Raw genomic sequence first — 288,358 nt, forward strand, 5'->3', positions numbered from 1 at the left:
CTCAGTGGGAGTCCATCAAATGCGTAAGTGGCTGAGTGGCGGTCCAGCATAAGGTCCTATTGCGGCCAGGGTGATGGCCAGTGGGGAATTCGTCCATCTACTAGTAGAAAATGTTACTTATTGGTATCTTTGCCTGATCAGCAAGATATCAGGTTTATGCCAAGGTTTTCTCCTTTCCAAATTCATTGGATATTGCAACTCTGTTTATAATTTTCATAACAGAGGTTTTCAAGGAGTGTATGAAATGTATATATATAGGTGTATATATCGGGATTTAATGAAGTATCTCGTAACTTCATTATTTATAATGATATTCAAAGATTGAATCTATTCAAATCTTGTCTTGTAGTCTCATCTATGTGATGAACTTTTGAACTGATTATAACTTGAACGGTGGTAGTTCAAGTAATATTTGGAAAAGATATAAGTATATTGGGGTATCTTGTAACTTCATATTTTCAACTTATATCTAGTTAATGATTATCTTATGCATATCAAAGATTTTCAGAAAAACGTTGAGACAAGGGTAGATATATGAGATCACCTTGCAACGATATTTTTATACAGTTATAAACTGGAACTCTGTGTATATTATGCATGGAAGAGGACTTCCAAGATTTTGAAAAGTATATATGTATATATACTGAATATTTTGCAACTTCATCGCATTAAGATATCAAACTTGGTTCATTTCTTTTGACCAAGACTTTCATGAGTACTATGAGAAGGCTCATATATTGTTAATCATTATACATATTATTTTGGTGGGCCTTCTGCTCACCCTTGCTTTCTTCTTTCATCACACAACAACAGATAGAAAAGATGAACAGGACCAAGCTCACGATTCGCAAGCGGTTAGAAAACGTTCCGCAGTCTTCTGAAAGCGTTGATACCGTCGTAGCTAAGGTATGAGCTACCAATAGGCTAGGTTTTCAACTATTGATGAACCAGACTTATGTATAATATGAATTGTAATAATGGAAAGGAATATATAAATTTATTCAGAACCTTTTTAAGGTGTAACGGTTTATAATTGTGGAATATAAGGACTTGTGTTATTTTTGAGTGTTCATCTCTGAGACTATAACTTGTGGTGTGTGTGTTTATTGTGGGGTCATAGTACAGAGTAGTTGATTATTTATTAAGATTGGGTGTTATTAAGGGAAATGGAACTCGTGACAACCCGGATCCCCGACCCCGGATTTGGGGGTGTTACAGAAGTGGTATCAGAGCTAAGCGTTATAAACCTCAGAGATGATGTGACGTTAAGATAATAAGTTCACTAAGATAATAAGAACTTTTGCCAAGTTCATAGTCGGACTACCTAACGTAGTACTGACAGTTAAAACCCTTATGGGAACCCTTATAAATATCGTGATAGAAGCGTAGTTCGTTATCGTATATGGTAGCGGGACTCCGAACCCTGAGGTTGAGGAGCAACAACGTGATGATGTTTTATTACTTATTGGAGATCAGATTATGGATCCGATAGAGCGTCCTAACGCGGGACCGGATGATGTTCATATTGAGGATGTAGCGGTTGAGGATGTTGTCCTAGAAGGGATTGTTGCTGAGAAGAATCCCGTGGAGGATCCTGACAAGAATGAATAAAGGACCACTGAGGAATTGATGACTATGGTTAGGGCGACTACCAGAGGTAGGATTGGCCGGTTACTACCAGAGGTTCGTTCAAGTTCCTAAAGATAGTAGCCCCTTTAACGCGGCTTACTCGTAAGACTGAGAAGTTCGAATGGACAAAGAAATACGAGAACAACTTTCAAGAACTGAAGCAAAGATTGGTGATGGCCCCTATGTTGGCATTGCCGGATGGAAAAAGGAGATTTTGTGGTTTGTATTGACACTTCGCATAAGGAATTAGGGTGCTCTTATACAGCACAACAAGGTACACGCGTACGCGTCAAGAAAATTAAGGGAATATAAAATTCGATATCCCCACCTATGAGCTTGGGCTCATGGCAATAGTTTTGCCCTAAAGATTGGAGGCACTACTTGTATGGAGAGAAGTGCGAGAATTACCTAAGCCATAAGTGCTCTAGTACATTTTCACACAGAAAAGAGCTCAACATGCGCCAAATGAGGTGGTTAGAGCTAATCAAGGATTACGATTATGAGATTCTTTATCATTCGGGGAAAGCCAATGTGGTGGCTGATGCTTTTAGTAAAAAGGAGAGACTCAAGATGATAATGTCTTTGAGAGAGTTTACAAGAGATTTTGAGAAAATGGAAATAGAAGTGAAGGTAACCGGAGCCGGTACCGAAAAAATGTTTGAGATTGCAATACAGTCCGAATTATCGGAAAAGAACATATTATGCCAGAAAAAGTGATGAATGAAGGCAGAGAGCTAACAATTAGATAAAAGATTAATACCAAGAAAGATGATAAGGGAATAATGAGGTATTCCTACAGAATTTAGGTTCCAAATGTTCTAGAGCCTAAAGATGAAATCTTAGATGAAAGCTAGTTTGAGGAATAAGATTTAGAGCAAACCCTGAACGTGATAGTCAGGGAGGTCACCATCAAGATAGAAGGAACCCATAACATAATGAAGTGGAAAATGAGGATTTTAACGTATAAAATAACCCCAAGTATGGGAGAAGGATGAAGCATTTCATACTAAGGAAACAGAAAGTCGAGTAAGGAAAGGAGACCCGAGACGGTTTTCCTATACGACAATTCATGGACCTGTCTAAAAAGAACTTAGACTATTATCCCCAACCACCACCTTGAGGAAACAATGCGGTAGGAAATTCTTTCATGACCTTTAAATCACTAAGCTCTCAGAGTTCCAAGGAACAGGTTGACCCAGTCGAGGCAAGAGCCTGGCTAAAGGAAATATAGGAATCATTTGAGATTCTAAATGATTGACGAATCACAAAAGACTGTTTTGTCACTTACCCTCCTAAGAGAGAGGCCACCCGCTGGTGAAAGGCCAAGGAAGGCACGGAGCCAGAGGTTAGAATAAACTGATTAAAGTTCAGTCGATTGTATTCGGGAAAGTAACTCCCAAGGTTATGAAGGTAGTATAAAAAACTTTAGAGCCAGAACAAAAGCGGACAAGTATGATGAATTATGAATTTAAGTTGTAAAAGTTGTCAAGATTCGTTCTGAGGACACGAATCTAGAATGACGGGATGTTTGAAATCAATGCTTATGTTGTGGTTGTAATGGAAACGAAAATAAAAGACTGAAAAGGGTAGGAGTATAAAGGGATATAAAGGAAATAGAGTTTAGAAGTGATAAGGGAGTTAGGTATGGGAAACCCTAAGAAACCCTTGCAATAAATATAGAGAAGTGTGTCATCATCAGCGCGATGGTGACTGATCATGAGATAAATTCAAGGTTTGAAGACGTAAGCGATACGTATAGTTAATTCCCTTGAAGTTGACAGTATTCGATGAAACTTTGAGATAGATCGATTGATTAATAAGGAAACGCGGATGGACTGAGGAGTCAAGAAAGTAAGAAATTAGGAAAATTGGATGAAGGAAGTGACCTTCAAGAATATGAAGTGTAAGACCGGTGGCTTGATACCCATAAAGGGAGACGCCATGTATGAAAGATATCCCAACATTGAGATGACTGTTGAGATAAACAACAAAAGTAAATAAGGAATTATTAAGAAGAAGTTCACGTTGAACACGACCAATATCTTCCAGAACACCCTTGTTATCGTTACCCAATTTAGGCAATAAAAGCGGATAACCGTTGTTATCTTTTGGAGGTCATATTGATTGACCTCATTTTGAATACAGATGTTATTGTGAAATTCGGCATATACTATCGAGGTGGGAATAATTGAATAAGACACCCTTATCAGGGATATATGACTTAATTTATCCATGGAAGGATGCATGTACCTTTTTAAAGGTGGAATTAAGGATAAAACATCAGTAACTTAAAATGAATCCTAGGGGAATGCATAAAGGTTGGCATTTCACCCTTAATAGGGATAGTATGAGTTTTGATAGTATGAATTGGAAAGGATTAAGGTAATAACAACCTTTAAGAATTAGTGGAGAAATTTTTCAGAAGTATATAGACAATGATTCTGGTATTAATAAATGGTATCTTGATATGCCCTGTATCTAGGGAATACAGGAGGAACGATTCGAGGATAACCTTAGAGGTTTTACAAGGAGAAAGGTAATATTCAAAATTCTCAAGAATAAAAATGTTGATAAAGGAAATATGACGTAATTATAATGATGCCAAGTGGGGCACGTGTTAAACCACGAGAAAGTATGGATCGAACCAGTAAAGGTCGAAATTGTTCAGAGCAATTAGGGCCTAGGATAAAAGATGTTCTAAGTATGATTGAGAGTCAGTCGTGACAGTGATTAACCTCTAAAGACTGAGGCAATAACTTATGGAAAAATGGTGATATTTTTTTTTACTCATCAGATTTTAAGGAAAACATCTTCACACAAGCAGTGATTGGAAATGAGGTAGAAAATTTAGTGAAGGTGGTTAAAATGACATTGATTGTAAGGAAATATTACTATCAAGAAAGGCCAAAGAGGTGGCCGACACTTTAAGTGTAAGAGGACAATTATAGGCGCTCGTGCCAGAGGAATATAGTGATAATGGTTAAGGCTGTGAAGGTTGTATTTTGGTGTGGAAGATTGACGTTCCTTCTGATGATTGTGCGATACTCAACAGTGATAGTAGTTGGGTAAAGATTAATTTTTGTAATCACCGTGAGCGGGTTATCTATCTTAGAGGGTCATATCTTAAGATAAGCCAGGACCATGTTACGAAAGGACTAAATGAACCTTTGAGCTTCATGTCTCCTAATAAAGACATATGGTTAATAATGGTATTAACCTGCTATCGTCGCTTTCACTGAAACTCTTCTGCAATTTTATCTGCTTCATGTCATATGTACGTCAAGTTCAGGAGTGTTCTTCATGAATCATGAACGGTGATCATGTTACCTCCTTAGAAGAATTCGATACGAGATGTATGGACTCCGTATGGTTAGCTATTAAGACTTCATGGAAAATGAATGACTACAGTAGGTTAACGATGGACCCTAGTAGTGCAGGAATGATTTTGCGGTTAATGAGCCAATTAATTACAACCGTAAGAGTTGTATTGGAATGGATGTTGAGATTAAGTACCACTAATCGGGTTGTGGTGATGTATAAGTTATCACTGATAGACTAATTAAGTCGATTATCTACCTATTGAATACTTATTCCTTCTTATCAATAAAGAGTCGTATTACTATACGAGGAAGGTTGCAGTGCAAGCATAGAATTTTAGTAACGGTGATGTCTAGAATGAAAACCCAGATTCGATTTTCGATGTCGAGGGAATTTCAAAGGTGATTGTGTATAAGCTCGAGCAAGAGCATGGGTCCATAAAATGATGGATGGAATAGTAAATATTTAAGCATGTAAAATGCGATGCTATAATACTTGATGTTGATATAAATACACATATGTTTTGTTCTCCTATATCAAACCTCTATAGTTCAGAGGTAGGTTCCAAGCTAGATATTTGGTGGCAGTATATTTTTTTTCACATATACAATTCTCTTCAATTCGTTCTTTTCTCTTCTTTTCATTTCATATAAGCTGAGAAGAACAACCCTTCCAGAAGGGGAGGTATTGCCGAATGACTATCTATCTGTGTGATAGAAGCCGAGTAGGATACCATATATTGTTTAATTGCTTGTCAAGTACTAAAGGCTGGCCACCTTCTGTACTAACTATGCAATGTAACAAGTGTTCATGATCATAGTGATCTCTCAATAAATTCTTTTACTTCTATATGAAGGACTAAGCTTTCGAAGATAGAAGCAGCTGAAAAAGGAGTAGTAAAGTTGTGGTGGTATGCGGAATGGAAACACATTCGTGATACTAAGGTTGACGAGGTTATTAAAAGGTTATAGAACGCTAACGAGCAAAAGTATAACCAGTATAATATTAGGAACGGAAGGTAGTAGCGATTACGAACTAGAAAAGAATGGGTATTGAGAAGCAAAATCTCTAATGCTAAAAGCTATAATGAGAGTCTGTGCAATAGACTTGAAAAAAATTGGAATGATCACTTAACACGGATTGAGTTTTCTTACGACAATAGATCTTATGTCATTATCGAGTTGTCGCCTTATGAGATCCTTGAGGGAAGACAATGTCGATCTCCCTTATGTTAGGATGAAGTTGTAGAACGTAAGATGCTCGGACCCGCAGTAGTCCAAAGGACCAAGGATATAATAGATCTAATCAGAGGACGACTGGTAGTAACCCAAGATGGACATAAGAGGTATGCTGATTTGACTCGAAAGGACAAAGAGTATAAAATAGGGGACCTAGTGATGTTATAGGTATCCCTTGGAAAGGATTGATGAGGGTTGGAAAGAAAGGAAAGTTTAAGTCCACGAATTGTTGGACCCTTGGATATACTAAAACATATTGGGAAGTTAGCATACGAGCTAGCCCTACCCCCGAACCTGTAACAAGTTCATAACGTATTCCACGTATCAATGTTAAGGAAGTGTAATTCGGATGCCAGATAAATAGGGGCATATGAGCGCATAGACATGCAACCCGACGTAACCTATATGGAGCAACCAGGAAGGGTTATAGATTGAAAAGGGACAAGTGCTTAGGAGAAGGGTTATCAAACTAGTCAGAGTTTGATGGTAGAACCACAATGTGGGAAAATTACTTGAGAGTTAGAAAGTGCAATGCTAAGAGAGTATCCCTATTCATTTTCTATCTGATTCCGGGACGGAATCCTTTTAAGGAGGGGAGACTGTAATAACCCCAATTTTTTTGAATTTTTTTGAAACCCTTATGAATAGTGATTTTGCTGATTATGCTGAATAAGAAAACTTTTCGTGCCACACTATGTAGGGGTTCTTCTATTGTTATTCTGAGATCTTATTAGTACTTTATATGGAATATAAGTGTATGTAAAGATCGTCAGAATCCAAATTCGAACACTTTGATTTTTCCCGAAAATCCACCAGATACCGAAACAATTGAGTATAAGGTAACATGATTAAAAGGATTTAAATTCAAGGATTATAAGAGAGGATCATAAAAGGAATATAATGTATTGAGAAAGGTTAAGGGAACCCAAGTAATAAGATCCCGGGTATGATCCCTCAAACGATAAACGAGAACGAAAGTTAAGCGAACCGTATAACAGATCAGCGGTTATTAGCCAAGTAATTAAGAGCTAATCAAAGAGGTTAGTGATGATGATGTCACCACACCAACAAGAAGATGACAAGTGTGGGAAGATGACATAGGAGGATGACATAAGCATGACCAAAGGGAAGGTATTGTTGGTTGATTTCAAGCCACACAAATTTTACCATGGTTAAAAGGTAATTAACAAAACAAAAGGATATCAACCAAGCCTTTTATGCACAAAGATCAATAAAACAAAGCAAGCTTCTCTCTCCCCCTTTTCATCTTCTTCATTTCGAATTTTTCACCAAAATGGTGAATTAGAAATTCAAAACACAAGCTATACTCCATGGAAAATTATAAGGTTTGTTTCTTTGGATCCTATATTTCATAACTAAGAAGAGCAAGTAGTTTGAGTGCTTGAATCAAAGGTTTTCTATCTCAAACAAATCATTTTATTTTAGGGTGAATAGTAACTTTCAAGAACAAATTTTTGATTCTTGATTTTATTTGCAAGGTCAAGGTAGCTTAAGCATATATTAAGGCTTCCATGGACATTCCAAGGATCTTTCATTGATTAAAAGTTTCAAGGAAGGTATAACTCTTCATGATCTTAGTATTAAGATTGTTTGATATAAATGATTATGATGATGGAATGATAGATTAAGTGTAGTAGTTTTTTGTCATGTTGAGATCTTAGTGGTTAAGTGCTTTTGTTGATTTTGGAGTTAAAAAGTAGCACTAGTTGTTCTTGATGATTCATGGTGTGATTTGAGATTGGTTTAAATGGTTTAAAGTGGTTGAGGAGTGATATGGTCATATGGTTGTATTGGGATTGATTGGTGATGGTTTGGTGTTGAATTGGTTGGTAAAATTTTGGGAAATCGCGTAAACATAGCCGTCGTAATGTCCGATTTACTTTAGGCTGTTTTTGTTCTTAACATTAGGACCCGTGAACTCACTGCTAGGTTTTGACCATTGCCATGATTAGATAGTTCATGTTACGAGCTTCGTTTTGTTATGTAGTTCGTTTGATTCCGATGTACGGTTAAGGAGAAACGACCGTTTTAAGTAACGGCGTTTCGCGACCGAACCATTACCCCTCGCCTTACTTTGAAACCTTGGTTAAGGACCTTAAATGACTAATTGAGGTAAGAAACAATTATGTAAAGTGGATTAGGCAGTTGGTAAGGTACTCGCGAAAGAATCGCCTTAAAACCCTTAATGGTTAATTTATTAAAAATGGTGGAGCCGAGGGTACTCGAGCGACTTAAGTAAATCGTTAAGCGCGAAAGCGAACGTTAGGACTCTAAATGGTTAAAGTCTAGTTTCTTAAGCGACCGGGGTTTAATTCCGACTTATGTTGTTGTTCATAGGTTATCGGACCCACTCTAAGCTTAAGTCTATCCGGGAGCACTCAGGCAAGTTTTCTACCCATTATACTGTTGTTGTGATGTATATGTGTATATGCATGATCTTGCGATAAATGCATATTTGTTATTAGCAAATTCTTGCGATATATTGTAGCATGTGATATGGTATATATGCATGCCTGTTTCATATTCTTGGATTATATATCTGTTGGTTAAAATGCTTACAGTTGCATAATACCTATGCTAGAGATAAGCGGTATTTGAATTTACCCTTAGTATAGGGGATCAAAAGGTGAACATATTTCTAAACCAGGAGTCGATGTTCCTGAGTATAATATATATATTTTTATATATATATGGTTATAGTTTTCAAAACTATTAATCGAATAAGGTTTATTCGATAACTTTAACTTTATTTTATTATTGAATATTATTTCGAATATTCATTCGAGGACTTATGACTCCTTTATATTATTATTGAATATTATTTCGAATATTCATCCGAGGACTTATGACTCCTTTATTTTATTATTGAATATTATTTCGAATATTCATCCGAGGACTTATGACTCCTTTATTTTATTATTGAATATTATTTCGAATATTCATCCGAGGACTTATGACTCCTTTATATTATTATTGAATATTATTTCGAATATTCATCCGAGGACTTATGACTCCTTTATATTATTATTGAATATTATTTCGAATATTCATCCGAGGACTTATGACTCCTTTATTTTATTATTGAATATTATTTCGAATATTCATCCGAGGACTTATGACTCCTTTATTTTATTATTGAATATTATTTCGAATATTCATCCGAGGACTTATGACTCCTTTATTTTATTATTGAATATTATTTCGAATATTCATTCGAGGGCTTATGACTTCTTTATTTTATTAAATGAATATTATTTTGAATATTCATTTGAGGGCTTATGACTTCTTTATTTTATTAAATGAATATTATTTTGAATATTCATTCGAGGACTTATGACCCCTTTTATTTTATTATTTGAATATTATTTGAATATTCATTCGAGGGCTTATGACTCCTTTATATTATTTATTGAATATTATTTGAATATTCATTCGAGGGCTTATGACTCAATTTATATTATTTAATGAATATTATTTGAATATTCATTTGAGGATCTATGACTCCGATTATTTGCTGAGATATATTCTTTATTTTATTAAAGAATAAGGTGTCGATAATCAAACTTATCTTTGATTATTCAAATAAAGATAGTACTTTCGTATAAGTATATCTTTGGTTATTTAATACTCATTTCAAGTATAAGTTTTAAAACTTCTACTTCAATTATTTTTATAAAGATTATTCTTTATGGGAATATTATTTAAATAATAATATTCAGATATTTTCTAATATATTGGGACTGATTTATTTCATTAAATCAGCATTACTCCAAACACTCTTTAAAGTGTTTTCGATTCTTCAAAATAATTTTTAAAAGTTAGAGCGGATCCCAAAACTCATTTTTATATTTAAGATCTTCCTTTTAAAGGGGATTTAAATACTCGTTCAAAACTTGAGGGATCCGGCTCAGTGGTGTATTTTACATTCACAACGAGGTTGTTGTTTTGAGAAAACATCTTGATTACTTGCCCATCATTCGGGAAGTAAGTTCATCTATTTGAGTCGGCATAAGCAACATGGGCTCAGTGGGCGTCCATGAAAGTGTAAGTGGCTCAGTGGGAGTCCATCAAATGCGTAAGTGGCTGAGTGGCGGTCCAGCATAAGGTCCTATTGCGGCCAGGGTGATGACCAGTGGGGAATTCGTCCATCTACTAGTAGAAAAGGTTACTTATTGGTATCTTTGCCTGATCAGCAAGATATCAGGTTTATGCCAAGGTTTTCTCCTTTCCAAATTCATTGGATATTGCAACTCTGTTTATAATTTTCATAACAGAGGTTTTCAAGGAGTGTATGAAATGTATATATATAGGTGTATATATATCGGGATTTAATGAAGTATCTCGTAACTTCATTATTTATAATGATATTCAAAGATTGAATCTATTCAAATCTTGTCTTGTAGTCTCATCTATGTGATGAACTTTTGAACTGATTATAACTTGAATGGTGGTAGTTCAAGTAATATTTGGAAAAGATATAAGTATATTGGGGTATCTTGTAACTTCATATTTTCAACTTATATCTAGTTAATGATTATCTTATGCATATCAAAGATTTTCAGAAAAACGTTGAGACAAGGGTAGATATATGAGATCACCTTGCAACGATATTTTTATACAGTTATAAACTGGAACTCTGTGTATATTATACATGGAAGAGGACTTCCAAGATTTTGAAAAGTATATATGTATATATACTGAATATTTTTCGACTTCATCGCATTAAGATATCAAACTTGGTTTATTTCTTTTGACCAAGACTTTCATGAGTACTATGAGAAGGCTCATATATTGTTAATCATTATACATATTATTTTGGTGGGCTTGCTGCTCACCCTTGCTTTCTTCTTTCATCACACAACAACAGATAGAAAAGATGAACAGGACCAATCTCCCGATTCGCAAGCGGTTAGAAAACGTTCCGCAGTCTTCTGAAAGCGTTAATGCCGCCGTAGCTGAGGTATGAGCTACCAATAGGCTAGGTTTTCAACTATTGATGAACCAGACTTATGTATAATATGAATTGTAATAATGGCAAGGAATATATAAATTTATTCAGAACCTTTTTAAGGTGTAACGGTTTATAATTGTGGAATATAAGGACATGTGTTATTTTTGAGTGTTCATCTCTGAGACTATAACTTGTGGTGTGTGTGTTTATTGTGGGGTCATAGTACAGAGTAGTTGATTATTTATTAAGATTGGGTATTATTAAGGGAAATGGAACTCGTGACAACCCGGATCCCCGACCCCGGATTTGGGGGTGTTACATCCTATACCTAGTAGAGCCCTTATAATTGTCTCTTGAGACTAAGAACTAAACCAAAGCATTGTTCAGTGTATACAAGATGACTATGATGACCTCAAGTCTAAGGATACTTGTACAACTATCACTATGTGAACAACAGCTGACACGTGAGTGAACTCCATCAGTTGTTCAGCCGTGTGAGTCATGTTCAGTGAACTTATTCTATAATAAGCACCTACATACTAGCTATAGTGTCACCAGACAAATGTCTATGAGAACAAACATCATTCATAATGAAGCAACCATAGTATGTACCGATCTTTGCAGATTATTAATTACTAGTTAGTAATCCTACGACCAGGAACTATTTAAGTTTAGAGTTATCATCTTTTAGGTCTCATTATTATGATCTCATCACAATCCATAAAAAGCTTTACTCTAAACTGTGGTATATCTTATTTAAACATTTAAATAGATAGAGCCCGCAATAAAAACAAAACAAGTCTTTTATTAATATCAATGAAATCAAAACATATTACATAAAAGTTATTCCTAAATCCTCATACATGATTGGACTTAGGACATATCTCTTTCAATCTCCCACTTGTACTAAAGCCAATCACTCTGGTATCTAATACCCATCTTGTCTTTATGACGATCAAAGTGACTCTGGGAAAGTGGCTTTGTGAGTGGGTCTGCTACGTTGTTATGTGTGTCAACTCTCTCGACATTGACATCTCCTCTATTATCAACTCAGATTCACCACCAAAAACAAGAAAAATGTCCTGAGTCCTTCGCAAGTACTTAAGGATGTTTTTCACTACTTTCCAGTGGTCTTCACCTGGATTGGACTGATATCTACTCGTCACATTAATTGAATAAGCAACATCAGGCCTTGTACACAACATCGCGTACATGATAGATCCTATTGTTGATGCATAAGGAATCTTACTCATACGCTCTCTTTCCTCAGGTGTCTTAGGAGACATTTTTTCGGAAAGGGACACTCCATGGCTCATCGGTATGAGACCTCTTTTGGAGTTTTCCATGCTAAACCTTTTAAGCACTTTCTGGATGTATATACCCTGGGTAAGACCTATCATTCTTCTAGATCTATCTCTATAGATCTTCATACCGAGAATGTAGGATGCTTCTCCCAAGTCCTTTATGGTGAAGTTCTTTGATATCCATACTTTGACTGATTTTAGCATCGGTATATCATTTCCTATAAGAAGTATGTCATCCACATACAATACATGAAATGTTACCGCGCTCCCACTAACCTTCTTGTAGACACATGGTTCATCTATATTTTTGATAAAACCAAACTCTTTGATTGTCTCATCAAAATGGATGTTCCATCTACGAGAAGGTTTCCTTAAACTATATATGGTTCGCAGCAGCTTACACACTAGGTGTTCATTTCCCTTCAAAAGAAAACCCTCTAGTTGTGTCATATACACTTCCTCCTCAAGTTCCCCATTGAGGAAGGTCATTTTCACGTCCATTTTCCAGATCTCATAGTCATAGTAGGCAGCAATCACAAGCAAAATCCGAATTGATTTTAATAGGGCTACAGGCGAAAAAGTTTCATCAAAGTCAATCCCTTGCCTTTGTTTGAATCCTTTTGCCACGAGCCTGGCCTTATAGGTCTCCACTGGCCATCTGCTCCAATCTTTCTTTTGTATACCCACTTGCACTCAATAGGCTTAACACCTTCAGGCGCCTCAACCAAAGTCCATACCTGGTTGGTATACATAGATTCCATTTCGGATTTCATGGCACTATGCCATTTCTCTGAGTCAACACTACTCATAACCTCATTGTAGGTCACAGGGTCGTCATCATCAATGATTGACAACTCATTGTCATTCTCAATTACAAGGCAATAATACCTCTCAGGTTGGCGAGACACTCTCCTTGTCCTATGAATGGGCTGTTCCATAGAAGGTTGTTTAGTCTGAACAGGTGTTTCCACTTGATCCGTAGTAGTTTATGCTTCTTGAACTTCATCAAGTTCAATTTTGCTCCCACTGTTTCCTTCAAGGATAAACTCCTTTTCCAAGAAGGTAGCATGTCTGGAGACAAACACCCGATGATCGGTGTAAAAGTAATACCCCAAAGTCTCTTTAGGATATCCCACAAAATTACATTTTACGGATCGAGATTCCAGCTAATCTGGGTCAACTTTCTTGACATAAGCTGGACATCCCCAAATATTAATGTGTTTAAGACTCGGTTACCTTTCTTTCCATATCTCATATGGTGTTTGAGGAACAGATTTGGAAGGCACCTTATTCAGTAAATATGCTGAGGTTTCCAATGTATAACCCCATAGGAATACTGGAAGATTCGCATAGCTCATCATGGACCGAACCATGTCTAACAAAGTTCGATTTCTCCTTTCAGATACCCCATTTAACTGTAGAGTATATGGAGGAGTCCACTGGGAGACTATACCATTTTCTTTGAGATAATCTAGAAACTCTCCATTCAAGTATTCACCACCTCGATCTGATTGAAGAGTTATAATACTGTGTTTGGTTTGTTTCTCCACTTCATGTTTATATTCTTTGAACTTTTCAAAGGCTTCAGACTTGTGTTTCATCAAATACACATATCCGAATCTAGATCCATCATCTATGAAAGTAATGAAGTACGGAAATCCACCAATGGCTTGCGTAGACATTGGTCCACATACATATGTGTGTACCAATCCTAGCAAATCTGCAGCCCTCTCTCCATGTCCACTAAATGGAGATTTGGTCATTTTACCCAATAGACAAGACTCGCATGTAGGATATGATTCAAAATCAAAGGGGTCAAGTAACCCTTCCTTATGCAATGTCCGCAGTCTATTTTCACTAATATGACCTAGCCTACAGTACCATAGATATGTCAGATTTTCATCATCTCGTTTTCTTTTATTAGTTTGTTCAATCTGAAGTAAATCATGCTCTACGTCACATACATACAGACCATTATTTAAAATGCCACGTCCAAAAAGAACATTATCTCTAAGGATAAAACATTCATTATTCTTAATAATAAATGAAAAATGATCCACATCCAACATAGTAATAGAAACAATATTCCTCACAATAGAGGGAACATAATAACAATTATTCAAAATAATAGTCTTTCCCGTAGGCATATGTAAACTAAATGATCCTACAGATATGGCCGCAACCCTTGCTCCATTGCCCATACGTAGAATCACCTCATCTTTTTCAAGAGTCCTACTTCCCTTTAGTCCTTGCAACGAATTGCAAATATGAGAACCATAGGCGGTATCTAATACCCAAGTAGAAATTTGACCTAGTGACATATTAACTTCGATCATGAACATGCCTGAATCAGAAGCGGTAGTCTTACTACCCTTCTTCTTCTTCAATTCTGCAAGGTAAACCTTGCAGTTCCTCTTCCAGTGTCCCAACTTGTTACAGTGAAAACAAACAGCTAAATTAGGACCAGTCAACTTGTGAGCATCTAGTATGCTCCCGGAGTGATAGTGTAGAAGACATGACGAATATAGTAAATCTGTAAATGATAAACACATAACAACACTTAGCAAATATTCAATTTCATTTTAAAACACTATATGAATCGGGTCTTTATTCATAAGTTTCTCCCTCTAGTTTATCTAATTTTTTCAACCCCCTAAGTGAAAATTAAGCATTCATAATGCTAGTGGGAATAGGGATCCTACATTCCATCACACAACCTTGGCTGTGGCACGAAACGTCATGTGATGTTCAATAGGAAGACAACTCTTGTCAATTACATCTTATGTTATTCCCTAATATAAGTTTAACTTCTTGAATAATTGAGTCACGACTGTGGCACGACAAACTCAATATTCTAAGTCAAGTCTAACCCAACATTTCGTACAATTGAATCAGTCTCCAACGACCCACGGCTGTAGCACGTACCGACCTTTAGATTCTAATTCAATGTACACATCTCTATGTAATAGACAAGTATTTCTTATTTCGAAATCAAAGCCCTCGGCTGTAGCACGAAATGACAATGATTTAAAAATAAGAACCACTTTCTACCATGTTGGAAGGCTATGACCGACACAAGCCCGTTGTGTCATTGGCCAATTACTACTTGATATTATTTAATTTTAGAGGGATTATATTACGTTACAATCATAATTATATTATAAAGAGATTCTTCCTTTTAAATTAAATATTTCAAATCAATAATCGATAATCAGATGATTCCCAGATCGGGTGGAGCATTGTCAAGAGGCGTCACTTAATAACCCTTTCTTACAGATAGAAATCTGTTGTTGACAAAATCATCCTTTCTCTCAATATTGAAAATTCATATTCAATTACGTGTTTCATAAACACAAGAATCTCATGATCGTATTCATAATATTTATTGTTAAGTCAAGAAACGATTCATATTCTAGATTTTCTAGAGCACGCCTTATATTGATTTAAGTTCACCTAAATCTATCATCGCATGGTAAACATAGGCATATATCTCATATATAAAATTAAATAAACAAGTAAATGTAAAGTGCAATAAAGTAAATGTGTTAGTTTATGGCCCCATCCTATGTGATCTTTATCAAGCTCATGATAAAGATCAAGGTCAATCTAATATGGTGATTGAAATAAATACAACTACTTATTACACAAGTCTTCTTCTTTGTTTAGACTTCTTGTATACCTCGTCTTCTTCTTTGTATCACCTCCATTGGATAGCCTTCTTGAGTCTTCAATTACATTACATGATTGAAAGTAAAACTAATCTAATGAACTTACAAGAATAACTCGAGTTACATTCGAGATTTATGATTACAAAGATTGACGACATGCAAGTCGTATTTAAAACCAAAACCAAAACCATTACACTAAGGTCGAAAGGCCATAACCATCCACCATGCTCATACAACACATAAAAGCATGTTAAAACACATAATCTGATCTTAACATATCATATTATCCATGATCTAATCATAAAAAGAAAATATGACAAAAATCAGAAAAATCAAAATCAAATCTAGAAAAACAAGAATCACTGTGTACGGGCAGTAAACGACATCAAACGCCTTACAGATGAGTCGTTGATAGCTTTACCTATCAGTTTTGTTCAGACGCTCGTTTACCTATGGAATAGGGTATTCGTTTGCGTAAATCAGACACCAGACCCAGATTTCAGCAAATCTGCAGCAGCCAATTCAGAATCCGTATCTAATATGATTCTCATAATTAGAACAAACATAAATCATGTATATATCAGTATATATACAGATTACATAATCATCTTATGATTATACAACTCACATGAATATCATATATTCAAAACCATACATATATAAGCATATTATATCAACATCAAATCATGGCGAATCACGTACATGCTCATATATCGAAAACAGTTAAACACATAAACGAATTAAAAACTTTTCGCAAGTAGCTCGGATGCCATTGAAGGGTTTTTAGAACATAAACACAACGAAAACGTAAATTTAAATCTTAAAAAAAAACGAAACCCTCCGCAGGATCCATGCGAAATATAATATTTAATTCGTAGTTCAGTATGTTTACCTTAAGAAGCTTTACGTTAATGGAAAGATGGAGGTCTTTAATGGCGATCCAAAAATGATGAACGGAGATCCTTAGCAGCTGCTCCTCAAGTGTGAAGCACTCCACCGGTATCCACCAAGAAAACGATGTAATGAAGGAGGAGGAGATGGAGAGAATTAGGGTTTTGTAAATCTTTTTGGTTGAGGCAAAAATAGGGTCTATAATAGTATATTTATAGGCAAAATTTTCAGCTGAAAATTTTCCCATAAAATATTATTATTATTAACCCTTTATTATTATCACTAATAATTAAAACACCTTTTAATTATTAATCCTTTTTCTAAACACTTTAGAAATAATTCTCTCACTTGATTTAATTTCTAAAAATTAAATTCTTAATTAATAATATTAAGAAATTTTTCTTAATTAATTTATATTCAATTAAATCTCATTTAATCAATTATTAAATTTTCCAATTAATTATTTATTTCATAAATAAATAATTATCAGCCATTATTAATTAATATCTCCACCATTAAATTATTCTCTTTTATGGTGTGACCCTGTATGTTCAATATTAAGCTGATAGTAGAAATAAATAATAATAAAACTATTTTATCATTATTTATATAAATTCTCTAATTCATTAAATATGATTAATTAATTAATCATATTTATTCTACATCGTGAGGGATACTTCTCAGCATATCGCGACTATCCGGATAATACGAATTCACTGCTTAGAATACTAAGAACCTATTCAGTGAGTAGTTACCGTACAATTAATTCCTTCCACCTTGCAATGTCATGATTAAATATAAGGCATGGAACTTGTGTCAAGCCTATCTTATTTAATCACTTGCTTTCCCATTCACTATGCTTAGTTCTATTTAATGTAAATTAGAAACTCCTTTCTAATTTCATTCACTCTGGCCAGAGATTCCTGAACTAACATAAGTGGATCAGCATTGAACATTCTCTTCCTACATTGGAAGGGGTAGATCCTTTATTGATCATACACTATCTTCGTGTACAAATTCCTATACCCAGTAGAGCCCTTATAATTGTCCCTTGAGACTAAGAACTAAACCAAAGCATAGTTCAGTGTACACAAGATGACTATGATGACCTCAAGTCTAAGGATACTTGTACAACTATCACTATGTGAACAACTGCTGACACGTGAGTGAACTTCATCAGTTGTTCAGCTGTGTGAGTCATGTTCAGTGAACTTTTTCTATAATAAGCACCTACATACTAGCTATAGTGTCACCACACAAATGTCTATGAGAACAGACATCCTTCATAATGAAGCAAGTATAGTATGTACCAATCTTTACGGATTATTAATTACCAGTTAGTAATCCTACGACCAGGAACTATTTAAGTTTAGAGTTATCATCTTTTAGGTCTCATTATTATGATCTCATCACAATCCATAAAAAGCTTTACTCTAAACTGTGGTATATCTTATTTAAACATTTAAATAGATAGAGCCCGCAATTAAAACAAAACAAGTCTTTTATTAATATCAATGAAATCAAAACAGATTACATAAAAGTTATTCTTAAATCCTCATACATGATTGGACTTAGGACATATCTCTTTCAACCACAAGACTCAGCTCTTGATTTGTGCCTTAGAATTATTTGCATGACTTCTCTATGGCGACAAGGGGGAGGGGGTTAGCCTATGGCGACTCCAGGAGTGGTAGTACTATAAGTACTTAACTTAAATAAAGAGAAACCAAGTACACGTTTACTTCATTTCTTGATTTTGTTTTTTTTTTTGCTTTCCTTTTTCTTTTTTTTCTTTTGTTTGTTTTCTTTTTATTTACTTTTTCCTTTTACTTTCTTTTTTTTGTTTTTCCTTTTTCTATTTTCTTTTTCTTTTCTTTTTGTTTTTCTTTTCTTTTAGTTTAAATTATAACTAAATTAATTTATAAAATTAACTTAAATATAACTTATATAAATAAACTAATTTAGATTTATAAAATAAACTTATTTAAAGTTTATAAGATAAATCATTTTAAGTTTATTAAATAAATTATATAAAAGTCCACTAAATAAATTTATTTAATTTAACAATTAAACTTTGAGCTTCGCTAGTCCCCTGAGTTGTTTAGCTGTATACCCCGCGCACCTATTCTCGTACTTTAACAGATAAGCGTTCAATCCAAGTACGTTCCTCAACTTAATAATTCTTCTAAAAATAATACCCAGATTCCTTTCACGAGTTGTTGACGCCTTGTGCAACTGGTCTGGTTCATAGACGACTAACCCCGATTCAGGTCTTCGTATTATGGCTTTGATTAAATTATTAAGCTTGCAACAACTTTATCGCTTCAAACACTGACTGTCAATAAAAAACTGTACTTTCACTAGAATCCTTTTTGGTACTTTAGACAACGTCTTCATTAGCTTCTGTCTATACCCTGTCTTCAATTCTTCAGATTCCTATGCTTCATACACTGTCTATCTTCAATCAATACCAATACACTGGAATCTTCCGGTAGCACTTGTATATTGAATCTTCAACATTTCTGAAACCCTGAAATCTTTAACCTTTGTTCTTCACTGAGGCATGATCATATAAATGAACTTCTTTCAGTGACCTGTAGACAGACTTTAGGCCTTCTTCTCATCTTCTAATTCTTTATATTTTCCTTGTCTTCATTCTTCCTGATTTCTTATGTAGACGTAATATTATTAACATATCCTATGTTAGTGTTGTAATTGTGTTGAGTTATCACGTAACTGTTTATACAGCTACGCAGTCTCACCAACACTTCTTCAGTCTGCTTGACTTGTAATCCCAGAAAATACCTTAATTCTCCCATCATACTCATCTGATATCTGGACTGCATTAACTTGGCAAACCTCTCACATGGTTTATCATTAGTAGAGCCAAAAATGATATTATCAACATATATCTGAACTAACAACAAGTCTTTACCATGATTCTTATAAAATAAAGTTTTATCAATTGTAAAAGTTATGCAAGTGTTTCATACCAGGCTCTTGGAGCTTGTTTTAGTCCATAGAGTGTTTTATCCAACTTGTAGACATGATTTGGATATTTTGGATCAATGAATCCTGGAGGTTGTTCAATATAATCTTTCTCTTTAAGTTCACCATTAATAAATTCACTCTTTACATCCATTCGTAACACTTTGAACTTTATATAAGCAGCATAGGCCAGAAAAATTCTGATGGCCTAAAGTCTTATAACTGCAGCAAAAGTCTCATCATAGTCAACGCCTTCTTGTTGTGAATATCCCTTTGTAACCAACATTGCTTTATTCCTTGTAATAATTCCCTCACTGTCACTCTTGTTTCTGAACACCCATTTAGTATCAACTATTGTTCTATCTTTTGGCCTTGGTAATAAGGTCCAGACTTTATTCCTTTCAAATTAATTCAGCTCTTCTTGCATTGTTGTGATCCAGTCAGCATCTTGAAGAGCTTCATCCACTTTCTTAGGTTTAGTTTGAGATATAATAGAATGCTAGAGACATTTATTTTGAGTTGCTTTTATGGTCATTACACCACTTTCAGGATTCCAATGATTAAGTCAGGAGTGTGTGACTTAGTCCATTTTCTTGCAGAAGAAAATTGACTCCTTGAAGTAGATCCCCGTTGATCCATGAAGTCTCTATTTCCACTTTGATGTGCACCATTATTATTTCCTGATGCTCCTCCTGAATCAGTGCTTCCAGAATTATCAGTATTTATTTCATCAGTATTTGAGGAAGCAGAGTTTGATAAAGTATTTACTGATATTTCTTGATTTAAATCACTTGAACTTGACTCTTGATGTAAATCATATTGTTCCCCCTCAATATGTGCTTCATTATTTCTATTATTGCCACTGACAGGTTTCTCATCAGAGTTCAAAGTAATATCAGGATTTGTAGTATTAGAATTTGTCAGTCCATCAGGATTTAGCTGCTCAATATATGGTACTTTATTTTCAAGTCTCAATTCTTCAGGATCATCTTTATCTTCTAGACCTGTAATCTTTTTATCATCAAAAGATACATGAATAGATTCCATGATCACTCTTGTTCTCAGGTTGTAAACTCTGAAGGCTTTTGTTAATAGTGGATATCCAATAAAAATTTCTTCATCAGCTTTTAAATCAAATTTTGTAAGCTGTTCAGGATGCATTTTGAGAATAAAATATTTATAGCCAAAAATATAAAAGTACTTCAAATTTGGCTTCTTTCCTTTCACAATCTCAATTGGTGTATTGCCATGCTTGTTTATCAGTGTTGTATTTTGTGTAAAACATACAGTTTGTACAGCCTCATTGTGGCACCCTCCAAACCCGGGTCAGAAGTTTGGGGTCCACACATACACCTTATTTATAACCTGCTTATAACAATAATAAAGATAATAATAATATGCAGTGACCCTACTTACCAACCACCACGGACCGCAACAGGTTACAGTATGCACACAATCCAAACACACTATTATATTACAAAACGTTCAAATCCCAAATATTCCAACTCAAAACTGAGTACTAAACATTATTACAAACTTTTACAGACTTAAATTATCCCAAAAGAAGCCTACTAGCTCAGCTCAATCAACCTAAACCCATAGCTCTCGCACTGGACTGGGGATCTTCAGTACCAACCGGTTCCTTCTTAACTGGAAAAGAACATAAATAATATCGCACAAATGAGCTAACTAGCTCAGCAAGTCACAATGACAAAACTGAGAATAATGATCATCAGGTGAACATGGTTATAATATCAAGTGAACAATGGATTATGATTTAGAATTGGATATTATATTTTCATGTTAAAAACCAAGGTTAGGCTGCTGATCAGTCACACACTAACCCCGAACAAAGCACACAGCACTGCTCTAACTACTGGATCCAAGGCACACATTGGCCTAACTTGACCATTATATGGTCTGACCACGAATCTGGTCCACAATTTTATAAAAACAATCCAATTCTAACATAATAACAGAATAAGCAATAATAAACAATAACCAGAATCATTAACAACATTTGATGTTCCATATTGAAAAGGTTTTAATCTGCATAAGGATCAAAAGAGCATTTTCAAAGTTTGGATGCTAGGTAATGAAAGAATTGGATAACAATGAATCAATGTTTCAGGGTTTCAAGGATTTGGTCTTTCAAAGCATAAAATACAATGGTTTCAGTATGTAGGTAACTCGATTCAGTGTATGGTATTTAGTTTTTATGTATTTGTGGAGTAGTATCGTATATCTGTGGTTCATATCAGGGTATACAACAATCAATGGTCTAGAAAGAATCAGGTTTACGGCTCAAGATCAATAGCTGGATTCATGGTTAGGGTTCAGTGCTTCAAAGCACTTGCAATATAAAACAGGAATATCAATCACAACAATATCTCGAGAAAGTTCTAAACACTTGCCTGGTATTAGCTTACTACACTGCACTCGCTTCCAATCACAATCATCTTACTCCTCAACTACCTGTTTCCCTTTCCTACGTCTTGCCTCTTCTGCTCACATATCATAAGCATCTATCAATATTCAACTCATATGATTCTATTCAACACATACTCCTATTTACCCTTCGTTTTACCCAAATCCGATTATTGGATTGAAAGTTACGCAATAAACCAGTAAACATCGAATATACAAACCGACAGTCATCCAACAAGTCACATATAACACATAACACATCACATAATCAATGATATATCATTTATAAATAAGTCTCGGGTCATAAACAGGCTTTCAGGTATTTAAAATGATTTTTAAAACATTTTTTGGAATTAAAACGGGTCGTTGGATCAATTTTGGCGTAATAAATAGGGTTCGGTTGGCCAATTCTGGATTTAAAACAATTTTATAATAATTATCGAGCCGTGGAGATAATTTAGATTAATATTTTAAAGCTCGAAACTATTTTTCGGAATTTTTAAATCATTTTTAAATAATTAAATCTAATTAAATAATTAATTAAAATCAATTAATAATTAATTAAATCAATTAATCAATTAATTTTCGAATTAATTGACCAATTAATCAATTAAAAATTAACTGAAATTAATTAACTAATTAATTCAGATTTTTTTTGAATTAAAAATAATTTTCGGAATTAAAATAATAATTTTTGGAATTTTCAGAAATTAAAAACGAATTTTTATAATAAAAATAAATAGGAAATATGATTTTTAAATAATTTGTAAACAGGAATCCTAAATTTGCAAACTCTGGAAACTTCAGGGACCTAACTGCATCGTCCCCAAAAGTTCAGGTACCAAATTGTAATTTTCTAGGGGGGTCGCCGGAAAACACCCTGTCTCGTCGGAGAACATGATCCAGGGATGCTCAGGCCACCACCACCTCCAGATCACATCTACGCAACACCAGGAACACAACCATGCAATCAATTCATCCTAACAATCCCTGAGTTGGCCGAAAAATGGCCGGGAAGTTCGCCGGTTTCCGGCGAACTCGACGTAACTTTAAAATCACAACTCCCTTCTCTACAGACCTCGTTGATTCATGAAACTTGTACGACTGGATTGCAAATTTTACAGAGAACACAACCCACTATACCACAACATCAATCTATTCCAAAATAAGAAACCCCCAAATTTCAATAAAGAACATTCATACGGGTTATAAACCCTAATTTTAAAATTCGAAAATCAAACTCAAATTTGAACATGTTATTGAACTTCAAATCAGACGTATAATATATCAAAATCATCAGGAAAACAAGCTCTACAACATGCAATCATCAAATCATACAAACAATCATCCGAACAAAAATTCATATTTTTAATAAAATTAATTCAAAAATAAATAAAAATATAGAAAAATACCCTTGATTTCTGCAGTAAAACGAAGCTCAGAATCTGGTAGAACACTTCAAAACCTTTGGATTGAGTACTCAAGCTTTGAAAACAGAGATCGGTAACGCCTTCGTTTTGCGGTTTGATTCTTAGAACAGTTTATGTAATTAGGGTTGTTCTCTGGAAAATTTTATAATTACTATCTGCAAATGATTTTGATACGAAATAAAATACGGGAAAAGGCTATTTATAATTACGGAAAATTAGTATCCCGTTGGATCATTTCGGATATAAAACGGTACGTTTATTTATAAAAACTGATCCAAACTGTATCGGTTTTCGGGATAATTATCCAAACCAGTACAATTTGTAATGCGATCTTGGTCTCAGCGCCTGGTTACACGTACTACGAGGTGATAATTGGGATAGTTTAATAAAAAGCTCCCGTTTATCGAAAATACGGGTTTTATTGATTTACCGAAATGAATATTGTATCGAAAATATTGCGCCGGGACCCGCGCAGAACAAACCGTACGCCGGATCGAAAAAGTCGAAACATGGAATATGCTCGGAATATTATAATTAGGTTAGGAAGGAGTTCTCGGAAGAGTTTCGGGTTCCAAAAACGTAACAACGGATAACGTCGGTTGATTCCCGTTTTTATAAAATAGATTTTAAATACTCGGAAAAAGATTTTATAAATTTCATATGATCCTTATAAATCCATAAATCAACATAAAAATAATTAGGAAGATATGACAATTATCTATATTTTATTTTAGACATATAAAAATTAAAATACTCAATTAATAATATTTCTAAACATCCAAACACATTTAACACTTAACAATTAATTCACATAATGGATACTGAACACATATATTAATTATTTATTAACAACATAATTACACGATATATCCCGGATATTACACTCATCCCAGAAGCAGGTTGGCAATTTGGCTTCCTCAAGCATGGTCCTTGTAGCTTCTATAAGAGTTCTGCTCATTATTTAAACAATTCCATTTTGCTGTGGAGTTCTGGGGGCAGAAAATTCATGTTTAATCCTATTGTACTTACAGAATTCTTCCATAGTGCTGTGTTGGGTAATGTATACAACACAGGGGGTGAATGTGTTTTAAATAATTTTAATAACTTTTTAAAGTTTTAAGAATAGTGAACAAAGTAATCTTTATTTTAGAGATAATAGGTTTTAATAGAATAATTAAAATATGAACATGAATACACTTATCTTTCAAAACTCACTTAATTTTATCTTAAAATCATGCTAGTGTTTTGCTACAAATTTCTGGGTTCTTGGTATGTTAAGAACTCAGCTTCTCTCTTGAGAGTTACAAGATATTTTAGATCTATATGTTACTTTTTAAAAACAAAGCATCTAGTGTTTACTTTATAGGATAGTAAACACTGGTTTTACACAGCATGCAAAAGCATGTATTAAACCCTACTTTAAGTTAACTACAACTTTCTATTTATGGCTTAGTGTATCTTTAAAAATCGTGCATTTTTGTGAATTTACTTTGTCAGGTAATCTTGGCATTTGATCTTGTACTCTTCAAGCTGTTTTTGTAGAATTTTTAAATCAGTGATTGATTTCTTTGTTGATTGATAATCTTGGATATTAAACTGATCTACATTCTGTAGTTGAGCTTTACATCGAGATCTTCAATTAGTTATATAGAGAACTCAACATCTCGATAAGTATGATGACTTATCGAGATCTCTAATTACTCTATAGTTGTTTGACTGATCGAAGTCTCTGAGTTCTCTATAAGAGAATTTGGCTTGTCGAGGTCTCTCATCTTCATGTCTTCATTGTGGCTTATCAATATCTCTGAGTTCTCTAGAGACAAATTGACTTATCGATATCTCAGAGATCTCTAGTGATATTTTGACTTATCAATATCTCAGAGATCTCTAGTGATATTTTGACTTATCGATATCTCAGAGATCTCTAGTGATATTTTGACATGTTGATATCTCAGAGTTCTCTAGTGAAGAAATGACTTATCGATGTCTCCAATCTTCATGTCTTCAATTTGGCTTTTCGATATCTCTTAGTTCTCTAGTAGCTTTTCTTGACTTCTCGATAAGTCATTTTGGAGTTCTCGAATGACTTCTCTATAACACTTAATTTATGACCTGTACACTTCTTGACTTCGAATGTTTTTCAAAAAATAGATTTATTCAACTCCAAGCTTCTTCACACTTTCTCTGAGGCATGATCTTCATGATCTTCTTCCAGAGCTTATTCTTAGGCTTGAGACTGTTTATAAAAAAAGACTCTAGTCTGGTCTATTTACATTTTTTCAGACTTAAGTAATACAATACAAAATGCAAATTTAGATTATTTTATAACTCACTTAGAGCTGTCAATTTGACTGAGTCTTGTTATAGGACAGGCATGTCTTGGACAACAATCTCCCCCAATTTGTGATAAGATTGCTTATCACAAATTCATTCTTGTTAGCAAGACTAACCCCAAGCTATAATGAATAATTAAACTTTACAAAAAAATGACAGAATTACAATACTTAACATTGAGAGGTTATAGAATTTTTAACAGGAAATTCATTACATAAAGTCCTCATAGCCTGGCTCTTTTCTAATGAGTTCCTTAAGAGTTACTAGCACTTCCATTTCTTCTAAGATCTTAGTTCCTCTTAAGGCTTCCACAAGCTTGAGCCACTCATCCAATGAATAACCGTTTAGATAACCTGCTCTAAATCTGGAGAATCTGCCAACTTTTATGTTCAAAAAATGTCCATCTTTGGAGAGTCTACTCATCCCTTTTGCTTTAAGCTCATTTGATCTTTTCTCAATTCTTGCAAGTTCTTCTGCATACTTCTTGTCTCTTTCTTCCATTTCAGCTTTTCCTCTTGCAATTTTCTCATCCCTTTCTTTCACCCATACACAATAAACAGTTTTCCAGAAACTTGTAATTATATCCTTATCCTTCATCAAACTGGTCACTCTTTTAAACTCTGTGGTGAAAGTGTATCCATTAGGTTACTTCCAAGTAAAGTGAAAGACCCATCATCATAGTAAATTATGACTTCTATATATGATAATACCCAAATTCTGACTATTTCTTCAGCTAGCTGTTGAAAATATTCTTCATCTTTGAAGCACCAGTTTAGTGGCAGAAAGTCAGATTGATCATAGCAATTCCAGAGTGATCTTTCGGTAACTTGCAGTTGCTTTGTTTTTCTCCTAACAGGTTTAAGTGTGTCTTGGTTGGAGGTTTATATTAAGGTAAGGTTGTGATTTTCTTCAAGCTAAAGCTAATTTGGATGGTAGGGATTGGGATTTTGAGAAGTGAATTTGTAGTTGGCTTGTATAGAAATTTTGGTTTTGAGGTGAGATATGGTTGAGTGTTTGAGCTAAAAGGTTTGGTAGGTTGAGACTGATTGATTTGGATTTGTAGGCTTTGTTAGTGTGGTCCAGGATTGTCTTCCTTCTTTTTCCTCCTTCTTTCATCCCCTCTTTTCTTATCATCATCCTTCTTCTCATCCTTCTTTTTATCCTTGCTGTCAGTTGCTCTTGAAGATTGACTTGGATTTGAGCCAGAAAGTTTTTGTTCATCATGCTTCTGCTCATCATCATCCTTGTCATCTTTTAAATTAAATTGAGAGGATGGCAACATGGTGTCATCATTTACCAAATACCTTTCAAGAATTTTGATCATTTCCTCATCTTCAGTTTTCTTGATCTTTTTGTATTTTAAATCAGATTGAAGAGTCATGATCAGCCTCATGTTCCCTCTCACACAGTTCTTGGGAACATTTAAAATTTTGTTTCTCTTGGTCTGTGAGCAGATGTAGGACACCCCCTTGCTTGGATATAGATAGGCTTCAGGAAAAGCTGTTATCTGTGCATTTTTAAGCTCATGAAGAAGCTGAGTGTCCTCTGTGATGACTACATGTACTTTGCCAATCATAACATCTAGCACAGATGCCCTTAGAGTTCTGAGATTTGAAAGAGATACTTGAAGGCATCTATCCACACCACCATTATTGATGTTGACAACAATCCTCTTTTATAAGTAGTTCTTAACATTCACAACTACTGCCCTGATGGAGTTGATAGTCTTGGCCAATGATCTTTTGTATGTGATGTAGTTATTTTGAAGAGACATCCTCAGGACTGCAAGAAGTTCACTGAATTCTTGATCTTGATTTGATGCTTCTACAACCTTGATTAGTCTTACTTTTCCCACATCTTGAAATTGTTAAGTTTGTGAAGAACTTTGACCAAGCTGAACTGATGTGATAGGCTCTTTAGATTTAGATTTGCCAGCATCCTTGGATTGTTGAATCCTAGCTTCAATCTCCCCTTTAGTCTTGGTGACAGGCATAGGAGTGAAGTTGGTAATTTTGGCCTTACATCTTCAGGTAGTGAGCGCAATGGTATGTTGAGATTTCCCATGATGGCTCATAAAGCAACAAAATTCTGTATTTGGAGATGCTTGTGTGTTATGACCGGTATTTCTAAATCTTATATATATAATTATGTGTTTATAATTAAGATTTAAATTGTGTGAAATTATAAATGTGGATGATCTATATGTTGAGTGCCTATAAATTAAGTGTTAAATATATTAGTTTATATAAAAAAATTTGAAAGGAAAATCTTATCATTTAGTATTTTTAAATGATAATCAAAAGTACTTCATTTTATATGAAAAAATCGATTTTAAAAATCTTTTAACAATAAATTTTCAAATTTTATATCATTAAATTTCTAAAATCATAAGCTATTTTATGGCATATATTTTGTGATTTATGAAGGTGCATTTATATTTATAGAAATTGTTTTATATAAATTGATTTTTAATTTGCAAATTACTTAGTTGCCCATGCATGCATTTTGCTCCCAAACACAAGTTAAGGGTAAACTTGGAATTTTCAACCCCACTAACTACTAATTCACTAGTCAAATTACTACCTTATCCTTGCATGCAAAATATCATAAGTTTGCTTGAAGGTTACTCTTGTCAATTCTCAATCCCACTCACTTCTTTTAGTCAAATCAAAACAATAAAAATCAAGTACAAGATGTTATAATCATCTCACTTCACCCCAGACTCCACCCTAACCTCACTCTCTCCTCCCACTCCACACTCTCTCTCGGCAAAAAAAACCCCCCTTTTGGTCTTTCCCTTAGCCGAAGCCCACCCCCTCCTTTTCTTCATTTTTCATTCAAACATCCACCTTCCATTTAAGTAATCTCACTCCCTATATCTTGTTTTTTAATAATCCAAATAGTTTATGGTGAAAAGTTTATATTTTGATCTTGCATGTCATAGTTTTAACTAGAACTCAAATTATAATCTTGATCCTCGTGGATTTGAGGTTGTATTAATGAGAGAACTACAAGGAATGGTGAATTCCAAGTCATGAGAGTGAAACTCTTGCTTATATGGTCATTTCCCTTCTATTTCATTCGGCCATGACCATAAGGGAGCCGAATGAATGGTTCTTAATGGTGTTTCTTTGTTGTTTTGTTGATTTTTGAATGTTTATGTGATAATAGCTTGGTTTTGGAAATAAAAACTTGATAAAACTCTTTGCATTCTAAGTGATCACATAGTTATGGTTAATTCTAGGCTTGCATGTTGATTTTATTATGAAATTATTTTGGAAACCATATTGTTTTTGGCTTGTAAACTCGAAAGCATGCATGCATAGGTTCAACTCTTGATTTTCGAAAGTTCTTGATCATTTGGTTTAATTTTTTGTTAATAATCTCTTATTTCAGTTGAGTTAAGATATCAAATATGATTTGTGCTCCTTGTTATGTGTTTTTAATTCGTATATATTTGAAGGATTTAAGTGTTACTTTCGAATTTGAGATGACTTGTAATTAATATATTGTGTTAACTCTTATTTTGCTATATTGCAGCTTAGGTAAGGATGTGTGTGGGAGTGTTAGTTCAGTAGGTTGCCTTGGTTGGGGTTTGGTTTGAGTTTTGGTTGATGTTTGGTTTGGTTTGTCAAGTGGGAAACATGGTGAAAAGGGTTACATTAGATTCTGCAGAATTTCAGTTTGGTTCCATGAGGTTTAGAGTGAGATTTGACCATGTCATTATAATGCACTTTGAGGCCCTCATGGGTAGGAATATACTTTAGATTTCAGGGGTTTATTAGAGGTTTGTAGGTTGTTTGGTTAGGTGCACGAGTGAAAACATTAAATCTGTCCAGTAGGGGACAGTTTTATTGTAACTTAAAAATGGAGAGTTTTGACCATATCATGGGTAGGCCCTCATTAGGCCCTGGTTTTCCCTAGTTATAGGGAGTGTCAGAGAAGTTTTTCCAGCCATATTTCATAGGAATTGAGTCGGAATCATGTGTCATAAGTTAGTGCAAATCAGGACACTTTTCTGTCTTGAAAACAGGGGAACATTGAACTTTAAGCTTAGGCCCAGGTAGGCCCAAGCTAGGTCCTTGAGCAATACCAAGTTTGGGAGTTTCCTTATGATCAGAAGAGTCTAGTGTAAAAGTTTGGGAGGTAAACTTGAAGTTTAAGGGTGTCAATTGTACTCAAAAACCCATTGATGTCTACCTGAAATCAATATAATGAGCACAAGCACTTAACCTTTAGTTTTAGAGCACTTATGAGTGAGGCCTAGGTTGACCATCATAGTTGTAACATAGTATAAGGTCAGTAGAGTGTAAGGCCTAAGTCAGGGTCCATAAGAACTTGATGGTTTAGAAAAGGCACTTCGAGTTATGAGGTCGATATTAAGAGTTTTGGCTAGTTTAGCTTGACTAAGTGACTTGAGTTACTGGAGTGAGATCATCCAAACTTAGTGATGTAATATAGTGTGTTGATATATTATTATGTACTTAAATGTGTTATGTGAGCATATGTGGCTATGTGAACTATTATGCTTATAAGGTAATTATAAGCGTGTATGTGTATATAGGCCTAAGTGCCAATGTGCGTAATTTCGGTTTATAATTAGGTTGAGTTAGTGAGTATATATAATAATGAGGTTATTATTATTTTGTGTAGGCTCTCGAGATGAGGGTAAACTTTCCATTAAAGTCGAGTGAAGCTCCAGTTGCTCCCACCTGCCAGTCAAGTCAAGCCTTTCTCAAGGCAAGTATATCAACCTACCTTTTTGTTTACACTACAAGTGTGTGATAACCCAGTTCTTATATATGATGCGAGTATTCTAATTTACCTTGATATATATGATCCAAGTGGTTTCAAATCTATCTTTCTTATTATATGCAAGTACCAGGAACCCTCAAGTATTTATTGCAAGTAGTTTAACTTTACTTAAAGATTTCTATGCAAGTAATTCAAAAGTCATACCATGCTAATATATCAAAGTAATTGTGATGTTGAACCCTGTGCAAGTTATACTCAGTAACCTTATCTTGATACCTAAAAGTCAGTTATTCCTTAAAGTCGTTCATGATTGCTTGATAACCCTATTCTTACCCCTAAAACATGATACCCTATTATACTTTGAACCGATGCTCACCTTCTTTATATTATAATACCTATGTCTTATCTGGAACCATTACCTTGAACCTAGTTTGACTTAGTTCCTTTATACTATCCAATAACCCTGTGAAACCTCATTATCAGATTCCTTGTGAATAGAAACTTTGCGATTCCATTTGATTAGGTATCAGTCTAGTTGATCATGGCTTTAAAGTTGATCTAGAAACCTTGATAAAGATGTTCATTATTTAATAGTTCAACCGTCACTTGGCATCAATTCAATTTTTATAATAAAACTTAAAAAATGGATCCAAAGGGGGACAATTGTTTTCTTTAAATAGTGGATCTGGACTGAGACACAATGTTAGGCCTCAATGATACTATAGAAGGGGGTTGAATATAATATCTACAATCAATTCGATTATAAACACAAGTATGTAACAGAAAACAAGTTTATTCAATATATCAAACTCTGTTACAGTAGGTTTAATCTACTCTCTCAGTGATGTATGATATCACTAAGAGCTGCTAGGGTTATAATGAATAATATTCTCGTGAATGATAACACTTATAGTGTAAACCCTAATCTGTGTTTATATACTACACAGTTACAAGATATCTCCTAATTGATATGATATGTTCTGTTTTCTAAAATACATCAATCAGTGATTATCTACTGTAGTCCTTTAGCTGTATAACTCTCCAAACATATCTTCTTTTGTTTAATCCAGATCATCTCCTGTAAATCAGCCGCTTTTCATCCCTGAAGTGTTTCCGCACTTTAGTTCTAATGTAAGTCCTGATGGCTTAAGTTCTGATAACTTCCTGTCTTCAGTAAGTTCTGATTTCCAGTTAAGTTCTGATAGTAAGTTCTGAAACTAAACAAATCAGATTAGACATGACATCACAAATATATCTAACAATCTCCCCCAACTTGTAAATTATAAAAATATATAAGTTTATAGATTTTATGATGTTAAAAACATTTAAGTACAAATGCAATGAGAGTTTATATACACAACTAAATACAACTTACAGTCCATGCAGCTTTTACCAAATTCACTGAATCAGCCTGAATCCATAATGATTCCTTACAAAGTCTGATCCAGCTTGGTCTCTGCATTTCTTTTAACTTCAAGTAACTGAGCTTTGACTTGCTACAGTTCGTCATCTTCAGTATCACCAATCTGATATATGGCAGCTCTGAGTGCAGAAATTGGAGTTCTTTCAAGTCCATCTCCTAGTCTGATTACCCTTGGATGTGTAGAATCTTCATTATAGCATAAGCATCTTCCTTTCAGAATTACTTCTACCTTAGTAGAATTCTTCCTCATAGGAATTTCTCTTCCATCATCCTCAGTCATCTTTGGAGTATACTCTGTCATTCTTGTACCAGAAATTCTGAGTAAATTTCTTATTGTCTTCAGAATATATTCTGACCATTTCCTGGTAACATCAGAATTTACCTCCAGTAGATAATGAATATATTGGAGCTCTTTGACAGATTTCTTCAGTACATCAGATTCAGATAATCTATAAGTTCTGTCATCAATCAGAAATAAGATCAATTTCTCTTTTACTTCATAATCATCATGAGTATCCATCACTACTTGAGCAGAAAACACTTTGTCAAGGTGCTTCAGTGTGATCTCTTCAAATGGCTTGTCAGTCAATGTGAATGGATCTCTAATATCAACTTATATCCCAGTCTGGAATTTCTCTCTGTCAGAACCTAATCCAGAAGTGTCTCTAGCTTGCTTGGCTCTTACCCCAAATGCTGCAAGTTGATTCAACATCTAATTTGTCTTAGGCTGAACTGGAATAGACTTGTTACATAGCAGCTTCTTCTTGTCTTCTAATGTTAAGCTGTCTATGTCAACTTGAGCAGTGTCAGAGGTTGATTTCTTGATGAATTGGCCAGGATTTGCAGTTTCATCTATAGCTTGCTATTTAGAAATATCTTCAGGATTTATTAAGTTCTGAACTTCTTCACTCTGAACAACTTGAGCTATGTCAGATGTTATCTTAGATTCTTCTGTCATCCTCTTTCTCTTTAGAGTTTTAACTATTTCATCTTCAGCAGTAGTATCATCAAAGACTTGAACCATCTTGCACACATGATCCATCAGAATTTGAGGAATCTTCAACTTCTGTTTCTTGACTGTCTCCCCAACCTTTCCTATTCCCTTATCTTTGGGATCAGTAGTAGTTTGAGATCTAGTCCTTGATCTAGGAATCTCTGTGGTAGATCTTTCTCTTATCACAATCCCCTTTTCTTTTGGCCTAGGTGGCTTTTTAGCATCGGGAGCTTTTGACTTGAGTTTGCTCTTCTCAGCTGCAAATTTAGCTTCTTCTTTTCTTAATTCCTCTAAATCCACTCCTGTATTATCCTTAAGGAATAGTCTCTTGGCCAATTCTTCATCAACATATTGAATTTTGGGATCTTTGTAGAAGAATGTTGCTTTCTTTCCTTTGAATTTCAAAGTCTGCAAAAATTTCTGTGACTCTTGGCTTCCAGCTTGGACTATCACATTAGAAGTAGTTGTCAGAACTTGATCATCAGTATTTGAAGTATCAGCATTTGTGATCAACAAAGGAACATCCTGATCTGTTGGCTTCTTTCCTTCCTTATTCCTCCCTTGCATAACAGATCTATCAGAGTTCTTTCTACTAGACATTCTCTGATGAGAACTTATCGGTTGAATGGGAATTCTGCTCAGCTACTTCCCTTGACTTTGACCTCTACTCTTTTCAGAGTTTCCCTGGTCATCTCCATGATCATCATTTTTCTTCAGTGTTTGGCTTGGTGAGCATTTGGACTTAACTACCTTCTTCCCCTTTTTGGCATCATCTGTCAGGAGTAGAGAAAGAAGGAGTTCCACTGAAGATTGGATCTCATTCAACTGAGTCTGTTGAGCAGCTTGATTTTTTAATACCTCATCCAGTTGGGCCTGCTGCTTGGTTTGAACAAGCTTAATAACATCCACTTTTTCTTGAATTGGTCTGAGAAACCTCTTCTTGTCTAGTTTGAGCATCATGTCTAGCTTATCAGCTGTTTCCTGAAGTTTATCAACCTTTGCATGAGTGTTGACCTTGTAGAGTTCTTGTACTGAGAGTAGTGACCTTTAGTTGATGCTTGAAGTCAGAACTTGTCAGCAACTCATCAGCTTTTGAGACATGTTCTGTCAGAACATGTGGGCTGGGAATAAAATCAGTATCATTCCATTTATGCATCCACTCAACCCCTCTAAAGGTTTCCTCCCATAGAACTGGAGTAGTCTCTTCCTCAAACTAGAACAATGCCTCTTTTCCTGTAGGCACTGAAGTGTTTACTGGAGCTGAATCTCCAGAACTTGCTAGAATCTCCTCATCTTCAGATAACACCAAGGTGTGTGTGGCCGTAGGAGACTCTGAATCAGCTTTGTCTAAATTTTGATCTTCAGTTCCGAGATCAAGAATTTGTGTTGTTGGTATCTCAGCCTATAAAATTGGAGAAGTAACAGGAGTTGGTTGTTTTACAGTTGGAGCTTCCAGATATAAAACAGTAGGTATATTCAAATTATGAATATCTATTTCAGGACTTGTCTCTTGTTCTTCAACATCATCTGTAGCTATTATTGGAGAGTGAGGTGGAGAATTCACAGATTCCTGTACAGGTTCTGATCTGTGGACTTCAGGAATTTCAGATTCCTGAATAAGAACTTCTTCAGCTATTTGCAGGGCTTCAATCACAATAGGTTCTGATGAGATCAGAGATTCCTTATCCCCTTCCTCAGCATCTTCAGTATCCTCAGATTGAGTTTGTGCAATATGCACCCCTGCTCTTGTCTTCCTCAATTTTGATTTTCTAGATGGAAGGGTGACATGATTTGTATCAGAATGTGAAAACCTCTTTCTTTTCTGAATGCCAGAAGTTTTAACTGCTTTCTCCTTCTGAAGAGTTGACTCTTCAGTTTCTTCTGTCACAGGTTCTGATGTAGGAACCTGTACCTGTTCTTCCTCATCTGATTCATCTCTCAGAATCGGCCTTCTCTTTCCCCTTAGTTGAGATTGAGGAACATATTTAGCTCTTGAGGTTTTGGGTCTGGAGGATGTGTCAGATTTTACAACTGGCACCTTTTGAGAAGTACCAGAGGTTGGTTTGGTTTTGGATTTGGGTCTGGACTGTGAAGTGCTGACAACAGGTGCTGATGTTGGTGGTTGTGAGGTAGACTATGGTTGTTGAGTAGTGGATGTGGCGCCCTCCAAACCCGGGTCAGAAGTTTGGGGTCCACACACACACACACCTTATTTATAACCTGCTTATAACAATAATAAAGATAATAATAATATGCAGTGACCCTACTTACCAACTACCACGGACCGTAACAGGTTAAAGTACGTACACAAGCCACACACACACACTTATATTACAAATTTCCAAATCCTAACTATTCAAACTTAGAACTGAACACTAAACATTATTACAAACTTTTACAAACTTAAACTATCTCAAAAGCTGTCAGCTAGCTTAACTCGATCAACCTGGACCCTTAGCTCTCGCACTGGATTGGGGATCCTCACTACCAACTGGTTCCTTCTTAACTGGAAAAGAACATAAACAACATCGCATAAATGAGCTAACTAGCTCAGCAAGTCACAAAGACAAGACTGAGAATAATGATCATCAAGTGAAAAGGGTTAATGTATCAAGTGAACAATGATTAATGATTTAGAATTAAATATTATATTTTTATTTTTAAAAACCAAGGTTAGGCTGCTGATCAGTCACACACTAACCCCGAGCAAGGCACACAGCTCTGCTCTAATTACTGGATCCAAGGCACACATTGGCCTAACTTGACCACCAATCTGGTCTGATCAAGAATCTGGTCCACAATTTTATAAAACAATCCAATTCTAACATAATAACAGAATAAATAATGTAAAGCAGTAAACAAAGTCATAAGTAACATTGGATGTCCAATAATGAGATGGTTCCAATTTTCACAAATGAAATATAGCTATCAAATGGTGAAAGAAATAGATAACAAAAGAATCAAAGTTCCAAGGTTATAAGGATTTGGTCTTTCAGAGCGTAAGGTACAAGGGTTTGAATATATAAGCAATCTGATGCAGTGTTTGGTATTTAGTTTGCATGTATTTGTGGAGTAGTATTGTATCTGTGGTTCATATTCGGAGATTTAACAATCAATGGTTCAGAAAGAATAAGGTTTACGGCTCAAAGATCAATAGCTGGAATCAAGTTTTAGGGTTCAGTGCTTCAAAGCACTTGCAATATAGGACTATCAATAAACTACAATATATCTCGAGAAAGCTCAGAACATTTGCCTGGTACTAGCTTGCTATACTTCACCAATTTTCCAATCACAATCTCCTACTCCTTGACTATTTGTTTCCCTTTCCTACGCCTTGCCTCTTCTTCTCACATAACATAAGTATCTATCAATACTCAACTCATACGATTCTATTCGGTATACACTTCTATCTACCCTTCGTTTTACCCAAATCCGACTAACGGATTGAAAGTTACGCTAAAAACAAGTAAACACTGAACATATAGACCGACAGTCCAACAACAAGTCACATATAACACATAACACGTCAAACAATCAATGACATTCCATTTATAAAGAAGTCTCGGGTCATAACCAGGCTTTCAGGTATTTAATATGATTCTTAAAACATTTTTCGGAATTAAAACGGGTCGTTGGATCAATTTTAAAGCAATAAACAGGGTTCGGTTGGCCACATCTGGCTTCAAAATAATTTTCTAATAATTATCGAGCCTTGAAAACAATTTAAAATAATATTTTAAAGCTCGAAACTATTTTTTGGAATTTTTAAATCATTAATAAATAATTAAATCTAATTAAATAATTAATTAAAATTAATTAATAATTAATTAAATCAATTAATCAATTAATTTTCAAATTAATTGACCAATTAACTAATTAATTATTAACTAAAATTAATTAACTAATTAATTCAGATTTATTTTTGAATTAAAAATAATTTTTGGAATTAAAATAATATTTTTTGGAATTTTCAGAAATTAAAAAAGAATTTTAATAATTAAAATAAATAGAAAATATGATTTTTAAATAATTTATAAACAGGAATCCTAAATTTCCAAGTTCTGGAAACCTGGGGGACCAAACTGTATCGTTTTTAAAACTACAGGGGCCTGTTTGCAATTTTGCCAGTCCCGCCGTCGACTTCGCCGGAGTGTGGCCGGTAAACACGATCCCGGCCACCTCAGGCCACCAAACTCTCCAGAATTAAAGCACAGACCACCAGGAACTTATACCAGTAATCAAAACACATAACCTATTTCAGAATTGGCCGGAAAATGCTCAAGAAACTCGCCGGTTTCCGGCGAGCTCGACGAAAACTTTAAAATACAACTCCCTTTGAACCGGGGATCGTCTGTTAACGAGCTATACACCAATCGATTACAAATTTCAAGAAGAACAAAACCCACACATCTAGAACATCTAATAACCCCTGAAACAAAAATCCCTAAATTTCAATTAAGAACATTCATACGGGTTATAAACCCTAATTTCAAAATTCGAAAATCAAACTCAATTTTGAACATGTTATTGAACTCCAAATCAGTCATATGACATATCAAAATCATCAGGAAAACAAGCTCTACAAGATGCAAGCATCAAATCATTCAAACAATCATCCGTACAAAAATTCATATTTTTAATCAAAATAATTTGAAAATAAATAAAAATATATAAAATCTACCTTTGATTCTGCAGTTCTGAAACTTGTATAATCTGATAGTACTCTTCAAACCCTTCATTTTGATTACCAGAGCTTTCCAAACGGATTTCAATAACACCTTTGATTTGCAGTTTGATTCTTGAAAGGTTATATGAATATAAGTATTTTTTCTGTAAAATTCTATAATTACTGTTTGCAAATGATTTTTGGTACAAAATAAAATATGGTAAAGGCTATTTATAATTACGGAAAATTAGTATCCCGTTGGATTAATCCGGATATAAAATAGTACGTTTATTTATAAAAACAGATCCAACCGGTACCGGTTTTCGGGATAATTATCCAAATCGGTACAATTTATACTGCGGTCTTGGTCTCAGCGTCTGGTTACACGTATTATGAGGTGATAATTATAATAGTTTAATAAAAAAATCCCGTTTATCGAAAATACGAGTTTTATTGATTTAACGAAACAAATAATGTATCGAAAATATTGCGCCGGGACCCGCACAGGACAAACCGTACGCCGGATCGAAAAAGTCGAAACATAGAAAATGCTCGAAATATTGCAATTAGGTTAGGAAGAAGTTCTCGGAAGAGTTTCGGGTTATAAAAACATAAAAACGAGTGAAGTCGGCTGGTTCCCGATTATATAAAATAGTTTATAAATACTCGGAAAAAGAATTTATAAAATCCATAAATTTCCTATAAAATCATAAATCAACATAAAAATAAATAGGAAGATATGACAATTATCTATATTTTATTTTAGACATATAAAAATTAAAATACTCAATTTATATTATTTTTAAACATCCAAGCACATATACCACTTAACAAATATTTCACAGAATAAACACGAAACATGCATAATATTTATTTATTTGCAAAATAAATACACGATATATCCCAGATATTACAGTGGATGGTGATGATGGTGCTATATCAGGGAATATGGTTGTGTAAGTGTCTGGGATTGTGTTGACTAAAAACTGTTTGACAGATTGGGGTATTTGGAGAGGTCTTAGTACTTCCTTCTTGTTATCAGCAAATTACAAGTCAGTAAATGCCCTTTTATGTAACTTACAAGGTTCCATTAGGTCACTGAACACTTGTGGCTTATCAGAACAACAATAACTATAAATTAATTGACAGAACCTAGCAAAATATACTACATTTGCATCTTCATTTTGTCACCAATATAGCCTAATAAAGCATATGCATAATCAAAATGAGTCTGATTAAGAAGTGCATGCCCTATTTATTGACTCATGATTGGAATGGCATCGAAATTGGAGCATTTGTTAGCAAAAGTCTTTGTGATGCAATCAATGAAGAAGCTCCATTCCCTCCTGATGTAAGGCCTCTTCAACTGTCCTAGCTTGGACAAACTTTTCTCATATCCCAAGCTTTCCATCATGTTCTGAAGAACAGATTCTCTAGGTGCTGAGTTGTATGTGCAGTTTTCAGGAAGATGAAAAGCCTGCATCACTGTAGTAACAGTTACCAGATACTCATCTTCTCCTGATGAGAAGATGATGCTTGGAGATCCAGTTTCACCTCCATCATCATAAATTCCAGTCTTCCAGAACTCCAGCACTTGTTTACCAGAGATTGCTTGAGGTTGGGTCAGAGTATACCCAATCTCACTGTGAGCCAAGAAATCCTGAACAAAGTGAAGTTATGAAGGAGCTTCATCCTTGTTCAAGATAGCAGAGTAGTTGTTTGGGACAAACTTAGCTCCATTAAAAATAACATCCTTTGGTGCCATTTCTGTTGAAAAATCAAGTGAAGATTTTGTGTTTGCAAAGTGTTTGATAAAATGCCTGTAAGAGAATGTCAGAAAATAAGAGAGTAAGAAAATAAAAGAGAGAGATAATAGAGTAAAAGAGTGGGTAAAAGATTGTATAATCTTTTATTTCTGATATTTATACTCTGCACATGACAACGTCTTTTTTGAATTAGAACCGACAGTTTTTACATTTGGCAGCGTGTAATCAATTAAACATATATAGTGGGCACGGTAAACATGCAGTAATTATTGCACACATGCATATACCAAAACCAACACGCAACCCACTAACAAATGATTATGACTAATTTTATCTCACCTAATTATTTTTCAGAGAAATATAATTGTTATAGTAAATACTAAAAATTAGTCAAGTAAATAAACAATGCCATGCAAGCATCAGGATTTGCATCAGAACTTGACTATTATCATAATTTAATAGTCATCAGAACATGGCTTCTGTACTCAAAAAGTGAATGACTGTTTATGTGTTTGTTCACGCAAATACTGACTAGTTTCTTCAGAGTTTAATCATAAGAACATAATTTGAACTTGTCCTCAGAATTTATGCAAATAATACTTAACTATTTATCAGAAACAACTTAATCACCACAGTTATTTTCATCATTCATATGGAGTGATAGTGTGTGTATGTGCAAATGATCAGATAAAGATTAAAGTCTGATAAACTTCAGTATATCTAAGAAATAAGGCATAACTATGAAAAATGCTTAAAATCAGTCTTTAATTGTGAAGTCTATTATAGAATAAAGTTATGCAAGAATCCACCTCAACTGTTTGTGCTTATTTTATGCATCTTTTGAAATTCTTTTGACAAGAGCTTCTCAGTGTAAATGAGTTACAACTGCCATCAGAATTAATGTTGTGATCCGAATATTTCTCCAGTTATCAGAGAATGTGAAAAGTCACCAAGAAAAATCAATTTGCTTTTATAATGCATATAACTTAATACCAGCAATGCACTTGGATCTTCCCTTTCACATAAATTACTCTAGATCTCAAAGGAGTACCTGATTTCAATTTTTCTTCTTTTTTCAGATAAGTGAGGCTTATCAAGCATGTGGTTCATCCTTAAGATTTACTGACATCAGAATTTGACAGATAAGAAGCAATAATCTAGTTTGTGACTTAGTAATAAGATACAGGAAGTAAATTTGACTAAGATCAAAATCAGAATTTGCTTGTATTATTGATTTCCACATAAATAACTAATTCAAACATGGGATACATAGTTTGTTAAAGACTACTAAGTCAGCATCTAACAAGATAATCCTCATTGGATTGAATAGTCACTGAACATTCAAAACACTTTCAGAGTTTATAGAATCACATCAGATAATAAGTAGTGTTTAATATGTTACAATTTAAGCACGGATTATATTGAGATAAGAAAATCTGTAAACAATGATCATAAAGTCTGATGTATGAGAAAAAAAAACTAAACATATTTTGAGAAAGAACCTGAAACCATTCCAAGTTCATTTACCAGTCTTGTAAAAGTAGCTTCACATAGTGGTTTGGTAAAGATATCTGCTAGTTGTTGATCTGTTGGAACAAAATGCAATTCCACCGTACCTTTCATCACATGTTCCCTTATAAAATGGTACCTAATGCTGATGTGCTTTGTCATTGAGTGTTGAACTGGATTTCCTGTCATAGCAATAGCACTTTGATTGTCACAGTAAATAGGTATTTTAGAAAATTTTAACCCATAGTCCAGTAACTGATTCTTCATCCAAAAATATGTGCACAACAGCTTCCTGTAGCAATATATTCTGCTTCTGTAGTTGATGTGGAAATTGATTTCTGTTTCTTTTTAAACCAAGAAACCAATATGCTTTCAAGAAATTGGCAGTTTCCACTAGTGCTTTTCCTGTCTATTTTGCATCCTGCAAAATCTGCATCTGAGTAACCTATTAACTTAAAATCTAATTCCCTAGGATACCACAATCCTAGATCAGCGGTACCCTTGAGATACTTGAAAATTCTTTTCACAGCTATTAGATGAAGTTCTCTTGGATCAGCCTAAAATCTTGCACAAAGATAGGTAGCATACATGATATCTAGTCTACTTGTAGTTAAAAAGAGTAAAGAGCCAATCATACCTCTATAGTTAGTAATATCTACTGATGCTCCGGTATCTTTATCTAACTTGGTGGCAGTGGCCATGGGAGTTGATGCAGTAGAACTGTCTTGCATTCCAAATTTCTTGAGTAGATATCTGGTGTACATGGATTGATTGATAAAAGCACCTTCTTCAGTTTGTTTGACTTGAATTCCCAGAAAATAACTCAACTCTCACATCATACTCATTTGATATCTTGACTGCATTAACTTGGAAAATCTTTCACAAAGTTTTATATTTGTAGAGCCAAAGATGATATCATCAACATATATCTGTACCAAAAGTAAGTCCTTTCCATGGTTGAGGTAGAATAAAGTCTTGTCAATTGTGCCTCTGTGAAATCCACTTTCCAGAAGGAATTGAGCTAAAGTCTCAAACCATGCTCTTGGAGCTTGCTTAAGGCCATAAAGTGCTTTGTCAAGCCTGTAGACATGATTTGGAAATTTTGGATCTACAAAGCAAGGGGGTTGTTCAACATATACCTCTTCTTCCAATTCTCCATTGAGAAAAACACTTTTCATATCCATTTGAAAGAATTTAAACTTCTTGTGAGCAGCATAAGCCAAAAAGATTCTTATGGCTTCCAATCTAGAAACTGGAACAAATATTTGATCATAGTCAATACCCTCATGTTGAGAGTAACCTTTAGCAACCAGCCTTGCTTTGTTTCTTCTAATTATACCATCACCATCAGTTTTATTTCTGAACACCCATTTTGTATCAACAATTGATCTGTCATTTGGTCTTGGTACTAGGGTCCAGACTTTATTTCTTTCAAATTCATTTAACTCTTCCTGCATTGCTTGCACCCAATCAGCATCTTGAAGAGCTTCTTCCATTTTCTTTGGTTCAGTCTAAGATAGAAAGGAATGATAGAGACATTCATTTGTTGTTGTTGTTCTAGTTCTGACACCTGCTTCAGGATCTCCAATTATTAAGTCAGGTGTGTGTGATTTAGTCTACTTCCTTGCAGATGGAAGTTGATCTCTAGAACTGGATCGTCCCCCATGATCCATGTTATCTCCATCAGCATTTTCTGATGCTCCCCCTAAAGTTATGCTCTCTGAGATTCCAGAATTTGAGTTGGATCCTTCAAGAATTGAAGAATTAGAGTATCCAGAATTGTCAGAATTTGGCTCATCAGAACTTGATGAATCGGAACTTGAAGAGCCAGTGACTGGTTCTGATGCTTCTTGAGAGTCATGAGATGTGGTATGATCATCAGCTTGCTCCCCCTGAACAGGTGCATTTTCCTTTGGAGTAGTTACCACAGTTTTAATGACATCAGAATTTAACCCGTCAAAACTTACAGGATCAGGATTTAGGTCATCAGAATTTATATCTTCATTTTCAAATCTCATCTGATCATGATCTTTGAAATCTTCAAGTCCAGTAATCTTTTTATCATCAAAAGATACATTGATAGATTCCATGACAACCTTTGTTCTTAAATTATAGACTCTGAAGGCTTTTGTTAAAAGTGGATATCCAACAAAAATTCCTTTATCAGCTTTTAGATAAAATTTTGACAGCCGTTCAGGATGAGTCTTAAGAACAAAACACTTGTATCCAAATGCATGAAAGTATTTCAGATTTGGATTCTTTTTCTTCACCAACTCATATGGTGTTTTCCCATGCTTGTTTATGAGTGTAGCATTATGTGTAAAATAAGCAGTCTGCACAGCTTCAGCCCAAAAATAGGTTGGTAGCTTTGCTTCATCAAGCATAATTCGTGTAGCTTCAATAAGAGTCCCGTTCTTTCTTTCTACAACTCCATTTTGCTGTGGAGTTCCAGGTGCAGAAAATTCCTGCTTTATTCCTTGCTCTTTGCAGAACTCTTCCATGATTGAATTCTTGAACTCAGTGCCATTATCACTTCTTATTGTTTTAACAGAATCTTTGACTAACTTATCCAGCTGTCTAACATGATCAGTTAGAGTAGATGCAGTTTTATTCTTCTTGTGCAAGAAATACACCCAAGTGTATCTTGTGAACTCATCCACTATAACCATAGCATATTTCTTCTTTGCAATAGACATGACATTGACTGGACAAAATAGATCAACATGCAGTAAGTGATAAGGCTCAAGAATTGAGGATTCAGTTTTGCTCTTGAATGAAGATTTTCTTTGTTTTGCCTTTTGACATGAGTCACAAAGACCATCAGGAGCAAATATTGATTTTGGCAGTCCTCTCACAAGATCTTTCTTTACTAGCTTATTTATGTTGTTGAAATTTAAATGAGAGAGTCTCTTGTGCCAATTCCAGCTTTCTTCAATTGATGCTCTGCTTAAAAGACAAATTGCAGAACCATCATAATTTGTTGAAAGTCTGGCTTCATATATCTTACCATGTCTGTAACCTTTCAGAATCACTTTACCTGTAGAGTTACTTACAACTTCACAGTGTTCTTCAAAGAAATCCATATGATAACCTCTATCACAGATTTGACTCACACTTAGCAGATTATGTTTAAGTCCTGAGAAAAGAGCTACTGATTCAATTATGACATTCCCAAGATTAATAATTCCATATCCCAGAGTCTTTCCCATGTTGCCATCTCCATAAGAAACTTCTAGGCCAGCTTTCTCCACAAAGTCTGATAGCAGGGCTTTATTTTCAGTCATATGTCCTAAACATCCATTTTCCAGAACCAGGATGTTTTTCCTGTTGCCCTGCAATCACAAAGACCACTATTGATTAGTTTTAAGGACCCAGACTTGCTTGGATCCTTTGGCCTTGTTAAGTTTGTTAGCATTTGCAGCAGATTTAGTTTCAGAGTTTATGCTAACATGCTTTTTATCAGACTTTATATTAGACTTTGCATCAGAATTTACACTAGAAGGAATTACACTAATTTTCTTTAAAGAAGGTTTTATTTCATAATAACCATAGTACAAACTATGATATTCCTTACAAGTATAAATAGAATGCCATAAACTACCACAATGAAAATAAGGATTTTATGGCTTAAACCTAACAGACTGCCTCTTAACTCCTGATATAGGAGGTAAAGAGTTTATATCTTTATTTTTACTGTAAAAAGAGGCAAGATGGTTAGAGTTTCCATAATTATAGCATTTTTTTCTAGGAGCATTAGGAACTGTCATATAATTATTACTTTTATTCACACCTTCCTTTCCATTCCTATTTTTCCTAGCTTCCTTTACCTTGTTCACATTTTTAATCTCTTTTAGCTTATACTTAAGATGCTTCTTTGTCATTAAGCCAATATTTACCAAAGCTGGTTTATAATGTTTTAATTTGTCAGAAGTTGACTTTTCTTTGACTTCTGTTTTTGAGTCTTTCATCTCTTCAGAATCAGACACAACAGTTTTTGCCTTCAGTCTTTCTGAACCCTTTCTTATCAGAACTTCCACCTTTCCTGGAAAACTTCTTACCCTTTCTGAATTTCTTGTAGGTTATCTTTGTGATACCCTTCACCATAAGAGCACACAGTTGCATCATCTCTGCATCAACATCCACTTCAGATAAATTTTCAGGTTCTGAATCATCATCATCAGAATCTGATGACTCTGAATCAGACTGTATGATGAGAGCCTTTCCTTTTGCCTTCCTAGAGACAATTGGCTTTTCTTCAGTCTTTAAAGCAACTGTCTTAGACTTCCCTCCATGCCACTTCTTTCTTTGCTCCATCTCAAGTTCATGAGTCTTGAGCATCCCATAGATTTCATCAAGAGACATATCAGCAAGTTCATAGTTGTCTCTTATTGTAGTAGCTTTCAAATCCCACTTTTCAGGAAGAGCTAGTAGGAATTTTAGATTTGAATCTTCGGTATCATATTCCTTATCCACTAGTGATAGATCATTCAACAGCTTTATGAATCTGTCATATGTACCAGTTAGTGACTCATCAGATTTTGAGTCAAAGTGCTCATACTCTTGTGTGAGTATTGTCTTCCTGTTCTTTTTTATGGAATTGGTTCCTTGACATCTCACTTCCAATTCATCCCAGATTTCTTTTGCAGTCTTGCATCCAATCACCATGTTTGACATGACATATTCAAGTGCACTATGAAGCAAGTGTCTTACTTTTGCATCCTTTCCTAGTGAAGAGATGTCTTCAGTGGTGAGTTCTCTCTTTTCTTTGGGAATCATCTTCTGTGGCTCATTCCCAACTGCAACAGAAAGCTTTGTGGGCTTGTGTGGACCATCATAAATTCTGTTTAAATATTATGGATCTGTAGCTTCCAGAAACATGGCCATCTTCACACTCCATACAGGGTACTCAGACACCCTGAGTATAGGAACCCTGATGGTTTCATATCTACTGGTGTTTTGAATGGGTTGAACCTTTGCAGGTTCTTGAGGGTCTTGTGTTTTTGATTGACTAGACATGATTGATTGTTTGTTTTGATCTTAACTGTTTGTAAGCTTAACAGATTGGCTCTGATACCACTTGTTAGGCCTCAATGATACTATAGAAGGGGGTTGAATATAGTATCTATAATCAATTCAATTATAAACACAAGTATGTAACAGAAAACAAGTTTATTCAATATATCAAACTTTGTTACAGTAGGTTTAATCTACTCTCTCAGTGATGTATGATATCACCAAGAGTTGTTAGGGCTACAATGAATAATATTCTCGTGAATGATAACTCTTATAGTGTAAATCCTAATCTGTGTTTATATACTACACAGTTACAAGATATCTCCTAATTGATATGATATGTTCTATTTTCTAAAATACATCAATCAGATATTATCTACTGTAGTCCTTTAGCTGTATAACTCTCCAAGCATATCTTCTTTTGTTTAATCCAGATGTTCTCCTGTAAATCGTCTGCTTTTCATCCCTGAAGTGTATCCACACTTAAGTTCTGATGTAAGTCCTGATGGCTTAAGTTCAGATAACTTCCTGTCTTCAGTAAGTTCCGATTTCCACTTAAGTTATGATAATAAGTTCTGAAACTAAACAAATCAGATTAGACATGACATAACAAATATATCTAACACCCAAGTCCTTTCCGCTCTTAATTTGTAGGCTTAAAGGTTGCCTAGGGATCCCATTAATGTTCTAGAACCCAGCGAGGTTCAGGATTACTTCACAGATGATCACCGGCTGTAATCCGTAGCGTCATAAAATGGTTTTTGATAAAGAAATGGTTTTGAATTGTTTTATTACAAGAAAAGATGCCATCACCCTGAAAGTTTATCTCTTGATACTATATTGTTGAATCTTTCATTTCCATTGTTATTCTTTCATTCTTGTTTATGTATATTATAGCGCTTGTTGAGCATTTGGCTCACTACTTGCTTTTACCCTGATATTACAGCTAGCAGATATGGTTAGATTCAAGCAGACAGCGTGTAAGACTTGTGATTCCGATTCGTATGTTCGAGCTCAGGTAGAATAGTGATCGTTTTGTGTGAGGACTCGATATTAAAAATCAGGTTGTAATAGTTAATAATATTGGGCTGTTCCAAACCCTAAACTGTAAGATCTTGGATCCGGATATATTTACTTCCTTTTGTTAACTATTGTAATGATTTGTATAATATATATTGTTAAGTTGGGGTGTGACAGGTTTTGGTATCAGATCTACGGTTTAGAGTCCCTGGATAGCCCAAATAGGTTATATATGTGTATAGGTTTATAATATTATACGAGAGTGTAGGTATAGGTTATTCGAGTCATCCGCTAATAATTATCTTATATATATATATTTATGCATTGTTTGGCAGCAAAGGGCGCATTCCTCATCATCCTCTGAACCGTCTGACATAATTGCTTTCTTCGTGTATGCTGAGTTGAGGCGTGAGTTCGATATGCTTCAGGGCAAGTACGATCGACTGTTAGAGCGATTGAAGAACGTGTATCCGGACAGCCGAAATTATGGAGGGAAGCCTAAGGAGCAGATGACTGCGAGACTTGAGACCTTGGTTTAGTATGTTAACACTAAGCTTGATGAGATGCCATCACACCGAGACCATACCAGCCAGTATACTATCTAGATGATTGCGGACGAGCTCCAAAGTATTGTGAAGATGCTTCGTGAGGAGAGGACTACCGGACCCCGTTCTGATGGAGTGGAGCCTTAGTTCTTTCCATTATCTACTTTTCATGTCATTGTATTGTTGAACTTTGTAGAACTCCCTGTTGCTTTCCTTTAGTTAAGCATGTTATCCCTAGATTCAGACTCTATTCCGATCTTGATGTACCTTGACCTTAATTTCAATAAGTATGCACTATCGTTCTATTTTCTTTCAATTGTTCTTATGTCTTTACATGCATCACCCTTATTATTTAATTTGAAACCCGATTGAATGAAAATAATGACTTGTGACACCTTAACCTTGAAATTTTCCGTATTGTTCATACCTATTTTGATATAACTTCTATTTCAGGATCATGCCACCTAAAAAAAAGAACCCGACAACAACTTCTACCATATATCCTAATATTCTTCGATTACTGGAAACCTTACAACAATAAACAAATGCTATAGCTCAACAACAAAGAACTCTTCAACAACAATTTGAAAACCAAGATAATCGTGAACCACACAAACCACCTGATCCACTAGTACCACCTCGACAAATTATCACTTTCAAAGCTTTTCAGAATGTGAATCCACCTGCATTTCATGATACCACTGATCCGGTAATAGCTAATACATGGATTAGGGAAATGGAAAGAGCTTTTGAATTGGTTCAGTTAGGAGCATATCAGAAGATGCCATATGCTACTTACTTTCTGAAAGGGGAAGTCATATATTGGTGGGATTTAGTGAAAGCTGTGGAGGCAAATCAGCTGGTTTCTTGGGAAAGGTTTAAGAGGCTATTCCAGGAAAAGTATTACCCTAAGTACATGCAGAATCAGATGGAGCTTAAATTTCTTGAATTGAAGCAAGGAAGTATGTTTGTATTGGAGTACGATAAGAAGTTTACGGACCTGTTAAGGTTTGTGACTAGGTATACCAACACTGAGGAAGAGAAAGAAAAAAGATTCCAACAAGGATTAGAGCCTTGGATCAGAGATATAGTGGCTATGTTTGAGCTTGATACTTATGTTAGAGTAGTAGAGAAAGCTGCTCTGATTGAGAGTAAAGGGATGCAGTCAAGGAAAGAAAAGGATAACAAGAAAGAAAGGTTCCATTTTATGGAGAGAAATCTGAAACCGGAAGCTCACAAGACAGGAGTGTGAAAAGGATTGGATTCCACAAAGGAGGAAATTTTCAGAAGAAGGGTCATTTAAATAAGAGACAATATCCTAAGGGGAACAACCAGCCAAGCCAAGGACAAGTTCGAGAAAATAGATTTCAGAGACCAGAATGCAAGCAGTGTGTAATAAGTTGAACATAACATGCTACAGATGCAACCAGAAGGGGCACTTGGCTAATGAGTGTAAAATACCGAAGTCGGGAGTTACATGCTATAAGTGTGGAAAGACTGGATACATAGCTAGGGAATGCAAGTCAACTGGACCAGTCAAGGCTTTGATGAACGTGGCAAGTACCAATGCTCACATGCCAGCTGAGGTATTGGCATTACCTCCACCATCTATAGCAACTCCGCAAGCAATATCAAGGACATTTGATTTAAAGATGAAGGACGCTTTTCAGAATTCTGAGGTGATAGCAGGTACACTTTTAATGAATAATGTTGAAGCTAAGGTATTGATTGATTCTGGAGCTACTAGATCTTTTATATCAGAAACTTTTGTTGATAAACTTAATGTGATAAAATGACTTTGAATGAGGTAATAGATGTAGTAATTGTGAATCAAGAGAAGATTCATGTGAGTCAATTATGTCCTAAGTGTGAGACTGATATTTCAGGGCATAAATTTTCAGCAGACTTGATACTTTTCAAGTTAGAGGAGTTTGGCATAATCTTAGGCATGGATTGGTTAGGAGAGAATAATGCTCAGATAAATTGTAAATCCAAGAAAGTGTATTTAAAGACGGAGAATGGAGAGAAAGTAGTATTTAAGGGTCAGAGGCAAGAGCGATTGTTTCTTACAATCGTCCAGACTAAGAAATTGCTTAGGAAAGGTTGCGAATCGTTCCTATCCTATGTAGTAGATTCAGAAAGAAAGAGCCTCAGCATGGAAGATATTCCCGTAGTCAACGAATTTCCAGATGTGTTTCCAGATGAACTACCAGGTTTACCGCCCGATCGACAAATCGAGTTTGAGATCAACCTTGCTCCAGGAATGGGACTAGTTTCAAAGGCACCTTATAGAATGGCACCAACAGAAATGAAAGAGTTAGCGAGCCAGCTACATGAATTGTTGGACAAAGGAGTGATACGGCCAAGTACGTCGCCATGTGGAGCACCTGTTCTGTTTGTAAAGAAGAAGGATGGAAGCATGAGGTTATGTATAGACTATCGGGAGTTGAACAAGATGACAATTAAGAACCGTTACCCGCTACCAAGAATAGATGATTTATTTGATCAGCTGAAAAGAGCTAAGTGCTTTTCCAAGATTGATTTGAGATCAGGATACCACAACTGAAGATCAAAGAAGATGACATCCCGAAGACAGCATTCAGGACAAGATACAGACATTATGAATTCTTAGTAATGCCTTTTGGGTTGACTAATGCTCCTGCAACATTTATGGATCTGATGAACCGGGTATTTAAGAAGTATTTGGACAAGTTTGTAGTGGTATTCAATTATGATATTCTCATATACTCAAAGTCAGAAGAAGAACACATGCAGCATCTATGGATAGCATTGGATATACTCCGACAGGAGAAGTTGTATGCCAAGTTTTCTAAATGTGAGTTCTAGTTAAAGGAAGTTCAATTTGTGGGACATGTTATTGGAAGTGAAGGAGTCAAAGTGGATCTGGCAAAGATTGAGGCAATTATGAGTTGTGAGAGACCAAAGACACCTACGGAAGTGCGAAGTTTTCTAGGATTGGCGGGGTATTATAGAAGATTTGTTAAAGATTTCTCGAAAATCGCCACGCCATTGACTAAGTTGACTAGGAAGAATCATAAATTTGAATGGAATGCAGAATGTGAAGATAGTTTTCAAGAATTGAAACAGAGGTTGGTTACAGCTCCGGTGTTAGTATTACCAGACAATTAAGGAGACTTTGTGATTTTCAGTGATGCTTCACACAAGGGTATGGGGTGTGTGCTAATGCAACACAACAAGGTGATTACGTATGCGTCGAGACAGTTAAAACCACATGAATTGAAGTATCCTACACATGACTTGGAATTAGCAGCAATAGTATTTGCACTTAAGATTTGGAGACTTTACCTTTACGGAGAAAGGTGTGAAATCTACACGAATCACAAGAGTTTAAAGTATATTTTCACTCAGAAGGAACTCAACATGAGGCAAAGGAGATGGTTGGAATTGATTAAGGACTATGATTGCTTGATAAATTATCATCCGGGAAAGGTGAACGTGGTAGCTGATGCTTTGAGTAGGAATGAGAGGTTGAATATGGTAGCAATACCAAAGGAATTATCTGAAGAAATTAGGAGATTTGAATTAGAAATTTTTGGATGCGGAAAAGTTGAAGAGATTTATCATACTATGACTTTTCAGCCAACATTATTGGAAAAGATAAAGAAATGTCAGGAAGAAGTGATGTAGTAAGAGAATAATCATCTAACCGGAGAAGAGATTTGTACTCAAAGGGATGAACAGGGTATACTAAGGTTTTCTTCAAGAATTTGGATTCCCATGTAACTGAGTTAAAGAATAAGATACTGCAAGAAGCTCACAATTCTAGATTTTCAATCCATCCGGGAAGCACCAAGATGTACCAGGACTTGAAGCAGAACTTTTGGTGGCCAAATATGAAGTGAGAAGTAGCAGAATGGGTTGCAAAGTGCTATACTTGTCAGAAAGTGAAGGCAGAACATCAAAGACCAAGTGGATTAATTTAGCCCTTAAAAATTCCAGAATGGAAGTGGGAAAACATTGCCATGGACTTTATAGTAGGATTACCATGAACGAAATCTGGACAAGACGCTATATGGTTTATAGTTGATCACCTTACGAAGTCGGCACATTTTCTTCCGATTAATGAGAGGTCTTCATTGGACAGATTGGTCCACCTGTATGTACGTGAAATTGTATTACGATATGGCGTACCTATATCAATAGTTTCGGACAGAGATCCATGATTTAACTGGAGATTCTAGAATCAATTTCAAGAAAGTCTTGGCACAAAGTTAAACATGAGTACGGCATATCATCTGCAGACTCATGGTCAAAGTGAGCAAATAATTCAAATAATTGAACACATGTTACGTAGCTGTGCGATTGATTTTGCAGGACGTTGGTACGACCACTTGCCATTGGTAGAATTCTCCTATAACAACAGCTATCACACTAGTATTTACATGCCACCATACGAAGCTTTATATGGACAGAAGTGCAGATCACCAACCAGTTGGGATGAAATGGGAGAAAGAAAGATTCTAGGCCCGGAATTGGTGCAATAAATGTATGAGACAATCAAATTGATTCAGAAGAGATTACTTGTTGCTCAAGATAGGAAAAAAAAAGTATGTTGACCCGGTACAGGAGAATATCAGATTCCAAGTAGGTGAAGCCGTATTGCTGAAAGTATCACCGAGGAAAGGATTATCTAGATTTGGCAAGAAAGGGAAGTTAGCGCCTAGATATATTAGTCCTTTTGAAGTTTTGAGTCAAGTGGGAAACGTGGCCTATGAATTAGCTTTGCCGCCTCAGTATCAACATGTGCATAATGTGTTTCATGTGTCATTACTTAAGAAGTATAATCATGATGCTAACCATGTGATAGAGTATGAACCTATAGAGATTCAGGCAGACCTGTCATTTGTGGAGCAACCTGTCAAAATACTCGACTGAAAAGAGAAGAGTCTTAGAAATAAGTTGGTCAAGTTGTTAAGAGTACTTTGGAGGAATCCCAAGGTTGAAGAGTCAACGTGGGAACTAGATTCAGATATGCGTAGCCGGTATCCTCAATTATTCTCCTAGATTCTGAGGACAAAATCCTTTAAGGGGGAGAGGATGTTACGACCGGTATTTCTAAATCTTATATATATAATTGTGTGTTTATAATTAAGATTTAAATTGCGTAGAATTATAAATATGGATGATCTATATGTTGAGTGCCTATAAATTAAGTGTTAAATGTATTAGTTTATATAAAAAAAATTGAAAGAAACATCTTATCATTTAGTATTTTAAATGATAATCAAAAGTACTTCATTTTATATGAAAAATCGATTTTAAAAATCTTTTAACAATAAATTTTCAAATTTTATATCATTAAATTTCTAAAATCATATGCTATTTTGTGGCATATATTTTGTGATTTATGGAGGTGCATTTATATTTATAGAAATTGTTTTATATAAATTAGTTGATTTTTAATTTGCAAATTACTTATTTTCCCATGCATGCATTTTGCTCCCAAACACAAGTTAAGGATAAACTTGGAATTTCCAACCCCACTAACTATTAATTCACTAGCCAAATTACTACCTTATCCTTGCATGCAAAATAGCACAAGTTTGCTTGAAGGTTACTCTTGTCAATTCTCAATTCCACTCACTTCTTTTAGTCAAATCAAAACAATAAAAATCAAGTACAAGATGTTATAATCATCTCACTTCACTTCACACTCCACCCTCACCTCATTCTCTCCTCCCACTCCACTCTCTCTCTCGGTAAACCCCACTCCCCCTCTCGCCCTTTCCCTTAGCCGAAGCCCAACCCCTCCTTTTCTTCATTTTTCATTCAAACATCAATATTCCATTTAAGTAATCTCACTCCCCATATCTTGTTCTTTAATAATCCAAAGAGTTTAGGGTGAAAAGTTAATGTTTTGATCTTGCATGTCATAGTTTTAACTAGAACTCAAAATATAATCTTGATCATCATTGATTTAAGGTTGTATTAATGAGAGAACTACAAGGAATGGTGAATGCCAAGTCATGAGAGTGAAACTCTTACTTATATGGTCATTTCCCTTCCATTTCATTCGGCCATGACCATAAGGGAGCCGAATGAATGGTTCTTAATGGTGTTTCTTAGTTGCTTTGTTGATTTTTGAATGTTTATGTGATAATAGCTTGGTTTTGGAAATAAAAACTTGATAAAACTCTTTGCATGCAAATTGATCACATAGTTTTGGTTAATGCTAGGCTTGCATGTTGATTTTATTATGAAATTATTTTGGAAAGCATATTATTTTTGGCTTGTAAATTCGAAAGCATGCATGCATAGGTTCAACTCATGATTTTCGAAAGTTCTTGATCATTTGGTTTGATTTTTTGTTAATAATCTCTAATTTCAGTTGAGTTAAGATATCAAATATGATTTGTGCTCCTTGTTATGTGTTTTTGATTCGTATATATTTGAAGGATTTAAGTGTTACTTTCGAATTTGAGATGACTTGTAATTAATATATTGTGTTAACTCTTATTTTGCTATATTGCAGCTTAGGTAAGGATGATCTCCACTAAGCCAATGTTGTGTGTGGGAGTGTTAGTTCAGTAGGTTGCCTTGGTTGGGGTTTGGTTTGAGTTTTGGTTGATGTTTGGTTTGGTTTGTCAAGTGGGAAACATGGTGAAAAGGGTTACATTAGATTCTGCAGAATTTCAGTTTGGTTCCATGAGGTTTAGAGTGAGATTTGACCATGTCATTGTAATGCACTTTGAGGCCCAAGTCACCAGAAGCTAGCACTAGGAATATACTTTAGATTTCAGGGGTTTATTAGAGGTTTGTAGGTTGTTTGGTTAGGTGCACGAGTGAAAACATTAAATATGTCCAGTAGGGGACAGTTTTGTTGCAACTTAAAAATGGAGAGTTTTGACCATGTCATGGGTAGGCCCTCATTAGGCCCTGGTTTTCCCTAGTTATAGGGAGTGTCAAAGAAGTTTTTTCAGCCATATTTTATAGGAATTGAGTCGGAATCATGTGTCATAAGTTTGTGCAAATCAGGACACTTTTCTGTCCTGAAAACAGGGGAACATTGAACTTTAAGCTTAGGCCCAGGTAGGCCCAAGCTAGGTCCTTGAGCAACACCAGGTTTGGGAGTTTCCTTATGATAAGAAGAGTCTAGTGTAAAAGTTTGGGAGGTAAACTTGAAGTTTAAGGGTGTCAATTGTACTCAAAAACCCATTGATGTCTACCTGAAATCAATATAATGAGCACAATCACTTAACCTTTAGTTTTAGAGCACTTATGAGTGAGGCCTAGGTTGATCATCATAGTTGTAACATAGTATAAGGTCAGTAGAGTGTAAGGCCTAAGTCAGGGTCCATAAGAACTTGATGGTTTAGAAAAGGCACTTCGAGTTATGAGGTCGATATTAAGAGTTTTGGCTAGTTTAGCATGACTAAGTGACTTGAGTTACTGGAGTGAGATCATCCAAACTTAGTGATGTAATATAGTGTGTTGATATATTATTATGTACTTAAATGTGTTATGTGAGCATATGTGGCTATGTGAACTATTATGCGTATAAGGTAATTATAAGCGTGTATGTGTATATAGGCCTCAGTGCCAATGTGCGTAATTTCGGTTTATAATTAGGTTGAGTTAGTGAGTATATATAATAATGAGGTTATTATTATTTTATGTAGGCTCTCGAGACGAGGGTAAACTTTCCATTAAAGTCGAGTGAAGCTCCAGTTGTTCCCACCTGCCAGTCAAGTCAAGCCTTTCTCAAGGCAAGTATTTCAACCTACCTTTTTGTTTACACTGCAAGTGTGTGATAACCCAGTTCTTATATATGATGCGAGTATTCTAATTCACCTTGATATATATGATCCAAGTGGTTTCAAATCTATCTTTCGTATTATATGCAAGTCCTAGGAACCCTCAAGTATTTATTGCAAGTAGTTTAACTTTACTTAAAGATTTTTATGCAAGTAATTCAAAAGTCATACCATGCTAATATATCAAAGTAATTGTGATGTTGAACCCTGTGCAAGTTATACTCAGTAACCTTATCTTGATACCTAAAAGTCAGTTATTCCTTAAAGTCGTTCATGATTGCTTGATAACCCTATTCTTACCCCTAAAACATGATACCCTGTTATACTTTGAACTGATGCTCACCTTCTTTATATTATAATACCTATGTCTTATCTGGAACCATTACCTTGAACCTTGTATGACTTAGTTCCTTTATACTATCCAATAACCCTGTGAAACCTCATTGTCAGATTCCTTGTGAATAGAAACTTTGTGATTCCATTTGATTAGGTATAAGTCTAGTTGATCATGGCTTCAAAGTTGATCTAGAACCCTTGATAAAGATGTTCATTGTTTAATAGTTTAACCGTCACTTGGCATCAATTCAATTTTTATAATAAAACTTAAAAAGTGGATTTTCAGTTCCAAAGGGGGATAAGTGATTTCTTTAAATAGTGGATCTGGACTGAGACGCGAGTCCTTTCCGCTCTTAATTTGTAGGCTTAAAGGTTTCCTAGGGATCCCATTAATGTTCTAGAACCCAACGAGGTTCGGGATTACTTCGCGGCTGATCACCGGCTGTAATCCGTAGCGTCATAAAATGGTTTTTGATAAAGAAATGGTTTTGAATTATTTTATTACAAGAAAAGATACCATCACCCTGAAAGTTTATCTCTTGATACTATATTGTTGAATCTTTCATTTCCATTGTTCTTCTTTCATTCTTGTTTATGTATATTACAGCGCTTTTTGAGCATTTGGCTCACTACTTGCTTTCACCCTGATATTACAACTAGCAGATATGGTTAGATTCAAGCAAACAGGGCGTAAGACTTGTGATGCCGATTCGTATGTTCGAGCTCAGGTAGAATAGTGATCGTTTTGTGTGAGGACTCGATATTAAAAATTAGGTTGCAATAGTTAATAGTATTGGGCTGTTCCAAACCCTAAACTGTAAGATCTTGGATCCGGATGTATTTAATTCCTTTTGTTAACTATTGTAATGATTTGTATAATATCTATTGTTAAGTTGAGGTGTGACATTGTGAGAGTCCACCAGGGTTTTGATGTCTGTCTGTTGACTCTGCACCAAAGATGTAAGAGCTTGTACTTGTGCACTCAATGAGTCATTGGAAGATTGGAGAGAAGATATTTATTGTGGTAATTCTTGAACTTGTATTGTGGATGAGGATTGAGATGTGGAGGAAGTAGAGATCCTAAAAGTGTCATGCACAGCCTTCTTGATTTCATCCATGAGCAAGGCTGAAGGTGTGTATCTGCTAGAGGGCATTTGATCCAGCTTCAGTCTTGAATCATTAGAATGAGTGATATGTTTTTGAACTTGTTCATTCAGGGCCACAAATGAGGACTTGAGATTCTTGACACTTGTTTCCACTCCACTTAGATCATACCTTGACATCTGATCAGCAAAGTTTGTAAACTTGTTTTCTATCTCAGTTTGAGAAGGGATGATTTGATCCATCTTTTCCCTCACCATCTTCATTATTTTTTCTTGATGTCCAGTTAATGTAATTTGAATTGCTTTTACAAATTTGTGAAAAGCCTTGATTTGATCCTTGTATACATCATTGATGGCATCATACACTTCCTGAGGAGTTAGAGATCTAACATTGCTTCCCAGAATAGTGATATACTCCTCCCTGAATTTAGCTAGCACAACATCCATTTCAATAGAGAATTCTTTATCTCGCCAAACATCACAGTTTGCATCCTGACCAGCTTCATCAACAATCTTGGCTTGATTGGATTCAACATCTTTCTGGTAGGTAAGCATGATGGCTTGATAGTCCTGATTTGATATGTTGGATGTGAGAAGCTCTTAAGAAATTTGTGCAAGGCCTACAAGTTGGTCAACTACAAGGTCTTCAATGGTTGAAGGTTGATCTGCAGTTTCTTGGAGCCACTGGGAGATGAGATGGGGTTGTTGAGGTTGAGAGGTTCAGGGTTGATTTGTTGGGCGAGAAGGTGACAATGTAACAGAACCACCTATGACAGCAGTCACGGTTTGACTCACAGCTTGCACTGTGTTTATGACATGGTGTTGTCCTCCACTTGTAGTGGGGACCTCCAATTGAATTGGAGGGGAGGTGACTAGGTTATGTCATGTACACCAGCCTCAAACCCTTGTGCTTCTTGCAAAGCACTGTCACATGAATGTGATATACTTGCCTCTCCCATAGCAAGGTCATTGGAAATTATACTCCTAGCTTCAATTGTGAGTGCAATTTCAGCTAGGGTTTTGAGGGGAGTTTTTCCTGGCACGGGAACCTCCAATTGAATTGGAGAGGATTTAGATAGCTCCCCTTCAGGAGTACTACCCTCAAACCTTACAGTCTGTGAAGTTCAACCACCATGGGGTCTTCAGTAAAAACTGATGAATCCCCCATATTTGTGATGATGTCATCAAGGTCTACCCCAGCTAGTAGCCTCTCACCATCTAAATTGGTGTTTGGATGGTGAGCAAGGTTTCTTGAACCATGTCACTTGAGTGAGTTTGCACTTGAGGATTGGATTCAAGTGCAGTATGTGAAGAAGAAATTTGAGAGATTAAGATTTGTTGTTCAGTAGTGAGTGTTGGAAGTTCCCCTTGAATAGATGAGGGAACTTCAATTGATGTGCTCTCATGGTATATGGCATCCTTGTTTCTCCTTTCATACACTTGAATTTTGTCAAGTGCAGGTGCAGACTATGTACAAGGTGCATTTGGGAGAATACTCTTTTCAATAGAGACACCCTGTTGAAAGGATGCCCCTAAATTCTGTTCAAGTCCCTTGTTTACAACTACATCCTTTTGAGAGGATACAGAGGTTCCTTGAGTGCTCAACTCATTTTTCTTTTGTTTCTTTGTTCTTTTGACCAAAGGTGACTCAGGTTGTTGTTTTTCCTCACCACTCTCATTCAATATAATAAGGGTTAGCTCATTTCTCCTCTTTCTACTCACTTCACCCTTTTGAGAGGATGAAGTGGTTGGATTCCTAGAAACTATTGGTTTTAAAGAAGTAGGCTCAATATGGGAAGGTCCCTGTGGGTGTGCCTGTGTTTGTGCTTCCAAAAGCTCAAGAACCATTGTTGCACTAGGTTGAACTTCGTTGGTCCTCATGTCAGGCATAGGGTAAGGATATGTCTTAAATCTTTCAATCATGAAAGGTGTTAACCTAAGACCCACCTGTACCTTATTCTTAGTAGTAAGTGATTCAAATAAGATTTTGGACACTTGTTTACAGTTGCCTATTAATGGCCTATCTACACCTTCAAGCATATGTATGTCATTTACTTTATGATTTAAAGCAGACATAATTTATGAATCTAGGAAGGAAAATTTCTTTACCGCTTGAAGTTACTGGCATGATGAGCCCGGTGCTCAATTTCTCCAGAATATAGTGTCCTATATTAATCTGTTTGTTGTGAGCCATTGAGTAGACCAGCTTCTGAACAACACTAGAAATATTGTCAAATCCTGATTTTCTGCATGTGAAAGCCCTTACCACAGAATTAAACAGAAAAGACCACTCCCTCCTTAGATTTTTCTTGTTCAAGCTAGCCAAGTTGATTTTCTCAGAGTAGTTGATAAAATCCAAGAATTCATATAGCTCCTCCTGAGTAGGAATCTCTACTAGCTTGTCAGTTGGAATGTTCAAGGCTAGGTTCATGTCAGCTTCAGTTATCTCAACCTATTGTCCTTTAATTTGACAGTTAACCACTAAAGTTGAAGATTGGTCTTCATGCACAACTGTCCTAGCTACAGCTGTATTCCAGAAATCACCCAATACATCTAGATAGAGAACTGGGTTAGCTATAAGAGCTCCAATAAAGTAAGTTTCAAATAGGAACTTGACAAAGCTTTTGAAGGCTTCAGGAGCTTGATTGGCATCTAAGAATGCAAGGAAGTTGGTCTCCTTTGGGATGAAGGGTACAATAATGTTTGATGTCATTGTTGTGTATGTAAAGATTAATGGATAAAAGAAATTAGAGAGAAAGGGTTTGAAACGAAAGAGAAATCGGTTTGGAATTGAAAAAGCTAGGTCACTTAGAGTTCTCGAAGGCGTAAGTATATGTATGTCATGATGTCTGAGTATTTATAGTAAAAGCAAATGACTTGTCGAGAACTCAAAAATAGACGTTTGGAATTTGTCTGTCGAGAAGTCATTTTGAAAAATGAAAAATATATCGATAAGTCATTTATTTTATTTTTGTAAAGAACAAAAAAAATGAGCTTATCGAGATGTCAAATAAATACCCGGTTTGTCCAAAATAGACTGAATTGTTTCCAATTTCTATTTGAATAAATCAAAACAAAATCAGAATAATTTTGCCAAAATTATTTTACCAAAATAATTTATTGAATTAAATTATTTCAGTTCTGAGTTATTTATAAGTCTAAAATTATGTTTATAGAGAACTCTATCAGTTAACACTTATAGAGAACTCTACAATGACTTATCGATAAGTCATAATGAAGCTTATCGAGAAGTCCCTCGAGAAGTCAAAAAATTGACATATCGAGAACTCACTCGAGAAGTCTCAAAATGACTTGTCGATAAGTCAGTTAGACTTATCGAGAACTCAGTTCTTTATATATTTTTTATCTCTTTGATTCTGCCTTGTGCTAATTTTACATATTAAAATGCAAATCAATATTTAGACAGCTTACTTAGAATTAAAACAAAATTCCAAGCTAAAATTTTAATTTTTGAAAAATAAATATACATAGATTTCTGAAATATTTATAATTCATATTCCAGTTAATTTCCAATTAAATCAAATTAATTTTGATTTAACAGAAATTAATCTACTAGAACACATTAACTAAGTTCTTGACTTAGGATGAAGAATTTAACATTCAAATTTCACCTACTAGTCTAGTGAAAATTACTTCATCTAAAGGTTTAGTAAAAATATCAGCTAATTATTTTTTTGTTAGAACAAAAATGAGCTCAATGGTACCATTTATAGCATGTTCTCTAGTAAAATGGTACCTAACATCAATGTGATTTGTTCTATAATGATTAACTGGATTAGCCACAATAGCTATAGTACTAGTATTGTCACATATAATTGGAATTTTATGTAACACTAGGCCATAGTCCATTAGTTGATTTGTAATCCAAAGTACTTGAGAATATCAACTTTCAGCAGTTATGTATTCAGCCTCAGCTGTGGAAGTTGACACAGTTTGTTGTTTCTTGCTATATCAGGATACAAGTCTTTGTCCAAGAAACTGAGAGCTTCCGCTAGTACTCTTTTTATCAATCCTGCATCTAGAAAAATCTGAATCTGTGTATCCAACATCTTCAAAACCAGTTCCCTTAGGATACCATAATCCCAAGTTTGGAGTCCACTTTAAGTATCTGAAAATCCTCTTCACAACCATCAAATGTGATTCTTTTGGATTGGCTTGAAATCTTACACACAGAATTGTTGCAAACAAGATGTCTGGTCTACTTGCAGTTAAGTAAAGCAATAATCCAATCATTTCTCTATAGCTTAAAATGTCTACAATCTTGCCCTTTTTATCTTCATCCAACTTTGTAGCTGTAGACATAGGTATAGATGCAGGTGAACAATCAACCATACCAAACATTTTTAATAAATCTTTGACATACTTAGTTTGGCTGATGAAGATTCCATCACTTCCTTGACTGACTTGAAGTCCAAGAAAATAACTTAGTTACCCCATCATACTCATTTCATATTCACTCTGCATAAGGTTAGAGAACCTTTGACAAAGCTTTTCATTAGTAGAACCAAAGATAATATCATCCACATAGATCTGAACTAGGATCATGTCATCACCATGCTTCTTGTAGAATAGAGTTTTATTAATAGTGCCTCTAGTGAATCCATGCTTAATTAAAATTCTGATAGTGTATCATACCAAACTCTAGGTGCTTGTTTAAGTCCATAAAGAGCCTTGAGTAGCTTATATACAAAATTTGGAAATTCTGGATCTTCAAAGCCAGGTGGTTGTTGTACATATACTTCTTCTTCCTACTCACCATTGAGGAATGCACTATTCACATCCATTTGATATACCTTAAATTTTATTGTGCAGCAAATGCAAGAAAAATCCTTATTCCTTAAAGTCTTGCAACTGGAGCAAAAGTTTCATCATAATCAATTCTTTTTTTCTATGAGAAGCCTTTTGCTACCAACCTCGCTTTGTTTCTGGTGACTATTCCATTTTCATCCATTTTGTTCCAATAATACTTCTGTTCTTTGGTGCAGGAACCAATTTACATACTTTGTTTCTCTCAAACTAATTTGGCTCTTCTTGCATAGCAGATATCCATTCAGGATCAAAAAAGGCTTCTTTAGTTTTCTTTGGCTTAACTTGTGACAGAAAATATGCATGAAGACATTCATTAGTAGTTGTACTCCTAGACCTCACTCCAGCATTGGGATCACCTATAATTGCATCTGCATTGTGACTCCTATCACATTTCCCTGTGTGAGTTTGTTGACTTGTGCATGACTTCCAAAATTTTCTCCTCATTCTCCCCCTGAGTTTGTGCTATCAAATTTAGGTCCATGAGATGAGATTCCACTCTCATTATTCACTTGTTCAATTGACTCTTCATCTATTCTGTGATTTGTGTTGACTTCAATTTCATCATCAGCATCACAATCAATGTTGAGATTTTTAAACTTAAGAAATTCTGCTTCATTTTCATCAAGGCAATCTAAGCCTGGACATTTGTTCTCATCAAAAATAACATTTGTGCTTTCCATGATCTTCTTTTGTTCAATCACATAGAATTTGTATGCAGTTCTTTCCAATAAATATGCCAGAAAAATTGCCTCAAAGACTTTGGAGTCAAAGTTTCCCACATATTCAGAGTTATCCTTCAAAACATAGCACTTGCTTCCAAACACATGAAGATGCTTTACAGTATGCTTCCTTTTAGAAAAGATTGAGTTGAGTGATTTGACAAGATTCTTGTTAATGAGATATCTATTTGAGTATAGCATGCAGTGTTAACAGCTTCTTCCCAAAAACTAGTTGGCAACTTTGCATCTTGCTGCATTGTTTTAGCAGCCTTTACTAGTATTTTGTTCTTTCTCTCAACTACCCCATTTTGTTGAGGTGTTCTAGCAGCTGAGAATTCTTGAACAATGCCCTTGCCTTTGCAGAATTCAGTTAATGTTGCATTTCTGAATTTTGTTCCATTATCACTCCTCAATCTTTTCACACAATTCTGATCTTCAGCCTGCTTCTCAATCTTCTTAATATGCTCAATTATGATGTGTGGATTCTCATCTTTAGAGTGCATAAATTCTACCCATGTATATCTTGAGTAGTCATCCACCATCACCAGTGCATATCTTTTTCTTGAAACTGACTGGACATTAACTGGTCCAAATAAGTCCATGTGAATAAGTTGCAAAGGTGCACTTATAGAATTCACGGTTTTACTTTTGTGACTTGGTCTTTTTATTTTTCCTTTTTGACAAGCATCACAAGCTTCACATTGAGCAAATTCCAGATAAGGCATGTCTCTCACAAGCTCCTTTTTAACTAGAGTGTTGATTGCTTTGAAATTTAAATAAGACAACTTCTTATGCCATACTTTGCTTTGCTCTACAGATGCCTTGGTGTAGAAGCAACATATTCCATCCTCATTTGCTGAGTCCAAGTCTGCAACAAATAAGCTTCCTTTCCTTGCTCCTTTCAGAGCAACTTCAGCAGTTTTCTTACTGATAAAAGTGCATTCTTCTGTGTTAAATAAAACCTTGAAACCTTTATCTGCAAATTGGATGACACTGAGAAGATTTACCTTAAGACCAGTTACCAGTGCTACATCTTCAATGACAATATTTCCAGAAATCAATTTGCCATATCCCATTATGAAACCTTAGCTGTTGTCTCCAAAAATCACTAATGGGCCAGCATTTTCCTCAAACTGTGATAGCAGGGCCATATCACCTGTCATATGTCTTGAGCATCCACTATCTATGATCCATATGACTTTCTTCTTTTTGTCATGCACATAATGAGTTTAAGTGTGTTTAGCAACCTAAGTAGTGTTGGGTACTTTCTTCTTGTTAACAGAGTGAGCAGAATCAGAATGAGTTGTTTCAGATAAGATAGAATTTATTGACTATTGTGCATTTTCCCTTTTTGATGTAGACTTACTTCCCTGAGGTCTACTCTCAGCTTGTGTCAATATTTCATTACTTTCAAGTTGCAAGGGATGCCATCAAACTTGTCACAAAATGAGTAGGGATCATTTGCATTTGCTACATTGTACTTGCATGCTCCTTCTACTGGCTTGTTAACAACCTTTTTACAAAGGTGAGTTAGATGATTCACAGAGCCACATTTTTGACATTGTTTTCTTGGAGCATCTGCAATATAAGCAAAATTATTGCTCTTGTTTATCCCAATCTTTCCATTTCTATTCTTCTTTTTCTTTCTTGCATCTTCAGTTTTCATTTCCATGACAGGTGTCTTGGAATCTTGGTTGGCCATGGGCTTCTTTTCAGTTTTGGAAGATGGAGTTGTTTCTGCATTTTTCTTCTCATTGTCCTCATCAACAATTTTTTGCTTTATGATCAACTCTTCTTCACTGAAATCTACTTCACATGCTTTGAACATAGGTGAACCTACCTTTTTCAGCATAGTTAGAACATCTTCATTTTCTGTTGTTTTTCCTTTGCCACCTATATCTTTCTTCTTGTTGTTCAAAGAATCATAATCAAGACCAATGACTATATTAGCACATGGATTTTTCTTCTCATGGTACTACCCAAACAACTCAAATGTATTCCTGAAAGATTTCAACTTAACTTCATTATTTTCAATCTTCTCTCTTAACACAGCTTTAATCTCATTGGCACACTTCAGCTTATTTTTGAAGTATTCATTTTTTGCTTGACTGACTCAAGCTCAAGCAGTAGATCCATCTTTTGCTTCTCACTCTCAAGCTTCTCATTAGCTTTTGTTAGTCTACTGACTTCCTCAGTAGATGCCACTAAGCTAGTGTGTATATTAAACATCTCCACACTCATCTTTTCCACAGTTTCCTTATATTGACTAGCATTTAAATCAATAGTGGTTAGAGTTGGTACCTTTGATTTTGAAGTAGATGCTTCTCCTTGATTAAAAGCCATGAGTGCATAATTTCCAACTTCTTCATCCTCATCATCAACATCAGTGTCATCCCAAATCTTTCCTTCTGCAATATAAGCTTTTCCAGACTGCTTCTTCAAGAGACCTTCATACTTTTCTTCTAGTTCAAGATATGCCTTGTCTTTCTTCACCTTTTTAGGCTTTCTGCATTCAGTGGCAAAGTGACCCAACTCATCATAGTTGAAGCACCTTTTCTTTGATCTGTCCACAGATCCTGTTTTGTAGCCACCTTTGCTAACTGAATTGTACTGAGTTTTTGGTTTCCAATTGTTGCTGTTGGAAGATTGTCCCTTGCCTTTGAAAAACCTTGGCTTCTTGACTTTTATGTTGGAGAACTTCCTAGCCAAGTAATCCATGGATTGGTCCATTTCATCCAGCTCATCCAAGGTATAATATTCATCTTCCTCTAGTTCCAACACAACTTGCTTCTGAGGTCCTTTGTTCTTTTGTTCTATAGATGGAACAACTGAAACTTGATCATCTTGCTCATCTTCACTTTCTTCTCTGTCATTTAAAATTAAGGCACTTGAACCATCAACAACATGACCATGGGTGTGCTTTCAATGACTTTCTTTGCATCATTTCAAGTTCATAAGTTTTCAAGATTCCATATAGAACTTCCAAACTTATTCTGCTCAAATCTCTTCCTTCTCAAATAGCTGATATTTTTTGTTCAAGATGGTCAGGAAGAGCTAGCAGAAACTTTAGGTTAACCTCCTCAACTTCATAATATTTATCATGAAGCTGCAAAGTCATTTATCAATTTATTGAACCTTTTAAAAACTTCAATGATTCCTTCTTTTGGTTTAGCCATAAACCCTTCATACTGAGAAACAAGAATCCTCATTTGGTTTGACCTAACCTCCTCTGTTCCTTCACTTAAGATTTCTATTTTCTCCCAGATTTGTTTGGTTGTATCACAGTTAACAATGTTATTGTACATTACATTATCAAGTGACTCAATCAAGATCAGCTGCAAGCCACTGTCCAAAGAGACTTTTTCTTTTTCAGGTTCAGTGTATTATGAGGGATCTTTAGGAGCATAATGTGCTGAAATGACCATGTCCCAATCTGTAGATTCCTCAACTCTTAGCATAGAAATGAAAGGCCCATTCTTGAGGATCTGAATGTATAATGGATTGGCCATCATAATGGAAAATAACATTTTTTTTTTCCATAATGTATAGTTAGATCTGCCAAAGGTGGGGATTTTGATACTGCTAAGTTTCTGTGTATTCATTCTTCAAAGATCTTTAATCTTTTTGCTTTCAGATTTTGCTCTGATACCACTTGTTGGGTAATGAATACAATACATGGAGGGTGAATGTGTTTTAAACAATTTTAATGGCTTTTTGAACTTTTAAGAAAGGTGAACAAAGTAATCTTTATTATAGAGATAATAGGTTTTAACATGATAATTAAAACATGCACATAAATACACTTATCTTTCAAAACTCACTTAATTTTATATTAAAATCAAGTTAGTGTTTTTCTACAAATTTTTGGGTTCTTAGTATGTTAAGAACTTAGCTTCTCTCTTGAGAGTTACAAGATATTTCAGATCTATTTGTTACTTTTTAAAAATAAAGCATCCAGTGTTTACTTTATAGGACAGTAAACACTGGTTTTACACAACATGCAAAAGCATGTACTAAACCCTACTATAAGTTAACTAAAACTTTCTATTTATGGCTTAGTGTATCTTTGCAAATCGTGCATGTCTGTGAATTTACTTTGTCAGTTAATCTTGGCCTTTGATCTTGTACTCTTCAAGCTGCTTTTGTAGACTTTTCAAATCAGTGATTGATTTGTTTGTTGATTGATAATCTTGGATATTAAACTGATCTGCATTCTGTACTTGAGCTTTACATCGAGATCTCCAGTTAGTTATATAGAGAATTCGACATCTCGATAAGTATAATGGCTTATCGAGATCTCTAATTACTCTATAGTTGTTTGACTTATCGAAGTCTCTGAGTTCTCTATAAGAAAATTTGGCTTGTCGAGATCTCTCATCTTCATGTCTTCATTTTGGCTTATCGATATCTCTGAGTTCTCTAGTGACCAATTGACTTATCTATATCTCAGAGATCTCTAATGATATTTTGACTTATCGATATCTCAGAGATCTCTAGTGATATTTTGACTTATCGATATCTCAGAAATCTCTAGTGATATTTTGACCTATCGATATCTCAGAGTTCTCTAGTGAAGAAATGACATGTCGATATTTCCAATCTTCATGTCTTCAATTTGTCTTGTCGATATCTTTTAGTTCTCTAGTATCTTTTCTTTACTTCTCGATAAGTCATTCTGGAGTTCTCGAATGATTTCTCTATAACACTTAATCTGTGACTTGTAGCCTTCTTGACTTAGAATGTTTTTCAAAAAACAAATTTATTCAATTCCAAGCTTCTTTACACTTTCTCTGAGGCATGATCTTCATGATCTTCTTCCAAAGCTTATTCTTAGGCTTGGGACTATTTACAGAAAAATACTCTAGTCTAGTCTATTTACATTTTTTCAGACTTAAGTGATACAATACAAAACGCAAACTTAGATTATCATACAACTCACTTAGGGCTATCAATTTGACTTAGTCTTGTTATAGTACATGCATGTCTTGCACAACTTGTTGTTCTTGAACTCAGTTCCATTGTCACTTCTAATTATCTTAACTTTGTGTGATGATCCTTCAAGTTGCCTCACATGATTAAGAAGAATTTATGGAGTCTCATCCTTTGTATGCAAGAAATATACTCAAGTATATCTTGTGTACTCATCAACAATCACAAGTGCATATCTTTTCTTGGCCGTAGTGTGGTCAGCAATGGGTGTTTCCGAGAAGCGATATACATTACATATACTAGAGAAAAAATATCAATATGTAATACATGATATGGTTCAAGAATTGAGGATTCAGTCTTACCTTTGAAAGATAATTTCCTTAATTTGGCCATCTACCAAGAATCACATAGGCCATCAGTAGTAAAAACTGCATTGGGCAATCCTCTCACAAGATCTGTCTTCAGAGGTTCATTGATGTTGTTGAAATTAACAGTAAGAAAATATTATATCCCAGTTCCCGCTATCTTCCACAGTTACTCTACTTAACAGACAAATTGTAGCGCCATCAATATTTGTGAAAACCCTGATTTCATATAAGTTTCCATGTTTGTAACCAATCATTGCAACATTGCCATATGAATTGTTGACAATTTCACAATGTTCTTCATAAAAATCCAAATGGTAATCTTTGTCACAGATTTGACTCACACTGATCAAATTATGCTTGAGTCCTGCAAGAAGAGCTACATTTTCAATTATGACATTCCCAAGTTTGATGTTGACATATCCCAAAGTCTTTCCTAAATTGACATCTCCATAAGAAACACTTGGGCCAACCTTCTCCTTAAACTTTGATAACAGGGACTTATTTCCAGTCATATGTCTAGAGCATCCACTTTTCAACACTAAAGAATTTTCATGTTGCCCTGCAATCAGATAAGCCATTAATCAGAGTTTTTAAGGATCTAGTCTTGCCTGGATCCTTTGGCCTTTTAAGTTTGTTAACATTTGCAGAAGAAGTCTTTAAAAAAGAGTTTATCCTATCATTCTTAATATCAGGAGTTACACATGCAGAAATAACTTTTGTTTTATTTAAAGAGGGTTTAAGTTCATAATAATCATAATACAAACTGTGATATTCTTTACATATATAAATAGAACGCCAAATACTACCACAATAAAAATAAGGGTTCTGTGGTTTATATCTAATTGTTCAGTTCCTAAACTTTGATTTAGGAGGAACAATATTTATCCCCTTATCTATCTTATTAACATGGGGGCAATAATAAAAAAAATCATGAGACAATTAATTCTAATAAAAATGGTGAGACAATTAAATAGTAAAAAGACGGTCATGTCCTTCCTGCTTTGCCCTTCCGGTTTCTGTTAGCTGAACTATCTAAACACTCTCCATTCATAGAATCGCAAAAGATTCAAAGCGTGCTTCCATGTTCGGGGTTGGAGAAAAAAAAATCATCAATTATCATTCAGCCTATCAATAATCTAAGGTTAAAGAATAAATAGTCGAGGGTTGCGAGTTCCAGATGGCATAGAGTTGCGTGTTAGACTTGGATGTACAGATCAATACCACCGACGTGTCAGGTAATCGATGATTTCACTTGCTGTTTGCTGAATTAAAATCCTATTGGCTGAAATTAGTTATGATTATGTGATTTGAATTTCTTAATTTTGGGGGTATAGGCTGAAATTAGTTTTTATTTTTTGAAATTGGTTATTATTATGTGCCTAATTGCTAATCTTTTGATTCTATGTAATTGTTTTGCCATATATGAAGTTTAATAGATTTTTAAACAATTTGTTTAAGGACTATGATTGCTTCCACGAAGTCAATACTAACTATAAAGGATAGAATTATGTAAATCTTTACATATAACTACCTAGGTGCATGATAACGTTTAAAGTTAACCTGTTTATGTGTTTCAAAAAGTTGGAGGAGGAATAGTTTGATGGCATAGGTAATAATTGGAACGTTGTTTTCAGCGTGGGTATTTTGGTACATGAACACTCAAGTTTCGGATAAAAGAAAAGAGACTCTTGTAAGCATGTCCGCTTCTTCTCATATATATGACTGTTACCTAGCTAGAGCTGAAATAGTGGTGTGTTTATGTTTATGAATTTGTACTTGATTTCCTTTTTTCTTTTAGCCTACATATCGGTATATAATAGTAAATAATATAAAACATAAGTTAGGTGTCAGCTCAGGTTCCTAAGAATGGTGTATTAAAAATTGTTCATGGCTGTTAGACTAGCTCCTTTGATGCTACAATATCTGTATTCAACAAATAGGAATCTAAAAGTTGATCATGAGACTGCTGGGGACCTTTGCGTATAATAAAAGAATAGCTTTCAATAGGGCACTCAAAAGTGGTGTGGCATATACTGTAAGAGTGATCTACTCAGAAAAAGAACTCTTGAGGAGAAACAGTACTTGACAATTAAGAGGGTGGAGCCTCAACAATCAAGTCCTAATTAATAAGGGTAAATGATGGAGAAGAATCTGAAGCCTTGGATCAACACAACAAGGGTTAAAGGTCTCGGAGTGAGGGATGTCGAAACTTCCAGAATTTTAGAAACGGAAATGCTTTGTTTGGTTGAGTTGGTTCAGTAACTTGGATTGATTTATATGGATTTAAACATTAAAATTTTGGTATGAATAAACTAGCATATGTATAGAATCTACGAACAAAATTTTAGGACCAAAAGAAAGCTGAGTGAATGATTAAATATTTACAAAACTAGGTTGATCAATAAACTCGAAGCACGTATGTCTATGTAAGTTAGACTAATGGACGAATAGCTTTTGATTATAATTCTTTTGATTGATATAGTAACTTGCATATTAAATCATCATTAGGTTCTTGGATATATATACATTATCAGTTATCAGATGTGTATGGACTTACTCTAATATATTTTTTGGATTTAAGATTAACGTGAAGATTTGAACATGGTAACAAGACAAGATAAGTTGCTTCTTGAGGTGATTATAAATATGGATATTAATTTATATATGAGTACAAATTGGATATTTGCTCTGTACGAGTATTTTGGCATTTATATTATAAATGATGTGACTCTTGAGTGAGTACTTGGACTTAATTTTCCATTCATGATTATAAAGTGATTATCTTTAACATGTGCAAAATTTTACGTGGATAAACAATGATGATTACATAGTTAATCTATTTTGTGCTGATTGTGTATTTACTACATCTACGTGATTTGATACATGGATACGTGATTTGATACATGGATATGTATAACATCTTATATGTGAGAAGTATTGACATGAAATTGAATAAAGAGGAGTTATAACCGGGGATAAAATGCAAATACTTTTGAGATGATTTTAGGAGCTAGATGTTTGCTATGTATCAAGTTAGGAGTTCTAGGCACATGTTTAAGATACAGGTCGGCCAGCCGATGCTGCAGACTCCCTATTTAGTCTATGCACTTATAAATATAGATAAGTGAGACTTTCAAAGTTTTGTGTAATATTCTGAATATCGTATAAATTAATTTGAATAATACTGTACATGTAACTCCTAAGTAGAATATGGATTTCGGTTACCCATAACATGTAAGTTTTTATATAAATGTTTTATAAGGTTGCTAAAGCTAATTTGGTTGCACCGAGATTTTATCAAATGAATGACTTAATGAATATAGTTTAATGCAAGGGTGTCAAAAAGTTGTCCATTGCGGTGTAGAGTGTATAAGTCGCCTATATTAACATTTAGCGTTATCTTGAGTATAAAACATGTAAAAACAGGAGAGTGTTTATAGGTGGGTGAGAGTACGACATATAACGAGTGGCCAATAATTTTTGAGACAATTTCTTCCCTCCTAAATTTCTGAGACAATTTAATCCTTGTGAAAATATGTTATTACCCCGCTCATCATGAATTACATTGTCTGAACGCTTACAATCCTATTTTTGCCATTGAATTGTAGCCCCAGCTAAAATTGGGGGTTTTTTCGAAGATGATCCAGTGCTCCAGGTGTATAGTGTCGAGTTTCTGTCAAACCAGAGAAGAGTTTTGTGTATGATTATATTCTTAAATCAGGGTTCTTCAATCATCATGCTTTGGAGATCAAAAAACTAGCAACAGGCCATACTGTGGGGTCGTCGCACGACCGTTCTTAGCTGAGCATCTCAATTCTGCTCCTCTCCCAGGTATTTGTATGATCTTTGCTTCATATTCCTATTCGGATGCACTAATGTGTGGTTACCTGTAAATGCAGACAATAGTGGTGCAAGATTCGGATAATACTCAATGAAAAGAACAAATGATATATTTTGGACAAAAAACTCCATGAACTGACAACATAATACCAAGTTGCATCAGTATACTATCTCCAAAAGTACAACTAAACCTCATTTTAAAACAACCCCCAAGTTCATTAAATTAGGTACTTAATACAAATATTACGTGATGCATTAAAAATCAAAATGTTACATTGTGTTTTGAACGATCTATTTAAATTATTGTTAGTAGTACATGTACTGTTTTCTAAAAAGTATTATCCAGTAATAGGTAAGATGATATTTATGCCTTTCCTTTTTTTAGTTGTATTAGTGGGGTCTTCCAGTTGAAGAGGAGGAAGGTAAACTCTATATCAAACATCTTTTACGTTAGCTTCCCAGAAGTTACAGAGCATGATAAGCTTACATTATTTTTTATTATTTGTAAATAAAAATTAAATGGAACTTCATTACACAAGAAAACTGTAAAATTAGTCGTCCTTTGCAGGTACTTATCATCCTGTTGTTAAATAATCTGTGACATAAAAATTATTTTGAGCACTAACTTTAAAAAAATTAATGGTCCGGATATGATTAACTTAATGTAGTCCTGCACATTTATGTGCTTGATATAGTTTCTTTAAATAGGTATCCAAAATGACATTGAAGCTACTGCGGGTAATGAAAATCCTCTAGCATGTCAGCAATATAGAAGCTTCTTTATTGGCACATATCTTATGTGTTTAAGTTGTATTTCTCTTTCCTTCGTATAAAAAACTACAAAATTTGCATATCTGCTCAAATATCTAATATCCCTTTATAACTTATTCTGTGATTACAAAGAGCTTATGCCCATACATGATACATGTTTGTAGGACATCACTCAATACTGTGAGATTGCTAATGCTTATACACAAGGAACCTAGGGTAGTGCAGTGAAGATATTTCTATAGTAGTACGCATAGGTCATATCTGTAACACCCCCAAATCCGGGGTCGGGGATCCGGGTTGTCACGTGTTTCTTTTCCCTAAATAATATGTAATCTTAATAATCAACCAACTACTGCGTACTGTGACCCCACTATACACACACACCACAAGTTATAGTCTCAGAGATGAATATCCAAAACTAACACAAGTCATTTTATTCCACAATTATAAACCATTACACCTTAAAAGGGTTTCTGAATAAATTTACATATTCTTTGCCATTATTATAATTCATAAGTATACATAAGTCTGGTACATCAAAAGTTGAAAGCCTAGCCTATTGGTAGTTCCTATCTCAGCTACAACGGCATCAACGCCTACAGGAAACTGCGGAACGTTTCCTATCCGCTCACGAATTGGGAGCTTGGTCCTGTTCATCTTGTCTATCTGTTGTTGTGTGATGAAAGAAGAAAGCAAGGGTGAGCAACAAGCCCGCCAAAATAATATGTGTAATGATTTACAATATGTGAGCATCCTCGTAGTACTCATGAAAGTCTTGGTCAAGTAAAAATGAACCAAGTTTGATATCTTATCGCGACCAAGTCGCAAAATATTCAGTATATATGTATATATACTTTTCAAAATCTTGGAAGTCCTCTTCCATGCATAATATAAACAGAGTTCCGGTTTATAACTATATAAAAATATCGTTGCAAGGTGATCTCATATATCTAACCTTATCTCAACGTTTTTGTGAAAATCTTTGTCATGCATAAGATAATCATTAACCAGGTATAAGTTGAAAAGATGAAGTTACAAGATACTCCAATATACTTATATCTTTTCCGAATACTACTTGAACTACCACCGTTCAAGGTATAATCAGTTTCAAAAGTTCATCACATAGATGAGACTACAAGAAAAGACTTGGATAGATTCAATCTTTGAAATATCATTATAAATAATGAAGTTACGAGATACTTCATTAAGTCCCGATATATATATACACCTATATATATATACATTTCATACACTCCTTGAAAACCTCTGTTATGAAAATTATAAACAGAGTTGCAATATCCAATGAATTTGGAAAAATAGAATTTTGGCATAAACCTGATATCTTGCTGATTAGGCAAAGATACCAATTAAGTCACCTTTTCTAATAGTAGATGGATGAATCCCCCACTGGTCATCACCCTGGCCACATTAGGGCCTTATGTTAGACTGCCACTCAGCCACTTTCGCATTGATAGACTCCCACTGAACCACTTACACTTTCATGGACGCCCACTGATCCCATGTTGCTTATGCCGACTCAAATAGATGGACTTACTTCCCGAACGTTGGGCAAGTAATCAAAATGTTTTCTCAAAATAGCAACCTTGTTGCGAATATAAAATACACCACAGAGGTGGATCCCTCAGGTTTTGAGCGAGTATTTAAATCCCCTTCGAAAGGAAGATCTTAAATTTGAAAATGAGTTTTGGGATCCACTCTAACTTTTAAAAATCATTTTGAAGAATCGAAAATATTTTAAAAATGTTTAGAGTAATGCTGATTTAATGAAATAAATCAGTCCCGATATATGAGAAAATATCTGAATATTATTAATTAAATAATATTCCCATAAGGATAATCTTTATAAAAATAATTGAAGCAGAAGTTTTAAAACTCATACTTGAAATGAATAATAAATAACCAAAGATATACTTATACGAAAGTACGATCTTTATTTGAATAATCGAAAGTAAGTTTGATTATCGAAACATTATTCTTTAATAAAATAAAGAATATTATTTAATAAAAGAAGCGGAGTCATAAGCCCTCGAATGAATATTCAAAATAATATTCATTAAATAAAATAAACGGAGTCTTAAGTCCTCGAATGAATATTCACAATAATATTCATTAAATAAAATAAACGGAGTCATAAGTCCTCGAATGAATATTCAAAATAATATTCATTAATTAAAATAAAGTTATCGAATAAACCTTATTCGATTAATAGTTTTGAAAACTATATCTATATATCATAAATATATATATATATATAATATACTCGGGAACATCGACTCCCGGTTTAGAAAATGTTCATCTTTGGGTCCCCTATACTAAGGGTATACGCAACTACTGCTTATCTCTAGCATAGGTATTATGAAACTTATAAGCATTTGAATCAACAATTAGATATCAAGATTATGAAACAGGCATGCATATAAACCATATCAGCATGCTCCAATATATCGCAAAATTTGCTAATAACCATCATGCATCTATCACAAGATAATGCATATACATATATACATCACAACAACAGTATAACAGATAGAAAACTTGCTTGAGTGTTCCTGGATAGACTTAAGCTTAGAGTGGGTCCGATAACCTATGAACAACAATATAAGTCCGAATTAAACCCCGGTCGCTTAAGAAACTAGACTTTAACCAATTGAACCCTAACGTTCGCTTATGATCATTTCTACGCTTAACAAATCACATTAGTCATTTGAGTACCCTCGGCTCCACCATTTTTAATAAATTAACCATCAAGAATTTTAAGGCGATTCTTTCGCAAGTACCCTACCAACTGCCTAATCCACTTTACATAATTGTTTCATACTCCAATTAGTCATCTAAGGACATTAACCAAGGTTTCAAAGTAAGGCAAGGGGTAATCGTTCTTTCGCGAAACGCCGTTACTTAAAATGGTCGTTTCTCCTAAATCACACATCGGATTCAAGCGAACCACATATCAAAACGAAGCTCGTAAAATGAACTATCTAATCATGGAAATGGTAAAAACCTAACAGTGAGTTCACGGGTCCTGATGTTAAGAACAAAAGCAGTCTAAGGTAAATCGGGCATTATGACGGCTATGTTTACGCGATTACCAAAGTTTAACTACTCCAATCATCCACAAATCAACCACAAATCAACCCATAACCACCAATACAACCAAACTTCATCCAAACCTTAATACATCAGTCCATATCCTCAAGATTTTCCAATTTATTCAACCACAAATATGAACTACTAAATATACTTAAGTTTCATTAACTATAAACAAGATTCAATCATTCAAATCACTACAAACCCAACCAAACTTTAAACACACAAGCATCATGCTTCTCATGAACTATATTAATTAAAACCACTCCTAAATATTCAAAGTAAAACTAGGGTTTGAAGTTTCATACCTTCCTTGAAGCTTTTAATCAATGAAAGATCCTTGGAATGCCCATGGAAGCCTTTATCTATGCTTAAGCTACCTTGACCTTACAAATAAAATCAAGAATCAAAAATTTGTTCTTGAAAGTTACTATTCACCCTAAACTAAAATTATTTGTTTGAGATATAAAACCTTTGATTCAAGCAGTCAAACAACTTGCTCTTCTTAGTTATGAAATATAGGATCCAAAGAAACAAACCTCTTGAATTATGATTGAGTGGAGCTTGGGTTTGGAAATTTTTCTTCTTGTTTTTCTTCAAAAAACCGTGAGCAAGGATATGGGGGAAGAGAAATGAATGTGTTTGCTTGGTTGTTTCCTTTTTGTTTGTTAATTAACCTCTTACCATGGTAAAAATTGTGTGGCTCACAATCAATTAATAAACCCTTCCCATTTGGTCATGCTTATGTCATATACTTATGTCATCTTGTTACACTTGTCCTCCTCTTGTTGGTGTGATGACATCATCCTCCACTAACCCCTTTGATTAACTCTTAATTACTTGGCTAATGATCGCTGATCTGTTATACGGTTCGCTTAACTTTCGTTCTCGTTTATCGTTTGAGGGATCATACCCGGGATCTTATTACTTGGGTTCCCTTAACCTTTCTCAATAAATTATATTCTTTTTTATGATCCTCTCTTATAATCCTTGAATTTAAATCCTTTTTATCCTGTTACCTTATACTCAATTCTTTCGGTATCTGGTGGATTTTCGGGAAAAATCAAAGTGTTCGAATTTGGATTCTGACGATCTTTACTTACACTTATATACCATATAGTGTACTAATAAGATCTCAGAATAACAATAAAAGAACCTCTACAAAGTGTGGCATGAAAAGTTTTCTTATTCATCATAATATGCAAAATCACTATTCATAAGGGTTACAAAAAGTTTAAAATTTTTGGGGTTATTACAGTCTCCCCTCCTTAAAAGGATTCCGTCCCGGAATCAGATAGAAAACAATTGGGGATGCTTTTCTAGCATTGTGCCTTCTATCTCTCAAGTCAATTTTCCCGCATTGTGGTTCTGCCACAAAATCCTGACAAGCATTTGTTCCTTTCTCCTAAGCACTTGTTCCTTTTCGATCTATAACCCTTTCTGGTTGCTCCATATAGGTTACGTCTGGTTGCTTGCCTATGCGCTCATATGCCCCTATTTGTCTGGCATCAGAATTATACTTCCTTAACATTGATACGTGGAACACATTATGAACTTGCTACATATTCGGGGGTAGGGATAGCTCCTATGCTAACTTCCCAATACGTTTTAATACCTCAAAGGGTCCAACAATTCGTAAGCTTAGCTTTCCTTTCTTTTGGAACCTCATCCATCCTTTCCAAGGGAATACCTATAACAACACTAGGTCCCCTACTTCCTATGCTTTGTCCTTTTGTGTTAAATCAGCATACTCCTTATGTCCATCTTGGGCTACTACCAGCCGTCCTATGATTAGATCTATTATATCCTTGGTCCTTTGGACTACTGCGGGTCCGAGCATCTTGCGCTCTACAACTTCATCCTAACATAAGGGTTATCGACATTGTCTTCCCTCAAGGATCTCATAAGGTGATATCTCGATACTGACATACGATCTATTATCGTAAGAAAACTCAATCCACGTTAAGTGATCATTCCAAATTCTTTCAAGTCTATTACACAGACCCTCATTATAGCTTCTAGCATTATAGCTTTTGCTTCTTAATATTTTCCCGTTCATAATATTATACTGGTTATACTTTTGCTCGTTAGCGTTCTATAACCTTTTAATAACCACGTCAACCTTAGTATCACGAACGCATTAGAATCGGAATACCACCATACTTGGTACCACTTCATTTCTAGCTGCCTCCATCTTCGAAAACTTGATCTATCGTATAGAAGTAAAAGATTTTATTGAGAGATCACTATGATCATGAACACTTGTTCTATTGCACAGTTAGTACAGAAGGTGTCCAGCCTTTAGTACTTGACAAGCAATTAAACAACATGTGGTATCCTACTAGGCTTCTATCACACAGATAGATAGTCATTCGGCAATACCTCCCCTTCTGGAAGGGTTGTTCTTCTCAGCTTATACAAAATAAAAAGGAGAGAAAGGAACGAATAGAAGAGAATTGTATATGAAAAAAATACTGCCACAAATATCTGGCTTGGAATCTACCTCTGAACTATAGAGGTTTGTCATAGGAGAACAAAACATATGTGTATATATATCAACATCAAGTATTATAGCATCGCATTTCACGTGCCAGAATATTTACTATTCCGTCCATCATTCCATGGATCCATGCTCTTGCTCGAGCTCATAAACACTCACTTTTGAAACTCCCTCGACATCGAAACTCGAATAAGGGATTTCATTCTAAACATCATTGTTACTAGAATTCTATGCTTGCACTGCAACCTTCCTCGTATAGTAATACGACTCTCTATTCAAGAGAAGGAATAAGTATTCAATAGCTAGAAAATCGACTTAATTAGCCTATCAATGATAACTTATACACCACCACGACCCGATTAGTGGTACTTACTCTCAACATCCATTCCAATACAACTCTCACGGTTGTAAGTAATCGGCTCATTACTCGCAGAATCATTCCTGCATTACTATGGTCCACCACTGACCTACTGTAGTCATTCATTTTCTATGAAATCTTAATATCTAACCATACGGAGTCCATACATGTCGTATCGAATTCTTCTAAGGAGGCAACATAATCACCATTCCATGATTCATGAAGAACACTCCTGAACTTGGCGTACATATGACATGAAGCTGATAAAATTGCAAAGAGTTTCAATAAAAGCAACGATAGCAGGTTAATACCATTATTAACCATATGTCTTTAGTAGGAGACATGAAGCTCAAAGGTTCATTTAGTCCTTTCGTAACATGGTCCTGGCTTATCTCAAGATATGACCTTATAAGATAGATAGCCCGCTCACGGCGATTTCATAAATTAAATCTTTACCAAACTACTATCACGGTTGAGTATCGCACAATCATCAGATGGAATGTCAATCTTTCAAACCATAATACAATCTTCAAGGCTTTAACCATTATCACTGTATTCCTCTGGCACGAGCACCGATAATTGTCTTCTTACACTTAAAGTGTCGGCCACCTCTTTGGCCTTTCCTGATAGTAATATTTCCTTACAATCAATGTCATTTTAACCACCTTCACTAAATTTTCTACCTTATTTCAAATCACTGCTTATGTGAAAATGCTTTTCTTAAGTCCTTGTGATAAAAAAATCACCATTTTTCCATAAGTCACTGCCTTAGTCTTTAAATGTAAACATTATCATGGCTGACTCTCGATCGTACTTATGACGTCTTTTATCTTGGGCCATTCTTGCTTTAACAATTCTGATCTTCATTGGTTGAATCTATACTTCTTATGGTTTAACACGTGCCCACCTGGCATTATTATAATTACGCCATTTTTCCTTTATCAAATTTCTATTCTTGAGAACTTCGAATATTACCTTTCTCCTTATAAAACATCTAAGGTTATCCTTAAATCGTTCCTCTTGTATTCCCTAGATACAGGGCATATCAAAATATCATTTACTAATACTAGAACCATTGTTTATACACTTCTGGAAAATTTCTCCACTGATCCTTAAAGGTTGTTGTTACCTTAATCCTTTCCAATTCATACTGTCAAAACTCATATTGTCCCTATTAAGGGTGAAATGCCAACCTTCATGCATTCCCCTATGGTTCATCTCAAGTTATCGAAGTTATATCCTTAATTCCACCTTTAAAAAGGTACTTGCATCCTTCCATGGATAAATCAAGTCATATATCCTTGATAGATTATCTTATTCAATCATTCCCACCCAGATAGTCTATACCAATTTCACAATAGCATCCTTATTCAAACTGAGGTCAACCCATATGGCCTTCAAAAGATAACAATGGTTACCCGCTTTTCTTTCCTAATTTGGTGATGACAACAGGGATGTTCTAGAAGATATTGGTCGTGTTCAATGTGAACTTCTTCTTAATAATTCCTCATTTACTTTTGTTGTTTATCTTAATAGTCATCTCAATGTTGGGATATCTTTCATACCTGGCGTCTCCCTTTCTGGGTATCATGCCACCGGTCTTACACTTCACATTCTTGAAGGTCACTTCCTTCATCCAATTTTCCTAATTTTTTACTTTCTTGTCCCCTCAGTCTATCCGCGTCTCATTATTTATCCTTCGAACTATCTCAAGGTTTCCTCGAATCCTCCCAACTTACAGGGGATAAAATATATGTATCTCTTATGCCTTCAACCATCAACTTTAACTTATGGTGAATCACCCTCATCCTGACGAATACATACTTTTCTATTTCTATTACTACGAGTCTTTAGGGTTTCCTCATACCCAACTCCCTTATCATTCCTCAAACTCTATTATCTTTATTTTCCTTTCCACTTCAGTTTCTTTTTATTTTCTTTTCTATTACAATCATTTCATGAACTCACTACTCATTGACTTCAAACATCACGTCGTTCTGGGATTCTTGTCATCAGAACGAATCTTGACAACTTTTACAACTTAGCTTCATAATTCATCATACTCGTCCGCCTTTGTTCTGGCTCTAAAGCTTTTACACTATCTCCATAACCTTGGGAATTACTTTCCCGAAAACAATTGACTGAACTTCAATCAGTTTATTCTAACCTCTGGCTCCGTGCCTTTCTTGGTCTTTCACCAGCGGGTGGCCTCTCTCTTAGGAGGGTAAGTGACAAAAACAGTCTTTTGAGATTCGTCCATCATTTAGAATCTCAAATGATTCCTATATTTCCTTTAGCCAGGCTCTCGCCTCTACTGGGTTCGCTTGTTCCTTGGAACTCTGAGAGCTTAGCGACTTAAAGGTCCTGAAAGAATTTCCCACCGCACTGTCTCCTCAGGGTGGTGGTTGGGGATAATAGTCTAAGTTCTTTTTAGACAGTCCATGAATTGCCATATAGGAGTACCATCTCGGGTCTCCTTTCCTTACTCGACTTTCTGTTTCCTTAGTATGAAATGTTTCATCCTTCTCCCATACTTGGGGTTATCTTATACGTTAAAATCCTTGTTTTCTACTTCATTATGTTATGGGCTCCTTCTTTCTTAATGGCAACCTCCCTAACTATCACATTCGGGGTTTGCCCTAAATCTTATTCCTCGAGCTATGGATTTCATCTAAGATCCAGTCCTTAAGCTCTTAAACATTTGGAACCCAAATTCTGTAAGAATACCTCGTTATTCCCTTATCATCTTTCTTGGTATTAATCTCTTCTCCGGTCATTGACTCTCTGCCTTCATTCATCACTTTTTCTTGGCACAATATGATCTTTTTCGATAATTCGGGCTGTATTGCAATCTCAAACAGCGTTTCGGTACCCGCTCCGGTTACCTTCACTTCTATTTCCATTTTCTCAAAATCTCTTATCAACTCTCCCAAAGACATTTTCATCTCGAGTCTCTCCTTTATACTAAGGGCATTAGCCACCATTTTGGCTTTCCCTGGATGATAAAGAATCTCATAATCGTAATCCTTGATTAGCTCTAACCACCTCCTCTGGCGCATGTTGAGCTCTTTCTGCGTGAAAATGCACTAGAGCACTTATGGCTTGTGTAAATCTCGCACTTCTCTCCATACAAGTAGTGCCTCCAATCTTTAGGGCAAAACTATTGCCACGAGCCCAAGCTCATGGGTGGGGATATCGAATTTTATATTCCCTTAATTGTCTTGACGCGTACGCGATTACCTTTTTGTGCTGTATAAGAGCACCCTAATTCCTTATGCGAAGTGTCAATACAAATCAAAAAATCTCCTTTTTCCATCCGGCAATGCCCACATAGGGGCTGTCACCAATCTTTGCTTCAGTTCTTGAAAGTTGTTCTCGCATTTCTCTGTCCATTCAAACTTCTCAGTCTTACGAGTAAGCCGCGTTAAAGGGGCTACTATCTTTACAAACTTGAACGAACCTCCAGTAGTGACCGGCCAATCCTACCTCTGGTAGTTTCCCTAACCATGGTCATCAATTCCTCAGTGGTCCTTTATTCATTCTTGTCAGGATCCTCCACGGGATCCTCCTCAGCAACAATCCCTTCTAGGACAACATCCTCAACCGCTACATCCTCAATATGAACATCATCTGGTCCTGCGTTAGGATGCTCTATCGGATATCTCCAATTAGTAATAAAACATCATCGCGCTGTTGCTCCTCAACCTCAGGGTTCGGAGTCCCGCTACCATATACGATAACGAACTACGCTTCTATCACGATATTTATAAGGGTTCCCATAAGGGTTTTAACTGTCAGTACTACGTTAGGTAGTCCGACTATGAACTTGGCAAGAGTTCTTATTATCTTAGTGAACTTATTATCTTAACGGCACATCATCTCTGAGGTTTATAACGCTTAGCTCTGATACCATTTCTGTAACACCCCCAAATCCGGGGTCGGGGATCCGGGTTGTCACGAGTTCCATTTCCCTTAATAATACGTAATCTTAATAATCAACCAACTACTGCGTACTATGACCCCACTATACACACACACCATAAGTTATAGTCTCAGAGATGAATATCCAAAAATAACACAAGTCATTTTATTCCATAATTATAAGCCATTACACCTTAAAAGGGTTTCTGAATAAATTTACATATTCTTTGCCATTATTATAATTTATAAGTATACATAAGTCTGGTACATCAAAAGTTGAAAGCCTAGCCTATTGGTAGTTCCTACCTCAGCTACAACGGCATCAACGCCTACAGAAAACTGCGGAACGTTTCCTATCCGCTCACGAATTGGGAGCTTGGTCCTGTTCATCTTATCTATCTGTTGTTGTGTGTGAAAGAAGAAAGCATGGGTGAGCAACAAGCCCACCGAAATAATATGTATAATGATTTACAATATGTGAGCATCCTCATAGTACTCATGAAAGTCTTGGTCAAGTAAAAATGAACCAAGTTTGATATCTTATCGCGACCAAGTCGCAAAATATTCAGTATATATGTATATATACTTTTCAAAATCTTGGAAGTCCTCTTCCATGCATAATATACACAGAGTTCCAGTTTATAAATGTATAAAAATATCATTGCAAGGTGATCTTATATATCTAACCTTGTCTCAACGTTTTTGTGAAAATCTTTGTCATGTATAAGATAATCATTAACCAGATATAAGTTGAAAAGATGAAGTTACAAGATACTCCAATATACTTATATCTTTTCCGAATACTACTTGAACTACCACCGTTCAAGGTATAATCAGTTTCAAAAGTTCATCACATAGATGACACTACAAGAAAAGACTTGGATAGATTCAATCTTTGAAATATCATTATAAATAATGAAGTTACGAGATACTTCATTAAGTCCTGATATATATATATATACACCTATATATATACATTTCATACACTCCTTGAAAACCTCTGTTATGAAAATTATAAACAGAGTTGCAATATCCAATGAATTTGGAAAAACTGAATTTTGGCATAAACCTGATATCTTGCTGATCAGGCAAAGATACCAATTAAGTCACCTTTTCTACTAGTAGATGGATGAATCCCTACTGGTCATCACCTTGGCCACATTAGGGCCTTATGCTGGACTGCCACTCAGCCACTTTCGCATTGATAGACTCCCACTGAGCCACTTACACTTTCATGGACGCCCACTGAGCCCATGTTGCTTATGCCGACTCAAATAGATGGACTTACTTCCCGAACGTTGGGCAAGTAATCAAAATGTTTTCTCAAAACAGCAACCTTGTTGCGAATATAAAATACACCACAGAGCCGGATCCCTCAGGTTTTGAGCGAGTATTTAAATCCCCTTCGAAAGAAAGATCTTAAATTTGAAAATGAGTTTTGGGATCCGCTCTAACTTTTAAAAATCATTTTGAAGACTCGAAAACATTTTAAAGAATGTTTAGAGTAATGTTGATTTAATGAAATAAATCAGTCCCGATATATGAGAAAATATCTGAATATTATTAATTAAATAATATTCCCATAAGGATAATCTTTATAAAAATAATTGAAGTAGAAGTTTTAAAACTCATACTTGAAATGAATAATAAATAACCAAAGATATACTTATACGAAAGTACGAACTTTATTTGAATAATCGAAAGTAAGTTTGATTATCGAAATATTATTCTTTAATAAAATAAAAAATATTATTTAATAAAAGAAGCAGAGTCATAAGCCCTCGAATGAATATTCAAAATAATATTCATTAAATAAAATAAACGGAGTCTTAAGTCCTCGAATGAATATTCACAATAATATTCATTAAATAAAATAAACGGAGTCATAAGTCCTCGAATGAATATTCAAAATAATATTCATTAATTAAAATAAAGTTATCGAATAAACCTTATTCGATTAATAGTTTTGAAAACTATATCTATAAATTATAAATATATATATATATATAATATACTCGGGAATATCGACTCCCGGTTTAGAAAATGTTCACCTTTGGGTCCCCTATACTAAGGGTATACGCAACTACTGCTTATCTCTAGCATAGGTATTATGCAACTTATAAGCATTTTAATCAACAATTAGATATCAAGATTACGAAACAGGCATGCATATAAACCATATCAGCATGCTCCAATATATCGCAAGATTTGCTAATAACCATCATGCATCTATCACAAGATAATGCATATACATATATACATCACAACAACAGTATAAAGGGTAGAAAACTTGCCTGAGTGTTCCTGGATAGACTTAAGTGTAGAGTGGGTCCGATAACCTATGAACAACAACATAAGTCGGAATTAAACCCCGGTCGCTTAAGAAACTAGATTTTAACCAAATGAACCCTAACGTTCGCTTATGATCATTTCTACGCTTAACAAATCACATTAGTCGTTCGAGTACCCTCGGCTCCACCATTTTTAATAAATTAACCATCAAGAATTTTAAGGCGATTCTTTCGCGAGTACCCTACCAACTGCCTAATCCACTTTACATAATTGTTTCATACTCCAATTAGTCATTTAAGGAGCTTAACCAAGGTTTAAAAGTAAGGTGAGGGGTAATGGTTCGTTCGCGAAATGCCGTTACTTAATACGGTCGTTTCTCCTAAACCAGACATCGGATTCAAGCGAACCACATATCAAAACGAAGCTCGTAACATGAACTATCTAATCATGGCAATGGTAAAAACCTAACAGTGAGTTCACGGGTCCTGATGTTAAGAACAAAAGCAGTCTAAGGTAAATCGGGCATTACGACGGCTATATTTACGCGATTACCAAAGTTTAACTACTCCAATCATCCACAAATCAACCACAAATCAACCCATAACCACCAATACAACCAAATGTCATCCAAGTCTTAATACATCAGTCCATATCCTCAAGATTTTCCAATTTATTCAACCACAAACATGAACTACTAACTATACTTAAGTTTCATTAACTATAAACAAGATTCAATCATCCAAATCACTACAAACCCAACTAAAATTTAAACACACAAGCATCATGCTTCTCATGAACTATATTAATCAAAACCACTCCTAAATATTCAAAGTAAAACTAGGGTTTGAAGTTTTATACCTTCCTTGAAGCTTTTAATCAATGAAAGATCCTTGGAATTCCCATGGAAGCCTTTATCTATGCTTAAGCTACCTTGACCTTACAAATAAAATCAAGAATCAAAAATTTGTTCTTGAAAGTTACTATTCACCCTAAACTAAAATGATTTGTTTGAGATAGAAAACCTTTGATTCAAGCACTCAAACTACTTGCTCTTCTTAGTTATGAAATATAGGATCCAAAGAAACAAACCTCTTGAATTATGATTGAGTGGAGCTTGGGTTTGGAAATTTTTCTTCTTGTTTTTCTTCAAAAAAACCGTGAGCAAGGAGATGGGGGGAAGAGAAATGAATGTGTTTGCTTGGTTGCTTCCTTTTTGTTTGTTAATTAACCTTTTACCATGGTAAAAATTGTGTTGCTCACAATCAACCAACCAACCCTTCCCATTTGGTCATGCTTATGTCATCTACTTATGTCATCTTGTTACACTTGTCCTCCTCTTGTTGGTGTGATGACATCATCCTCCACTAACCCCTTTGATTAACTTCTAATTACCTGGCTAATAATCACTGATCTGTTATACGGTTCACTTAACTTTCGTTCTCGTTTATCGTTTGAGGGATCATACCCGGGATCTTATTACTTGGGTTCCCTTAACCTTTCTCAATATATTATATTCCTTTTTATGATCATCTCTTATAATCCTTAAATTTAAATCCTTTTTATCCTGTTACCTTATACTCAATTCTTTCGGTATCTGGTGGATTTTCGGGAAAAATCAAAGTGTTCGAATTTGGATTCTGACGATCTTTACATACACTTATATACCATATAGTGTACTAATAAGATCTCAGAATAACAATAAAAGAACCTCTACAAAGTGTGGCATGAAAAGTTTTCTTATTCAGCATAATCAGCAAAATCACTATTCATAAGAGTTACAAAAAGTTCAAAATTTTTGGGGTTATTACAATATCTACAGAATTTCATATGACCAATCACTACTTCTGCTTTGATCAATAAGAGCTGTTGTCCATAATTGGCATCTTCAACTTATACACATTGCTTGGGAACTGATGCAATTTTGAATGTATATATTGATTTTGAATTCCATTTTCCGATTTCAATAGATTTTAATAATAACTTGGTAAATGGCCAATCTTCTACTTCATAAAAATGACTTCTTCACTTTTAGTTATTCATGCGAACCTTGGCATAAGACAAAAACTATATCCAAATCAGATAAGTACGTCCATATAAACTAAAATATATAGCCCCACATATTTATTAGCTTTGTTTTATCTAGGTGAAGCTAAACCATGTCACAAACCCACTCTACCGGCTACAACTAACTTTGTACTATATTATACAAATTCATATAGTTTCACACTTTAAACAAGAGTCTGCTAGAATGGATATTCAAGAGGTCCGTATATGGAATTATAAATGCAAAATTGATTAAATTTTAGGCAGAGGCTTGCAATCAGAATTGAACATTGTGCTAACAAATATAAGCTCCTCTGGGGTTCACTCGATGTTCAATGCACTCTCTTACAGCAAATATTTCATAAATTTAACCACACAGATTTACCAATGATGTCATTGTCATATGTTGCGCATTTATCCTGCTAAGGTACTTTAATGGAGAGCTGAATTATTTTTCTTAGCTAATAGTTATACCGTATTAACTAGATTTGTGTTTCAGTAACATATACTCATATATGTTTGTGTGGATAATATTATAAATACATCTTAAATTTTATTTTATCTTCATATAAAATATACTACAAAGGGAGTCAAGCTAAACCTGCATATTGATGAAACACAGGAAGAAGTCGGTATACACTTTTTATAAACATTATATGCAGTCACACTAACATCATGCAACAACAAAGTTAAATGCAAAATAATTGGGACATATTTAACATACACTTGATATTTTGAGATAACTTCGCTGAAAATGTTTTCAATTATGAATTGTTCACATCGATAACCAAGCAAATACATATCAAAATCGGCACAAATTACAAACAAAATTGGCAAACATTATTAACATCGCAAACAATGTAACATCCCAGAAGTTACAAGTTAAACTAGAACATGACACGTGCCTTGCACGAGTTCTCATGCTAGTTCTTCCTATAAGCAACAACAAGATGATTAGTTCTACCACAGTTTAAACATACCTTTCTAGGTGCATTAGAAATAGGTTTGTATTTATTTTACTTATTGACACTTACTTTTCCATTTCTATTTTTTCTATGTTGTTTGTCCTTTTTTTTATTTTTACTTCCTTTAGTTTTTGCTTAAGCTATTTATGAGTCATTAAACCAATATTTACTGACTTAGTTTGTATCCGTTCACAGTAATTATCAGTATTTAAGTTCAACTTTGGTGATGATGATGAACCTTTCTCATTAACTGAATTGATACCATCAGCACTTAAATTAAACATGACAGGTTTTAACTGAACCTTGTTCAATTTTACTTTCTTATCTGTATTTACTGGTTTAGTCTCCTCAGTCTCTTTTTCATTTAATTTATTAGTATTAGATTTTTTTGTATAACCTAATCATGTTCCCCAATAGCCACATTTCAATCAAAACCTGAGTTGATTTTCCTGAATTGGTACAAAGTTTAATTACTTCTCTTTCTTTGGCTAATTCATTTTCTAAGTAATCATCCTTTTCTAATAATTTATTTTTAACATATATAACATCATCTCTTTATTTTGGAGTTTCTATCATGAAAACCAACTCAGCTTTTAGGTGATCATTTCTTTGCTTTAAGTCAGAGTTTTCAATTATAATCCTAGCATTTTCAAGATTTTGATCCCTATAACTAACATTTAGTTTTTTAAGAAATAACCTTAATTCACAGAATCATCAATATCAAAAGTAAGAGTAGTTTGAGGTACCTTCATCTCAGGAGCCTGAAGTTCACTATCAACATTTTTCATGAGAACATAGTTTGTACCCTCATCAGACTCTGATGTATCATCCCAATTCTTCTTCTTTGTAATTAAGGCCTTTTTCTTTTCAGCTTTTAGCTTCTTGCAATCAGCTGCAAAGTGTCCAACACCATCATAATTGTAGCACTTGATCTTGGATTTAACAATCTTCTCAGATCTTGACTTTTTCTCATCATTCAATCTGAAATACCTTCTATTCAGAGTTTGAGGAACTAGAGATTTTTCTGTAAAACCTTTTTGCTTTCTTGAAGTCTTTGTAGGCCATCCTCCTGAAGCTTTTAACTAATAGAGCAGCCATCTGTAGGATATTCTCATCATCACCATGATCACTTTTAGAGTCTGAGTAATCATCGGAGTTTGAGTCATCATCTGTATTTGATGACTTAGTATCGGACTTTGCAATCATAGCCTTTCCTTTTGAATGGCTTTTTCTTCCAGATTTCTCTCTTGGTTTTTCTGCAGCCTTGAGTGCAACTTATCTTGCTCTAGGCCCCTTCCTCTTGCTTCTTTACTCCATCTCCAGTTCACGAGTCTTTAGCATTTCATAGATCTCATCCATATATGTGTCTTCAAGATTATAGTTATCCCTAATTTATGTGACTTTCAAGTCCCACTTTTTAGGGAGTGCAATAAGAAATTTCAAGATTAAATCTTCTGGATCATACTCTTTGTCAACAAGTGACAAGTCATTCAGCAATTTCTGAAACCTGTCATAGATTTCAGTCAAGGGCTCATAAGCTTTTGAGTCAAAGTGCTCATACTTTTGAGTGAGTATTGTCCTTTTATTCTTCTTGATAGCAGTCGTGCCTTGACACTTAACTTCCAAAGTGTCCCAAATTTTCTTGGCCATTTTGCATTCAATCACCCTATTGGACATAAAAATGTTTAGACTTCTATGTAAAGATGTCTGACTTTTTTATCTTTCATAATGGATGAAAGATCCTTAGGAGTATAATCCTTTTTGTCTTTGTCAACCATCTTCTCCTCCTGACCAGGAACTACAATAGCCAGTTTTATGGGCCTGTGAAATCCATCATAAATCATATTCATATATTCAGGATATGTTGCTTCGAAACAAATAGTCATCTTTACTTTCCAGATTGGATATTCATTGATTTTAAAGATTGGAACTTTAATGGTTTCATATCTGCTCATATTGTGGTTGATTTAGGTTGTGGCCGGTGGTGGTGGAGGATTCTATTGAGCTTCTTTATCTTCCATTATTAATTTTTTTCTGGATCATGAACTGTTTGTGTATCAACAGCAAATTCTGATATCAATTGTTAGGCCTTCAAGTGTACTGTAGAGGAGGGGGTGAATACAGTAATAACAATCAAATCGAAATAGTTACTCAACAGTGAAGAACAATTTTAATATTAATGAATAAAAACTGATTACAATACTTTCTCAAAGGATGAACATTTATCCTTGAGAGCTGCTAGGTTATATGTATAATAAAACAATGTTCGACACATATATTGTTAACCTAATATATGCTTATATACTGCACAGTTACACAATCAATCTAGCTAACATGATATACATGAATAAGGAATACTAATACATATCCAACTATTGATTGCTACAAATAAGTAAAGTCCTACACCGACATATCTCTGCAAATATATCCTCTTGTGATATCTCCTGATTTTCAGCTTGACAAATACTGATATGAGCAAATACTGATGACAAGTAATGGTCAGCAAATACTGATGACAAATGCTGATGACGTCACCCTTTGTCAAACTCCAATATCACAAGTATTGACGACAAACTCTGATGATAAATACTGATATCATCAATTATATCTAACTAGCTCTTTAGCCCGTGCAAGGCACGGGCAATTTCTATAATTATTATTAATTTTTCTAAAATATCAGATATATCTGCATATTTATGATAAATAGATTTATAACCCCAACCCCTGCGAGTCAAAGGTATGTTCTAAAATATTATGTATAATTTTAAATAATTTTTAATTATTTTTAAGTTTTTTAAAAATTAAGTTAGTAATAATTGTTCCGAACTTAACATATGTTATTCTTATGTGATGTATTCGTTTAGTACATATGAAATTCGATTTTTTTTTAGTTATTTAAAAAAATAAGTTAGAAATAATTTTTCTGAGATTAACATCTGTTATTTGTGTGTAATGTTCATTTAGTACGTAGGAACACGTGCATGATTTACATGTGATTCAATTTACGAGTAATTATTTGAAACTATACATTATATTCTTTACTCAACATGATCTTCATGTACTTTAAAATTAGAAGGTTTGCATGTACTTTAAAATTAGTTAATGATAAATAATTTATTTTGTCAACTACTCATACTAATTAACATGAAATATGTCATTTTACTAAAAATTTGATGTCATGAAATCACGTAATATTTGTAATTTTTTTAATATCAATAATTTGTTATTATATTTTATATTTTTATATACGATATATTACTTAAAATAAAATAATTAGCTATTAATTACGGTTTAATGAAGATTAGCTATTAATGGGTAGAGAATTTAATATATTATAATAATGAAGGTATTAATACGAAATAAATAGGATGGGGTTAAAATGACATTTTACATCTTAGAGGTACAAAAGTCATTTCGATTTAATTGCCTCATCAAACTCTCATTTGCTCTATTATATATATAATAGATATTTTATTTTTATTATATGTTTAACAACACGATATATAATCATTGTTCTAGATTTATATTAAACATGTTTAATGAGATTATGTTTCATAACGTGAACTCAGGAAGTATGTTAATGTTAAAATTTAATATTGATATAATATGAAATAGTTTGAAATGTGAATATAATTAGAATTTTGAAAAAAAAATATTTTGATAAATATAATGATATTGGATATAATATTAAAATAATAACATAAACAACTGTCTATTTATATTTATATAGAAATTCACACAACGAGAATGGTTTCACTATAAAAATGTTTAATGAGAGAGCGGTTTTTAAAAGTTGTATTTGTATTATATTTATTATTTAGAAATTTAGAATGATCAATATTAAATAAAAAATACAAAAAATAATCAAAATATTAGTTTATAAGGCTATTGCGAAGTGTGGCTTAGTAAACTATTATACCTGAAAACTGTAATATGATAACTATTTAGAGACAAATTTGTTTTTACAAATGCGACAATTATCTAACGGCAACGACGGGGGAGTAATTAGGCTATCAATTTAAAAAAAAATTGTATTTTCGGGCATCTATTAACCTAACAGCCCACCGCGCTTAAAGATGAACGAGGACAAGGCTCACAGTCCACAGTCCACAGTTAGTGCTGGCCAAGTGTGCGGTCCGTGCGTGCCGGGCCGGGCCGCACACGGGTTGAACACTCGGTAATTGAACACTGAACCGGACCGCTGAATTACGAACCGGGCTCGGACCGGGTTTGAACCGTTAAAACAAGACTCGTAACCGAACCGAACGAATTCGTGAACCGGGCCGTGCGGGTTGAATTACGAACCGGGCCGTGGGCGAGCCGTGTGAACCGGGCTCGTACGGGTTGAAATACGAACTTAAAGATTTGTAATTTGATTTGTAATTTTTTAATTTTTTAATATCAGTTGAAGCTTAAAGATATAACAGAAGCCTACTTCTCAGCTTCTAATATGCAAATATAAATATGTATATATAAAGACACGCAAAATTTAAGTTGCTCTCCTCTGTAAAGCCTGTGCAGCTCAAGAGGATAATGTGAAGAGCAAGAGAAAGATTTGTTGGCCTCACATAACACACATATATACAACTAACAAGTGTTTGTTTGTGTTTAGACATACAGATAGGAGATAGCAAGCACCTTAAAAAAAGGTGTAACCGGTTCCTTACCTTCTACCTAGCTGTCTTATTCATTGTATTTATATTTTCTTGTTTTTTTTTTGTCTTCATAAATTACCATCACAACTTAAGGTGCAGCCATGGCAGAAAGAAGAGCAGGGAGCAGAGAGGAAGACGTTGGCGCGTGACCCCCACCCGCGGGCGTGCTGTGCGGGCTCGTGCGGGCTGTGCGAGCTGGCTTGCCGTGCGACTCGTGCGGGCTTGGCTCGTGTGGGCTCGTACGGTCCCGGGTTCTAAAATTGGTATTCGTGTTCGGTTCACCTAATTTACCGAGCTGTGCGGGTTTGAACCGGCCCGGTTCGGTCCGAATTTTTTACGGATTCGATACGAACCGGTCCCGAATGAGCGGTTCAAACCCGCCCATTTGGCCAGCTCTATCCACAGTCCATGGCTCCATGCGAGTTGTTATTTTTTAATTGACATTCATTAGCTGGTGCAGCATGTTACTTGGAGAGATTTGAGAAATAAAGGGCAGTAAGATTGAAGAAGTTTGATTAAGTAATCTTAAAATGTAATCTAAAACTACTAACAAGAGTAGATGAGGGCAAGGCTTTCCGAGGCAGGGCATTAATAAAGAGGGAAGTGGGGTGACTAGCTGTTTTTTTCGTTTCAAGTGTTTTTAGTATTATAACGTGAACCCTTCAACAACGTGCATTACCCACTTGAATACAGGACACAACTCTCAATGCCTCTTTCCCCATATGACCCCCCCTCGCTCACATTTATATACTGACACTTTGTAAGTATAATAATACCAATGCAGATTAATAATCTGAGAGAGATTGGTGTGTGAGAGTGAGTGTCTGTGTGTGTTTTTAAGCACATATCTCTCTCTCTCTCCGGAATAAATAATTGTGTTCAAAGCTGCTGACCAGCTAACAAGCTATTCTCTGACAACCCCACCATCACTTGTCATGTGATTCCTTCCCCACCCTTGGAATCATCAACATAATAGTAAAACCCAAAACACACACACACACACTTGGCTCCTCCAAATTCTTTGCATTCTTCAATTATCCACACTTACTGTACTACCTATATTGTAGTCTTGTGTACCTATGTTTAAGGTTGGTAAGTTACACTGATCATGGGATAATTTTTTAAAAAAAACATACATTTGCAATGGGAAAGAAAGGATCATCATCATCAGGATCCTCTTCTTGGTTAACTGCTGTAAAAAGAGCTTTCAGATCTCCTTCTAGTAAAGACTCTCCAGAGAAAAGGAGTACCAGAAGCAGAAAACATGAACACCCCTCTCCTCTTCCTTCTCAATTTCCCCAACCCTTTGATGATGACAAGGTACACTTTTAAGTTTTACGTGTGTTCGTTCCAACACAAACTAATTTTACCTCTAAACTCATGATTTGTAGTAATGCGAGACGGTGATTTGTACTAAATGCGTAGAGTTTGTAGGTTAAAATTATTTGATAGCTATCTCCATTAGAAATGATTGATTTGTGTGACCTTGGTATTATTTTGTTATTAGAGATCTCTATATGTGATTTGTTACAAATAAATTATCTTTTCAGAAGAGGGAGAAACGCAGATGGCTATTTCGAAAGGCTTCCAATGTGATTGATAATAATGCATTAGTCCAGCAGACACCATCAAATGATTTAGTTGAAGACAGGCATCATGCCATTGCTGTGGCCGTGGCTACTGCTGCAGCTGCTGAGGCTGCAGTTGCCTCAGCTCATGCCGCCATGGAAGTTACTCGCTTAGCTAGGCCTTTAACCGTTCCTCGACATTACAATAATTATGATTATGCTGCCATTCTCATTCAGACTGCTTTCAGAGGATATCTAGTGAGTTTCTCCCTTACTCTTTACTTTACGGGCTATATCTGCTTCACCTATCGGATTTGTTTGTTTAATTCTATAACTCAACCATTGTATTAACATTTAAGGTAGTTTACTTGGTTGTCAAGTATAACTAGTGGAGAAAGCAGGATGAAAGTATCTAACTAATAACATCGTCAGATCGTATTCTTTGTATATTTTCGAATTCAAAGGTAGTCCACTGTATATACCAATATTTCACCAGAAAGGTTAATTTTTAAAAAGAAACTTCTTATTAGAAACTTCAGTCTAAAGAATAGCAAAAGTGACAAAGGGTTAACATTATGACCCCTTGATCACTTTTTTTTCTGCTCTGTTTTGGAAGAGCTTGAAAATTGAGATGAGGTCTTAATGACTTAAACTACTTCTTACTATCATTACCCTTTAGAACCGTCTCCTTAGTTCCTGACTTCTTTTGTAAAGGGGAATGGGAAAAAAAGTGACCCAGAAACCTATTAATGGCAATTTTTGGTTTTAGGCAAGGAGAGCTCTGCGGGCACTAAAAGGGCTTGTAAAGTTGCAAGCTTTGGTGAGGGGACATAATGTTCGAAAGCAAGCAAAGATGACTCTTCAATGCATGCAAGCTCTAGTACGAGTGCAGGCCCGAGTACTTGACCAACGCATGAGACAATCAAATGATGGCAGCAGGAAGTCAGCATTCAGTGATACAACTAGCTTGTGGGAGTCACGATACCTACAAGATACTTCCGATAGAAAATCAATGGTATGTAAACAATTATTTGGCTTTTACTTTATTTTTATTTGTAGGAATATGGAATATGATCTTTAATCGGTATCCCTTGACAGTCGAGAGATGGAAGTAGCATCGCTGATGATTGGGATGACCGCCCACACACAGTTGAGGAGGTGAAAGCCATGCTACAAAATAGGAAGGATGCTGCTTTAAAACGTGAAAGAACTCTGTCTCAGGCCTTCTCTCAACAGGTTAATTCAGTAACATTATGTAATCATTCTCTGTATTTCTGTTTAAACAATTGCAAATTATTTCAAATAAAAATTAAATGCTTTGTAGACAATATGGTTACTTATCTTGAAACTATAAAAGCTCAAAGCTAACTTTTTCATACATTTTGAATTGGCATGACCAAAGATGCATAGAAATGGTAGAAATTCATCAATTGGAAGTGAAGCTGAGATTGGAGAAACAAACCAATGGCATGATCGAATGATGAATGGCAAACATTGGGATAGCAGGGGAAGATCTTCTATTGATCAAAGAGACCCGATTAAAACTGTTGAAATTGACACATCACAACCTTATTCTTACTTGGCTTCCAATTATAGTCGAGGAAATCAGCATCAACATTACCACCACCACCGCCACCAACAACAACAACAACAGAGGCCTAGTTCTCCTCTTCATAGAGCACAGATCAATCTACAACACCAGTCTCCCGTTACACCATCCCCTTCCAGAGCACGGCCTCCCCTTCAAGTGCGTTCTGCAAGCCCCCGTTTTGTGAGAGAAGAAAGAAGCTACCAAGCTTCTCAAACACCGAGCTTAAGGTCTAATTACCAATACAATGGTGGGTTGCAACAGCCTACAAGAGGCTCCGCCAGTGGAGCTGGTGGTGTTGGGATACCAAATTACATGGCTGCAACTGAATCTGCCAAGGCCAGAATACGTTCGCAGAGTGCGCCAAAGCAGAGGCCATTAACTCCAGATAGAGAACGAGCTTCATCAGTAGCAAAAAAGCGTCTATCCTACCCGGTACCTGATCCATACAATCTAGGATCCAGATATGGCGGTAGTTATGGACAGAGCTTAAAGAGTCCAAGCTTCAAGAGCATCAGTGGAGTAAATTTCGGGATGGAACAACAGTCTAATTATTCTTCTTGTTATACAGAGAGTCTTGGTGGTGAGATATCTCCTTCGTCAACCACTGACCTCAGAAGGTGGCTTAGGTGATAATTAATTGAATGACACAACATCACTAGAAAGCTTAGTCTTCTACCTTGTTAGGTTAGGGTTCCTAGCTTAAGCCTTTACTCTCTTTCGAATTTTCTTTAAGGATCATTGGCAAATTGACATACCGTTAGGTATTGTTAGCGTGGTGTGTATTGTAAGTTGATCCATTTAGGGTTGGTTAAATAAACAAATTGTGTAGTTGAAGAAGTCAATGATTCTTGGATGTAGCTCCGCTGTATCATTTGTTTCCCACTTTAAACATTAGTTTCTTCCTGTTTCATTGCAAGAAGCTAAATATGGGTAATCGCGGTGCGGGCGGCGCCAAACTGCACGTGCAGTTTGATCAAATTTTCAAATTGCATTCGCACCGCGTAATTTTTAAAATCGCATAAATCACATCATGAAAATGCGGTGCGGTGTGGTGTGATTTGTGCAGTTTATTTATTCAAAAAATAATAATATTTACATACAAATTTAATAATGATAGATTCTATAAACATATAATTCTCTAAAATAGAGACAAGGACCGTAATCATCATATCTAATTATCGAGATTAAACCGAAGGCGGAAGCGTACCTGAATCCATAAGTCTATAATTGTAACGATATCTGAATCTGGATAATATTCTTGATTATCGTCTTCCTCAACCAAGTACTCCTTAGGGTTTCTCAATAGCTCTCTCTGATGGGTAGAAGACAAGCCGATACGTGTACTTGATATATTGGAGACTATAATCCTTTTTATATACCACATAATTAAATCTCCCATTATAATTTAATTGGGTCTGGTATTAGGTATTCACTTATTAGGTCCATACAATAAATTAAAATCTAATTGGGTTTCTTATTTGATCACTTAATTTAACCCAATATAATAAATAACAAATATAATTGATATATTTATATGTAGCCTATAAAATAATAATTATTATTAAAAATAATAATAACAATCTCCCACTTGGGCTTCATATGAATCCAGAATCAATTATACAAAACTTTATTGCGCAACTTTATGCTATTTATCGTCCTTAGATTTTACCAAAACAATTCAGTCCTTCTACTATATATGTTTGAGATTCCGGCGGCATTCGTCACAAACTTTACGTGACTAAATCTTCCAGGGTCATCACACAAATATATTCAACGACATGAATCAATGCATGGATAAGTGGCATGGAAATTACATGTAATGTGATCTATATAATGTCTATTTCTAACTAGTCCTTAGGCAATCTCTAACGAGATTGATTCCAATTTTCTCAACTCAATGTTAAACCACAATAAGAAAATTGAACAAAAGTAGAGTGATATTTAATAAAATTCCATCAACTGCATTCTGCAGAACATAAACAACTCAATATTTATTACATAAAACACCAAAATACAAACTCCCACTAAACCAAAGTATCATATAAGGTAACACCCATATGAGCAGTATGCTCGTGAAAGACCTTAGGTGTAACGCCTTAATGAGCGGATCCACAATCATGGAGTTAGTGCCAATATGTTCTATCGAAATCTGTCAACTCTGAATCTTTCTTTAACAACTAGGAACTTAATATCTATATGTTTTGCATCTGTAGTGCTCCTATTGTTGTCTGAATACTCCACTGCTGATTTATTATCAAAAAATATATTTAATGGTATTTCAACACCATCAAGGATACGCAAACCAGTTACAATGTTTTGCAACCATAAAGCTTGATTGGATGCCACAAAACATGCTATATATTATGCAGCCATGGTGGATGAAGCTACGAGCATCTGTTTGGCAGACCTCCATGAAATCGCTCCACCATCCAGTAGATAAACATAGTCCGAAATAGATTTTCTTTCATCTTTGCATCCCCCAAAGTCAGAATCTAAATATCCAATGATTTCTAGATGATCTGATTTCCTGTATGTGAGCATATAGTCTTTTGTTTTCTTCAAATACCGTAAGACTCGTTTCACTGCTTTCCATTGCTCCATTCCCGGATTACTCAAATATCTTCCCAACATTCCAACAATGAATGTTATGTCAGGACGAGTACAAATTGAGCATACATTAGGCTTTCCACCGCCGAAGCATATGGTATCCTTTGAATTTCCCTTATCTCAAGTTCATTCTTGGGACACTGTTTGAGACTAAATTTATCTCCCTTAGACACGGGTGTATCCATTGGTGCACAATCTTTCATGCCATACATTTCCAGGATCTTTTCGATATAGCTCTTTTGTGACAATCCAAGAGTACCTCGAGAGCAATCTCTATGTATCTGAATTCCTAATACAAAAGTGGCGTTACCAAGATCCTTCATCTCAAATTGATTAGTGAGAAATTTCTTGGTATCGTGCAATAAGCCTATATAATTAGTAGCAAGTAAGATGTCATCAACGTATAAGAGAAGAAAGATAAATTTGCTCCCACTGAACTTGTAATATACACAATGTTCCACCAAGTTCACTTCAAAACCATATGATGTGATTACATGATGAAATTTATGATACCATTCACGAGAAGCCTGCCTGAGACCATAGATGGACTTCTTTAATTTGCAAACCACAGTCTTTGGATCTCCAATGATAAAGTTTTCTGGTTACACCATATAAATTGTCTCGTCAATGTTTCCATTGAGAAACGCCGTCTTTACGTCCATCTGATGTAGCTCTAGATCATAATGAGCCACAAGTGCCATAAAAATTCTAAATGAGTCTTTCGTGGAAACCGGAGAGAAAGTCTCATTATAGTCGATACCTTTCTTTTGAGTGAATCCTTTAGCGACTAGACGAGCCTTATATATTTTGATGTTACCACTCGAATCCCTTTTGGTTTTAAATACCCATTTGCAACCAATAGGTTTTGAGCCTTTAGGCAACTTGACAAGATCCCAAACGTCATTGTCTTTCATAGATTGCATCTCTTCATTCATGGCATCAATCCACTTTTGAGATTTAGGACTCTGCATGGCTTGTTGAAGATTTACAGGATCATCTTCCCCAATGTCAATTTCATCTTCATGTTCTTGTAGAAAAATAACATAATCATCTGGAATTGCGCTATTTCGCTCTCTAGTGGATCTTCTTAGTGGCACTTCTTGGGATTCATGAGGTTGTTGAGTTTGCTCAATTGGTTCTTCATGGGGAATTTCAGTATTGTCTTGAACCGGAGGACCTTGAACAATGATAGGTATCATAATCTGATCATTGCTCTCGGCATAGTCATAAATAGGATCATGACTATCTTCTTCAAAGACAATACTTTTACCTATATCTTCCCTCCCAAAATCAACATCCTCAAAAAATCTTGCAATATCAGTCTCAAAGAAGGATCTAGTAGCGGGATCATAAAATTTAAATCCGCGAGTACGTTCCGGATATCCAACAAAATAGCAACTGACCGTCCTAGAGTCCAGTTTCTTTTCATTTGGCCTATATGGCCTTGCCTCAGTTGGACAATCCCAAACATGTAAATGCTTAATACTAAGTGTTTTCTTAGTCCAAAGTTTGTAAGGAGTTCCGACCACTGCTTTAGTTGGAACCCGGTTAAGGATATAAATTGCAGTCTTCAGTGCATCTCCCCAAAGTGATCCAGGCAAGGAAGAATGACTTATTATACTTCTCACCATATCTTTAAGAGTACGGTTTCGCCTCTCAGCAACACCATTCATATTTGGTTTTCCTGGCATAGTGTACTGAGGGACAATTCCACACTCCTTTAGGAAGTTAGCAAAGGATCTTGGATGTTGCTCACCTGATCCATCATATCTACCGTAGTATTCACCACCATGATCAGATCTGACAGCTTTAATACTACTGTTTAGCTGAAGTTCAACTTCAGCTTTATACTCTTTAAATACGTCCAGAGCTTGTGACTTCTCATGTATCAAGTATAGGTAACCATACCTAGAGTAATCATCTATGAACGTGATAAAATACCGTTGACCGTTCCAAGAGGCCGTAGGGAATGATCCACATATATCGGTATGAATCAGTTCTAAGACACTTGTATCTCTATTGGCACCTAACTTTCTCGAATTTGTTTGTTTTCCCTTAATACATTCAAAACAGACTTGAAAGTCACTTAAATCTAAGGGATCAAGAATTCTATCATTCACAAGCCTCTGAATTCTCTGTTTAGAGATATGACCTAATCGCTTGTGCCACAATATAGCAGAATTCTTAGTTAACTTACGCTTTGTACCTCTTGCGCTTGAGTGCAAAATTTCATTATTAAAAGCAACAGTATCAAGCATATAAATATTATCAATTAAAGAACCAGTGGCAACCACATTTGAATTTAAAGAGAAACACACTTTATTATTTCCAAAAGAACAAGTGTAGCCATATTTGTCCAAACAGGAAATAGAAATAAGATTCCGTCTAAAAGACGGTGCAACAAATGTCTCAAATAAATCCAAATAAACACCAGTTTTTAATAATAATCTAAACGTTCCAACAACTTCAACTGAAACTTTATTATCGTCGCCCACATAGATGAATCTTTCGGCATCAATTGGCGGTCGGCTCCACAGGCAACCCTGCATATATACACTTATGTGAGTAGTAGCACCAGAATCTACCCACCAAGTATCCTTAGGTACAGAAGCCAAATTAACTTCAGAACAAACAAAGACAGAAGTCTTACCTTCTTCACACGCCAAACAGCATATTTGGAACACTCTTTCTTTATGTGTCCAACCTTCTTACAAAAGTAAAAGGTTGTTCCCTTATCCTGCTTCTCTTGCAACTGATGCTTGGGTTTTCCATTTGCAATATCCTTACCTCTCTTTCTTTTCTTGTCATGAGAGCTTGATGCCAAGTGAGCACTCTCGGTCTTTTCTCGCAAAACCCTCTCTTCCTATTGCACACAGTGTGAAATGAGCTCATTAAGAGTCCATTTTTCCTTTTGAGTATTATAACTCACCACAAAGTGTCCGAACTGAGGAGGCAGAGAAATAAGAACCAAGTGAACAAGTAACTATCTGAAAGTTCTAACTTGAGTTCTTTGAGTTTACCAGCAAGATTAGACATCCCAATGATGTACTCCCTTATGTTCCCCTTTCCTTTATACTTCATGGTCACGAGTTTTGACAGAAGATTACTCGTTTTCGCTTTCTCATTCTTAGCAAAATATTGCTCAATCTCGGAGAGGAACTTCTTGGCACTTGTGCTCTCAGCAATAGAGCCCTGAAAGCCAGTTGGAATCGTTCGCTTCATGATCGTCAGACACATGCGATTAGAGCGTTCCCATTTCTCAATTTGATCCGTTTTGGGATCATCCGTAGTGGGAACTGGTTGCTCTTTCCTTAGCGCAAGGTCAAGATCCATACACCCAAGAACGATTTCAACATTCTCTTTCCACGTGACATAGTTTGTCCCATTCCACATTGGAATCATGCTCAATTGAGCGGAAGCAGAATTAATAGAAGGAGTAACTTTAATAGAAAACAAATATACAACATAATGCTCAAAACTAGTATATACAATAATGTGATAAATTTTAAATATTGGCAACACCATCACAAGATACCTAGCGCAACATTAAATTTTAGTCTTTGGACAGTAAATTTAATTTACAATTGGTACTCCCCACACAATAATCAAGTATTAACAATTAATTTCTGTCAAATAATATGCCTTTCTTTGGATCGACTTATTATTCACATGAAAAACTTAATATTGTTATATACTTATTATAACAAGAATATATAAATTTTGGCCAGACTTTACCTTCCTTTGGGCCGATAAAATTTGCATAAAATTATATATTTTCTCATCACAATAATATTTTTAAATTAATTAATCTACACAAAAGAGGTCACTTTGGCAACATATTGTTTCAATCAATTAACTCAAAAATATTTGACCACTTAAATAAATAAGTTAGTATTAATTTACCAATAATATTCTTAAGATCACAAAATATATATATTCTTTAACAGTGACTTCCTAATCGTTAGGTAAACACCTGATCCTATACTACATCTATATAAATCCTTATCTGTAACCATACACTGAATCAAGCGTCTAATTAGACTTCAACAATATATTTTCCAGGAAGTAATATAATAGCATAGACATGTAGAAGCATACACATAAATTGTTCTGCCACTTAAATTAACACAACTTTATCCTGATATTACACATATACATGACACCACACTATATCACGTGAATTAAAAAATATGTGAACAAAGTAAAGCACTTTATCAAAAGTATATGAACTACTTAAATTATACACGTGAGTTTAAGTGTACACAGTAACTAGATTGTGTGAGTGCCGCAAAAGAAAAATAATTAAATACCCTGAATCCATTAATCAACATGATATTTGAATAAACAAGTTTTCCATGACTATAGAAAACGATGTTATAAGAAAAATTGATCACCGAAACTGTATAAATAAATAGTAACTTTTGCGTTAAATCCAGCCGTATGCGCACCAAAAGAATTATAGTTTTGAAACCCACAACAACGAATAAAAAACACAAAATTGACAATAATCAGATATGAAGAGGCTCTGATGTCAATGGATAGAATTTAACAATTCTATAAACATATAATTCTCTAAAATAGAGACAAAGAACGTACTCATCATATCTAATTATCGAGATTAAATCGAAGACGGAAGCGTACCTGAATCCATAAGACTATAATTGTAACGATATCTGAATCTGAATAATATTCTTGATTATTGTCTTTCTCAACCAAGTACTCCTTAGAGTTTCTCAATAGCTCTCTCTAATGGGTAGAAGACAAGCCGATACGTGTACTTGATATATTGGGGACTATAAAACTTTAGCTAATAAAATATCAAACATAATATGTTTTTGATTAAAAATAATAATATGCTGATAATTTACAATGTGTAAGCTAGTATATGCTACATAAAAGATAAAAGTATAGTAATAAGAACTGAATCTATAATATATAAATATATTTATGTATATTATATATATAATAAATTATAGATAAATTTATATATATATGAAATTGCGGTGCAGTGTAGTTTGAACCATATTGTTAAAAATTTCAAGTCGCAAACCGCGTCGCACCCCACGGTTTGTCAAAAACTTAAACCGTAACCACACCACAAAAATTAAAAACCGTATTTTATGGTACGGTATGAGGCGGCACGGACAGTTTATGCAATTTATGCAATTTGATGATCACCCCTAGCCCACCTATGAACAAAACTTGTGAATTCAATATTACTGAGCTCAGATTTTTATTTACCTGTGGTCAGTGGCGGAGCCAGCACTGAGATTGAGGAGGGGCCAAATTTATTTTAAGTTCTACAATTTTTGAATTTTTTAAAGTTGATTTCAAGCTTTAAAAGCAAATTGTCACACAACAAACAAACATTGAAAAAAGTAACTGGATCAGCATTGTAACTCTAATATCAGCCACTAAGCTTTGGACATGTTTTGACAATCAAACCCAATAGGCTTTTAACCATATTGTAATAATCATGAAAGTATGTGGGTCTAGAGCTTTAAATAAGAGGAACTTGGGCTGTAAGTATAATTAAGGTAATAAAATTGGCCCAATTTCAGGGAGGGCCCAGACATACTCTGGGCCGGTTCATCAGTGGATTAGAAATGTAGCGACCTGGGTTTATTGAAGGGGACAATATTTTGTGTTTCGGCCCTGTTTCTACTTTTTACACATAAAAGGTGGTGTTACTTGCAGACTTGCTGGTACGTGAGCCGTGTGTTGACTGTATAATTTTTTTGTTCACGGAAACTATTTATCAAATTTGTTGCCTATGTTTCTAAAAATTATGCAAAAAATCCATTTACCACGCTAAATTCTTCAAAATATAATAAATTTAGAGTGAAAGGCAAGATGTGTACCAATAATTTCCTGATGGTGCAATTTGTGTATATTATATTTCACTTGTAGCAATTTGTGTACCTGAAGTTGAAAAAGCTGTACAAATGTTGTACAATCGTTCAAATAAACATCAAGTCCGTTAACACCGTCTGCAATAGGAGATAAAAGTCGGGGGCGTTTCAGCAATTTGACAAAGCTAACGTTTTATAACTGAAGTTGTGAAGTGACACCCCCAAAAGTATTTTAACATACACGTTTGTGTCTTAATTTTTTTTTAAAAAATAATGATTTATAGCGTGTATGTTTTTCGGGTATCACAAACTCATTTATTAAGATATTTGTAATTTCAGATTTGAAGTTTATATTTTAAGTTTGTGTCGGCATATTTTCTAGATTAGCTGATATGCTTTAATATATATTTTATGATTTTTTAGTTAAATTAAAATTTAAAAATATTATATCATTAATTTGAATTAAATTGATAATATTTTTTAGTTTAAAAGTATAATTAAAATATTAGTGATAACTACAATATTTATTATTTTATTTTATTAAATTGAATTGTCCATGCTGGTTTCAGAAAAGAACGTGACTTGTTTACAAAATAAAAAGGGAAAAGGTGATGTGTTTTAGCGGAAGAGCTAATCGTTTAGTTATTAATAATTACAATGTTATTAGTCTATTGTATTAAATAGAATTGCTCGTGATAATTTTTGTAAAACCCAAATATATACAACATGTTTTAAAATTGTATGAACTTTTTAATTTAATTTAAATTTAAATTTTCTAATATTATATAATCAATATGAAAGTGAGTTTTATTTGAAAAGGGTAATGTTGGTTTTTAATAATTATAATATTTTTTATTTTTTATTTTCCCGAGAATGGCAACAGGTCGGATATTGTAAAATCCAAATCCAAATCTAAATATTTTCGAATTATTAAAATAAAAATCCGTCGAGTTTTCAATTTTTTTTCGGATATTCAAAATTATGAAAAATATAGTCAAATTTAATTACATTGAAATATGCAAACAACACCAATTACATTTAAGTAGTCAAACTCTTGAATAAAAAAATAAATTTGAATTTCCGGTTTCGTTTTAGTCATTCTTAATAATAACTTTGGAGAAAAATCTCGCCTTTTTACGAGCTTTTCTACTATTTTCTTACCATCAAAACTCTTGACCTCAACTCAATAACTACTAAATTGCGTTTCATATTGGCTATATAAATCTTATTTTTGAGCCTCATATTCCCGAGATCCAACAATTTAATTAATATGTGTGTTATATGCGTTTTAATGATCACATTCAGTGTTACAGAAATCGCTAATCGCTAATCAGACTAAATCGGTTGAGATACCGATTTACGATTTAATGGAAATCGGGGATTTCTCGGATTCATAAATCGGATAAAAATCAGATAAAAATCGGACAAAATTATTACTTAATAAAATTATATATTTATCAATTATATACTATATTATAATCCCACTAATAAAAACTTATGGATTGTTGTTCTTACTTATGTATTTTTGTCCTTATTTGCTGGTCGCCTTATTTAGTTTCAAATCATTTTATTATGGTATTTTAACTGAGTTGGAGAATGTTCCTTACAACATGTATTATCGTCACGATTTTTAAAATTTGTTAATGATTATATATTATATGTAATGATTCGATTAATTGTTACAACTTTACATTACATACTAACCTAAAATATGTGCTTCGCACGGATTACATAGACTTTATATAATTTTATTATTGATAGGAAATAAAATAAACCCTGATTGCGTAATTAATATCGCAATAATTATATCAGAATTGGGCTGACAGTTAGGCCCATTAAAATGGGCCCAAATCCCTGAATATTAATTAATTTCGTAATTAATTAATAAGGGATAAGTCAGCTGATAAGATGAGTCCTAGTGGGGAAATAAATCATTATAGATTGGCTTCCAAGGAACCTCAAGGGATAAGGAATCAGTTTCCTACTTACTAGGACTCCAAAGTCCATTCTAATTCTGAGACTTGCCCACCAAGTCTCCTAACCCAAGTCCAATTCAAGGACTCCCAACATCTATATAAGGGGTCTCACCCCTACCAATCAGAACTACATTTTTGACTTGATCCTTGACAATCAACAAGATACGTAGGCATCTTGTTAAGGCAGATCGAGTCACGAAATACAAGAGCAGTCAAATCGAGCCTCGAAGCTCACGTACCCTAGTAATAAACACAGCAATTATTATACCTTAGTTTTGATCCATAACATTTGGCGCCGTCTGTGGGAAAGCACAACAACAACCATGACGAGAACACGGAGATGAAGTAGCGCCCTTGAAGGAGGAATACTAGCGAGGACGACCCAAACAATTTCGTTAATAGTGGAGGTACCTCCGCATTCAACCTATGCCGCCACCCAAGGAGGAGCCCGAGTAGGGGCGACTGAAACTCAACCTCAAGGGACGATTCCCCCGGCTCCTCAAGGGATGAATCCCTAACTTCAACAGCTACATATACCTGTGAATTCTCGACCCGTTGGGTATGAGTATTCAACTATTGTGACCACTAACCCCCCTTATGGGATGCCCCTTTACCCCAATGTTGGAGGAAGTGGACTTGCTGGACGGAGTGAAGCACGGGGGAAAACACCCCCTTACATACAAGGTTTGGCTCCTATCCCGGAGGATCAGGAATTTTCTGGTCCTTATACTGAGAGAGACTCTGAATCTTCGGATGAGGAAGTGGCCCCAAAAAGGAGACGTGCTGGCAAAGAGCCGATGCCTGATGGTAACCAACGTCCCAGGAGCACCCGAGAGACGAATCCCCAAAAAGTGCAGGAGAGAATCAGGGCTCACGAGGCTGAGATTCAAAGGCTGAAGCGTAACTTGAAGGCGCACCAAGCCCCCAGACCCCCACTACCACCTAGGGGGAGAAATCCTCCTCCAATCATAGACCTGGATGGTCCATCGCAAAGAAGGACCGTAGTCCCAAGAGCTGATCTAAGCAATCTTCTTCCCCTTGGAGATCCTGATGATCCTACTCCACCATTCATTGAAGAGATGTCCACTATCAAAGCTTATGATGGCACTGGATATCCCGCTAATCATGTCAGGACATTCTCTAATGCATTGTTGTTGCAGCCCGTGAATGACGCTATTAAGTGTCAGGCCTTTCCTCAAACCCTGTCGGGAATGGCTCAAAGATGGTATAGTCGTTTGCCCCCAAACTCTATTGGGTCCTTCATAGAATAAAGTCAGGCTTTTATTAAGCAATTCATCAGCGGGAGAGTGCATGAGAAAAGTTCAGCATTTCTCATGAGCATTATGCAGGGAGCAAAAGAGTCCTTGAGGGACTATCTGAATCGTTTCACAAAGGAAGCTTTAAAAGTCCTGAACCTTGATGACAAGGTAGCTATGATAGCACTGCAACAGGGAACTAGGGACGAGTTCTTCAAGATGTCCTTGACCAAGCGCCCCCCTGAAAGCATGTTGTAGCTCCAAGATAGGGCCGGGAAGTACGTCAAAGTGGAGGAGAGCATGAGGAAGATAGTAGTAAATAACGAGCCTTCTGGAAGCAAGAAGCGGAAGACTGATGTAGAATATATTGCTAAGGACAAGTATCCTAGGACTGAGCAAAACCCTGATTCAACCCCGAAGAAGGGAGGACTTGGGCAAAAGTTCACTAAATATGCTAAGCTGAATGCTCCTAGAAGCCAGATCTTGATGGAAATTGAGAAACATCGAGATATTCGTTGGCCTAAACCCTTGAAGGCTGATCCTACCAAGCTAGATAAGAGCAAATATTACAAATTTCACAAAGATGCTAGTCATGACACCGATGAGTGTAGACAATTGAAAGATAAAATAGAGTTCCTCATTCGAAAAGGAAGATTGAGTAAGTATACCGGAGATGGAGGAGATATGAACAAACAATGGAAGAAAGAACTTTGAAGATCGTAGGAGGGACCAAGATGATCAGGGGTGGAATCCCCAGCCTAGAGGACCAGTTATAAATGCTACTTTTGGAGGACAGCGACCTTGAGGGCCTGTGATAAACACAATTTTCGGAGGACCAACTGCTGCTGGATTATCCAGGAACTATAGGAAAGCATATAGCAGAGAGGTTATGCATATTGTTGGGAAAGTCCCAAAGAGGGCCAGAACATGAGTAACAATGGCATTTGATGATTCTAACTTGGAGGGTGTGAAATTTCCTCATGATGACCCGCTGGTCATAAAACCAATAATAGGGAACAACCCGGTTAAGAGGGTCCTTGTAGATAATGGTGCTTTAGTGGATATCTTGCTCCATGATACCTTTTTAAGGATGGGTTATAATGGTTCTCAATTGACCCCGACCGATATGTTGATATATGGATTTGCAGGAGTGGAGTGCCCCGTGGAAGGGATAATTAAGTTGCCAACAACCATAGGTCAGGAACCAAGGCAAGCAACACAAATGTTGGACTTTGTGGTAGTGAAGTCTAGTTCAACTTACAACGCGATCATGGGTAGAACATGGATACATGCCTTTATGGCAGTCCCTTCCTCCTACCATTCAGTTATAAATTTTCCCACCCAGAATGGTATTGGAGTAGAGAGAGGAGATCAAAAGATGGCAAGAAGTTGTTATGTGGCCTCTCTGAGGGTAGATGGGGTTGGGGGCCACGTTCTGCCTATTGAAGATCTGGACATCCGTGAGAATGATGAGAAAAGAGGAAAGCCAGCAGAAGACTTGATTTCGATTCCTTTAGCTCCCGAGGATCCTGAGAAAGTGACTTTCATTGGAGCCACACTAGAGGAGCCCCTTAGAGGGAAATTGGTGAAATTTTTGCAAGAAAATAGTGATGTGTTTGCATGGTCGGCAGCTGATATGCCAGGCATAGACCCGGAACTGATCACTCACAAGTTGAATGTAGATCCAAATCAAAAGACAGTGAAGCAAAAGAAAAGAAGCTTTGCTCCAGAGAGGCAAGAAGCTATAAAATTTCCGGAATGGTTAGCAAACCCTGTGATGGTAAAGAAAGCTAATGGAAAATGGAGAATGTGTGTGGATTTCACCGATTTGAATGACGCATGCCCCAAGGATTGTTTCCCATTTCCAAAGATAGATACATTAATAGATGTTACTGCAGGACATGAGATGCTGAGCTTCATGGATGGATTCAGTGGGTACAATCAAATCAAGATGCACAAGGACGACATCCCAAAGGTATCATTCATCACTGACTTTGGTGTTTATTATTATCTTGTTATAGCATTTGGTCTCAAGAATGCATGAGCCACCTATCAAAGGTTGGTAAATAAGATTTTCAAGGATCTTATTGGCAAGACCATGGAAGTTTATGTCGATGACATGTTAGTAAAGAGTCTAGTAAAAAATGACCATATAACCCATTTGGGGGAAGCTTTTGAGGTCCTGAGATACCAAAAGATGATGTTAAATCCTGCAAAGTGTGGTTTCAGAGTGCGATCTGAAAAGTTTTTGGGACTGATGGTCTCCAAGAGAGGAATCGAGGCCAACCCCGATAAAATAAAGGCAATATTGGACATGGAGCCTCCAAAGACTATCAAAGATGTTCAAAAGCTCACTGGAAGGGTTGCTACATTGGGGCGATTCATCTCCAAGTCTGGGGACAAGTGCTTGTCATTCTTTAAGTCCTTGAAGAAGGTTAAAGACTTTGTATGGACTGAGGAAAGCCAAAAGGCATTCAAAGAATTAAAAAAATATATGGCCCAAGCCCTGTTATTGGCCAAACCAGCTCTTAATGAAATCTTATACTTGTACCTAGACGTTTCAGAAAATGCCTTCAGTGCTGTATTGGTTAAGGAGGAACTTAAAGTCCAGAAACCTGTATACTATGTTAGCAAAATTCTGCATGGGCTGAGTTGAATTATTCAACTATTGAGAAGTTTGCTTTAGCCTTGGTAATGGCTTCAAGAAAGTTGCGCCCTTACTTTCAGGCTCATAAGATTGAAGTGCTAACAAATCAGCCCTTGAGAAATATTATTCATAGTCCCAAGGCTAGTGGGAGGCTGATTAAGTGAGCAACAGAGTTGGGAGAATTTGACATCAAGTATAAGCCACGAACGACAATAAAAGCTCAGACATTGGCTGACTTCATGGTGGAATGTACCATACCCAACCAAGAAGTCGGGGGGCAGGAAGACACTATACCTCAAGACACAGAAGGTGATAAAGGAGGCAAAGAAAAAGACGTTAAGGAGAAAGAATATTGGGTTCTCTATTTTAATGGAGCATCAAAAAAGCTAGTTTTACAAAGCCCTGATGGGTTCTTGATTAAATATGCTATGAAGTTAGACTTCCCAACCACAAACAATGAAGCAGAATATGAAGCTCTGATAGTTGGCCTCGGCCTAGCAGGGACTCTAAGAGTCAAGAACTTGAAGGTCCGTGGAGACTCGAAATTGGTCATATCCCAGGTGAAGGGAGAGTTTGAGGCAAGGGATGATATGATGGCAAAATATGTCCTCCTAGTAAGAGCTATGATGACTCAATTTGATGAATGCCATGTTGAGCACATCCCAAGGGAGGAAAATGCTAAAGCAGATGCATTGTCAAAGTTTGCTTCATCTGAGATAAAGGAAAGTTCAGGAAGTGTATACTTCTGCGTTTTGAAGACACGGAGCATTGATGTTAAGCTTGTAGCTCCTATAGGGCTGGGGACGTCATTGATAGATCCTATTAAGGCCCATATTCAAACTGGTTGGCTGCCAAATGACATGACTGAAGCATAAAAGTTGGTTGTTCGAGCACTGAGATACTCCTTGATAAATGGGATTTTATACGAAAGATCTTATGTAGTTCCTTACTTAAGATGTCTTAGGCCCGATGAGGCACGCTTGACTCTTGAGGAAGTACATGAAGGTATCCGTGGGCAACATGTAATATCTGGGATATATCGTGTAATTATTTTTTCTAATAAATAAATATTCTGTATGTTCAGTATTTATTCTGTTAATTATTTTTTAAGTGGTATATGTGTTTGAATGTTTAAAAATGATATAATTTGAGTATTTCAATTTTTATTTGTCCAAAATAATATATAGATAATTGTCATATTTTTCTATTAATTTTTATGTTGATTTATGATTTTATAGAAAATTTATGGATTTAATAAATTCTTCTTCCGAGTATTTATAAGCTATTTTGTATAATCGAGAACCAGCCGGACTCATCCGTTTTTACATTTTTATAACCTGAAACTATTCTGAGAAGTACTTCCTAACCTAATTGCAATATTTCGAGCATTTTGCATTTTTTGACCTTTTCGATCCGGAGTACGGTTTGTCCCGTGCGGGTCCCGGCGCAATATTTTCGATACAAAATTCGTTTCGGTAAATCAATAAAACTCGTATTTTTGATAAACGGGATCTTTTATTATAATTATCACCTCGTAATACGTGTAACCAGGCGCTGAGACCAAGACCGCAGTACAAATTGTACAAATTTGGATAATTATCCCGAAACCGGTACCGTTTTGGATATGTTTTTACGAATAAACATAATATTTTATATCTGAAATGATCCAACGGGGTACCAATATTCCGTAAATATAAATAGGGCTTACCGTATTTTATTTTGTACAGAAAATCATTTGCAGACAGTAATTCTATAATTTTATAGAGAAAATACCTATATTCATAAAACCTTCTAAGAATCAAACCAACTTTTCAAGGTGTTATAGGATTCAGTTTGGAAAGCTTGAGTAACCAAAATGAAGGTCTTGAAGTGTTCTATCAGAATCAACAAGTTTCAAAACTGCAGAATCTAAGGTTTATTTTATGTATTTTTATTTATTTTTGAATTATTTTGATTTAAATTTTGAATTTTTGTTCGATTGTTTGTTTGGATGATTTGATGATTGCATGTTGTAGAGCTTTTCTTCCTGATAATTTTGATATATTATATGACTGATTTGGAGTTCAATAACATGTTCAAAATTGGCTTTAATTTTCGAATTTCAAAATTAAGGTTTATAACCCATATGAATGTTCTTAATTGAAATTTAGGGGTTTCTGTTCTAGGGGTTATTAGACATTTTTGTTGATTGCATCGTGTTCCTTGTTGAATTTACAATCGATTGATGTATAGTACATCAACAGACGATTCCTTGTTTGCTCAAATCGAAGCAAACAAAACTCGCCGGAGTCGCCGAGTTTCTTGATCATTTTCCGGCTGATTCTGGAAAGGGTTGTGTGTTTTAATTGCATGTATATGTTCCTGGTGATCTATACTTCAATTCCGGAGAGTTTGGTGGCCTGAGGTGGCCAGAATCGTGTTCTCCGGCCACTCTCCGGCGAGTCGACGGCGGGGTTTGCAAAAATTGCAAACAGGCCCCTATAGTTTTGAAAGAGAAACGGTTTAGTCCCTGTAGTTTCCAGAACTTGCAAAAATATGATTCCTGTTTTAAAAATATTTGAAAATCATATTTTATATTCATTTTAATTACAAAAATTCATTTTTAATTATTAAAAAATTCTAAAAATTATTATTTTAATTCCTAACAGACTCTTCTAGTTCACTCTCAACAGATAAACATTTGATTTTAATCTTTTCAAGCTCAATTACCTTACTCTCTAACATAGCATTCCTATCACTTAAAAACATATTATTCTCTTTAATTTTCATGTTCTCTTTAGTCAGTGATTTAAGGGAAACACGTAAATGATACAGTTCAGTAGACATATCATTTATAGCTTCATTGCATTCATCTTTAGAAAGCTGAGAGAGGTCAGTAATGATTACCTAGTTGCTTGATGAACTAGTTTCATTCTCATCAGAATTAGCCATCAGGGCTAAGTTGACATACTCCATATCATCATCTTCACTGGCTCCATCAGCTGCCCAGTCATTTTCCTGAGTCAGAAAAGCCCTTTCCTTTTGTTTGAGCAATTTGAAATATTTCTTTTTGTAATCCACTTGCTCAAATTTCTTATTTTCAGAAGTTGGCTTTCTGCACTCACTTGCAAAGTGTCCACTTGTGCCACATTTATAGCACTAGAACTTAGACTTGTCCACCATGTTCTTGTTTGGCTTAGTGGCTCTAGTGTTTTTCTTGAATTTCATCTTTGCAAATCTTCTGGAAAAGAAGGGCTAGATGTTCATCAACATCATCAGAGTCATCTTGACTGGAATTGTCTTCAACCTCAGCTGCTTGCTCCTTTCCCTTGCTTGATTCTGATTTGCTTGTGCCAATTTTGAGACTTGGCATTGTCTTTTCTTCATTCCTAGCTTCAATTCTCTCATTTTCAGCTACAAGTGCAACTGATCCACCTTTTCTCTTTCCCTTCTCCAACAGCTCATCTTGCTCCATCTCAAGTTCATAGGTCTTCAAAATTCCATATAATCTTTCAAGTGTAAAGTCCTTATAATCTTGAGAATTCCTTAGTGAATCAGTCATATGCTTCCATTCCTTTGGTAGAGACCTTAGAAATTTTAAGTTGGAATCCTTGACTTGGTACACTCTGCCATACAACTTCAATCCATTCAACAGTTTCTGAAATCTATTGAAAGTATCATTCAATGATTCTCCTTCTTCAGGATGAAAATATTCATATTGTTGAATGAGAAGCTGCATTTTGTTTTCTCTAACTTGCTCAGTACCTTCACAGATAAGTTGTACAGTATCCCAAATTTCCTTAGCAGAGAGGCTATTAATGACATTATCAAACATATCTTTGTCTAGGCCATTAAATAGAACGTTAATGGCCTTCTTGTCCTTGTGAACCTCTTCAATATCTTCAGGAGTCCATTCTGCTCTTGGCTTGGGAATAGACTGTCCAACAACAACTGTGGCAGTAGCAGCTGTGGCCACTTTATGAGGGATGTGAGGATCATTCTCAATGCAGTTTATGTAGCTTTCATCTTGAGAGAGAAGATGTAGATGCATCTTCACTTTCTAGTGATGATAATTATCTCTTTCCAGGATTAGAATCTTCACTCCAATATCTTTTTTACTCATGATGTTAGTAGAATAGATCTTTGAACTCTTTGTATGTCAAGAGCTTGCTCTGATACCAATTGTTATTCCCAAGGAACTAACAATGAGATTTACAGAAGGGGGGTTGAATGTAAATCTCAAAACTTTTTCAAGTTTTGAGCAATTTCAAAAGCTAAGTGTATGATGAACAGATGTGTGTGAATTGCTTTAAGCACGTGCAAACAGATGTATATTCAAAACACAAATGTAAAGAACATGGAGGCTTTAAAAACTTTTCTGGTGGATTTGTTGTTCCACCAGAGATGTGTATTTCAGAAAATCCTGTGATACAAAGAATTGTTCACAGCTGCTTCCTAGTACAAACTAGATGATTTTCTCTCTGAATTTTTCTAAACAACTCTTGAAAATTCACGCCTAATTACTAGCTGCAACTTGGTTTATATATCACCAAGTATTTCAAGTGAAGACAAAGATAAAATATAATTATAAAATAGTTATTCACATGTTTCTTCTTCATTTCTCTATCCAATGCAATCTAAGATAATCTGTGAATCTTTGAATACTTCCTTGTTTGCACCAGAATGGAAATGCTGCTTTTTCTTGATTCCTCCAAGAGGCTACCAAATTCCAATTGTCTCTGTCAACCCATGTGCCTCTGTTAGCTTATGAATTGTCAATATCAACTGCTATGGAACTGAGCATCCATTGAAGCTTTCATCCGTTGGTGGCTTTATCCGTTGATGCTTTAGCAGTTGAAGCTTTATCCGTTGATGCACTCATCCGTTGATAGATGTTATCCGTTGAAGCTTTAGAGACATCCATTGAGGCTTTGTTTCTCATCCGTTGAAGGTCTTTAATTTACCAGTTGATACTACTTCATTTATACAAAATTACAAGGCATGAAATATTTACAATTAGCCCTCCTATTTGCATATCCACTAGTAGTCAACATGACTTATAATTTCCTACAACTTCTAATAATTATAACTCATTTACAAAGACTGAAATGTGCTACAATACTAAATTTATTTTTAAGTAAAGCTACTCCATCAACGGATAGCCAAAGTGGTCTTATCCGTTGAGGCTACAAACACTAGATTTCTACTTAAGTGTTTTGTTTAACTTATCATCAAACTAATACACATATATTCCTAACAATGTCTTATGGAGCAACAGTTTCTACGAGGATGGATTCAAGAGCTGCAGTAAATGGTGAGTACATGAGATATTAATAAAGGTGAGAAGAAGTTTAGAAAGAAGATTCATGTGATCCGGAGGATAGCTGCTACCAGGTTAAATGGAGCCACTAGTGAATAGGCCACCCATGATTAGTTTGTGGGATGGACTAGGTGAGTTTTGAAAGAGTTAGAGAAGAATATAGATCTGGAGTTTTCTTGGTATTAGATGAAGGAGTTATGAATGTGATATTTATAGTAACAATATGAGGTGACATCAGCCGACTTGTTGACTATTGGATAACTTGTTCTACTTAACGACTGCAAAGATGATGACGGGAGTATTACCAGTATGGAAGCTTTGATATGAAGCTACGAATAAGATAACGTGCAATGACAACCAGAGTTTTCATCGATTAAGAAAGATAAATGGACCCAATAAAGGAGAGAATATAAATTGAAGTGAATGGACCTTTGTGTGATCGTTTCTTTAGCTTGGTGCCTTGTTATAGGTAGAAAGGACAAAAACCAACTCATATAGTAAGGACAACCAGATGGGCGATTTTCAAAAATTTTAAACAAGTTTTTGAAAAAGATTTTCCCTTAAAAAATTTCTAAAAGCCTTTTTTGAATAAAATAAGATTTAAAAATTGGTTGTCAAGTTGCTACTTGAGTTTCTTGTTTGTTATAAGACCAGATTATTTACAAAATACGTGTTCCAGGAATTAGTACGGTTGATTTCGAGGGCCAAGTGGACCCGCTATTACAAAGAAGTTTTGATTAGTCCTAACATAAGAGTATGAATCTTGTTTGATGAACAACAGAATCAGTGTACGGAGAAACTATTTGTCCAATTTCCAAGACCATTAAAGATTAAAGGATTCATTGACTTGAAAGAAGCCTGAGCATGATCGAAGGAGGATGAGAAAATTCCCAGACTTTTCTTAGAGAGGAACATTATTAACAAAAGAATCGTCATTCTAAGTGGCATAGATAAAACTTGAAGTTATCCGCTAAGAGCGCAATTATGATAGAATTGTTAAAGTATTATACGTGCAGGTATGAAGCTAAAGACACAAATAAGTAAGAATCTATTCTAGTGCTTAAATTACGATGATATTTCAGCGAACTTTCTGAAGTTATTAAATGAATCGAATGGAATTTATTGATCGAAGAAGCTCAGAAGATGTACATAAGTGAAATATGGATGACGACCAATAGTATCGTTCTTATCTCCAATACTACATCGTATATTCTTTTTGAATCCTGAATATGTATGAACTTCTTTCATTAATAAATTCTTTGCGGTGATAAGAAAAAGGAGGATATTGCATTCCTTTCAAATTTAATTGTTCCCCTCAAGTTTTGCTTTCTGATTGCGACAAACAGTGTTATGGTGAGACACTTTGTCAGAATGACGAAGAGTCGGGTGGGACGCCACCTAATCATGTGTTGTATGCCATATGGTATGAAAGACTGGCCATCTTAAGTACCAATGTGGTTGTCTCATTCATATTTAAATCATTACTTCTTCTTTCTTTTCAACTCTAAGTTTATTAAATTATGAATCTTTCTGGTTGTTTCGTTGTACTGTCATTCTTTGCAAAAGTTTTTCAAACAAAAATCAACGTATTATGAATCAAGCGGGCAAAGTTCCATCCACCTCTCACGCATGGAAAGAAAATGAGGGTATATGGCGAGGATTGCAAATCACTAGCCCCAATCAGGGATGCACTAAGAGTCAAGGGAATCTACTCCAATAAAGAATACGTCTCCAAGAATGAGAGTTTACGATTTGTCTGTGAAATATGTTATTCAGAATACGGATGTGATGACTTGAATGATTATTGTGAATACCTTATGCGTTAAAGTATTGAAAGGTGTGGGAGCAACTTGATTGTTTATCTCTCAAAGTTTTGTTGATAAGATGAATTACCCTGTTGAATTGATAAGATTATGACTAAAGGACTAGAAAATAAAAAACGTGTAATTGTTACATAAGTGAGTACCAATGGTGGAATTGAGATTTCTGGCAATAAGTTGTGAGGATTTGATATCATTTAAGATAAGGAGAATTTGACATTATTCTAAGTAATGGACTAACTATTTAAGCGTGATGCCCAGATAGACCGTCATGATGAAAAGATAGTTCTGAAGACGCCAAATGAGAACATGATGAGGTTTAGAGGACAAAGGAAGGTAAAAAATTTGTTAAAGATGACTTAAGCTAAGAGGTTACGGTGACCAAGATGTAAGCACTATGGTGATTATGAATAGAAGTCAGGAGCAAACATAATTTGAAGATTTTTTAGTAATTAATGAGTTTCAAGATAAGTTTCCAGACGAGTTACCAGTATTTCCTTCAGATAGAGAAATTGAGTTCATGATTGACTTATGACCTGAAATGAAGTCAGTGTTCAAAGACCCGCACAGAATGGCGCCAAATAAAATAAAGGAGTTAGCAAAGCAAATGCAGGAGATGATTAAAAAAGGAAGCAATTAAACCTAGTGTACCCCATAAGGTGAACCAGTATTATTTGTTAATAAGAAAGATGAAAGTATGAGATTATGTGTCGATTAGAAGAAGCTCAACAAGTTTACTATCAAGAGAAAGTATCTGTTACCTCGAACCAATGATTTGTTTGATCAAATGAAAGAAGCAAAATATTTTTATAAGATTGATTTAAGACTTGGTATTTTACCAATTGAAGATTGAACCTATGGACATATCAAAGATAATTTTCAGAACTAAGTACCGTTGTTATAAAATTCTAGTATTGTCATTTGGATTAACCGATATACTAGTAATATTTAAACTTGATGGACATAATCTTGAAGGAAGATCTGGATAAGTTGTATTTATGTTACTTAAAGTCAACGGAGGACCATGCAAAGTATTTAATGATAGCTGGGAAGTCAAAGAAGAAAGAAGTTGTATGTAAAGTTTACAAGGTGAAAGCTTGGATGGTAGGAAGTATAATTCTTAGCATAAATAGTCAGTGAGGAGGAGACCCAAGGGGATCCAGCAGGGATTAAAGTTACTATGAATGAAGAAATACCAAAAGCACCAACAAAGGTAAGAAGTTTTATTATTGGCCGATTATTATCGGAAATTTATTCAAGATTTCTTGAAGATTGCAACCTTTGACGAAGCATACTAGGAAAAGCGAGAAGTTTATACGAAATGGGAAAGTGTGAAGAAAGCTTTACGGATTTAAAGGAGAGAATAGTCACAACACATGTTTTATCACTTTGAGAGGATCAAGGAGATTTTGTAGTCTATAGTGATACTTCTCTTAAGGGAATAGGATGTGTGTTGATGCAGCATAATAAAGTTATTGTATATGCATCTAGACAACCGAAACCTTATGAGCAGAAGTACCCTATTCATAACTTGGAACTAGCAGTAATAATACCCACTTTCAAAGATTGGGAAACATTACATGTATGGAAGAAGGTGTAAGATCTATACGGACCATAAGAGTTTGAAGTATGTATTCACAAGGAAAAGTAAATGTAGTGGAAAGCGATAAATAACAAGGCAAAAGTGTAGAGATTGCACCAGAAGAATTATCTATGGAATTTTAGATGATGGAATTGGAAGTCAGAATTCATAATCCAAAAGGAGCAAGGATGGATAATATGACCTTTCAGTCAGAATTGTTAAGAGAAGAAAAAGAGATGACAAGAGGAAATAATGGATCAGGATGTCAACAGTTTATGAGAGGAAATTTATGCACTTAAAAGAATGATCACGGTATCCTCAGATTTTCTTTCAGAACTTGGATGCTACGAGTGGCAGAATTAAAGAATGAGATCCTAAAAGGAATTCACAATCCTAAGTATTTAATCCGTTCAAGAAATGCCAAAATACACATAAATTTAAAGAAGAAAATTGATAGCCAGTTCTAAAAAGGAAATTTCAAAATGGATAAGGAAGTGTTAGGCATAACAAAGAAGTAAGGCAAGTGTTAGAGGGCTAGTGGATTATTGCAACTATTAGAAAGACATAATGGAAATAGGAGTATATTAGTTAGATTACCAAGAACGAAAGCAAACCACGATGCTAATTGAGTTATGGTAAATAAGTTGGCTAAACCAGCTCATTTCTTGCCTATTAAGGAAAGATATTCACTGGATAAGTTGGTTCACATGTATTTGAAGGAAATAGTAGTTGTCATGGGATCCCTGCGTCTATTATATCAAATCAAGATCCACGATTCAATTCAAGATTTTACGAAAGTTTTCAAGAATATTAGGCACCCTGTTAAATATGAGTACAACTTATCGTCCGCAGACTGACGACCAAGAGCGAGAAAATAATCCAAACAATTGAAGACATGTTATGTGTTTTTGCCATTGATTTCAAAGGAAATTGAGACAAGCATTTGCCCTTAGTGGAATTTGCTTACAATAACTGTTATCATGCTAGTATCGGAATGCCTCCCTACGAAGCTCTTTATGAACGCAAATGTCGATCACCAGTATATTGAGATGAAGTCGACGAACGTGAAGTACTTGGACTAGAGTTGATATAAGAGATAAAGGAAGCTGTTGAGATAATTTAGAAAAGGTTAAGTGCCACGCAGGATTGTTAAAGGAAATATATAGATCAAGCGAGAAAGAGTACATAATTTAAAGAAGGAAATTTAATATTGTTAACAGTGTTACCGTGAAAAGGGATCATCCAAGATCGGAAAAGAAAAGAAAGCTGAGTCCGAGATACGTAAGAACTTTTGAAATTTTGAAATGTGTCGGTGAAATAGCATACAAATTAGCTTTACCCCGCATGGGTAGCATATTCATAATGTTTTTATGTGGCAAGGTTAGACTAGTTTAATATAGAATTCTAGAAATGCGATAAAATAAGAGCCGATAGAACTTTAGGCAGAATTGTCTAATGTTGAGAATCCAATAGGGATTATAGAAAAGAAAGAGAAAGTGTTAAGAAAAAGAAGTTATAAAGTTGGTAATAATATTGTGGAAACCCAAGGGTGGAAAGGATAACCCAAGGTTCAGAAAGTGATATATGTGAAATAGTGCCCTGAGTTATCGCATAAGTGATTCTGAGGACAGAATCCTTTTAAGGGGGGAAGGATGTAATATCTGGGATATATCGTGTAATTATTTTTGCTAATAAATAAATATTCTGTATATTCAGTATTTATTCTGTGAATTATTTGTTAAGTGGTATATGTGCTTGGATGTTTAAAAATGATATAATTTGAGTATTTTAATTTTTATTTGTCCAAAATAAAAGATAGATAATTGTCATATTTTTCTATTAATTTTTATGTTGATTTATGATTTTATAGAAAATTTATGGATTTAATAAATACTTTTTCCAGGTATTTATAACCTATTTTGTATAATCGGGAACCAGCCGACCTCATCCGTTTTTACGTTGTTATAACCCGAAACTCTTCCGAGAACTCCTTCCTAACCTAATTACAATATTCCGAGCATTTTCCATGTTTTGACTTTTTCGATCCGGCGTACGGTTTGTCCTGTGCGGGTCCCAGCGCAATATGTTCCATACAAAATTCGTTTCGGTAAATCAATAAAACTCGTATTTTTGATAAACGGGATCTTTTTATTAAACTATTATAATTATCACCTCGTAATTCGTGTAACCAGGCGCTGAGACCAAGACCGCAGTACAAATTGTACAGATTTGGATAATAATCCCGAAACCGGTACCGTTTTGGATCTGTTTTTACGAATAAACGTAATATTTTATATCTGGAATGATCCAACGGGGTACCAATATTCCGTAAATATAAATAGCCCTTACCGTATTTTATTTCTTACTTAAAATCATTTGTAGACAGCAATTCTATAATTTTACAGAGAAAATACCTATATTCATAAAACCTTCTGAGAATCAAACCAACTTTTCAAGGTGTTATCAGATTTAGTTTGGAAAGCTTGAGTAACCAAAACGAAGGTCTTGAAGTGTTCTATCAGAATCAACAAGTTTCAAAACTGCAGAATCAAAGGTTTATTTTCTGTATTTTTATTTATTTTCGAATTATTTTGATTTAAATAATAAATTTTGGTTCGAGTGTTTGTTTGGATGATTTGATGATTGCATGTTGTAGAGCTTTTCTTTCTGATGATTTTGATATATTATATGACTGATTTGGAGTTCAATAACATGTTCAAAATTGGGTTTAATTTTTAAATTTCAAAATTAGGGTTTATAACCCGTATGAATGTTCTTAATTGAAATTTAGGGGTTTTTGTTCTAGGGGTTATTAGACGTTTTTGTTGATTGCATTGTGTTCCTTGTTGAATTTGCAATCGATTCATGTATAGTACATCAACAGATGATTCCTGGTTTGCTCAAATCGAAGCAAACAAAAATCGTCGAAGCCGGCAAGTTTCAGTATGTGGTTGATGAAACAGTCGTCAATCGAGCGTTAAATTTTCCATTGGACAATTTCTGTAATTTGCCCTCTGAAAATGATATTTTAAACTTTTTCCATGCTATTCACTATCAGGGGGTGATTAATTTAACCAAGTTGTCTAAATCCAATTTGGTTTCTGAATGGGACATTTTCTTCGATACACTTTCTAAAGTGTTTGCCAACTGCACTAAATCCAACTTTCACAACATCACTTCCACTCTGCAGTATATTGGTCTTGCGGTTGTTTTCAATCAAAGAATCAATTTTGGCAAACTACTTTTACCCATTCTTCTGAGAAGTCTCACTACTGTTTTACGTGATCATTCTACAAATCGTAGGGTTTCTTGCTACTACGCTCGTTTTCTCATGCTCATAGCAGAACATCTTCTCTCACCTGAGCATAAAGCTCTTTTTGCTAACTCTTCAGTAACCAAACCCCCTCCAGTAAGCAAAAAGATTTACACTCGCCAAGACACAACCTTCAAATTCATGCAAGTTCCAGTACTTGTATCTGCTTTCATGGCCACTTATATTCCTTTACCTATCTTCAATCTTCCCGGTCATGAACAGCAAGCTCAACCTCTAGTGGTTCAAACCACCCAGGCTCAAACATCAGATGCTCTTCCTCTACAGGTAATAATTCCTCAAACTCAAACTATTCCTCCTTCTGTTGAAAGACCCCCAGTGGTTGATAGGACTGACCATGAAGTTGTAGAACCACAGCTTCAATCCCAGGTCATAGAGCCAAACACAGAGTCACAACCTATCTCAACCTCTCCCCCACTGTCTAAAATGTTGCCTAGAAGGTTAGTAGGAAGTAGTATGTTAGTGGATGTGAATGAACCCTCAGCTTTATCTCCACCCAAGAAAAGAAGAACATTTACTGAGGCATCTGAAATCCCATCCTTGTCCTCCCAACAGGACATAGACTTTGAAATGGCCACTGAACAGTTACTAGCGACATTCTCTCAACATGATGAATCTATTGAAATTCGTCATAGGGCCATGGTATCTTGTACTGAGTCAAGCACAATTCCATTACTCACAATGGAAGCATACAGACCAATAGATGATACTCAGGACACAGAGCGATGCACATTGAGTCGGTTACAGTGCCTGCCATAGTTACGGCAGAAGAGCAGTCACATGCTTCTGAGGGAAAATATGACTCTCAGCCACCTTTAATAGAGTCATTTTCTCCCCTCCCAGATCCAACACCTCTAGCTCCCTTACGGGATTCTCCACTCGCAGATTTATCTGGAGAAAGTGGAGGGCAACTCGGTCAATCTATCCCTGAAGCAATTCAGACATCTATTTCACATGAATAGATAGGTTTGACTGAGGATCGGGACTCCCGAATTCCCATTGCACCACCACTGACCTCTCTTGAAGAGGCTAGGGTGATTTTAAATGCAGGTACAGAAGATCAGCATCAGGAAGACTCCCCACGAGCAATTATATTGAGAGATACACAAGCACGTGAGTTGAGTGAATCAAACAGGAGAGATATTCAGGTGAGCGCACACACAGACACAAACACTGAAAATCTGTTAGCTCAAATTGCTAATCTCAAGGAACAACTTGCAAAAAGTCAGGCTGAAGCTAAATCATTCAAAGCACAAGTGGTTGAACGGTCTTCTTCTTCCACCTCTGTCAATAATCAGCTGGCTCTCATCAGGACTGAAATATCAGATTTGAAGACATCTGTTGTACCAAAGCTTAACTCAATCCAGGCATCTCCAACGTTATCAGCTGAAGACATTTTAAACTTCTGCTCTCTCCATACAAGAATGACTTCTCTTGAAGACTTGGTTGAAATGAATCATTCACTGGATTCCTCCAGATTTCTGAAGATAGAGACGGGTATGGAACATCTGAATGAAGGAATGAAGCACTTGTACTTCATGATCAAAAATTCTCACTGCCCTAATGAAGAACAAAGGACTTTCTTTGAAGGGCCGTCTGGTGGAGGCTCAGGCTCTGGAGGTGATGGAGGTCATGGAGGATCTAAGGGAAAGTCTGTAGAGGATTCCTCAACTAAGGGGGAGAAGAAAGGGAGGAGTGAAAAGGGAAAAGAAAAAGATTCTTCTTTTGGAGGCACAGGCAAGGCTGATGATGTCTACTATAGTGGAGAACATGATGACTTTGATATTTTTGACATTCCCACTGAACCAGTCTTGGAAGATAAAGATGGTGTATTTGAAGCTGAGGAGGTAAGTGATTTTGGAGAATGGGAAGAGGAAGCTCCAGTGGATCCTGTGTTTGAGAAAGAGTTTCAGCAGCAGCAGTCAGAGTTGAAAAGAAAAGAAGCTGAACAAAAAAAGGTATCCCAGATCATTGACATGAGGAAAGACATCCAAAGAACATAAACTCTTCAAAAGCAACGTCTTCATGACATTAAAGCTAAAGAAAGGAGAAGAGATGTCAGACTGAAGATTGGTGAGAAATGGGATAAAGCTAGGAGAGTACTTGATATGCCTCAGCTAAGCACAAATAATGATAGACAATTTCTACATCTTCTGGACAAGCTGGAGATCTCTAATCCAAACAATGACGTGTACATGAATGCTATAAAGACTAAAGTCTCAAGGATCACAACTGCCTTTGACAAATCTCTAAATAAAATGAGCATATTTGTATATTGTCAGAGCGAAGGATCTTTCAAAGTATCACTTCATCTGTTTGAGAATCGTTCTTTATCAGAGATTTGGGTTCTTCTCAAGAAAGTCAAGAGAAGCTCAGAATTGAATGAAGTTCTTCGAGAAAGGCTCAAAGAGTTTGTCAGCAGAGCTAGTCCTCAAGTGGTCAACAATCCTTATCAGGTAAGATTCTTTAAGTCTGACTGTCTTCAAATCTACCAGCAAGATTCACAATCTCTTAAAGACTACTCAGCTAAGCATCTTGTCTGGATGGAACATCACTTAAGAACTGTTGGATATTCATCCATGTTGAAAACTCAAGCAGCTGATCTGATTCAAGCTTATTGTGAAAAGAATATTAAAAGGTATGATCAATTCAAGAATAAGCTAAAGTCAGTTGGAGTTCAACCAGTCAGACCAGCCAGCTTCACTTTTGAAAAGGATCGTGTCTTTGACAAGGAGTTGCTTGAAGATTTGGAAGAAGGTGAATTTGGAAGAGAAGACAACTGAATTCAATAAGCTCAAAACTTAATGTAATATGATTAGGTCTTTATGAATCAAGATAGACTAATGTAGTTATATGTTCAGTCTAGAGGAACAGCTATCTTGTATTCACTTGTAAATTTCTTTTGGAATCTGGAAAATGTTAAATATAATCCAGAACTTTTCTGCTATTTACTTTGCATTACTGTTTATATCGTTTTCTTATTTCTTAGTTGAGTTATCCTCTAGGTATTTGCTGTTATTGTCTAACAAACAAATAGGGGAGTTTGAAAGGCATATGTCATAGCCTATTTGTGTATTCGAGGAAGTAACTCAACTCAAATAAGAATGTAACAAGTAAATAATGGTTCTATCGTCAGAGAGATCTCTCAAAGTAACATATGTCAAAAGATTTCTACAGACTTGATGACTTAATTCACTGGAAGAAGCTCAAGAAATTTATCACGCCTCAGTGATATAAATCAAGATTGTGGATTTAATCAAGTGACAGAGATCTCGTCAGGGTATCAATTAATTACAAGGATTTAGTCTGAAAAAAATCAAGAGTATCAAAGTCAAGGCATGAAGAAATGTCACGGAAGTTAGTCACTCATGAACCAGACAGTACATCGAGTGTCAACATTGAAGTGGTGGAATTGATTCATAATTGACAGTGATTTTCAGAAGATTTTCAGAAGAATGGTTGTTGTTCAAGAGTAGTATTAATTCTCTATTAATTAATTAAGTCGTATAATTTAATTAAGAAAATAAATTATATCTGAAAAGATTAATTTATTGATTAATTGAATTAATTGATTAATTAATTCTGAATTAATATTATGTATTTTCAGAATTAATTTTGAATTAATATTCTATATTAATTCAGCAAGACAATCTTTTGTGTTAGCAAGACAATCGGTATGACAATCAATAGTCAAACCAAAAGTCATTCCAGTTCAAATGAATTGTCTTGCCAGTTCAAATGGATTGTCTTGCCGGAAGTCTTTCTAGTTCAAATGGATTGTCTTGCCGAAAGTCTTTCTGGATCAATTGGATTGTTTTGTTTACTTAACAACAGCAGTTGATTTTACAAGACACAGAATTGAATACAGCCAACTACTCAAGAACACAGAAAGAAAAATAGAAAGCAGTGAACTTATTATTCTCAACTGCAATATCTCAGGACATTCATTTCTAGTATTTATTGTTAAATCTTAACCACTAGAAATCCTTTTCTTGTTCTTGTGTAACTATCCAGAGGATCAAAATCCCTAGAACTTAATCTCAAATTGCAGTTAGCATTTGATCCTTTTATTACAAAAATAGAAAAAGTTCATGTCGAATTTATTCTAGATTTGGAATAATTAATTTGAGATTAATCCCTTGTAAACGATACCGCTGTTGTAACACCTTTCAAGTTTAATAATAGTTTTATTTAACTTGGATTTTGTTTCACTTTTTTATTCCGCATTTTATTCGATTAAACGGTATTGTTTGTATTCAACCCCCCTTCTACAAACATATTGAGACCTAACAAAGAGGTGAGCCATAATTGCTCAGCAAGTTCATAATATATATACAGTATTAAAAGAAAGTTAAATGAACTGGTAATCTAATAATATGTGTAACTATATATCTTTGCAAAAGATAATGAAGGCCGCTATTGGCGATTAACAATAAACTAGACTGTACATAAGATCAACATTCGCACATATATCCTGCTGATCAGTCAGGATACAATGTAGATTTATACCTACCTGTATAGATCTATTCGGATATCAAGGCTCTATGGCCCAAAACAGGGACCCAGTTAATTCTCGGCCCATAGGATCCAGTTCATACCTGGTCATTATCATCACCATCCAGTCTGCAGATGAGCATCCAGAACAATCAGTATGCTTTGATGTATCCCAACATCAAGATGTATCAGGATATAGATATTACATAATATATTGGATATGGATAGAGTATTCAATATCTCAAGAGTAATCAGGAATCAAAATGAAAGTAGGACTAAAACAACGGTAATTGTATATCAGTGTTTGTGGATAGGAACTATCAATATTCATTGAATCAGGAATTTGAATAAGATTAAGAAATTCACTATTCTAGATTTAGAATAGGGGAAAACTTGTGTGATACGCGTTCTACCTCAGTATATCATAGTTTTCTAACACCGGCTTGAGCTATCTTGCTGGATTTGTATCTATCAAGAAAAGATACTCATTTAGTTGACTCATACCTTAATCGAATATCAGTCCGAGTTCGCGTAGCCCTTATCGTCTACCCGTATGTCTATAACTGACTCGTATAATAATTATCTAGCAATTAGGACTCGATTAATCACATAAATCACATAGCACACAAGTCAGATAGTCACTCTAGGCTTTAAAACATTTTTAGAATTGAAATTGGATCAATATTCGCTTTATCGATCAATATTTGGCTCGTTTCCTAATTTTTGGAATTTATTGGATTCGTATTATAATTAATAGGGTCCATAAATAAATATATATCGAAAGTCGACTCATTTCCGAAATAAATTAAGATTTGAAACTATTTTTATTGAAAACAGATCATTTTTCTGAGTCTAAAGACCTTCGTTTCCTCTAAAATGGATAAACGGTTCAATTATTAATCAATATATAAGAATAAATTAATTTATTATTCAAATTAATTAAATTTTCAAAATAATTGAACCTAAAATATATTTTTAAATAATTATTTAAGAAAAATATGAATTAAAAATTATTTTTTCATAATTTTTGAAATTAAAATTAATTTAAAATGAATTATTCGAAATAAACTGGTTAATTATCAAAATAATTAATCAATTATATAATTGATAAATAGATAATAAAAAATAAATAAATAAATAAATTTTGATTGTTAAAAATTATTTTATATTTATTTATAAAATAAATCAATTATGTAATTAGAATAATTAATCAATTTGTTTAAATAAATAAAACTGATTTTTATAATTTATAAAACTAAAAATAAAAAATAAAATCTAGAAACAGTTGTCATAAATTGGAATTGGGTCAGAGTGGATCAAAAGCAGGTTGAAATCCGGGTTGAAATCGTGTCAGGAAGAACAACCGGGTCACCAAGAACTTGCCGGAAATTTTCCAGATTCCGGTGACCAGTTGTACTTCCGGCGACCCTTTTTCAGGCTAAAAACAACATTGTTGTTGTGTTTTTCACAGGGTATCACTTCTAAATAACTACAACAATCTAACTCTGACCAAAGTTAACCAAAATCATCCCGTAATCTACAACTCCGGCGAAATTGAACCAAAAATCGGCCAAACATCAATCTGGTTATTTCATACATGAAACTTCACGTTCAATAGCTTAAATCAAAGCTTGTTAACTGTATAATCAAAGCCCTATCATCAAACTAACTCAGATCACTCGAACTCAAAAACGATTAAATCAAAAATTGCACATAAACCCTTATAATCGAATTCACATATACAGGAGTCGTTTGATGAAATTAATAGCATAAATCGACAGCAAATCATCATACGAAGCTATACCAATCATCAAATCAACCTAATAACCCTAGAATCAAAAAACCCTAATTTAAACATAAACCCTAGAAATTGAAATTTAAAATATATGAATTAAAACATGAAATTAATGCAAGAAACTGATAGAACAGATCAAGAGCATCGATTTGATACTTACACGATTATATTTGGTGCTCAGAATCGATCAAAATCAAGGTTTAATTGTTCAACCCGAATCCGGAAACCCGACCCGAATTTTAGAGATTTTTTTATATTTTTCAGAATATTTATTGATTTAATTATAATTAATTAATAAAATTAGGCTATTTATAGTAGTAAAAATAATACTCCTAATTAAAGTTAAGGCCATAATTATAATTCTTAATAAAATTATTTGGCCCTCAATTAATAATTTTTGGGTAATAATTTTTAAATTTTCAATATCCAATAAATACAAAATTTCTCAAAAATTATGAATAATTCAAAAATGCAAAGAAATGGAATATTTAAAATCTCATAATTTTATAAAAATAAAAATATGATTTTTGTGGGGTTTTTAGCACCTGAAGGGGCCCGGAAAAGTCATTTTTTGCGAAACGAGAAAATTTCTAAATTAACCGGGTGTTCAAAATATCGATATGGTATAGGCCATACTATGCAAACCAAGGCCAATTATTTTATATGAAATATCAGCTATTAAAACGAAGTTTGGGCCATATTAATTTTGATATAAAAGCATTTAACTTACAATAAAATACCCGAAAAATACCCCGAACTATACATAACACATACAACACATAACAACTAAGATTTTACGTCTAATCATATTTAACAATATAATAAAACACATAATATTCTCTTATTAAGATATTAAATAGCCATAATTTCTCATTCGTTACAAGCATGACCTTAATTGGCAATATGGGCATGTTGGGAGAAGAGGTAGGTGGAGACATGGGTGCAGGCATAGCAGATTTACAGTTAACGGACAAATGATCAACACTATCACACTTAACACAAATTTTTCTAGGTGCATATTTATCACGTGTGTAGTTGTTATATTTGTTAATTCCCGCTTTTCCATTCCTATTACTTTTCCTTTTAGAGTCTTCTTTGACCTCAATTTTCTCCAATCTGTCATTCAATTGCTTCATTGAAAGATACCCCACATTCACTCTCTTGTTCTCTTAGACTTGACTTGATTCTCCTGTAACAAAGTTCTTGGAAACTAATCCATATTTCTTTTAGTTTAGCAAGCTTGGATTTGCTAATTGGCTTTTGTTTTGTCAACAGATGAGCATCCTTGTTTTTCAATGGATAATCCTTTTTTAGCTTTCGAAGGATAAACTTCATCATCCGTCAATTCCATATCCATTGATAATCCTTCTACCAACACATGATCTCGCTTCTCCTTATCCTTTTTTCAGACTTCTTCACAGAATGATTCTACTCCTTGAACCTTAACAATTTTTGTACTTACATCTCTTGATTATTTCTAAGCCTTGATTACCTCTTGCTTTCGTTCAAGCTGCTTACTTAAAATATCCTCTTTCTTCAAAGATTCAGTCAATTCATCTTTTACAATCTTGCACTCTATCTTCAGTTTCTCAAACTCAACAAATTGAATTTCTAACTTAGTATTCCGCCCACTTAAAAATAAATTATTATCTTTAATTCTTGTGTTCTCTTTAGTGAGTGATTTAATTGTAACACGCAAGTGATATAATTCTTTTGACATGTCATTTATAGCATCATTACATCCATCTTTAGAAAGGTGTGCTAGATTAGTAGTGATTACTTGATTGCTTGAAGAACTGACCTCTACTTCATCTAATTTGTCCATTAGTAATAGGGAATAAATAAATTTTGATTACATAGTTAATGTTGTATTAATTACACATAATTTGGGCTGCAAGGTCCAATAAAAAGATGTTTGACATTCAGACCAAAAAGGTCAACACATTGATCAGGCCTGATGGACCAGATCAGGTCTGATGGAACAAAGAAGGCCCAAAACCCTGATTATTAATTAATTTCGTAATTAATTAATAAGGGAAAAATAAGCCATTAAGTTAAGTCCTGATGGAAATATAAATCCTTGTAGATTGGCCTCCAAGGAACCTCATGGGATAAGGAATCAGCTTCCTACTTCCTAGGACTCCAAAGTCCATTCTAATTCAGAGACTTGACCACCAAGTCTCCTATACCAAGTCCAATTCAAGGACTCCCAACATCTATATAAGGGGCCTCACCCCACAAATCAGAACTACGTTTTAGACTTAGTTCTTGGAGGACATGAAAGTCACTACGTCCTTGGTGAGCCCTCGCCGCCATAGCCCCGAGGGCAAGTATCACCAAGAACTATGTTTTTTACTTGATCCTTGGCAATCAGCAAGGTACGTAGGCATCTTGTTAAGGCAGATTGAGTCACAAAACATAAGAGCAGTCAAATCGAGCCTCGAAGCTCACGTTCCTTAGTAATAAATACATCAATTATACATCTTAGTTTTTAATCCATAACATTTGGCGCCGTCTGTGGGACAGCACAACAACAACCATGGCGAGAACACGGAGAACAATTAGAGCTATTGAGGAAGGAACACCATCGGGGACAACCCAAGTGGTTTCGTCAACCGTGGAAATACCTTCTCACTCAACTTATGCAGCTACCCAAGGGGAAGCCCAGATAGGGGCAACTCAATCTCAGCCACAAGGGACGATTCCCTCGGCTATTCAAGGTACGAATCCCCAAGTTCAACAACTACATGCACCTGTGAATTCTCGACCCATTGGGTACGAGTATTCAACTGTTGTGACCACTAACCCTCCTTATGGGATGCCCCTCTACCCCGAGGTTGGAGGAAGTGGACATGCTGGACGGAGTGAAGTACGAGGGCGATCCCCCCTTATATACGAGGTTTAGCTCCTATCCCCGAGGATCAGGAATTTTCTGGTCCTTACACTGAGAGAGACTCTGAATCTTCGGATGATGAAGTAGCCCCAAGAAGGAGACGTGCTGGCAAAGAGCCGATGACTGATGGTAGCCAACATCCTCAAAGCACCCAAGGGACGAATCCCCAAGAAGTGCAGGAAAGAATCAAGGCTCACGAGGCTGAGATTCAAAGGCTGAGGCGCGACTTGGAGGTGCACCAGACCACCAGACCCCCAGTACCTCCTAGGGGGAGAAATCCTCCTCCTGTCATAGACCTAGATGGTCCTGTATAGAGAAGGGCTGTTGTCCCAAGGGCTATTTTCCCAAGGGCTGATCCAAGCAATCTTCTTCCCCTTGGAGATCCTGATGATCCTACTCTGCCCTTCACTGAAGAAATAATGAATGCTCATATCTCAAGAAAGTTTCAGATTCCAACTATCAAAGCTTATGATGGCACGGGAGATCCCGCTAATCATGTTAGCACATTCTCTAATGCACTGCTGTTGCAGCCCGTGAATGATGCTATTAAGTGTCGGGCCTTTCCTCAAACCCTGTCGGGTATGGCTCAAAGGTGGTATAGTCGTTTTCCCCCAAACTCTATTGGGTCGTTCAGAGAATTAAGTCAGGCTTTTATTAAGCAATTCATTAGCGGGAGAATACATGAGAAAAGTTCAGCATCTCTTATGAGCATTGTGCAGGGAATAAAGGAATCCTTAAGAGACTACCTGAATCGTTTCACAAAGGAGGCTTTAAAAGTCCCAGACCTTGATGATATAGTAGCCATGATAGCACTGCAACAAGGAACTAGGGATGAGTTTTTCAAGAAGTCCTTGGCCAAACGTCCCCCTGAAAGCATGTTGCAGTTCCAGGATAGGGCAGGGAAGTATATCAAGGTGGAAGAGAGCATGAGGAACACCGTAGTGAGTAATGAGCCCACTGGAGGCAAGAAGCGGAAAACTTATCTGGAGTATATCGCTAAGGACAAGTATCCTAGAACCGAGCAAAACCCTGATTCAAACCCCAAGAAGGGAGGACCTGGGCAAAAGTTCATTGAATACGCTAAGCTGAATGCTCCTAGAAGCCAGATCCTGATGAAAATCGAAAAAGATCGAGATATTCGTTGGCCTAAGCCCATGAAGGCTGATCCTGCCAAGCTAGATAAGAGCAAGTATTGCAGATTTCACAAAGATGTTGGTCATAACACCGATGAGTGTAGACAGCTGAAAGATGAAATTGAGTTCCTCATTCGAAAAGGAAGATTGAACAAATACACTGGAGAATGAGGGGATAGGAATAACAATGGAAGGAAGAACTTTGAAGATCGTAGGAGGGACCAAGACGATCAGGGGCGGAATCCCCAACCTAGAGGACCGGTTATAAACGCAATTTTTGGAGGGTCGCGACCTCGAGGGCCTGTGATAAACACAATCTTTGGAGGACCAACTGCTGCTGGATTATCCAGAAACTCCAGAAAAACATATATTAGAGAGGTTATGCATATTGTTGGAGAAGCCCCGAAGAGGGCCAGGACAGAAGTAACATTGGCTTTTGTTGATTCTGACCTAGAGTGTAATAACCCCCAAAATTTTCAACATTTTGTAACCCTTGTGAATAGTGTTTTAGCTGAATGAAGAAACTTTTCACGCCACACTATGTAGGGGTCTGTTATGGATATTCTGGGATATTATTAGTACTCTATGTAGTATATAAGTGTATGTAAAGATCGTCAGAATCCAATTCCGAACACTTTGGTTTTTCCCGGAAATCCACAAGATACGGAGAGAATTGAGTATAAGGTAACAGGATAAAAAGGATTTAAATTAAAGGATTATAATAGAGGATCATAAAAAGGAATATAATGTATTGAGAAAGGTTAAGGGAACCTAAGTAATAAGATCCCGGGTATGATCCTTCAAACGATAAACGAGAACGAAAGTTAAGCGAACCGTATAACAAATCAGCGGTCATTAGGCAAACGATTAGGAAGTTAATCAAAGGGATTAGTGGGAATGATGTCATCCAACCAATAGAAAGAGGACAAGGAAGGGAGGATGACATCATGAGGATGACACAAGCATGACATGGGAAGGAAGGAGGTGTGGTGGCTTTGTAATCACACAAATTCAAGGGCAAGAAGGTAATTGACTAAATCAAACACAAAAGCAAAGCAACCAAGCCAAGTAAATTCATTCTTCATCAAAAATCAAAAAGAACCAAGGCCTTGTTCATCTTTGCTCTCGGCTTTTCACTATTCATTAGGCAAGAAATTTCAAAAATTCAAGATCCAAGCTTCCTAAATTGGTGAGTAAATTCCCTAATCATCTTCATGCTTAGTTAGGGCTATATCATGAGTTTAAGCCATTAATTCCTTCTCAATCTTCTTCATTTAATCAAAGAAGAAGACTATGAATAGTGTTTTCAAGTTTTTAACTTGAAGTTTTTCTTGTTTTTCTTGAAGATCCAAGCATTCTTAAGACTTCTCAAAGCTTCTTAAGGCTTCCTAGCTCCTCCCACCACTTCAAGGAAGGTATACCATCTCCAAACCCTAGATTCCTATGTATTATAAGATGATTTTGATTAGTAGGATGATATTGTAGCTTGTTGTTGTGATTTAGAGTTTGGGATTTGGAATGGTAGTGAAATGGAATGGTAAATGTTGTGGTTTTGATTAAAAGAACTTAAGTATGATTAAAGTTAAGCTTAGGCATAAGTATGAATGATTAAATTGAATTCGTTGGGGTTGTTATGATGTGATAAGGATGGATGTTGGTTGTATGTTGGATTTGAGGTTGATTTGGGATGGTTTTGAATGGTTTAAAATATTGGAAATTGCGTAAACATAGCCGTCGTAACGTCCGATTTTCTTTGGACTGTTTTTGTGCATAGCATTAGGACCCGAGAACCCCCTGCTAGATTATGACCACTGCCATGTTTAGATAGCTCATGTTATGAGCTTCGTTTTGATATGTAGTTCGTTCGATTCCGATGCACGGTTTAGGAGAAACGACCGTTTCAAGTAACAGCGTTTCGCGAACGAAACTTTTCCCCTCGCCTTACTTTGAAACATAGGTTAAAGACCAAAAAGGGTTAATTAATGTATGAAACAATTATGGTAAGTGTGTTAGGCAGTTGGTAAGACACTCGCGAAGGAATCGCTTTAAAACTCGTAAAGGTTAAATTATTAAAAATGGTGGAGCCGAGGGTACCCGAGTGACTTAAGCGAATCAGTGAGCGCAAAACAAGCGTTAGAGTCTAAGTTAGTTAAAGTATAGATTTACAAGTGATTTTGGTTTAATTCCAACTTACTTGTTGTTTATAGGTTACCAGACTCGTCCCGAGCCTTTTATCACCCCAAGTCGCTCAGGCAAGTTTTCTACCCGTTATAACTGTTGTTGTGATGTATATGTGTATATGCATGATCTTGCGATAAATGCATATTTGTTATTAGCAAATTCTTGCGATATATTGTAGCATGTGATATGGTATATATGCATGCCTGTTTCGTATTCTTTTCATATATATCTGTTGATTCAGTTGATAATACCTATGCTAGAGAATAACGGTAATTTGCATATACCCTTAATATAGGGACCCAAAAGGTGAAAACAATTTCTAAAACCGGGAGTCGAGGATCCCGAGTAGATTTTATATATATATATATTTATATATATATATATGGTTATAGTTTTCAAAACTATTAATCGAATAAGGTTTATTCGATAACTTTATTTTATTAATGAATATCATCTTGAATATTCATTCGAGGATTTATGACTCCTTTATATTATTTATTGAATATTACTTGGATATTCATTTGAGGATGTATGACTCCTTTATTTTATTTAATGAATATTATTTATAATATTCATTTGAGGTATTATGACTCCGCTTATTACTGAAATATATTCTTTATTTTATTAAAGAATAAGGTGTTAATAATCAAACTTATTTTCGATTATTCAAATAAAGATAATACTTTCATATAAGTGTATCTTTGGTTATTTAATACTCGTTTCGAGTATAAGTTTTAAAACTTCTACTTCAATTATTTTTATAAAGATTATTCTTTACGGGGATATTATTTAAATAATAATATTCAGATATTTTCTAATATATCGGGACTGATTTATTTTAATAAATCAGCAGTACTCCAAACATTCTTAAAAATGTTTTCGAGTCTTCAAAATGATTTTTAAAGTTAGAGTGGACCCCAAGACTCATTTTTATATTTAAGATCTTCCTTTCAAAGGGGATTTAAATACTCGCTCAAAACCTGGGGGATCCAGCTCTGTGGTGCATTTTACATTCGCAACAAGGTTGCTGTTTTGATAAATGAATTGATTACTTGCCCAATGTTCGGGAAGTAAGCCCATCTAATTGAGTCGGCATAAGCGACAGGCCGGGGTACGGTCTATCAAAGTGTAAGTGGCTGGGTGGCAGTCCATCAACGCGTGAGTGGCCGAGTAACGGTCAAGCGCGAGGTCCTAATGCGGCCAGGGTGATGACCGGTGAGGAATTCATCCATCTACAGTAGAAAAGGTTACTTATTGGTATCTTTGCCTGATCAGCAAGATATCTGGTTTATGCCAAAATTCTTTTCCTTTCCAAAATTCATTGGATGTTTCAAACTCTGTTCATACTTTACATAACAGAGGTTCCAGGAAATGTTTAAGAGATATATATGTGGATATATATATATATCGGGACTAAATAAAGTATCTCGTAACTTTATTTCATTCAATAATATTTCAAAGATTGAATCTATTCAAGTCTTAACTTGTGGTCTCATCTATGGGATGTTTTTTTTTAAAACTTATAATACTTTGAACGGTGGTAGTTCAAGTAGCTTTATAAATGATATAAGTGTAGTGAAGTATTGGTAACTTCATTCCTTGTTTTTACTTATATCTAGTAAGTAATTATCTTACACATGATAAAGATTCTAGTAAGTATCCATTTAGATACTTATATTATTGTTATCACTATGTATTATCTTGCGAGCTGTAAGGGTCACTCTTGCTTTATTTCTTCATCACACAACAACAGTTAGGAGAGATGGCCAGACTCCAGCAGACCCAGCGCAAGCGCGTGGCAAGCGTCCCGCGTCTTCCCGATGATGTTGTAGCTGCTATAGCTGCATAGGTAGATCCATTGTAGTTCAGACCATCTACTTTTGAGAATCAAATTATGTATAATTATAACTTATGGCAGATAATGGCAATTAACTGTAAATTTATCAAGTAATCATTTTGGGTTGTAATAACTTTTAAATGGTGGATTCAAAGACTTGTACTTATTTCAATTTCATCTCTGAGACTATAACGGGTTGTGGTGTGTGTTAGTGTGGGGTCACATCATAAGGTTATTATTATTAATTAAGTGAAGTGATATTGTGGAAAGAAAGACCGTGACGACCCGGATCCCCGACCCCGGATCTGGGGGTGTTACAGAAATGGTATCAGAGCTAAGCGTTATAAACCTCAGAGATGATGCGTCGATATAATAACAAACTCACAAAGATAATAAGAACTCTTGCCAAGTTCATGGTCGGACTACTTAAAGTAGTGCTGACAGTTAAAACCCTTACGGGAACCCTTATAAGTATCATGATAGTAACTTAGCTCGTTTAATGTGTAGGCGCCTGAGATAGAGGACCCTGAGATGTTCGAGCGCGAGCATGATGAGGCACTTCTAGATGTTGAGGATCAGGAGGAGCCTGAGATGGAGGAGGATGAGGAGGACCCCTCAGAAGAGTCAGAGACGGAGGTCATTGCTATTTCAGATGAGGAGGACCCCTCAGAGGAGTCAGAGACAGAGGTTATTGCTATTCCAGATGAGGAGGACCCGGATGAGGTCCCAGTAGCTGAGGAGCGTGTTGGACCTATGGTAGTGTATGCTGGTATCCCATTACCCACACTTCCGGTGGTCAGAGCCCCTACCCCTCCACCACTATCTTGGATTCCTGATGATGACAGCTCAGAGACCCATACTTCCGAGCCTAGGCAGACCGAGGAGGCACCCTCAGCGGCTCCGGATTCACCACCTCTTGACCCTGCCCACAGGCAGTCTTCGTTAGCTCATGGATATGTTCAGGATGTATTGAGGACCCGAGTGGCTGTTGCCGAGGGCCGACTAGATGAGGCCAGGAGGGAGTTGGATGCAGAGAGGGCGGGTAGGCGTACCCGAGCTTATGAGACTAGGGCTTCTATACCCCGATCCTTGAGGAGGGAGCTTACGGGGATAGAGCTCACATCCCGAGCGAGGCTCAGATCGCTCCAGGGGGACAGGCATGGTAGGATCTCCAGGCGGCAGGCCGACTATATCTTCCATCGTGCGATGGAAAGGGTTTGGGAGCTGACCCGCTCCGGTGTGTGATTCAGGATTGATGATGGAATAGTCTAGTTGTCTAGTTAGCCGAGGCCTTAGTAAGAGCCAATTTTCCGGGATAGTTGACTTGTATATAGCATCCCTTTTTCTGACTAGACAGATAGACTCTTGTGTATCACTTTTGGGACAGATGACTGTAGCACTGTTGTACTTTTGACCAGATCAAACTATGTATTTCTCGCATTATGTATATATTTGTTTCCTTTCGGTTCAGTTCCATAGTGACGGGATCACTATTTTTATCATTATTATTACTGCACTTCGTATTAGAACTTTCTTAAAATAATAGAATTGCGATACACGTTCTCCCCATTATAAGAGCTGTGCAAGGCACAATGTTGTATATGATTGTGACCTAACGTTGAATTTTCCCAATAATTTTTTTTTATTATCAGAATCATGCCGCCAAGAAAGATTGGAACTAGGGCGAACCCTGGATCTGAGGACCAGGGAAGCCATAACCAGGATGATAGGAACCAGGAGCACAGTGAAGAGGAAGATGAGGATTATGTGGAACAGGATGACTCCCTGTATGAAGAGGAAGAGGAAACATATGATGTTGAGGGATTTGAGATAGAGGCTGAAGAAGGAGAAACCGAGGTTGAGCAACCAGTACCAAACCCAGGCATGGATCCCATGGGCCAGTTCATGCAACTCCTAAGGCAGAATTTGGAACGTCAACCCAACCCACCCCCTCAAGGAAGTAACAATGCTGTGGCAAACTCTTTCAGGGTTTTTAAGTCCCTTAAGCCCCCTGAGTTCCACGGATCAGCCGACCCAGTTGAGGCAAGGGCATGGTTAAAGGAAATGGAGAAATCTTTTGAGATTTTGAGTACCGAGGAGGCGCAGAAGACTGTATTTGCTACCTACCTTATGAAAGGAGAAGCTAACTACTGGTGGGAGGCCAAGAAAAATATGGAGACAGACGCTATTATAACCTGGGAGAGATTTAGTCAGTTGTTTCTGGGGAAGTATTTCCCGAGGTTTATGGAAAACCAGATGGAGCTCAAGTTCTTGGAGCTAAAGCAGAATAACTTGTCTGTAGCAGAGTACGAAGCGAAATTTACTGAGTTATCAAGGTTTGTGCCAGAGTTTGTGAGCACCGAGGAAAAGAAAGCTAGGAGGTTTCAGCAGGGACTGAAACCGTGGATTCAGAATAGGGTGGCAATCCTTGAGCTTACAGACTATGCCACTCTGGTGCAAAAGGCAACGATTGTAGAAGTTGGAAGTGAACAGATGCAGAAGGAAAGAGAGAAGAAAGGAATAAAGAGGAAAAGTATGAGCATGGGTGGAGGTTCCGCAGGAAGGAGCTTCCCAACTAGATTTAATCGAGGAGCAGTGTCCCTGCCAGGAAGGAACACTGGGTTTAAGCGGCCAATGAGTGTGAGTGTGAGCCATGGCGGCCAGAAGTCAAGAATGTCCTATTCCAACCAGTCACGACCCCCATTGCCAGCCTGTAACATATGTGGAAGGAATCATACTGGGAGTGTAAAGAAAAGCCAGTAACCTGTTTTAAGTGCGGTCGGGAAGGCCACTACTCAAATAAATGCCCTTCGTCAGCCCCTGCCGTCGTTCCAACCACCAATTGTCATCTGTGTGGACGCCCGGGTCATTGGAGGAGGGAATGCCCAATGAACAAACCAGCAGCTTCGGGAGCAAGCAGGGCTGCTTCTAATAAGCCACCTACTGCGAGGACTTTCAACATGACAGTCCAGGATGCTATGAAAGATTCAGATGTGATAGCAGGTACCCTTTCTCTAAATTCAGTCAGTGCAAATGTTTTATTTGATTCGGGAGCAACTAAATCTTTTATATCAAAGGACCTTGCGCGTAAGTTAAGACTTAAGGCTGAACCCTTGATAGAACCCTTACAAGTAGAAATAGCCAATCATGAAATTATTCCTGTTAACCAGATTCACCCCGCCTGTGAGATAGGCATAGGGGAGCAATCTTTCAGTGTTGATCTGATTCCTTTTAAATTAGGGGAGTTTGATGTGATTTTGGGAATGGACTGGCTATCTAGCAACGATGCTCAGATAGACTGTAAAGGGAAGAAAGTTAAGTTAAATATCCCCGGGAAGAAAGAAGTTATATTTAGAGGAAAGAGGCAGACACAGAAATTTTTGACTATAGCCCAGGCCAAAAGGATGCTACGAAAAGGAAGTGAGGCTTACCTAGCCTATGTGGTGGACACGCAGAAGGAGGTGCCCAACTTACAAGATATTCCAGTAGTCAACGAATTTGAAGATGTATTCCCACAAGACCTTCCGGGATTACCACCCGATAGAGTGATTGAATTTGCTATTGAGTTGGCTTCAGGGACGACGCCAGTTTCAAAAGCACCTTACCGGTTAGCCCCGTTAGAAATGAAGGAATTAGCTATCCAATTGTAGGAACTCTTGGATAAGGGTATGATAAGACCCAGTGTGTCTCCGTGGGGAGCACCAGTTTTATTTGTTAAGAAGAAAGATGGGAGCATGAGGTTGTGCATAGACTATCGAGAGTTGAACAAGCTAACCATAAAGAACAGGTACCCATTACCTAGAATAGACGATCTGTTCGACCAGCTAAAGGATGCTGTTTATTTTTCCAAGATCGACCTGAGAACTGGATATCACCAACTAAAGATTAAACCCGAAGATGTTTCCAAGACAGCGTTCCGTACCAGGTATGGGCATTATGAGTTCTTGGTAATGTCCTTTGGATTAACCAACGCCCCAGCGGCTTTCATGGATTTAATGAATAGAGTATTTAAGAGGTACTTGGACAAGTGTGTGATAGTTTTTATCGATGATATTTTGATCTACTCAAGGACTAAGGCAGAACATGCAGAGCATTTGAGGATAGCTCTAGGAATACTCAGAGAGGAACAGTTATATGCCAAATTCTCGAAGTGTGAATTTTGGCGGAATGAAGTACAGTTTTTAGGACATGTGATCAATAAAGAAGGAGTATTGGTCGACCCCTCCAAGATAGAGGCGGTCTCAAATTGGGAAAGGCCAACCACACCCACAGAGGTAAGGAGTTTCATAGGATTGGCCGGCTACTATCGTAGATTTGTACAGGACTTTGCGAAGATCGCAGCCCCTTTGACACGACTTACTCGTAAGACAGAGAAGTTTGAATGGACGGAGAAATGCGAGAACAGTTTTCAGGAATTAAAGAAAAGGTTGATAACGGCTCCGGTATTGGCATTACCGGACGGAAAAGGAGATTTTGTGATATATAGTGACGCGTCGCACAAAGGATTAGGATGTGTGCTTATGCAGCACGGTAAAGTTATTGCGTATGCGTCGAGACAACTGAAGGAATATGAGGTTAGATATCCTACTCATGACCTTGAGCTCGCGGCAATAGTATTTGCTTTAAAAATTTGGAGGCACTACTTGTATGGAGAGAAGTGCGAGATTTTCACAGACCATAAGAGCCTCAAGTACATATTTACGCAGAAAGAGCTCAACATGCGCCAGAGGAGATGGTTAGAACTAATCAAGGACTATGATTGTGAGATTCTCTATCATCCAGGGAAAGCCAATGTGGTGGCTGATGCCCTTAGTAGAAAGGAAAGACTCAGAATGATAACAACTTCGGAAGAATTAATAAGAGATTTTGAGAGAATGGAAATAGAAGTAAAGGTAACCGGAATCGGAGCTGAAAAGCTTTTTGAGATCTCAATGCAGCCAGAGTTATTGGAAAAGATCAGATTGTGCCAGGAGAAAATAATGAATATAGGCAGAGAGTCAATGACTGGAGAGGAGATCCATACTGAGAAAGATGATAAAGGGATAATGAGGTACTCCTACCGAATTTGGGTTCCGAATGTTCAAGAACTTAAAAATGAGATTTTGGATGAAAGCCATAGTTCAAGGTATTCCATTCACCCGGGAAGTACCAAGATGTATAGGGATTTGAAGGAATATTACTAGTGGCCCAACATGAAGAGGGACGTAGCAGAATGGGTAAACAAGTGTTTGACTTGCCAAAGAGTAAAGGCAGAGCACCAGAGACCCAGTGGACTTTTGCGACCCCTAGAGATTCCCGAATGGAAATGGGAACAGATAGCGATGGATTTTATTGTAGGCTTGCCAAGGACGAAAGCCAATCACGACGCCATTTGGGTAATTATAGACCGACTGACAAAGTCAGCTCATTTCATTCCTATCAATGAGAGATACACAGTCGATAGACTGGTGGACATTTACCTTAAGGAAATAGTGACGCGACATGGAGTCCCAGCGTCTATTGTCTCAGACCGAGACCCCAGGTTCAACTCCAGATTTTGGAGGAGCTTTCAGGAATGTGCGGGGACCAAGTTAAATATGAGTACCGCGTACCATCCCCAGACGGATGGACAGAGTGAAAGGACCATCCAGACACTAGAGGATATGTTGAGAGTCTGTGCAATAGACCTTAAAGGAAGTTGGGATGATCACTTGCCGTTGATCTAGTTTTCTTATAACAATAGCTTTCATGCTAGCATCGGAATGCCGCCTTATGAGGCCCTGTACGGAAGAAGGTGTCAATCTCCCTTATACTGGGATGAAGTAGGAGAGCGGAAGATGCTCGGACCCGAAGTGGTCCAAAGGACCAAAGATATAGTGGATCTTATCAGAGGGCGACTTGTAGCAGCCCAAGACAGACAGAAGAAATATGCAGACCTAGCCCAAAAGGACAAGGAATATGAAGTAGGGGACTTAGTACTGTTGAAAGTATCCCCTTGGAAGGGATTAATGAGGTTCGGAAAGAAAGGAAAACTAAGCCCAAGATACATTGGACCTTTTGAGATATTAAGACGGATTGGAAAGTTAGCTTACGAGCTAGCCCTACCCCTAATTTGCAACAAGTTCATAATGTGTTCCATGTGTCAATGCTAAGGAGGTATCATCGGGAAGCCAGACACATAGTGGAGTACGAGCAGGTGGATATGCAGCCAGATCTAACTTACGTGGAGAAGCCAGTAAGGATTATGGATAAGAAGGAGCAGGTGCTTCAGAACAAAGTGATCAAGCTAGTCAGAGTACTATGGCAGAATCATAATGTGGAAGAATCAACTTGGGAACTAGAGAGCACAATGCTAGAAAAGTACCCCCATTTGTTTTCTGTTTGATTCCGGGACGGAATCCTTTTAAGGAGGGGAGACTGTAATAACCCCCAAAATTTTCAACTTTTTGTAACCCTTGTGAATAGTGTTTTAGCTGAATGAAGAAACTTTTCACGCCACACTATGTAGGGGTCTGTTATGGATATTCTGGGATATTATTAGTACTCTATGTAATATATAAGTGTATGTAAAGATCGTGAGAATCCAATTCCGAACACTTTGGTTTTTCCCGGAAATCCACAAGATACGGAGAGAATTGAGTATAAGGTAACAGGATAAAAAGGATTTAAATTAAAGGATTATAATAGAGGATCATAAAAAGGAATATAATGTATTGAGAAAGGTTAAGGGAACCTAAGTAATAAGATCCCGGGTATGATCCTTCAAACGATAAACGAGAATGAAAGTTAAGCGAACCGTATAACAGATCAGCGGTCATTAGGCAAACGATTAGGAAGTTAATCAAAGGGATTAGTGGGAATGATGTCATCCAACCAATAGAAAGAGGACAAGGAAGGGAGGATGACATCATGAGGATGACACAAGCATGACATGGGAAGGAAGGAGGTGTGGTGGCTTTGTAACCACACAAATTCAAGGGCAAGAAGGTAATTGACTAAATCAAACACAAAAGCAAAGCAACCAAGCCAAGTAAATTCATTCTTCATCAAAAATCAAAAAGAACCAAGGCCTTGTTCATCTTTGCTCTCGGCTTTTCACTATTCATTAGGCAAGAAATTTCAAAAATTCAAGATCCAAGCTTCCTAAATTGGTGAGTAAATTCCCTAATCATCTTCATGCTTAGTTAGGGCTATATCATGAGTTTAAGCCATTAATTCCTTCTCAATCTTCTTCATTTAATCAAAGAAGAAGACTATGAATAGTGTTTTCAAGTTTTTAACTTGAAGTTTTTCTTGTTTTTCTTGAAGATCCAAGCATTCTTAAGACTTCTCAAAGCTTCTTAAGGCTTCCTAGCTCCTCCCACCACTTCAAGGAAGGTATACCATCTCCAAACCCTAGATTCCTATGTATTATAAGATGATTTTGATTAGTAGGATGATATTGTAGCTTGTTGTTGTGATTTAGAGTTTGGGATTTGGAATGGTAGTGAAATGGAATGGTAAATGTTGTGGTTTTGATTAAAAGAACTTAAGTATGATTAAAGTTAAGCTTAGGAATAAGTATGAATGATTAAATTGAATTCGTTGGGGTTGTTATGATGTGATAAGGATGGATGTTGGTTGTATGTTGGATTTGAGGTTGATTTGGGATGGTTTTGAATGGTTTAAAATATTGGAAATTGCGTAAACATAGCCGTCGTAACGTCCGATTTTCTTTGGACTGTTTTTGTGCATAGCATTAGGACCCGAGAACCCCCTGCTAGATTATGACCACTGCCATGTTTAGATAGCTCATGTTACGAGCTTCTTTTTGATATGTAGTTCGTTCGATTCCGATGCACGGTTTAGGAGAAACGACCGTTTCAAGTAACGGCGTTTCACGAACGAAACTTTTCCCCTCGCCTTACTTTGAAACATAGGTTAAAGACCAAAAAGGGTTAATTAATGTATGAAACAATTATGGTAAGTGTGTTAGGCAGTTGGTAAGACACTCGCGAAGGAATCGCTTTAAAACTCGTAAAGGTTAAATTATTAAAAATGGTGGAGCCGAGGGTACCCGAGTGACTTAAGCGAATCAGTGAGCGCAAAACAAGCGTTAGAGTCTAAGTTGGTTAAAGTATAGATTTACAAGTGATTTTGGTTTAATTCCAACTTACTTGTTGTTTATAGGTTACCAGACTCGTCCCGAGCCTTTTATCACCCCAAGTCGCTCAGGCAAGTTTTCTACCCGTTATAACTGTTGTTGTGATGTATATGTGTATATGCATGATCTTGCGATAAATGCATATTTGTTATTAGCAAATTCTTGCGATATATTGTAGCATGTGATATGGTATATATGCATGCCTGTTTCGTATTCTTTTCATATATATCTGTTGATTCAGTTGATAATACCTATGCTAGAGAATAACGGTAATTTGCATATACCCTTAATATAGGGACCCAAAAGGTGAAAACAATTTCTAAAACCGGGAGTCGAGGATCCCGAGTAGATTTTATATATATATATATTTATATATATATATGGTTATAGTTTTCAAAACTATTAATCGAATAAGGTTTATTCGATAACTTTATTTTATTAATGAATATCATCTTGAATATTCATTCGAGGACTTATGACTCCTTTATATTATTTATTGAATATTACTTGGATATTCATTTGAGGATGTATGACTCCTTTATTTTATTTAATGAATATTATTTATAATATTCATTCGAGGTATTATGACTCCGCTTATTACTGAAATATATTCTTTTGTTTTATTAAAGAATAAGGTGTTAATAATCAAACTTATTTTCGATTATTCAAATAAAGATAATACTTTCATATAAGTGTATCTTTGGTTATTTAATACTCGTTTCGAGTATAAGTTTTAAAACTTCTACTTCAATTATTTTTATAAAGATTATTCTTTACGGGGATATTATTTAAATAATAATATTCAGATATTTTCTAATATATCGGGACTGATTTATTTTAATAAATCAGTAGTACTCCAAACATTCTTAAAAATGTTTTCGAGTCTTCAAAATGATTTTTAAAGTTAGAGTGGACCCCAAGACTCATTTTTATATTTAAGATCTTCCTTTCAAAGGGGATTTAAATACTCGCTCAAAACCTGGGGGATCCAGCTCTGTGGTGCATTTTACATTCGCAACAAGGTTACTGTTTTGATAAATGAATTGATTACTTGCCCAATGTTCGGGAAGTAAGCCCATCTAATTGAGTCGGCATAAGCGACAGGTCGGGGTACGGTCTATCAAAGTGTAAGTGGCTGGGTGGCAGTCCATCAACGCGTGAGTGGCCGGGTAACGGTCAAGCGCGAGGTCCTAATGCGGCCAGGGTGATGACCGGTGAGGAATTCATCCATCTACAGTAGAAAAGGTTACTTATTGGTATCTTTGCCTGATCACTATGTATTATCTTGCGAGCTGTAAGGCTCACTCTTGCTTTATTTCTTCATCACACAACAACAGTTAGGAGAGATGGCCAGACTCCAGCAGACCCAGCGCAAGCGCGTGGGAAGCGTCCCGCGTCTTCCCGATGATGTTGTAGCTGCTATAGCTGCAGAGGTAGATCCATTGTAGTTCAGACCATCTACTTTTGAGAATCAAATTATGTATAATTATAACTTGTGGCAGATAATGGCAATTAACTGTAAATTTATCAAGTAATCATTTTGGGTTGTAATAACTTTTAAATGGTGGATTCAAAGACTTGTACTTATTTCAATTTCATCTCTGAGACTATAACGGGTTGTGGTGTGTGTTAGTGTGGGGTCACAGCATAAGGTTATTATTATTAATTAAGTGAAGTGATATTGTGGAAAGAAAGACCGTGACGACCCGGATCCCCGACCCCGGATCTGGGGGTGTTACATAGAGGGTGTGAAATTTCCTCATAACGACCCGCTGGTCATAACACCGATAATAGGAAATAGCCCGATCAAGAGGGTCCTTGTGGATAATGGTGCTTCACTGGATATCTTGCTCCATGACGCCTTTCTAAGAATGGGATATAACGACTCCCAATTGACCCCAACCGACATGCCAATATATGGATTTTCCAGAGTAGAATGTCCCATGGAAGGGATAATCAAGTTGCCAACCACCATAGGTCAGGAACCAAGGCAAGCAACACAGATGTTGGACTTTGTGGTGGTAAAGGCTAGTTCAACTTATAATGCTATCATGGAGAGAACAGGGATACATGCCTTCAAGGCAGTCCCTTCTTCCTACCATTTAGTTATGAAGTTTCCCACCCGGAATGGGATTGGAGAAGAGAGAGGAGATCAAAAAATGGCTAGAAGCTGTTATGTAGCCTCTTTGAGGGAAGATGGAGTTGGGGGGCAGGTTCTTTCTATTGAAGATATGGATATCCGAGAGAATGATGAGAAAAGAGGAAAGCCAGTAGAAGACTTGGTTTCAATTTTTTTAGCCCCCGAGAATCCTGAGAGGATGACTTTCATTGGAGCCACACTTGAGGAGCTCCTTAGAAAGAAGTTGGAGAGATTTTTGCAAGAAAATAGTGATGTGTTTACATGGTCAGGAGCTGATATGCCAGGCATAGACCCGGAGCTGATTACTCACAAGTTAAACATGGACCCAAACCGGAAGACAGTGAAGCAAAAGAAAAGAAACTTTGCCCCGGAAAGACAAGAGGCTATAAAACAGGAAGTAGAGAAGCTCTTAGAGGCTGGTTTCATTGAGGTGATTCAATTTCTGGAATGGTTAGAAAACCCTGTAATGGTGAAGAAGGCCAATGGAAAGTGGAGGATGTGTATAGACTTCACTGATCTGAATGATGCATGCCCTAAGGACTGTTTTCCATTGCCAAGGATTGATACTTTGATTGATACCACTACTGGACATGAGATGATGAGCTTTATGGATGGATTTAGTGGATACAATCAAATTAAGATGCACAAGGGTGACATTCCAAAGGTATCATGTATCATTCATCACAGACTTTGGTGTTTATTGTTATCTTGTTATGGCATTTGGTCTTAAGAATGCTGGAGCCACCTATCAAAGGTTGGTAAATAAATTTTTTAAGGATCTTATTGGCAAGACTATGGAAGTCTATGTTGATGACATGTTAGTCAAGAGTCTAGTAAAGACTGATCATATAACCCATTCGAGGGAAGTTTTTGAGGTCCTGAGGTACCACAAGATGATGTTAAATCCTACAAAGTGTGCTTTCGGAGTAGGTTCTTGAAAATTTTTGGGATTGATGGTCTTCAAGAGAGGGATCGAGGCTAACCCCGATAAAATAAAGGCAATCCTGGACATGGAACCACCAAAAACTGTCAAGGATGTTCAGAAGCTCACAGGAAGGGTTGCTGCGCTGGGACAATTCATCTCCAAGTCAGGAGACAAGTGCTTGTCATTCTTCAAGTCACTAAAGAACATTAAGGACTTTGTATAAAATGAGGAAAACCAGAAGGCATTCAAGGAATTAAAGAAATATATGGCCCAGGCACCGTTGTTGGCCAAGCCAGCTTTGAATGAAGTTTTATTCTTGTACTTAGCTGTTTCAGAGAGTGCCTTGAGCGCTGTATTGGTTAAGGAGGAACTGAAAATCCAGAAACCCGTATACTATGTGAGCAAAATTCTGCATGGTGCTGAGTTGAATTATTCAACTATTCAGAAATTTGCTCTAGCCTTGGTGGCGGCTTCAAGAAAGTTATGTCCTTACTTTCAGGCTCATCAAATTGAGGTGCTAACAAATCAGCCCCTGAGAAATATCATTCATAGTCCCAAGGCTAGTGGGAGGTTGATCAAGTGGGCAATAGAGCTGGAAGAGTTCGACATTAAGTACAAGCCACGAACCGCAATAAAAGCCCAGGCATTAGCTGACTTTGTGGTGGAATGTACCATACCCAACCAAGAAGTCGGGGGGCAGGAAGATACCATACCTCAAGACAAGGAAGTTGATAAGGGGGAGAAAGAGAAGGATGATAAGGAGAAAGAATGTTGGGTTCTCTATTTTGATGGAGCATCAAAAACAAATTCAAGTGGAGCAGGATTGGTTTTACAAAGCCCTGATAGCTGGCCTCGGCCTAGCAGGGACACTTAGAGTCAAGAACTTAAAGGTCCGTGGAGACTCGAAGCTGGTCATAACCCAGGTAAAGGGAGAGTTTGAGGCAAGGGATGATACGATGGCTAAGTATGTCCGCCTAGTAAGGGCTGTGATGACCCAATTTAATGAATGCCATATTGAGCACATTCCAAGGGAGGAAAATGCTAAGGCAGATGCATTATCAAAGTTTGCTTCATCCGAGATAGAAGAAAGTTCAGGAAGTGTGTACTTCCGTGTTTTGAAGACACGGAGCATAGATATTAAGATTGTAGCTCCTGTAGGCCTGGGGACGTCATGGATAGATCCCATTAAGGCCCACATTCAAACCGATTGGTTGCCAAACGATGCTACTGAAGCACAGAAGTTAGTTGTTCGGGCACTAATGTACTCTTTGATAGATGGGATTCTGTACAAAAGGTCTTTCGTAGTTCCTTACTTAAGGTGTCTCAGGCCCGATGAGGCACGCTTGGCTCTTGAAGAAGTACATGAAGGTATTTGTGGGCAACACTTGGGGGGCAGGGCCTTGGCTCATAAGATAACCCGTTTATGCTTTTATTAGCCGGAAATAATGGCTGATGCCAAAGAATATGTGAAGAAGTGTGACCGCTGTCAGAAGTATGCACCGGTTTTAGACAACCCCCCGAGATGCTGACCTCTATCAACTCGCCCATCCCCTTTGCTATGTGGGGAATGGATATTCTGGAGCCTTTCCCCATGGCCACGACACAAAGGAAGTTCCTGATTGTAGCCATTGATTATTTCACTAAGTAGATTAAAGCCAAACCCTTCTCCAAAATCACAACTAAGCAGGTTACACAATTCCTGTGGGAAAATATTATGTGCCGGTATGGAATTCCCCGTATCCTAGTCACTGACAATGGAACACAATTCAACAATGAGGAATTCAAGAAGTACTGTGAAGAAAATGAAATTGAGTTACGGTTCACCTCTGTGGCTCACCAGCAAGTCAATGGGCAAGCAGAGGTAGCAAATCGAATAATCCTAGATGGACTAAAGAAGATGATCGAGAAATCGAGAAATAATTGGGTGGATGAGATACTCCCAATACTATGGGCCTATAGGACTACCTGTAGAGTCACGACTAGAGCAACTCCCTTCATGTTAGCATATGGGGCAGAAGCAGTTGTTCCCGTGGAGATATCACATTCCTCTCCCAGGATTCAACCTTTCAATGCTGAGGGGAATGAGGAAGGACAAAGGTTAGCCCTGGACTTAATTGATGAAGTGCGAGATGAGGCACATGCGAAGATAGTGGAATATCAGAAAAAAGGTTTCATTCTACTACAACCTAAGGGTTAAAGAAAGGTTTTTCAAACAAGGTGACCTAGTCTTGAGGAAGGTAGAAGCTTCTGGTGTAGGACAGAAAGGGAAGCTTGCCCCGACTTGGGAAGGGCCATACAAAGTCAAGAGTGTTCAAGATAGAGGAACCTACAAGCTGGAGACTATGGATGGTTTTGAAGTCCCGAGAACTTGGCATGCACAAAACCTGAAGGTTTACTATGTGTAGGGCGACTGAATACGATTCTCACTTGTCAAGATGACAAGTAGGTTGAAAAGCACCTTGAAGCTTTGCTTGCTTAGGATTTATATGTTCTAGTCTTATTTGGAGGTTTATTAAGACTCGTGTAAGGGATGAATCCCAAACAATTTATGAAAATTCATAAAGTTTTCGAAATATGTTTGAATCTCTATGGCAAGGCAAGTAAAACCCAATGCGTGAAACGCAAGCATAAAATCCGATAAATAAAATAGATCAAATAAATATTACAAGAGTCTGATAAATAAAGTCTCGAAAATAAGATGAAGTAAACAAGCCACGCAGGGCTGGAAAAGCTCTAAGGAGCTGAGGTGCCCTCGGCATCCATATCGGCATCCCCTCCGCTCTCGCTAGAAGTCTCTGTCGTCTCGGAGGAGGAGGAAGAGCTGTCGTCCTCAGCAGGCCTGGAAGAAGACTCGGGAGGAGGAAGAAGCGGGTCCTGAGGGACGTGATCCGAGACAACTACTCGAGTGCGAAACCTCTGCAGCAAAGCCTCGTCATCAGGGCAGACATAGTCCGCCGGGTTAATATCAGGACAAGCCTCGTTCACGATCCCAAGGGCCATGTCCCAACCAGTCCTAAAAAACTCGGGGAAGACTGAGCCATCCCTTATCCTCATGGACTGGGAAAATTCCTCCGAGTCCAGATAGTTATCTATAGCCTTATCCTTCTCGGCCCGAAGCACCACCAGCTCGGCGTTAGATTCTCCGAGTTCTTCCTCCGCCCTTGAACTTCTTCTCTAGAGCAGCATACTTTTTCTGCTGCCTCCTGAGGGCATTGTCAGCCTTGTTAGAAGCCCGCTTCCATGACTCGGCTTGCCTCACAGCGCCTTGAAAATAGGCGTTAGACTGAAATGAAATAATTAACAAAAATGTAAGGCAAGTGAATGCTACAAGTAAGAAAGATAAATTCAAGAAAGGTCATACCGAAGCCAGAGATTGAGCTCCCATGAGCTTTATCGTCTCTAGGTCATGGGTGGCAACCACATCAGTGAAATCTTTGGGAGTCACGCCATGATAGGACCAATCCCAGGCATGCTTGGTAGATCCCACCATGATATCCCCTCGGCGGAATCTCCAGAGAGGCTGGAAGGCGCCTATAGCAGCAGGAGCAGCAGCAGGAGCAACAGCAGTAATAGGAGCACTATGGCCCTCAACTCCCTCAGCTGAAGCCTCCCCCATGGGCTCCTTGTGTTTCCTCAAGAAGATTGGCTCTGTGGCCTTTCCTCGAGTGTCCAGACCCGCAAGGCGAGCTTTCTTCATTCTAGCAGTTTCCTCAAAGAGGGGCACGTTATCCTCATTGATCTCCTTGGCAGCTGCAAGACAAGATAAAAAACAAAATAAGTGGTGTCAATAATGCATGAAATGAAATATAATTGAGAAGGTAAGAAAAATACCCTGTTGAGAAATAGAGGATAGTCCCACATGAATGACGGAGAATTCCTCTAAGAGAGTCCAGCTGGTAGTAGTGTCGTCATCCCGAGTAAGCTCATTATAAATATTAGTTTCCTTGGGAGTTAAGTGAATGGATTTGAGGCTACCATCACTAACCTTCCCGAAGAAAGATCTGAAGGTTGTGCCCTAGTCGCCGTTCTCCCAACGTAACCCGAAGAAATTATTCCTCCAATTTTGGTTATTATCAGGAATGGAGGTGCCGTTAAAGATATGCTTACATTTGGGTCTTTGTTTGACATAGACCCAACCACAATTACCATAAGCGCTATTGTAATATTGAAATACCTTCCTAAAAACAGCATTTAATTTATCGAAGTCTATGGTGTGCCAAGTGTTACAATGATTAAAAGAATCGAGATGTACAGTGGAGGGATATTCATCCCCCTAGTGTTAATCATATCGATCAAAGACATGTATGAAGAACGGATCTCGATATCCTTACCTCGTTTTGAAGCCGAGGCTATCTTGGCCGCTCTCTCGGAATTCTTGTCAGCCATCAATGAAAAGCTTGGAAAGACTTGAAAACCTTGAAAGGAACTTGGCCGAAAATTTGCTAAAATGAGGAAGGAGGAAGGAGAGGAGAGTGTTTGAGAGTTGGAAAAAATGAAATGAGAAGTGTGAAGTCACACCTCCCACACCTCACTCTTATATAGCCCTTGGTAGGGCAAATTGGGCCTCAAAAAAGGCCATTTGGGCCCAATAATGGAAAAATCTGGAATGTTCCAGAAAATTTTAGAAAAATTTTGGAAAATTATGGCAAAATCTGGAATAATCTAGAAATTCCAGAATATTTTGGAAATTGGGCTTGAGAGTTAAGGCCCAACCCAAGTTTAAATGAGACTTGAATAATAAAGCCTAGAAAAAAGCCCAATTTAAAATGGACCAAAGAAGGCCAGTTAAACCAATGGGCCAAGTGCAAAACCTAGGAAAATGGGCTCAAAATTTTGTTTATTGAAGCCCAGAAAAAAGAGGGTTGCTGAAAACAGTCCCAAAAAAGAGGTTGGCCCAAAAGATTCCATCCCAGAAAAGGGCCCAATTAGTTGAAAATTAAAGGAAAAGGCCCAGCCCAGGTTTAAGGGCCCAAATCCAAATATATGGAAATTACAAAATATATGCAAAAAAAGAAATATACTCTTTACCCAGTTCGACCAGAATTTACACCACATTCCTGATCGAAATACCTGAGGTCGAAATCCTGTCGATTAGGGCTAAAAAACAGGCTTAATTCGACCAAAATTGAGACCCATTCGACTAGGAAATACAAAGGAATCGTGATCGAAATCATTGAGGTCGAAATCATTGAGGTCGAAATCCTGTCGACCTGGGCAACCAAAAGAAGGATAATTCGGTCAAAAACAGGGAATCTTGGTCGAAAGGGAAGAAAAATCCTAGTCGAAAGTCTCCTGCTCGAAAAAATATATATATATATATATAGGAGAAAATCCTGGCCGAAATTCGACCAGGATTCCTAGTCGAATGCACCCTCCTCGAATTTCCTTTGACCAAGGCACAGCAGAGGCTAATTCGACCAGGATCCTGGTCGAACAGGATTCCTGGTCGAGCCAGGTTAAAAAAAAGGAGCAAAAGAAAAAAAGAGGGAGGAAAAAAGAAGGAAAAAATGTGTTATCTGAAAAAAGGATTTTATATTCTGAATATTCCCAGAAAATTAAGGAAATTCTTTAAAATATTTTCTGAAAAATGTTAATATTTTCAGAAAATAAGGAATAAATCCAGAAAATTCAAGAAAAATCCCAGAATTAAGGGAAAAATCCAAAAAATTAAGGATAAATCCCGAAATTAAGGGAAAAATCTAGAAAATTAAGGAAAAATCCCAGAATTAAGGGAAAAATTCCTGGAAGTTAAGGAAAAATCCCAGAATTAAGGGAAAAATTCCTGAAAATTAAGATAATTCCTGAATAAAAGGAATAAAAGAAAATCATTGTAATTGTGTAGGTCGCTCCACACTTTACGCAAAAACGATACCCTGGAAGGGAACAAATGAACTTAACTTTTGTGAAACCTGGTCAATGTTTCCCAAAAGTTGGGGGGCAAATGATAGGGAATAAATAAATCCTAATTACATAGTTAATGTTGTATTAATTACACATAATTTGGGCTGCAAGGTCCAATAAAAAGATGTATGACATTCAGACCAAAAAAATCAACACATTGATCATGCCTGATGGACCAGATCAGGTCTGATGGAACAAAGAAGGCCCAAAACCCTGATTATTAAATAATTTCATAATTAATTAATAAGGGAAAAATCAGCCATTAAGATAAGTCCTGATGGAAATATAAATCCTTGTAGATTGGCCTCCAAGGACCCTCATGGGATAAGGAATCAGCTTCCTACTTCCTAGGACTCCAAAGTCCATTCTAATTCAGAGACTTGACCACCAAGTCTCCTATACCAAGTCCAATTCAAGGACTCCCAACATCTATATAAGGGGCCTCACCCCATAAATCAGAACTACATTTTAGACTTAGTCCTTGGAGGACATGAAAGTCACTACGTCCTTGGTGAGCCCTCGCCGCCATAGCCCCGAGGGCAAGTATCACCAAGAACTACGTTTTGGTGTATGGTGATTGATTGATATCTTAGTATTGGTTGTGCTTATTCTTCTTATGTACTTAGGTAACAAATAATATAGCGTGTTAATCTCTATTGAAGCGAAAGTGAATATAGAGGTTTAGAACTTTCCATGCTAGCATAGGTTCGTGTATAATTGTTATGCATGTTTCGTAGGTAATTTTAACCATCTTACTTGGCCTATGTAATAATGATAAATAACTTGTGCATTAAACCTTTATGTTGTCAAATTCTATAGAAAAATAGGGTCTCAATATAATTGGTGTCTATTCTGCTTCTATCTCTTTTGTGGATGTATGGTAGTAGGGTATTCGTACAACGAAAGTTGGCGTTTACTAGTTTCGTGTTATCTGATTAGTTGTCATCACCATTGCATGCTAAGGTTTAAAACAATGACTTTGAATGAAGTATTTAATGAAGTTAGAATCTCATGTTTGTCTCATATAAGTAATTCAACCTCAATTCTCTTAGTTAATGTTATTTAGTATAATCTCTTAGTTTAATCAAAACCCAGTTTGTTAATTATCTTAGCATTGAATGATAGTCATACCATTGTTGCATAAGTGCATAAATTAAACTTAACCTTAACCAGTCCCTGTGGAAACGAATCTGATTTATAACTTATACTACTTGAGAATGCGTATACTTGCGTGAATTTTAGCGTGTGTTTTTGCCCTAACAAGTTTTTGACGCCGCTGTCGGGGACTCGATGTTAATTTTTAGTTTATATGCTTGTCATCAGTGGTCGTTCAAGTTGTTAGGCCTCAGTGATACTATAGAAGGGGGTTGAATATAGTATCTACACTCAATTCAATTATAAACACAAGTATGTAACAGAAAACAAGTTTATTCAATATATCAAACTCTGTTACAGTAGGTTTAATCTACTCTCTCAGTGATGTATGATATCACTAAGAGCTGCCAGGGTTACAATGAATAATATTCTCGTGAATGATAACACATATAGTGTAAACCCTAATCTGTGTTTATATACTACACAATTACAAGATATCTCTTAATTGATATGATATGTTCTGTTTCCTAAAATACATCAATCAGAGATTATCTACTGTATTCCTTTAGTTGTACAACTCTCCAAGCATATCTTCTTTTGTTTAATCCAGATCATCTCTTGTAAATTAGCCGCTTTTCATCCCTGAAGTGTATCCGCACTTAAGTTCTGATGTAAGTCCTGATGGCTTAAGTTCTGATAACTTCCTGTCTTCAGTAAGTTCTGATTTCCAGTTAAGTTCTGATAGTAAGTTCTGAAACTAAACAAATCAGATTAGATATGATATCACAAATATATCTAACAATCTCCCCCAACTTGTAAATTATAAAAATATACAAGTTTATAGATTTGATGATATCAAAAACATTTAAGTACAAATGCAATGAGAGTTTATATGTACAACTAAATACAACTTACAGTCCATGCAGCTTTTACCAAATTCACTGAATCAGCCTGAATCCATAATGATTCCTTACAAATTCTGATACCAGCTTGGTCTCTGCATTTCTTTTAACTTCAAGTAACTGAGCTTTGACTTGCTGTAGTTCTTCATCTTCAGTATCACCAATCTGATATATTGCAGCTCTGAGTGCAGAAATTGGATTTCTTTCAAGTCCATCTCCCAGTCTGATTACCCTTGGATGTGTAGAATCTTCATTATAGCATAAGCATCTTCCTTTCAGAATTACTTCTACCTTAGCAGAATTCTTCCTCATAGGAATTTCTCTTTTATCATCGTCAGTCATCATTGGAGTATACTCCGTCATTCTTGCACTAAAAATTCTGAGTAAATCTCTTATTGTCTTCAGAATATTTTCTGACCATTTCCTGGAAACATCAGAATTTATCTCTAGTAGATAATGAAAATATTGGAGCTCTTTGACAGATTTCTTCAGCACATCAGAGTCAGATAATCTATAAGTTCTGCCATCAATCAGAAATAAGATCAATTTCTCTTTTTTTCATAACCATCATGAGTATCTATCACTACTTCAGCAGAAAGCACTTTGTCAAGGTGCTTTTGTGTGATCTCTTCATATGGTTTGTCAGTCAATGTGAATGGATCTCTAATATCAACTTCTATCCCAGTCTGGAATTTCTCTCTGTCAGATTCTAATCTAGAAGTGTCTCTAGCTTGCTTGGCTTTTACCTAAATACTGTAAGTTGATTCAATATCTGATTTGTCTTAGGCTGAACTGGAATAGACTTGTTCCATAACAGCTTCTTCTTGTCTTCTAATGTGAAGCTGTCTATGTCAACTTGAGCAGTGTCAGAGGTTGATGTCTTGATGAATTGGTCAGGATTTGCAGTTTCATCTGTAGCTTGTTGTTCTGAAATATCTTTAGGATTTATTAAGTTCTGAACTTCTTCACTCTGAACAACTTGAGCTATGTCAGAGGTTGTCTTAGATTCTCCTGGCATCCTCTTTCTCTTCAGAGTTTTAACTGTTTCATCTTCAGCAGCATCATCATCAAAGACTTGAACCATCTTGCACACAGGATCCATCAGAATTTGAGGAATCTTCATCTTCTGTTTATTGACGGTCTCCCCAACTTTTCCTTTTCCCTTGTCTTTGGGATCAGTAGTAGTTTGAGATCTTGTCCTTGATCTAGGAATCTCTGTGACAGATCTTTCTCTTATCACAATCCCCTTTTCTTTTGGCCTTGGTGGCTTTTTAGCATCAGAAGCTTTTGACTTGGGTTTGCTCTTCTCAGCAGCAAATTTAGCTTCTACTTCTCTTAATTCCTCAAAATCCACTCCTGGATTATCCTTAAGGAATAGTCTCTTGGCCAATTTTTCATCAACAGATTAAATTTTGGGATCTTTGTAGAAGAATGTTTCTTTCTTTCCTTTGAATTTCAAAGTCTGCAAAAACTTCTGTGACTCTTAGCTTCCAGCTTGGACTATCACATCAGAAGTAGTTGTCAGAACTTGATCATCAGTATTTGAAGTATCAGCATTTGTGATCAACAAAGGAACATCCTGATCTGTTGTTTCTTTCCTTCCTTATTCCTCCCTTGCATAGCAGATCTATCAGAGTTCTTGTTACCATATATTCTCTGATGAGAACTTGTCTGTTGAGTGGGAATTCTACTCAGCTGCTTCCCTTGACTTTGACCTCAACTCTTTTCAGAGTTTCCTTGGTCATCTCCATGATCATCCTTTTTCTTCAGTATTTGGCTTGGTGAGCATTTGGACTTAACTACCTTCTCCCCCTTTTTGGCATCATCTGTCAGGAGTAGAGAAAGAAGGAGTTCCACTGAAGATTGGATCTCACCTAATTATTTTTCTGAGAAATATAACCGTTACAGTAAATACCAAAAATAAGTCAAGTAAATAAATAATGCCACGCAAGCATCAGGATTTGCATCAGAACTTGACTATTATCAGAATTTAACGGTCATCAGAACATGGCTTCTGTACTCAAAAAGTGAATGACTATTTTTGTGTATCTTCACACAAATACTGACTAGTTTCTTCAGAGTTTAATAATCAGAACATAATCAGAACTTGTCCTCAGAATTTATGCAAATAATACTTAACTGTTTATGAGAAACAACTTAATCACCACAGTAATTTTCATCACTCATATGGAGTGATAATGTGTGTATGTGCAAATGATAAGATAAAGATTAAAGCCTGATAAACTTCAGTATATCTTAGAAATAAGGTATAACTAAGAAAAATGCTTAAAATCTGTTTTTAATTGTGAAGTCTATTGTAGAATAAAGTTATGCAAGAATCTACTTCAACTGTTTGTGCTTATTTTATGCATCTTTTGAAATTCTTTTGACAAGGGCTTCTCAGTGTAAATGAGTTACAACTGTCGTCAGAATTAATGTTGTTATCAGAATATTTCTCCAGTAATCAGAGAATGTGAAAAGTCACCAAGAAAAAATAATTTGCTTTTCTAATGTATATTACTTAATACCAGCAATGCACTTGGATCTTCCCTTTCACATATTTACTCTCAAAGAAGTACCTGATTTTAATTTTTCTTTTCTTCTTTTTTTCAGATAAGTGAGGCTTATCAAGCATGTAGTTCATCCTTAAGATTTACTAACATCAGAATTTGACAGATAAGAAACAATAATCTAGTTTGTGACTTAGTAATAAGATACAGGAAGTAAGTTTGACTAAGATCAAAATCAGAATTTGCTTGTGTTAGTGATTTCCACATAAATAACTAATTCAAACATGGGATACATAGTTTGTTAAAGACTACTAAGTCAACATCTAATAAAATAATCCTCATTGGATTGAATAGTCACATAACATTCAAAACACTTTCAGAGTTTATGGAATCACATCAGATAATAAGCAGTGTTTAATATGTTACAATTTAAGCACGGATTACATTGAGATAAGAAAATCTGTAAACACTGATCATAAAGTCTGATGTATGAGAACAAAAACTAAACAGATTTTGAGATAGAACCTGAAACCATTCCAAATTCATTTACCAGTCTTGTAAAAGTAGCTTCACATAGTGGTTTTATAAAGATATCTGCTAGTTGTTAATCTGTTGGAACAAAATGCAATTCCACTGTACCTTTCATCACATGTTCCCTTATGAAATGGTACCTTATGCTGATGTGCTTCTGCAGTTGATGTGGAAATTGATTTTTGTTTCTTGCTAAACTAAGAATCCAATCTGCCTCCAAGTATTAAGTCAGGTGCGTGTGATTTAGTCCACTTCCTTGCAGATGGAAGTTGATCTCTAGAACTGGATCCTCCCCCATGATCCATGATGTCTCCATCAGCATTTTCTGATGCCCCCCCTGAAGTTATGCTCTCTGGGATTCCAGAATTTGAGTTGGATCCTTTAGGAATTGAAGAATTAGAGTTTCCAGAATTTTGTCAGAATTTGGCTCATCATAACTTGATGAATCAGAACTTGAAGAGCCAATGACTGGTTCTGATGTTTTTTGAGAGTCTTGAGATGTGGTATGATCATCAGCTTGCTCCCCCTGAACAGGTAGATTTTCCTTTGGAGCATTTACCACAGTTTCAATGACATCAGAATTTAACCCGTCAGAACTTACAGGATCAGGATTTAGGTCATCGGAATTTATAGAATCAGAATTTACATCTTCATTTTCAGATATCAGCTGATCATGATCATTGTAATCTTCAAGTCCAGTAATCTTTTTATCATCAAAAGATACATTGATAGATTCCATGACAACCCTTGTTCTTAAATTGTAGACTCTGAAGGCTTTTGTGGAAAGTGGATATCCAACAAAAATTCCTTCATTTGCTTTTAGATCAAATTTTGACAGCTGTTCAGGATGAGTCTTAAGAACAAAACACTTGCATCCAAATACATGAAAGTATTTTAGATTTGGCTTCTTTTTCTTCATCATCTCAAATGGTGTTTTTCCATGCTTGTTTATGAGTGTAGCATTCTGTGTAAAACAAGTAGTCTGCACAGCTTCAACCCAAAAATAGGTTGGTAGCTTTTCTTCATCAAGCATAGTTTGTGCAACTTCAATAAGAGTCATGCTCTTTCTATCTACAACTCCATTTGGCTGTGGAGTTCTAGGTGCAGAAAATTCCTGCTTTATTCCTTGCTCTTTGCAGAACTCTTCCATGATTGAATTCTTGAACTCAGTGCCATTATCACTTCTTATTATTTTAACAGAATCTTTGACTAACTTATCCAGCTATCTGACATGATCAGTTAGAGTAGATATAGTTTCATTCTTTCTGTACAAGAAATACAACCAAGTGTATCTTATGAACTCATCCACTATAACCATAGCATATTTCTTCTTTGCAATAGACATGACATTGACTGGACCAAATAGATCAACATGCAGTAAGTGATAAAGCTCAAGAATTGAGGATTCAGTTTTGCTCTTGAATGAAGATTTTCTTTGTTTTGCCTTTTGACATGAGTCACAAAGACCATCAGGAGCAAATATTGATTTTGGCAATCCTCTCACAAGATCTTTCTTTACTAGCTCATTTATGTTGTTGGAATTTAAATGAGAGAGTCTCTTGTGCCAATTCCAGCTTTCTTCAATTGATGCTCTTCTTAACAGACAGATTGTAGAACCATCAGAATTTGTTGAAAGTCTGGCTTCATATATGTTACCATGTCTGTAACCTTTCAGAACCACTTTTCCTGTAGAATTACTTACAACTTCACAGTGTTCTTCAAAGAAATCCACATGATAACCTCTGTCACGGATTTGACTCACACTTAGCAGATTGTGTTTAAGTCCTGAGACAAGAGCTACTGTATCAATTATGACATTCCCAAGATTGATATTGCCATATCCCAGAGTCTTTCCCATGTTGCCATCTCCATAAGAAACTCCTGGGCCAGCTTTCTCCACAAAGTCTGATAGCAGGGCTTTATTTCCAGTCATATATCCTGAACATCCACTGTCCAGAACCAGGATGTTTTTCCTGTTGCCCTGCAATCACAAAGACCACTATTGATTAGTTTTAAGGACCCAGACTTGCTTGGATCTTTTGGCCTTGTTAAGTTTGTTAACATTTGCAGCGTATTTAGTTTCAGAGTTTATGCTAACATGCTTTTTATTAGACTTTATATCAGACTTTGCATCAGAATTTACACTAGTAGGAATTATACTAATTTTCTTTAAAGAAGGTTTTATTTCATAATAATCATAGTACAAACTATGATATTCTTTACAAGTACAAATAGAATGCCATAAACTACCACAATGAAAACAAGATTTTTATGGTTTAAACCTAATAGACTGACTCTTAACTCCTGATCTAGGTAATAAAGAGTTTATATCTTTTTTTTCCTGCAAAAAGAAGCAAGATGGTTAGAGTTTCCATAATTATAGCATTTCTTTCTAGGAGCATTAGGAAGAGGCATATAATTACTACTTTATTCACACCTTCCTTTCCATTCCTATTTTTCCTAGCTTCCTTTACCTTGTTCACATTTTTAATCTCTTTCAGCTTATACTTAAGCTGCTTCTTTATCATTAAGCCAATGTTTACCAAAGCGGGTTTATCCTATTTTAATTTTTCAGAAGTTGACTTTTCTTTGACTTCTGTTTTAGAGTCTTTCATCTCTTCAGAATCAGACACAACAGTTTTTGTAACAAATTTAACAGGATTTACCTTTGGATTTTCAGTCTGTTTGATAGGAATTGGCTTAATTGGCAAAGTCCCTTTCTCACTTTTACCATCTTAATAACCTAACCCCTCTTTCCAGTTTCCACTACTTAGAATATTTTGAGTTGTTCTGCCTGAGTTAGTCCAAGTCCTAATGATTTCTCTTTCTTTTTCTAATTCAGTTTTTAGATAAATATTCTGTTTAAGAAATTCATTCTTAACATACACAACATTATCTCTCTCTGTCTGAATAATGTTCATCTTGACTAACTCTTCTTTAAGATAGCTATTTCTGTTTTTGTACTTTAGATTTTCAGATTTTAATCTTTCATTCTCTAAAGTCTGATCTCTATAGCTAATATAAATGTTTTTCATAAATAATCTCAACTCAGTAATATCTTCTGTATCAAAAGCAAGAGTTGATAGAGGTACCTCTAGTTCAGCAGCATCAGAACTGCTATCAGCATTTGCCATTAATGCATAGTTCACCTCTTCTTCAGATTCTAAAATGTCTGCCCAGTTTTTCTTCTTTGTGATAAGTGCATGGCCTTTATCACCTTTTCCTTTCTTGCAATCAGGAGAGATGTGGCCTCTTTCACCGTAATTGTAGCATTTGACATTTGAGTTGTCTCCTCTGTCAGACTTTTCTCCTTTGCCTTCAGTCTTTCTGAACCCTTTCTTGTCAGAACTTCTACCTTTCCTGGAAAACTTCTTACCCTTTCTGAATTTCTTGTAGGCTATCTTTGTGATACCCTTCACCATAAGGGCACACAGTTGCATCATCTCTGCATTAACATCCACTTCAGATAAATTTTCAGGTTCTGAATCATCATCATCAGAATCTGATGACTTGAAATCAGACTGTATGAGGAGAGCCTTTCCTTTTGCCTTCCTAGAGACAATTGGCTTTTCTTCAGTCTTTAAAGCAACTGTCTTAGACTTCCCTCCATGCCTCTTCTTTCTTTGCTCAATCTCAAGTTCATGAGTCTTGAGCATCCCATAGATTTCATCAAGAGACATATCAGCAAGTTCATAGTTGTCTCTTATTGTAGTAGCTTTCAAATCCCACTTTTCAGGAAGAGCTAGTAGGAATTTCAGATTTGAATCTTCTGGATCATATTCCTTATCCACTAGTGAGAGATCATTCAACAGTTTTCTGAATCTGTCATATGTATCAGTTAGTGACTCATCAGATTTTGAGTCAAAGTGTTCATACTCCTGTGTGAGTATTGCCTTCCTGTTCTTTTTATGGCAGTGGTTCCTTGACATCTCACTTCCAATGCATCGCAGATTTATTTTGCAGTCTTAAATCCAATCACCCTGTTTGACATGACATTGTCTAGTGCACTATGAAGCAAGTGTCTTACTTTTATATCCTTGCCTAGTGAAGAGATGTCTTCAATGGTGAGTTCTCTCTTTTCTTTGGGAATCATCTTTTGTGACTCATTCCCAACTGTAACAGAAAGATTTTTGGGCTTGTGTGGACCATCATAAATTCTGTCTAAATATTCTGGATCTGTAGCTTCCAGAAACATGGCCAGCTTCACACTCCATACAGGGTACTCAGCCACCCTGAGCATAGGAACCCTGCTGGTTTCATATATACTAGTGTTTTGAATGGGTTGAACCTTTGCAGATTCTTGAGGGTCTTGTGTTTTTGATTGATCAGACATGATTAATTGTTTGTTTGGATCTTAACTGTTTGTAAGCTTAACAGATTGGCTCTGATACCACTTTTTAGGCCTCAGTGATACTATAGAAGGGGGTTGAATATAGTATGTATAATCGATTCAATTATAAACACAAGTATGTAATAGAAAACAAGTTTATTCAATATATCAAACTCTATTACAGTAGGTTTAATCTACTCTCTCAGTGATGTATGATATCACTAAGAGATGCTAGGGTTACAATGAATAATATTCTCGTAAATGATAACACATATAGTGTAAACCCTAATTAGTGTTTATATACTACACAGTTACAAGATATCTCCTAACTGATATTATATATTCTGTTTCCTAAAATACATCAATCAGAGATTATCTACTGTAGTCCTTTAGTTGTACAACTCTCCAAGCATATCTTCTTTTGCTTAATCCAGATCCTCTCCTGTAAATCAGCCGCATTTCATCCCTGAAGTGTATCCGCACTTAAGTTCTGATGTAAGTCCTGATGGCTTAAGTTCTGATAACTTCCTGTCTTTAGTAAGTTCTGATTTCCAGTTAAGTTCTAATAATAAGTTCTGAAACTAAACAAATCAGATTAGACATGCCATCATAAATATATGTAACAAAAGTTCACTGACTCGGACTCTTTTACTTACACGGTTTACTTGTTGTGTTTCAGGTACTCATTACAATGGGAGATCCAGCAGCACCAATGAAAGCCTTGATGGATTTTTCTCTACCAAAGATCAATGACATTCAATCTAGCATTGTCAGGCCAGCGATCACAGCTAATACCTTTGAAATCAAGCCTGGAACAATTCAATGGGTACACAATTCAGTCCAGTTTTGGGGTTCTCCAACGGAAGATCTAAATATATACATCAGGGATTTCATAGGGATCTGCGGCACCTTCAGGTTCAATGGAGTTTCAGAAGATGCTATAAAGCTGAGGCTTTTCCCATTCTCTCTGAGGGATAAAGCTAAGTGCTGGTTATATTCTCTACCAGCAGGTTCTATCACTACTTGGGAGGATCTTGCTCAGAAGTTTCTTACTAAATTCTTCCCTATGGCGAAGACAGCTGCAATCAGGAATGCTTTTACTCAATTTGCGCAGCAATCATGATAATCTTTATGTGAAGCTTGGGAGCGCTACAAGGAGATGCTTAGGAAGTGTCCTGATTGGATGATCATCAATTGCTTCTATAACGGTTTGGGAGCACAGTCTAGACATATGCTCGATGCAGCATCAGGTGAAGTATTATGAGAAAAGAGCTATGAGGAAGCTTATGATCTAATTGAACTGATGACTACTAATGAATATCAGTATCCAGCTCAGAGATTGCCACATGGAAAGGTAGCAGGAGTTCTTGAAGTAGATACAGCTACGACTATCATTGTTCAACTAAAGGCGTTATCTATAAAGATCGATTCCCTGGCTAACTATGGTATTAATCAAATAACCAGTATTTGTGAGCTGTGTGCAGGTTCACATGCGATGGAGTAATGCGCTATATGTAGTAAATCAGCTCAGTTTGTGAGCAACTTTCAGAGATCGGAGCAACCAGTTCCAGACACTTATCATCCTGACAATCAGAATCATCCTAACTTCAGCCGGAGCAACAATCAGAATACGATGCAACAGCCGTTCCGATAGTTTGGAAATAAGCAATTCAATCCTCCTTATTTTAAGCAACAATTTGTACCAAGAAAACAACTCCAACTTCAACAACAAATTCATGGAGGTGTAGGTCAACATTTGAATGAAAAATCTGAATTGGAGGAGTTGAGGCTTATTTGCAAAAACCAGGCTCTTATATGCAAAAGCCAGGTTGTTTCTATCAAGACTCCGGAGGACCAAATAGGGCAAATTGCTAACGCCTTATTGAATCGACTACCAGGAACGCTTTCTAGTGATACAGAAGCCAATCCAGGCAAGAGGGAAGTTGAAGAACAGGTGAACGCCATCACCTTGAGGTCTGGAAAGGTCACAAGCCCTCAAATTCAGCAAGATGAAGAGCCTGAAAAATCTCAAGTTTTAGAAAATAAAGTTTTAGCTGAAGAAGAAGTGCTGAAGGATGCCGAGGTGGAACCAAGGAAAAAAACTGGGGAACACACTCCTCCTAAGGGTAATACAGGGGAGAAACAGGTCTATCCTCCACCTCTTTTTCCTAAAAGGTTGCAGAAGCAGCAGTTGGATAAGTAATTTGCTAAGTTCTTGGAAGTTTTCAAGAAACTTTATATCAACATACCTTTTGTTGAAGCTCTTGAACAGATGCCTAGCTATGCGAGGTTTGTGAAAGATATTCTCTCTCATAAAGTGAAGCTCGATGACATAGAGACCGTTGCTCTTACGGAGGAATGCAGTGTTGTGCTGCAATATCACTTGAGTTATGCATTCTTAGGTGCACCCCTTGACAAGGGCTTGGGATATATTTTTGATGATGTAGAGGGTGGTCAAATGGATCCTCTAGTGCCTACAGAGGGTTCTTCTCATGTACAGCAGGCAGTTGATAGGCCTGGTATTGGTGATGCGCAGTACATGCGATTAACTAGGCATATGGAGGCCATACACGATATTCACTGTCATTTTGCTGCATATTTGACACACGCTCTTGGTACTGTTTCCCGAGACACTGATGTCGAGGTTGATTGGCCATCCGATCCTCCACCCAAAGAGGATGATCCTCTTGATAACTAGGTATGCCTGAAATCCTTATTATTTCCTTCAATACGGGCATTGAAAATTTTAAGTTTGGAGGTGATAATGTAAGGATTAGTTTGTGTTTGTCCATATAGATTCATATAGATTCATGTTACATGTTTAATTGTATTTCATTCATATTTTTGCATCATTTTTCATATAAGACATATTTGTTCGTGTTATTATGTGAGTCCATGTAGTTGCATTTTCATGCATATAACATGATCCCTTAGGTTGAGCTATTTCTGATTGATTGGTTGATGTTGATGTGAGTGTAGTGATGATGAATAGAGGGATGTTTAAGTCCTAATGAATTGATTTGCATGCCAGAAATAAATATTTTCACAAAGTCTTATAGGATTGCTTTTGATCTAGATCATGATCGTACTTGTTTCTTGTTGAGATTTAATCACTTGACTATATTTAGAATTTGTGATATTCTCGTAATAACGTAAAAACACTGATTTTTTATCTGGAGAAAAACTTGTATTTCATTGCTAGTTGTGAATAAGGCTAGGCGTCAAATAGCTAGTAGTCGGCTCATATTTTTATGAGTAGTCTAGGGTTGAATGAGATGGAGGGAAACACACTAGTTTAGAAATTGTTGAAAGAAAAAGGAGAAAAAAAAGAAAAAAAAAGAAAAAAAAGAAACAAAACATGGGTGAGCTCTTTAATGCTCGAGTTATTAAGTTCTAGGGGACTTTGTTCCTGGTGACCTAAGGCTTTTATAGTCTGGGATAAACTAACCTAACGCTCGCTACATGGGTATTATTGTAGTAAGTCTTTTGGGACCTCATTCATTACACGGGAAAATAAGCATCTTTGTTATGTGTTCAATAATAGCATTAATCCTTGTATAAATCTAAGAGAAAGGAGGTGTTGTGACTCATTATGCGTTTAACGTCTATTCTAGTTATAAACTTGTGATTATTTTGATGAAAGATAATTATGGTTATTGATCTAGTATAGAGAGTATATTTGTTAAGCATCCCACACACGCACATTTCTAGTTTGTGAGTTGGTTTGTGGGATTTATTCGAGCTCTATTTTGAGTCATTGCATTCTTAGAGACATTGGCTTATTCATTTGGTTATGGTTATTCTGAGGGGATCGATTGCATTATCATTTATTTGCATCCACGTAGTTGCATTCATGCATTAGGTTTGTCTTATAGTTTTTGAGTCTATTTATGCTTGAGGACAAGCATCGATTCAAGTTTGGGGGTGTGATAATTGGATTTTATATCTACTTGAAACGCTTCATTATAAACTTAAGTTTATGTTTTGGACTCAAGTTGTTGGTATTTTTGATATATTTTTATGTTATTGCATTTCAGGCATCAGTTAAATGAAGAACGGAGCTTTTCAAGAAAATATGCTGAAAAGAGATCAGAATTGGAAGCCTATACCATTCTCAAGTTTTAGATAATCTCGTTAGCTTCGCGTGGGAAGTTAAATCGCCTAATTCTGACGAGCAGAACTCAAGATACGTCCAAAAAAAGAAACTGCAGAAAAGTCCACAAGTCAGGTGCGGCCGCCCCCAAACCCAGCGCGGCACCGCCGCCTTTCTGTCAAAACAGCGCACCCGCGCTGATTTGAGCGCGGCCGCCCCACCCTTTTTGCCCCAGAATCCTGATTTTAGTAGAATTTGATGATTTTAAGGGTCCAGGTCCACTAGTGGCTTATATATACAAATAAAAAGACGTTTCTAACAATAAGGAGCGAGGGGAGAGAAATAAGAAGACCTAGAGAGCACGAGAAGGCTATGGAGAAGAAGACATTTATATTCTTCAATATAGTTGATACTTGGATGCTTGTTTTCGATTGGTCATTGAACCCTAGTACTCTTATATTATTTATTATCACGTTTTCAGTGGAACCCATGGTGACGATGTGTTCGGTTATGAACTAATCGTTATCGTGGAGTTCTAACGGATTTACTTATGGATTTTTATAGTTAATTTTTTTCAATATCTTGGTGTGTGGTGATTGATTGATATCCTAGTATTGGTTGTGCTTATTCGTCTTATGTGCATAGCTAACATATAAGATTGCTTGTTAATCTCTATTGAAGCGAAAGTGAATATAGAGGTTTAGAACTTTCCATGCTAGCATAGGTTTATGTATTATTGTTATGCATGATTTGTAGGTAGTACAAGTACTGGTGCGGTTATTAATCGATTCTTCAACTCTTGGAAACTTTCTTCATATTTATCATTCCATTCAAACTTTTCACTTTTTCGAGTTAACTTGGTCAACGGTGTGGCTATTTTCGCAAAATCTTTGACAAATCTTCGATAATACCCTGCCAATCCCAAGAAACTTCAAACTTCTATGGGTGTCTTTGGTCGTTCCCAATTCAACACAGCTTCAATCTTTGCTGGATCAACTTGGATGCCTTCTCTACTGATGATATGCCCTAGAAATTGTACTTCCCTTAACCAGAATTCACATTTTGAGAATTTTGCGTATAGCTGCTCTTTTCTCAGAATTTCCAAAGCTATCCTCAAGTGTTCTGCATGTTCTTCTTCTATCTTGGAGTAAATCAAGATGTCATCAATGAATACAATCACGAACTTGTCTAAATATTTCTTGAATATTCTGTTCATCAAATCAATGAATGTAGCTGGCGTGCTTGTCAAACCGAATGCCATTACCAAAAACTCGTAATGCCCATATCTCGTACGAAACGCAGTCTTTGGAATATCTTCAACTTTAATCTTCAATTGATGATAGCCTGATCGCAAATCTATCTTCGAAAACCATGCAGCTCTTTTTAGCTGATCAAACAAATCATCGATTCTCGGTAAAGGATACTTGTTCTTGATAGTGAGCTTATTCAATTCCCTATAGTCGATGCACAATAGCATGCTACCATCCTTCTTCTTCACAAATAACACTGGTGCACCCCATGGGGATACACTAGGTCGTATAATGCCTCGGTCTAGAAGATCTTGCAGTTGCGTTGATAATTCTTTCATCTCGACTGGAGCCATTCGATACGGAGCTTTCGAAACTGGTTCTGTGCCTGGTGCTAGATCAATTGTGAACTCGATTTCTCGATCTGGCGGTAACCCTGAAAGCTCGTCTGGAAAGACGTCCGGAAATTCACATACAACTGGAATGTCTTCTATTCTAGGACTTCCTTTTTCAGTATCTAACACGTAAGCTATGTACGCCTCACATCCTTGTCGAAGCAATCGTTTGGTCTGCATTACAGTGAGAGATTTATTCTGCTGTTTTTCGCCCTTGAATATTACCGTTGCATTTTCCGCAGTTCGCAATTCAACTTTCTTATTCGCGCAATCTATCTGAGCCTTATGACATGCTAACCAATCCATTCCCAAAATGATATCGAATTCTCCTAGCTTAAAAGGAATTAAATCTACAGAAAAATGATGTCCGGCTACTTCTACATCGCACGCAGGACATATTCGATCTACCGGAACTTGGTCGTCATTCGCTAATTTTATAATTAACGTCTCGCCCAACCATTCAATTTCGCAATGTAACTTATCAAGAAAATTCTTCAGAAATAAATGAACGGGTAGCTCCAGAATCAATTAATACTTTTGAATCTACGGAGTTCACCAAAAGCATACCTGCAATCATACTTGGATTCTGCACTGCCTCTTTCATTGTCATGTTAAAAGTCCTTGCTCTGGGTTGATTTGGCAGTGGTGGCGGAGGTAATGCCAATACTTTCGGAATACTGGCTGCCATTGTTGGTCCTTTACAATTCCTAGCGATATGCCCTTTCTTTCCGCATTGATAGCAAGTGATTTCTGCTGTTTTTCCTTTCGGACATTCGTTAGAATAGTGCCCTTTCTGCTTGTATTTGAAACATGTCACATCTGTTTTATACATACGCCGGTATGCTTGCGTCCACAAGTTTTGCAATACGGCACTAGAACCTTAACAATTCCTTACTGGTAGGAGACTTGGAAATGATTACCTGCTTTTTGTGTACCCTGTCCTATCCTTTTGAAATTCAGATTTGCCCGGGCTTGAAATCCCGGCTTCCTGCTGGAACGGTCTTGGAAACTTCCCTGTCCTCTGTCTCGTTGAGATCTTTCACTTTCCCCTTCGATGATCAAAGCTTTCTGGACTACAACAGTATATTTTGTTAATTCAAAAACTGCAACTTATCCGCGTATCCATGGTCGTAATCCCTCTTGAAATCTCTGCACTCGTTTCTCTTTAGTGTCAACCTGTTCCGGAACAAACCTAGCCAATTCATTAAATTTAGCTTCATACTCTGTCACAGACATACTTCCCTATTTCAGCTCTAAAAACTTTATCTGCATCTGATTCCTTACGTAACGAGGAAAATGCTTTTCTAAAAATAACTCTTTAAACTTATCCCAAGCAATAACATCTTCACCCTCTAAAGCCTTCTTAGATTCCCAACAATAATTTGCCTCTCTTTTCAACAAGTAACTAGCAAAATCAGTCTTCTGGTGCTCACCTACCTTCACTAGTACAAAAGCTTTCTCTATTTCTTTTAACCAGGTGGTAGCTTTAATAGGATCAGTAGACCCATCAAATTCTGGAGGTTTAACTGACTGAAACTGCTTAAAAGTAACAACAGGTTGAGGCTCAGGACGAGGTGGTTGTTGTAACATTTGTTGTTGTATCTACTGTTGCTGATGCTGTATCTGCTGCTACATCATTACCATCTGTTGTTGCATCAGATGGAACATTTGGTTCATGGTCTCATTAGTCTGACCTTCGGAATTGCTGTTAGAGGTTTCAGTCCTAGTCTTTCTTTTTGGTGCCATCTTCTTCTGATAATAAAACAGGTGATATTTATTTAACAGTTTAATAAACAATTGATAATATGTAAGAAAACAATTGATCCGGTATTAATAACATGATTTATATAAAGAAAATAGTTGCTGAATATAAAAACTAGAAATGTAAGCAGTTAAATAATCATGGTTGTCCTTTTCTATTTTTTTTCCCACTGGAATTATAGTATAAAAGACTGTAAAGTAGTAAAATGAAAGTAAATTCTGTAAAACTGGAAAGACTGAAATTTAAATAAAAGAAATTTGAAAAGTTCAGTTTATATATATGACACCAGCCTCAGGTGTAAATGCTTGATACAAAAAGTCTCGCTCTACTGGAAGTCATCAGGGCTACAAGTCATACTACTACTACAGGTCAAAACCTACTACAGGTTAAACTACTAGTACACACATACACACTACTCACTAGGTCATACTATGCTGCCTCTATATACATCTATACTCTGAAGTCACTGTCTCAACTGTCCCTGTCTCAGAACCCAGGCGGAATACGCCTAAGCTCCTCTCTAAGTGCCTGGACCTAAGTCTGTGCCAAGCATAATATCCGATAGAACTCTGCAAAAGAAGGAGGTCCATCATGGGTCAAATCATCAAGCTCCCAAGTAGCGCTCATCAACACCGACTGCAGTCGCTGCCTCATATAGTAATCGGGTTGTAGGGCCGCTAACGGTCCTCTGTCCCTCTGATCAAACAGATGCATAATCTCTCGACACTGTACCCGCCAATACTCCATATCATCCCTCATAACTCTATACTCATGGTATGGTACCATGTGCGGCTGAGCAACCTGACCTACTAACTCCGGGGAAGGAACCCTCGGAATACCTACACCCGGCTCTGGTAAGCCTAGCTGTAGATCCACATCATGCTCTCCCATTCCCTCGACTGGAATCATCTGAACTATGTCTGGCTCTGGGGCATGCACTGGTAAAGGAGGTAACAATGGTGGTGGTGGTAACTCCTGCTCAATACCCGGTATAAACTGATGCTCAATAGGTAAAGGAACTATCGGCTCGAAGAACTCAAAAAGATCAAACATCTCTATGGGGTCATGAACTATCCCCTGAACTGGGGGTACCGGCTCCTGTGGCAATGGTGGTGGAGGTAGTAGAGGAGGAAACATATGCTCAGATACTGGAGGTATGACTGGTGCTGCTGGTCCAGTGACTGTCCTCTCGGAAGATGCAGAATAACCAGAAGATGCCATCTGATAATATACCAAAGAAAAGAAAAGGTCACTAAACAATCCTAAGATTTTACATTTTCCTATTCTAATCTGACCTAAATCCTAACACTATCTTTCCCAATCTGACTATCCCTATCTTATGTGATCTCCCTATCCTATCTTAATCCTAATGTTCTTATTTTCAGGGACCAAACCTACAGCTCTGATGCCAAACTGTAACGCCCTCCAGACCCGGGGTATAAGTCTGGGGGTTCGAGCTAATCACCAAACCTGTACAAGCTTATTAATAAATAATAAAGAAATGAAGCTAAATCCTTTAATCACTACCAGGACCTTTTTAGGTTAAAGTATGAAAACAAGAACCACTAACTACTTTTATTACAAACCAACATTTAAAATCTCACAAATTTTCTTTATTACAAACCATTGTCTAACTCATTTTAAACTAAGTTCAGCTTTTATTCAAACACACATACTATCTATCAACACTCCACCTGCTCGGGCAACTCAAAGCTTTCTTCTTGGATTGGGATCAACACCTTGGGTATAAGAGGATCCCGAGGCTTGACCCACTTCTTTACCACTCGTGTCCTGACGGGTTTCATATTCCTTCTTAACTGAAAATAATAAGGTGAATAACAACAAAAAGGGGTGAGCCAAAAATTGCTCAACAAGTCTACAAAATATAAACAGTGTTAAAGCATTATAATTGAAATTGTAACCCAGGTACATCTGCAAAGATATAACCTTATAAGAATCAAAAGAAGGCCATTGTTGGTGAATGCAAACGAACTAAACTGGACTCAAGTTCGCAGCTATACCCTGTTGATCAGCTAGGATACAGTGCAGATCTATATCTCACGATATAGATCCCGTCGGGCAACCAGGCACTACGGCCCATCTCAAGGATCCGGTTATGTCCCGGTCCTTAGGATTAAGTAAACTTAATCCCCAAAAGTAATGTTATCCAGTCCCTGGAATAGCAACCGGAATAATCAGTATACTTTAATATATTCTAATCACCAGAATATATCAATAATTGTGAGTAATAATTGGAATATGAATAATAAATTCAAATGAAAAGAATAATTCAAGAATCGAACTGAGATATGAATGAAGGAATTAAAGTAATGCAAATGTAATAAGAATCTGAAGAGAATATCACTATTCTGGAAAATAGAATAGAGGAGAAACTTGCCTTTTGTGCGACTTACTGCAATTAAATCACTTTCGTCTATCCCCTACTGGACCTGCCTTGCTGGCTTAGTTTCTGTTAGCAAAATAGATTGGTTAATTCATTTTGTACTTCGGTTGCACCTTAAATCGACTTCATTTTGTTCCTACTATCTACCCATACGCTTATACCCAACTCGAATATTACATATAAGCAAGTAAGACTCGATTAACCACATAATACACATAAGCACATAAGCACATAATCGTTTTTATAGTTAAAATAATTTTTAGAATCAAAATCGACTCGCTGATTGCTCCATTGATCACCTTCTGCTTCATTTCCCATTTTTCCGGAATTTTTCGAACTCGTCTCGGCACGCATTTCGACTGGTAATCAAGCGATCAATAAAGTCAACTAATTTCGAGAAGAAATTAGGTCTTTATATTATTTTTAATAAAAATAATTCATTTTTTTGAGTCAACAGGCTTTCGTTTCGCTCAAATCGGACTAACGGTTGAATTATTATCAATTAAACACTGATAATTCAATTTATTACTCAATATAAATAATTATTGCCAATTTTTAAATCCTAAAATAATTTTTAAATAATTATCTAAGAAAAATCAAAGTCAAAAATAATTTTTCTATAATTTTTGGAGTTAAAATGAAGAAGTTATGATTTATTAAAAATTATGTGACTAATTATCGAAATAATTAATCACTTTTTAAATATTTAATAAATAAATAACTAATAAATAATTAATAAATAATTATTTAATAATTTAAAATAATTAATCCTAAATTATTATGATTAATCACAATTTATTACAAATATTTACAACTCATCCTTATTTATTTGATTAGATCGATTATTTATAAATAATCAATCGATTTAATTAACTCATACGTTATTTATCGAATAACTACAAATTACTCGAATTATAAACCAACTCAACGATTAATCACTCGTATAAATACGAGCTACGCACTATTCTCGAATATTACTGAACTAATATATTATTATTGGAATTTAAACGATTCGTTAATCAATTAATTATCTGTATTTAATTATACGATACGAACAATTACTGCAATATTATTCGAATAAGTAACGCTCGAATAATAATTCTAACTATCGAATCACTACTCGTATAGATACGAGTTACACGTAATATTAACTAATTATCGGATTATTAATCGTATTATTTAATTTTTATTTATTAATTAATTACCTAATTACTAATTAAATTACCTAATTATTAGTTAATTAGATAACTAATAAATATTTAGATAAATAATTAAGTAATTAAATAAATAATTAAATTCGAATTTCTAAATTAATAAAATAACTCAGAAATTAATAATACTATTTTTCAGAGTTTAAAACTAATTTTTTTATATAATTATTAGAATTATCAAAACTAATTTCAGATTTTCAGAAAATAAAATAAATATACAAAAATACAGAAACACAAAATAACATTCAGGGTTTGGGTTTTTAGGATCAAACCCGGGTCGTTTCTTGGGTCGAAGCCGGGTCGACCTCGGGTCGTGAAGAACAGCCGTCACCGTCCCAGAATCAGGCGACGGCGACGGTTTCCGGCGATGCAAATCGACGACCAAACACAGGTCCTTCTGACTGGTTTTCTCGGGGTTTTCGTTCCACATCTTCCCGGACAACTCCTCCTTCGTCCTCGTCGCCGTTGCAGCCGAAGAAACCAAGAAACGCCGCCGACGGCGGCAATTTCCGGCGACCTCAAAACCAATTCCAAACTCAACGAAACCGGTGTTAATCGACTCTAAACTCAACGATCTATACTTCCCCATCAACGAAATCATCAATCAATTACTTAAGCATAAAACCCGAATTCAAAGAAATAACCCGAAATTACGAAATCAAAATCGAGTGATTAACAGGTGAACTCAATAACATAATCAAATAGAGTATTGAAAGAGCTTCAAAATGACTACTTACATGCTCGATTTGGTGAACAAAATCACGATCAAACTTGACTTTGATTCCAGAAACTTCAAGAACCCTAATCCCACTTTTCTGGATTTTCAGCTTATTTTCTGATTTTTTTATAATTGATTAATAATTAATTACCTAAAAATCAGCTATTTATACTATGTAAAATAATACCCCTAAATAAAATTAAGGGGCTAATTACACTCCTAATAAAAATATTTGGCCCTAATTTTCATAATTTTTGGGTATTAAAATTTAATTTATAAATATTTTATATATATAATATATATGCCAAAAATTCCCACATATTGTGAATAATTCAAAAATACAAAGAAATGGTATAAATAAAAGTCCTATAATTTTATAATATTAAAAATGTGATTTTGTGGGGTTTTTAACACCCAATGGGGCCCGGAAAAGTCATTTTTCGTAAAACGAGAAAATTTATAAAATATCTAGATGTTCAGAATATTGCGATTGTAAAAGCCGTTTGATGAAAAATAAGGCCCATTATTTTATTTGAAATACTAGCTTTAAAATCATTGTTTGGGTTGCAAAACGTTTGAAATGAAACCTATGAATACGATATAAAACATCTGAAAAATACCTTAAAAATACAGAAATGATACGGAATACACGTAACACATAACAATTAGGGTTTAACAAATAATCACACATAAATGACATATTCATACACATATTTTATTATAAATATGATATAATACAACGTAAATTTCCCGGTCGTTACAGTACCTGACTTCAATTTTCTTTTCTTTTCTTTTCTTCAGATAAGTGAGGCTTATCAAGCATGTGGTTCATCCTTAAGATTTACTGACATCAGAATTTAACAAATAAGAAGTAAGAATCTAGTTTGTGACTTAGTAATAAGATACACAAAGTAAATTTGACTGAGCTTAACATCAGAATTTGCTTGTGGTAATGAATTTCCACATAAACAACTAATTCAAACATGAGATTTCTAGTATGTTAAAGACTACTAGGTCAGCATCTAGCACAATAATCCTCATTAGATTGAATAGTCACAGAACATTCAAAACACTATTAGAGTATATAGAATCACATCAGATAACAATCAGTATTTAATATATTACAATTTAATCACATATTACATAGAGATAAGAAATCTGTAAACACTGATCATAAAGTCTGATGCATCAGAACAAAAATTAAGCAGATTTTGAGAAGGAACCTGAAACCATTCCATGTTCATTTAGCAGTCTTATAAATATAGCTTCACATAGTGGTTTGGTGAAGATATCTACTAGTTGTTGATCTGTTGGAACAAAATGCAATTCCACTTTACCTTCCATTACATGTTCCCTAATAAAATGGTACCTTATGCTGATGTGCTTTGTCATTGAGTGTTGAACTGGATTACCTGTCATAGCAATAGCACTTTGATTATCACAATAAATAGGTATTTTAGAAAATTCTAACCCATAGTCCAGTAACTGATTCTTCATCCAAAGAATCTGTGCACAACAGCTTCCTGCAGTAATATATTCTGATTCTACAGTTGATGTGAAAATTGATTTCTGTTTCTTGCTAAACCAAGAAACCAATCTGCCTCCAAGAAATTGGCAGCTTCCACTAGTGCTTTTCCTGTCTATTTTACATCCTGCAAAATCTGCATCTGAGTAACCTATTAGCTTAAAATCTGATTCTCTAGGATACCACAATCCTAGATCCGCTGTACCCTTGAGGTACTTGAAAATTCTTTTCACATCTATTAGATGAGGTTCTCTTGGATCAGCCTGAAATCTTGCACAAAGACAGGTAGCATATATGATATCAGGTCTACTTGCAGTTAAATAGAGTAAAGAGCCAATCATACCTCTGTAGTTAGTAATATCTACTGATGCTCCAGTATATTTATCTAACTTGGTTGCAGTGGCTATGGGAGTGGATGCAATTGAACAATCTTGCATTCCAAATTTCTTGAGTAAATTTCTGGTGTACTTAGATTGACAGATAAAAGTACCTTCTTCATTTTGCTTGACTTGAAGTCCCATAAAATAGCTAAGTTCTCCCATCATACTCATTTGATATCTTGACTGCATTATCTTTGCAAACCTTTCACAGAGTTTGGCATTTGTAGAACCAAATATGATATCATCAACATATATCTGTACCAAAAGTAAGTCATTTCCATGGTTGAGGTAGAACAGTGTTTTATCAATTGTACCTCTGTGAAATCCACTTTCCAGAAGGAATTGAGTTAAAGTCTCATACCATGCTCTTGGAGCTTGCTTAAGGCCATAAAGTGCTTTGTTAAGTCTATAGACTTGATTTGGAAATTTTGGATCTACAAATCCTGGAGGTTGTCCAACATATACCTCTTCTTCCAATTCTCCGTTGAGAAAAGCACTTTTCACATCCATTTGAAAGACTTTGAACTTCTTATGAGCAGCATAAGCCAAAAAGATTCTTATGGCTTCCAATCTAGCAACTGGTGCAAATGTTTCATCATAATCAATACCCTCCTGTTGAGAGTAGCCTTTAGCAACCATCTTTGCTTTGTTTCTTGTAATTATGCCATCACTATCAGTTTTATTTCTAAACACCCATTTTGTGCCAACAATTGATCTGTTCTTTGGTCTTGGCACTTGGGTCCAGACTTTATTTCTTTCAAATTCATTTAACATTTCCTGTATTTCTTGCACCCAATGAGCATCTTCAAGAGCTTCTTCCACTTTCTTTGGTTCAGTCCGAGACAGAAAGGAATGATAGAGACCCGTTGGAACTTACAAGATCAGGATTTAAGCCATCAGAATTTACAAAATCAGAATTTAAATTTTCATTTTCAAATCTCAGCTGATCATGATCATTGAAATCTTCAAGTCCAGTAATCTTTTTATCATCAAAAGATACACTGATAGATTCAATGACAACCCTTGTTCTTAAATTGTAGACTCTGAAGGCTTTTGGGGAAAATGGATATCCAACAAAAATTCCTTCATCAGCTTTTATATCAAATTTTGACAGCTGTTCAGGATGAGTCTTAAGAACAAAGCATTTACATCCAAATGCATGAAAGTATTTCAGATTTGGCTTTTTTTCTTCAACATCTCATATGGTGTTTTTCCATGCTTGTTTATGAGTGTAGCATTTTGTATAAAACAAGCAGTCTGCACAGCTTCAGCCCAAAAGTAGGTTGGCAGCTTTGCTTCATCAAGCATAGTTCGTGCAATTTCAATGAGAGTCCTGTTCTTTCTTTCTACAACTCCATTTTGCTGTGGAGTTGTAGGTGCAGAAAATTCCTGCTTAATTCCATGCTCTTTGCAGAACTCTTCCATGATTAAATTCTTGAACTCAGTGTCATTATCACTTCTTATTATATTAACAGAATCTTTGACCAACTTATCCAGCTGTCTGACATGATCAGTTAGAGTAGATGCAGTTTCATTCTTCTTGTGCAAGAAATACACCCAAGTGTATCTTGTGAACTCATCCACTATAACCATAGCATATTTCTTCTTTGCAATTGACATGACATTTACTGGACCAAATAGATCAACATGCAGTAGGTGATAAGGCTCAAGAATTGAAGATTCAGTTTTGCTCTTGAATGAAGATTTTCTTTGTTTTGCCTTTTGACATGAATCACAAAGGCCATCAGGAGCAAATACTGATTTTGGAAATCCTCTCACAAGATCTTTCTTTACTAGCTCATTTATGTTGTTGAAATTTAAATGAGAGAGTCTTTTGTGCCAATTCTAGCTTTCTTCAATTGATGCTCTACTCAATAGACAGATTACAGAACCATCAGAACTTGTTGAAAGTCTGGCTTCATATATGTTACCATGTCTGTAACCTTTTAGAACCACTTTGCCTGTAGAATTACTTACAACTTCACAGTGTTCTTCAAAGAAATCCACATGATAACCTCTGTCACAGATTTGACTCACACTTAGCAGATTGTGTTTAAGTCCTGAGACAAGAACTACTGATTCAATGATGACATTCCTAAGATTGATATTGCCATATCCCAGAGTTTTTCTCATTTTCCATCTCCATAAGAAACTCCTGGGCTAGCTTTCTCCACAAAGTCTGATAGCAGGGCTTTATTTCCAGTCATATGTCCTGAACATCCACTATCCAGAACTAAGATGTTTTTCCTGTTGCCTTGCAATCAAAAAGACCACTATTGGTTAGTCTTAAGGATCCAGACTTGCTTAGATCCTTTGTCCTTTTTAAGTTTGTTAGCATTTGCAGCGAATTTAATTTCAGAGTTTATGCTAACATGCTGTTTATCAGAATTTATATCAGACTTTGCATCAGACTTTACACTAGAAGGAATAATACTAACTTTCTTCAAAGAAGGTTTTATTTGATAATAATCATAGTACAAACTATGATATTCCTTACAAGTATAAATGGAATGCCATAAACTACCACAATGAAAATAAGGATTTTGTGGTTTAAACCTAACAAACTAACTCATAACTCCTGATTTAGGAGGTAAAGAGTATATATCTATCTTTTCCTCCAAAAAGAATCAAGATGGTTAGAGTTTCCACAGTTATAACATTTCTTTCTAGGAGCATTAAACAGGCATATAATTATTGCTTTTATTCATACCTTCCTTTCCATTCATATTTTTCTTGGCTTCTTTTACCTTGTTCACATTTCTAATCTCTTTCAGCTTATGCTTAAACTGCTTCTTTGTCATTAAGCCTATGTTAACTTCAGCTGGTTTATCCTGTTTTAATTTGTCAGAAGTTGACTTTTCTTTTACTTATGTCCAAGACTCTTTCATCTTTTTAGAAACAAGCTTTACAGTTTTTGTTACAAACTTAACAGGATTTACCTTTGGCTTAGCAGTCTGTTTAACAATAGTTGGCTCAATTTTCACAGTTCCTTTCTCAATTTTATCATCTCCATAACCTAAGCCCTCTTTCCAATTTCCACTACTTAGTAAATTCTGAGTTGTTTTTCCAGAGTTAGTCCAAGTTCTGATGATCTCTCTTTCCTTTTCTAAATCAGTTTTTAGAGATTCATTCAATTTTAGCACATCATCTCTAACATACAAAGCATCATCTCTTTCTTTCTAAGTTTGATGGAACATAACTAACTCTTTTTCTAAATGGTCATTTCTGTTTTTAAAAGCAAGATTTTCAGATGTTAATCTTTCACATGTTAAAGTTTGATATCTATAACTAATGAACATGGTTTTAAGATATAATCTCAACTCAGTAATATCATCAGTATGAAAAGCATAAGTTGTTTTAGGTACCTTCAATTCAGCAGTTTCAGTACTACTATCAGCATTTGCCATCAAGGCATAGTTCACCTCATGTTCAGAATCTGAAGTGTCTGTCCAGCTTTTCTTCTTTGTGACAAGTGCCTTGCCTTTGTCACTTTTTCCTTTCTTGCATTCAGGAGATATGTGGCCTCTTTCACCACAATTGTAGCATTTGACATTTGAGTTGTCTCCTCTGTCAGACTTTCCTCCTTTGCCTTCAGACTTTCTGAACCCTTTCTTATCAGAATTTCCACCTTTCTTGGAAAACTTCTTGCCCGTTCTGATTTTCATGTAGGCTATCTTTGTTATACCCTTCACCATAAGAGCACACAGTTGCATCATCTCTGCATCAACATCAATTTTAGGTAAACTTTCAGTTTCTGAATCATTATCGTCAAAATATGATGACTCTGAATTATAATTTATGATGAGAGCCTTTCATTTGCCCCTCTTTGAGGCAACCAATTTAGGAGATTCCTCCTCAGCTTTAAGAGCAACTGTCCTTGACTTACTTTCATGCCTCTTGCTCCTTTGATCCATCTCAAGTTCATAAGTCTTGAGCATACCATAAATTTCATCAAGAGTAGTTTCAGTAAGGTCATAGTTGTCTTTTATGGTAGTAGACTTCAAATCCCAATTTTCAGGAAGAGCTAAAAGGAATTTTAGATTTGAATCTTCAAGATCATATTCCTTGTCCACCAGTGACTATTCATTCAAAAGTTTGACAAACCTATCATATAAGTCAGTTAATGACTCATCAGCTTTTGAGTCAAAGTGCTCATACTCTTGAGTGAGTATAGTCCTCCTGTTCTTTTTGATTGCATCAGTTCCCTGGAATCTTGTCTCCAAAGCATCCCATATCTCCTTTGCAGTCTTGCATCCAATTATCCTATTTGACATGACATTATCACTGGCACTATGCAGCAAATTCCTTACCCTTGCATCCTTGGCAATAGATGAGATGTCTTCAGCTGTGTAATCACCTTTCTCCTTTGGTATGGACTTTGATGGTTGAACAACAACTGCAACAGAGAGCTTGGTAGGCTTATATGGTCCTTCATTAATCCTATCAAGGTATTTTGGATCTGTAGCTTCCAAAAACATAGCCATCTTCACTTTCCATATGGGTTACTCAGAAAGTCTCAGTATAAGAACTCTAATAGTCTCATATCGATTGTGGGTTTGAGTGTTTTGAGTTTCTTGAGTTTTGGTGGGCTTAGTTGGGGTTTGTGTTTCTTCAGACATGATTTTTTGGATCTTTACTGTATGTGTGTTAACTTAAAAGCTTTGATACCACTTTTTAGGTCACACAACACTGTAGAAGGGGGTTGAATACAGTGTTTATATAATCAAATCGATTTGAACACAAGTATGTAACAAAGATAAAGTATATTCAATAAACTCTGTTACAATATGAACTGTTGTTCTCTCTCAGTGATGAACAAATAACACTAAGAGCTGCTAGGTTATAATGCATAATCTTCTCATTAATGATAACACATATAGTGTAAACCCTAAGCTGTGTTTATATAGTACACAGTTACAAGATATATTCTAATTGATATGGAATATAATTCTGTCTCCTAAAATATATCAGTCAGATATCTTCTACAAGTCTTCTAGTCCTCTAACTCTTCACGCATATCTTCTTTTGTTTTAGTCCAGATCTTCTCCAGTAAATCAGCCGCATTCCTTATCTGAAAGTCTTCCCGCACTTAAGTACTGATATGTATCTTCTGACACCTTAAGTTCTGAATTCATTAAGTTCTGATTTTAGTAAGTCCTGATATGTCCTGTTGTTAAGTTCTGAAAACTAAACACAAATCATATTAGACATGACATCTCAAATATATCTAACACTAGTCTCATCCTCCCAAAAGGATGTTACTATTAAAACAATCTCTCAACCAAGAGCATAGGCCAAGAGGGTTAGGGACATAATATCCCCCCAAACTTATGCTAGAAAGAAGAAATCCAAAACACTTGGGGATACACAGGGTGCACACATTGTGCAAACTACAGTCAAAGACTCAGTTATAACATATTCTCAAAGTCAGATTGATGTGACTCCTGTGAATGTGGAGTTACAGCCAACATCTTTAATAATTGAAGCACCTCACACACCAAACTCACCAAATTCTCTAGATGTGGACATGATTCACACATCAATTTCTGATTCTCCATCCTTAACAGTCATGGAGAAGCCAAAATCTACAGCAAGTGAGCATCATCTTTTAGATGATTTGTTGGCTCACTTGCCATTTCTTTCCGATTCTACTGAGAAATCTGTGCAAAATCTCAAATCAATCACCACAGATTCTAAAGTAGTATCAATTCCATACTCTGTGATTTCTACTATTTCAACGGATATTGTTCATCCGTTGACTAGTAATTGTATCTCGATGGATGTTCTTAACAGTAATCATCCATTGAAACTCTCAACTACTACCTCGATGGATGTTTCTTATCCGTTGAACATCACTGCACCACTTCAATTTTCAAAAATAGTTACTAGTACAGATGCTCTAGTAGTTGTATAATCACTCTTAGGATTGAGGGAATGGAATGAACAGAGTGAGAGGCTGAGTTGCTCTCAGGCAATAGGAGAGGAAAAAAGTGAAAATATACAAGCTATTTTTTACATCTTCGAAAAAGTGAGTGAGTGGAGTCCCACCTTAGTAGGTGAAGGTCATGGTGTGAGGGTGGAAAGCCAAGGGGAGCCCTTGATGCAAGAAAAGAGAGATTATGAGAGAAAAGCATGTACAGAAGAATGGGAAGAGCCTATTATAAGTGAGTTAAGGGATGTCAATGAGGCTGAAAAGAAACAGTTATTTTAGCAAGATTATCAAGCTCTCTTAGACTCTGTTTCTTATGAAGCTGAGGCATTTACTCACCCTGTTCCAGCTTATCAAGTTTTAGCTGAACAAGATAAGGTGGTTGCTGAGAGAATTCTTAACTTGGTGCACACAACTGCTTCCATGCAAAGGGCCAAGGATGCAATCACTGCCATGCCCCCATAGTTGGTGATGATTTTGATTATCCAACTGGTGGTTCTGAGGATATATTTGGGAATGAAAATTATGATGAAGGATATTTCAGGTGTATAGGGGGAAAAGCAGGCCCTAGTCAAGTACAAACACTCCATCTTGGATGTTTGGAAAAGAATGTGATGAGCACCATTTCAAATCCACTCTCTTTCACATCATTCAATAAACTTAGACAGCTCTTCAAGCTACTACAAATGCCAACACCAAGAGACTTCTTCAAGTACACCTAGAATCTCTTCAACTATACCAAATTCAATCTCTAAAGTAAAATCAAGATGTAACTGAGCTCAAGACAAAAATTGGTCTAGTCAAGAAGGATATTACTGCAAGATTGGAGGCTACCTTTCCTAACAAAACAATGCTAGATATCAACAGACAGCTTAGGAAAAACTCTGATCTAGCCAGCAAAGTGAACTCCTTAGACACCAGGCTCAAGACCCTGGAAACATCTATTACTCAAATTCACCTCTATCAAGCTCAACAAACTCTGCTACTTCAGAAACTGGTGGTTGCACAAACCTCAACCTCCACTCAACTTGATGCTAACAAAAAGAGGGAGCAAGACTCTATTGTTCCAGTTAGCCAGGGGGAGTCAACAAGTGAGGGGGAGAAAGTGCTCAATATACAAGTTAGCAAAGTGATTGTTCCAGCAATTGCTTTCACTAATCCATCAGCCCTTGATAGCATGATCTGATCAAGATAACAACAACTAAGTTGGAGTCAAATGACAAATGGAAGAAGCTTGATGTAGCAGCAACTGAGTTGGAAATAAATGAAAACTGGCAGAAGCTGGGTGAAACCATCAAGAAGAAATTTGGTCCAATTGGGAAGCAAAACAAAGTTTTCTCTCACTTTTCTTAATTGAAACTAATTTCAGTAAATGATTTGAGCTTAGGGAACATAGAAAGAGGTCAATGCTCATCCATCAAATATCCAAAGGCCAATGTGATTTTCAAACCCAAGAGAAATTATCCAAAGAAATCAGATAAAAATCCATTGGACCTAATGTATGAACCCCTAGGCCGGATGAAAAGAAGCTGCTTGGAAGGTCCATTGCTTTCTTCAAGGATCCTAGAGACTCGGTGCTAAAGAAAATAATTGCTAAGATCTACAGAAATGGTAAATTAATCTGTGTGATGGCTGGATATCCATGGTTTTCAGAGGCTAAGAAAAACGAAAAGGTGAGGCTCAACCAATAACAAAAGCAAGTTGCTTTAGATGCCAGGAACCAAGATAAGAATCCTGGAATCACATAAGCTGTATTGTCAACTGAGACATCTGAGAATATGATTGAAGGAAAGCAAGAAAAACCAAAGCAGACTAGGAGATTTAGATACAAACTCCCATCCAAGAGGAAGCTGGATTTCAATGATGATAAGGAAAGTTACATGCATGTCCAATCTACAACATCAAGTCAACCATCCATACCTACAGTAAAGGAGGCTGAATTCAAGGTTGATCCCAACATAACTTTCCAAGGTGAACCTGTAATTCCCAAGGATGAACCCATAGATTGGGACAACCTGCCTCTTCCTGACCTAAACATTCCAATCTAAGTCAAGCCAAGAAAGATAAAAAAAAGAGATATCAAGAAGACCAAGCCTGTCAAACTTCAATCAAAGTCAGTGGCCAAACCCAAACCCATTGTCAACAAGGGAGATCAACTTTTCATCTGTGACATCAAAGAATTCTCAGACATAAATCTTTATGTGGAAGAAATAGATGAAGTTAGAGCTATTGATGCTTACAGACGTCTTCCATAAATATTAGTCTTCAGGTACAAGGGTGGAAGATAAATGACATGGCCCCTTTATAGAATCCTCAATGAAGGCTATTCTACTTTGGTGACTATCTTCTCCTCAATCAAGAAAAACTTTGGATTTAACATAGTTGCCAAGAAAATGGTACTAAACAAGATTGAGGATATAAGAAATAGCTGGAGAGGACCAAATGCACTTCCAAGAGTATTGACAACTCCTTTTAATAGAGATAGGGTGCATTTGAGGCCTTACTAGATAATGGAGTTCAAAGATGAAAAATGCATCAGAAGATTCTTCAGATTGGAAGATCAACTAAAGATTTCAAGCAATGAAACTCTCATAGAGATGCAAAAGAAGCTGGATCAGATAATTGAAGATGAACTTGAGTTCTACAAGCAACTCCAATATCAAATTGAAGAAAATAATGTGAAGCTAGAAAAGAGGTCAAGACAATCAAGTAAATAATCTAAATTTGCTCAACCTAGAGGAGCACCTTGAAGATGATCTGTGAGATTCTTTACAAACCTTCCTCTATATGTTTGTCAATAATTTGCAACACTTACAAATTTTATCTACTACAATTAAGTCTGTAGTCAAAGAGTGTTTTGTTATCATCGAGTTTCTCTTAATTTATGACTACAATTCTAGTAGACATAAATTTGGGGAGATTGTTAGAATATGTTGTGAACTTGATGATAAGTTAAACAAAATACTTAGTAGATATTCTTTAGTGTAATTGTAGCTTTCAACGGATGATCACTTTCAACATCCATTGAAAGAGTAGCTTATGTAATACTGAGTTTAGTAGCACATTTCTTCATATTGTAATGCCTTAGTGAACTAGATGTTGTAAAATGTTTAAGTCATATTGACTACTAGATTGATATGCAAGATATGTTGGTTAATTGTATATATTAGATGCCTTGTAATATTGTATAAATGAAATAGAGTTAACTGCCATGAAGACAGTCTCAATGGATGTTTCACTGAGTTTCAACGGATGATCAACCATAGTTTCAACGGATGATCCAATGAAGTTTCGACTGATGATCAACCAAAATTTCAACGGATGATCAAATTCAAAAGAGCAGTTGATAGTGACTTGATAGTCACATGCATTGGCTTTATGCAAATGGAATGTGGCAGCCTAATTCAGGTTTTAGAGAATAAAAAAGCATTTCCAATTCCATGCTAAACTGAAGATATTCAAAGATGACGGATTGAGAAATGAAGAAGCATGAGATTAGAAACATTTTGTCTTATTTTGTTTATCTCTTTATCATGTAACTTGGTAATATATAAACCAAGGGTAGCAAGTAGAACTTTATCCAAGCAAGTAAGCAATAGCCAGAGAAATAGAAAAAGCTACATGTTACGACCAGTATTTCTAAACCCTATCTATATATAATTGTGTGTTTATAATTAAAATTAAAATTGTATGGAATTATAAATGTGGATGATCTATATATCTGAGTGCCTATAAACTAAGTGTTTAATGTATAAGTTTATATAAAAAGAATTTGAAAAGAAAATCTTATCATTTAGTATTTTTAAATGATAGTAAAAAATACTTCATTTTATAAGAAAAATCGATTTTAAAAATATTTTAACAATAAACTTTCAAATTTTATATCATTTAATTTCTAAAATCATAAGCTATTTTATGATATTTATTTTGTGATTTATGGAGGTGCATTTATATTTATAAAAATTATTTTATATAAATTATTTTATTTTTAAATTGCAAATTACTTAGTTTCCCATGCATGCAAATACCCTACAATTTAATTTAAAAGGGCATAAGAGACAATTCATACCCCACTAACCTTCTTCTATCCACCAAAAGACTAAACTACCCTTGCATGCACTTTTGCTTGGTTATTGGAGAAGGGCACTTTAGTACATTCCAAATTCCACTATTGAATTAGTGCATGATGAAGCATAAAGAAAGGAGTTAACCCAAAACCATACTCCACTCAAGCTCACCATTTTCACTCTCATATTTTCTCTTCTCCCCTTCTTTTTTTCTTCATTCGGCCGAAGCCCCTTCCCCCATTCCCTTCTTTTTTTTTCATCAAAAGCTTTCCATTCTAGTGTAATTCCATTACCCATTCATATAATATATACTTTAAAAGAAGTTCCATGCTTAGGAGATGATGTTTAATGCTTGCATGTCTTGATTTTATGTGATCTCCAAAGGGAAACTCTTAATTAATGTGGATTAAAGAGTTCTCTATGAGATATACTTTTTATGCGTATAAACTAAGTGTTTCCGTGAATAAAACTCTTTTAAAAACCTTTGCATGCTACTGATATTTAGTTTTAAATTCATATTCTACTTTGCATGTTAGAGATATGGCATTATTTTCAAGTATAATCATGTTATATATGCTCTTCTTTTCGAAAATGTACATGCATGCTTAGTTTATGTTAAATTCGACCTTATATGTGCTTAAAACAAATTTTTTCCTTGATATTATGCTTGATCTTGGTTGTTAAAATGTAGTGTTGATGAGCTTTTGAATTATTTAAGTATTTTAAGTCAAATTTATGAGCTAATAACCCTCTTGTTTAGTCGAACTTGATTTAGTGATCATCTTGAGTTGTATGTTAAGTTTTATTTTGCATGTTGGTACTATAGGGCATGGATGATCTCCATTATTGGTTGATTCCTTAGTTTGGAGTCTTATAGTAGTAAATTTTCCTTGGTTGAGATTTAATTCGTGGTTTTTAAGTGGGAGTTAAGGTGGAGAGGCTAGGATAGAATGCTGAATTTTTTTTAGATTTGTATGTGAGTTTTGTGTAGATTTTGAATGGGCATTTCTTAGGCATTGTTAGGCCCAAGCCATGGGGAGTTAATAATTGGGGTATAATTGAGTCTAGAAGTCACAAATTAGAGAAACCCAACCATTTAGTGAGGTGCACACCCAAAATTTAGAATCTGTCCAGCAGGGGACAGTTTTGTGGCAACTTAGAAATGAGGAGTTTTGACCATGTCATGGGTAGGCCCTCACTAGGCCTTGGTTAGCCCTAGTTAGAGGGAGTGTCATAGGAGTTGTTCAAGCCATAGTTCATAGGAATTGAGTTAGAATCATGTGTCATAAGTTAGTGCAAAATAGGACACTTTTTTGTCTAGAAAACAAGGGAACATTGGACTTTAAGCTTAGGCTCAGGTAGGCCCAAGCTAGGCGCTTGAGCCACACCAAGTATGAGAGTTGTCTTATGGTTAAAAGAGTCTAGTATAGAAGTTTTATAGGTAAACTTGAAGTGTAAGGGTGTCAATTGTACTCATAAACCCATTGGTGTTACCCTGAAATCACTATAATGAGCAAAATCACTTAACCATTAGTTTTAGGGCACTTATGAGTGAGGCCTAGGTTGACCACCATAGTTTTAAGATAGTATGAGGTCAGTAGAGTGTAAGGCCTAAGTCAGGGCCCATAAGAACTTTATGGTTTAGAAAAGGCACTTCGAGTTATGAGGACGATTTTAAGAGTTTTGGCTAGTTTAGCATAACTAAGTGACTTGAGTAAGTAGAGTGAGATCATCCAAGTCTAGTGATGCAATATAGTGTGTATGGATATATTATTATGTACTTAAATGTGCTATTTTAACATGAGTGGCTATGTGAACTATTATGCTTATAAGGTAATTATAAGCGTTTATGTGTATATAGGCCTAAGTGCCAATGTGCGTAATTTCGGTTTATAATTAGGTTGAGTTAGTGAATATATATTATAATGAGGATATTATTATTTTTTGTAGGCTCTCGAGACGAGTGTAAACTTGCCATTAAAGTCGAGTGAAGCTCCAGTTGCTCCCACCTTCCAGTCAAGTCAAGCCTTTCTCAAGGCAAGTGTTTCAACCTACCTTTTTGTTTATACTACACGATAGTGTTAGCCCAGCTTTTATATATGATGCAAGTACTCTAATTCACCTTTATATATATGATCTAAATGATTTCAAATCTATCTTTTGTATTATATGCAAATGCCATGAACCCTCAAGTATCTATTGCAAGTAGTTTAACTTTGCTTGGAGATTTCTATGCAAGTAATTTAAAAATCATACCATGCTAATATACCAAGTAATTGTGATGTGGAACCCTGTGCAAGTTATACTCAATAACCTTATCTTGATACCTAAAAGTCAGCTATCCCTTAAAAGTCGTTCATGATTGCTTGATAACCCTATTCTTACCCCTAAAACATGATACCCTGTTATACTTTGAAATGATGCTCACCTTCTTTATATTCCAATACCTATGTCTTATCTGGAACCATTACTTTGAACCTAGTTTGACTTAGTTCCTTCATACTATCCGATAACCCTGCTAAATCTCATTGTCAAATTCCTTGTGAATACAAACCTTGCAATTCCCTTGATAAAGTATAGTCTAGTTGATCATGGCCTTGAAATTAAGTGGACCTAGTCCCTATGCTTCAAAGTTGATCTAGAACCCTTGATAAAGATACTCACCGTTTAAGAAATTAACTGTCACTTGGCATCGGTTTTTAAAATAAAAAGTTAAAATTTGGATTTCCAGTCCCAAAGGGGGATAAATATTTTCTTTAGATAGTCAATCTGGATTGAGATGCAAGTCCTTTCCGGTCTTAATTTGTAGACTTAAAATTTGCCTAGGGATCCCATTAATGTTCTAGAACCGAGCAAAGTTGCCTAGGAATCCCATTAATGTTCTAGAACCCAGCGAGGTTCGGGATTACTTCGCGGCTGATCACCGACTGTAATTCGTAGCGTCATAAAATGGTTTTTGATAAGGAAATGGTTTTGAATGGTTTTATTACAATAAAAGATGCCATCAGCGTGAAAGTTTATCTCTTGATACAATATTGTTGAATCTTTCAATTCCATTGTTAATGTATTATTCTTGTTTATGTATATTATAGCGCTTGTTGAGCATTTGGCTCACTACTTTCTTACCCTGATATTACAGCTAGTAGATATGGTTAGATTCAAGCAGAGATCATGTAAGACTTGTGATACCGATTCGTATGTTCGAGCTCAGGTAGTTAGTGATTTTGTGTGTGAGGACTCGATATTTGAATCAGGTTGTAATAGTTAATAATGTTAGGCTGTTCCAAACCCTAAACTGTAAAGATCTTGGATTCGGATGTATTTACTTCTTTTTGTTAACTAATATAATTACTCGTATATTGTCTTTTGTAAATGCTTGGGGCGTGACATGTTTTGGTATCAGAGCCAGGTTTAGAGTCCCTGGACAGCCGAAATAGGTTATATATGTATATAGATTTATAGAATATTATACGAGAGTGTAGGTATAGGATATTCGAGTCGTACTCTACTAATTCTCTTATATATATATATATCTATATATTGTTTGGCAGCAAAGGGCGCATTCCTCATCATCTTCTGAACCGTCTGACACAATTGTTTTCTCCGTGAATGCTGAGTTGAGGCGTGAGTTCGACAGGCTTTAGGCCAAGTATGATCGAATGTTAGAGTGATTGAAGAACGTGTATCCGGACAGCCGAAACTATGAAGGAAAGCCTAAGGAGCAGATGACTGCGAGATTTGAGACCTTAGTTCAGTACGTTAACACTAAGCTTGATGAGATGTCATCGCACCGAGACCGTACCAGCCAGTATACTTTCCAGATGATTGCGTACGAGCTCTAGTGCATTGTGAAGATACTTCATGAAGAGAAGACTATCGGACCCCGTTCTGATGGAGTGTAGCCTTAGTTCCTTCCATTATCTACTTTTCATGTCGTTGTATTATTGGACTTTGTAGAATTCCCTGTTATTTCCTTTAATTAAGCATGTTATCCCTAGATTCAGACTCTATTCCAATCTTGATATACCTTGACCCTAATTTCAATAATTATGCACTATCGTTCTATTTGCTTTCAATTGTTCTTATGCTTTTATATGCATCACCCTTATTGTTTAATTTGAAACCCGATTGAATGAATATAATGACTTGTGACACCATAACCATGAAATTTTATGTATTGTTCATACCTGTTTTGGTATAACTTTTATTTCAGGATCATGCCACCTAAAAAGAAGAACTCGACAACAACTTCTACCACAGATCCTAATATTCTTCGACTGGAAACCTTACAACAACAAATAAACGCTATAGCTTAACAACAACTAACTCTTCAACAACAATTTGAAAACCAAGATAACCATGATCCACACCAACCACCTGATCCACCAGTACCACCTCGACAAATTATTACTTTCAAAGCTTCTCAGAATATGAATCCACCTGCATTTCATGATACCACTGATCCGGTAATAGCTAATACATGGATTAGGGAAATTGAAAGAGCTTTTGAATTGGTTCAGTTAGGAGAAGATCAGAAGATGCCATATGCTACTTATTTTCTGAAAGGGGAAGTCATATATTGGTGGGATTCAGTGAAAGCTATGGAGAAAAATCAGTCGGTTTCTTGGGAAAGGTTTAAGAGGTTATTCCAGGAAAAGTATTACCCTAAGTATATGCCGAATCAGATGGAGCTTAAACTTCTTGAATTGAAGCAAGGAAGTATGTCTATATTGGAGTACGAGAAGAAGTTTACGGGGCTGTTAAGGTTTGTGATGAAGTATACCAACACTGAGGAAGAGAAAGCAAAGTGATTCCAACAAGGATTAGAGCCTTGGATCAGAGATAAAGTGGCTATGTTTGACCTTGATACTTATGCTGGAGTAGTACAGAAGGCTGCTTTGATTGAGAGTAATGGGATACAATCAAGGAAAGAAAAGGAAAACAAGAAGAGAAAGGTTCCATTTTATGGAGAGAAATCTGAAGCCGAAAGCTCACAAGACAGGAGTATGAGAAGGATTGGATTCCACAAAGGCGGAAATTTTCAAAAGAAGGGAAATTTAAACAAGAGACAAGATTCTAAGGGGGACAACCAGTCAAGCCAAGGACAAGTTGGAGAAAATAGATTTCAGAGACCAGAGTGCAAGCATTGTGGAAAAAGACATCCAGGAGTGTGTAATAAGTTGAACATGACATGCTATAGATGCAATCAGAAGGGACACTTGGCTAACGAGTGTAAAATACAGAAGCCGGGAGTTACATGCTATAAGTGTGGAAAGACTGGACATATGGCTAGGGAATGCAAGTCAACTGGACCAGTCAAGGCTTTGATGAACGTGGCAAGTACTAGTGCAAGCACGCCAGCTGAGGTATTGGAATTACCTCTACCATCTACTGCAACTCCGCAAGCGACAGCAAGGAAATTTGATTTAAAGATGAAGGACGCTGTTCAGAATTCTGAGGTGATAGCAGGTAAACTTTTAATGAATAATGTTGAAGCTAAAGTATTGATTGATTCTGGAGCTACTAGATCTTTTATATCAGAAACTTTCATTGATAAACTTAAATGTGATAAAATGACCCTGAACGAGGTAATAGATGTGATAATTGTGAACCAATAGAAGATTCATGTGAGTCAATTATATCCTAAGTGTGAGATTGATATTTCGGGGCATAAATTTTCAGCAGACTTGATACTTTTCAAGTTAGGGGAGTTTGACATAATCTTAGGCATGGATTGGTTAGGGAAGAATAACACCCAGATAGATTGTAAATCTAAGAAAGTATATTTAAAGACAGAGATTGGAGGAAAAGTGGGATTTAAGGGTCAGAGGCAAGAACGACTGTTTCTTACAATCGTCCACGCTAAGAAATTGCTTAGGAGAGGTTGTGAATCATTCCTAGCCTATGTAGTGGATTTAGAAAGAGAGAGCCTCCGCATGGAAGATATCCCCGTAGTCAACAAATTTCCAGATGTGTTTCTAGATGAACTACCAGGTTTACCACCCGATTGACAGATTGAGTTTGAGATCAACCTTGCTCCAGGCAAGAAACCAATTTCGAAGGCACCTTATAGAATGGCACCAGCAGAAATGAAAGAGTTGGCGAGCCAGCTACAAGAATTATTGGACAAAGGAGTGATACATCCAAGTACGTCACCATGGGGAGCACCTGTTCTATTCGTAAAGAAGAAGGATGGAAGCATGAGGTTATGTTTAGACTATTGGGAGTTGAATAAGATGACGATTAAGAACCGTTATCTGCTACCAAGGATAGATGATTTATTTGATCAACTGAAAGGAGCTAAGTGTTTTTCCAAGATTGATTTAAGATCAGGATACCATCAATTGAAGATCAAATAAGACGACATCCCGAAGACATCATTCAGAATAAGATACGGACATTATGAATTCTTAGTAATGCCTTTTGGGTTGACTAATGCTCCTGCAGCATTTATGGATTTGATGAATTGGGTATTTAAAAAGTATTTGGACAAGTTTGTAGTGGTATTCATTGATGATATTCTTATATATTCAAAGTCAGAATAAGAACATATGCAGCATCTATGGTTAGCATTGGAGATACTCCGACAAGAGAAATTGTATGCCAAGTTTCTAAGTGTGAGTTCTGGTTAAAGGAAGTTCAATTTTTGGGACATGTTATTGGAAATGAAGGAGTCAAAGTGGATCCGGCAAAGATTGAGGCAATTATGAGTTGGGAGAGACCAAAGACACCTACAGAAGTGCAAAGTTTTCTAGGATTGGCGGGATATTATAGAAGATTTGTTAAAGATTTCTCGAGAATCGCCACTTCATTGACTAAGTTGACTAGGAAGAATCAGAAATTTCAATGGAATGCAGAATGTGAAGATAGTTTTCAAGAATTGAAACAAATGTTGGTTACAGCTCCGGTACTAGTATTACCACGCGATCAAGGAGACTTTATGATTTTCAGTGATGCTTCACATAAGGGCTTGGGTTGCGTGCTAATGCAACACAACAAGGTGATTGCGTATGTGTCAAGACAGTTAAAACCACATGAATTGAAGTATCCTACACATGACTTGGAATTAGCAGCTATAGTATTTGCACTTAGATCTGGAGACATTACCTTTACGGAGAAAGGTGTGAGCTTTACACGGATCATAAGAGTTTGAAGTATATTTTCACTCAGAAGGAGCTCAATATGAGGCAAAGAAGATGGTTGGAATTAATTAACGACTATGATTGCTTGATAAATTATCATCTGGGAAAGGCAAATGTGGTATCTGATGCTTTGAGTAGGAAAAAGATGTTGAATATGGCAGTGGTATCAAAGGAATTATCTAGAGAAATCAGGAGATTTGAATTAGAACTGTGTGTTTGCGGAAAAGCTGAGGAGATTTTTCATACTATGACTTTTCAGCCATCATTGTTGGAAAAGATAAAGAAATGTCAGGAGGAAGTTATGAAACATGAGAATAATGAACTGACCGGAGAAGATATTTGTACTCCAAGGGATGAACAAGGTATATTAAGGTTCTTCTCAAGAATTTGGATTCCACATGTGACTGAATTGAAGAATGAGATATTGCAAGAAGCTTATAATTCTAGATTTTCAATCTATCAGGGAAGCACACCAGGACTTGAAGCAGAACTTTTGGTGGCCAAATATGAAGCGAGAAGTAGCAGAATGGGTTGCGAGGTTCTATACTTGTCAGAAAGTGAAGGCAGAATATCAAAGACCAAGTGGATTAATTCAGCCTTTAAAGATTCCAGAATGGAAATGGGAAAACATTGCCATGGACTTTATAGTAGGATTAACACGAACGAAATCTGGACATGACGCTATGTGGGTTATTGTTGATCGCCTTACGAAGTCGGCACATTTTCTTCCGATTAACGAGAGGTCTTCATTGGACAGATTGGTCCACCTGTATGTGCGTGAAATCGTATTACGACATGGCGTACCCGTATCAATAGTTTCGGACAGAGATCCACGATTTAACTCGAGATTCAAGAAGCAATTTCAAGAAAGTCTTGGCACCACGTTGAATATGAGTACATCGTATCATCCGCAGACTGATGGTCAAAGCGAGAGGACAATTCAAATAATTGAAGACATTTGCGTAGCTGTGCGATTGATTTTGCGGGAAGTTGGGACGACCACCTGCCATTGGTAGAATTCTCCTATAACAACAACTATCATACCAGTATTGGCATGCCACCATACGAAGCTTTATACGGACGGAAATGCAGATCACCAACCAGTTGGGATGAAGTGGGAGAAAGAAAGATTTTAGGCCCGGAATTGGTGCAACAAATGCATGAGACAGTCAAATTGATTCAGAAGAGATTACTTATTGCTCAAGATAGGCAAAGAAAATATGCAGACCCGGCATGTAAGGATATCATATTCCAAGTAGGTGAAGCTGTATTGCTAAAAGTATCATCGAGAAAAGGATTGTCTCAATTTGGAAAGAAAGGGAAGTTATCACCTAGATCTATTGGTCCTTTTGAAGTTTTGAGTCAAGTAGGGAAGGTGGCCTATGAATTAGCTTTTCCGTCTCGGTATCAGCATGTGCATAACATGTTTCATGTGTCATTACTTAAGAAGTATAATCCTGATGCCAACCATGTGATAGAATATGAACCTATAGAGATTCAGGCAGACCTGTCATTTATGGAGCAACCTGTCAAAATACTCGACAGGCAAGAGAAAAGTCTTACAAATAAGTTGGTCAAGTTGGTAAGAGTACTTTGGAGAAATCCCAAGGTTGAAGAGTCAACGTGGGAACTAGAGTCGGATATGCGTAGCCGGTATCCTCACTTATTCTCCTAGATTCTGAGGACAGAATCCTTAAAGGGGGAGAGGATGTTACGACCAGTATTTCTAAACCCTATCTATATATAATTATGTGTTTATAATTAAAATTGAAATTGTATGGAATTATAAATGTGGATGATCTATATGACTGAGTGCCTATAAACTAAGTGTTTAATGTATTAATTTATATAAAAAATTTGAAAAGAAAATCTTATCATTTAGTATTTTTAAATGATAATCAAAAGTACTTCATTTTATATGAAAAATAGATTTTAAAAATCTTTTAACAATAAACTTTCAAATTTTATATCATTAAATTTCTAAAATCATAAGCTATTTTATGATATTTATTTTGAGATTTATGGGGGTGCATTTATATTTATAAAAATTGTTTTATATAAATTAGTTGATTTTTAAATTGCAAATTACTTAGTTTCCCATGCATGCAAATACCCTCAAATTCAATTTAAAAGGACATAAGAGACAATTCATACCCCACTAACCTTCTTCTATCGACCAAAAGACTAAACTACCCTTGCATGCACTTTTGCTTGGTTATTGGAGAATGGCACTTTAGTACATTCCAAATTCCACTATTGAATTAATGCATGACAAACCATAAAGAGAGGAGTTAACCAAAAACCACACTCCACTCAAGCTCATCATTTTCACTCTCAAATTTTCTCTCCTCCCCCTCTCTTTTTCTTCAATCGGCCGAAGCCCCTTCCCCCATTCCCTCAATTTTTCGACATCAAATCCTTTCCATTCTAGTGTAATTCCATTACCCATTCATATAATATACACTTTACAAGAATTTACATGCTTAGGAGATGAAGTTTAATGCTTACATGTCTTGATTTTATGCGATCTCCAAAGAGAAACTCTTAATTCATGTGGATTAAAGAGTTCTCTATGAGATATACTTTTTATGTGCATAAACTAAGTGTTTCCACGGATAAAACTCTTTTAAAACCATTGCATGCTACTGATATTTAGTTTTAAAGTCATATTCTACTTTGCATATTAGAGATAGGGCATTATTTTCAAGTATAATCATGTTATATATGCTCTTCTTTTCGAAAATGTACATGCATGCTTATTTTGTGTTAAATTCGACCTTATATGTGCTTAAAACGAATTATTTCCTTGATATTATGCTTGATCTTTGTTGTTAAAAGGTAGTGTGCATGATCTTTTGAAGTAGTTAAGTATTTTAAGTCGAATTTATGAGCTAATAACCCTCTTGTTTTGTCAAACTTGATTTAGTGATCATCTTGAGTTGCATGTTAAGTTTTATTTTGCATGTTGGGACTATAGGGCATGAATGATCTCCATTATTGGTTGAGGCCTTAGTTTAGAGTCTTATAGTAGTAAATTTGCCTTGGTTGAGATTTAATTCATGGTTTTAAAGTGGGAGTTAAGGTGGAAAGGCTACGATAGAATCCTGAAATTTTTTCAAGATTTGCATGTGAGTTTTGTGTTGATTTTGAATGGGCATTTCTTAGGCATTGTTAGGCCCAAGCCACGGGGAGTTAAGAATTGGGGTATAATTGAGTCTAGAAGTCACAAATTAGAGAAACCCAACCATTTAGTGAGGTGCACACTGTAACAACTCGTATATTTTTAGTATTATTTAAATGTGTAATTATTGAATATTTAAGTAAATAAAATATGTGTATGGGCTCTGTAAGTTGGTTATTATCTTGTTATTAATTATGTAAGATTGTTGGTGTCCAGGGATTATCTGTATAATTGTTTGTTGAGTTGAATTGCCTCGTTGTTACTTGTAAAAGTGGTTTTGGGGCATATTTATTTTCATAAATACTTGGATTATTTCTAAAATTGTTTGTATACTTTTATAATTACAATAACTATTTTTGGGATTTTATAAAATTTAGAAATCAATATTTCATTAATTTTTTAGCCCTGTATGATTTTCTGATATCATTTATTGGTAAATCTGTATTTAATTCTAGGATTCTTTAAAAATTATGCTAATCATATTTATTTAAGTTTGGTATATTCCGAAAATTTTAAAATTATTTTGGAAATTTTTAGGATTAATTTCACCCGCGCGTTGATTCGTTTAATTGATAAAAGCGGGTATAAATTATGTTCCAAAAACTATTTAAAAATTACAAAATTTATGTTTTTATAAAATTCGGAATATATGTAATATTTCAAGACTAATTTGGTAGGTGTTGGATTAATTTTTATTCGTAGGTTTGGTCGTTATTTTTGCAAGAGCACGAACCAAATTTGAGGCTACATTAGAAAACAAGACACGTGTTATGATTTCGTTAAATTATTGAAATGTGGCAGCTTCTTGAATTTATCAGATTTATAAAAAAAAGATTATAATAAAACATCTCCTTATCACTCCATTCTCTTTCTTAACTCCTCCATCTCTCTACAATCTCTCCTCTCGGCCTCGATCTCTTTCTGTGGACTCGAATTACTGAGAGCTTAATCTCTCTTCCTCGTGTTCTGTATCCCTCCCTATTAATTCCATACCTCCCCCTCTGTTCCCCTTGTCACCGTTTGTGCTCTTGCGCTTTTCCGGTAAGTTGTCGGCATTTCTTTTTTCGGCTGCTTTCTTTTTCTTTTCTTTTTCGGTGATGCTCTGTTCCGGCTTGTGTCTTAGTTCAATCATGTAATTTATTTGTATATATATACACATATGCGAGTATATTGCAGTTGGTGTGTGTGTGTTCTTGTGCGCGTGTGGCGCGTGTTGGTTTTGTTGGCTTGCAATCTGTTGTGCGTGCTGTGATCTGAAATTTTTGGATTTTTGTTGCAGGAAATTAATTTTGAATAATATTCGTGATATGAATATTTCGTGTGAAAAAAAATTTCGCCGCCATTGACGATGAATTTCGGTGAGTCGACGGTGGACAGTGATGATTTTGATCTAAGTCCTATCTTTATAAAATAAACAAATTTAATTCGTGACATTATTTTCAGAATGAAAATATTTTATTAAAATGTAACGGTTATATCAAGGATCGAGATGCATAACTGGATTGATGTTGTGATTTGGTAGGATTGTGATTCTGGACTATTGTGGTTGTTATGTATTGATGTCGATTGTATTTGACGGGTAGTCCGATAAGCAAAGGAGACGCTGCCCGATTTTCGAGGGCATATCCTATAAAATATCGGAACTACCAGTCGAATGTAAATGATTATATAATATTAAATAAATACTTTGTAAAATATGACCGACAACTTGTTTTCTAAAACAACGAGTATATGCGTTTTTCGAAAATGATCATCGAGTCGAGTTTTGAGTATGAGAACCCTGATGGTTGAATGTATTATAATAGTACATTTAAGTATGAGTCGAGCTGTTATATCGTATGGGTAGGTTTATTAGTGAGGATATGTCAAGCATACCTAGACGTCTAACGTAGGGTATTTCGACTATGTAGGTTCTAGTGGAAAGACTCAAGAATCGATATAGAACTAAAGATAACCTAGTGATTAGTCAACAAGCTCAGTAGAGTTTCAACCGAAGAGCCTGAATATTGAAGTCGAATCCAAGGTGAACTAGTGGTTAGACGATAAAGCCTGAGCGTCCGACTCGGCTCAGAGTCGATCAATAATAGTTGTAAAGCTCTGCAAGGCAAGTACCCTGACCATTCTCTTATTGTTCAGTATATGTGAATAGCTAATGCTTTAATCTCGTAATGGAACAGAACATTTTAAGTTACATATTCCCCATATTTAATTATATTTTATTAACTGATATTTTGGGGAAAAAGTAAATTCTGAAAATGCCTATCTCTAGATTGTGATTAAAAAAAATTGAAAAGGATTTTAGAATGAGTGTTGTAATTGTTTAAAAAGAGATAGGTGTAATTGATTGTAAAAACTGGATTAAAACGGATCCGATATTGGATGGTTAGTTGCGTAAGAGGCCCGTTATTAGGTAACGGCCCAACATGGATGCGTAAGAGGCTAAGTCGGATACGCGCACCGGTAGGCCGCTTAGTCCAGCATAATAGAGACATAGCTAGTCTCTGAGTTCCGGAACAAATTATGGTGGGATAGACTGAACAGCTGTCCCTAGGATTCGTCCAATATTATATCTGATTTTGGTTTAATGGTTCCCGTAACGAAATGAATAGTTTTGTGGTCCCCGTAACGGGACAGATGATTTATGGTTCGAGTAATGGGACAGTGGTTTTGGAAAGGAAATGGCATGCTAAAATTGAACTCTGGTATTTTTGCACACCACACAACTGATGATATTATTTTTCAGAGCATTCTAATTTTGAATATCCAGTTTATGAATGTTTACCCTGCTTTTGCAAACAAGTTATGATTTCTGTTCCTAACATTGTTTTATCATAAATTGCTTTACTTGTTATTCATATAGTGGTACTGCTGAGCAATTGATTGCTCACCCTTGCAGAATGTTTTTGCAGATGCCTAGGAGATTCTTTCGCGGTAGTCAGGGCAGAGTTCCAGTTTCTTCCATGTCAGGCTCCTCTGAGGTAGTTGTGGGGGACCGAAGATGGTCTATTAAGTTGCTGTAATAAGTTAGTTGCGTCAGGATGATGTGTTGTAAGTCGGTTTGGTAAGGGTTGTAACCTAAATCATACTTAAACCTGGAAAAGGTCTTGGAAAAAGGGGTCATGGTTATGTATAATTAGTGATTTGGATTATATTATGTTTATTATTATTGTTATGGGTGACGTCAACTCCTGACCCCGGGTTGAGGCCGTCACAGTTGGTATCAGAGCTACAGGTTTGAGTCCCTAATTTAGGTTAAGATTAGAGTTAAAATGGTGTATGAAGGTAAATATGAAGTATTGAGTCAGCAACTCAGTCAGAGGAGCGAGTCTATGAGTTCAGTCAAGGGTTTCCGAAACATAACCCTGACGTTTATTGAGAATTGACTTGAACTGCCCTAACCTAGAGTACGTTTCCTTCATATATGCATTATTGGTAATACCCGATAGAGATTTTTAGTTTTATTCTCGAGAAAAATGAATTTGATCGTGAGAGCTCAGCCTGTGAGCCGACCCTGGATGTGTGGGCCGAGGAGATACCAATATTATCATTGGATATCATATCTTGTATGTCTAGGTATTGTCGTTGGACCGAGTGTGTGACCTTAGTGAGTTTGGATAGTGTAATAGTCGATGACTGCTATGACAGCCAAGTTTCATAGTGAATACGCATCAGTACCGTGGTTTGTATCTTTGAACCCTTATACTTCCTTCTTGAGATATATTTTATTTCCAGAGTAATTGTTTCCTATTCCATAAGTTGCTTATTTTTTTTCCTGTGAGAGAGTTATGAACCCGAAGTAAGCCACTTAGGGTTCTGTTATATCTCATTACAAATCAGATTCTCCCCTTCCTATTTGTGAATTTCCTTCTTAACATTGTTGCAACTTAGAAATGAGAAGTTTTGACCATGTCATGGGTAGGCCCTCACTTGGCCTTGGTTAGCCCTAGTTAGAGGGAGTGTCATAAGAGTTTTTCCAACCATAGTTCATAGGAATTGAGTTAGAATCATGTGTCATAAGTTAGTGCAAAACATGACACTTTTCTGTCCAGAAAACAGGGGAACATTGGACTTTAAGCTTAGGCCCAGGTAGGCCCAAGCTAGGCCCTTGAGCCATAAAAAGTTTGAGAGTTGTCTTATGGTCAGAAGAGTCTAGTGTAGAATTTTAAAGGTAAACTTGAAGTGTAAGTGTGTCAATTGTACTCATAAACCCATTGGTATCACCCTGAAATCACTATAATGAGCAAAATCACTTAACTATTAGTTTTAGGGAACTTATGAGTGAGGCCTAGGTTGACCACCATAGTTGTAATATAGTATGAGGTCAGTAGAGTGTAAGGCCTAAGTCAGGGCCCATAAGAACTTGATGGTTTAGAAAAGGCACTTCGAGTTATGAGGACGATATTAAGAGTTTTGGCTAGTTTAGCATAACTAAGTGACTTGAGTAAGTAGAGTGAGATCATCCAAGCCTAGTGATGCAATATAGTGTGTATGGATATATTATTATGTACTTAAATGTGCTATGTGAACATGAGTGGCTATGTGAACTATTATGCTTATAAGGTAATTATAAGCGTTTATTTGTATATAGGCCTAAGTGCCAATGTGCGTAATTTCAGTTTATAATTAGGTTGAGTTAGTGAGTATATATTATAATGAGGATATTATTATTTTTTGTAGGCTCTCAAGACGAGGGTAAACTTTCCATTAAAGTCGAGTGAAGCTCCAGTTGCTCCCACCTGCAAGTCAAGTCAACCCTTTCTCAAGGCAAGTGTTTCAACCTACTTTTTTGTTTATATTGCAAGATAGTGTTATCTCAGCTTTTATATATGATGCGAGTACTCTAATTCACCTTGATGTATATCATCTAAATGCTTTTAAATCTATCTTTCATATTATATGCAAATGCCATGAACCCTCAAGTATCTATTGCAAGTAGTTTAACTTTGTTTAGAGATTTCTATGCAAGTAATTCAAAAGTCAGACCATGCTAATATACCAAGTAATTGTGATGTGGAACCCTGTCCAAGTTATACTCAGTAACCTTAACTTGATACCTAAAAGTCAGCTATCCCTTAAAAGTCGTTCATGATTGCTTGATAACCCAATTCTTACCCCTAAAACATGATACCCTGTTATACTTTAAACTGATGCTCACCTTCTTTATATTTCAATACCTATGTCTTATCTGGAACCATTACTTTGAACCTAGTTTGACTTAGTTCCTTCATACTATCCGATAACCCTGCTAAATCTCATTGTCAAATTCCTTGTGAATAGAAACCTTGTAATTCCCTTGATAAAGTACAGTCTAGTTGATAATGGCCTTGAAATTTAGTGGACCTATTCCATGTGCTTCAAATTTGATCTAGAACCCTTGATAAATATGCTCACCGTTTAAGAAATTAACCGTCACTTGGCATCAGTTTTTAAAATAAAAAGTTAAAATTTGGATTTCCAGTCTGAAAGAGGGACAAATATTTTCTTTAGATAGTGGATCTGAACTGAGATGCAAGTCCTTTCCGCTCTTAATTTGTAGGATTAAAAGTTTCCTAGGGATCCCATTAATGTTCTAGAACCCAGCGAGGTTCGGGATTACTTCACGGCTGATCACCGACTGTAATCCGTAGCGTCATAAAATGGTTTTTGATAAGGAAATGGGTTTGAATGGTTTTATTACAATAAAAGATGCCATCATCCTAAAAGTTTATCTCTTAATACAATATTGTTGAATCTTTCAATTCCATTTTTAATGTATTATTCTTGTTTATGTATATTATAGCGCTTGTTGAGCATTTGGCTCACTACTTGCTTATCCTGATATTATAGCTAGCGGATATGGTTAGATTCAAGCAGACAGTGTGTAAGACTTGTGATACCGATTCGTATGTTCGAGCTCAGGTAGTTAGTGATTTTGTGTGTGAGGACTCGATATTGGAATCAGGTTGTAATAATTAATAGTGTTGGGCTGTTCCAAACCCTAAACTGTAAAGATCTTGGATTCAGATGTATTTACTTCCTTTCGTTAACTAATATAATTACTCGTATATTATCTTTTGTAAATGTTTGGGGCGTGACACTACATCTGTAAAGAATTTCTCTATTCTTGTAGTTCAACTTATATGCAGCTGTGTACAACATTGTAACACATAGTTCTCTACTTAATATATATCTCTGGTGGATAAGTTCAATCCACCAGAAAGTTTTGAAGTACTTGTATTTGTTAGGGCTAAACACACGCTAATAATTCACGCAATTATATGCGTTCGTAAGTAATATAAAATTGTTTCTAGTTTGTTCCCACAGAGACTGGCTTTGGTTAACTATGTAATTTATGCACTTATGCACCGATGATATGGTTATTATCCAATACTAAGACGATAACAATTTTGGTTGATTATAACTATGAATTAAACTAACAATTATAACTAAGAGAGTAAAGAGGGTTGTATATGAGACAAATATGGGATTCTAACTTTATTAAATACTTTATTCAATAGCCTTATTATTCTTAACCTTAGCATGCAATGGTGATGACACTAATCAAATAACATGAAACTGCTAAACGCCAACTTTCGTTGCACGAATAACATACTACCAGACATCCACAAAAGAGATAGAAGATGAATAGACACCAATCATATTGAGACCCTATATGTCTATAGAATTTGACAACATAAAGGTTTAAAGCACAAGTTATCTATCATAATTACATAGGGCAAGTAAGATGGTTAAAATTACCTACAAATCATGCATAACCATATGAACCTATGCTAGCATGGCAAGTTCTAAATCCTTAAATTCATTATCGTTTCATTAAAGATTAACATGCTATCTTACAAGTTCACGACTCTTATAAGAAGAATAAGCATAACCAATACTAGGTTATCATACAATCACCACACATTAAGGCATCAAAACAATTTAACTAAAGAAATCCATAAGTAAATCCGCTAGAACCCCACAATAAAGATTAGCCCATAATCGGACTCATCATCAATGTCGGTTCCGATGAAAGCATGGTATAATAAACGTAGTCTTTAGACTGAATTAACAAAACCAAGTACAAAACAAGAGTAAGGTTCACAAATAAGAAAACTAGCATCCAAGTTACAACTTAGAACAAAGATTCACAAGTAAAAACAAGATCTTCTTCGTCTTCGTTGAATCGTGCTAACACGGTATTCTTACGACTCTCCTCGTTGAATCGTCTCTCTCTTGAAAACGTCCTTTATTTGAATATATATAGCAGCCCATGCAATCTAGAAGTCCTCCAATTATACTTAGAATAAAATCAGGATTTTGCAATCCTGAGCCAGCACGGCCGCACGGTTGACTAGCGCGGGCACGCTGCCTTTCTAACAAACTGACGCGGCCACACGCTTGACCAGCGCGGGCGTGCCGTACCTCTGGAAAAAACTTCTGAATTCTTCTTTTCCTTGCTGCTTCGAGCCGGCTTTCCACGAGCTTTTATTCCAATAACTTAACAACTCAACAACTTGAGTACAAATGCATCAATTTAAAACTTAATAGAGCATTATAAAGTGTCATAAATGAAAGAGATGTGTCCTAAGTCCAATCATGTATGATGATTTAGGAATAACTTTTATGTAATCTGTTTTGATTTCATTGATATTAATAAAAGACTTGTTTTGATTTTATTGCGGGCCTTATCTATTTAAGTGTTTAAATAAGATATACCATAGTTTAGAGTAAAGATTTTTATGGATTATGATGAGATCATTATAATGAGACTTAAAAGATGATAACTCTAAACTTAAATATTTCCTGGTCGTAGGATTACTAACTGGTAATTAGTAATCCGCAAAGATCGGTACATACTATGCTTGCTTCATTATGAAGGATGTCTGTTCTCATAGACATTTGTGTGGTGACACTATAGCTAGTATGTAGGTGCTTATTATAGAATAAGTTCACTGAACATGACTCCACAGCTGAACAACTGATAGAGTTCACTCACGTGTCAGCAGTTGTTCACATAGTGATAGTTGTACAAGTATCCTTAGATTTGAGGTCATCATAGTCATCTTGTGTACACTGAACTATTCTTTGGTTTAGTTCTTAGTCTCCGGGGACAATTATAAGGGCTCTACTGGTATAGGAATTTGTACACGAATATAGTGTATGATCAATAAAGGATCTACCCCTTCCAGTGAAGGAAGAGAATGTTCAGTGCTGATCCACTTATCCTAGTTCAGGAATCTCTGGCCATAGTGAATGAAATTTGAAAGGAGTTTCTAATTTACATTAAATAGAACTAAGCATAGTAAATGGGAAAGAAAATGATTAAATAAGAGTTTGGTTTTATCAAAAATATAGATGAACCATGTGTCTACAAAAAGGTTAGTGGGAGCGCGGTAACATTTCTTGTATTGTATTGAAAGAGGAAACGTCAAGAGAGTTGACACACATAACAACGTAGCAGACCCACTCACAAAGCCACTTTTTCAAAGTCACTTTGATCGTCATAAAGACAAGATGGGTATTAGATACCAGAGTGATTGGCTTTAGTACAAGTGGGAGATTGAAAGAGATGTGTCCTAAGTCCAATCATGTATGATGATTTATGAATAACTTTTATGTAATCTGTTTTGATTTCATTGATATTAATAAAAGACTTGTTTTGATTTATTGCGGGCTTTATCTATTTAAGTGTTTAAAAAAGATATATCATAGTTTAGAGTAAAGCTTTTTATGGATATGATGAGATCATAATAATGAGACGTAAAAGTTGATAACTTTAAACTTAAATATTTCCTGGTCGTAGGATTACTAACTGGTAATTAGTAATCCGCAAAGATCGGTACATACTATACTTGCTTCATTATGAAGGATGTCTGTTCTCATAGACATTTGTGTGGTGACACTATAGCTAGTATGTAGGTGCTTATTATATAATAAGTTCACTAAACATGACTCACACAGCTGAACAACTGATGGAGTTCACTCACGTGTCAGCAATTGTTCATATAATAATAGTTGTACAAGTATCCTTAGACTTGAGGTCATCATAGTCATCTTGTGTACACTGAACTATGCTTTGGTTTAGTTCTTAGTCTCCAGGGACAATTATAAGGGCTCTACTGGTATAGGAATTTGTACACGAATATAGTGTATGATCAATAAAGGATCTACCCCTTCCAGTGAAGGAAGAGAATGTTTAATACTAGTGAATGAAATTAGAAAGGAGTTTCTAATTTACATTAAATAGAACTAAGCATAGTGAATGGGAAAGAAAATGATTTAATAAGATAGGCTTGACACAAGTTCCATGCCTTGTATTTAATCATGACATTGCAGGGTAGAAGGAATTGATTATACGCTAACTACTCACTGAATAGGTTCTTGGTATTCTAAGCAGTGAATTCGTATTATCCGGATAGTCGCGATATGCTGAGAAGTATCCCTCACGATGTAGAATAAATATGATTAATTTATTAATTAATCATATTTAATGAATTAGAGAATTTATATAAATAATGATAAAATGGTTTTATTATTATTTATTTGAACTACCGGCTTAATATTGAACCTACAGGGTTACACCATAAAAGAGAATGATTTAATGGTGGAGGAATTAATTAATAATGGCTGGTAATTATTTATTTGTGAAATAAATAATTAATTAGCAGATTTAATAATTGATTAAATGAGATTTAATTAATTCTTAATATTATTAATTAAGAATTTAATTTTGGAAATTAAATCAAGTGAGAGAATTATTTTTCTAAAGTGTTTAGAAAAGGGATTAATGATTAAAAGGTGTTTTAATTATTAGTTAATTGGTTAATAAGAATAATCAATTAAAGGATTAATAATAATAATATTTTATGAAAAAATTTCAGCTGAAAATTCTTCTTATAAATATACTATTATAAACCCTATTTGCAAAAACCCAACTAATTACCCTAATTCTAAAGTAGAACAAGAGGGAGGCAACTAATTCTCTCAACCTCTTCCTCCTCCATCACATTGTACTCTTGGTGGATACCGGTGGAGTGCTTCACACTTGCGGAGCAGCTGCTAGGGATTTCCGTTCATCGTTCTTGGATCGCTATTAAAGACCTCAATCTTTCCATTAACGTAAAGCTTCTTAAGGTAAACATACTGAACTATGAATTAAATATTATTTTTCGCATGGATCCTGCGGAGGGTTTTGGTTTTTTTCTAAATTTAATTTTACGTTTTTGTTGCGTTTATGTGCTAAAAATCCTTCAATGGCATCATAGCTACTTGCGAAAAGTTTTTAATTCGTTTATCTGTTTAACTGTTTTCGATATATGAGCATGTAAGTGATTCGTCATGATTTGATGTTGATATAATATGCTTATATATGTATGGTTTTGAATATATGATATTCATGTGAGTTGTATAATCATAAGATGATTATGTAATCTGTATATATACTAATATATACATGATTTATGTTTATTCTAATTATGAGAATCATATTAGATACGAATTCTGAATTGGTTGCTGCAGATTTGCTGAAATCTGGGTCTGGTGTCCGATTTACGCAAACGAATACCCTATTCAATAGGTAAACGAGCGTCTGAACAAAACTGATAGCTAAAGCTATCAACGACTCGTCTGTAAGGCGTTTGATGTCGTTTACTATCCGTAAACAGTGATTCTTATTTTTCTGATTTGATTCTAATTTTTCTGATTTTTGTCATATTATTTTTTATGATTAGATCATGGATAATATGATATGTTAAGATCAGATTATGTGTTTTAACATGCTTTAATGTGTTGTATGAGCATGGTGGATGGTTATGGCCTTTCGACCTTAGTGTAATGGGTTTGGTTTTGGTTTTAAATACGACTTGCATGTCGTCAATCTTTGTAATCATAAATCTCGAATGTAACTCGAGTTATTCTTGTAAGTTCATTAGATTAGTTTTACTTTCAATCTATGTAATGTAATTGAAGACTCAAGAAGGCTATCCAATGGAGGTGATACAAAGAAGAAGACGAGGCATATAAGAAGTCTAAACAAAGAAGAAGACTTATGTAATAAGTAGTTATATTTATTTCCATCACCATATTAGATTGACCTTGATCTTTATCATGAGCTTGAATAGATCACATAGGATGGGTCCATAACCAAACACATTTATTTTATTGCACTTTACATTTACTTGTTTATTTAATTTTATATATGAGATATATGCCTATGTTTAACATGCGATGATAGATTTAGGTGAAATTAAATCAATATAAGGCGTGCTCTAGAAATCTAGAATAGGAATCATTTCTTGCCTTAACAATAATATTATGAATACAATCATGAGATTCTTGTGTTTATGAAACACGTAATTAAATATGAATTTTTAATATTGAGAGAAAGGATGATTATGTCAAAAGCAGATTTCTATCTGTAAGAAAGGGGTATTAAGTGACGCCTCTTGACAATGCTCCCCCCGACCTGGGAATCATCTGATTATCGATTATTGATTTAAAATATTTAATCTAATTGAAAGAATCTCTTTATAATATGATTATGATTGTAACATAATATAATCCCTCTAAAATTAAATAATATCAAGTAGTAATTGGCCAATGACACAACGGGCTTGTATCGGTCATAGCCTTCCAACATGGTAGAAAGTGGTTCTTATTTTTAAATCATTGTTGTTTCGTGCTACAGCCGAGGGCTTTGATTTCAAAATAAGAAATACTTGTTTATTATATAGAGATGTGTACATTGAATTATAATCTAAAGGTCATTATGTGCTACAGCCGTGGGCCGTTGGAGACTGATTCAATTGTACGAAATGTTTGGTTAGACTTGACTTAGAATATTGAGTTTGTCGTGCTACAGCAGTGACTCAATTATTCAAGAGGCTAAAGTTTTATTAGGGAATAACATAAGATGTAATTGACAAGAGTTGTCTGCCTATTGAACATCACATGACGTTTCGTGCTACAGCCGAGGTTGTGTGATGGAATGTAAGATCCTTATTCCCACTAGCATTATGAATGCTTAATTTTCACTTAGGGGTTGTATAAATTAGATAAACTAGTGGGAGCCACTTATGAATAAAGACCCGATTCATATAGTGTCTTGAAATGAAATTGAATATTTGCTAAGTGTTGTTATGTGTTCATCATTTACAGATTTACTATATTCGTTATGTCTTCTGCACTATCACTCCGGAGTATACTAGATGCTCACAAGTTGACTGGTCCTAATTTTGCTGACTGGCTTCGAAACTTGAGAATTGTTCTCAGGGTTGAGAAGCTGGAATATGTGCTTGACTCACCTAAGCCTACTGAACGTGCTAGCGATGCACATAATGATGAACATGTTGTGTATCGTAAGTGGATAGATGATGCAAATATTGCTCAATGCATCATGCTAGCCTCCATGAACATTGAGCTACAGAAGCAACATGAGCATATGGATGCTCACACTATCCTTATGCATCTACAAGAGTTGTATGATGTGGCTGGGAGGACAGCTCGATATGAGATATCGAAGGAACTGTTCGGTTGTAGGATGTCTGAGGGATCATCTGTGAATGACCACGTACTTAAGATGATCAATTTGATTGAACATCTTGGACAACATGGTTTTGCCATGGATAGGGAGCTGAGCCAAGACTTGGTCTTACAATCACTTCCGAGTTCGTTCTCGTAGTTTGTTGTGAACTTTCACATGAATAAGCTGGATGTCAGCCTGCCTGAACTCCACAACATGTTGAAGACTGCAGAATCGAATTTCCCCCCTAAGAAGAGTTATGTTCTTCTAATTGGTGAAGGTTCCAATCCTAAGAAAAAGAAGAAGAACCCTTCCAAGAAGAAGAAAGTAGGTGAGAAAAAGCCGGTTCCACCAAAAGCTGAAGACCCCAAGAGCAAAGCTGTTTGCTTTCACTGTAACAAGGTGGGGCACTGGAAGAGGAACTACAAGGTTTACCTTGCAGAATTGAAGAAGAAGAAGGGTAGTGAGACTACCGCTTCTGATTCAGGTATGTTCATGATCGAAGTTAATATGTCACTAAGTCAAATTTCTACTTGGGTATTAGATACCGCCTGTGATTCTCATATTTACAATTCATTGCAGGGACTAAGGAGAAGTAGGACTCTTGAAGAAGAGGAGGTGATTCTATGGATGGGAAATGGAGCAAGAGTTGCTGCTGAAGCTGTAGGATCATTTCATTTACATATGCCTACGGGCAAGACTATTGTTCTAAATAATTGTTATTTTGTTCCCTCGATTGTGAGGAATATTATTTCTATTCCACGTTAGACTTGGCTGGATTTTCGTTTGTTATTCAGAATAATAAATGTTCAATTCTTAGAGATAACGTTCTTTATGGAAGTGGTATTTTAAATAATGGTCTGTATGTATGTGACGTAGAGCATAATTTACTACAAATTGAATATACTAATAAAAGAAAAAGGGATGATGAAAATCTCACTTTCTTGTGGCACTGCGGACTTGGTCATATTAGTGAGAATAGACTGCGGGCATTGCATAAGGAAAGGTTACTTGATCCCTTTTATTTTGAATCATATCCTACATGCGAGTCTTGTCTATTGGGTAAAATGACCAAATCTCCATTTAGTGGACATGGAGAGAGGGCTGCAGATTTGCTAGGATTGGTACACACAGATGTATGTGGAACAATGTCTACGCAAGCCATGGGTGGATTTTCATACTTCATTGCTTTTATAGATGATCGATCTAGATTCACATATGTGTATTTGATGAAACACAAGTCTGAAGCCTTTGAAAAGTTCAAAGAATATAAGTATAAAGTGGAGAAACAAACCAAACATAGTATTATAACTCTTCGATCAGATCGAGGTGGTGAATACTTGAATGGAAAGTTTCTAGCTTATCTCAAAGAAAATGGTATAGTCTCCAAGTGGACTCCTCCATATACTCCAAAGTTGAATGGGGTATCTAAAAGGAGAAGTCGAACTTTGTTAGATATGGTTTGGTCCATGATGAGCTATGCGTATCTTCCAGTAATCCTGTGGGGTTATGTATTGGAAACCTCAGCATATTTACTGAATAAGGTGCCTTCCAAATCTGTTCCTCAAACTCCATATAAGATATGTAAAGAAAGGAAACTGAGTCTTAAACACGTTAAGATTTGGGGATGTCCAGCTTATGTCAAGAAAGTTGACCTAGATAAGCTGGAATCTCGATTTGTAAAATGTAATTTTGTGGGATATCCTAAAGAGACTTTAGGGTATTACTTTTACACCGATCATCGGGTTTTTGTCTCTAGACATGCTACCTTCTTGGAAAAGCAGTTTATCCTTGAAGGAAACAGTGGGAGCAAAATTGAACTTGATGAAGTTCAAGAAGCACAAACTACTGGAAACACCTGTTCAGACTGAACAACCTTCTGTGGAACAGCCCATTCGTAGGTCAGGGAGAGTGTCTTGCCAACCTCAGAGGTATTATGGCCTTGTCATTGAGAATGACAATGAGTTGTCAATCATTGATAATGACGACCCTGTGACCTATAATGAGGCTATGAGTAGTGTTGACTCAGAGAAATGGCATAGTGCCATGAAATCCAAAATGGAATCTATGTATACCAACCAAGTATGGACTCTGGTTGAGGCGCCTGAAGGTGTTAAGCCTATTGGGTGCAAGTGGGTATACAAAAGAAAGATTGGAGCAGATGGGCAGGTGGAGACCTGTAAGGCCAGGCTCGTGGCAAAAGGATTCAGACAAAGGCAAGGGATTGACTTTGATGAAACTTTTTTGCATGTAGCCCTGTTAAAATTAATTCGGATTTTGCTTGCGATTGCTGCTTACTACGACTATGAGATCTGGCAAATGGACGTGAAAACGGCCTTCCTCAATGGGAAACTTGAAGAGGAAGTGTATATGACACAGCCAGAGGGTTTTCTTTCCAAGGGAAATGAACACCTAGTGTGTAAGCTGCTGCGAATGATATATGGTTTAAAGCAAGCTTCTCGTAGATGCAACATCTGTTTTGTTGAGACAATCAAAGAGTTTGGTTTTATCAAAAACATAGATGAACCATGTGTCTACAAAAAGGTTAGTGGGAGCGCGGTAACATTTCTTGTATTGTATTGAAAGAGGAGACGTCAAGAGAGTTGACACACATAATAACGTAGCAGACCTACTCACAAAGCCACTTTCTCAAAGTCACTTTGATCGTCATAAAGACAAGATGGGTATTAGATACCAGAGTGATTGGCTTTAGTACAAGTGGGAGATTGAAAGAGATGTGTCCTAAGTCCAATCATGTATAATGATTTATGAATAACTTTTATGTAATCTATTTTGATTTCATTGATATTAATAAAAGACATGTTTTGATTTATTGCGGGCTTTATCTATTTAAGTGTTTAAATAAGATATATCATAGTTTTGAGTAAAGCTTTTTATGGATTATGATGAGATCATAATAATGAGACGTAAAAGATGATAACTCTAAACTTAAATATTTCCTGGTCGTAGGATTACTAACTAGTAATTAGTAATCCGCAAAGATCGGTACATACTATACTTGCTTCATTATGAAGGATGTTTGTTCTCATAGACATTTGTGTGGTGACACTATAGCTAGTATGTAGGTGCTTATTATAGAATAAGTTCACTGAACATGACTCACACAGCTGAACAACTGATGGAGTTCACTCACGTGTCAGCAGTTGTTCATATAATAATAGTTGTACAAGTATCCTTAGACTTGAGGTCATCATAGTCATCTTGTGTACACTGAACTATGCTTTAGTTTAGTTCTTAGTCTCCAGGGACAATTATAAGGGCTCTACTGGTATAGGAATTTGTACACGAATATAGTGTATGATCAATAAAGGATCTACCCCTTCCAGTGAAGGAAGAGAATGTTCAATACTGATCCACTTATGCTAGTTCAGGAATCTCTGGCCAGAGTGAATGAAATTAGAAAGGAGTTTCTAATTTACATTAAATAGAACTAAGCATAGTGAATGGGAAAGAAAATGATTAAATAAGATAGGCTTGACAAAAGTTCCATGCCTTGTATTTAATCATGACATTGCAGGGTAGAAGGAATTGATTATACGGTAACTACTCACCGAATAGGTTCTTGGTATTCTAAGCAGTGAATTCGTATTATCCAGATAGTCGCGATATGCTGAGAAGTATCCCTCACGATGTAGAATAAATATGATTAATTTATTAATTAATCGTATTTAATGAATTAGAGAATTTATATAAATAATGATAAAATGGTTTTATTATTATTTATTTCTACTACCGGCTTAATATTGAACCTGCAGGGTCACACCATAAAAGAGAATGATTTAATGGTGGAGGAATTAATTAATAATGGCTGGTAATTATTTATTTGTGAAATAAATAATTAATTAGCAGATTTAATAATTGATTAAATGAGATTTAATTAATTCTTAATATTATTAATTAAAATTTAATTTTGGAAATTAAATTAAGTGAGAGAATTATTTTTCTAAAGTGTTTAGAAAAGGGATTAATGATTAAAAGGTGTTTTAATTATTAGTTAATTGGTTAATAAGAATAATCAATTAAAGGGTTAATAATAATAATATTTTATGGAAAATTTTGAGCTGAAAATTCTGCCTATAAATATACTATTATAAACCCTATTTGCAAAAACCCAAATAATTAACCCTAATTCTAAAGTAGAACAAGAGGGAGGCAACTAATTCTCTCAACCTCTTCCTCCTCTATCACATTGTACTCTTGGTGGATACAGGTGGAGTGCTTCACACTTGTGGAGCAGCTGCTAGGGATTTCCGTTCATCGTTCTTGGATCGCTATTAAAGACCTCCATCTTTCCATTAACGTAAAGCTTCCTAAGGTAAACATATTGAACTACGAATTAAATATTATTTTTCGCATGGATCCTGCGGAGGGTTTCGGTTTTTTTCTAAATTTAATTTTACATTTTCGTTGCGTTTATGTGCTAAAAACCCTTCAATAAATGCCACTCAACATACCCCCAAACTTGAATCGATGCTTGTCCTCAAGCATAAACAGACTCAAAGAAAAAGAAACAAAAATGCATGAATGCAACTAAATGAATGCAACGATCCCAATAGAATAACTAAACCAATCAAAAAGCAACATCTCAACAAATGCAGTTACTCGCATAAAGATCAATCAAATCATACAAATCAACTTACAAACTAGAGACGTGCGTGTGTGCAACTGCTTACAGATATACTATCGCAACTAGATCAATAATCATGACTCACTACTCATCAAGGCAACCGCAAGGTTATAAATAAAATAAAAAGCTAGACTCAAAATAACTTATAACACTTCAATTCTTATATTGGAGTTTTATATGGATTCATGCTTTTATTCAAACAAAACAACACACATATGCTTATTTGATCGTGCAAAAAGTGAGGTCCACAAAAGACTTATACAATAGTAACCATGTAGCGAGCGTTAGGTTAGCGGATCCCAGACTATAAAAGCCTTAGGTCACTAGGCACAAAGTCCCCCAAGAACTTATAAACTTGAGTACTAAAGAGCCCACTCGTGATCAATCATACATAACACTTATTCTTTTTTCTTTTTCTTCTTTTTTTTCTTTTTTTTTTTAATTTCTGAACGAGTGCGTTTCACTCCATCTCGTTCAACCCTAGACTACTCATATAAATATGAGCCGGCTACTAGCCATTTGACACCTAGCCACAACAACTAGCATTGAAATCTAATTTTTCTCCAATCTCTCAAAATCCATGTTATTTTATTATTAAGAGAATATCCTAAATTTTAAATATAAACAAGCGATTAAACCTCGACAAAAAAACAAACCATGATCATGATCTAGCACTTAAGCAACCTATAAGACTTAGTGAAATAAAGTGTCTCTAGCATTCGTCTAAAATGCGCTTGATCTCCCTGTTAGATACCTCGGCTTGACCATTCGTCTGAGGATGATAAGTCGTAGCAATGTGATGATTCACATTATACCTTTGCATCATAGCAGTGAACTTGCGGTCACAGAAATGCGACCCCTCATCGCTGATTATGACTCTTGGAGTTCCAAATCTTGTGAATATCTGCTTGTGAAGAAAATCAAGCACTGCCTTCGCATCGTTCGTTGGCAACGCCTTAACTTCAACCCATTTTGACACTAATCAACCTCCAACAAGATATACTAATTGTTACAAGTCAATTCCCCAAACATCAAAGACTTCGACCTCGAGAAGCACATTAAGAGGCATCTCATCCCTCTTATACATATTCCCCACTCGTTGACATTGATAACATTTCAAAATGAACTGTAATAACTCGAATTTTTGAGACCTTGTAAGAACGTTTAATGAATAGTAACCCTGACAGACGGGGAAAACTTTTTAGCCCACACTATGTTGTGCATGAGAAAATGAGTTTCGAAGTTGATATTGTAATTATACGTACCAAATGAGTGTATGTAAACGCTATTAGTTTTCGAAGAAAATGAACTTTGAAAAACAACCATATTTACGAATCATCGAGGATTACGGGAATCACAATATAATTACGGATTTATATCCAAGTACGATAATTCAAAATATAAGGAATAAATACGAAAGGATTTTCGTCGCGAACCATTTGCGAGAAAGTATTACGAAAACATTTAAGCGACCGAACGAACGCGTAAACGATTAATTAAATGTAATACACTAACTGACCATAGTAGAAAAGTAAACATGGTTACTTTATTAAATAGTGAGCAAAGGAATTAGCATGATCAACTAGGGCTAAGAGAATAGTAAGCTAAATGGCTTAACTATCTAGCTTAGCTTGTAAACTAGAAAAGCCTAGCTAGTTTTGTCTAAAGATTTGGCAACAAAAATAAATCCTAGGATATAAACTAGAGAATAACAATCAAATACAAGATATCACTTGCATTATTTCCAAGAAGCAACCAAGAAGCAAGCACAAAAACTCTCTCTCTCTCTCTCCCAAGAACATCCCATTCGGCCCCTTCCCCAAAAACAAATAAATCAAATTCAAAACACCAAGCTCTAGCCATGGAAAAATTTCTCCATTAATTCTCAAGCTTCATACCACCTAAACTAAGGTAATATAAATCTTTGAGCTCTTTTTATCAAGGTTTGATGGGTGAAATAAATTCAAGAAAGATGATAGTAAATAGTATGAATAATAACTTTTATTTGGTTTCTTGATTTTAATGGTAATTTTAGGTTCCAAAAACCATACCAAGCACTCCCAAGACTTCACCATAATCAAGAACACATCTCAAGCTCTCAAGAAAGGTATAAATCTTTGACCCAACCTTATTTAAGATTTAAGTTCAAGATTCTTTTAGAACATAGTAGTAAACCTATTTTTGGTGGAAGTATTGTTGTAATCTTGATATTTAGCTAAGTAGATTTAAGGTTAATTCTTGTTGCCTCAAGAACATGATGTTCTTGAGAGGAGTTAGTGTGATGATGATGATATGTTGATTGTTGGTGGTAGTATAAAGATTTAAGGCATAAACGAAATTCCGATCGTAACCGTAATCTCGCTAAAACGAACAAAACATAACTTTAAGTTTCTGCAGAAAATCCTGAAGATGTAAACTGTAGCTTCTTGAAAAATAACCCTTGATTATGATAGAAAATGTTATAAGGGTCCTTTAGGCGGTTAAATTTCTTGATTCCGATTTACGGATCAAAAGTTATGACCGTTTTACTAAAAGTGATTTACGCGACAAACACTGCTACAAATTACGAACTTTAAAAATAAAAAGGATCGGCTTAAAAATGTTCATAAATCATAAAATTTTACAGAGAGTAGTAAACTGAGTTTCGTAACTTCCATAAAAATTTAAAGTAAAAATAATGATTTTTCAATTTTATAAAAATATCGGAGCCGAAACCGCGCGATTAGAAAACCGTAGAATCCATAAGCGGAGGCGACGAGAAAAATGAAAATGGACTTAAGACACATCGAAAAAGGAAATGACCGTAATGAGAACAAGGACTTAAAGAAATAATAAGGGTAATATAAGTTAAGAGGGTGCATAATAAGTAGCATGTGAGTGCGAGTCCCCGTAAATTAGAACGGGACCTAACAAAATGAATTTTATTTATGATTATAGATTTCCGAGCGGAACCTAGAGCATCCTTCACCTCGAGATACCCAGGCAAGTTTACGAAGCCAACTCCATTTACTGTTGTGTTTTGAAAGGATTATTTTATTATCATTGTATAAATACCACGCTTGCCATGATACGTAGTAATTGAATTTTTGCATAATGTAGCGATGTTGTACGATAAGCATATATCGTAAAATGTTTAATTCCTCTATAAGCGTGACATATAATTATAAGACCGAGAGTCGGTCGGGATTTTAAGATAAAAACCCGGGAATCATTCCGGTGATATGATAGGACGAGTAAAAGTCCATAGTAGTATGTTTTAAAGGACTCAACGTCCACTTACGAAATATTAAACACCTCGAACTTTTATTAAAAATGATTTTCAAAGATCTTATTCCCTCAACTATACTTTATCATTCAATTAATAAATATTTATTAACTATTCATTTATTATGGGAGAAGTATTCTCCAGTGAGTATTTATTTCAGACTCGATTAAATATTAAGGTTTACTAAATTACTTAAACATCAATAAGTTGGGGAATATTATTTTGATATTCTTTTAAAGTGTAACTATTCGAGGTTTATTATTTATCGATTAATATTTAATTATTTATTATTTATTAAATGATTTATTTATGATTAAAAATCATAAAACCCGATTTAAAATACTTTCAAATTTTCAGAAAATCACTCGAATAATTTCAGATCGTCGAAGAATATTATCTCGACTTATTTTAAATATTTTGAAAATAGTTTCAAAAGAAACTTCGCCTTATTTAATTATCAATTGATAACGGTCAACTCACATCCTTAGTACTTCCTCCGAAAAATTTGGAAGTACGTATACCTATACATATATACGCTAATAAAACAAGTTGTTTCTATCAACAAGCAAAACGCTTGGGAACTTCGATGTGGTTCGAGTTCTCGAGATATGATAGAATTCTTTTAAAGGACAAGGGAGGGGTAGACTTTAATACTATGTGTGCTAGATGGACTACCAAAGGTACCGCAGGCGAAGGTACTCTATGTACTCAGGAACTTGTGAAATATGTGTATACCCAAAATGGGACACGTAGCCCGAATGCGGCCAGGGTGATAACCGGGATACGAAGGTGTCATCCTTCTACTAGTAGAAATAGTTACTATTTTCCCGTAGTACGACTGATCATCGTATGCGACGGCTCCAATTAACGTCCTACTATTTTTCCAACTGGAATTGTAATGCAATACCATAACCCGAGCTTAGTGCTGGGTTTACCATTAAGGTATTTGCAGGATAATAAATCCACTAAAGAATTGTTTTCAAAAGAAGGTGTGTATCACCAATGAAAACTATTTTTGAATAAAACATAAATATTATATATAAATTTTTACTTGAGTTTATCATACAGTCATTTCATACTGTACATTATTATGCTGGGCATTATAGTTCACACTTGTTTTCTTAAATTGACACAACACAACAGTGAATCAAGATGCCTACCATGAAACTCACAGCCAGGAAATGGGTAGGAAACGGCCAGTTGTTCCGTAGGAAACTCATAGTTGTACCACATGTAGACCGAATAATCTAGATTGGATTTCAGTTGTTTTTGTTCGGCTTATTTACAAGTATGACTTATGTAAGTTAATAAATAAGAAACAAATATTTGGCGATGGACTAGCCTTACTTAAAGGTTATTCCCCGGTAAGACTTAATTACTTTTGGGTTGTAATAATTATCACTTTGTGGTTTGATTTACTCTAGTAATGAATGGTTTGTTTCCAAGATAATAACCTATAAGTGTGTGTGTGTGTGTGATAAGTCTGGTGTCGTAAAGTGTGAGTATTTATATATTATGATGCGAGGTATGTGGTATATAGTGATTAAGATGGCGTGGTCTCCGAGATCCCTGACCCCGGATTTTGGGGCGCCACACGAACTGATGAGCATCTTTAAACAAAGTTGGCCAAAAGAAACCTGCTTGAAGAATACGAGATGTTGTCTTCTATCCACCATAATGTCCTCCACAAGCCGTTGAGTGGCAAGATCGTAAGATCCCCCCCCGTTTCGCTGTAAGGAATATATTTCCTGATGATTAGGTCAGCTTCTTGGCAAAAAAGAAATGGCTCATCCCACATATACCACTTCACTTCATGTATAAACTTTTTCCTTTGAGCGGGAGTCAACTCTGGAGGCATAACGTTACTCACAAGATAGTTCACTATATCGGCGAACCACGTTTCTTCGGCTTGCACTCCAAATAACTGCTCATCAGGAAAAGACACATTAATCAAAGACTTATCTTGTGAAGTAGCAATTGGATCCTCTAAACGCGAGAGATGATCGACGACTTGATTTTCAGTCCCTTTTCTATCCTTGATCTCTAACTCAAACTCCCGAAGTAAAAGAACCCATCGAATCAACCTTGGCTTTGAGTCCTTCTTCGAGACGAGATATCGAATTGCTGCACGATCAGTGAAAACCGTCCCAAGACGATAGCCAAAAGTTTTTTCTCAGTAGTTCTGTAATTCAGTTGAGCACCATTAAGAGTCTTACTAGCATAGTAGACTACATGAAATAAGTTGTTCTTACGTTTCCCAAGAACTGCTCCAACTGCATAGTCGCTTACATCGCACATCATTTCAAATGGTTCAGACCAATCAGGTGCAGTTATGACATGTGTCGTAATCAAACTCTTCTTCAATGTCTGAAAGGCAGCAAGGCACTCATCATCAAACTTGAAAGGAACGTCTTTTTCTAGAAAATTGCACAACGGCTTCGAAATCTTCGAGAAGTCCTTGATGAAACGCCTATAGAAACCTGCATGCCCAAGAAAACTGCGAATTCCCTTAACAGATATGGGTGAAGGAAGATTTTCGTTCATCCCCACCTTGGATTTGTCCACCTTAATCCCATAGAAACCTTGTGACCAAGAATGATACCTTGGTGCACCATAAAATGACATTTCTCCCAATTGAGAACCAAGTTGGTCTCAACGCACCTTTTCAGCACTAACCCAAGATTGTGCAAGCATTCGTCGTGAGAAGTTCTAAAGACTGAGAAATCGTCCATGAACACTTCTACGTTATTTCCAATCATATCAGAGAAGATAACCATCATGCATCTCTGAAAAGTGGCTGGCACTCCACATAACCCAAAAGAAACTCTTCGGAATGCAAAAGTGCCTAAAGGACATGTGAATGTAGTCTTCTCTTGATCTTTTGGAGTGATACATGTAAGGAATATGTTGTGTACTTGATGATAAGATTAAAAAAATATCTTAGTAGATTTAACTTAGTGAAATTTGTAGCTCTCGATGGATGCTTTATTACTATCCCGACAGATGATCTTTATAGTCCCGATGGATGGTAACTGAACATCCATCGAGAGTGTAGCTTATGTAATAATAAGTTTGTAGCACATTTCTGGAAGCAATAATGTGTAGATTTTGTAGGAGCATATAAGTCATGTTGACTACTAGTTGATATACAGAATAGGGTGACTAATTTTAAATATAAGATGTCTTGTAATTCTGTATAAATGAAATGGAGTCAAGTGACATAAAGGCTCCCGACGGATGGCTCACAAAGGCTCCTGACGGATGGTCAACAAAAGCACCCGACAGATGATCAATAATATCCCGACGGATGTTCTAATTCAAATGGTTGTTGACAGTGATAACACAGTCACATGCGTTTGGTGTTTGCAAAAGGAATGTGGCAGCCTAATTGCAGGTATTAGAGAACAAAGAAGCATTACCATTTCCATGCAATTGTGAAGACAGTCAAAGATACTGGAAAGAGTAATGAAGCAGCATGATTTTAGACTAGATAAACTTTGTTTTATTGTCTTGTCTTATTATCATGTAACTTGGTGATATATAAACCAAGTGTAGCAAGTAGAGCAATTAACTAAGCAAGCTTATTTTCAGATAAACATATCAAGCTGTATTCTGTAAGAATTTCTCTATAGTTTTGTTTGTTCAACTTGTAAAGCAGCTGTGAGCTATTCAAAGCTTCATAGAGTTCTCATTTGATATATATATATATATATATATATATATATATATATATATATATCTGGGGGATACTTTCAAATCCACCAGAAAGTTTTAAAAACCTGTGTTTTTATTATTGTCATATTTTATCAAGTTAGAACATTCTTAAATTCGAAAAAGTAGCAAGAATTACATTCAACCCCCTTTCTGTAATTCTTGTTGTATTGTTAGGGAATAATAATTGGTATCAGAGCAAGCTCTTAAAGAACAAAGAGTATAAAGATCACAACAAACAACAAGATGAACAAGAAGGATGCTGGAGTTAAAATTCCATTTCTGGACAAGGACAAATATCACCACTGGAAGGTGAAGATGCATCTACATCTTTTTTCTCAAGATGAGGCCTATGTGGACTACATAGAAAGAGGTCCTCATGTACCTATGAGAGCTACAACTGGCAATGAACCATCTGTTCCAAAACCTAGGCATGAATGGTCAGATCCTAATATTGAGCAAGTCAGGAAAGATAAGAAGGCCATGAACATATTATTCAATGGTGTTGATGGTGATATGTTTGATAACATCATTAACTATAAAACAACCAAAGAGGTGTGGGACACAATACAGATCATTTGTGATGGTACTGAGCAAGTAAGGGAAAATAAGATGCAGCTCCTAATTTAGTAATATGAGCACTTTCATTGTGAAGATAGTGAGTCACTCACTGATATTTTCAGTAGATTTCAGAAATTACTGAATGCTCTAAAACTGCATAGAAGGGTCTATCAAACAAAAGACTATAACCTCAAGTTCCTTAGATCTCTCCCAAAAGAGTGGAAGCTAATGACAGTCTCATTGAGAAATTCTCAGGATTACAAGGAGTTCACCTTGGAGAGACTGTATGGCATTCTTAAAACTTATGAGCTTGAAATAGAGTAAGATGAAAGGATGGAAAAAGGAAGGAAGAAAGGAGGGTCCATAGCACTGGTTGCTGAGTTAGAGAAGGAAAAAGAGATGAAGGTAGAAGCTGTTGAATCTACATCATAGGTATGTGAAAGCAAGGGTAAAGGGCTGGCAGCTGAAAATGAAGAAAAGTTGAGTCAAGATGACATGGATGATATAGATGAACATTTAGAATGTTTATCCAGAAGATTTGCCAAGCTCAATTTTAAGAAGAACTTTGGAGCTGCTAAGCCAAATAGAAACATGGTGGATAAATCCAAATTCAAGTGTTTCAAATGTGGCTTAGCTGGTCATTTTGCTAATGAGTGTAGAAAGTCTGATTCTAGATAAAAGAAGTTTGAACTTGTTGATTATAAGAAAAAATACTTTGAGCTGCTCAAACAAAAGGAAAGGGCTTTCATTACACAGGAGAATGACTGGGCTCAGATGGATTGGATGAAGAAGAAGAAACTAGCTATGTCAATCTAGCCCTAATGGCCAAGTTAGATGAAACAAAGACAAGTTCATCAAGCAATCAGGTAATCATAACTAACCTAGCACATTTAACTGAAGATGAGTGTAATTATGCAATAAATGACATGTCCACTGAATTATACCATCTACGTATTACACTCAAGTCCCTCACTAAGGAAAATGCTAAAATTAAAGAAAACAATTTGTTTTTAAGTGAGAGGAATAATGTGTCAGAGTCTCAATTTATTGAATTTGAAAAATTGAGGATTGAATGCAAGATTGCTAAAGATGAACTAACTGAGTCCTTAAAGAAAGAGGAGATTTTAGGAAAGCAGCTTGAACGAGAACAGGAAGTAATTAAAGCATGGAAAATATCTAGAGATGTTCATCCTCAGATTACTAAAGTTCAAGGTATGGAATCATTTTATGATGTAGCCTGGAAAAAGAGTAAGGAGAAACTGAAATCCAATCTGAAAGATTGTAACTTGACTGATGTTGAGTCGACAAATGATGAGGAACATCCGTCGGATGAGAAACATGATCATCCGTCGAGTCAAACAAAGTCAGTTAGCAAATCTCAGTTAATCATCTTAATGACAAGTATGGATCAGTTTCTAAGAACTTTGTTCTAGGAGAATCTAGTCAAGTTAGAAAAGAAAACAGAGCCAATGTTGGTCATATGTCTATCAAGCAATTGAATGAAAGACTTGAGAAGATTGAGGTTAAAACAGAAGTTAAAAGGAAAAACAATGGAAATGGGAAGGTAGGGATTAACAAGGATAACAACTACACACCTGATAAATATGCTCCAAGAAAAATCTATGTTAAGTGCGGTTGTGTTAATCACTTGTCTGTTAATTGCAAATTTGTTATGCCTACTTTCATGACTGTACTTTCTTCTTTTCCCTACATGAATGCCATGTTTGTAATGTCTATGAATGTTATGTCTGCTCAGAATATGAATGCACAATTTGCTAATATGCCATTTCACCTAATGCTTATTATGCTGCATTTAGTATGCCACAAATGCCATTTAGCATGCCATACAGGAATAACATGTTTGCAAATAGCATGCCTTTTTCATGTATACCAAAATGTGCATGATAATTATGTTTCAATGACTGGCTTCAAAAGTCCAACTCAAACAAAGAAAAAGGCTAACAAGGCAGGACCCAAGGAAACTTGGGTACCAAAATCAACTTGATTTAATTTTGATGTGTGCAGGGAAAAAGAAAGAATCTTTGGTATCTGGATAATGGTTGCTCAAGGCACATGACTGGAGATTCTACCCTGCTCACTGAGTTCAAGGAAAGAGATGGGCCAAGTATTACCTTTGGAGATGACAACAAGGGTTATACTGTGGGATATGGTTTGATTTCAAAGGATAAAGTCATCATTGAGGAGGTTGCCCTAGTGGATGGATCAGCCAGCCAGCTTTGTGATAAGGGCAAATCAATCACCTTCACTTCTGAAGCCTGTATTGTGACAAACAAGAAAAGCAACAAAGTGGTTCTTACTGGAGTAAGAAAAGGAAATGTATATCTAGCTGACTTCAACTCAACAAATGTAGAATCTGTAACTTGCTTCCTCAGTAAAGCAATTCAAGATGAAAGTTGGCTATGGCACAAGAAGCTGCCCTATCTAAACTTCAAGATCATAAATGAGTTAGTCAAGAAAGAACTGGTTAGAGGTATTCCTCAAGTGGAGTTTTCAAATGATGGGTTGTGTGATGCCTGCCAAAAAGGAAAGCATATTAAAGCATCATTCAAAAGGAAACTTGAATCAACAATTGAAGAACCTTTGCAACTGTTGCACATGGATTTATTTGGACTAGTCAATGTATTGTCTATTTCAAGGAAAAGATATTCCCTAGTAATTGTGGATGATTTCTCAAAGTTCTCTTGGACATATTTTCTGAAATCCAAAGATGAAGCTAGTGAAATCATCATCAATCACATAAGGCAAGTTAACAATCATCCTGACTTCAAAGTTAGAAGAATCAGGAGTGATAATGGAACCGAGTTCAAAAATTCTGTGATGAGATCACTTTGTGAAGAGAATGGGATCATGCATAAGTTCTCTGCATCGAGAACTCCATAACAAAATGGAGTGGTAGAAAGGAAGAACAGATCTCTTATTGAAGCTGCAAGGACAATGCTGGAAGAATCAAAGTTGCCAACATACTTTTGGGCTGAAGCTGTGAACACTACATGCTACACTTAAAACATCTCTTTGATCAAAAAAGTGCATGACACCTTACCAATTGTTCAAGAATAGGAAACCAACTCTAAATTTCTTACATGTCTTTGGATGCAAATGTTATATCTTAAAGAATCAAACAGATCAACATGGAAAATTTGATGCCAAGGAAGATGAAGAAATTTTTGTTCGATATGCTGTTGGAAAAGCATTTAGAGTCTACAATATAAGAACCAACATTGTAATGGAATCTGTACATGTTGTGTTTGATGATAAAAAGATTGAAGGATTGCAAGATGAAGATTTCCATGAGAACCTCAAATTTGACAATGTTAAAATGGTTAGTGAAGACAGTGATGATGAAAGTGATCAAGAAATAGTTACTAAGGATAATATGGAAAAATATACTACTAATGAAGCACACAACTCAACATCTGTCGAGTTGCAAAATGTTTCATCCGTCGGTAGACAATCAACTTCATCCCTCGAGATATAAAGTGCATCATCCATAGGAACAATGAGAGAAGCTAAGAGTCAAGACAGATCACTTACAGAAAGAACTCCATCTTTAAGTCAAAGATCCATAAACTCAGGGGGAGTTTCTTTTAATCAAAACTCAGTCACACATCAAGACAACAATGAGGCCTCTTTATCTAGAGCTAATATACCATAACAGAGAAAATGGACAAGAGATCTCCCTTATGAGCTCATTATTGGTGATACATCTTCTAGAGTTTAGACAAGGAAAGTAACTCAAGAAGAATGTCTGTATAGCAGCTTCCTATCTAAGGAAGAACCAAAGAAGGTAGAAGAAGCTCCATTGGATCCTGATTGGGTTTTAGATATCCAGGAAGAGCTATACTAATTTGAAAGGAACAATGTTTGGAAGCTGGTACCCAAGCCTAAAGGGAAGAATTCAATCGACACCAAGTGGGTATTCAGAAACAAGATGGATGAAAATGGCATAGTCATCAGGAAAAAAGCTAGATTGGCTGCTAAGGGCTACTGTCAACAAGAAGGAATAGATTTTATGAAACTTTTGCTCCTGTTGAAAGACTTAAAGCCATCAGAATTTTCCTAGCCTATGCAGCCCATGCCAATTTCAAAGTCTATCAAATGGATGTCAAAAGTGCCTTTCTGAATGGAGATTTGGAGGAGGAAGTCTATGTTAGTCAGCCCCCTGGTTTTGAGGATCCAAATTTTCTTGAACATGTATACTATCTTCTGAAAGCACTTTATGGATTGAAGCAAGCACCTAGAGCCTGGTATGACACTTTGTCAAAGTTTCTCTTAGAGAATCACTTCACTAGAGGTACTGTTGATAAAACTTTGTTCTTTAGAAATGTTAATGGCTCCAACATACTTGTTCAAATTTATGTAAATAATATTATATTTGGCTCTACAGATGAAAAACTTTGCAAAAAGTTTTCCAAATTAATGCAAAGTAAGTATAAAATGAGCATGATGGGAGAACTAACTTACTTTCTTGGTTTACAAGTTAAGCAAGTTAGTGATGGAATATTCATTAGTTAAACCAAATACATTTATGATCTTTTAAAGAAGTTTGAACTAATGGATTGCACATCTGCAAAAACTCCCATGACCACTACAACTAAACTTGAATTAAACACTACTGAGAAGTCTGTGGATATTTCAAGTTATAGAGGCATGGTTGGCTCACTTCTGTACTTAACAGCTACTAGGCCAGATTAAATCTAGCACAAAGATAAGTAGCAAACATATTGCTGTTGGCAGTTGCTGTGCACAGATTTTATGGATGAAAAACCAATTGCTAGACTATGGTCTGTAATTGGAAAGAATTCCTATTTTCTGTGATAACACAAGTGCAATTGCCATTACTGAAAATCCAGTACAACATTCAAGAACAAAGCACATAGACATCAAGATCCACTTCATTAGGGAACATGTAATGAATGATACTGTGGAACTTCATTTTGTTCCAAGTGAAAAGTAGCTTGCAGATATCTTTACCAAGCCACTTGATGAATCCACCTTTACCAGGTTGGTAAGTGAGTTAGGTATGCTTAATTATTCTTGAATGCTTTCTTATAATCTTGCAAGTTGTAATGTAGCCAGAAACTTAATTGATTTTTCTGTTTTCAATGAAATTTTGGCCATGTCAAAAATTACATCCCGACGGATGCTCATTATCCATCGAGTTTGATCATCCGTCGGAATAGAATATCTTAATAAAAATCAATTACCTTTCTGGAATATTTTAATACCCGATGGATAAATTGTTTTATTCTCATCCGTCGAATTGTCCAAATCATATCCATTAATTTTCTAAACATTATCCATCGGGTTTACTTACAGTCTGTAAGTATATCACGACGGATAATTGATAGAAATTTGACAGTTTATTTTAATTTAAACGGCTATTTTGGATTATTTTGATTGGTTCTTTATTACTTTTGTCAGTTTATTTCTGAGATAGTATAAAAGGAAAATTCATTATCATTCTTTTCTTTTATCATTCTCAATTCAATTGCTCTAACTCTCTTCTTCTCCAAAGCAAATACTCTCTCGCTCTCTGCAAATTTCTCTACTTTAACAATGGCACCGGTAGTCAAAATCATGTCTCAGTCTGGATTCATCTATGAAAAGAACAACTTTGTAGGTCTTGTGAACAAGGAGATTTCGGCATCTGGAGACTTTCACAAAATGATGGATTTTGTGAAAAATTACAAACTCAACTATGCTATGCTGGAATCACCCACTATTTATTGTGAAGTTGTGGAGGAGATGTGGACAACTGCTGTGTACCAATCTTCATACAAAACCATCACTCTCACCATCAAAGGTAAAGAGCTTTGCATTAATAGTGACATTATCAAAGCATGCTTTAAAATTACAGATAACACTACTAATGCTCCACACACTAATGCTAATTTAGTTACCATGCTTAATTCTATTGGCTATGCACTTCCTACCTCTAAGTTAAGTGAGATTAGGAGGCTAGGTCTTAGAAAGGAATGGAGCTATTTGTGTGATGTAGTTACTAAGGTATTTTTGGGTAAAGTAAGTAACTTTGATTCTGTCAATATTGTCATGCTTAACATGCTTTATATGTTAGTTACTGATAATTTTCATAATTTCAGTGACATGGTTTTATTTGAACTAGCTATAAATTAGGGGAAGTTAATAAGAGAAGTAAAAGTGTGTATTATGCTAGATTCTTTATGATTCTTGCTAACCATTTAAATGAGAATATTGCTATTGAGAACCCAACCAATAAGATGGATTGTTAGGTTCAAGAAAGGAGAATAATTACAGATCTCAACAGAGCAAGCCATCACAAAGAGGTGCCCCTCTTCTACTTTCCAATCATGGAGGGCCCTCAGGTAACTGAGGTAAACACCATTGTCTCTACTCTTCCAACCTCACAAGTTTCTTTGCCTTAAAGTGTAGCTATGGCATCTATGTCAATGACCCAACAGATGCCTACCCAAGCTGTGACGGCCTCAACCCCGGGGTCAGGAGTTGACGTCATCAACAACAATAATAACAATCATATTTTAATCTAAATCATTAATAATACATAACTACGACCCCTTTACCAAGACACGACTAACACGAACCGACTTACGACAATCGTCCTGACATAGTTAATTAACACAACAACTCAACAGACCCTCAATAGACCACCCTTGGTCCAGCACAACCAGCTCAGAGGAGTCTGACATGAAGGGAACTGGAACCCTGCCCTGACTATCACGCGAGAATCTCCTAGGCATCTACAATACATGTAAAATATTCTGCAAGGGTGAGCAATTGCTTGCTCAACAGCACCACTATATGAATAATAAGCAAGACAGTTTAAAGTGAAATAGTTATAGGAACAGAATTCATAACTCGTTAGAAACATGTAAAACAGGTATAAACTGGATATCAAACTAGCATGCTCTCTAAAACAATAATATCAGTAGTGTGCTGTGTATAAATACCAGAGTTTAATTCTAGCAAGCTATCTTCATTTTCAAATCCACTTATATAAATCACTTGTTCCATTACGGAACCACAAAACCCAAATCAGATATTTAGTGGATATTTGAAGATAGTTGATCAGACTATCAACACTGGGCAACTCCCACTGCCATCTTATATACCTGTTCCGGAACTCAGAGACTAGCTAGGTCTCTAACCTGCTGGACTAATCGGTTTTATAGTATGCGCAACCGAATTAGCCTCTTACGCCACCTCAATAGGCCTACTCTGGCCCAAATGTATCCCATATCTGACCGTTTTATCCAGTTTTTGAAACACTTGTACCTATCTCATTTTAAAAATCATTTATTTAACCAGCACACATATAAAATCCGTTTCGCAAATCATTTAATTCAAGATAGGTACCTTTCAAAGTTACTTTTCCCCAAAACAATTTGAAAGCAGTGAATTATAGCTACAGGGGATACGTAACTTAAAACATTTATGTTCCATTACGAGAATAAAACATTATCTATTCATATGCACTGAACCATAAAAGAATGGTCAGGGGTACTTGCCTTGCAGAGCTTTACCACTACTACTGATCGACCTTGGACTAACTTGAACACTCGGCTTTATCGCCTTACTATCAGACTATCCTGGATCCGACTTCAACGTTCAGGTCCTTCGTTTGGAACCTTGCTACGCTTGTCGACTGATCACTAGGTTATCTCTAGTTCGACTTCACTTCTGGAGTCCTTCAAATAGAACCTACTGAGCCGAAATACTCTATGTTAGACGTCTAGGTATGCTTGACATATCCTCGACACCAATTCTACCCAACGATATTCAAACCCGACTCGTAATTATATACATTATTTCAAAACAATAACACATCCAACAGTCAGGGTTCAAGTTCTCGAGACTGTTCATTTTCAGAAAATACATATACTCGTCATTTTACGAAATTAGGGTTATTGGATTTTGACAAAACATTCACCACAACGTACAATCAGTTTCCGCACATAATATATATATATATATATATATACTCATTTATACTCGTTTGACGTTCCGATAATTACAAGGTATGTCCCGAATTTCTGAATTTAATTTCCAAAAATTCGGGCAGCACCTCCACTGTTTATCGGCCTACCCGTCGAACAACTCGACGTCAAATCACAACAACAAACCCACAATTAATCCAAATACAAGTCCCAACCTCCGATTCTACCCCATCATAACAATCAAAATTCCACACATTCCCAAGTTTCAACTTAATTACAATTATTAATTATTATTCGTATTTTATATTTGTTTATTTTAAAATATTAGGACTCAGATAACGATCATCACGGTCCACCGTCCGCTCGTAACGAGTCATCACGGTACGGCGGTAAAATTCTCAGGGTACCCGATAATTCGGATTCCAACCAAAATTTCGTCGATTAGTATATAAATTAATCTCGCACGAAACCATTTATTTCACGAATATTTAATCAATAATTTCTACAAAAAGAGTAAAAATTTGTTTTCATCAGAAATTTCAGAGAAGTAAAAGAATACTAATTTATAAAAGAACACAAGCACACGCGAACCACCAACACAGCAAGCAACCGGAAAATGCCGTACACGGCCGAGAAGAAGAAAGGCCAGAACCAGAAGCACATACACAGACTTCCCTCGCACACCACACATATATATACAATTGAACATACATATTGCAAACACATATATATATATATGCAGCAAAACATACACACAATTAACACCACCAGCGGCTACTCACCGGAGCAACTCGCGGCGGCGACGGCGAACAAAAAGGCAGCCGAGAAAGGAGATAAATAGGGAGGAGAAGAAAGAAAACGGAGAGAGAAGAAGAGAGATCGAAAGTGATTAAGAGACAGAGAGAGAGTAGATGATAGTGAGAGATTCAACTGTAAAAATTTTAATTCAGGAATAAATTTGAGAATTACTCTGGTGGCTACACGTATAACTGGAAGAGATACGTGTCAATTCTTTCTTATAAGAATTTGACACGTGTCTAGGTAATATCCGGGAACCCGATTTCAGTACTCAAATAATACATTTTTAACGAATAAGCTACAGCTATATTAAACCGAAAATTTTCCAAACAAATTTTAAAATTTCTTGAATATCCCGAAATTGGTAAAATATAATTTTCATAATGTTTTGGATAAATTCTGAAACACAACGTATTCCCGCATTTAACAATTAACGTACTGGGCTGCACTTAAAATAAATTCAGAAAATCACGAAAATAGTCTATAAATGTCACAAATATCCCGAAGTTCATAAAAACATAAGTTTCGAAATTTTTAAAATAATTTTCAAGGTGCACTTTGTACCCGCTTTTTAACAAATAACGAAATGGCGGGCGGGTGAAACTAACTCCGAAAATTTCCAAAATAATTTTAAAATTCTCAGAATGATACGAACTTAATAAAAAATAAGTTTCATGATTTTTTAAGACTTCCATAATTAAATATGGATTTTACAATTAAATATACTCATAAAATCATTTAAAAAAATGAATAATTAATGAAATATTGATTTCTCAATTTTATTAAGTCCCAAATATAATTATTGAAATTATAAAGTCATGAAAATAATTTTAGAGACAATCCAAGTATTTATGGAAATAAAACTGCAATAACACCATTTTAACAATGATACAAAATCATACAATTCAATAATTAATCACGCAATTTAATTCCATTCACTAGTAATCACATACACATAGTGACAGAGTAATAACCCAATGACTGAACCCACACAATTATTTTATTTAATTATTTATTCCATAATTACACATTTAATAATAATAAAAATATACGGGTCGTTATATCCTTCCCCCCTTAAAAAGATTTTGTCCTCAGAATCTGATTTAACTAAATAAGTGAGGATATTTGTCAAGCATAACTGACTCTAACTTCCAGGTAGACTTTTCTACTCGGGGATTTATTCATCGCATACTCGCTATAGACATAAATTCATTACTAAGGACTCACTCTCAACGATCTAGGATTTGGATCGATCATTCTACGCAGAATAATTTTGGATAAGAGCACATTGGCTCCTAGTCAATAATTTGATCCGAATCAGATTTATATCACCTTAATATTGATACGCAAGACACATTATATATATACATATACTGCAACTGCAGCAGCCACGTTAACTCATGGCAACTATACCTATATTTACCAATACCGCGAATGATTCACTATATTGAGGACTCAACTTGTCCCTTCTGTTCAACTTCACCAATCTCTTTCAGGGTAAAACTTTTGCCTATACCACAATCCTCATTCTATATATTCATATTCTTTTGATGCAAATCCGCTTTCTCTCTTTTTCTATCCTGGGCTGTTTCAACTCTTTTCCGAGTCAACACCACCACACTTTTGATGTACTAAATTAATTCAGGACTTAACAATGTCTCTACTTCCATTTTCTCTCACTAGGGTGAGGACCCACACTTATGTCCATACAACACTTCGCAAAGTAACATTCTCATACTAACATGATAACTATTATCATAGAAACTCAATCCATGGTAGGTGATTATCGCGGTTCACATTTTAAACCCATCATATATATACTCTCCACATATCTTATATTGTTTGAATCATCTTCTTACTTTGACCCTCTGTCTAAGGGTGATAGGTAATACTGATTTTCAAGTTAACTTCCAACATCCGATCACTTCTTACTCATTTCCATCAGTTAAGGTTGGGAAATAATCTTATATACTAATTTCTCACCGCCTTTAGATACTCAACTTCAATTCCCACAGTTTCCAATTCTTGATTCATAACTACTTCTTAACATTTCTTGATTCCTTCCATTCCTTCTGACTAAAAAGTGATCTCATACAACTATTCTCCACTATCTCCAGGTACTTGAATCTTCAATTTCTCACTTCTTCCATTCTTCTGTCAACTCCTCAATGATCTTAATAATAGTCAATTTTCTTTTCTACTCAAGACATCTATCCCTGAATGGACCCTTCATGGTAGGTAGTCACTTAAACAACCATGGCTCATAATCAATTTTAATCAAGTTCTTATACTTTTGAAGCTTAGTATACAATTCCTACTTCTCAACCTTTCATAGACACTTCTTTAGGCTTTCAACTTGACCTTCCTTAGCCCTTAGATGGGCGAGGATGTTATCAATAAATACGATTATACCATGCTAGTACTCCTAATACATCGTATTCCTTAATTCCTTATAGACAACTGATACACTCGTTACTCCACCCATTATCACCAAAATTTACAGCGCTCGTAACCCATTCTAATCACAATCTTTGGTATGTCCTCAGGCTTACCTTTAGCTGACAGTAGTCTGATCTTAGGTCTTCCTCCAAAAACCAACACATTCCTTTCATGAATAATCAATTATTTTCCTGGTTCCTTATCAGAGTCTTGAGCAGCTGAACTTTTAATCACATGACAAGTCTTAGCCTTGGTTGTACTGGACGTCAAACCTTTTGATGCACTACCTCCAATGCTATCTCGGGAAGTACTTCTATAATTCTTGGCAACATGCCCTACCTTGCCACAGTTATAACAGACGACTCCTGGATTTTCCACCTTACATTCTGACGCATAATGTCCCTTCTGACTACACCTAAAACATTCAGTGTTTGCCTTACACCTTCCACCATGCCTCTTACCGCATTGCTTACACTCCGATATAGGCGATTTAACCGAGTTGGCCTGATTAGAGCTAGCTGAGGTGTTACTGATTCTATTTAAAGAAATACTTTTCTCTCTAAATTCTTTATTCTTACTCCTTCCAACATTTTTATGAGACTTCTGACTGGATCCTTCTTGACCTGATGCTTCTTCCATATCATCAATCTTTCGCTTCTTATCTTCTCGTTCTCTAGCGGCTAACTTCTGATCAAATTCAATTACTAAGGCGGCCTGAACTATGGAAGGATACGTTTTGAGTTACAATGCCACCACTCCACTACGAATTTCAGGCTTCAATCCTTGTTGAAACCTCCTTGCCTTCTGAGCTTCAGAGCACACATAATCTGGTACAAATCTAGCCAACTCTGTGAACTTAGCCTCATACTCAGCTATACTTCTGTCACCTTGCTTCAGTTCTAGAAACTCAATTTCCATTTGGTTCCTTACACAGTCAGGAAAATACTTTTCCAAAAATAACTCAGTAACCTAGCCCATGAAACAGGGCCTTCTCCTTCTAACGCTTTGGTTGACTCCCACCAGTAATTTGCTTCATTTTTCAAGAAATAGCTCGCATAATCAGTCTTAAGATTCTCACTTACTTGAACAAGATTAAAAGCTTTCTCCATCTCTTTTAACCATGCTCCAGCAGCTACTAGATTAGGTTCACCTTTAAACTCAAGAGGGTTAAAATTCTGAAAGGATTTGAAACTAGCACTTTGGTTCACTCCTTGTTGTTGCTGCTGCAACAGTAGTTGCTGTTGCTGAACCTGTTGGACTAACTGCAACTGTTGTTGCTGCTGCTGACGTAATAAGTCTAGAATTTCATTTATAGCTGGACTCTCCGTAAAACTACTACTATTTCCTGTAGACTGGGTAGCTTTCTTGGGTGGCATCTTCCTGAAATATATAAATGAGTTTATTCAATAACAAAAATATTTAACAAAAGGTATCACCGTTTAAATGGTGCACCTGTATCAGGAAAATGCTGCCCAATCACAGTACACATGTCTTTAATATCGGGGTCCATTTACAAAAGAAATTAAATTAGCAGCATTAGAAACAATAGCAGTAACAGAATCAACAACAGTTCAAGAAATCTAAAATACAAAGAAACTAAATACCGTAGGACGGTTCCTCAATATAACAGCAACTAACCAACTTCCCATCACTACTCAAGTACAACATCTAAATTTCTCCAACATACCACAAAAGTCAGCTGAATATATTAGTCACACACTATGTAGAACAAGCCAATAAATCGAGTCAAGCTTAAGGGACACTGACTCTACTAAGTGTCATCGTCCATGTTCCAACCAATCCTTCTTCTAAGGATGATTTCTTGTCACCCGAAAGTAGCCCATCAACCATTAATTTACTTTTCCTGAGGCTATAATTCCATCATTAGGTCCTGAATTCTCACGATTACCATTATTCTTAAATGATATACTGATATAGGACCTTCGTTCTTCTTAACAGTCGCTTTCACTTGCTTTTAATAACGAGAACCATCTAATCGCATAAATTCATTTCCATAGAATATCCAAGGAAATTTCTGACTCAAGGAAATCGACTAAGAAGAAACAGTGAAGAAGAAAATGTAGGTATGACTGAGAGCAACCATACAAGTACATAAGATGGCCTGTCTTAGTACCATACGGTCACAACACATAACTCGGTGACGTCCCACCAGACCCTTTTGTCACAAAGACAAATGGTCCATTCATATGCATTATTTGCCCCAATCAACCGAAAAGTCACCAAGGAAAAGAACAATATTCAGGTAATAAATTCACAAATAGAAAAGAAAGAATCTGATTTATAAGGAGATCAACAAGACCCTAAGTAGCTTACCTCGGGTTCACAACTTTCTCACAAGACATATAAACAACTTATGGAATAGGAAACAATTACTCTGGAGATAAAATACATTTAAAGGAAGAAATAAAAGAGTTCAAAGATGTCACGTCCCATTCTGATCCACATTCACTACAAAACTTAATCGTCATAACAGCCCCTAACTATTATCACGCTATCCGAACTCCCCAAGATCACATAATCAGCCCAATAACATTCCTTGATACAGAAAATATGATATTTAGAAATAACGGGGGCGTCTCTTCAGCTAACACAACAAGAGCCCGCTCAATGTTGAATCTTCGCAATCAGACTCGTTTTCTCGAGGGAAAACTAGAAATCTCCATAAAATGTTACTAATAATATATATGTGAAGAATATGTACTCTAGGTTAGGGCAGTTCCAGTCAATCCTTAACAAACGTCAGGGTTACGCTTCCGAAACCCTTGACTAAACTCATAGACTCGCTCCTCTGATTGAGTTCCTGACTCACATCTAAACATAACCCTTCTTGCACTCTTCTGACTCCACTCTTAACCTAAATCAAGGACTCAAACCTGTAGCTCTAATACCAACTGTGACAGCCTCAACCCTGGGGTCAGGAGTTGACGTCATCAACAACAATAATAACAATCATATTTTAATCTAAATCATTAATAATACATAACTACGACCCCTTTACCAAGACCTTTTCCCGGTTTAAGTATGATTTAGGTTACAACTAACACGAACCGACTTACGACAATCGTCCTGACGCAGTTAACTTAACACAGCAACTCAACAAACCACCCTTGGTCCAGCACAACCAGCTCAGAGGAGTCTGACACGAAGGGAACTGGAACCCTGCCCTGACTACCACGCCAGAATCTCCTAGGCATCTGCAATACATGTAAAATATTCTACAAGGGTGAGCAATTGCTTGCTCAGCAACACCACTATATGAATAACAAGCAAGACAGTTTAAAGTAAAATAGTTATAGGAACAGAATTCATAACTCGTTAGAAACATGTAAAACAGGTATAAACTGGATATCAAAACTAGCATGCTCTGTAAAACAATAACATCAGTAGTGTGCTGTGTATAAATACCAGAGTTTAATTCTAGCATGCTATCTTCATTTTCAAATCCACTTGTATAAATCACTTGTTCCATTACGGAACCACAAAACCCAAATCAGATACTTAGTGGATATGTGAAGACAGTTGATTAGACTATCAACACCGGATAGCTCCCACTACAATCTTATATACTTGTTCCGGAACTCAGAGACTAGCTAGGTCTCTGACCTGCTGGACTAATCAGTTTTATAGTGCGCGCAACCGAATTAGCCTCTTACGCCACCTCAATAGGCCTACTCTGGCCCAAATGTATCCCATATCTGACCGTTTTATCCAGTTTTCGAAAAACTTGTACCTATCTCATTTTAAAAATCATTTATTTAAGCAGCAAACATATAAAATCCATTTCATAAATCATTAAAATTCGAGATAGGTACCTTTCGAAGTTACTTTTCCCCAAAACAATTTGAAAGCAGTGAATTATAGCTATTCATATGTTCCATTACGAGATATGGAACAATTCGAGATCTGTTCCATTACGAGAATAAAATATTTAGCTATTCATATGCACTGAACCATAAAAGAATGGTCAGGGGTACTTGCCTTGCAGAGCTTTACCACTAATACTGATCGACCTTGGACTAACATGAACACTCGGCTTTATCGCCTTACAATCAGACTATCCTGGATCCGACTTCAACATTCAGGTCCTTCGTTTGGAACCTTGCTATGCTTGTCGATTGATCACTAGGTTATCTCTAGTTCGACTTCACTTCCGGAGTCCTTCAAATAGAACCTACAGAGCCGAAATACCCTATGTTAGACGTCTAGGTATGCTTGACATATCCTCGACACCAATTCTACCCAACGATATTCAAACCCGACTCGTAATTATATACATTATTACAATACAATAACACATCCAACAGTCAGGGTTCACGTTCTCGAGATTCGGTTCCGTGTTCATTTTCAGAAAATACATATACTCGTCATTTTACGAAATTAGGGTTACTAGATTTTGACAAAACATTCACCACAACATACAATCAGGTTCCGCACAGAATATATATATACTTATTTATACTCATTCGACGTTCCGATAATTATAAGGTATGTCCCGAATTTCTAAATGTAATTTCCAAAAATTCGGGCAGCACCTCCACTGTTTATCGGCCTACCCGTCGAACAACTCGACGTCAAATCACAACAACAAACTCACAATTAATCCAAATACAAGTCCCAACCACTGATTCTACCCCATCATAACAATCAAAATTCCACACATTCCCAAGTTTCAACTTAATTACAATTATTAATTATTATTCGTATTTTATATTTGTTTATTTTAAAATATTAGTACTCAGATAACGATTATCACGGTCCACCGTCCGCTCGTAACGAGTCATCGCGGTATGGTGGTAAAATTCTCAGGGTACCCGATAATTCGGATTCCAACCAAAAATTTCGCCGATTAGTATATAAATTAATCTCGCACGAAACCATTTATTTCACGAATATTTATTCAATAATTTCTGCAAAAAGAGTAAAAATTTGTTTTCATCAAAAATTTCAGAGAAGTAAAAGAATACTAATTTATGAAAGAACACAAGCACACGCGAACCACCAACACAGCAAGCAACCGGAAAATGCCGTACACGGCCGAGAAGAAGAAAGGCCAGAACCAGAAGCACATACACAGACTTCCCTCGCACACCACACATATATATACAATTGAACATACATATTGCAAACATATATATATATATATATATATATATATATATATATATACAGCAAAACATACACACAATTAACACCACCAGCGGCTACTCACCGGAGCAACTCGCGGCGGCGTCGGCGAACAAAAAGGCAGCCGAGAAAGGAGATAAACAGGGAGGAGAAGAAAGAAAACGGAGAGAAAAGAAGAGAGATCGAAAGTGATTAAGAGACAGAGAGAGAGTAGATGAGAGTGAGAGATTCAACTGTAAAAATTTTAATTCAGAAATAAATTTGAGAATTACTCTGGTGGCTACACGTATAACTGGAAGAGATACGTGTCAATTCTTTCTTATAAGAATTTGACACGTGTCTAGGTAATATCCGGGAACCCGATTTCAGTACTCAAATAATACATTTTTAACGAATAAGTTGCGGCTATATTAAACCGAAAATTTTCCAAACAAATTTTAAAATTTCTTGAATATCCCGAAATTGGTAAAATATAAATTTATAATGTTTTGGATAAATTCTGAAACACAACGTATTCCCGCATTTAACAATTAACGAACCGGGCTGCAATTAAAATAAATTCAGAAAATCACGAAAATAGTCTATAAATGTCACAAATATCCTAAAGTTTATAAAAACATAAGTTTCGAAATTTTTAAAATAATTTTCAAGGTGCACTTTGTACCCGCTTTTTAACAAATAACGAAACGACGCGCGGGTGAAACTAACTCCAAAAATTTCCAAAATAATTTTAAAATTCTCAGAATGATACGAACTTAATAATATAAGTTTCATAATTTTTGAAGACTTCCATAATTAAATATGGATACAATTAAACATACTCATAAAATCATTTAAAAAAAATGAATAATTAATGAAATATTGATTTCTCAATTTTATAAAGTCCCAAAAATAATTATTAAAATTATAAAGTCATGAAAATAATTTTAGAGACAATCCAAGTATTTATGGAAATAAAACTGCAATAACACCATTTTAACAATGATACAAAATCATACAATTCAATAATTAATCACGCAATTTAATTCCATACACTAGTAATCACATACACATAGTGATAGAGTAATATCCCAATGACTGAACCCACACAATTATTTTATTTAATTATTTATTCCATAATTACACATTTAATAATAATAAAAATATACGGGTCGTTATACAAGCTACCAAATACAAAACTTCAAAATCCAAAAAAATTAAGGATGCACAGGGAACACACACAGTGCAAACTGCAGCTAAAGACTCAATCACTGCACCATCTCAAATTCAGTTTGATGTGGCTCCAATAAATGTGGAGTCATAGCCAAAATCTTTAATTATTGAAGCCACACACACACAAGACTCTCTCACAAACTCTTTGGATGTGGACATGATTCACACATCAACACCTGATTCCCCTTCTTTAACTCTGTTGGGGAAGCTAAAAATCAGTGCAAGTTAGCATCATCTTCTAGATGATTTGTTGGCTAACTTGCCAATTCTTTCAAGGACTGTTGAGACATCTATGCCCAAATACTCATCAATCTGCACTGAGTCTACAATAGTTTCCACTCCAAACTCTATCATTTCTTCCATCCCGACGGATATTGTTCATCCTTCGGTTAGTGATTGTATCCCGGCGGATGTGCCTAACAGCAGTCATCCGTCGGATTCTCAAACTACTACACCGATGGATGTTCCTCATCCGTTGGTACTCACTACACAACCTAATTTCTCAACTATTGTCACAAGTGTAGATGAGTTAGTAGTAGTACAATCACTCTTAGGACTGAGGGAATGGAGTGAATTGAGTGAGAGGCTGGGTTGCTCTCAGGCAAAAGGAGAGGAAAAGAGTGAACTAATGCAGGCTGCTTCTTCCAGCCTGGAAAAAGAGAGTGAGGGGAGTCCCAACATTATTTTGGTGCTAATATGGTGTTAGGATGGTGTCCAAAGAATAAAGCTCGGGAAGCCAACTCAGTTGCAGCAAGCAAAAACCTGAAGGTCTATGTAGACTCAAGACTTGTAGTTGCTCAAGTCAATGGAGAGTTTGAGGCCAAAGATGATACTATGGAAAAGTACTTGATAGTTCTGAAAGGAATACTGACTCAGTTTGATGAATGATACACAGAACATGTTCTAAGAGAGGAGAACACTACGACGGATGCCCTATCCCAATTCGCCTGCTCTAAAATCGAGAACTATCTGAGAAGTATCTACTTTCAGGTCTTGAAGACCACTACTATACAAGTCATAAATATGATAGCACCAGTTGGTGTGGCAAGTTGTTGGATAGACCCGATTAAAACCCACCTAGAGTCTGGGTGGCTCTCCGACGATGCCTAGGAGGCACACAAGCTTTCGGTGAGAGCATTGAGATATTCATTGATTGTAGGCCTTCTCTACAAAAGGTCATTTGTTATTCCATACTTGAAGTGCTTGAGACCTCTTGTAGCAGAGGAGATGCTTAAAGAAGCCCATGAAGGGATTTGTGGACAACACTTGGGGGGCAGGGCCCTCGCTCACAAGATAACTAGATTGGGATTCTACTGGCCAACTATGCTAGCTGATGCAAAGGCTTATGTGAAGAAATGCGATAGATGCCAAAGGAAAGCTCTAATAGAATGACAGGCTCTAGAGAGGCTTACATCTATCAGCACACCCATCCCTTTTGTAATGTGGGGAATAGATATACTTAGACCATTTGTTGTAGCATCGGGACAGAGAAAGTTCATTGTGGTAGCCACAGACTACTTCACAAAGTGGATTGAGGCTAAGACACTAGCCAAGATAACCACCAAGAAAATTTCCCAATTCTTCTAGGAGAATTTGATATGCCAATTTGGGATCCCACGCATCCTTGTCACGAATAATAATAGCATAGAGCTTCGCTTTACCTCGGTTGCACACCCACAAGAAAATTTGCAGGCGGAAGTTATTGATAGAATCATCCTTGATGGACGTAAGAAAAAGGTTGAATGCTCAAGGAACACTTGGGCAGATGTGTTGCTGCTATACTATGGGCATATCGTACTACCTGCAAAGTGACTACCGAAGCTACCCCATTTATGATGGCTTAAGGAGCTGATGTCGTGGTGCCCCTCGAGATCACCCATGGAACCCCTAGGATCGAACCTTATGAACCAGAGACCAATGAAGAAGGCATAAGGCTTGCTCTCGACCTCGTTGACGAGGTCAGAGATGAGGCCAATGCCCGCAATACAGAGCATCAACGAAGAGCCTCCTTCTATTAAAATAGAAGGGTTAAAGAAAGGTTCTTTCAGCAAGGAGACTTGGTTCTAAGGAAGGTCGAGGCATCGGGAGTCGGGGAGAGAGGAAAGCTAGCCCTTAATTGGGAAGGGCCTTATAAGGTCAGGAAGACATCAGGATGAAGATCCTACAAGTTGGAGACCCTGAACGGTGAGGAAGTGCCCCGTACTTGGCACAAAGGTTTATTATATATAGGAAGTTTGTGATATGTTCCTAGTACTTAGTATTAAGTTTACGAATAAGGTCGACGAAACCATCTTATATAAGGGTTAAACCCGTTTCTCAGATATATTATCTATTTTGACAGGTTTATTTCTATCATCTTGTCTACCAATTTATTTAAGTACGAGCATCTAAAGAATTCAAGTCCCGAAGGACCAAATGCCGAAAATAAAAGACAAGTATGAAATGAAATCAAACATAGTGCATAGATAAGGATTCTGAAGGATCATAAGTCAAGTCCCGAAGGACCAATAGAATACAAGACAATATAGTCTGAATAAATATAGTCTGAAAATATAGCCTTATATGGTAATCATAGCCATGCAAGGCCATATCAGTAACTCGTCATAAGATCCCTCCTCTTCCTCACCATTCCCCGCTCCCTGGCCATCTTCCTCATCCCCCTCCTCTTCCTCATCCGAACTAGCCTCGGAGGAGGAGTTGCTGCTCCCTGCAATCGGCTCCCTGATCTTCCTGTAAAGGGCTGTTGAGGCCTTACCCTTAGAACCGGAACCCCAACGACTGGAACTAGATTAAGAAAACATGTGGAGAGTCTCGGGCACGGACCCGGAGGCCTGTCCGGAAGGGTCCATAATAGGTAGTGACCAAGGGAAAGATATGAGACTCGGGTCGACAATGTCCGGATACATGCCATGAGTATCATTGACTCCCTTCTTCCAACCTATGGCCTAGTTAACAGGGCATATCTCATCATCGTGCTCATCCATCATTTTGGTGAATGAAGAGGATCTGTGGTATGAGTCCACAAGGTCTTTCCATTCCCTCTTCCTTTTCTCCTCTACTTTAACAAACTTCCTCTCTAAGGATGCAATCTTACTCTATGCTTCATGAGCTTTGAACTCCCACTCATCCGAAGAGATCTTCATCTTGTTCATCGAGGTCTGCAGTGCTACATTGTCGCTTTTAATCTTTATGTTTTGAGTGGAGGACGCATCGAAGTGAGCATTGGCTGACAAGGAGAACATAAATACGAGTTATAAAAGTTAAAGTCAAAAGCGCTGAGCCTCAAAACATAAGGCCTAGGACTACTGGCCTTGTTTGACCAGCATGAAACAAGGCCCTTTGGCCGAGCAAGACCCCCTGCAAGGGTGATTCCTATGAAATTTCTACAAGTTCTAAAAAAAGTGCACCTAAACAAAATTTTACACAAGCTGAAGCGTACCTGATTGAAGGCGTGAGCCACCAGCATTTCGGCCTCAAGTAGTTTCTCCCCATAGGAGATAAGTAGAAGTTCGGGAGGAGAAAAACAGTTCCTCGACCACTCGAGGGCTAGACCCGGACTACCGAACACCAAGTCTGTTAGGGTTTATACTGAACTATTCGTTTGAAGTATATACTATTATAATAATATATTTGAAAATCTTGAATGCATGTTTTCACATTTTCTGTATATTATATATTATAGACAATCTAGTATCAAATGGGATAGCAAAAGATTAGATTGTCGAACTCCTTATATAATATAATAAAGGTTCACAGTCTAAGTGGTGTTAGACAAACCACTGGAATGGCTGAAGTATTATTTAGAAATAGTATATCTTGACTATTGAATAATACTTGTATACTTTGTGTATATTGAACGGGATCAAAATAGTAGAATAATTGTTTCTTTTATTCTGACAATAAAGAAGAAATAAGATTCTATGATATTATTATTGTTTATGATCTTAATCCAGATATAGTGATTGACACTTGTATTTAGTGCACATGCCTTGATTCATACATTAAGTAATTTATTTTAAATTACGAATTTATGTATTGGGAAATGACATTATATACAGAGTGGGATATTAACTATAAAAGGAAATTGTGTCCGAAAAATATATTCGGGTGATGATAACCTCTTTAAAGCTCATAAAGATAATTATGCTTTAGTGTTGCAGACAGATTTTTTCTTGCATAATTATAAGGTTGAGTGGATGATCAAGGATAAAAGATATTGATTAAATTAATTGTCAAAAATTAATTTAATTAATGGACATGCGATATCTTAAACATGGGGGAATTTAATAAGGAAATAGTATAGGAGCCGAATTAAATAATTAATTTACGGAATTAGGAAAGGTAGTGCAAATATTAATTCGTTAGTGGATTGAATTAATATTTAATGACATTGGGCATGGCCCAGAATGTCATTGGGAGGCCCGACCTAATTTTCCATGATCCTTACTGTAGCCTATAAATATTATAACTCTCCTGAAGCTAGATGTGGTGAGAACACAATAAACACAAAAACGAAATAAGATCCTAGGGTTTGAGAGAGGCAACCATTTTTCTCAAGGAGCCAGCTAGGGTTTTGGATTTTCGGAGCTTTAAGGTGAGGGACAACCTTGGGAGATCGAATCCCACACTTCATTCAAGGAGAATCAGGGAATATAGTAGAAGGCGTGGATTTGAATCGCTTGCGCAGCAGCGATTAAGGTTAATGTTCTATTCACACTCATTAAATTTACATCATAAAATGCAGAGTCGAGATCATATTGTTCTAACAATGGGCATCCGAGCTTGGTTCTAGGTTCTGCATTTTATGATATGGAGTCCATGTCATAATTATATATGCATATATATAGTGGTATGCTTGTATTGATTCTGTGATATAGGTTGATATTCACTATTATGGCTATGTTTTAATTATGTGTTTGGATCCCACGTGGTTAATCGTGGTTATTTTGTTATGATTAAGATCCCACGTGGTTTATCGGGGTTTTATTGTAAATCACGAGGGTTGATCATGAAAGTTTTTCCTATTCTGGTTATTTTGATGTAATAGAATAGGCTTGTTCAGCTGTATTAAGTTGTATGTAATTGTTTGAGCGATTAAGCTGCAAGAAATAAAGATTTTCCGTTGTTGGATTCTATTTTCAGGGAGCTTCGCTGTTGTGGCTGCAGATTTTGCATACGATGTCCGATTTGGGATTGCAATACCTTTTCAGAAATGGCAGAATGAGACGAACATTCTACAATACCCCTAAAGATCTATTTCCCCACTTTTCAATTTGTTCTGAGGATGTTTAGGCTTTCAACCGGGCTCTCGAAGTTTTCATGAAATTTTGAAGGATGAATTCAAGACATCCGTTGATTACGATATCCGTTGATCAAGTCATCCGTAGATGATCAAGTTTTCTGTTTATCAAGTCATCCATTGATGATCAAGTTATCCATTGATCAAGTCATCCATTGATGATCAAAGACATTCATTGATCAGCTTATATGGGGCCATAATAGTGAATGTACTTTATCATATTTTACATAATTTATGCTGATCTTGATTATTACTACTATGTGTTTCTTGTTTGTGTTATTATGCCATGTGATACTAACCCTTAGCATGCTAGAATAATATGGACATATGAATGTATTAATTAATGCTTTAATCATGAGAGTATGCTACTATGTTATGTGTTCTTTGTTGTTGACATAATACATGTGGAATTCGAAGAAATAACATAGGACGATACATCTAGATTAAAATCCTCAAAGTAAATAGTAAGTGGGAGAGGGAGTTAATATGCAATTAAATCCCATGGTCTCCATTATTCTTTGTATGTAATTTAACATAGAGACAAATATAAATTATATATAAGTCACCCATCGTGTCATATAATTTATGGTGTCTAGAATGTTAAAGAAATTGCAAGAACAAACTTCTTAAATTAATAATGAATACTGGAAGGTATACATGCCACCCATCGTGGCATACCAAGTTTCATAGATTTCGGATAATTATAAGATATCATTTGATGGCATATGGTATAATTATGTTTGATTTAAGATATGATGATGGTATACACTCCCCAACATGGTGTATTGTTTAGTAATAGGACCAAAGTAACATTTAAACAAATCTAGGTAGTATACATGTCACACATCGTAACGTACCAGAAACTTATGGTGTTTAAATGTTAGTGAATTAATTTTAATAATTGTTAGAGGAACCGATATGTCATAATATTTAATACACCCTTTTTGTGTTATGTGATGTTTTTATGCATGATTCTTAGGATACAATGGCCTTTAATCCACTATTCACCATACTTAAGGATAACAAACATACCAGACCTAACTATATTGAATGGAAATGAAATTTAGATATTGTGTTGACTGCTGAGGAGTACAAGTTTTGCACTTATTAACCCAAGCCAGTTCAGCTTGCTGTTGATGTTCCTGAGGATGAGAAAGAGTATTATAAGCGGTGTGTTAGTCCCAAAGTATCGTAGAAGGGGGGTTAAATACGATACCTACAATCTTTTCGATTCATTTAAAAGTTCTTCATTAAAAGTACGTAATCAAATTAGAAACAAAACAATTCGAGGAATATATTGTTTTATTAATATAATCCTTGAGGTTGCTACAATTTAATCAATAAATTGATTAGCTACAATAAATTCAGCAGCATAACAATATGTTTACAAGCTTAATAAATGAGGGGCTTTAATGGAGCTCTCATAAACTAAACTGTATTGCTGAAGAAGATGACTAAAATGAATTGTATTTATTTAGCTGCTAATGTAGAATTTCAATTCATTGGACAAGTGGCATTACTGTGTCCACACAATTCTTTGAATTGCTTCTTGTTTAATTCACTGGAAATCACAAAGTGTTCAACGGCGACCAATGTATCCGTTGGCTTCTCTTCTATGGCGACCTGCATCTGTTTTGCTCTATGGTGACCACTTGATGCTCTATGGCGACCACCGGTGCCTTAGAGTGATTCTCTATGGCGACCAGTGTGGTGCCTTAGAGTAATTCTCTATGGCGACCAGTGTGTTGCCTTAGAGTAATTCTCTATGGCGACCACTGTGTTGCCTTAGAGTAATTCTCTATGGAGACTGCTCTATGGCGACCATAGAGTTTACTTGTAGTAGTCCTTACACTTCTATGGCGAGCAGAGTGAAGAGTCTTCTGCCTTCGAATGTTTTTGCTTCTATTTTGCCATTCTTCACTGTATCAACATTTTGTTTTGTAACTGAATCAAAATCCCTTCTTGAATACTGATGTTTGGTGCACTGGTCTGGTTCACAAACAACTAGCATTGAGAGATCCTAATTCAGTTTATCTTGAGTTTCTGAGCTGATATAGATTGGTAAATATCCATTACTACTTTCACTGAACCCTTAATCTGTAACACTTGAAGTCAATTTATATAACTGATGCTTAAATCCTTTGGTGTCTTATTCTTCATGGCTGCTTGAACATGTTAATGAACTTCTTCCCATGATCTGTTCTGAGGACTTAAAGAGTCAATTGCATCTTTTGATTCTTTGTGTTTATCTTGTCTTCATCTGTAAGGTTCCTGTGCTTCACAATTTAATATTGTTTATCTATTTATGTTTTCATATTGAGTTATAATTCCTCGATTACATGTTACATTACATTATGCTTTACAATCTCCCCATATTTGATTGTTAGAGTTCGACAAGCAAATCCCTAAGGATAACTCAACTAATAATAAGAAAAAGTACAACCTCAAAACAGATAAAGATATTAAATACATTCTGGATTACATATTCAATTCCAGATTTCTTAATTTACAAATTACAAAGAAGTGTTCCTCTATACTGAACATAGATATTCTATGTCTACTTTTTTTTTGTTCTTTTCTGCTTCTTGCCCTTGCTTCCTTCTCATTCTTGAGTGTGAACGGACTTTCTTTTAGTGACTTTCTTCTTAGGATCTGAAGGTTTTAGAGAAGATTCTTTCAGCTCATTCAATCTAGCTTGTACACAATCACGAGCTTCTATTTCAAGTGCATTGACTGGAGGTGGATTGTTCAGCTCATGAAACATTATCTCAAGATATTTGGCTTTGCATTTAGGAACAACATCAAACAATAGTGATGATTTTCTAGACATTACGAAGACTGTTATCTTTTTTGGATGTCCTCTTACTCTTTTAGTGTCATTGATTGATTCTTCTTCCATCACTTCATCAAATATCTTAATGATAGGAATGAAAGCAACCTTGTCCTCCTTACATGTGGACAGTTTGACATCCATCAAGGCTGGATGTATTGAGTCTGATTCACCTGTCCTGAAGTCTTTGATTCTGATCTTGCATTTGTTGATTTTGAAGACTAGTTCCCCTTCACTGTCAGTGCTGATTATGGGTTTATTGTCTTTTAGAAGATTAATTTCTGGTTCTCCATTAATAAACACCATCTCATGATTCGCTCTTGTAACCTTCTTCATATCCTTCTCTGTATCTCTGATCATTTTATCATTGAGCCTATAAGCATATAGAACTTCAGCAGCTTTATAATCTGCTTCTGATCTTTTAACACCCGGAGCTTCCATTTAGCTCTTTCGCTCCTGAGTTGACTTTCCAGGAAGGTAAGTTGTAGAAAATGAATGGTTCTTATGTGTTGGTTAGACATGGTGATGTTTTGCATCCTGCCACCCGCAAACACTTTGATCACAAATGGATACATAAAGGCTTGAGGGGATAAATCCATCATCATTATCCAAAGTTTGTCTCTGAAATATTCATTCTCGTTTGATTTCAACCATGGGATTTTTGAGGCTAAGACAAACAGTTCAACAATGTTCAACTTCTTCAGCACACTTGTAGGAACCTTCATCTATAGACCATCTATGTGATTGATAGTGATCTTATATCCATTATTTAGAATGTTCACAGTAGTTCCAGTAATTATTTTGCTGACCTAATTATAGAACTCATGGATGTTTTCATGCTCCTTTCTGTAATGCTCCACGGTTCTCAACATATTAGAGTTACCAGGGTCTGAATAGTGATATGTTTCTGGTTTATCCATTTTCTTCTTTATTTCTTCCCATTTGCTTCCTTTCCTATTAGCTCAAAGATATGCTTCTCTCGCTTCTATGTTCTCCCTTCTTTGAATGGATCTCTAAATTCTTGTTCTTGATCTTTCCATTTCTTCTTGAATCTCTATATAAGAGCGATTGATTTTCTCTGGCAATCCATAGAATAAATAGTCTTCTGAGAAAGCATCTTCATCTTCAAACTCTTCATCCTCAGTATTGATCTTTCTCTCTTCCGTAGCCACTTTTTCAAATCTTGGCTCACACCCCATCAGAATATCACTTTCATCTATTTCACCTTCCTCTAGTTCCTCTTCAAAGAATAAGGGTCTTGGAGCATATATCTGAGACAACAGATTTTTCTGAGTTGTAATTATTTGGCTCAAATGTCCTGATTGATCCCCTTGAGATATTGTATTTTCCTTAGAGAATCTTTCCTTGAGGAGCACCCTTTCATCAATTCTCTCTTCTTGCTCTTCCTTTATCTCATCTCCTAATTCATTATAGGTAACTCCAGTAGTCTGAAAGGCATCTTGAAGTAGATCAACAAGAATGACTACTTTTTCTTGTTCTTCTACCATTTTCTCCCCCTTAGTTGGGTTATCCTTCAGAGCTGGTGTTGATTGAGCATGTAAGGTCGAGAGTGGGATCTTAAGAGAAACATGCAGTTGCTTGTTGACTGAGGTCATTGGCCCAGTACTGGCAAGAGCTACTTCAGAAGAGACTGGGATCGGCGCTTGCTTGCTAACTGAGAGCTTTGGCTCAGTATTGGCAATTGCCTTTCCTTTTCCTGTGTGAGATAGAGATCGCTCAACAAATTCCCATAAACTGGTGAATGCTGCTTGCTGATGTTTAAGTTGATCGGAAAGACTGGCGATTTGATGATCCCTGAGAGATAATTCTTCCTGGAAATGTTGGTCTTTAAGAGCCAGTTGTTTTTTGAGAAAACTGTCTTTGAAAGCCCACTCCTCTTCAAGATAAGATTTGATGACATAGTTTGATAGATCTATGGGTGTATTTTAGATGGTAGGTGTCTCACGGGCTTCTCGCAGTGTATCACTCATCACTCTAGCACTCAGTTTGGGGCGATGTGTGTCACTCATTCTCACATATGCACTCCGCTCAAAGCTCCGAGTTCCAATTGTACCTGCAGAAGACACTGGAGCCATCCTTAAGGAGGTCAGCAGTGGTGCAATAGGAGTTCGCAATTCCCGATCCTTGTCTAAGACAAGTTTCCTGTCATCACCAGATGACTCTTCTAGAGTTAAAATCTCTGGGAGGAGCACTGGGGCCGTCATATTTGGCATCTGATCCCCAGCTTCCCCTTGTATCTGTGAAGATACATTCCCCTTAGGCTCACTAGTTAAATCTAGTTCATTGCCAATGGGTTGCCGATCCATGCCTATGTCGGATCCACTATCCGCGGATGCATCCAGGGTTATCAGTCCTGGGGAGGTAAGTGTTGTGCTAGATTTGGCAGTGATTACGGAACTCTCTCCTAACACTTGTGAAGGCAGATGGTCTGTTTAAGGACCTTGAACAGGGTATTCTAACCGTAATATGGTTGAATGCCCTATTTCCGTCAATACTTCATCATCAAATAGAGCTCTTCTAATTGACTGATTTAAAGCTTTAAGAGCTTGAGTATCTGAGAGTATGTTTGACTCATCACAGGATACCTTGGACGATAGGCGAATTTCAATAGACCCACTTTGTTGAGAAGATGAATCCAGTAACTGTTTATGTGCCTTTTCAGCCAGTGTATCCTTTTAGGAATGTACATGGAGGGCTACAATTGTCTCAGTTGGGATACTACTTTTCTTCGTTGGAGATAGAGCTATGGGTTCTCTCAAAGGACCATCCTTATTTGCTGCATCTAGTGCAGTTTCTCCCTCTATAAGCATTGGGTCCTTGTACGCCAGGGTGTGGGCTAAGAGAGTCGAAGGTGTTTGATTTGGCTCTAGAGGGTGGTTATGAATTTGTGGTATACCAAACTCAGTACCTCTCCTATCTACTTGTTCAACAAGCAGCTGTGTGTGATAAGTGTCAAGATTTAATTGGTCTATACTAATAAAATCAGAGCATGCTTCATAAGTATTACTCGTAGCAGAGGCACCCTTAACTGATAAAGCTGGTCTGTAGACAGATGTATTTGAGTGGGTAGACTCAGTAGCTTCCGGAGGTTGTCTAGCAGCTCCAGGTTGAGGTTGGTGAGCATTTTCAGGTATAGCTTCTTGCTGTGGTTCAACTTCAACCTCTGTTTGATTAACATCCCTAGGATCTGGTTGATCTGCTTCTTCATGTGCTTCCTGTTCAGGTTCATGAGTAATGTTCTCCTATTGTGCATCATCAGCTTGAGGCTCACCTTCATTATCTCTATCTTCATGTTGAGCATTGATAACAGCAAAGACATCTATCATGTACTCTGTTAGGAAAGCAACATTTGCATTTGGATAGTTTCCTTTTTTGTGCAACTTAGTCACTATCAACGGGGACATGATAGGGGAATCTTCCAGGATGTCACTGTGAGTTACTGCCTTTTGTGCTTCTGACAGTTTACCATTGAGCACAATCTGAAGAAACCTTGTATATAAGATAAAGTTTTGATGCTGAGATTCGTTCTCCAAAATGTGCATTATGAATATACGCCCAAAGTTGATGCGAAGATTATTTGCAATAGCAACACCAACAATTTGATTGAAATGAGTCAGTCCATGGAATTCACCAGTATTGGGAGCCATGCAGTGAGATAATATGTTAAAGAACAAATTCCATTCTTTGGGAAGATGACTCTTGTTGAAGTGTTTAGGAAAATCGTCATTCCATGTCAATGTGCTTCTTATGCCTCGGAAGAAACTGAATATTTCCCAGTCAGGTGAAATGGCATCAAAGTTATCACGAGGTAGTTGAAGGTGTTCATTTAAGTCATCTTCTGTGATTCTGATGATGTCATTGCCAAAAACAAAAGAAAAAGGCAGTTGTTCGTCATTAAAGGACTTTGTTGTTGTTTTGTGCACATGCTTGAGAAGCTCAACATTTATTTTGACATTAGTAGTTAATGCGAAGCGCATAATGGAATGTTCATTTTAAAAATGGATCCATGTCTCAATATAGGCCATCTTAACTGGATCACATTAAATAATTGAAATAAAATTTATTTTTAGAATCTGAATATTATCCGCCATATAATTAAAAATGAGAATAAAATTTGGATTAAAAATAAATAAATTGTGCCCTTCAAATTACAAAATAAAACAAATTGAACAAACTTTTAACACACTTGATAAATTAACCAAACAAAGCCTTAAGGAATACTTAAATTAAAATCAAATCCAATTAACAAGGTTATGCCAAACAACCCCTTAAACCAAAAACTAGGTCAATTCGATCTCCAAAAATCTACGGTGAAATTTGTTGATTTTGATATCGAAATATTCCTTATGATCTGGGCTTTTAAAAACTTCAAAAATCATAAATTTTGGAAGCAGTTTGTTATGGTTTTGATAGAAATAAAAATTCCTGTTCTCCCTTGCGACTCGGTGTTGTGTGTATATGACTGAAGAAAAACCGACTTGTATGTATATATACTCACAAACAGCAAAACCTGAAACATTCAAGTGATGTGTGGCGACTAGTGGAGAGCGATTTACCTATGGTGACCAGGGATAATGTATACTCCTATGGCGACTATAAAAGAATCACTTAAAATTTTCCTAAGTTATTACTCTCTATGGCGACCACAGGAGAAACAAACTTAGAATTTTCTAAGTTATTCTTTCTGTGGCGACCACATGGAGAAACAAACACTTAGAAATTTCTAGGTAATTTTTCTGTGGCGACCACAACACTTACTTGAAAATTCATTCCACAAAATTACAATTCCTTTTAATAAAAGAAAATTTTGTGCTGCTAATATTACGATTTTAACTGTTTCTTTTAAATATTTGTAAATTTAAAAGATGTTAAAATTGATAAATCACAATTATTTTTTACCACTATACAATTATTATCATTAAATTGATAATACCATATTTTTTTGTAAAAAATGATTATGCTGCAATTTTAAATTAATTTCAGTGAACCCCTTTAAATATTAATTATTTAAAGTCCACTGAAATTTAATTTCATAGATTTATCAATATAAATGTGCCAAAACATATATATTATTGGATGCAAGCACATAAATAATTGAATTATAAGAAATAATTAATGGCATATAAATTCAGATGTCCTTGAAATATTGAAATTTAATAACAAGTGAAATCAACCAAGACAAATTACAGTTTCTGACTTCAAATATAGTAATTAGAAAGATTTAACATGTTCACTAACCAACTTAGAGAAAGTGTTTTCATCAACTGGTCTTGTGAAGATGTCCGCAATTTGATCCTCTATGGGTACAAAATGTAACTCCACAGTGCCATTTGTGGCATGCTCTCTCATAAAGTGATACCTGATATCAATGTGCTTTGTTCTTGAGTGTTGAACTGGGTTGTTTGAGATTGCTAATGCACTTGTATTGTCACATAATTTTTGAATCTTTGATACCAACAGACCATAATCCCAGAGTTGGTTCCTCATCCACAAGATTTGGGCACAACAGCTTCCAACAACTATGTATTCAGCTTCAGCAGTTGATGTGGATATTGTGTGCTGCTTCTTGCTATTCCAGGATACCAATCTTCTCCCAAGAAACTGACAGCTTCTTGATGTACTTTTCTGGTTAATCTTACAGCCTGCAAAATCTGAATCTGTATAGCCAACTAGGTCAAAACCTGTACCTTTAGGGTACCAAATACCAAGATTTGGAGTTCCCTTAAGATACCTAAATATTCTTTTAACGGCTATAAGATGAGACTCTTTTGGTTCAGCTTGAAATCTAGCACATAAGCATGTTACAAACATAATATCTGGCCTACTTGATGTGAGATAAAGTAATGAGCCTATCATACCTCTTTAGCTTATGATGTCAACTTTCTTACCAATTTTATCCTGATCAAGCTTAGAGGCCATTGGCATGGGAGTCTTTGCTGGAGTTAAATCTTCCAGATTGTACTTCTTGAGAAGTTCTCTGATATACTTGGATTGACAAATGGATATACCATATTTCCTTTAACTCACTTGTAATCCTAGAAAGTAGTTCAACTCTCCCATCATGCTCATTTCGTACTTACTCTGCATTAGCTTAGAGAATCTCTTACAAAGATCATCATTAGTAGAACCAAATATAATATCGTCAATATATACTTGAACTAATATCATATCAGATTTATGCATTTTATGAAATAGAGTTTTATCTATGACACCTTTAGTAAAACCATTTTCAAGCAAAAGCACAGAGAGAGTGTCATACCATGTCCTTGGAGCTTGCTTAAGACCATAGAGAGCTTTGAATATGAAGTATACAAAATTAACCAGATTTGGATTTTCAAAACTTGGAGGTTGTTCTACAGACACTTCTTCTTCTAGCTCCCCAATCAGGAGTGCAATCTTCACATCCATTTGATAAACTTTTAATTCTGAATATGCTGCGAATGCTAGAAACATCTTGATTGCCTTAAGTCTAACCACTGGTGCATAGGTTTCATCATAATCTATAACCTCTTATTTAGAGTAACCTTTAGCTACCAGTCTGGCCTTGTTTCTCGTTACAATGCCATCTTCATCTAACTTGTTCCTGAATACCCATTTAGTGCCTATCACTGACTTGTTCTTTAGTCGGAGTACCGGCTTCCATACCTTCTGCCTCTCAAATTGATTGATTTTTTCTTGCATAGCAGTAACCCAATATGGATCTTCAGGTGCCTCGTCCACTTTCTTAGGTTCCATTTCTAAAAGAAACCCTGAAAAATGACATTCATTCTGAGTGGCATGTCTAGTTCTCACTCCTGTGTCAGGATTACCAATGATCAACTCAAAGGGATGGTCTATGTTCTAAACTCTTTGTCGAGGCATATATGATCTTGATGTTTCCCCTTGTTCAGCATGATGTTGAGTATGAACTGTAGATCCTCTTCCTTCTCCCCCTGAGTTCCTACCACCATGACTGGATGATTCTGATCTTTGTGTAGTAGTTCTTGAAGGTGTTCTTGTATGATTATCATAATCATTATTTCCAGCATTACTTCCACTTGATCCTGAATCAGCATTGCCATGTACTGTAGGTATAGCTCTAGCAATCTCAGGTTCTTCTATATCCAAAGGATCATCTGATAGATTTTCAAATTCCAGAGATTCAGAATCCTTTTCTCTTTGTAGGCTTGCTAACTTGGTGTTGTCGAATGTTATATTAAGGATTTCAATCACCTTCTGATCAGTTATCATATAAACCCTGTAAGCTTTAGATTCCAGAGAATAACCAAGAAATATGCCTTCTTCTGCTTTAGCATCAAACTTTCCTAGATGCCCATTTCCTTCCTTTAACACAAAGTATTTAGCATCAAACACATGAAAGTATTTCAGTGTTGGTTTCTTGTCCGCCATTATCTCATAAAGAGTCTTGTCATGATCTTTGTTAATCAGGGTACGATTTTGAGTGTAACACACTCTGTTGACAGCTTCAGCCCATAAGTAAGTAGGAAGTCTTGATTCACTTAGCATAGTCCTTGCCACTTCAACCAATGTACGATTCTTCCTTTCTACTACTCTATTTTACTGTGGAGTTCTTCGGGCTGAATACTGTCTCGAAATACCTTTCTCCGTACAGAATTAATTTAGAAATGCATTCTTGAATTTTGTCCCATTATCTGATCTGATCTTCCTGACAGGTAATTTCGCTTCCATCTCAATCGTCTTTATATGATCCACTACCAGCTGAGGTGCTTCATCTTTGGATTGCAAAAACAACACCCATGTGTATTTGGAGAAGTCATCGACAATCACTAAAGCATATCTTTTTCTTGATAGTGACAACACATTCACCGGACCAAATAAGTCCATGTGAATTAACTGAAGAGGTTCAGTTATGCTTGTCATTTCTTTGCTTCTGTGTGATGCTTTCTTTGATTTCCCTTTTTCACATGTTTCATAGAGTCCTTCTTGACAGAATTCCATCTGTGGTAGTCCTCTCACTAATTCTCTCTTAACCAGAGAGTTCATTGTCTTAAAGTTTAAGTGCGAGAGCTTCTTGTGCCATAGACAACTTTGTTCTGTTGAAGCTTTGCTGTAGAAACATCTTATTACTCCATCACAGGTACACTTCAAGTTAGCTACGTACAAATTACCTTTCCTCACTCCCTATAAAGCAAGATTCTCATCTTTCCTGTGAGTGATCAAACATCTTTCTGGCATGAAATCAATATTGTATCCTTTGTCACAAAACTGACTTATGCTCAGAAGATTATGCTTCAATCCTTCCAGAAGAAAGATGTTTTCAATGATGACATTGCCATTTTCCAAATTGCCATATCCATTAGTAAATCCTTTGCTGTCATTTCGAAACCTAACTATAGGACCAGCTTTCTCAACCACACCTGTGAGCAGGGACTTTTCTCCGGTCATGTGTCTAGAACAACCACTGTTCAGAATCGACATGATCTTTTCTTTTCTTACTTTACCCCACAAACACAAATTGATTAAGAAGACTTTGGTACCCAATATTTCTTGGGTCCTGAAGGTTTAGGGGTAGAAACAGGATGAACAAATAAAACCTTAACAGGCTTAGCTTTCACTTTGACTGGCTCCTTCTTAGTGTTAGTCTCAACAGAGTTGTCAGACTTAGAAATAGGAGGAACAGTCTTGGCCTGTGTGTGCTCATTACTCATGTTAGTCTTAGTGTTAGTGCAAGTGTTAGCAGTTACATGAAAAGCTTTGAAATATTCAGACATGGTAACAAAAGCACAAGGCATACATCCAACTACAACACAGGGCTCATGAAAACTAGGCATGTTAGGCATGGCGGGCATACTGGAAGTTGCAAAAGATTCTACTTTAGCTTTAGTGCATGCATATGTAAGGTGTGCAGCAGAATTGCAATTATTACATAACTTCCTAGATGCAGATGAGGAAGATGCAAAATCAGAATTTTTATTTACATCTACAATGCCATTTCTGTTCTTCTTATTCTTAACCTTAGCACCCTCACCAGCCTTAGAGTTAACTATAGGGTCTGGTTTCTTAAGTGTGTCAGGTTCTTTACTATCCACCTTATTAACTAGGTCAGCTATGGATTTGGCTTTACTAGCTGGAGCCTTGGAAGTCTTAGGGGATTTCTCTACCTTCTCTCTATCTTCAGCAATCAATTCCTCATTGATTAGCAAACTTACTTCATCTAAAGGTTATGAAATAGACTAAGTGAAAAATGGAGATACAACATCCTTAATAACATATGGAACCTTTTCTGAAATAAACATGTTTATTTCAGATGTACCACTATGTTTCTTACTGTTCACTTAGAATAGTCAATTCCTATTGAAGTCTTAGATTTAAATATTTGACTATCTATTATCTCCTTCTGAGTCAAAGCTACATTCTTAAACTCCTGTAACTTCTTTTCTAAGTCAGCAATTTGGGTTCTAAGAATAACCTCTATGTCTGCATTGCACTTAGCCTTATTCTCTAGATATTCATTCTTTTGTTTAAGGCCTTCTAGTCCAACTACAAGTAATTCTAATTCTTCATTCCTAGAGATTAAACTCCCAGATTTAAGAACTAACTTATCATTTTCAAGTTTATATGCAATCATGCTTGTATGAACATTATACAATTCTAAATTAAGTTCTTGCACACTAGATTTGTATTCAGACACAGACATATCTATAGTGGTAAGTTCAGGAACCTGAGATGATCGTGATGATTCCTCTGTAGAGTCTGCCATAAGAGCCATATTTACATATTCTTCCTCTTCATCCGAATCGGTATCATCCCAGCTTTTTCCTTCAACAATGTACGCTCTTCCCTTTTCCTTCACCACATAAGCATTCAGCTTCTGTTTCAGCTTCTCATTCTTCCTCTTCAAATCTTCATAAGTTTCCTTCTTTTCATAGGAGTCTTTTGCTTTTGCTGCCTTGGGCTTTTGGCAATCAGATGTAAAGTGCCCTAACTCATTGTAGTTGTAACATCTTGTTTTGCTCTTGTCTTCCTAACTTGACTTGTAGCCTCCTCTAGAGCTTGACCCTGATGAGTAGCTTCCTTTCTGAAATCTCCCTGATGAACCCGTTGGTTTATAGTTAGGTTTCCTTCTGAATCTAACATGACTAAATTTTGCAGCCATGTATGCCATAGATTTGTCCTCCAACTGTTCAAGTTCTTCCTTAGTGTAGAACTCACTTTCATCCTATGGCTCACCATGAACAATTTAAGCTATGAAAATTTCCTTGATTGTTGAGGAGGGTGCAACCTTGTCTTCTTGAGCTTCAGGTTCACGAACTACAAGTGCAGTGGTTTTTGTAAGTGTCGTACTCTTACTATCAATAGAAACAGGTCCATAAATAATAGCTCTCTGCTCTTGCTCCAGCTCATGTGTTCTTAGATTTCCATAGATCACATTCAGGGACATAGTAATAAAATCTGCTATTTCCCTGATTTATGTGTTCATTTATTCCAGGTGAACTGGGAGCGTCAGCATAAACTTTCTGTTAGACTCTTGTATAGGGTAAACTTTCCCTTGCAGCTTTAATTCACTTAATAGTCTTGTATATCTCTCAAAGAGTGAATACAATGCTTCTCCGGGTTAAAGTTTGAATGCCTCATACTAAGTCGTCAGAATATCCATCTTGTTTTCTTTGACTTCTTCTGTACCTTCCATTAAAAGCTCAATGGTATCCCACATATCTTTTGCACTGTTACATCCTAGAAGTGATGACTCATATCATTATCAGTCGATTCCACAATTATGAGTTGAAGGCTTGTGTCTAGATTTAATAACTCCTTATCAGTTTCCGTATATTTAGACGGATCCCTGGGAGTGGATGAGGAAGGAATTCTCACACCAGCTGTGGTTGTGGATTCAGCAACTACTTCCATCGGAACATAAGGGCCATTCAATAATATCTTAATGTAAAGTGGATTCGAAGCTTTCATAAACAGCATCATCTTTTTCTTCCATAGGTTGTAATTATCTCTATCTAATGGGGGAACCTTTATACTTCCAATTCTTTGTTTTTTTATCATCTTGGTGGAATTAAATTATTTAAAGTTCAAAAATATTTCAAAAATGAGAATTTTTGAAAATTAAAAAATTTAATTTTTTTTAAGAACTTGTTTCTTTCTCTGGATCTTGATTTGTATGTCAATCAACAAGCTCTGATACCAATTGTTAGTCCCGAAGTATCGTAAAAGGGGGGTTGAATACGATACCTACAATCTTTTTGATTCGTTTACAAGTTCTTCATTAAAAGTACGGAATCAAATTAGACACAAAACAATTCAAGGAATATATTGTTTTATTAATATAATCCTTGAGGTTGCTATAATCTACTCAATAAATTGATTAGCTACAATAAATTCAGCAGCATAACAATATGTTTACAAGTTTAATAAATGAGGGGCTTTAATGGAGCTCTCGTAAACTAAACTGTATTGCTGAAGAAGATGACTAAAATGAATTATATTCATTTAGCTGCTAATGTAGACTTTCAATTTATTGGACAGGCGGCATTACTGTGTCCACACAATTCTTTGAATTGCTACTTATTTAATTCACTGGAAATCACAAAGTGTTCTATGGCGACCAGTGTATCCTTTGGCTTCTCTTCTATGGCGACCAGCATCTTTGTTGGTTTATGGTGACCAGATGATGCTCTATGGCGACCACTGGTGCCTTAGAGTGATTCTCTATGGCGACCACTGTGGTGCCTTAGAGGAATTCTCTATGGCGACCAGTATGGTGCCTTAGAGTAATTCTCTATGGCGATCAGTGTGTTGCCTTAGAGTAATTTTCTATGGAGACCCCTTAGAGTAATTCTCTATGGAGATTGCTCTGTGGTGACCACAGAGTTTACTTGTAGTATTCCTTACACTTCTATGGTGACCAGAGTGAAGAGTCTTCTTCCTTAGAATATTTTTGTTTCTGTTTTTCCATTCTTCACTGTATCAACATTTTCTTCTGTAACTGAATCAAAATCCCTTAATGAATACTGAGGTTTGGTGCACTGGTCTGGTTCACAAACAACTAGCATTGAGAGATCATAATTTAGTTTGTCTTAAGTTTCTGAGCTGATACAGATTGGTGAATATCCATTGCTTCATTCACTAAACCCCTGATCTGTAACCCTTGAAGTCAATTCATGTAACTGATGCTTAAAGTCCTTAGATGTCTTATTCTTCATGGCTTCTTGAACATGTTAATGAACTTCTTCCCATGATCTGTTTTGAGGACTTAAAGAGTCAATTACATTTTTTGGTTCTTTATGTTTATCCTGTCTTCATCTGTAGGGTTCCTGTGCTTCACAGTTTAATATTGTTTATCTGTTTATGTTTTCATGTTGATTTATAATTCCTCGATTACATGTTACATTACAGTATGCTTTACATGGTGGATTAAGGCCGATTTGATGTCGCGATGTTACATTCTGGCAGCAATGTCGGGTGTTTTGCAGCATCCATCAGTCTATGGCCACTGCTGCGGATATGCTCTTTAATCTCAAGGAACTTTTTAGAGATCAGAATAGGGATACTAGGCAAGCAGCCATGAAGGCTTTAATGAACACTCAGATGACTGAAGGAACGCCTGTAAGGGATCATATTCTCAAGATGATGACGCATATGAATGAGATAGAGATCCTTAGTGCTGAACTTGACGGGGAAACTTAGATTGACATTTTCCTTATGAGCTTGTCCAAGAGTTTTGAGAAGTTTTGATTGAATTACAACATGAACAAGAGGTTGTATAGTCTCACGGAACTCCTGACAGGATTTATTCATTTATGCAGGGGTTCCATCTATCTAGTTACAGAAACATATATAGTGGCTATATCTACGAGCACTTGGTGTATAGATACAAGAGCCACTAATCATGTTTGTAATTCTATGCAGGGGTTCCATCTATCTAGAATGCTTAGAGATGGTGAGATATACGTGTTCATGGGAGATGTTACGAAAGTAGCAGTAGTTGCAGTAGGAGTTATTCATTTAGTTTTGGTTCTGATAGGATTTTGGTTTTGAGCAATTGTCCTTATGTACCTTCTTTTAGAAGGAATCTAATTTCGGTTTCTAAGCTTGCTATGGATGGTTTTGATGTTTGTTTGGATCGTAAAGTTTTTATTATGATGAATAAATGAATTATATGTTCTGGTACATTGCAAGACAATTTGTATATAATTAATCCTAGTCAACCTGCACTTTAACTACAATATAGGGAATTGAACAAAATGTTTTCTACCTCTACTAAAAGAAAAGAACCTTCTAGTTTGAGCCAAACATATCTTTGGAACTTGAGATTGGGTCATATTAACTTGAGGAGGATTCAAATACTGGTAGTAGATGGGCCTTTAAGCTCATCGGCAGTGGAGCCATTTCCAGTTTGTGAATCCTGCTTGGAAGGTAAAATGACTATTAGGCCTTTCAAGGAAAAAGGATTTAGAGCCAAAGAAGTGATTTATGTGGACCCATGAATATACAAGCAAGAGGTGGTTATGAGTATTTCATCACATTCATTGATGATAATTCTAGATATTGGTACAATTATTTGTTGCATCGTAAGTCTGAGTGCTTTGAGAAGTGCAAAGAGTACAAAGCTAAAAACGGAGCAGCGACTTAATAAAAGTATCAAATCACTACGATCAGATCGTGGTGGAGAATACTTGCTTGGAGAATTTAGGGAATATTTAAAAAGGGATATGATCCCAATTAACTGCATCAGGCACACCCCAGCAAAACAATATAGCAGGGAGAAGGAACCGGACTCTTTTAGAGAGTGTTACATAGATGATAAGTTATTCGAATTTACCCAAGTCATTTTAGTGACATGCCTTAGAAACAACAGCTTATCTTCTGAACCTAGTACCTTCTAAATTGGTTCCTAAAACCCCTTTAAAATTGTGGACCGGGGACAAACTGAGTCCAAGGCACATTCAGATATGGGGTTGTCCAGCACATGTGTTGAACAAGAACGCGACTAATTTAGAATCTCGTACAGAAGTAAGGTTGTTTATAGGCTACCCCATGTGAACGGAAGGTTATTTATTTTATAGTCCAAAGAATCAGGATGTCATTGTTAGCACCAATTCTAGATTCTTAGAGCAAGACTATATAATAAATCACAAACCCATGAGTAGTATCGTTCAGAGGAACTAGTGGGAGGGACAGATAATACCCAGAAACCTATAGTACAGGTAGAACAGCCACAACAAATTGCACAAACTGTCACTAATACTGCACCAGTGCCTCATCGTAGTGAGAGGGTTGTTCGATAACCTGATAGATTCATGTTTTTGGGAGAGTCTTCGTACTTGGTCTCTGGTGAACATGATGATGATCCCCGGACATACGAAGATGCACTGCAAGACAAAGATCCAGATCTTTGGAAAAAGGAAATGGAATTTGAGATGGAATCGATGTATTCTAATCAGGTCTGGGAGCTCATAGAGCCACCCAAAGGTATAAAAACTATTGGATTTAAGTGGATCTACAAGAAAAAGAGGGTATTAGATAAAAAGGTGAAAGCATGGAAAGTAAGACTTTTGCGAAAGGGTATACTCAGAAAGAAGGTATCAATTATGAGGAAACCTTTTCGCCAGTGGTTATGCTTAAGTCAATCCATAAGCTTTTATCTATAACAGCTCATCTCGATTATGAGATTTGGCAAATGGATGTCTAGACAACTTTTTTTAATGGAAGTCTTGAAGAAACCAACTATATGTAGCAACCAACGGGATTCATTAAGGAAGGCCAAAAGCATCTTGTATGTGAGCTTAAGAGGTCTATTTGTGGACTTAAACAAGCTTCTAGGTATTGGAACATTCATTTTGATCAAGCAACCCAGTTGTATGGTTTTGATCAAAGTCCAAGCGAAGCATGTGTGTATAAGAGATGTGAGGGAAATGCTACATTTCACTCATTGGAAACAATGTTAAGCTGTTGTCTTCAATAAAGGCATGGTTGTTTAAACAATTTGAAATGAAGGACTTAGGTGAAGCAGCATACATCCTTAGGATCAAAGTTATAAGGGATCGCAAGAAAAGGATGTTGGCTTTATCTCAGGAGCCCTACATAGATGAGGTATTAGCTCATTTTAACATGCAGGACTCCAAGAAGGGTAATTTACCTTTCAGACATGGATTTTCCCTATCAAAGAGTTAGTGCCCTTCGACACATAAGGAGATAGAGAATATGAAGGTAGTTCTTTATGCTTCGGCATGTGGAAGCCTAATGTATGTTATGTTATGTACGAGACCTGATATCTATTTTTTGTTGTGGATATGGTTAGCCGATTCAAGTCAAACGCAGCACAGGAACATTGGAGTGTAGTAAAAACAATACTCAAGTACTTGCGTAGAACTAAGGAGTATATGTTGGTTTACAAGTCCTCAGATTTGTTGTTTCTGGGATATATCGATTCAGATTTCCTGACAGATAAGGATAAGAGAAAGTCCACCTCAGGATATGTTTTTACTTTGGGAGGTGGAGCCATACTATGGAGGAGTTTGAAGCAGAAATGCATTACAGACTCAACCATGGAAGCCGAGTATGTGGCATCCTCTGAGGCAGCTAAAGAGGCTATATGGTTCTGAAACTTCCTGCTGGATTTTGATATAGTTCCTAATTTGCCATGGAAAATCATGATTTATTATGATAATACTGGTGTTGTGGTGAATACCAAGGAGCCACGGGCCCATAAGGCAGCAAAACACATAGAGTGTAAGTATCACCTCATACGGCAGTTCGTTAAGTGAGGAGATATTATTGTGGCTGATATAGCATCAAAGGATAACCGAGAAGATCCTGCGATGAAGAGCTTACCAGCTAAGGCTTTTCAGGAGCACGTGGAAGCGATAGAAGTCAAATACTTGGTCATATAGTTATATAGTTGATAGTGGATTGCTTGTAACAAACACTGATATACTCAAAGAATAGTTTGAGTATAAGTGGGAGATTGTTAGGGTTTATACTGAACTATTTGTTTGAAGTATATACTATTATAATAATCAATTGAGAATCTTGAATGCATGTTTTCACATTGTCTGTATATTATATATTATAGACAATCTAGTATCAAATGGGATAGCAGAAGATTATATTGTCGAACTCCTTATATAATTTAATAGAGGTTCACAGTCTAAGTGGTGTTACACAAACCACTAGAATGGCTGAAGTATTATTTAAAAATAGTATATATTGACTATTGAATAATACTTGTATACTTTGTGTATATTGAACGGGATCAAAATAGTAGAATAATTGTTTCTTTTATTTTGAAAATAAAGAAGAACTAAGATTTTATGATATTATTATTGCTTAGATTCTTAATCCGGATATAGTGATTGACACTTGTCTTTAGTGCACATGCCTTGATTCATACATTAAGTAATTTATTTTAAGTTGTGAATTTATGTATTGAGAAATGACATTATATACAGACTGGGATATTAACTATAAAAGGGAACCGTGTCCGAAAAATATATTCGAGTGATGATGTCCTCTTAAAAGCTTATAAAGATAATTATGCTTTAGTCCTGCATGTAGATTTTTTCTTGCATAGTTATAAGGTTGAGTGGATGATTAAGGATAAAAGATATTATTTAAATTAATTGTAGGAAATTAATTTATTTAATGGACATGCGATATCTTAAATATGGGGAATTTAATAAGCAAATAATATGGGAGCCGAATTAAATAATTAATTTATGGAATTAGGAAATGTAATGCAAATATTAATTTTTTAGTGGATTGAATTAATATTTAATGACAATGGGCATGGCCCAGAATGTCATTGGGAGGCCTGACCTAATTGTCCATGATCCCTACCGATTAAGGTTAATGTTCTATTCGCACTCATTAAATTTATATCATAAAAGGTAGGGCCGAGATCATATTGTTCCAACAGAGTCATTGTTGGAGATACCCAAGAAGGTTCCCAAGGGAACCTTGCACTCACATCAAAGTTTTTGGTCATCTTCTAGACAGATCCAGACGCTTCAAGAAAAGCAAGAATCTTAAGGACAAGGTTGGCCTGTTTGGCTGCATCCCGAGCCATCCTTCCCGTGACCACATCGCTCTTGTTGACCTTGGCGTCAAGAGCTTCAGCAGCTGAAACAAGATGAAAAGAAGACATATATAAGAATAAACTTGCACAAAGTTGAAGTAGAATAAAAATAAATACCCTCTATAGAGAGGCTGTTAATGCTAGCCTTGACGAGCTTGGTTTCTGTTACGAACTGCCAATATGAGGTTCTCCCATCATCATCAATAAGGAGGTCATTGGCAAGAAGCTTAGCATCTGAAAGATTCAGAATGTAAGAGAACTGTCAACTGGACTACTGAAGTCACCCTTGAAGAACACCCTCAGTCTCCACCCTTCCACTCTAAGACCACAAACTTCTTATTCCAGTTGTGGTTTAAGTCATGAAGAGAACTTATGTTCACTATGAAAGGAACATGAGCTCTATGTTGTATCACGACTGAACCAGATCTGTTTAGAGGAGAAGCTTTCATCATGAAGATGCTTCGGAACATTGTTACGCTCAATGGGATACCCAAGTCATGGCACCTTACTATGAAGAGAATAATAAAAGCCCACCCATTGTGGTAAAGCTGACATGGATGAATCTTGAGCTCAGCTAGAAGCGTCGGAATAAAGAGGTGTAGGGGAAACCTTAGCCCGGACTTTAGAGCTGCCTTGTACACAAATAATCTCTGGGGACTGAGATTGCAAGCCCTCTAACTGGGCTTAGCTTTATGAATCTCTAAACATTCGGGCCAAGAATTACTCAACCAAATCTCTCCAACATCCCCTTCACGGAGCACACTTTTGTGGTGGAACGCATCAAAATGGATAGTACTTTGATACTCATCCGCTGTTTCATCCAGCATGCTCTTCAGATTGTTAGAACAACGGTTAAGGGAGAAAGGAGAAATAAAAGCTATACCTTATAGAGAGCGGATAGTAGCCCTCTTGTGCATAGCTTCCTTAGTGAAGAAAGAAGACTTGCTAGGACCTTGACCCTGAGACACCCTTGAAAAGCTTGAAAAGAGTTGGGAGCTAGTGAAAGGCTTGAGAGAATTTGAGAAGTTGAGAAGTTGAGAAATGAAAATGTGAATGAAAATGAACACTTATCATCTTCTTTTATAGGAAAAGAGCTACCTGCTACAACAAGTCTTAACTCTGCCATGTTCGCATTAGTAGATACCTCTCGAAAGAACACCGAAAATGGTGGAGAAAAACGATCAAAAAATTCGAAGGGACGATAGAATAAACGAAGAAAGCGATGCAGGATACCGCTTATTGTATCAATCCTCCGAAAAAAGCCCTGCAGGGACTAAATATAAGTCATTAGACTTAGCTATGGGTTGATTACATTAATCACCATGATTAGGAAAATTTATAAAGATTAGAACGAGATTAGCTTTTCATTTGAACAAGTTTCGTGAAGGTCAGAGTACTCACGAGTACGAGAACAGAACATTCTCCTCATAACGGATCAGACTACCCTGCATGAGACTCCCAAGGCCTATTAAAAGTAGGCCTGGCCGACCAGCCAACAAAATTAGGCCTTATGGCCGACCAGGAGCCTCTGTAGGAGAGTCTGGAGGGCCCCAAGGACCATTAGGACTAAGTCTGGCTGACCATCCAACAAAATGAGGCCTTATGGCCAACCAAGAGCCTTTATAGAAGAGCCCAAAGGGCCCCAAGGACCATTAAGACTAGGCCTGGATTTATATCTATGGATTTATACCCCGATTAGGGTAGATTAGCCTAGATTTAGGCTAATAGTGCATTCCAGCTTAAAGTTAGGCTCGTTTAAGCCTAATTAGCAGCTTAAGCATGGAAATTAGCCCCAATTAGGGCCGATTAGCCTCGAATAGGGCCTTTTTGCAGCTTTCAATCTGTAATTAACCTTGACGAAGGTTATGGGGTGATGAACACTCGCTTTTTAGTCCCGATTAGGACCGTTTAATGTTGAAAATTATCCAATTAGCCTGTGCAAAGGTCTTAAGTGCATATACTCCCATCATATAAGTCATTGTAAATATGTAGATCGCTCTACACTTTACGATAAAATGACAATACCCATGAAGGGCCGATACCCAAGAAAGGCCAGAAGTACCCCGAGTCGCGAAAAGACCATTATAACTTCCACGAAAACTCGAGCAGTATTCCCGAAGGTTGGAGGCAACTGATATGGATAGGAAACACATCCTAAAGACACATTAAATATCGCATTAATTACACTTGGGATTCTTTTTTAAAGTCCAGTACAGACCTATCTGGTCCAAGCTCGTAGTAGACCCAAGATGACCCATTTAGTCAAGGTTCACCAACAAGAGCTACTCGCGGACTAGGCCCAATACGACTGAAAGAGCAGAGACATGTGTCCTAAATGGACTCAAAGTCCTACATAGAAGGTTTTGGAGTTCCTTCCCTTGTTGGACTCCTAATCACCATCTAAGTTGGAGACTTGTCCGCCAAGTCTCCCAACACAAGTCTAACCCTAGACTCACCTCTATATAAAGAGCTCTACTCCTTAACCTGGAACTATGTTTTTGTCTTAATTCTCTGCCACAAAGAGATATGTAGGCATCTTTCAAGGACTGATAGTCCTGAACGCGAGAGCAGCCATTAAAGCTTGAAGCTCGCAAAGCCTATCATTAATCACTAACGCATTCTAGTTTTTATTCCATAACACCACCCCTATTTTTGTGCAACAAATATTGATGTTGTCCATATTATATCTTATATTATATCATTTACTAAGTTCACTATATTTAAGTATTTTGTTTATAACTTGGTAATTTCCAAGGAATAAAAATCTTGAAACATTCTCACTAGTCAAGCACAATCATCTTCCTTATATCACGTGGTTATAGGTTATCAATTCTAACAAAATCTTAATGAGGTATATTGATTATTTGATAATTTTTCGCATTCTATATCAGTTTATTAGGCTTTACAACTCTTCTGAGTTATTTTATAATCATTATATTAAGTGCTAATATTAAATAGTTAAAGCATTATTTTTCTCATTAGTATTCAACCCATTTTTATCATCTTACAGTAATGGATCAGAAACTATCCGATGTCGGTTGTTTCAGGACATATTGGAGGATCAGAGTATGCATCACTCGCATGTGGCCCTCATCTAGTAATGATCAATATTATTTTTGGTTTTAATTTGATATTGCTTGATCTGAGGTTTAATACATATACCTTTTAACATATATCTCACATTTTTCTATATTACTATTATTATTTGCAGGGTTATCATGTTTTAACATATGCTTAACCTGTGGTCTGGAATTCTATATGAATTATGATACTGAAAGAGAATGCTTATGATATTGAAATTTTGTTGTATCTTCTCAAAAGGTTACAGTTCTTACAAATGATTCTACTTTTCACCCTGTACCACTTGAGGTAATCTGAATTCCAAGACATAAGTTTGAGTTAAAGTCTATTTCTGAATGCCTATCCATTACGACTTCTTTTGATGCTGACCATAGTCCTCTACACGCTATAGGTTTGTAATTTTTAACTTTAAAACACTAGCACAATTTATTATTAATTAAATTAACATGTACCATAAATTGTATTGCTCATATGAAGATGTTATGGGTGTTGTTCATGAAATTGAACCAGTTAGGCAGTTGAATACCGTTCTTGATAAAAGGATTTTTTCAAGGTTCCAGTTGTATGATGGAAGGTTGTGCATTTCCCTAATAAATAACCATATATTATTTTAGTCATTCCACATTAAAAGATCTCAAATTTTTGCTTTCTGTTGACATTAAGTCTGTTGTTGTTGCATGGGATGAGCGCGTCCACATTCTATGTGATATCTGGTAATTTTTAGAATTAGATTAATAATAGAATAATAGAAAAAAGTATTAAATTAGATAAAGACTAGGAATTAAAATTGGGTTAGAGTAATGGGACTAAAATTACGATTAGATTCTAATATGGATAACTTGTAGGTTAAGATATAGGATTTTGTAATACTATAAATACACCATATCCGTCTTCTTTGTTTTTATCATTTAAATTTGTATGGCCTTTTCAAACCAAAATTAGCAATCTTGTAAAATTCGTAGAAAATTCATAGTAAGTCATAATCTATTGATCCTGGACTTTTCGGAAAGGTCTTTTCGTTCTCTACAACTTTCGTGTTTCATGTTTCTTGGACGGGCAGTGTCTTTGCACTTCTGGATGGGTAGAGCTCTAATACCATTTATAACATCCAAGCCCATAACCAAATGCGTACCAGACCCAATAACCCACCACAGGTCAGTCCAAAAAAGCTATCGATTTGGTACACATTGGTTGTTGACTTCTATCTATAAATATTCCAAACACTCTTATTCTTATCGGTGTGGGATGTTACAATTTTAAAAACACTAGCAAGATTAAATGAAATCTTAAATCAAAAACTGACCATATCTGTATTTACTCTTTTTGGCCCTCTAAATGATATTTTCTTGGAAAACACGAAATATGTTCGTTATAGAGAATGAAAAGACCTTTCTGAAAAGTCTAGAATCAATCAATTCTGACTTAATAAGAATTTTCTACGAATTTTACAAGATTGTTGATTTTGGTGTAAAAAGGCCATACAAATTTTAATGATAAAAAGGAGGAACACGAATATGGTGTAGTTTTAGAATCTGATCCAAATTTTATGCTCATTACTCTAACCTAATTTCAATTCCTAGTCCGTATCTAATTTTAATACTTTATTCTATTATTATATTATTAATATAATTCTAAAAATTACTAGATAATACATTCTAGCAGCTTTGTTTGATGGATATAATTCATATCCAACTGTTGTACTCATGTCAACTGTGAAACCGCGCATATATGATGGTTGTATATTTATCCCATTCTTGCAAATTTTTATAGTATCAACTTTTAGTGTCTTGCACAAGCACTTACTTCAACAATTTTATATAATAGAAATTTTTTTTCTTTGCTGATGTAGGTTCACTAAAAATAAGCACATGTGACTCATCCAGAATTTTTATCAACACTGACTATGTCGGTGTTAAGGATCTCAGACGAAGATATAGATTTATTGATCGTATTTATCATAGTTTTCCCTATTTTGTTAAAAATTCTATATAGATCAACCAACTCTAAATATTTTTTTATACAAGATACTTGATGACATTGATGGTGAACACATGGACTCTCCATGAGCAATTATATTTGGTCCAGAGCAATGAGGTTTTTCCAGAATAAATCAGATTGTTACATGTCTTAATATTGTTTATTGTTTGCAGTTTAATTTATAGAGTCAATCGACTACGTGAAGTCATTACAGTTATGTCATGTTTGTTCACGTATTGTTTTCAATTTGTGTTTTGCTAAAAGTTAATTTTTTATTTTAGGATTACAACTTTAAGGAGTCATGTATATTCACCATTTGTCACAACTACAATTGTTTTAATCTATTATAACTGTTCGAAGAGAGGTTAACTATGAGGAGTTATGTATATTCACCATTAGTCACTATCACAATTGTTCTTTTTATATTCAATTACGGTCATATTTTGAAATTAATATATTGTTATGGATAGAAAACTAGGGTGTATTAATTGTTGTATTTATTATTAGGGTTCGTGAGCTTCGAGGCTCAATTTGACTACTCTTGTGTCTCGTGACTCGATCTGCCTTAACAAGATGCCTACCTACCTTGCTGATTGCCAAGGATCAAGTCAAACAAGTAGTTCTGATTTATGGGGTGAGACCCCTTATATAGATGTTAGGAGTTCTTGAATTAGATTAGAGTTAGGAGACTTGGTGGGCAAGTCTCTGAATTAGAACGGACTTTGGAGTCCTAGAAAGTAGGACACTGATTCCTTATCTTATGAGATTTCTTGGAGGCCAATCTCTAAGGAATTGTGTCCACATTTGGACTTTATTAATCAGCTGATTTATCCCTTATTAATTAATTACGAAATAACTAATATTCAGGGCTTTGGGTCCTTTCTAATGGGCTTAACTATCATCCCAATTCTGGTATAATTAATGCGATATTAATTACACAATCAGGGTTTATTTTACTCCTTATCATTTCTCCCACAACTTCTGGGAAACCTTAAAAGGTTTGTAGAAGTTAAGTTCATTTGTTCCCTTACAGGGTATCATTTTTGCATAAAGTATGGAACGACCTACACATTTACAATGATTTGCCTTGTTCATGGCTTCAAGGTTGTTTTGGAACTCCCTATTACTTTCTTTTAACCTTATTCCCTCTTTTTAGGAAATTTCTGGTATTTATCAAGAATTTTCCTCAATTTTTGAGATTTTTCCACTATTTTCCAGGAATTTTCCCTTAATTTCCGGGATTTTTTCTTAATTTACAGGAATTTTCCCTTAATTTATGGGATTTTTCCTTAACTTATGGGATTTATTTGTAATTTCCAGAAAATATTCATAATTTCCAAGAATTTATAAGGAATTTCCTTAATTTCTCAAGATTTATTCCTAATTTTCTGACTTAAATTGAACAAAAGTCTTGCAAAATCGACCAGGATTCCTGATCGAAATCGATCAGGATCCTGATCGAATTAGTAGTTAATTTGCCATTCTAGTCGACAAAATTTTGTTCAGGATTCCTGATCGAAATCGATCAGGATCCTGATCGAATTAACTTGGATCTTATTGCTGTGTTCTAAGGGAAAATCGACCAGGAATCCTGATCAATTCGATCGGTATTCTGATCGACTTAGACATATTTTTGACACTGAGATAAGGTAAAATCGATTAGGAATCCTGTTCGATCAGGATTCTGATGTATTTGGACTTGCTTTTTATACTATGGTCTTTCTGAAATTCGATCAGGATTCTGATGTATTTGGACTTGCTTTTTACACTGTGGCCTTTCTGAAATTCGATAAGAACTATTCTCTTTATCGATTTGGACTCTAATCGAAATAAGCAAATTTCTATATCTCTAGTCGAACGGAAATTCGATCAGAATTTTATCTTTTTCGACCAGGACTCTGATCTAATTAAGTGATTTTTCACCCCTCTAATCGAATGAAAATTTGATCAGAATTCTTCCTTTTTCGATCAGGACTCTGATCGACTTTAGTAATTTTTTACCGCTTTAATCGAATGAAAATTTGACCAGGGTTTCATTCACCATCGATCAGGACTTTGATCGATTACTTTAATTAAAATTTCGGTCAACTTTTGACCTTTCAGTTTCCTTTTCTGTTTCTAGAATGTCCCTGAAGTTTCCTTTCTAGTGGGCTTTCTTACATTGGGCCTTGCCTCTATAGGCTTTAGTCGATTCACATTCCTGAAGTTTCGGTTATATAAGTGCGGTGAGAAGTGCAAATTCTTATTTCACTTCTCACTTCTCAAATCCTTTCAAAAATCTCTCTAGTTCTTCTCTAAGAAAGGCAATTTTCGGAGTTGTCTTCCACCACATCTCTACCATCTTCAACCTTTTTCTGGGTTTCAAGCCTTCTTCCCAAGAATATCAATGGCAGATCGCGAACTTTCTAGGCTGGCCAAGATGAATTCTTCAAAAAGAGGTACCACCATTCAAATACGCTCTCATTATACTTCTCTTATAGACATGATAAACACTAGAGGGGATGGATATCCATCTTTGTCTGACTTAGATTCTAACAACCATGGTAATACCTTTCATGAGCTAGATGGTAGGATAGAAGCTTTTAACACCATGTACAGACTCCCCCTAACCTTAGAATTACTCATGTTGCCCCTGGGGATAGGACCTATAATTGGGAGGGGGGATACAATCTTTATTTATCGAGGAGCTTCAACCGTGGGTCTTAGGTTCCCCTTCCACGAATTCATCCAACGTTTGATTGCATATGTGCAAATAAACCCATGTCAGCTCCCTCCTAATGCATGGAGGAATATTATTTGCTTTATAGTTTTATGTCATAGGAATAAATTTCCTCTTTCAGTCGCCATTTTTAGAAAAATATTTAGTTCTATAACGGTGCCTTAACTCAACTGGGCTGGGTTTTATTACGTCAAAGGCCCAAAATTCCCCACATTTTGTATGGTAACTCCATTGTCGAGAATTACCCAAAGTGGAGAGACGAGTTTGTTAGGTTAATATGGGATGGAGGCGATTGGGCTACCCTTTTTTGTAGGCCCTTTTGCAAGGTAGTAAATGGCAGCCCTGCTAGTATTAGGCTGACCGATGAGGAGGAGGTTGCTTATCAAGCCCTCATTTCAAATGATGGCAAAACAGATACATGGACTCTTTTAGAGGAGTTCTCTTTGAAGAAAGTGGGCCTTTCTCAGGCCAATAATAGGGGTAATCTCTACCTGTGTTTTCTTTTTTTTTTCTCTTTATTGAAAATCATTTTCAGATTTTAATATTTTTCTTCCTTTTTCATTTCAGCTTGCAAGGCCATTAATAACATTAGTAGGCCTAAGGAGGGAAAATCTGGCCGCCAGAAGAGGGCCAAGCTCAATAAGGACCCCAAGAGCAACCCTGATGCTCCTATCTTCCTTAGGCCTCATGTTCCGGTGGTGGAACTGGGGATGATATGGATCCCCCCTTGAAGGCACATTCTTTTAGGGCCAACTGGGGCTTTAGGATGAGTGATACGGTGGTAGGATACACCAAACATTCTAAGGATTGGTCTTACCACTCCATAACTCCCCATGATTTCACTGATATAATCACGGGGAGTGACATTGAGTCCATTAAGCTCCTGGGTTCTCAGGCCCAAGCTACGGTGACATTTTTGTCTTACCTTTTAATTTCAACTTCTCTCTTTGTTTATAAATGTAATAACCCTAATTTTTGGAAATTTTTGAAACCCTTATGAATAGTGATTTTGCAGATTATGCTGAATGAGAAAACTTTTCATGCCACACTATATAGGGGTTCTGGTATGGATATTCTGAGATTTTATTAGTACTCTATATGGTATATAAGTGTATGTAAAGATCGTCAGAATCCAATTTCCGAACACTTTGATTTTTCCCGGAAATCCACTAGATATGGAAAGAATTGAGTATAAGGTAACAGGATAAAAAGGATTTAAATTAAAGGATTATAAGAGAGGATCATAAACGGAATATAATATATTGAGAAAGGTTAAGGGAACCTAAGTAATAAGATCCCGAGTATGATCCCTCAAACGATATACGAAAACGAAAGTTAAGCGAACCGTATAACAGATCAGCGGTCATTAGGCAAACAATTAGGAAGTTAATCAAAGGGATTAGAGAGGATGATGTCACCCAACCAATGAGAAGAGGACAAAGAGGGAAAGATGACATCATAGCATGACATAAGCATGACATGGGAAGGAAGGAGATGTGGTTGAATTAGAACCACACAAAGTTCAAGGCTAAAAAGGTAATTAACTAAAACAAAAACAAAACCAAATCAACCAAGCCAAACAAATCATTTTCATCAAAACACAAAATCATTTCTCTCATTCAACCAAGAACTTGCTCTCGGCTTTTCCACTTTTTAAAGAAAGGAATTTTCAAAATTCAAGTTCAAGGCTTCCTAAATTGGTAAGATAATTCCCTAGTCATCCTTATGCATAGTTATGGATATATTATGAGTTTAAGCATCCCATTCATTCTCTATCTTCTCCAATAAATCAATGAAGAAGATAATGAATAGTGATTTCAAGGTTTTAACTTTATTTTTCTTGATTTTCCTTTAAGATCCAAGCATCCCTAAGACTTCTCAAGGCTTCTTAAGGCTTCCTAGCTACTCACACCACTTCAAGGAAGGTATATCATCTCCAAACCCTAGCTTTAATTTGTATATTAGGTTGATTATGGTTGTGAGGATAAAGAGTAGCTTGAAACTTTTTTGTTTAAGAGTTTGGGTTGGAATGGTGGTGATTGATTTGTTGAAATCTTATGATTTGGTTAAAGAGTGTAGTATAGTTTAAATTCAAGTTTTTGGATTAATTATATTGATTATAATGAGTTGATTTGGGGTTGTTGTAATGTATTTTAGATGGAAGTTTGGATTGGGTTGTGAATTGGAGTTGAATTGTGGTTGTTTGAATTGGTTTAAATTTGGGAAATCGCGTAAACATAGCCGTCGTAATGTCCGATTTACTTTAGGATGTTTTTGTTCTTAACATTAAGACCCAAGAACTCACTGCTAGGTTTGACCATTGCCATGTTTAGATAGTTCATGTTACGAGCTTCGTTTGGATATGTGGTTCGTTTGATTCCGATGAACGGTTTAGGAGAAACGGCCGTTTTAAGTAACGACGTTTCGCGAACGAACCTTTACCCCTCTCCTTACTTTGAAACATAGGTTAAAGACCTTAAAGGACTAATTGAAGTATGAAACATTTATGTAAGGTGTAATAGGCAGTTGGTAAGACACCCGCGAAGGAATCGCCTTAAAACTCATAATGGTTAAATTATTAAAAATGGTGGAGCCGAGGGTACTTGAGTGACTTAAGAGAATCAGTGAGCGCAAAACGAGCGTTAGAGTCTAAGTTGGTTAAAGTATAGATTTACAAGTGACTTTGGTTTAATTCCAACTTACTTGTTGTTTATAGGTTACCAGACTCGTCCCGAGCCATTCGTAACCCCCAGTCGCTCAGGCAAGTTTTCTACCCGTTATAACTGTTGTTGTGATGTATATGTGTATATGCATGATCTTGCGATAAATGCATATTTGTTATTAGCAAATTCTTGCGATATATTGTAGCATATGATATGGTACATATGTATGCCTGTTTTGTATTCTTGCCATATATATCTGTTGGTTCAGTTGATAATACCTATGCTAGAGAATAGCGGTAATTTACATATACCCTTAGTATAGGGACCCAAAGGTGAAAACATTTTCTAAAACCGGGAGTCGAGGATCCCGAGTAGATTATATATATATATATATATATAAATATATATATGGTTATAGTTTTCCAAACTATTAATCGAATAAGGTTTATTCGATAACTTTATTTTATTTAATGAATATTATTTGAATATTTATTCGAGGACTTATGACTCTGTTTATTATATTTAATGATTATTAATTGGATATTCATTGGAGGATGTATGACTCCGTTTATTTTATTTAATGAATATTATTTATAGTATTCATTCGAGGTATTATGACTCCGCTTATTATTTAATAATATTCTTTATTTTATTAAAGAATAATGTTTCGATAATCAAACTTATTTTCGATTATTCAAATAAAGATAGTACTTTCATATAAGTATATCTTTGGTTATTCAATATCCATTTCAAGTATAAGTTTTAAAACTTCTACTTCGATTATTTTTATAAGGATTATCTTTATGAGAATATTATTTAAATAATAATATTTAGATATTTTCTAATATATCGGGACTGATTTATTTTAATAAATCAGCAGTACTCCAAACATTCTTAAAAATGTTTTCGAGTCTTCAAAATGATTTTTAAAGTTAGAGTGGACCCCAAAACTCATTTTTTTTATATTTAAGATCTTCCTTTCAAAGGGGATTTAAATACTCGCTCAAAACCTGGGGGATCCAGCTCTGTGGTGTATTTTACATTCGCAACGTGGTTGCTGTTTTGAGAAAACAAATGAATTGATTACTTACCCAACGTTCGGGAAGTAAGCCCATCTAATTGAGTCGGCATAAGCGACAGGCCGGGGTACGGTCTATCAAAGTGTAAGTGGCTGGGTGGCAGTCCATCAACGCGTAAGAGGCCGGGTGGCGGTCCAGCACAAGGTCCTTATGTGGCCAGGGTGATGACCGGTGGGGGATTCATCCATCTACTAGTAGAAAAGGTTACTTATTGGTATCTTTGCCTGATCAGCAAGATATCGGGTTTATGCCAAAATTCTTTTCCTTTCCAAATCATTGGATATTGCAACTCTGTTCATACTTTACATGACAGAGGTTTTCAGGAAAAGTATGAGATATATATATGGATATATATATATATATATATCGAGACTTAATGAAGTATCTCGTAACTTCATTCTTTCAAATGATAATTCAAAGATTGAATCTATTCAAGTCTTATCTTGTGGTCTCATCTATGTGATGAACTTTTGAAACTGATTATAACTTGAATGGTGGTAGTTCAAGTAGTATTTGGAAAAGATATAAGTATATTGGAGTATCTTATAACTTCATCTTTTAAACTTATATCTAGTTAATGATTATCTTATGCCTGACAAAGATTTTCACATAAACGTTGATACAAGGTTAGATATATGAGATCACCTTGCAACGATATTTTTATACAGTTATAAACTGGAACTCTATGTATATTATGCATGGGAGAGGATTCAAAGATTTTGAAAAGTATATATACATATATACTGAATATTTTGCGACTTGGTCGCGTTAAGTTATCCAACTTGGTTCATTTCTTTTTGACCAAGACTTTCATGAGTACTATGAGAATGCTCAGATATTGTTGAATATTATACATATTATTTTGGTGAGCTTGGTGCTCACCCTTGCTTTCTTCTCACATCACACAACAACAGATAGAAAAGATGAACATGACTAAGCTCCCGATTCGCAGGCGGATAGGAAACATTCCGCAGTTTCCTGTAGGCGTGGATACCGCTATAGCTGAGGTAGGATCTACCAATATGCTAGGCTTTCAACTGTTGATGTACCAAACTATTGTATATCTATGAATTGTAATAATGGCAAAGGAAATGTAAATTTATTCAGAAACCCTTTTAAGGTGTAATGGTTTATAATTGTGGAATAAAATTACTTGGATTATTTTTGGATATTCATCTCTGAGACTATAACTTGTGGTATGTGTGTTTATTGTGGGGTCACAGTACAGAGTAGTTGATTGTTTATTAAGATTGGGTGTTATTAAAGGTAATGAACTCGTAACAACCCGGATCCCCGACCCCGGATTTGGGGGTGTTACAATAAAACTGTGTTAAATCATACTTCTTTGTGCAGAGCAACACCTACTTCCAGGTGGCCCTTCATCAAGCTTGGTCCTGGAAGGGGAACTCAGATGAGTTCGAGAGGGAGATGAAGAAGTGGAAAGAGAGGGCTGGGGGTTCGGAAAAGAAGCTAAAGACCAAGGGGGAGGAGCTGTCCAAGGCCCATTTTGAGCTGGTTAAGCTCTGGAGTGATAAAGAAACCATCATTGATGACTACATGGATTCTGAGAATTTTAAGAATCTCATGGAAATTCACGATGAGGGTCTTTATCCTCTTCAGTTTACCCAAGGGTGGGATGCAGCTGTGAAGGCACTGTCTGAGAAACACCCTGGCTCAATAGATCCCAAGGACTTTATACGTCCTGAATAGCCAGACACTGAAGACAGCCTAAATTCTCTCTTTAATTCCCCCCGGAATGATGAACTTATCCTCAATCCCATTACTACCTCTCCCCCAGCTTCTGCTGCAAAGGATGTCGAGCCTTCTTCTAATGCTGAGAAGGAGGATACTGAGAAGAAGCAGGGGAAGGATGGCTCCAATATGGAGTAGTATTTCTAGTCTTTTAGACTTTATGTTTTTTGTTTATATCTTAACTTATTGTACTCTGAACTTATTTCCCTTCGGGGATTATTTATGTTGTTTTAAGTTGTTTGCTTGATTTTTACTACTTTTCTAAGTACTTGTACTATTTCATGGGAATTAGATGGTTTACTAGCCTTTTCATAGCTTTCCCTAACATTTCTCCGTAGTTGTACTAAAATAGATAAGCGAACTCAACCATACATAAGCTGAACCAAACAGTTCTAGGATAAGTTTATGGAAACTTTATTAATTATAAACTCTTGGGATCCATCCCTTACATAATTCTTGGTAGAACTAGAATTTGAAATAATAGTCTAATAAAAATAACATATGAAATCTTAAGCAAGCAAAGCTTCAAGGTGTTTTTCAACCTTGTTACCACTATAGTATGTATAAACTATAGGTAGTAAACTTTCAGGTTTTGAGCATGCCAAGTCCGAGGTATTTCTTCTCCTACCATGGTCTCCAACTTATAAGTTCCTCTCCCTTGAACACTCTTAACCTTATATGGCCCTTCCCAATTCAGTGCGAGCTTTCCTTTCTGCCCTACTCCAGAAGATTCCACCTTCCTTAGGACTAAATCTCCTTGCTTAAAGAAACTTTCTTTCACCCGTAGGTTGTAGTAAAAGGAGGCCTTTTTCTGATATTCTATGATCTTTGCATACGATGCATCTCGTACCTCATCTATCAAGTCCAGGGCTAACCTTTTCCCTTCTTCATTTTCCTCTGTATTGTATGCTTGGATTCTAGGAGACGAGTGTGATATCTCCACAGGAACAACTGCTTCTGCCCCATATGCTGGCATGAATGGTGTTGCTCACGTAGTAACTCTACAAGTAGTCCGGTAAGCCCAAAGTATCGGGAGTATTTCATTTACCCAATTATTCCTGGATTTCCCGATCCTCTTTTTCAGCCCATCTAAAATTATACGATTTTCCACTTCAGCTTGCCCATTGTCTTGCGGATGAGCTACGGAGGTAAACCGCAACTCGATCTCATTCTCCTCACAATACTTCCTGAACTCCTCATTATATAACTGTGTTCCGTTATCAATAACCAGGATATGGGGAATTCCATATCTGTACTTGATATTTTCCCACAGGAATTGTGTAACTTGTTTGGTGGTGATCTTGGCTAAAGGTTTAGCTTCAATCCATTTGGTAAAGTATTCAATAACCACAATCAAGAATTTTCTTTGTGCAGTAGCCATCAGGAAAGGTCCGAGAATATCCATTCCCCGCATAGCAAAAGGGATTGGGGAATTTATAGAAGTCAGCATTTCAGGAGGTTGTCTTACTACAGGTGCATATTTCTGACATCGATCACATCTCTTAACATAATCTTTCGCGTCGGCCATCATCCCTGGCTAATAAAAGCCTAAACAAGTTATCTTATGTGACAGTGCTCTGCCCCCCAAGTGTTGCCCACATATACCTTTGTGTACTTCTTCAAGAGACAAACATGCCTCATCAAGTCTGAGACATCTTAAATAAGGAACCACGTACGATCTTTTGTATAGAATCCCATCAATCAAGGAATATCTCAGCGCTCGAACAACCAATTTTCATGCAGCCAAGTCTGAGACATCTTAAATAAGGAACGTACTAAGGCTAAAGCAAACTTTTCAATAGTCGAATAATTCAATTCATCTCCGTGCAGGATCTTACTGACATAATATATGGGTTTCTGGACTTTAAGTTCCTCCTTAACCAATACAGCGCTCAAGGCATTTTCTGAAACAGCCAAATATAAGTACAAAACTTCATTCAGAGCTGGTTTGGCCAATAACAAGGCTTGAGCCATTTACTTCTTTAATCCCTCAAATGCTTCTTGACTTTCCTCAGTCCATATGAAATCTTTCACCTTCTCTAAGGATTTTAAGAATGACAAGCACTTGTCCCCAGATTTAGAGATAAACCACCCCAATGCAGCAACCCTTCCAGTGATCTTTTGAACATCTTTGATAGTATTTGGAGGCTCCATGTCCAAAATTTCCATTATCTTATCAGGATTTGCCTCGATTCCCCTCTTGGAGACCATTAATCCCAAAAAATTTCCAGATCCAACTCCGAAAGCATACTTTGCAGGATTTAGCATCATTTTATGATATCTCAGTACCTCAAAAGCTTCCCTCAAATGGGCTATATGGTCGGTCTTCACAGACTCTTGACTAACATGTCATCAATATAAAATTCCATATTTTTTCCAATAAGATCCTTAAAAATTTTATTCACCAACCTTTGATAGGTAGCTCCTGCATCCTTGAGACCGAACGCCATAACTAGATAACAAAAAAATCCAAACTCAGTGATGAATGATACCTTTGGGATGTCATCCTTATGCATCTTGATCTGATTATATCCACTGAACCCATCCATGAAACTTAGCATCTCGTGACCAGCGGTCGCATCTATCAAAGAATCTATCCTTGGAAACGGGAAACAATCCTTTGGGCATGCATCATTCAAATCAGTGAAGTTCATGCACATTCTCCACTTTCCATTAGCCTTCTTTACCATTACAGGATTTGCCAACCACTCTAAAAACTATATCTTTTCAATGAAACCATCCTCTAAGAGCTTTTCTACTTCTTTCTTAATAGCTTCCTGCGTCTCTGGAGCAAAACTTCTTTTCTTTTATTTCATAGTCCTCCGATTTGGATCTAAGTTCAGCTTATGAGTGATTAGTTTCGGGTCTATGCCAGGTATATTAGCTGCTGACCATGCAAATACATCAGTATTCTCTTGTAAAAACTTCACCAACTTCCCATTTAGGGGCTCCTTTAGCGATGCTCCAATGAAAGTTACTTTCTCAGGATCCTCGGGAGCCAAAGGAATCAGAACGAAGTCTTCTGCTGGCTTCCCTTTTTTCTCATCATTCTCACGAATATCCAGATCTTCGATAGGTAGAACCTGCCCCCAAATCCATCAGCCCTAAGCGAGGCACATAACAACTCCTTGCCATCTTTTGATCTCCTCTCTCTTCTCCAATCCCATTCCGGGTGGGAAACTTCATCATTGATTGGTAAGAAGAAGGGACTTCCTTGAAAGCATGTATTCCCGTTCTTCCCATGATTGCATTGTAAGTTGATCCATTCTTTACCACTACGAAGTCTAACATCTGTGTTGCTTCTCTTTTTTCCTGACCAATGGTCATCGGTGACTTAATTTTCCCTTCTACGGGGTATTCCACTCCAGCAAATCCATATATCGGCATATCCGCTGGGGTTAATTGAGAATCACTGTAACCCATCCTTATATAGGTATCATGAAGCAAAATATCCACCGAGGTACCATTGTCTACAAGGACCCTCTTCACTGGGCTATTCCCTATTATCGGTATTATGACTAGAGAATCGTCGTGTGGAAATTTAACACCCTCCAAATCAGAATCATCGAACATCATTGTGACTCATGTCCTAGCCCTCTTCGCGGCTTCCTCGAAAATATACATAACTTCTCTAGTATAGGCTTTCCTCAAGTTTCTAGATAAGCCCGCAGCAGTTGGTCCTCCAAAAATCATATTTATCACTAGCCCTCGGGGTCGTGGCCCTCCAAAGATTGCATTTATCACCGGTCCCCTGGGTTAGGGATTTCGCCCCTGATTGTCTTGATCCCTCCTACGATCATCGAAATTCTTTCTTCCATTGTTATTCCTATCTCCTACATCTTCAGTATACTTGCTCAACCTTCCTTTTCGAATGAGGAACTCTATTTCATCCTTCAATTGTCTACACTCATCGGTGTCATGAACAGCATCCTTATGAAATATGCAATATTTTCTCTTATCTAGCTTGGTAGGATCAGCCTTCAAAGGCTTAGGCCAATGAACATCTCTATCCTTCTCAATTTCCATCAAGATCTGACTTCTAGGAGCGTTCAACTTAGCATATTCAGTGAACTTTTGTCTAGGTTCTCTCTTCTTCAGGGTTGAATCATTGCTTTGCTCAGACCTAGAATACTTGTCCTTAGCAATATATTCCAAATTAGTTTTTCGCTTCTTTCCACCAACGGGCTCGTTATTCACTACTGTCTTCCTCATGCTCTCCTCCACTTTGATGTACTTCCCGGCCCTATCTTGGAGCTGCAACATGCTTTCAGGGTGGTGCTTAGCTAATGACATCTTGAAGAACTCATCCCTAGTTCCCTGTTGCAGTGCTATCATAGCTACCTTATCATCAAGGTCTGGGACCTTCACGGCTTTCTTGGTGAAACAATTCAGATAGTCTCTCAAGGACTCTTTTGCTCCCTGTATGAGGGATGCTGAACTTTTCTTATGCACTCTCCCACTGATGAATTGCTTAATAAAAGCTTGACTTAGCTCTTTGAAGGACCCAATATAATTCGGAGGCAAACGGCTATACCATCATTGAGCCATTCCCGACAGGGTTTAAGGAAAGGCCTGACACTTAATAGTGTCGTTCACCGGCTGCAGCAATAGTGCATTAGAGAATGTCCTGACATGATTATCGGAACTCTAGTGCCATGATAAGCTTTGATGGTGGGCATCTTAAACTTCCTTGAGATATGGGCATTCATTATCTCTTCAGTAAATGATGGAGTGAGTTTATCAGGGTCCCCTAGGGGAAAAAGATTACTTGGGTCAGCCCTGGGATAACGACCCTTCTTTCAAATGAACCATCCAAGTCTATGATTGGAGGAGGATTTCTTCTCCTCGGAGGTAGTGGGGATCTTGGGGTCAGGTGCGCCTCCAGGTCACACTTCAGCCTTTGGATCTAAGCCTCGTGGGCCCTGATTCTCTTCTACACTTCCTGGGGATTTGTCTCTCGGGTGCCCCTAGGACACTGATTACCATCAGACATCGGCTCTTTACCAGCACGCCTCCTTCTTGGATCCACATCATCATCCGAAGATTCGGAGTCCCTCTCAGTGTAAGGCCCGGAGAAGTATTGATCCTTCGGAATAGGAGCCAAACCGCATATGTCGGGGGCGTCTGCCCTTGCGCTTCACTCCGATTTGCATGTCTACTTCCTCCAACCTCGGGGTACAGGGGCATCCCATAAGGAGGGTTAGTGGTCACAATAGTGGAATACTCATACCCAATGGGTCGAGGATTCATAGGTGCATGTAGCTGTTGAAATTGAGAATTCGTCCCTTAAGAAGGTGGGGGATTCGTCCCTTGTAGAGCCCGGGGATTCGTCCCTTGTGGCTGAGGCTCGGTTGCCCCTATCGGGGTTCCTCCTTGGGTAAAGGCATCGAACGAGTGTGGGGGTATCTTCACCGTTGATGAAATCATTTGAGTTGTTCCAGATGGTGTTCCTTCAGGGGTGCTGTTTCCACTCCGTGTTATCGCCTTGGTTGTTGTTATACTTTCCCATAGGAGGCGCCAAATGTTATGGATAAAAAACTAGGATGTATTAATTGATGTATTTATTATTAGGGTTCGTGAGCTTCGAGGCTCGATTTGACTTCTCTTGTGTCTCGTGACTCGATCTGCCTTAACAAGATGCCTACGTACCTTGTTGATTGCCAAGGATCAGGTCAAAAATGTAGTTCTGATTTATGGGGTGAGACCTCTTATATAGATGTTGGGAGCCTTTGAATTGGACTAGAGTTAGGAGACTTGGTGGGTAAGTCTCTTAATTAGAACGGACTTTGGAGTCCTAGGAAGTAGGAAACTGATTCCTTATCCTATGAGATTTCTTGGAGGCCAATCTCTAAGAAATTGTGTCCTCATTTGGACTTTATTAATCAGATGATTTATTCCTTATTAATTAATTATAAAATTAATTAATATTCAGGGCTTTGGGTCCTTTCTAATGGGCTTAACTGTCAGCCTAATTCTAGTATAATTAATGCGATATTAATTACGCAATCAGGGTTTATTTTACTTCTTATCATATATCAAATCAAAATTTTTATTCATTCACATATCATCATTCTAAGAAGTTTTATCAGATGGAACATGTAGAGCGTGTGTGGGAATTTACTGAGTTTGGTTGGGTGAAGATCAATGTTCATAGTGAACATATTCGAAATATGCCTGAATGTCATAATAGGAATGGTATTTGGGTTGTTGTATGCGAATTAACCAGCCTACTCCTTAGATTAACATATGGCATAATTCCAGGATTAACAGAACTTAACAGTGAATTATGGGCAATTCTATTGGCAATGCGTAGGGATTTTCAAGATCAGTATTCACGTGTCTTGATTGAGATAAACAATGTCCATGCATACCGTGAGTGAAAGTATTATCTGGAAGAAGGAATCACAACACACACTCAATAAATATTTAGACATATTATTTCCAGGCTCAAGGATCATAACATTCAATATGATATTAAGTTGGTCCATCCTAACAGAAATGCAGTGGCAAGATGCTTGACAACATTGGGTAGACAAAACCTTCACGATTTGCAGACTATAGACATGCCTTTTGCAGATATACAAGATTTACTGAATATTGATTTAGGACTTGGTCCTACACAAGCAAGATTTCAAGACATTGAGATTAATGATCCAGAACCTATTACAGATGGTCAAGTTATACAAGTGTAAACATGTTTCTAAGTTTCTATCTAAGTAGACGATTCCATATGTAAATTAGTCTTGCAATCTCCATCATGTTATACATATATTAAAAATAATGACATTCTGCATATATTTGTTATTTTTTTGTTACAAAAATATTTTTTGGTTTTTAATTAATTATGGATGTATAAGTTTAGTATGGGAATTTCTATGTATTCAAGAAGACAATGTACACATCGTATTGAGATTATTTAGGAAAAAGAATATATTGTAACAATACTATAATTGTAAGACGTTTTTTTTTAAATAATATATTTTTTACATTTAATACAACATATTAATTTGTTGATAATAATTGTATTTTATCTTTGTATTCTTTGTTATGAAAAGATTAAGATAAAATAAATAATACATAATTTTTAATATAATTATATTAAACATTTAATTTAGTTATTTTTATATAGGTGAATAATGTTATTAAATTTGAACATATACATTATCTTAGATTTTTTTCACGATATGTTAACGATACCAAGATTTAACCCATATTTTTTGGTGGAAATAAATATTAGTTTAAGCTATATGCATAATTAATAATTGTTATTATCCTTTTTTAAAAAATAAACTGGATAAACTTTGTTTTTCTTGAATTTAAATGTCACGCCCCCAACTTAAACAGCAAATTAAATATAGCTATTACAAAATTTTAAAAGAGATAACACAACCAAATCCAAGATCTTACAGTTTAGGGTTTGGAACAGCCCAACACTACCAACTATTACATTTGATTTTGAATACCGAGTCCTCACACAAACTACTATCACGTATTCTACCTGAGCTCGAACATAAGCATCATCATCACAGGTCTTATGGGCAGTCTGCTTGAATCTAACCATAGCTGCTAGCTGTAATATCAGGGTAAAGCAAGGAGTGAGCCAAATGCTCAACAAGTGCTAACAGTACGACACAAAACATAAATCGACATATACATTAAAGAATGACAAAGGAAAGACATAACCAATGGTAACGAGAGATAAAACTGTGTGAGATGGCATCATTTTGCTTGTATCAAAACAATTTTAAAATCATGTCTTAATCAAAATCATTTTATGACGCTACAGATTACAGCCGGTGATCAACCGTGAAGTAATCCTGAACCTCACTGGGTTCTAATACATTAACGGGAATCCCTAGGCAACTTTTAAGCCTAATATAAGTGTGGAAAGGACTCGCGTCTCAGTCCAGATCCACTATTCAAGGAAAACATTTATCCCCCTTTGGGACTGAAAACCCACATTTTATTTATTTCAAAAACTGATGCCGAATTATAAAAAAATCTCTTTTAACAGTAAACATTTTTACTAAGGGAATATAGATCAACTTGAAACACGGGAAAATATGGTACTAAATCTCAGGGCCATGATTCACAAAACTATACTCTATTAAAGTAACTGAATGGTTTTCATATCTCAAAGATTTAGACAAGGGAATTCAGTGAGGCTATTGGATATTATAAAAGGGTAATGCCAAATTGGGCTTTAACCAATGGTTTCTCATCAAGGTTCAAGTGCTGGATCATCAAGAAGGTAGGCTTCATGAATACTAAGGGTGTTAGGGTATGCAGAAATGATCTTTAACTCAGGATATATCAGAATTGTCAAGCTTTAGGATAAGAAAGAGGGTATCAATCAATGAGGAATCACATTGGTAAGTATCTGACTATCAGAGTTCAAGGTAAGGTTCTATAGGGGTTCAAGTTTCAGGGTGAGATATTAATACTTAGGAATCATTAGCATGTTAATCAAGAGGATCAATCAAGTATTATAACAACTCTTTATTTTATCATGGCATTCAACTATCATGAAAAGACTTTTGAACTACTTGCAATACGTACTCGAGGGTTCATGGCATCTCTATATAATTCAAAGATAAACATAAGATACGCTTGATTTAATATATCAAATGACACAGGATAGTTGTAGCAATGTATGAACTATTAGCAGTAAATACGAAGGTCAAGTTGAATCACTTGCCTTGAGAAAGGCTGGTCTGGTCTGACTGGTAGGAGCAACTGGAGCTTCACTCGACCTTTATGGCAAGTTTTCCCTCGTCTCGAGATCCTACATAATAATAATAATCCTCATTATAATATATTTTTACCATCTTAACCTATTTACAACTTGAAATTAAACACGGATGGCACTTAGGCCTATACACACTTAATTTTATATTCACTTTTAAATTACAAAAGTACACATATAGCCACATATTCACATATCATATATTAACACCAAATAACACCATATATACCATAATGCAACACTAGGCTTGGATGATCTCGACTCACCACTTAAGTCACTTGGTCGCTAAACTAGACAAGGTCTTATAATTTTGGCTTCCTAACTCGATGTGCCTTTCCTAAATTATCCAAAACCTATTGACCCTCACTTGTGACTTTAGCTCTACTGACCTTATACCATCTTACAACTATGGTAGTCGACCTAATACTCACCTCTAAGTGTTCTAAAACTATGTGATAAATAAAAGCGCTCACTGGTGCAAATTTCAGGATGATAACTATGGTTTCTTGAGTGCATTAGACACTCTTAAACTACAAATTTTCCTTCAAAACTTTTACACAAGACTCTCCTGACCTAAGGGCATCTCAAAAAATTGATGTGGCTCAAGGGTCTGGCTTGGGCCTTCTTGGGCCTAAGCTAAAAGTCCAAGGTTCCCCTGTTTTTCTGGGCAGAAAATACCCTGACTTGAATTAACTTGTGACACATGGTTCTAACTCATATCCTATGAACTATGGTTGGAAAAACTTCTCTGACACTCCCTATAACTAAGGCCCAATAGGGCCTAATGAGGGCCTGCCCATGACATGGTCAAATCTTCCTATTTCTAAGTTGCAACAAAACTGTCCCCTGCTGGACAGATTTTGTTATTCTACTTGTGCACCTAATCAAAAGACATGCAAACCTCCAACCAACTCCTAAAACCTTTTATATACTCCCAATAATAACTTCTGGTAGCTTGGGCCTCAAAGTGCACATCAATGACATGGTCAAAACTCACTCTAAACCTCAGGGTACTAAACTGATTTTCTGCAGAAACTATAACTCTCATTTCTCCAAGGTTTTGACTTGACAAACTCAACTAACAACAACTCAATACTTAAATCAAGACTTATACATGGTATTCTACTGAATTAACTCCCTTATTCTAAAAATAACCTTGGGTGAGATCATCCTTACCTAAGGTACAATTATGGCAAAACAAAATAAATCACATTTCTCAACTCACCAATCATTAAGTTTTTGAAACCACAAGATATGCATTTTATAAAAGATAACCACGAATTATTACCATGCAACAAGAAGCATAAATCAATATTAACACATTATTCCTACTGAAATTAAGGCTCACTAACAAAATCTTTCCAAATGATCAAAATCTTACAACATTCTAATAGAAATCCACATGCATGCATGTCCTCGGGTTTTGCAAACCAAAACAACACATTTTCTACATATATTCTACCATAAAATTGACATGCAAGCCTAGCATAAGCTATACCTAGATGATCACTTAGCATGCAAGGAGTTTTATCAAATTTTCACCACAAAATTCAAGTCATTATCACATAAACATGCAAAATTTGAGCAAAACAACAAGAATGATCTCAAGGACCATTCATTCGGCTCCCATATGGTCATGGCCGAATGAAATGGATGGGAATGGCCATTTAATCATCAAGAGTTTCCTTCTCAAGACTTGGCACTTATCCATTCCTTGTAGTCCTCTCAAAAATAACCCTAAACTCACAAGAATCAAGGTTGTATTTTGAGTTTCACTAAAACTTTTACATGCAACCTTTAAACTTAAACTCTACTCAAAACTCTTTGAAATATGAATGATCATGGTATAGGAAGTAACATTTACTTGTGTAAAGAGTGGAAGCTTGGTTGAGGATTGAAGAAAAAAAATGGGGAGGGGGTTTCGGCTTTTAGCCGAGAGTGAGAGGGGAGAGCCGAGAGGAGGGAGAAGGGAGGGAGGAGAGAGTGAGGTGTGGGTGGAGTATGAGAATGATCATGACATTTGCTTGTTTTTATGGTATTTGATTTGACAAAATTTGAGTGGAAAGGAGAATTGACAAGTCTATCCCTCCGCTTATACTTGGTGCATTTTGC

General features: G+C 36.0%; 1 protein-coding gene across 1 annotated transcript; it reads left to right on the forward strand.

The window, feature by feature from the left end:
• The first annotated feature begins 93,220 nt into the window (after positions 1–93,220).
• Positions 93,221–96,491, forward strand: LOC141672880 (protein IQ-DOMAIN 17-like). The gene is made up of 5 exons (XM_074479567.1): positions 93,221–93,744; positions 93,975–94,250; positions 94,762–95,007; positions 95,091–95,228; positions 95,395–96,491. The coding sequence occupies exons 1-5, from the start codon at positions 93,568–93,570 to the stop codon at positions 96,211–96,213; spliced, it is 1,656 nt and encodes a 551-aa protein (XP_074335668.1). The 5' UTR covers positions 93,221–93,567; the 3' UTR covers positions 96,214–96,491.
• The last annotated feature ends 191,867 nt before the right edge of the window (positions 96,492–288,358 follow it).

This window comes from Apium graveolens, chromosome 7 (assembly GCF_009905375.1).
Source record: "Apium graveolens cultivar Ventura chromosome 7, ASM990537v1, whole genome shotgun sequence".
Classification (NCBI taxonomy): Eukaryota; Viridiplantae; Streptophyta; class Magnoliopsida; order Apiales; family Apiaceae; genus Apium; species Apium graveolens.

Excerpts from the sequence above, each read along its gene's own strand:
- LOC141672880 (XM_074479567.1), top strand. The coding sequence starts at position 93,568 with ATGGGAAAGAAAGGATCATCATCATCAGGATCCTCTTCTTGGTTAACT. Across the intron at positions 94,251-94,761 it reads CTGCTTTCAGAGGATATCTA|GCAAGGAGAGCTCTGCGGGC; the intron begins GTGAGTTTCTCC and ends TTTTGGTTTTAG. Across the intron at positions 95,229-95,394 it reads CTCAGGCCTTCTCTCAACAG|ATGCATAGAAATGGTAGAAA; the intron begins GTTAATTCAGTA and ends GCATGACCAAAG.